At 42.3% G+C, this 264,114-nt stretch overlaps 4 protein-coding genes across 15 annotated transcripts; 3 read left to right on the top strand and 1 right to left on the bottom strand.

Annotated features, from left to right (window-relative positions):
• Nucleotides 1-27,419: 27,419 nt before the first annotated feature.
• FBXO32 (F-box protein 32) lies at nucleotides 27,420-64,185 on the top strand. 2 transcript variants are annotated; one of them, XM_067531114.1, is made up of 9 exons: nucleotides 27,420-27,955; nucleotides 34,197-34,309; nucleotides 36,168-36,217; nucleotides 36,984-37,076; nucleotides 48,979-49,072; nucleotides 50,070-50,254; nucleotides 54,051-54,233; nucleotides 56,851-56,994; nucleotides 58,764-64,185. In XM_067531114.1, the coding sequence occupies exons 1-9, from the start codon at nucleotides 27,840-27,842 to the stop codon at nucleotides 58,851-58,853; spliced, it is 1,068 nt and encodes a 355-aa protein (XP_067387215.1). In that variant the 5' UTR covers nucleotides 27,420-27,839; the 3' UTR covers nucleotides 58,854-64,185. The 2 variants fall into 2 exon arrangements, with proteins under 2 accessions (XP_067387215.1, XP_067387224.1); XM_067531123.1 differs by lacking the exon at nucleotides 27,420-27,955 and adding an exon at nucleotides 28,093-28,292.
• A 21,681-nt stretch (nucleotides 64,186-85,866) lies between these two features.
• NTAQ1 (N-terminal glutamine amidase 1) lies at nucleotides 85,867-104,972 on the bottom strand. Of its 2 annotated transcripts, none has more exons than XM_067531105.1 (6): nucleotides 104,779-104,972; nucleotides 103,718-103,817; nucleotides 103,225-103,275; nucleotides 98,641-98,789; nucleotides 98,118-98,242; nucleotides 85,867-86,395 (listed from the first exon to the last, which is right to left on the bottom strand). In XM_067531105.1, exons 1-6 carry the CDS (start codon nucleotides 104,862-104,864, stop codon nucleotides 86,289-86,291), a joined length of 618 nt encoding a protein of 205 aa, XP_067387206.1. In that variant the 5' UTR covers nucleotides 104,865-104,972; the 3' UTR covers nucleotides 85,867-86,288. The 2 variants fall into 2 exon arrangements, with proteins under 2 accessions (XP_067387206.1, XP_067387197.1); XM_067531096.1 differs by lacking the exon at nucleotides 85,867-86,395 and adding an exon at nucleotides 90,220-91,777.
• A 267-nt stretch (nucleotides 104,973-105,239) lies between these two features.
• On the top strand, nucleotides 105,240-221,784 carry ATAD2 (ATPase family AAA domain containing 2). Of its 4 annotated transcripts, none has more exons than XM_067531077.1 (28): nucleotides 105,240-105,286; nucleotides 117,175-117,317; nucleotides 122,110-122,159; nucleotides 123,293-123,446; nucleotides 125,409-125,511; nucleotides 126,712-126,799; nucleotides 133,871-133,984; nucleotides 136,304-136,421; nucleotides 138,658-138,771; nucleotides 146,952-147,060; nucleotides 147,348-147,463; nucleotides 157,290-157,464; nucleotides 158,454-158,542; nucleotides 160,275-160,434; nucleotides 166,589-166,679; nucleotides 167,234-167,548; nucleotides 173,585-173,711; nucleotides 181,130-181,316; nucleotides 189,260-189,445; nucleotides 191,948-192,083; nucleotides 192,216-192,412; nucleotides 196,690-196,849; nucleotides 197,244-197,366; nucleotides 197,460-197,612; nucleotides 198,745-199,164; nucleotides 213,018-213,151; nucleotides 216,485-216,613; nucleotides 221,050-221,782. In XM_067531077.1, the coding sequence occupies exons 2-28, from the start codon at nucleotides 117,226-117,228 to the stop codon at nucleotides 221,080-221,082; spliced, it is 3,873 nt and encodes a 1,290-aa protein (XP_067387178.1). In that variant the 5' UTR covers nucleotides 105,240-105,286; nucleotides 117,175-117,225; the 3' UTR covers nucleotides 221,083-221,782. The 4 variants fall into 4 exon arrangements, with proteins under 4 accessions (XP_067387178.1, XP_067387162.1, XP_067387169.1 ...); XM_067531061.1 differs by lacking the exon at nucleotides 105,240-105,286 and adding an exon at nucleotides 107,788-108,439 and having other exon boundaries at nucleotides 221,050-221,784; XM_067531068.1 differs by lacking the exon at nucleotides 105,240-105,286 and adding an exon at nucleotides 107,788-108,002 and having other exon boundaries at nucleotides 221,050-221,780.
• A 6,919-nt stretch (nucleotides 221,785-228,703) lies between these two features.
• On the top strand, nucleotides 228,704-259,695 carry ZHX1 (zinc fingers and homeoboxes 1). 7 transcript variants are annotated; one of them, XR_010916784.1, is made up of 8 exons: nucleotides 228,704-229,048; nucleotides 230,180-230,331; nucleotides 231,526-231,619; nucleotides 233,081-233,234; nucleotides 236,184-236,437; nucleotides 247,614-250,449; nucleotides 250,550-250,962; nucleotides 257,382-259,695. XR_010916784.1 is itself a non-coding variant. In XM_067531020.1 (7 exons), exon 6 carries the CDS (start codon nucleotides 247,828-247,830, stop codon nucleotides 250,444-250,446), a length of 2,619 nt encoding a protein of 872 aa, XP_067387121.1. In that variant the 5' UTR covers nucleotides 228,704-229,048; nucleotides 230,225-230,331; nucleotides 231,526-231,619; nucleotides 233,081-233,234; nucleotides 236,184-236,437; nucleotides 247,614-247,827; the 3' UTR covers nucleotides 250,447-250,449; nucleotides 257,382-259,695. The 7 variants fall into 7 exon arrangements, 5 of the variants coding, with proteins under 5 accessions (XP_067387121.1, XP_067387113.1, XP_067387145.1 ...); XR_010916785.1 differs by having other exon boundaries at nucleotides 250,550-254,918; XM_067531020.1 differs by lacking the exon at nucleotides 250,550-250,962 and having other exon boundaries at nucleotides 230,225-230,331.
• Nucleotides 259,696-264,114: the final 4,419 nt, after the last annotated feature.

Below are 264,114 nucleotides of genomic sequence, written 5' to 3'. Positions count from 1 at the left end.
AATCTGCATTTTTACAGAGAATCTTTAGTTTTTACATTTTGTGAAAAAAATAAAAACGTACAGTAGAACCATGTTTTACTGAGCCACCATTACCCAACTCTCCGTATTAACCTAACCGGGGCTGAAGCACTCCAGATTATCTGAATTTTTGATTATCTGATCTAGCCCCAGTCCCAGTTAGACTGAATAAACAGGGTTCCACTGTATTGTGGCTAGAGAAACTAAAGTTTACTATTTCATTTAATTACAGAAAAATTGCATACTTTTATCGTTTTTTAATTTGAAATTTTTTTTTATCACAGAAAACTAGGATCCCTGATGATCACAGTGATCCCTTTTGGAATTATAATCTATGAATCTGTGAAATCAGGTAAATGCTTGTGTGTGGCATATAGTGGAGATTTTGTCATTGGTGACTGCCGCTGGATGATATCTTCTGCATTTCATTGCCATGTGGGATGCTCATCTTACCTCAAATGGTCCATCTTGTTCTTCACTGTGTGCCCTAAAAGGAGGCCTACTGCTGATCGAGTGCAATTAATTGTCCTGTCACTCTTTCCAGAGACAGCAGTTCTTCACAGCTCTGCAAAGTTCTATCATTCCTTCCTCTGCTGTTCATGGCTTCTCTGCACTTCCATAATCAGCATTTCTTAAAGTGTAATTCTACTCTGAAAAGTGACTATAAAATGGGCTTTGTAAAGAGTTCCACATTCATTGCCTCCTAGTGATTTGTGTCCAGTGTGCTCACAAGTACAAATATTTTTTTCTTACCGTCCTGCAAACTGCCTGAGATCTGAGAGTAAAGCTGCATTCCTGCTTTCTCACATATCATCACCAATATCAAAGGTACTGCATTCCTAGAGTTACTTGTGTAACTCCACTGTCTTAAAATCATGTCCTCAGCGACAGTTCTGTGGTTCCATTTTCTCCAAAGGGCTTGCACAGCTGTAACTATGGAACATCATGAATTGTTGACTCACAAAGAAGGAACAGAATCCAGATCACTTAGCTATGTTGGGCCTGCTGAGTGAACAAGAGTAAAATCAGTAGGACTTTTCTGAGAGCAGGCCTCATTCGAAATACACAGAAAGAGCAGGTTTCTTGAGTAAGAAGATGCCATTTGTCACTTTTAAGAGTAGACTTGCACTTTAAGGGCCCAATTGTCATGTACAATCAGGCCACTTTACATTCTCTAGTAGTGTAAATTACATTTACATCCATATTATGGCCTCATTACACTGTTAGATGGTGTAAAGTGACCCAAGTGTCAAAAAGAATCAGGTCCACAGGCTCTTGGTACCAGTTTTTGTGTTTACTGTTCACTTTGATGATCACAGTACCATACATCTTTCTCTAATATGAGGTCAGGATCCATTCTGAGTCTTTTAAATAACTATTCCCTCTGACTCTTCTGGTTAGTTTGTCAACATTCAAAGAATATATCTCCTCCAACTGCAAAGTATTCTTCACATAATTTTTGTTTACAATGTAAAAGTGCATGTTCTTCGTGAAATCAATTGTTAAATTTAGATTTTCAGACTGTTTTTCATAATATGTTTCTCATGACATAAACGAGGTAATTTGAAACTGTAAGTTTCCCTCAAGAATTGATTCATGCAGAAGGACCATATCCTGACCTCAGAAGCATGAGTGTAGTTCCTGTTGACAACAGGGGCAGTACATGGGAGGGCCCAATTAGGCCCTCGCTGTTCCTGATCTTCATCAAACACTTTGGCCAGTCTTCATGATTACAGGATTAGGGGAGGCAACTGGATGGGAGCCATTGTTAGTGGTTTTCTGCTGCTAGCTCCCTGTAGAAACTTTCAAGAGGAGCAAAACAAGTTTGTGATTTCTCATTCTTCTTTCTATTTTGGGAAATCACCTTTGCCACAATTACAGAGATTTACAGCATAGAGAGCCAAACTCTACCATTAGAACTGTAGAGCTGATCTCAGATAAGCACTTTAGCTGAACTATTTTTTGGCTGAAACATGTAACTGAGGATCCATGGGATTCTTGCATGCTCCAAACGTTGTTTTCCACTGGATCCATGCCATTTTTGTGTTGAGATAACACTGTGGTTTGGCCAAAAGGGGGCAGTTTTAGTTCAGTTCACTACTAAGGCAGACTCTGTGACTGCAGCATTTAGCTCTTAGTGCATACAATAAGATGTCTGATAGCTCAAGAATGAACTAAAGTTACAAAGTCAATCATATTTTTATCAGTGAGGCTATCATGTGTTAAACACTAGTAGGGTACCCGGCACTGCACAAAGCATAAGACATGGCAATGGCCTCAAGGAGCTTACAGTCTAAATAAGATTCCCCTCATGCCCTCAAAAGAGGTATCCCTGTCATTGGCTGAGTAAAAGTAATCTCCTCCTATAATTTCACAGTGAAGCACCATCTCACCCAGTGGAACTGCTACAGTATTCAGCCTTCTAGAAGAATTAAACTGTAGTTGAATTTAGGGTATACTTTTGGCCCATCTCTAAATACCCATGAACTTTAGGGAAGTTTAGATCCAGATCTGAACTTTGATGCCTGGGCCCAGCTCCTATTGTAATGGACTATTCTCAGTCCTCCTCCATGACAGACTGTGATGGTCTTTGCTCATGGAGAGCTTAGCCCAGTGGTCTGGGGCTTAGGTCCCTTAACTTGTAGAGGGGAATTTGGTAAGGGAGCCCAGGCCCGCCCCCACCTCCGCTCCACCAGGACTCAGCCCAGGGCCCTATGAGGGCAACAAAAGGAGCTGGCACCCAGAAGTGCCTTAAGACTTCCCAATCTGGGCCACTTCCTACCAACCTGCTATTATCCAAAGTTTGCTGCCTGTAACAGGAGAGTGTGAAGGGGACCAGCTCACCACCTGGCACCTCTTTATGACCAGGCATGGCATGGTAACTCTTTCCCTCCTGGAGCAGCAGCTGCCTCCTCTCGTGCCTTGCCACATCAGTTCCCAGTCTCTCCCTCTCAGAGGTAGTCCATAAACAAAACACAGGAAATCAACACAAATAAACAGGGGTAGCAGGTGAGAGGAGGACATGCCTCCCTTCAGGGTCTGTCAGAAGCAGGTCTTCCCCTTCCCTCAGGGAGGGACGTTCAGGCACTTGTTAATGGGCAAGATCCTGCCTCCCCTCAGCCCTTTCCTCTGGAACTGCAAGGTAAAGATCCTTTCTCTTCCCTGGCCTGCCCTCATGTGAGCTGTTCTGCTCCCTTTTACCTCCTCCCCCAGTCTGGGTATCTTTTGCAGATGTGGCAGGGTGGTGCTGGCTCCTTAACCCTTGTTGCCCAGTGTAGGGGTGGTGTACCCCATCACATAGACGTGTACTGATGCCTTTAAGGGGACTGTAACACACGGTTCTTGAACTTGTATCGGGAACACCATGGGAACTGCACTAAAAGAAAGGCAGTTAGTGTCTAGCAGCTATAGAAGACACACCCAGATTTCTTTTTATTGTTACCTATGTGTTTGGGGCTGCATGAGGAAAAGCTTGAACCTGGAAATTCTGAGAGCTGAGAGTTTACTGAAGGGTCTTCCACCTACCAGTTAGCATTCTTGTCCTTTTCTTATACTCCAGCAGCTAACAATGGCCTGGGCTGCAACACACACCAGGTGCATAGTGGTCACATACTGCTTGCTCTTTAGGGTTTTCTCTAGATTCACTCTCTATGTTTAATGAGATTCTGACAGATTTTGGTCCAGCCAAAAGTTTCTCTGGTTTATATAAAGGTGTGAAGTTGCACTGGTTTAATTAAATTGGTGCAACGTTGTTTGTGGACACTTTTACGTAGTTTTAAACCTGGCTTATATCAACTTAGCTTGCCCCTGATCTCATCTGTGCTCTGACTAATACACTGAGTTTTTGTGTCCAGAGCAAACACATAACTAACAGGTTAATGAGGGGTGTCCACTGAAATTTTTTACTTTTCAGCAAAAAATAAAAAACTGGAATATTTTGATTTGGAAATGCTGCCACCATGCCCCATGGGAGCTGTAGCTCAGGTGCCTTGTGCTCCCATTCTCCTCCAAAAACCAGGCTCCCCAGTTAGACTACATGTTCTGTGAAGCACCACAGACTTCCCTCTTGGTGAGGGGAGGTGGTGAATCCTGGGAATTCCTGTCTGTGGTGCATCATGGGAGAAGTAGTCTGGGTGGGCAGTCTGGCCCAGAGAGGAAAATGTGACATGAGGCATTCAAACTATAATCCTGTGAGGCACTGTGGCACTAAGTCAAAATATTTCAGCGTTCAGCCAAAAACTGAGAACTGTTCAGTTTTTCAATTAAAATAAAAAATTTCCACAGAAAACAGATACTTTTCATGAAAAATTGTATTTAGTCAAAAATCCAATTTTCCATTGGAAAATATCAGTTTCAATGGAAAATTTTCACCCAGCCCTACTATATAGCAATAAAAAATGCCTTTTTTAAACATTTGCCAATCATAAGGGCACTCAAAATATTTCTGGATTACAACTGGAAGAGACTGCTATAACTAGCTGTGCCTAGCTGTCCTCCCCTGCTCTTTTCCTGCCTGGGAAACAGGGAGATATTTTTGGAATATTATTTTAAATAGCTTGGGCTATCCAGTTTCATTTCATCTGGTGATTCTGACATGCAGTGTGCGCTGAGCTGGCAAAGCCTGAACTGTGGGCTACTGTGTGACAGGGAGCAAAGCGGGAGGCAATGCTAAGAAGACAATGCCTTTACTTTTCAGATTCAGGCTGAGCCACAGCAATCTGTGTTTCACCATCAAAACTGTGCTATTGAACTGTGTGCTGCCTTGAACTCCCTCTGAAGGCCATCCGGACACTACAGCCAGCCTGCACGCCAGCCTATCTGCTACAAGAGCAGCATATTACACAAATACACTGCACTAGTCTACTTTTTTAAACCTCAGTGGGAGGGGAGACTTGTGTTCCCCTTTCTTAAGGGAACTGTTGTCCTTCTAAATGTATGTAGTGATGCTCAGATTCTCCAGGCATAGGTGATTTAGGTCATGTCTACACTACAGGGGCTACTGCTGCACACCCACGGCACCATAGCTATGCCAGCATAACCGTATAGGTGCAGCCTACAGCAACAGAAGGGGTTTATCCATTGCTGAAGGAACACCACCTCCTTGAGCAATGGTAGCAATGCTGGCAGAAGCATTCTTCTGTCAACCTACCTGCATCCACATAGGGGGTTAGGTTGGCATAGTACAGAGCTAAGGGGGTTGGATTTGTCACACTCCTGAATGCCATAGCTAGGTCAACCTACATTTTAAGTGTAGGCCAAATCCCAAAGTCTTCATTCAATGTCCAGTCATGTTGACCTGAGATCCATACACAGGAGAACCCTACATTGGCAAATCTCCCTATCCCACACCGAAGAAGGGCTCAGACTGCTTTTCAGTAGCCCTAACCACTTCCCTCAGACTCCAAAGAGGCCTCACTCTACTGTGGGAATATGGGAAGTGGAAAAAGGAGGGGGCAATGTTGTGGCAGTGAGATGGATAAGGGTAAAGATGGTGGACAGCGGTTGGTCCAGGAGAGGGGAACATGCATCATCCCCCTCACAGATCCATGGAAATTCTGTTGGAAATGTAAACTAGCCTCTGTCTGTGTTCCATTCCCTCCCCCATCATATCCCCACACTTTACAAATCTTGTAATATTTCACCCTAACTCCTGCTGGGAAAAATGCTGATTTTCACACCATTTGACTGTGAGATAGACTAAGAACTCAGTGTTTACATCCAGATAAGGTTTGGGGTGGGGGTCAGCTCAGGGAAAGGGGTGCAATGGTGCTGAAATCATGCTGCTGGTCTTATGAAATTTTGGCCCAACATGTCAGAAATCCAATCATGCACGATTTCCAGCATCCTGATGTGACTAATGGGATCAGCTGTTCTTATGGGGTCTGCCATTCTTGCAAGATTTCAGCTGGGCTGAAACCAGAGCCAAAAATTAGGCTTCTTCTGGCTTTGGATGGTACCAAAAGCACAGGTCTGTGTTTGGGTCTGGGGATTTCAATTCAAACCTACCTTCTCTCTGACACCCAACCCTGCAACCTAAATTAAAAGAGGTTTCCAGTCTGGGCCCCTTTCTCTAACTGAGTCCAAAGATAGAATCTCAGAGTTATGAACACCTTGGGAACGGAGGTTGTTTGTAACTCTGAAATGTTCGTAACTCTGAACAAAACGTTATGTTGAATCCTGGTATCTTGTCCTGGTTAGTCCTGCTTTGAGCAGGGGGTTGGACTAGATGACCACCTGAGGTCCCTTCCAACTCTATGATTCTATGATCTTTCAAAAGTTTTACAACTGAACATTGACTTATTACAGCTTTGAAACTTTACTATGCAGAAGAAAAATACTGATTTCCCTTTATTTTTTTCATAGTTTACATTTAACACAGTACTGTACTGCATTGTTTTGTTTTTTGTTTTTTTGTTTTTTTTGTCTCTGTTGTTGCTTGATTACTTCAGGTTCCAAATGAGGTGTTTGATTGACCAGTCAGTTTGTAACTCTGGTGTTTGTAACTCTGAGATTCTACTGTATTTTTGCATTCAAAAGAAGGTAAGAATAGTCATTCCTGAAATGTTACAAAATTAGTTTTGGGGAGAAAGTGATACATTTACAATCTGTCTTCTGCTAACATAACTGTGGGATCTGAGGGATGCATGTTATTAACATTATTACACTGATCTAATGTACTAGGAATAAAAGCTCTAACATTCATGCGCCAGGGCTAAAATATGATAGTAAATGCTGTTTCAGCACAGCCTACACAACTAGAGTTACACAAGCTAAGTTACAGTGCATAGAAACAGGAAAAAAAATTTATTAGAACTACCATGTAGGACAGTTCAGATCATGCTGGTGTTTATGATGCCTCTTTACTGTTACTAAGGGTTTGGGGGCTTAATAATTCAGCTGTTCAATCAGCTGTGATCTATTCATGGTTTCATAATTCTCATATGTTACAAACAGTAACTTAGGCAAGAGTTATTTTCCACAAACACATGTGATAGGACTTCACTTAGACCTCATCTGTCTGACACTGTCACCCACACCAAGCTCTGTGATGACCTTGTCAGAATGGACTATTTTACTTTCCAGCTACACTAATTTTCCTCGGTTACCTGTCACTGGGTCTACAAACTGCATTGATTCTGACTAACAAATGCATTTACACTAGCTAGGGTCATGCTGCAGGGCAATAGCAGATCACCAACTTGGGGCTGGATGGGTTTTCCTTTTCTATCTTCCATATTGCATATTTACAGTGGTCACCATTTAAAAGTCAGCATGTTCTGCACAGTTTTAGTTGAAACACCACCATTTCCCCTCCAGTAATTAGAAAAGGAAATAATTAGGATATCTATTGATAAATGCTGCTTTATGGATAGCCACCAGATAGCCCACAGATATCACAGCACTGGCCAGTTCTGGAGACAGAAGGACCATTAGTCTATTCCAATACAGGAGTTCCTCTATGACCCAGCCCCATCACACTCTAGACTTCAGCAGTAGCCCCCATCCTAATGGTGTGGTGTTCCAAGCCACGCTGTCCACTCTCACCATAGATTGCAAACTAAGGAACCAAATTTGCTCCCACTGAAGTCAATGGGAATTTTGCCACTGACAGCAATGGAGACAGAATTGATCCTTTTCATAGCAGGTATAGGGCTCCACTGAATACTCTCACTGAGTCCACTTATATCTCCGCTGAAATGTGACTGCTTGGCAAATCTCTGACAGATCAGACTGGAAGAACCTTAAAATTAAACAAACACATTTCAGAATTCTATTTCTTTATGTGCTAAAGTTATAGACCCTTGATCTATATTGGTTCCATGGTGATGGAGAATTTTGCTCTGAAAAAGATGCAGAAAACACAACTCTTGCCCCCAAGGAACTTAGACTCTAAAGGGAAGGGCAACTCAAAATACACTGAGAGACTAGGATAGGTGAGTACCCTACACTCAACCTAAAGGAGTAAATGTAGGCCAAATGGTTCCAATTAACCTATTAGGCTGCAAGATGGGGGAATTAAGCCCTGAGAGGAAAGTCTTAATTAGGGGAAGCTCACCTGTGCAGGAACAGGTGGGGCTTTTCTAAAGCCAGGGAGCTGATAGCAGAAAGGGACTGTAAGGAAGTAGTCTGCAGTTACTCCCTGTTTGGGGCAATAGAAATTAGTCTGTAGTTACTTCCTGGGAGGAGGGAGTTTGAGCTGGCAAACCCAGAGTGGGGGGAAGCCAGGAGGAGTAGGAAAGGCTCTGGGAAAAAGCAGTAAAGTTCAGGGTGGTACAGACTTTGGCTGCTGATTAAAGTGTCTCAGAGCTAGAAGCTGGAGTAAAAGGGTGGGCCTGTGTTCCCCTGCCAGCTACTGGGGAAGTGGTACCATAGGTGCAGTGAATGAAAAGGGTGCCTAAGATTTCTGGTGAAGAAAGACTTTGATACCCCAGAAGGGGGAAATGCACATAGCGACCTGGCTGGAGGGCCAAGTCATAAAGAGGGAGCATCCTGAGTCGCAGAGAAAAAGCAGCAGGGCAATGCAGTGAGCAGCAGAAAGGTATCTTGAGCCTGGAAAGAACTAATTCCCCCAGTAGCCAGGAGACGGTGCCACTTGCAGTGAGTGACCTGAACACCCTGACGGAGGCAGAGAGGCTTGAAGCAAGTGTTGCTTGTGGTTGTTTGGGTAAATACAGAATGTGTGAATGGCAGCATTTTCTCCTGAACTGGCTTGCACTTCCAGTAAAGGAGATCACACATCTCACCTCACACCCCAGACAGCAGGACAGGTAAATGTTTTTTTCTTTAAAGGAATGATTTGTGGCAGCTGGCTATAGAGTGCCTGGCAACTGTTGAGCAGTTTAGAGGCCATTAATACAGAAAGCTATCTCCAGAAGACAATCTGTTCCAGCCATGCAGGTGGCCTGGTTTTTGTTTCTTCTGAATTATGATTCCATGTGGCTCGCTGAATTACTCTGAACTCTCCAGCCTGAAATCTGTTATACTAAAGCAGGGATACTTTATATTTCCACCCACCCGAAGGTCCCTTTACACTGCCAAAGAAGTGTAAAGGGGCCTTAGTGTAACTGCAGATTCAAGCCTCTATGCCTTGACCTCTGGAAAAGGAACTTTTAACACTCCCCTAAAATAACATTTCTGTAGTCCAGCCAAACTGGGATGAATGCTACTAAGGGTGGTGCTGTGTAATTGCACTAGCAGCCCACACTGACACACAGCAGCCGTGTTCACTGAAAACAACAAAAGCAACATGTTTTTCTTAACAGATTTAAAGACTTTTTTTATTTTTAAATATATTTAAATCTTTGTTAGTAAATATTTCTATAGCTAGCTCAGGTAGTACCCTTCTAATATACATGGGGCAGATCACACCTTTGCAGGGTAAAATCCCACAGAGAGGTAACTATGGCCAGTGAGAACGCTGCTATGCTCCCTTCATTGGGGTCCCCCCCATCTCATTCCATTGCTGAAACATGCTGCCATTCTACCCCCAAATCCTGCAGTTCCCAGCTGTGGGCCCTTGGTTCACATCCCACTCCAAGCAGTCTCACTCCAGGGACTGCCCTGGCTGCTGCTGCTCTTAGAATTCCCTTTAAAAGGGGGGCTTGCCAGCACAGAGGGGCCAAATAAATGTGATGCCCTAGTAAACACTTTCCACTTTCTCTACAAATCCACTGGCTTCCAGGGAAACTCAGCAGCACTAAAACCAGTGCTTTACTCCCACCCAGAATGAGGGATTCAGGAGACTTCATTTGCTCCATGGGTGTGCAGTAGTTAGTTTATCAATGACAACATGTAACAACAGTGCAACACAAGGGAGTGGGGGGAAGATACTGATCTTTATTCCTGGCCTCAGTCACCTCTGCTGGGTCAGGTCTATAAAGGATAATACACCTATGACATGGCAGAGGACAGTAAGCCCTGACTCTGGGAGTTCCTATTACAAACAAGACCTGCTCTGTTTTTCACTGATGTTTCTCTCTGGCATTTGGACGATTGCACACAGGGTAATCATTACAGGGTAGTCAGAAAGACACGTACTGCCAAGTGCAATTTTGTACCCACACAGCAAAGTGAAGAGAGAGCTTTCCTTCAGCCTTCTATCTTCACTGAGCCATGTGGCCCATGTAATTACTGAGGCATGATCTAGCAGGGTTGACAAAGGAGATGGTCTGTATGGGACCTACTGTAAGAAAGAGACTCAAACTACCACAACCTTCATCAGGCAAGTACCATTTCATTTGGGATGGAAAGTGAACTCTCTGCTGACCCAAGACTGCAATCAAGAAAAATGTCTTGATGGTTTTGAGGTCAAGGCTGCATATGGAAAGCCACTTTCAAAGTCAAGAGAAGGAACTGGACTGAGTCTCAACCATTGTAATGACCATTATAAAAGAACAGGACTGAAATGCTGAACTGTTGGATTACTGCTAAAACCACGCAGGTGATGGGACTTCCTGAAATAGAAAGGGAGGATTTAATAAGTTTTCTGGAGAGTGGAATCCTGAAACTAGAAGTTAAGGGAATTTGTCAGAAGTCTTCCACATATTACCAGACTCTGTTGCCAGCTCCAAGTGTTCAAAAATCATGAGTTAGGCCTTTAAAAACTTGCAGCATTGGCTTAAAAGTCCTGAGATTTAAAAAAAAAAAAACAACACTTTGGAGTTCTGGGGTTTTTGCCTTTTGGATTTTGAGCCTTTAGGGTGAACTCAGGTCATGTTTTCTAGCTTTTCTCTGCAACTATGAGGATTACAAACTTGCATTTTTTGTAACTGAAAGCTGAGATTCTTACTCAAACCCCATACTGCAGGAGCTGGGTCTTTAAGAATAACACCAAATATTGGTAAACTTCTGCTAAAGTCACAAGAGTCTGCTACAGTGCTTCTTTGTAGCTACAGGCAACCAGATGAATCTTAAATTTGCAGCATCAGAGATAGAACCCAGTGCCTCTGGCTATACCAACAGGCCTCTACCGTGTTAACACAAGAAGAATGTCCCATTAGCATCATTATTGCTCATGTCATCAGTAGGCCAGCCATTGGAGTGTGAAATAGACAAACAGTTTAGCAGATTTGATGTTGCATCCCATAGAGGGCAGTGATATATGCACAATAATTGCCAGTACATTAAATCATGCAGAAACTGAAACTGAAAGACTAATAATATTTGAAGTAATAAATGTGAGAGATAAAGAATAAATGATAGCTGCAAAACATCCCAGAGACCTGACCTGCAACACTGCTAACAAACTTTGCTGCTTTCCTCAAATGAGCCTAGCCTCTCAGGCCAAATGGCAGCCTCTGTTCAATTAAAGATATATTCTGGGTTATATTCCATTTGAAGCCACAGTACTATTTCTGGTCAAGCTCTGGGTGAGTTATACAAGCAAAGCATGTATACTTTAGGAATGCAATTTGGCTGAAAAGCATTTAGGAAAAGTTGAGTGTCCTACCAACAGTGGGAATCGGAATGCTGTAATAATAATGATCCTACGTTAATAGTATATTTTACATCCAGCACAATCCCAAAATCCTTTACAATCTGATTTCCTAACTACATGAATTGCTATCCACCAGCAAAATGCAGCCACCCAGGGAATTCAATAATTGAATAATACACACCAACCCTTCACAACCCTTCAAGACAGGAAGCGATGATTACTATATCCGACTGACAGCACAGAATTTTTAGGTAAGTGGACTGTAAGGACCCATGTGAGAAATTGCCCCAAATGCCAAAGCTAACATCACTGCTCTTGTGAAAAGTACCATGGGAGCTTTACTGGATATAAGTGGTCCTAACCTTGATTTTTATGCATGAATTGAAAGACAGGAGCTCCAACAGGACACTGCTTCCTTATTCTGTATAAGAATAAGCTCTAATATAAGAAAGTAGCAATGAGTTGCCTATCACTCTATAAAGTTCTAATATACAAAGAGGAGTGTCTAAGGAAACATGTTATGAACAAATCAAATCAGTAAGTAAATTCTAAACCTAGTTCCTTGTGATCTGATACATTTATAGCATTGCTGTGAATTGACGTGTGTGAGAAGTTATTGTTCCCTTTAGAACAGTGGATAGGTGTGCTGCTTGGTTACTGGTGAGCAAGGGGTTAACTTCAATTCATCTCCCCCGTCCTCTTGCACAGGTGCTCAGAGGAAGACATGTCTGCTTGGAAGACATGAGAGGAGAATGTCTTTGAGAATTTTAAGAATGTAAATTCCATAATCCCCTGGGCATTTTCCTTGAACCCACTGGGGATAACAATCCACAGTTTGGGACACTTCTTTACAAAGTAACAGTTTTTCACCAAATAGGAAGATTTACACACCTGCTTTCTTCCTCTAGAATGGGGAGACCTGAAGGTAGAAATTTCACATTCTGCTACCTGAATCTGTATTCTTCATTTCTTGTTCAGAGAAAATGTATTTCAATTGAATCCATAATATGTTCTACTTATTCTATAATAAGTAACCCCTTATTCTATGGTACCTTTCTTCCATGGACCTCAAAGTGCATCACAAACATTAATGATTGATGTGTCCCACCTCCATTGTGTGAGGAAAGCATGTGTTAAACCCATTTTAAAGATAGGAAAATTAAGGCACACAGAGGTTAAGGGCCAGGCCAGCATTTTCAAATGTGGGAGCCTAAAGTTTGACACCTATGTACATTTTTGGAAGCCAAATGACGAGCCTTATTTTCAAAGGTGCTGAGAACCCACAGCACCCATTGAACTCCATGCATTTGGATGCATGGGGGATTTTTTTTTAGGAACCCTGCTTGGAACATTTTGGCCTAAACAGCTTGTCCAATGCTATGTGGTAAGTAAACGGCAGAATTAGGAGTAGATTAGTTTCCAGTCCCATGCTTTACCTAAGCTCATGTATCCAGTAGAGCCCAGTCCTGCTCCCATTGAAGTACATGGGAATTTTGCCACTCATATCAATAGGAGCAGAATCAGAGCTAGCAGTCTGCTGAATTAGTTATAGTAGCACTAAACTTTTGAGGATACAAATGGTTAAATTGAATGTGAAATTGCTGGCTGGCTGTTACCATATTTTCCAAAATCCTCCACTAAACCCAACAAGAAGGAGGGGGGAGACATCCATTAGCAGTTGCTGACGTGGAAAATGTACATTTTCTATAAAACTAAATCCTTGAGTGAACCATCTGCAATGATGTATGGGAATTTAGTATAAACAGCAAACAGTTCCTGGGTTCTGTTCTAATTCTTTCTATAATATGCTCCAGACACTCAGTCTGCACCTCTCCACCTATTTACATTTGGCTCTGTACTATTTGTAACCTGGGAAGTGGGCGGGCGCAAGCCCACCCACTGCTAAAGGTCCCTCCCCCAGCCTAAGGGGAGGAGTCACTGAGCCCAGGATACAACTGATTATGGGGGACAATTAATGAAAAAAAACAGGAAGGGGCATGGGGGTCACAGGTTTAAACGAAGGGAACCAGAAAGGGACATGGAGCAGAGAACTCCAGACAGTGCCCACTGCCCCCGTAAGGTGCTGAGGGAGCCAGCGGACGCTGCATAGAGGAACTCTGCCCAGATGCGTGAGTGCACAAGGGAATGGAAGTAGGCCCCACAGTTGCAGAGCGCCCCGCCCCCCCCGCCAACCTCCTCTCCCTGGTCTTGCAGATGGCCAGTTTGGCCAGGGCTAGGAGGAGGTTGACGAGGAGGTCCCACGACTTTGTGGGACCACGGATGGGGTGTGCATAGATGAACAGCTGTGGTGAGAAGTGCAGCCAGAATCTCAACAGAAGGTTCTGTAGGAACTGGAACAGGGGCTGCAACCTGGCGCACTCAAGATAAATGTGCGCCAGGGTCTCCCTCACTCCATAATAGGAGCAGGTGTCAGGGTGAGGGGTGAACCATGCCAAATACACGCCTGTGCTCACGGCTCCGTGAAGGAGCCGCCAATTGATGTCCCTGGCGGGCTGTGGGGTCAGGGTGGAGTACAGACTGGCCCACCGGGGATCCTCGCCTTCCGCAGGTGACAACAGGCCCTGCCATTTGGTGTCAGGGCAGGACATTAGGGTGAGGAAGTGAAGAGTGTGCAACACGAGTGTGTAGAGATGGTGCCTCAGCGCGTTTCGAAAGAGGACCGGCTGCAGGTCTTGCAGCCGGCTCAGTGCATAGGGAGAGGGAGGCTGGGGGGGCTCGCGGGGCCGGAGCCTGATGGAAAGCACCGGAGGGCTGGGACTTAGGATGGGGCAGGGAGCACCCTCTCACAAGACCTGTTCGAGGTAGGCCCGAGCAGCGGGGGACAAGGCTGCCCTCACCTCCTGGAGTACGCACCAGGAGGTTCGAAGGGTGGAGAGCGCCATGCGCCAAGCCAGCGCGTGGGGATCCACCCAGTCCCCCCAGTCATAGTCCAGGAGATCTTCGACCCTGATGACTCCCGCCAGGACCAACCTCCGGTGCATTGAGGGGGCCTCTGCCACCTGCACACAGAGTTGGGGGTTGTGTAGCAGGGGCTCCGCGAGGAGATTCCCCCCTCGGTGGCCGCAAGGAGGTCATGGTAGAAGACCGGCAGCTCGGAGAAGTCTTGCGGAAGACCTCTCGGATGGAGATAAAGGAGCTGCTGGTCGTATCGGAGCCCTCGTAGGCGGCGGAGGAAGGTGTGCGCCAAGTGGCTCCACGCCAGACTACCTGCACCATAAAGGAGTCTCTGCAGGGCCTGGAGGCAGAAGGTGTGGACCTGGCTGCAGAGGCAGCACAGGCCCTGCCCTCCTTCCTCCAGGAGGAGACTCAGGATCCATGCAGAGACCCAGTGCAGTCCTGGCCAAAAGAACTCCAGTATTGACCGCTGGAGGTGGGCCAGGAGTCTCAGGGGTGGGACCAGGGTGTTGAGCCGGTGCCAGAGCATGGACAAGACTAGCTGGTTGAGCACCAGTGCCCTCCCCTGAAGGGAGAGGCACCGGAGCAGTCCCATCCATCTCCGCAGCCACTCAGACACCCTGCCCACCAAATCTTGTCAGTTCTCCGGCGGAGAGGGATGGGTGGCGGAGAGGTAAATGCCCAGATAAAGCAGCGGACCCACTCTCCACCAGATGGCTTGAAGCGCGGGTGGGATGGAGCTTGTCTGCTACCCGGCCCCTACCATCAGGCTAGAGCTCTTGACTCAGTTGACCAGGGCGGAGGAGGCTGCCGAGTAGATGGCCAGGCAGGCTTCCAACCACACCAGGTCGTCCAGGTCCTGGACCACAAGGGGTACGTCATCGGCATACGCTGACAGGATCAGCCTCAGCTCTGGCTCACGGAGCACCAACCCTGTCAGCCTCCGGAGGAGGAGACAGAGAAAGAGCTCGATAACCAGAGCGTACAGCGGGCCCGACAGCGGACAGCCTTGATGCATTCCTCGCCTGAAGCTGACCGATTCGGTCAGGGTCCAGTTGAGCTTGATCAGGCACTCCGCGGAGGCATATAGCACCCGGAGAAAACCCACGAAACGGGGCCCGAAGCCGAACGCCCACAGGGTGCCCAGGAGATACCCATGGTCCATCCTGTCTCACGCCTTCTCCTCATCCAGAGACAGGAAGGTGAGCAACAGACCATCCCTACACCCGAGCTCCAAGAGGTCCCGGACCAGGTAGAGATTATCAAAGATGGTACGGCCTGGGACGGTGTAGGTCTGGTCAGGATGGACCACGTCCTGCAGCATGGACCCCAGCCTCAGTGGGATGGCCTTGGCCATGATTTTATAGTCCATGCTGAGGAGCGAGACAGGATGCCAATTCCGAAGGTCACGGCGGTCCCCCTTCTTGGGCAGCAGGGTGAGCATGGCCCGCGAGAGGGGAGCTCTCCACTAGCCTCAGACTGAGCCCAGATGGCGGCTACATCTGGGCTGAGGACATCCCAGAATGCACGGTAGAACTCCATGGTCAGCCCATCGATGCCTGGGGATTTGTTCGTGGGCATGAGGTAGAGGACTTCCGAGAACTCGGCTAGAGTGAGAGGCAGCTCCAGCTGGTCCCAGTCGCCTGCGCTGACCGTGGGAAGGAGACGGATGCAGGATCAAACGAAGGCGCCCCGAGCCCGAAGGTCTTTGAGGGCCCGAAGCTCCTCCCATTTCTCCCGGCACGCTCCACAGAGGGATAGATCCTCAGGGCTGGCAGCCACACACCTCTCCAACTCTAAGACTTCCCGCTCCAGCTGCCCTATCCCTGCATCCCTTCGCCAGCTGCCCCCCGAGCGTAGTCATGGCAGAAGAGCTGGGCGCGCATCTTTCCCATGTCCCATCAGCACTGCGCCAAGGGAAAGGCATGCCTCTGCCCCCACCAGAACTCCCAGAAGGACGCCACAAAGCCCACATCCTCCAGCGTGCTGCTGTTAAAATGACAGTAGGCCAGCCCCAGCCTCTCCGCAGTGAGAGAGGCTGTCATGGTCACCAGGGGGTGATCCGAGAATGGGGCCAGCCGGACACAGGAGGAGTGGGCCTGTGAAAGATGGTAACAGGAGAGATAGATGCGGTCCAATCAGGAGTGACACCACCAATCGTCCCCCACACGGACATAGGTGAAGGTGACAACTTCATCCAGGTGGTGGTCGCACTAGACGTCCACCAGGGAGTGACGGTCTATAATCTCCTGGAGGACGTCCGCAGCAGCCAGCCACTGCTCGGTCCCCATGCAGTCTCATTCCTCAAGGGTGGTGTTAAAGTCCCCACCCAGGACCAGGCATTCATGAGGATCCAGGGTGCCGAGGAAGGCAGACACCTGCTGGAAGAACCTCACCCACTCCGGGCCCGATGTTGGGGCGTAGGCATTGACAAGGTTCAACGCCAGCCCCTCCATGCAGACCTGGAGGTGCAGAAAGTGGCCCCGCATGACCTCGGCAACCCCCAGCACCTCGGGCTACAAGCTGGGGGAGAACAGGGTGGCTACTCTGCCCAAGCGGGTGAAGAGGGGACTAAGGTACACCCCATCTCCCCACTCCAGCCGCCAGCTGGCCTTGGCAGCCAGATCCGTGTGGGTCTCCTGCAGGAACACCACAGAATACCCTCCCCTTCAGAATACCCTGAAGGAAGGAGAACACCTGGCTCCTGCGGAGACGTCCTACAGCCCCGGGTGTTCAAGGCTGTGAAGGTGACAGGCATGAGGAGGGCTGGGGAGGATCTTCGCGGGCAGGCGTGCTAGCGGCTCCCATCAGGCTCCACAGCAACTGCACCCAGTCCCAAAGGTCATCAGGGTGTCACGGAAGCTGTGGGCCTGCTGGTAGGCCACAGCGTCCTGCTTCCCAGTCCCTTTGCCCTCCTTCAGTATGGCCCTCACGGCTCAGAGGATGTGGTGGAAGTCCCCCCAGTGCTGCAGGGCGATCTGCACCCGGTTCGGGGCACCCCACATGTCCAGGAGGAAGGTGCGCAGCTCGTCCTGCCGCACTTTGGGGGGGTCGACCCCCGGCCCAGCCCCCATGGCAGCCCCATGGTCCGTTGGAGCGGGCACTAGGAGTGGCAGCGGAGGGAAGACAGCAGCCCCAGGCAGGCTGGGAGAGGTGAATGCAAAGGTCACTCCCTGGGAGCCCTCAAGGAGAAAGGAAATGATGTCAGGGGCAGCAGAGGCGCAGGGGAGGAAGGAAATGGTCGGGGGTGGGGAGGGGAACTGGGGCAGGATTGGGGGCGGGGAGGGGGGCGGGAGCTTGGGCAGGGAGAGGGTCAGGGTGAGGAGCAGGAGAGGGGTCAGGTCCGGGATCAGGGGAGGGGGCCGTGCCCCACACAACTGGGCCAGCGGGGGGCAATGACTCCTGCTCAGAGCCGGGAGCTGGATGGGCGGGCGAGGGGGGAGTGTCCTCCACGGGGACGGGCCCAGGCATCTCGGAGGTCTCGGTGCCAGCAGGCTTTGGCCCCGGATGAAGAGGGAGCCGGGCTAGCACCCTCAGGGGGTAGGAGGGGTGGCTGTCCCACAACAGAGGAAGGGACACCCGGGGGCCTGGAGCCCAACCTCTCGGCCCTGGCCATCGCCACAGGGGCTGCGGCGGCCTTAATGGGGGTGTCGCTGCCGGCCAGGCAGGTGGAGGAGCCTAGGGGTACCCTGGGGATGGGAATGGAGGCAGCAGCCTGAGAATGGAGGAAGGAGAGAGAGGGGGTGGCTGGGCACTGCTCCGCTCGAGGCCCTCCAGGCCGGGGTCAGACCCAGGCATCAAGCTCATCAAAGATTGATGAGAGGTCCCCCCCGCCACCACGAGATCCTCCGCAGCAGTGGCCGAGGCAGCGGTTGCTTCGGCACCAGTGGAGGGCTCAGAGGACAAGGGGCTGGGAGGGACTCCAGGAGGGAGATGGTGCAGCCCACATCTGCCACCACGGCTTCCTCAGCTGGTGCTGCCTCCTGGGCTCCGGCAGGGGCACAGCGGAAGGCCCGGCTCCAACAGCCCCTTCATGGTCTTGCAGGGGCTCTCTCTCACTTCGGGAACAATGGGGAGGGAGTGCTGGGCTCCGGCCTTGCGCTTGCCGCGCTTGCCCTGCACAAGCACCCAACCCTCCGAGGTGGAGGGCCAGTCAGCAGGGGCAGGGCCAGGGAGCAAGAGCACAAGGGTCAGGGCTTGGGAAAGCGGGGGCAGGGCAGCAGGGGGAGGGGAGACCTCCTCCCAGGGTGAGACGCCTCTGATGCCCAACAGTGGCGGCCCTGACTCCCTCTCCTCCACAGGCCCCGCCGAACTGCCACGGGTGTCGGCAGGGCATGAATTCAATCTGCAGTGTTATAAGTGACTTTAGCAGCTCCATTTGCTCCTCCATGGCTTTTATCATACGCTTGTGACCTGCTATCACTTGCTCCTGGTTTTCTCTTCTCTCCTGCCTATCAATTTTCTGATTTTTTTCTTTTTTTTTCCATCTCAGAGGACTGGAGGCGTTCTTGGAACATCTTCTTTTTTGCTTCTCCATAATAATTGTCTTATCAGCCTCAGATGCTCAGCACGTGTGGAGGGTTTTCCCATCAAGGGTGCATCTGTAGAAGCCCAATAAACAATGGACAGAAGCATTATTGTGAGTGCAATAAAGCATTGATGCAATACTTAAAATACACCTTTTTCTCACTGTCCTCTGGCAAGCGCACAGCTCGACGATCAACCACGGCATAGTGAGTTGTGCCCGGGAGGAGGAGGCACTCAAGTTGGGGGAAAGGTTCTGGGTGGTTATTTGGGGGTATTGATGCAGGTAGATAGGGACAAAATTTCAAATTGTGCCACCATTTTCTACAGGTGGGAGCCATAGAAGCTGATATCTCACTCCTGAGACTACGCAGGGGTGCTAGGGTGCATCTCTTCCATGCAAGCAGCTTCAAACCGGGTCCTTATGCTGCTAGCCTTTGTGCCGCTTTGGTCCCTGCACAAGTGATTACCAATTGGCATGGGAAAATTTCCTACAGTGGGGAAAGAAACAAAGCGGTTCTGCCGAGGAATCTCTGGCAGAGGATTGGTGAGTACCTCCAGGAAAGTTTCCTAGAGATCTCTCTGGAGGATTCCCATGAAATCTCGATATGCATTAACACACTTCACTGCCACACTGCCTAGCCAAACAGGAGAATGGGAAACACATGCAAACACAGCTGCTCTTGTGCATTTCTATCCCTTCAACCAGCTGTATAATGCAACAAAGCAAAGGACAGCTTTACCTCATGTAACCGATCTCACATGGCACTGCAGTGTGTCCCATTCATAGCCCTTCTCTGCCATTAAACGAGAAATTTAACTGTACATATCCAAGTTCCTTTGGCTGGAGCACAGCTGGGACTGCACAGTCTCCTCTCCCCAAATGCTGATCAGATCCAGAAGTTCCAGTTTGCTCCAAGTGGAAGAGCGTTTGGTGCGTGGAACCGCCATGGTCAGCTGAGAAGATGAGATGTGAGCTCTCCATGCCAACCAAGCCGGAAGTGGAATTTCAAAAATTCCTGGGACTTTAAAGGGGCGGATGGCTGCAGGGCAGCGGAGTTCAAACTGATGGCCAGGGCGATCAGGATGGGCAATGTGGGATACTTCCTGGAGGCCATTTACCACGGCAGAACCCAGTGCGGTGTCTACACTGACACTTTGTCACTAAAAGTTTGGCGCAAAAAGCTCTACATCTCTTGTCGAGGTGGTTTTATTTTGTCGCAAAATCAGGGGAGTTGGGTCTGTGGAGGGGGTGATTGTAGTGTGTACACCACCACTGTTTTGGTGCAAAAAGCTGACTTTGGTTGACAAAAGTCTCTAGTGTAGACCTGGGCTAAGGCTCTAAGTATTTTTATTTCAACCTGGTTGTTTGTGTTAAGAAAACCCCAGACCACATCTCCTAGGTATTTTATAATGGGGATAAGTAGATGGTTCATTTAAAAAGTTAGTCTTCTTTTAACCTTTACACTTAAACTGTTTTTAAAGTGTTTACCCAGGAATATTTAATCTTCTACACCAGTGTTGCTCAATCTTTTTGATACCAGAGACCGGCTTGCTGCCTTCCTAAACTGGGTCAGAGATATCTCAGGGACTGGCACCGCTCCACAGACTGGTCATTGAAAAACACTGTTCTACACTATCTGATTTCCAAAGAGTACCTACTTTTAACTTCTCTCATTTCACTTCTGGGTTGCTTGTAGCAGAAGGAGATCAAGTAACTTGCCCAAGGTCAAAAAGTGAGTGTGCCTGAACCAGAATTAGAACCCAGTTTCCTGCTCTAACCTGCATCATTAGTGATTTACTATTATTTTTATTAACATTTCTAAAGCCACATCACCATAGTATCTTTGTGCCTTACAGGACCTAATGATACATTGAAGAGCTTAGGCTGGGAGTTTCAAAGGAGGCAAAGAGAGTTAGGTGCCCAAATCCTGTTGAAATTCACTGGGAGCTAGGGCCCAGATCCCCCAACCAATGAAAGTTAGGTACCTAAATGCCTTTGTGAATCTGGGCCTACATGCCTAACTCCCTTAGCATCCTTTGAAAATGCCATCCCTTAATTAATTTCCAACTGAAAGCCTTGAACTTGAGAGAGATTGAGAGCGAGCTGATGGAGGAGGCCCTAGCAACCCATTCCAGCAACTCTACAGGCGCATCCAATGCTGAATATACTTCAAAAAGTGACTAATATTCTAGCAGTTCCACTCTGCCTGTGAGCACAAATCTTCTTTGAAAGATTTCAGTCACTAAGCTGACTGTGACCCAGTGTCACATGAGGATTCTGACCACTTATTTGATGACTACAAGTGGGCACAGGACAAGCAGCTAGAAACTACTGTTTAATCCCAGTTCTGACACTGACTTTGAGAGGCCTTGGATTAATCATTTAATCTTTCTCTCTGCGAAGTGAGGATAATGATACTTACTCACCTGCCTGGGGTGGGGATTAATTAATACTTGTGAATGCTTTGAAGATGAAAAGTATTCTATGAAGTGCTAAGTGGATTATTGTTATCTGGTATAAACGATCCATACATATGAACACTTTATGAACAGGCCTTTGCAGTACAATAGCTCGGAAGTCTATGATCAGAGATCTTATCTAACTGACATTTATCTAGCCCCTTTCATGCTGCAGGATCCCCAGGAGACTTACTAGCTGTGTATATAGCGATCACTACACCTACCAGTAAAATGCAGTCAGTGCTGAGGCAGAAAGCAGTGGCCATTATGTGCCAATGTGAGCAACACTGAGGCAGTGAGGAAGGGGTCACTGGAAGTGGATGTGGTTTGCGGGTGGGGGACTAAAGAACACCTAACAGGGACATATTTCAGGTTGGGTGAATGTAATTGCCCAGGTGCTTAGGCCTTGTTCTCTATGGGGAAAGTTATACCAGCTATTATGATATAGTTATTCAGGTGTATTTATACCAATATAACCATTTGTGTGGATGGGGAAAGGATGTATTGTCATCATAAACTGACTCAGCTGCTCCAGTATGGATGACTGGGACATGGAGGTTACCTCAGTCTTGTCCTTCTGGGAAGATCTCTCCCATGTGATAAGTGATTCATTTTCGGGCAAGGCAGGGCATGTCCTCATCTAAGGTTCAAGCCAGTTGCACAGCAGATTACACAGTTCCACAAAAGTGCTGTAGGCATTCATGATCCCTCATAACTCAATGATAGGAGCACAGCTGGGACAGCCTAAACTTGTGAAATAGACAAGAGCTTTGTAAAATTGACAACTCCTCTCACTTGAGAGGCACTAGTGGATTGAACAAGACAGCTAGATGGTGAAGAGACCCACCTTTTCCCCCTGTCTGGTCACCACTCAGGTTTATAGTTGCAGGAGGGCTTCTTGCAAAGAACTCTCTCTTTCGTTTTGATATAAAAGAGTCAAGATGCACTTGGCATTATTCACACACTAGGAATGCATCTTTGACTGAGACACATACAATACAGCAAGGTATTTATCACTTAAATATCTCTCCATTATTACACTGGCAATTGGGGATTCTAATGTGTCATGACTGACAGGTGCACACAGCTTTGCTACAAAGTGGTGTAACCAATTATTATTTATTCACTAATGCACTGATGTAACATGCATTCTTTACATGTTATGTCACAGGTGATCCTTCACTACCAGAGATTTCAGATTTTCATTGTCAGTGAGAAGATATGGATTTTGTAGCATAAAATTGTGTAGAGACTCCATGGCTTCTCACATACACAGGTCAAAGCCAACTTATCACTTAAACATATAGTCCTAAACAGTCATGGTTGTAGAAATACTGCTACCAGAAGGAGAACAATCTGTGGCCATCTAGGACTTCATGGTTGTCACTACGTTGCATTCCATGGCTACTCAGTAATTAATGGCAAAAGGGCTAGAATTCAGCTCCACCAGTTCTAAAAGGATGAGCCTGACCACAGAAGCCAGAGTAGACATGCCACAGTTGTCCAGAACTCATGCCATCTGGCTGTGGGCAGTGGGACAGCCCTACATGGGCCAGTTCACATGCTCACTGGTTAGATATAGCTCATCCCTGAGTGCTGGGGATTCATGGAATTCCAACTTCCTCATTGTCACCCTGGATATCTGGAACATGATGGCAATAGAAGGGCTAAATTCCTCTTTCTCCAGAAGTAGATCCCTACTAGATGAGCTAAGATAGAATCCACCTTTGGAAGTTGGCAGTGTAGGTTCTATGACACACAGTTAAGTAGTTCTGAGTCCATCCAAGAGGGCAGTATACACTACCCTGTTCATTACAGTATAGAAAGATGGAATTCCTAGATTTCTCAGTAACATGATATGTGAATACAGGCCCCTCTGATCTTCTTGATTCTAATAATAAGGTCCCAAAATTTAAATTCCGCTTGAAATCTCAAACCCTGACAGAACACCTTAGGTGACTTGATAGCTGTGTCATCAGTATTTGCAAAGAGCTCACAGGCACGTCAATTTGCACACCTGACAAAATAAGGAAATCACACTCATTGCACATCACCATTTGCCAGGCTGTGATCCCTCTGCAGAATATCTTGTTGCTGCAGCTCTACATCAGAGCCCCATTACAGCATGATTCACTCTATAATATGCACAGCTCTCAAATACGTACAGTACCGATGTACGTGTGCCAGATGTGTCATAGAATCTGAGACACTCAGATCCTTGCTTATGCTCTTTTCAACAAGGTACAGAATGCCATTTATTTTATTTATTTTGATTTTTTTAAAATGCACCCATCAATAGCACTGGGGGCAAATGTGATACACTGACCTACTCTAGCTGATCACATCTCCTTCTAGCAGATAACCCCAATACAAATAAGTAAATGTAAAGCTAGCTGAGGCAGTTGCTCAAGTAATAGGGCCTTTTTTTGGTGTTGAAGGTCCCCTCCCCAGTTCAATCCCCATTGACAACAGTGGGATCTGCATGCATGGAACAACTGTTAGTTACAAACTTTGTCACTAAAAACGGTACTTTTGCATAGTTCGTTTGGTCATTTTTGTACCTGTCTCTCATTTGCACAGGCTTTTTAGCTTTGCACATCAACATCCAGACAGAGAAGCAGAGCCCTGCAGTTTCAATAGCTACTGTATTTGCAGGCCAAAGAGTGCAAACACACACACACACACAACTTTTTTTCACCAAATTCAGCTAGACCAGCATATGAACAGCATGGGTATGTAGCATTGCTCTCACGTGGATGGAAGCAGAGCTTCTCGTCTGTAAATAGATCTATTTCAGTGGAAGGGATCATGTTTTGGAGCAAGTGGCTCTGACTTCTATCACAATGTTGCCACTAAGTTCTGAATGACCATGGTGTGTAGCACAGTGTGAGCCATGAGTTCAGTTATGCACATGGACTGAGGGCTTGATTTTACATTTTTTCTGATCAAAACAATATAATAACCTTATGTTTTAAGCTCCGATGGACCAGCTATTCTCAGGGACAGGAGCAGCTCTGATGTAATTAACTAATACAGCAGTTCTCCTGGCATGCCATATCTAGAACTCAAAAGCACTTGGCATACCACCTTTCTCATTTTAATCAAGGCAGCAATAATGGATTCTTACCCTGATGCTATACCTTAAATCAACCAGCATATTACCTGATCGCAGGTCATGCACCACAGTTTGAAAACCACAGAACTATTAACTAACACATTTGTTGTTTTCTTTTAATTAATTGAGATTTATTTAGCTATTATTATCCCTGAATATTAAATATTTTAAAGAGTTTTAAAAAAATAGATTACAGATGAGCCTGAGCCTCAAAATTTGGATCTAAATGCAAAATAATTGACATGAAAATTGAATGTATCTCGTAGTATATATTGTTAGTTTCTGTCTCTATCCCATTCTATAGCACAGATCAGACTTGCATGTAAGAGTTGCCAATGATTCTCATTAAGAGGATGAACATATTTTCAGTGACATATGTCTGACCGACTTAACTTACTTGGCTGGGCACTGCACTCTGTAACACCAAAATAACATACAGCTGGCAGTCTTTGTTCAAATAGTGGTTTAACACCATTAGAAGATGGCCTCACCCTAGAGTAGGTTTAAGGTCATCTGCAAATCATTGTGGTATTAATCACCCCCTTGGACTTTACAAGAGTTGTATTCATTGTTATATATGTAGTTCCTCATTCTTCAAAGGCAAGTAATTTAAAACACACAAACTGGCAGGTCTCAAGGTTGATTTCTGTTGCATTAGATTTATTTGTAACAGAATGGTTGATAAACATTTTCATGATTAATAAAGAACTTTGCCAACAAATTATTTTCTATAAGAAAAGAGGGGCTCAGAGCATCACATCTCACATGTCATCCTGCATGCACACAATGCGCACAACATCCTGTCTCCATTATGGGATGGATACTTCAGTCTACCTCCCAATATTGGTCAGAATTAAAAAGGAAGAATTACCAGGAAATCTTCACTTTCTCTCCTCTCTATAGCATCAGCTAAAACTCTGGGACCAGTGTGATCCCTCCACACCATGACAGGTTTAAGTGCTGCCTGCCACCTCTTTGAGGTGTTGGTACAACCACATCACTGTTTCTGGGACATCGGGTAGTTATAACTATTATTACAGTACTGCCAAGGGTTACCAGATGTCCTGATTTTATAGGGACAGTCCCAATATTCAGGGCTTTGTCTTATATAGGCACCTATTATCCCCCCACCACATCCCAATTTTTCACACTTCTTATCTAGTACTTCCTACTTCATACCTAGTACTGCCCCTGCACAAACACATAGCAAAACAATCCCTGTCTTGGTGAATTTCCAATCTAAATAGAACAGGGAGACAAAGGAAGTACTATTATCCCCATTTTCTGGATGGGGATAGAGGCACAGAGATATTAAGTGAATCATCCAAGATCACACAGAAAGTCTATGGCAGAGCCAGCAATTGCCCCTCCTCCCCCCCGGGCGGGGTTAGGCTAGTACCATAACAGGAAGACCATCATTCCACCATGTACAACTGAGTGTCTTGCAAGGCCCCAAGTCTGAATCTTGGGAAGCAAAGCTACAGGCAGGGCTGACAACAGCAGGGAAAGGGAGGACAATTGTATGAGGGCCCTGAGCTAAGGGTCTGTAACATCTGTGTAAATACAGTGAAATGGGAGTGAGAGGGGCCACAGCAAGCATGAGGTACCCGGGCCCCAAATCTTTCTCGATGGGCCTGGGTGCAGGGCACACTTACAGTTGGTGTTTTGAGTTTTAAGTGAGCTGCTCAAACTAGCTGGTGTTCAAAGTCTGACTTTTTTCTCAACTTCAGTGTTCCATTTTCCTCACTTGCAAACATTTCTCATGTAACCTTCCAAATTCCCTCACTTTCAAACGATTGCTTCGTTTAGACCAGTAGTGCCCTACTAATTATGGATTACATGCACAGTTCTCTATTCACAACTTCAGCTGTGGTTTTAATGCCTTTGTGTGTGTGTGTGTGTGTGTGTGTGAGAAAGAGAGAGAACACATAACACCTTCTCTAGCAAGTATCAGTTGTTGTTGCAATTCCACAAGTCAGCAGATATCTCAGCCCTCTCAGGAAAGGTTGACAACGTGACTTGGATTATGACAGCTAGGCCACTGTGGGGGTGTTTATCTCTCTTGAATTCACTTATACAAAGCAGCCTAGCTCCTTTATTTATTTATTTACCACCGAGTACTGAAGTGGAGTGAAATCATTCATCAGCCAGAGCACTTGCCTGTTTGGTACAGTTTAACATACAACAGCAGCTGTTCCCAACCTATGGAGCAACAGGTAACATTTGACAAAGCAACAACGCAGGGACAGTTATTCACGATTTTTTTCAATTGACACTTCAGATTCTTTTACTGGCAGAATTTCAAAACACACACACACACACCATGAAATGCCAAGAGCACATCTTTTTGAAGAAAAACAAACAGCAGCTAGAAAATTATTTCAAATCCATTGTTGTTTAATTAAATTCATTCGCTAATGTCTTTATTTTCACTTATTTCAAGGATTCATCCTATGTTCTGGGTGCTCTTTTTTTAAAAACCAACATTATAGCAAAAGCTATACATTTTTAAATCATTCTCTCTATAAAATAAACTCCCCTGACAGGACTTAATCATAACAAATGTGTTCAAATTCTGTTTCTGATCACAGAGGTCAAGTTCCACATAAACAACCAGGTCAGCCACCAAATCAAAAGTTCATAAATATAGATGACAAAGCCAACTTAGTTGCATCGGCTGAAAACCCACGCTGGCATATGGGAAAATGTATTCTAAATTCTGCTATCCCCCCACCATCTAATATTTTATCTAGCCCCCATATCCATCTAATCTTCTTGTCTCTCTAGTTTATCTAATCCGATACGTATCTAGCCAATCAATCTCTGTATGTAGCTCCCGGTAGCTCTGCAGCATACCCAGCCGGTTTATCTAGCGATCTAGCTAGCTACCTAGCGTAGAAAATAAAGACGGCTGGAGAAGAAGAGAGAAAACCCTAAGGGTGGACATGGAATTAGATGGGTTTATTGACAAACATTATTATTCTTCACACTGGCGCAGTGACACACGGCAGCTCAGCCAGCAGAGAGGCCAGGACCGAAGTTTCCACTGGGCTGCGGGGGGGGGGTTGTGCAACAAGCAAGAGAAGCTGGCGAAGAAGACGTCAGCGAGCAATAAACAAAGCCACGTGTCTCCCCCCTGATCCAGGGGCCGGGCTAGCGCGGCTCTTCCGGCAACAAAGAGCCTTCAGATAAATACAGCAGCGGCCGCTGCGCGGGGACACGGGCGCGGATCTGAGCGACGGGCTGACAAAAGCCCGCTGGTCTAGCTGCGCAGCTCGGCAACCCCCGCCCCGGCGCGCCCCTCCTAGGCTCCCCAGGGACCGGGAAGGTTCCTCGGTAGAGTCCCCGCGCCTCCAGCGTGGAGCGATGCCTTTTTTGGGGCAGGACTGGAGATCCCCGGGGCAAAACTGGGTGAAAACGGCGGATGGCTGGACGAGGTTCCTGGACGAGAAAAAGAGCAGCTATGTCAGCGATATAAACAGGTGAGTGCGGGCGGGAGGGTGTTTGCTGGAGCCGCTGCGAGGGAGGGGGCTTGTTGCACTGCCGTGGGGACGGGCTGTAGGGGATGCAGTCTTTGCAAAGATTGCAATGTCGCACGCTCCAGTTTAAAGGGCCTGCCGTGCCCCAGGTGCAGATCGGCCCGTTGTATGGGTGCGTGGCGGGTGTTTGTTCCTGCGCCGTGCGTCATTCTGAGCAGGAGGATCAGTGCCCACAACTGAAGTCCTGCAATCATGGGAGGGGAGCAGAGGGGAGAGGAGCAGCGAGGCTGCAGCTGCAGAGACTGGCTCGAGGAGTCAGAAAAACTTTCTCGCTCCAGATGTGAGTTTCAGCTCTTCCTGTGTTGTGTGAGTTCTGGTGGGTTGGTTTTTTTTTTTAAGGATGAACGTTTTTGAGACAAAACCTCAATACATTCCTAGACGACAGCTCATCGTTTTGCTTTTTGTGTTAGCAGCATTTTATTTTCTGCTCGTTAACTGTAGTTTCAGCAAAACTTAATTGTGTGTCTGTTTAATAAGCAGACCTGTTTTTAGAAAGCTGTTGAAGCGAGTGATACCTTGTGAGACCTCTGAGTTCACTGCAGCGCTCCCTTCCCAGTGAGAGCTGGAGGGTTTTGAAATAAGTACCAGACTGTCTGTCTCCTGCAGAGGGTTGGTTTTTGTTGAGGGTTTAACATCTCCCTTGGCCAGCAGGAGGCGCCCTTTGGAGAGGAGGGTTCTAAATTACCCCACACTTGGCTGGGGAGCAGCCAGAAGGACCTGCGTCTGGCAAAAGCTTGTCTTCCATTATGTCTGCTTAAAGTTGGCAACCAGCTGTCCGATGGTCTAAGATGGATGGTTTCAGTATGCGAGCCAGTCTTCCAGTTATTAGAGTCTTTGAAATGTTTTTGGCTGAGTGCACTGTATTAGCCTACAAGAAAACTAGCAGAAAGTGTGGTTGTTTTTGAACGTTTAACTTCTAGAACCCTCATCCACTTATTGTTTGTAATACATCACCCCTTTATCTCTGCTTTCCAAAAAAAAAAAAAGGCTAGTTGTTTAATCTGAGGATTAGTTATACAATCCTTTATTCTGTAACAGAGGCTCTGTGACAAATACAGCGACCAGTTTGAAGCAGTTGTAGCACAGTAATTGAGTTACAAGCAGTCCCTACTAAATTGAGTGGCTTCTGTAATTTCAGAGCCTATCATATTTAAAAACAGAAATTAAAATGTGCAGTTCTATTTTTAAACACTAGGGGCCTTTGTTTTGTGTAAGTGTAACTGACGTATGGCAGCTCTCCTGGTTTATTGATTTGGCATATCCTTGAACATGGCCATTAAACAGAGATCTGCTTTTTGTTCATTAGATGCTCCGATACATGAAGATGTCTAGTCATTTTTAACTCTAAAAGTAAAGATATACATTTTTATTTGATAGCTGTATATGTAAAGCTATTGAAGGTTTAGGATCTCTACCACTTCTAATTAACTATTTAACGGTAGTTTTTCTCCTAAATACAGGGGGAAAGTTTGGTCTTCCTACTTTCATTCTTCATGATCATCCTAGCCTCCGATGTTTGCAGTCTTTGGCATTACCTGACTTTTGTGTCCTGTCTAAGGGAGGAAGTTAATCTCCCTTACCATAGATAACACAAGCAAAAGCTTTTAAGGATAGCGAAGCATTGAGACTTCTGGAGTTTATTTACCCTGGAAAAGTTGGTTCATATACAGCATATATACATGTCTGTGAGGTCCTCTCCTAGTTGAATGATCAAGGTCCAATGTCATTTGCAGGGTCACATGGTCAGTCAGCAGCTCATGCCACTCTAGGACTCAGGAGCTGGTTGGGTGTTGGGCCTTTTTCTTTAGCCACTAAATCATGCATCCGTAGATTTAAAGGAAAGATTGATAATCTGCAGCCAAATTCCCCCCTCACATAGTTCCCATTCACTGGAATATACTTCTCTGAAATTGTACCTGCTGATGTCAGGGCTGAAATGGGATCCAGAGTACTTACTGATTGAAAATTGTATCCCAGGGCCTAAAAGCCTCACCACCTTTACAGTATAGACTTGGGCCTGGAATCTTAAAACCTACTGTCATCATTTTTGGATCATGTAGTTCCATGCTGTGGAGCACCAGTGAGTCATCTGGTCTGCCAATGTTTCTGTGTTCTAATAAAATAAGCATGTAAACAAAAATACAACTTCGGTTGAGAGAGGGATTAGCAAGATTTTGGCTCTGGGTGAACACAGTGGGCCTGGTTCTCCGGCTGCTACATGTGTGCACCAGCTGCAGAATTTGGCCCAGTAAGTATATAGGCACTAGAGAGCTACTCCACTTCTCAACGGCCACCCAAGTGTGTGTGGTTCTGCCTTCCTCTGAGAGAGTGAACTGTAACGTATGTCTGAGAGCAGGGTTGATCACATTTTGTGATGTGCTGTAATTTAGAAATATAAACGGCAGCACCAACAGGTGAGCCCTGATCTTGGTTCATTGACGATTGTGTCAAAATTACCACTGACTTCAATAATACAGGATTGTGCCCTTAACAAGTGTCTCTGAAAACCTTCTGAACCACTGCCAAACTGCACGGGAAAACTTCCAGGGATCTGCTCCCCCCTTTTTCCAGAAGCAAACACTTCCTAAGGCTTCCCAGTTCTCGAGTTTAAGAAATATGATGACCTTGAAGCCATTAATCCTTCACAGATCATAAATAATATTCTTCATGTGTGGCTTGATTACGCTGCATGCAAAGAAAACAGTGGAGGGCAGGCAGTTAAGCTGTTTACAGTGTTGCATGGGTTATAAGCAGGAAGGCTTTGCTGCTACTGTGGCGTGATGACCAACTGGCTTTGAAATAAGTGATCAGGCAGACTCTTCTTGCAAGGCCACTTCTTGTTTTTAAGGAGCAAGGATTAGTAGACTGTGAATTGCAAAAGGAACTTGATCTCTTTGTAGCGGTGGTTTTCACTGGACTTTTAACAAGCTTTTAAAAAGAAAGTTTAAAATCCAAAGTATCAGACTGATATGTAAATAGGAAGAACGTCTGGACTAGCAGACATAACTGTTGGTAACTGCAAAATAATTAGATCGGCACCGTTCTTAAATTCCCTTTGAAAGAAAGGTCTGATCCAGTCTGGCAGTTCCTAATCTAAGGTCCATCAGTCCAGTATCGTGTCTCTGACAGTGGCCAGACCAGATGCTCTGCAGGAAGGTGTAAGGACTCCTCAGTAAATATATGAGGGGTAATCTGTCCTCTTTCCCCACTAGGTCTCATCCACTAGTGATGTAATAAAAGTTTCAGATTATGGAGTCATCAGTAACAAATTGTTGGGATTTGAGATTTAAGACTTAAATCAGAACTGAAATCCCTCCCTTTCACAGTTTAATGATTTGAATTTAATATCTGAATCTGGCACAGTAATTCATCATATAAAATCATTACATATTCTGTGGAATTTATTTTTTAGTAAAGTTTTTATTTTTGCACAGGAAATTTCTTAAAATGCTACCATCTTGATATTTTATGCTGGCTTTCTCTCACTTTTCTTTCAGTCCCTCTAGTAAACCACAGTTACCACAAATCCAAACTTCACACACACCCGTCTCTGTCTCTGACATAGACCATTTTTAACCTCATAAAACCAACTGCCTAGAGAAGTATTTCCTAATTGAGCTGCACCAGTAATACCCAGCGGAACTGTGAGTTCCATCAGCTGTTTCCGTTTTCCGTTTTCCAGTGCTGCCAGCCTGACTCACTAGCTCAACTTCTCACTGAGGTAGGAAGCCAGGGAGGTAAACTAGATAGCAGGGGACATAGAGGTGGGCTCAGAGAGAGGTGCAATAGGGGCGAGAGGTGCAGTAGGGGGTGATATGGGTCAGATTGGTTGTGCGGAGTAAATAGAGTGAATGGGGGGAGGGGAGGGGAAAGCGTGAAGATGTATGGGGAGGCACCAACCATTCCTCCTTTAATACCCCATTAATACCTCCATGCCCCAAGGTGCTGGGGGAGGTCTTCATTTTCTCCAGCTCTAGTTCCAGGCTTGTGGCCCAACTCGTATGCATCAGACCAGAACACTTCTGTGGTTTACTAGAGGAAGAAGCTGCCTCAGGAGCAGAGTCATTAGCTCAGCACAGTATTAGTCAGATGCCTAAGAACTGGACTTCAAAATGTCAGAGCAAGGGTCTGTCATGTAATTTGTCTGCACAGCCCCACACTTTCAGTGTCACTGCAAACAAGCTGCTAACAGCTGAGCTAACCTTCCATACATTACTATGATACTCTGTCTTCTGTTAGTTATGTATTCTTTGTCTACACTTGCTTTTGAGCAAGCTGATCTCTTTAAGTTACTTTGTTTTGCAGCAAAGAGAAAGAGAAAATTCTATCTTTGGTGGGGTTTTTCCTTTTTATTTATCCAGCATCAAATATTTTTAAAATGTTATTTAAAAACTGGAACAAATAAACAGCACAAAAATGCCCAGCTTAGGTTAAACATGAGCCTGGTAGGAAGGGAAACAGCTTAACTATTTAGCGTCATTTCAAAAGGGACTGCTTATTTGCACACCTCTCAGACAGGGAGCTCTCAATGCAGCGTACAAAGCAATGAATTGGAGCATTTGTCTGAGCCCCATGAGCGTAATGAGATTGACCTCGCCCTCAAAAGAAGAAAGCAAGAAACAGGTACAGGCCCAAATGAGTGTTACTGAAAGCCGGTGGTGACAAAACAGAACTCAGGACCAGACTTTCAAACCAGGCCCCTTCAATACAGATCTCCTTCTCCTTCCTTCCTGCAGGCTCCTGGAAAGGAGGAGGCTCCCTTTTCTTTTCCATGTCCTACCCTGTAGCTCCTGATGTGTTGCTTCTTTAGTTCTCCTGAAGCCACCTGATTCCTGCCAGGGTGTGTGTCTTTTTCCCCACTGTCCCCAATCCACCCATTATATAAATGACTCCAGTGCAGTGCCAGCTCTGCTGGTACTGCTCACTGCTCTCTCTAGCAGCAGGAGCATCTGCTGCCTTTCCCTGTTCTCCACAGAGATCTGAACAGCAATGAAATTGATCAGTCTTCTCAGTTTCACTCTGCTACTTTGACAGTACTTATGTAGAGTTACACAAACATCACTGGGTTTTGGATCAAGCCCTTAAAGTCAATGAGTCTTTTTCCACTGACCTCCAGTGAGTTTGGTATTATACTCTTAAAAGAAAAAAAAAAGAGCTCTCGGTCCCTTTGCCATATATTATACAGTCAAACAAAAATAAATACACAGCCTCTGTAAATGCAGGAAGGGGAAGAATACAGTCTGGCCACAGATCCCAACCTTTGATACATACCACCCACTTGTCTGCAGACTCAGGAAGACAAGCACTGAAAGATGAATCAGGGTTGTGTTATCTTTGTAACCATAGAAGCTAAAAATAATGGCTTTTTTTAAATTAAAGCTTAGTTTTCTCCCCAGCCCTTCCACTACTTGGCAGGAAAAGCTTTTTACTCACAATCAGATAGTGCTTTCTTCAAGCACTCTGGTTAAACGCTTTCACAGGTGTGCATTATGCTTCATAAAACCTAGCATGCCCCTGCCTGAAGGAGTTGCACTCTAAGGGCTTGTCTACACTTACCTCCGAGATTCAGCGGCAGTCGACCGGAGATATGCAAGCTACACAAAAAACGTGCGTAACTCTTGTTGACTTCTCTGCTTCTGTTCTGCGCGCCATCTTCACTGCACTGTGCCACTTGAGAAGGTGGTCTTAATACGTTGATTTCTGGATCGACTGAGCGGGTCTTCTCTGACCGCTCAGTCGATCCAGAGAAATCGATCTGATGGCGGTGAATTTGCCGCCGTCAGTGAAGACGTAGCCTAAGTTAGATACAGCATATGGGAGGAATTGATGATGTAAGATAAACAGGCAGAGGTAAAAGGAAGGACAAGGGTATAGTGCAAGGTCATGAACTTGGTTGTGTAACATGCATTGGGTGTGCTCCTATTTATTACAATTATGTATATAAACTAGCACAAGAATTGGGCGAGTGAGGTATTGAATGTTTTATGAGAAAATGTCTTCATTATTGGACTGTAAAATTGCTTCTAGTTCTCTATAGAATAGCACTTAGAATGAACTGTTTAACTGCAAACAAATACATGGGGTACTGGAACGAAATATGTGGAAAAAGTAAAATCTAGTTCTTACAGTAAAAAGTTCCCAAGACCACAGACTAAATAGATTCTCTGCCTTGTATCATTCACAGTTACTGCAAAAAGGAGGATTACAACAAAGAGAATCTCTTCAACAACATGAACTATGATGTTGCTGCCAAGAAGAGAAAGAAGGACCTGCTGAATAACAAGACAAAGATTCAGTGTAAGACAGCAAATGGGGGACTTTTAAAATCAAAGTTGCTTGATTTTTATATATATATATATTCTCTCATAAAATATATGAGATACTTGTGTGTGCTGCAGCACTTCCAGAAGCTTCTTGAGAGTCTCTGCACCCATGTTTGACCTAAGTAGAGAACTTGGATACATTTTAATATGAAGATTTATGCCTGTATTATTAATCCCTTCTCCAAGTGTTTGTACTTGTTGTGTTCAAATTTTTGTCATTTGTATTTGACAGAGGGAGAGTAATTTTTTCCTATGGTACATTCAAGTGAACCAGTTCCAATTTTTTCCCCTCCTGTAGATTTCCTTGTGCACAATAGATTGAATTCATTTTCCTTTCCACATGTGCACTTAAACCCATTTTGTTAAAGCCTGAGTGTGAATTCTGATCTTATCTGTACTATGCAAAGTACCTGCAAAATGAAATATAAGATTCAGACTCAGTCTCAATAGTGGACGGTTTGAACTCTGTTATATGCACAGTTAAAGAAAGCCCCTATCTCCAAGTTGGCTCCATATAGGTGGATCCATGGGATTCCACACAGGCACAGGATCTGCGGGGATCTGATTGCAGGATAGATACCTAAATTCAATGTATGTGAAGATTACAAACATAACCCTTTTCACTTCCTCTCCATGTATGTTTATGATTCTCACAATATTTATTGGCTCACTATGCAATCCCCAGGATTTTTTCAACAACTGATGTGAGACTTTAGTCCTTGGTGTGATTGTAGTTAAATGTGCAATGTGAACAAGTTGTTACTGTGACAGCCTTTAGTCAGATATCACCTTAGTCACTAACTTAAATGCAATGATTCAGGATCTGCACTTGGGTACATGTGTAACTTTTGTTTCCAGACTTGAGTGCATGTACATTTGGCATTGTTTCCTTTTTTGCAGAAAGCAAGTGTGTTTTTTCTGGGAATGGGGAGGAGTGGGGGAACTGTTCATCTCTAATAATGTTAGTTGGTAAATGGCCACTGTGTAATACACTGAAGGTCATAGTTCAGTGAGGTGAATGGGATGGGAGAGGGCTGCATATGTTCCTGTCTCTTGGATCAGCTGTTGGATAATTAGAGATACCTTTCTGCAAGTTTGGGTTAACAATACAGCAGCATGATGTGTGTTTGGGGGAAGGGTGTGGAGTCAAACTAGGGGGAAGAAGAAAGATATTTTTAACTTCTGTTATTAAGATGTCTGAAAGGGACTCCCTTTTAGGAAAGGAACTCCCACAAAATGTGGAAAGTTTCAGGCCCAAATAAGATTTTTGTTTTTCTGTTTTAGAAAGAGTCATGCAATGAAAGCTATTTCTAATGGAACGCCCTATGTAATTCTAACTCTAGCACACACTGCTATAAACACTAAGGTGACTGTTTGTCTAGTGTCTTATGACATTTCTTGTTCAACTTCAGGGTTAACACGTTAACCCAAACTCTGTAACTGAGGTAATGAATAGTTAATGAAATCAATAACAATAAAATCTGGCTGTCAGCCATGCTCACTGTCAGAGAGAAAGAAAACAAGTGGCTGCAGTATATCCACAGCATATAGATTAAACCTCTTCAGTCTTGGACTGCATCACTGAAACACAAACCTTTCCTAGGATCCTGGCTGTTGCCTCAGATGAAAGAATATGGAAACAAAGCAATTCATTGAGAGCCTGATTCTTATCTGTGTTACTTCTGATTCACACCAGTGTAACTCCACAAGAGTCAGTGGAGTAATGCTAGTATAGAATTGGTGTGAGAATAGAACTGGGCTCCATTTTTCTTCAGAGTTGGATTTTTATTATATGTAAAATAAGTGAACAAAATCTGTCTTTGTCTGAACAGATTTTCATCAAGAAAAATGGATTTATGTCCACAAGGGAAGCACAAAAGAAGTAAGTACCCACTGATTTATTTCCCCCATACCGTTTGTCCAAAGATTGTTATGTATTGGGCCAGATCTTCAGATGGTGCAAATCAGCATCGCTCCATTGAAATAAATGGAGCTGTACTGATTTTCGCCACCTGAGAATCTGGCCTATGATTACTATTGTAGTAGTGACTACAAGCCCCAATCAGGGCTCCATTGTGCGAGGCTCCGTACATATATAAAACAGAAAGATGACATTGTTTGCTTGCCTCTACCAAAATCTAGTGGTAAACTAAGCGGTGACACAATTAGAAGCTTTCAGACAGTTAAGCACTAGAAAGAAAAGTACTACAGTTCAGCACATCTGCTTAGTTGTGTGTACAGAGAGGAGCAGCTGTAAGAAACCACTTTGTACATAGGCCCTTCATGTTGAGCCCTAGGAATGTATTGCTTACTTATCTTGTGAAATTCTTGAAATAGATCAAATTTAGATATTTGGAGGGCATGCATAGGGCCCAGTTCTCTTCTAAGAAACACAGTCAGAGCTCCCACTGGGCCACATTCACTGGGGACATGAGTAGTTCCATTGAAGTCATTTCTCCATTTAAAGTCCAATTCCATTGAAGTCATTGGAGATATGGCCACTTACACCAGCAATGAGTTTGTCCCATAGCATGTCCCTTTAAGTATGTTAAGATGCTATGCTGGCCTGGACCACATACACCCATGACTCTCTCTTCAGACTATTGTACAACAAAACATGACCCAGCTTTGGTTTTTTTCACTCTCAGCGTCATGGTTACTGCACCTTGGGAGAAGCTTTCAACAGACTTGACTTCTCAAGTGCTATCCTAGATTCCAGAAGGTTCAACTATGTTGTAAGGGTGAGTAGAATGCTATAATTTACTTTGCCGTAACTTCTAGGGCAGACACCAATTGCTTAACTTAACTGAGCTGAGAACAAGTTCTGGACTGGAAAAGATCTGCAAGACTGTGCCGTGGTCTCCCTGAGTGCAGGAGGGAAGCTTCAAAAAATAGTTAATGAAGCATTGTCTGATGCAGAGAAGGGAGGGTCTATCTGTTAGAAATTGCTGCATGGGTAGGATAGATCACACATAGCCTTCCTTTAGATCCAGTGAAAATGGGGGCTAATGTGGGAGAGTGGAACAAGATTCTGGGACTTCCTCCAGATTTCCTGATCAAACTGTTTTTATTTTGAAGCCTCTTAGGTATTAAGTCTGTATGTGACTGGGGGAGGGAGGAAGCAGTCGTGTTGTTTTTTTAAATAAAGTTATTACCATCTGTTCAATGGCCTCTCTGAAATGAGTTGGCCATCTCAGTCTTGTTCCTGATGGACAGGTCTCCATGTCACAAGCTGATAAATGAAGTAGCAGTCTCAGCAGGGTGGCCAGGTGTGCAATAGTTACAGGAACTGACTGCTTACTTGCTTCTGGAGGTGGTCCATTCATCTCATGGTTGAAGCACTCTGGCAGGGAACTGCGGAGGAACTTTGTAATGTTGATGCCTGTGCTCTATCTGCTTTTGGAGAGCTTCACTCCAGGGTTATCAATCCAGCCCCTTAGTGAAATCTAAATTCAAGTTTTGGTTGGTGTAACTGTATCTTTGGTGTAGGCTACAAAGTACAAGATGAAGTCCTGGGTACCGCAGAGGGCCCACAGTTCCCTTGCATGGTGGATTTGAGATGCAGGTGAAGGTTACAGTTCCCTGAATGCCAGGGACACTAAACGTGCAGTGACATATTCTATGGGATGGGAGAAATTTGTGAGTGAAGTGTATAAGATCGTGGCTAACTTAAAGGAACCACTGGCTACAAATGCCATGAGGAAGCAGAGCTACTGCAGAGCCATATGTTGTGGCAGCTTCAACAGACCAGCTGCTTTGTTGCCCTTACATAACCTCTTATTTGGCTGAAGGATTCCTTAGCTCCAAGCTTCTGTGCAGGTTCCCCATGCCAAGCCCTCTTATTCTGGCTTCTCAGAGAAGACCAGGAGTTCATCTTACATTGGCAGCGTTCACAGGGTGTTGTTTTTATTCCATGATTCTGTGTCCAGTAACCTCTTTATGCGCACATTATCCATTATCTGTAATTTCAGAATACACTCATTGAGGCTGAGAATTCTATCAACTACTTTTTAATGGCAAAAAAGCAGCTAGAAAATCTGTTATGAATTCAAGGTTGTCTATAAACAACTCCTTTTCACATTTCATCAGCAGTTAATCATTGGAGGAGCACCAGCTGTTTAGGTTTCAGGTTCTAGTGCAAAGTTTTTGCTGGCGTATTGCTCTTCCCCAGTGAGTCAAATGTTATAGAAGAGTCAGCCAAAAAGATGATACTCAGGCTAGCCTGTTGTCTAGTCAGATGTAGGTCAAGCATTCTAAGCGTCCAATCAAAACCTCTGTCTCACTGGGTAGGGTAGAGATGTCTTTGTTACTCAAATTACCATGGAGTTAACCTCTTGTTGCCCAGTGGGGTCATTTTTAATTGCATGAAATTAATTTAAGCCCTTTTTTTTTCTCTTAAGCTCCCTTCAGAATCAACTCCTCTGTGCTGTCTATGCTACCCTTAATGTAGCATGCCACCCATTACCCACCTATGTAATGAAGGGTTTAAGTGGCATTTCTTTCTAAACACCAGTTATGGAACTAACTAAGCTATTGTACAAGCTACCACGAATCAGGTCAAATGCAGTTTCTAGAAACATAGCAGACTTTTTTGGGCACTCATCCAACATAATCATGCCCAGTATCCTTCATTGCCTGGATGTTGGGCATGATGCTCCTTTCAGAAGTCATTTTGGCTTTTAGATTTTAAGAAAGAGCATCCAAATAGTGTCTTAAATTAGACTGGAATAGAGAGGGGAGGTTCACATGATCTCTTTTACCTGCCACTCTCTTTCACTTGTGCTGATCATTGGTAATGGAAAGGGGCGATCAGATCCTTTTCTGTAGACTAAATAAGCCCAGTTCCCTCAGCCTCTCCTCATAAGTCATGTGCCCCCTAATCATTTTCATTGCCCTCCGCTAGACTCTCTCCAATTAGTCCACATTCTTCCTGTAGTCGGGGACCCAAAACTATACACAATACTCCAAATGTGGCCTCATCAGTGCTAAATAGAGGGAAATAATCACTTCCTACTAATGCTCCTACTAATGCAGCCCAATATGCCATTAGCCTTCTTGACAACCAGGGCACACTGCTGACTCATATCTAGCTTCTTATCCACTGTAAATCCCAGGTCCTTCTCTGCAGAACTGCTGCTTAGCTAGTTGGTCCCTAGTCTATAGCAGTGCATAGGATTCTTCCGTCCTAAGTGCAGGACTCTGCACTTGTCCATGTTGAATCTCATCAGATTTCTTTTGGCTCCATCTTCCAATTTGTATAGATCGCTCTGTATCCTTTCCTTACCTTCCAGAGTATCTACCACTCCCCTCAGCTTAGTGTCATCCACGAACTTGCTGAGAGTGCAATCCATCCCATCATCCAGATCATTAATGAAGATGTTGTACAAAACCGGCCTCTGGACCGACCCCTGGGGCACTCGCCCATTGAGCCCAATGATCTAGCCGGCTTTCTATCCACCTTATAGTCCATTCATCCAACCCATACTTCTTTAACTTGCTCATAAGAATACTGTAGGAGACTATACCAAAAGTTTTGCTAAAGTCAAGGTGTATCAACGTCCACTTTCCCCACATCCACAGAGCCAGTTATCTCATCATAGAAGGCAATCAGGTTGGTCAGGCATGACTTGCCCTTGGTGAATCCATGCTAACTGTTGCTGATCACCTTCCTTTCTTCCACGTGCTTCAAAATGGATTCCTTGAGGACCTGCTCCATGATTTTTCTGGGAACTGAGGTGAGACTGACCGGTCTGTAATTCCCCGTTACTCCTTCCCTTTTTTGAAGATGGGCACTATATTTGCCTTTTTTTAAATTCTCCGGGACCTCCCCCAATCACCATAAGTTTTCAAAGATAATGGCCAATGGCTCTGCAATCACATCAGCCAACTCCTTCAGCACCCTGAGATGCATTGCAGCCGACCCCATGGACTTGTGCATGTCCAGCTTTTCTAAATAGTCCTGAACCTGTTCTTTCACCAATGAGGGCTGCTCATCTCCTCCCCATACTGTGCTACCCAGTGCTGTAGTCCAGGAGCTGACATAGTCTGTGAAGACAGAGGCAAAAAAAGTATTGAGTACTTCAGCTTTTTCCACATCATCTGTCACTAAGTTGCTTCCCCTATTCAGTAAGGGGCCCACATTTGCTCTGCTCTTCTTCTTGTTGATAACATACATGTAGAAACCCTTCTTGTTATCCTTCATGTCCCTTGCTAGCTGCAACTCCAATTGTGCTTTGGCCTTTCTAATTTCACTCCTGCATGCTCAAGCAATATTTTTATACTCCTCCCTAGTCATCTGTCCAAGCTTCCACTTCTTGTAAGCTTCCTTTTTGCATTTAAGCTCACCAGAGATTTCTCTGTTAAGCCAAGCTGATCACCTGCCATATTTGCTATTCTTTCCGAACATCATGATGGTTTGTTCCTGTGCCCTCAATAAGGCTTCTTTAAAATACAACCAGGTCTCCTAGGCTCCTTTCCTTCTCATATTAGCTTCCCAGGGGATCCTGCCATCAGTTCCCTGAGGGAGTCAAAGTCTGCTTTTCTGAAGTCCAGGATTTGTATTTTGCTGCTCTCCTTCTTTCCTTTTGTCAGGATCCTGAACTCGACCATCTCATGGTCACTGCTGCCCAGGTTGCCATACAGTTCTACTTCCCCACCAATTCTTCCCTGTTTGTGAGCAGCAGATCAAGAGGAGCTTGGCCCCTAGTTGGTTCCTCCAGCACTTGCACAAGGAAGTTGTCCACAACACTCTCCAAAAACTTCCTGGATTGTCTGTGCACTGCTATATTATTCTCCTAGCAGATGTCAGGGTGATTGAAGTCCCCATGAGAACCAGGGCCTATGATCTGGAAACTTTCACTAGTTGTCTGATGAAAGCCTTGTCTACCTAATCCTCCTGGTCTGGTGGTCTATAGCAGACACCCACCACAACATCACCCTTGTTGCGCTCTTGCCTCTAAACTTTACCCAGAGACTCTCAACTGGTTTTTCTCCAGTTTCATACTGGAGCTCTGAGCAGTCATACTGTTCTTTTACATACAGTGCAATTCCTCTACCTTTTTTCCCTTGCCTGTCCTTTCTGAATAGTTTATACCCATTCATGACAGTGCTCCAATCTTGTGAGTTACCCCACCAAATCTCTGTTATTCCAATCACATAGTAATTCCTTGACTGTTCCAGGACTTCTAATTCCTCTTGCTTGATTCCCAGGCTTCTTGCATTCATGTACAGGCACCTGCAATAATCAGGAGACCTCCCCTGTTGCACCCTCTTCCTTGTGCTTTCTCCTGGTATCCCAATTCCCCACTTATCTCAGGGCTTAGATCTCCATCCCCCAACAAACCTAGTTTAAAGCCCTCCTCACTAGGTTAGCAAGCCTGTCTGTGAAGATGCTCTTCCCTCTCTCCATTAGGTGGATCCCGTCTCTTCCTAGCAATCCTTCTTCTTGGAACAACATCCCATGGTTGAAGAATCCAAAGCTCTCTCTCTGACACCACCTGCGTAACCACACATTTACTTCCACAATTCGATGGTCCCTACCCAGGCCCTTTCCTTCCACAGGGAGGATGGACGAGAACACCACTTGCGCCTCAAGCTCCTTTATCCTTCTTCCCAGAGCCACATAGTTTGCAGTGATCTTCTCAAGGTCATTCTTGGCAGTATCATTGGTGCCCACGTGGAGAAGTAGGAAGGGGTAGCGGTCCGAGGGCTTGATGAGTCTCGGCAGACTCTCTGTCATATCCTGAATTCCAGCTCCAGGCAAGCAGCACCTTCTCAAGTTTCCTGGTCTGGATGGCAGACGGATTACTCCATCCCCCTTACGAGGGAGCTCCTGACCACCCCCACCCATCTCCTCATTGGAGTGATGGTCATGGAACCCCCATCCCTAGTACAATGCATCTCATGCCTTCCAATCAATGGGTTTCCTAATCCCTTCCCTCAGATGACTCTTCCAAACCATTCTCTGCAGTAGTATCTGTGCAGAGAGCCTGAAAATGGTTGCTTACCTCTATCTGCATTGGGGGTATATGGGTTCTTCTCTTTCTTCTTCTGGAGGTCACACGCTGCCAATTTTTTTCCCTGTTCTTCAGTCCCACCTGCTCTACCCTCTCTGATTCTTCAGCACACTGTGCCTGCAGTACCAAATCCCGACTTCTGTCCAGAAAGTCTTCATTTTCTCTGATGCAATGCAGGGCTGATATTTGGATCCCTAGTCCTTTAACCTTCTCTTCCAATATGAAGACCAGCTTGCACTTCATACAGACAAAGTTGCTTCTATCCTCTGGGAGAAAGACAAACTTGGCATATCCTGTGCAGGTCACAACAGCTGATTGCTCACTATCCATTTTATCTTCTTTCTGAGAGCCTCTTCAAATGTTGTATTTACTGCTCAGAGAAGCCTGAAAGGTGAAAAAAATTCTGTGGGAAGTCCCCAAACCAAACTCCCAGGCAAACTCCCTCTGTTTGCTTCTCCTCTGCTCTGTCTAGCATTACATGCAGCCTTGTACCCTTTGATTAAGGATAAGGAAAACTAAAAAAATTTAGTTGAGGAAAAAATGTAAATTTTAAAATATAATTTTATTTAAAACTGAATATCTTAAGCTTCAGGGGCAGTCTTAGTTTAGTAGGAAGATCTACTGATGAGCCATCCACTAGGCACCCTGGGCGTGATTTTTTTTCAGAAGTACTGAACACCTGTGGCTCCAGCTGACTTTGATTGTCATTGTGGGTACTCAGCAGTTCTGCAAATGAAGCCACATAAGCGGGACACAGAATTTCTAAAGTCTGATTGTTCCTTCTCTTTAGAAATGTCTCTAGCACTTTAAAGACTGCTCTGCATGGTCTGAGACACCACTTGGTAAAGAGAAAGAGTACATGAGAGTCAGGCCCCTAAAGCCTCTTCACACTGCAAGAGTGGCATAAAGGAGGCCTTCATGTGAATGAGAGTCAGGCCGAAAATAGTGGAAAAGTATCTTTCTGACTTGAAGCTGATTTCATTAATAGAGTTACACCAGAAATCAACTTGGCCTGTGAAGTTTTAGATCTTGTTAATTTAATTTGCAGGGCTCTGCTGTATGACAGCTTAAAGCTTTGACCAGGAGATAGAAAAATGAATTGTGGCATTTCCAGATTTTTCCCATCACTCACAGTGGAAGTAGCAGAATTCAAGACTAAAATCAGTGCATGTTCTCATTTCACTGGGTATGTCTACACTGTGCCTACACTGATTCCGCTGCGTCAGGCTTGACAGATTGATTGACAGCAGGATGGATTGAGTGGGCAATGGAGACCCGCTCAGTTGATCCCAGAAGTGCTCTTTGTTTGATGCAGTAACTCCAATCCCCGGAAAAGAGTAACGCTGCATCGACCAGAGGGCATTTTCCGTCAGCGCAGCACAGTGAAGACGCTGTGGTAAGGGAGCATAAGTAAGTCGACAGCAGATACGCAAGCTACATACTATAGAATGTATATCTCCTGTCGACCCAGCGTGGCAGTGTAGACCAGGCCTCTGAATTACCTCTCATGCGAGCTTTATTAAGTTTTTCCAGTAGTTTTTTTTTTTTTTAAAAGCACAGTTTAAAAGTATGAAACTTTCTAATGTAAGATGACTGTTTTAAAAAAAAATTAATCTGCCAAACCATCTTAAATGTGAAACCATTGCCAAATCTCTGGTGGATACTAGCTCATAAAATACCATGTGCACAGGATTTGCTCATGAAAGGCCCTTCCTGTAGATGAATTTCCTCTTTGGATCCCTTCTACAAAGCCTCACAGTTTTGCTAAATTTGCTAAAAAGTTTAAAAATGCTAATTTTGCTAAGATTTGCTAAATCTTAAAGTCTTCCAGGATTATTAGTGACTTATTAGAGTGAGGTGGAGGTGATTTGGAAACTGCTTTTTGCTAAGAACTGCTAGAAGTTTGGCAAGTATGTTTCTCTTAAAAATTCAGTCAGCCATAGTCAAGCGGTTTCACGTTTTTCGGTGGGAGAGGACATTTCTTTAGCAATATTGGCCTTGTCTTGATACACTCATTATGATGTAGTATCAACAGTGTGCTAGGTGTTGCTTTTAATGCCTGACACAAATTCTTGTTTGCGTCATGTTAAAAAGACCCATGCCTGTCTATCCATTATTTAGGCTCAGAGTAAACCCTTCACATTTTCAGCTTGCTAGAGCTACATAGTAACGAGAACAATTTGGGCCCAGTGTTTTAATCTTGATGTGGTCATGGTTACAGTGCTATTAAAAATGGAAAATGCACAAAAGTACACATGTAAATAAGTAAAATGAGATGACTCCTTTAAACACCACAGCAGCCTCCAGAGCTGTTGATTGTTTTCTGAAATGTTCATTTATCAGACAACAGTGAGATTTTGCAGACTTTCCTTGCTTCAGAAGGATTTGCCATGCGAGAGTTTCATAGCATTATGTTGCAAGAGATGACAAGCTGTCACTGTAACACTGTATGTCAGCATATAAAAGCTCAGGGCTTGATCCTGACCTCAACTGCGTGGGTACAGATCTGTAGAACTGTATGATCTGTACAGCTCATACTTGGCCTAATGTACATTCTTAAATTTATGTATTTTTAAATTGCTATTAGACATAGTATTGGTAGTCCTGGATTTATACCACATTATAACAGCATCTGTTAGTTAAATTACTATAACTCACGGTACAGACACTGACAGATCCACCATCACATTTACTTCAAGCTGAAACTTGGAATATGAGGTTTCAGCCACAGAGCAAATAGGAGGGCTGGAAGTGGGAGAGATTGTTTTCATTATAATATCTTTATTTTAGGTTGGATGTTAAAAGCCAGATCCTCCTCAGCTGGGGGAAATCAGTGTAGCTCCATTGATTTACCATAACTGAGGATCTGATCCTAGATGTTTAATTTTCCATTCTGACTTTTCTAGTTTGACACTTTTTTCACACTTCTCTAACTCCAAAAAGTTGCCCTTTAAGAATCACATCATGCGTACGTACTGTATTAAAACGGTGCTTTTAATTACTTCAGTTCCCTTACCTGGACAGTTCTGTAGCAAAGTTTTTAGAAGCTTCTAGCTAAGAAGTGTTTCGAGTACAATGCTAACACTAATCCTGTCACTACAGAAAATTAAAACTGTTCCAATAGTAGCTATTCTGCACTAGCATGTCAGTTACTGATGCTGTGATCTGTACTCTGGCACATGACAAAATGGCTTTAATAGGAGTCCCAAAATGAGGTTTGACTAGTGTTGGGCAGCACTTTTTTTGGCTGAAACCAAAAGTTGCCAAGCTTCACACTTAGAGCACATTTTGTTCCCAGTCCCAACCCACAAGTCTCTTCACTTGCTGCCCCTCATACATTCAGCCCTTGCTGCTATTTGTGGAAGGAGGCCCAGTAGACTTCCCACTCCCAAAGTCTTCTGGAGGCAGCATGCTGGCCTGCTTCTTTCTAAACACACCAGTCTGGGGCTTTCTGGTTCAGACGCAGGGGATATTGGGCTGGCATCCTTCTTTCTCCACCTCTAATAGCCTAGAAACGCTGAAATCTCTTGTGCTGCTAAAGGATAGTTGCCCTCTTACCACCTACTCAGAAAATCCTAGACTAGGGAGATTAGGGGGTGTGGAGCTATCTGCAGCTTGTCATTCCCCCTTTATCCTCCATAATCCCCTCAAGTAAAAAGGATCAGAATGGTGCAAAGATGCCAGAGGACTCTTCTTGGAGATGTTGGACAGGAGGGAAGGAGAGTCACCGGGCTTCCCTCTTTCTCCCTCTCCCATCACTAGGAGTCTTTGAAGTCAACAGGAATTGTAGGTGTTAAGTGTCTCTCGGGATTTGGTCCTTCAAGCCTGTTTTTCAGAGGTGCTGAACATTCACAACTCCAGTTAAAATCAGTGGGAGCTTCAGGTATACAGCATCACTGACAATCAGGCCCTAAAATTGCTGTTACTAACCTCTTTTCCCCTGCACTCCCTCCTACCATCTGTCTGCAAACAGTGTTACTGGAGCATGGTTTGGAATTAACACAGCTGCATATATAGTTACAAAATGCTAGCAGGTCTAAAACCTGATTCTACCAGGCATTCTTCAGAGTGCGCTAGTCTTTTGGGTTGTTTTTCAGTTTGCACAATCCATCAATCAAAGACATTCAAAGTGGTTTTTTGGTTGTTTGTCCGGTCTGGAATAACACCATTGGCTTTGAAGGAATTTCACCAGTGTATATCTGGAGTAACTAACTGTGAGCAGACCCTCTGATGTATCTTTATTACTGACCTGTTACACATATCTTTATCCTGGACAAGAAAATTCGCTTTGTTTACACATCTGGGCTTTGGTTTTGTTTGGGTCTTTTTGTGTGTGCTTTTCATTCTTGGCATAGCAGTTTGCTATGGAATGCTATGGAATACCCAGGAGGTATTCATAACATAGTATTCATATAGGATTTCATCCTTTGCTTATTGCTGCTGTGAAAAGGTGGTACTCTGTAGCTGTGCTAATTTACTTTCTAAATGTAATTGACCCTTGATAAATATAGTGAAAGGAATGGACTCTAATTCATCTTGATTGCCTAATTTTATTATTTAATTTCCTATATACTGAAGCACAAAGAATCTAACTTTTTTTTTATTTGAAAAGTCAGCCAATTTCTTGTGTGGGTTTTTTTTTTTTATGGTATTGCACCACTTGGTGCTTATCAGCTGCATATTTTGAACATATTTTTTTTAATAATTGCATTGTTTTGCTTACACATAATCTTGAGGAAACTGTACTGTATAAGTGTTCTAGAACATTCCAAACTGGGGACATAATTTGTGTATACATAAAGTAATCCAAAGAAGCTGATCTAGGTGCTCACATTACTGTGTGGATAAATGGAGTCTGGCAAGTTGATCATTATAATGATGGTCACAAGGTTAAACAGTTCAGTACTAGCAGATTAGTACTAAAGCTCTTGTGAGGCAATGGCATGTTCTAGTTTGTACATCCACTGTTTAAGAAATCTTGGAAATATTTTTACATTTTCCCAATATCTTGCTGATTAACTTATGCTTCAGAACATGTAATAAACTAGACCCTCCTGTTTTTAGGTGAGAGTCACCATGAAACTTTTACATTATATGTACTAAATATTACCTCACAAGACTATTCTTGCATATTTTCCCCCACCCAATGATGGGTCATGATAGAAGGCAGACTGCCCTCCATGAAAAATGTGGATCTGTGTAGGGTTTGTTTTCTTTCCTCTTTCTTTATACCAGTCATGTGAGGTTTCAGATATTAATAGAAAGTAAACTCAGAAAGCCATCTGTTGACGTTTAGCGTTGGCCTGGAAAATAAGTGGAAGAGGAGACCAGTCACTCAGGGCACTTTGCAGCTCCTAGCTAAGAATCACATGCTGGTAACAGAGCTGAGTAAAATGGGCAAGTGGTTGCAATAATACCCCTGAATGAGCTCATGGCTTATTGCAAGGTGCCAATAATTTTATGGCTACATTCCTGTCTTTCTTATAGCTGGGCAAACAATTCCACTCAAAACTTATCGAGTCTTGTTAGTAACCATCTTAGCTATTTGACACGAAGAATTGCAACTTCTCTGCACTCATCCTATTGCCAGCAATGGGATAGCATAACTACTGATAACGGATTAATAGGCTAGTCCTGTGATACTATGTGTTGATTGATTGTAGCATAAAGATTTTCTTAACTTTTTGTTCTAATTTAGAAAGGAATCTAAACAAGTGGAATGATATGTAGAAAGTGTGTATTTTATAAAATATTTTAAAATGGCTTAAAGGGTTACTGCCAATTAACATTTTGGCCCACAGTTTTACAGAACCTAAAGCCAATAGGAAGCTTTTCTGTTTTTATTTTTTTTTAATTCCAGCAGAAAAATATTTTTAAAGGAGAGACATTGCCTTTCAGTAATTGCAACCCAAACAATGCTGAACTAGTACATAGGAACCAGAAAGTCGCACTGAGTAGATGCGCATCTTAATCAAAAGGAAAACTGAGACAGTGTTCATTGGCCAATTAGAAAGATAACCAAACAGCATAAATAGAGAAAAGTGAATAAAATTGTTTACATTTTTTCAGTTCTAATAATAACTTAATAAAGATGAGGGAACTTTGGTTTGTCTTCTTTTTAAATCTTAATCTTTGTTAATCTTAATGAAAACTCCAATATAAAATACACATAACAAAAGAGTGAATTGAATTCTTACTTATAATGCCTAATCCTATAATTTATATATAAGATTCCCTCAAAAACATGAGTCTGCTTGTTGTTCCCCTATCACATTATTTGTTTATGTAATAGTGAAAGACATTGACATATAACATTCATTGTTCTTTCAGTATGACTAGTCATTGTCAGTCTGAACAGTAGTTTGTGGCTTCCTTACACCTTTGAACCATAAAGTGAAGTTTTGGTTTAAAGAAAGCAGTTTAAATAACAACCTGTTTTCCTCCACTGTGTGTTTAATTATTTGGCTCTTTTCTCCCCTTGCATCTGTCTTCTTTGTGATTCTGCCTGCCTTCTTATATTCCAGCAATAAACAAGTATCTGAACTGTTTTGCTTTGTCATGTGACTAGAAGTCAAGATTAGAAAAATATCTCTGTACTCTAGCTGACAACTTCTATTTTTATCCACAGCTGTTGGAGCTGATTGCAAAGTCTCAGCTAACATCACTGAGTGGAATTGCCCAGAAAAACTTCATGAACATTTTGGAAAAAGTGGTGCAAAAAGGTAAAAGAAATGTAACAATTGTGGCTTGTATCCAGTGTATCCAATCATAACCACATCCCTGTTGATCACTATGCAAGACTTTTTTGCAGGGACGGTGAGAGGCATGAAGACATAACACTGGGCTAGTTCATCTCCATCTGACCCCTTCTGGAAGGGGACTCTCAGTGCAGTAAGGGTTTGAATGGAGACCTTAGTGCAGTGGTTCACAACCTTTCCAGACTACTGTACCCCTTTCAGGAGTCTGATTTGTCTTGTACACCCCAAGTTTCACCTCACTTTAAAAACTACTTGCTTACAAAATCAGACATAAAAATACAAAAGTGTCACAGCACACTATTACTAAAAAATTGCTTACTTTCTCATTTTTACCATATAATTATAAAATAAATCAATTAGAATATAAATATTGTTCTTACATTTCAGTGTAGAGTATATAGAGCAGTATAAACAAGTCATTGTCCGTATGAAATTTTAGTTTCTACTGACTATGCTAGTGCTTTTTATGTATCCTGTTGTAAAACTAAGCAAATATCTAGATGAGTTGATGTACCACCAGAAGACCTCTGCTAACCCCTAGGGTACGTGTACCCCTGGTTGAGAACAGAGGTGGCTGAGTCCCTGTTTCCACATTCACTGGTTGGAAGCGAGGCAAGGGCTCTGTGTGGAGGGTCTCCTCTAAGGGGGATAAGCTGGCCAGTATTCTTAGAGTGGAAGTTAGAAGCACTGTAAAAAGGCCTAGCCTCAGCCTAGTCTCTCATACAGTGAGTGAAACTATTAGGGAACATCTCTGACAAATATTTCCTATCCGATAACCTGTCATGTCTAGACAGAGCGGTCCTCCCCTTCCCTCTGTGGTTCCAGATTTGATACTTCTTGGCCTAAGATCGTAGAGAGTAATTCTTGCAAAGCCCTCAGGAGAAAGTAGATACTCAGAATGTATTTAAACTTTATAATCCTTTTCTAAAATATTTTTTTCTTCTTCTTTCTGCCTCCAAAGTCCTGGAAGATCAGCAGAACATCAGGCTAATAAGGGAATTGCTGCAGACTCTCTACACGTCACTGTGCACCCTCGTGCAAAGGGTTGGCAAGTCTGTTCTGGTTGGAAACATCAACATGTGGGTGCACAGAATGGAGACCATTCTTCACTGGCAACAGGAACTGAACAGCATCCAAATCACAAGAGTAAGCAAGAATCCTGGCCCTCACTTAGAGGCTCTTTCATGCAACCTTATCATGCAGCTGCAGCTCCTGCCTGTGTAATTGGATCATAATGAGCATTGCTAGACTTCACACCAAGTCTGCTGGTGGAGAGAATTTGGATTGTTAAGATTTGAATTCAATTGGATTAGACATGGGGAGGCTTTTTTTAATTATTACTTTTATTTTGACTTTCAAGTGGAAAATTAAACCAAGATGCAAAATGTTTTTCAGAGTTACATGCCTAACATTGCATGTATCCCTAAAAACAGTTTCATTTAGAAAAGCTGACAGCATGATGAAGCCTGGCATCTTCAAGTGCTCCACAAGGGCCAAGTCTTACCTGACTTGTGTATGCAAATCATCCATTAACTACAGGATCAGGCCTGTTGTTAGTAGTAACCAAAACCAGTTAGGCCTCTAAATGATCATCAAATGCTGTGTGAATGGAGTTTGATCTCACTTCAGTTCCCCTTGGATAGATGGCAGTCTCAACAGAAGGTCAGAGTCAGGGCTGAGATATATTGGTAAGGCATAATGATGAGACTCAAATAGCACTTGTACTGGTATTGTCTTGTCTGTGACTCAGTACTGGACTTTAATTTCCAGTGCTGCCACTGTGTCTGTCCCCTTTCCTTAGAGTCCCACTCTTATGTTGAAATTCATTGCAAAATTCCCATTGACCTTAGTGATACTGGGACATGGGCCTAAATTAATTGAAAAGCAAACTTTTTCCCACTGGGGTGCTAAAGAGGCATCTTGCTTGGCTGCTGATAATAGGCAAGAAAGGCGCTTGTGCTTCCCTCAGTAATTTCAAAATGGGTGCAGGGTAAACACTATCGAGGGAACCCTGAAGGAGTCCGAAGCAGTGTAGCTGTAATGCAAGGTCCTTGGGGTGAGGAGTTAAGGGAAAGGCGGCTTCTATGAGCTCTGGGAAAGCCTAGGTAAAATCCACAGCCTCAGTCCCGCAGTGATCTCTGTGATGCCATACACCCACTGACTTTTATGGGGTTCTGTGAGGGTGCAGGGTTCTACTTGCACAGAGTTCACTGCAGAAACCTGACTCAATAGTTACAACTATTTTTTCCTCAGCCAGTATACCACCAGGTTAGAAAATCTTGGAGACCAGTTCAAAAATCTATCAGTCCCATCCCAGCTTCTATCATAGCACTGCTTGTGAACAGAAGTGTGTGTGTTACATACATTTACTTACTTATTGGCTTAAACATGGCTGGCTGGCTTTTTTTTAAATCTGTTTAATGTCTCAAGCTGTAGAGCTTGCAAACAATGTAATCTTCACCCCATTGAAGATGGTTTCTTGTCAATCTTGAACAAAAGCAGCTGAAGGAGGGGGGAAAGAGCAGTATTACAGGCGGTTGGCCACTTGCAGTAAGTGGACCAAGTGCTTTTGGTGTTTCTAAAGGGGAAAAAATGTCTTGAAAGAGCCAAGGAGGCTAAAGCTTGAAAAAATAGTTTGAAAAATACATACTGATCACGTATAGTATTTACTAGCTTGTCAAGAAAATGAAAATTAACATAGGACTCCTCTGATCTAGCATGTGTTCTTCAAAAAAAGGAATGTTAGAAATGTAACAGATAAGTCTTTTGCCCTGATTCAGCAAAACTCTGAAGCATGTGCTTTAGTCACATTGACTTTAATAATAAGGCATAAGCACATGCTTAAAGTTTAGCACATACTCAAGTGTTTTACTGAGTTTGAGGTATTTGAGTCTAGTCCTGCCCACTTTACTCATGTAAAACCTCCATTTTGCCCTGTAAAATGTGCTTCTTTGTTAGTGAATAGAATTTGAGGCCATTAGTAAGGTATATACAAGGCATCTGTGTACTCCACAGCAAACTTGACCTAAATTCTGCAGCATGGGATAGAGACTCTGTGGCACCCTAGTGGAGCAGACTGGAGACTGTTGCACCAAGTCTAGATAAATAAAGCCTCTATTTTTTAAAATTTTAAGTGAAAGACACAAATGAATGATTCAATCTCTACATTTATTTAATTTATTTTATTTAATTCCATATGAAATTTAGTTACGCAATGCACTTAAATTTTTAATTTTTAGTGTGCTGCAGAGTTTTGTAGTGAGAACGCCTGACTGCATTGTAGAAGTTGTCAGAAGGAAGTTGAGTAGGAAATACTCCACAAAACCTAACCTATGTGGGAGACTGTTTGATATTCTGGGATAAGAATATTAGCTACTAAAATGACCAGCAGCAAAATAGTTAACAGTTGTGACACTTAAATGATCACCTTGAGAGTTCAGAATCAACACCCCACTGAGATGAGTGGGACTGTTCACTCCTTCTGGAGCTGTTTAGGCTATTGGCAGATGCAGTTGTGTCTGTTTATGGTGTTCTTGGTGACCAGAAGGGTTAGAAGGTTAATTAATAAAATATTAGTACAATTTTGCCACAATGGATGGGCTGTGCAGCATATGCTGCTGCTGTGGAGTTGCAGAGCGTGCAGGGCCCTGTTATAGACCAATAATGGTATGGCTTATTGCAGGGTTGAAAGGTGAACATTTCTATGTATAAATAAATACTTACATTATGCCTTTAAATTGCCGGACACCATCCAAACAATGGAGACAGGGTAAGATCATAAAAATAGTCCCACACAATCTCCTCAGGTGATCAGCAGTTTGTTTGGGTTTTTTTTTTTTTAACAGTTAACAGCTCTGCCAGTTGCAAGTAGGGTGATGTGATGGCAACTTAAAATAGAGGCATCTCGGTGCAGGACAACTAAAGACTTGGCACATTTATTTAAGACTCTGAACGTTGTTTCACTATTGGAGCCCAAGCCTGCAAACCTTTGCTCACATGAGTAAGGAGTGGCACTAGTGTAGCCATTGGAGCCCATGTCCTGATTCTTAGGTCTTCATGGCACTGGGGATTTTCCCTGAATTCAACAGTCTGTGTTCCGTTACCAGTGTAGCAGCACAGGTGCAAACCTCTAGTGTGACAGACAGAGCCACTGCATACACTGATGGAGCCCAGCAGTAAGGGCCACTGGCACCCATAGTGACTTTTATTGTCTAGACCACGGGTTTGCATGAGTGTAGCTAAACTGGTTACTAGGCAATAATGACTGTAATTGAGGCAAATCCACCATGCAGACAACGTCCTAGAAGTGTCCCCCGTAGGAAACAAATATTTAAAAAATAAAATACTCTTAATGATTTCCTGGGTAACGGGTAGCATTGCCAGCAATGTCCTAGGAAACAAATATAGGGAAATCTTGATTGGTACCATTACTGACTGTCTCTGCTTGGTTAATATAGGAGCATGTGACCATATACAGTAAAACACAGTTGTCTTATTAGAACATGAAATTTCCCAGTCGCTTAAACTGAATAGACTGGAGGTTTAACCTGATAGTTAATAGTATTGTCCCTCCAGTTACCTGAAATGACCTACAGAAATGGAATGCCCTGCGCCACTATAGTGGAGTTTTGGCACTATATACCTCGTCTCCAGTAGTGAGGGGAGTAAATAGTGCAGTTAACATCTGATAACACAATACAGTTGTTGCTCTGCCACAGTAAACAGTGGATACAGGAACTCTTCTTGCTGGAAATAATGGCTCAATAGCACCACAACCCATCATAGGAGCCCCTAGGGAAACCGATCTGTCCCCTGGATGGGAAATTATCCAGTGTCACTGCATCTTGTGTATATAAAATGTTTAGCAAGTAGTACATTGCTCCAGTTTAGAATTGCCAACTTTTCTCCTTATACTAACTGAGCTCTTACACTCTTTTTCCAGCCTGCCTTTAAAGGAATGACCTTTACAGATCTGCCATTGTGTTTACAATTAAACATCATGCAGCGGCTAACTGATGGGAGAGACCTTGTCAGCCTTGGGCAAGTGGCCCCTGAACTGCAAGTGCTCAGTGAGGATCGGCTGCTGTGGAAAAAGCTCTGCCAATACCATTTCACAGACCGACAGGTAATAGGATGAAGGTTAAACCTCTATTAGTCACCTGTTGTAACCAATCAGTGATTGAGCATACATACACAGATCTTCCTCATTTGACTGCTACTTTGTTCTGAGGGATATACTGTGAGTTTCTAAGGCTATGTCTACACTGATGGCGGCAAATTCACCGCCATCAGATTGACTTATCTGGATCGACTGAGCAGTCAGTGAAGACCCACTCAATCGATCCAGAAATCGACGTATTAAGACCACCTCCTCAAGTGGCGTAGGACTCCGTCGACGGAACGTGGTTCCCATTGGCGCAGTGCATTGAAGATGGAGCGCAGAACAGAAGCACAGAAGTCGACGGGAGTTACGCAAGTTTTTTGTGTAGTTTGCCTAACTCTGGTCGACTGCTGCCGAATCTCCGAGGTAAGTGTAGATAAGCCCTAATATTGGCTGACATGATAATGGTTATAAAGGTTACTCTGTGGGAAGTTCTGATAGTGCTGTAAAGGCCACAGTACTGGGGCCTGAAATAGGAGGCTGCAGCACCAATAATATAGAATCATAGGATTGGAAGGGACCTTGACAGGTCACCTAGTCCAATCACCTACACTTATGGTAGGACCAAGCATTATCTTGACCATCCCAGACAGGTGTTTGTCTAACCTGCTCTTAAAAATCTTCCACGATGGAGATTCCACAATCTCTCTAGGCAATGTATTCCAGTGTTTAACTAGCCGGACAGTTAGGAAGTTTTTCCTAATGTCCAATATAAACTGCCCTTGCGGCAATTTAAGCCTATTGCTTCTTGTCCTGTCCTCAGATGTAACAATTTTTCTCCCTCCTCTTTATAACAACCTTTTATGCACTTGAAAACTGTTATCATGTGCCCCCCTCAGTCTTCGCTTCACCAGACTAAACAAACCCAATTTTTTTCATTTCTTCCCTCAGAGGTCATGTTTTTTAGACCTTTAATCATTTTTGTTGATCTTCTCTGGACTTTTTCCAATTTGTCCACATCTTTCCTGAAATATGGCAGCCAGAACTGGACATTATATTCCAGTTGAGGCCTAATCAGCGCGGAGTAGAGCAGAAGAATTACTTCTCGTGTCGTGCTTACAACACCCCTGCTAATACAACCCAGAATGATGTTTACTTTTTTTTGCAACGGTGTTACACTATTATATTTAGCTTGTGATCCACTATGACCCCCAGATCTCTTTCTGCAGTACTCTTCCCTAGGGAGTATTTTCCCATTTTGTGTGTGTGCAACTGATTGTTCCTTCCTAAGTGGAGTACTTTGCATTTGTCCGTGTTGAATTTCATCCTATTTACTTCAGACCATTTCTCCAGTTTGTCCAGATCATTTTGAATTTTAATTCTATCCTCCAAAGCACTTGCAATCCCTCCCAGCTTGGTATCATCCACAAACTTTATAAGGATACTCTCTGTATCATTACCTAAATTATTGATGAAGATATTGAACAGAACCGGACCCAGAACTGATCCCTGTGGGACCCCACTAGATATGCCCTTCCAACTTGTCTGTGAACCACTGATAACTACTCTCTCTGGGAATGGTTTTCCACCAATTATGCACCCACCTTATAGTAGCTAGGTTGTCTTTCCCTAGTTTGTTGATGAGAAGGTCATGCGCACACACATCTTCTTAGATGTAAGCTGTTAACACGCATAGCCTAGAATGATAACACTACTACTTTTACCATATGTGCAGGGAGTTTTGTGTCTATGTAGTTCCCAGCAATAACTGCCCAAATCACAGAATCCATCATCACAACTGGCACCATTGCTGACAGTCTCCACAGAATGGCCAAGGAGTAACTGGACCATGAAGAATGAACTATCCTCTCTTGTCCTATAGTGGGAATATCCCACCAGTCTGAGTTGTTTTACCATTTATATTGTATCTGTTTTGTGGATAAAGGTCTTCAGTGTCTTGGGCTGCCAGTGTGGCACCATTCATAAGCACTAAATATATACACACACTAACTGGGGACCAGATCTTCAGCTGGTGTGAATTAGCATTGCTCCAGTAACTTCCACAAACCTACACAGATTTATGTCTGCTTAAGATCTGGCCCTGGATTCTGGGAAGACTTTTTTCCCCCTATATTGACTATATTTCACATGGTGTAGCAAATAGATCCAAATCTGATCTCTACAACTAATGAAGATGTCCTAAAAATGAATCTCTGACAAGCTAATATGACAGCTCCCGGTTTAAAAATATCTGTGCAGAAGAGAAACACAGTTTAATTCCTGAAACCACTACATGGGATAAAATTTGTTATCCCGATTATTGTTCTTAGAGTTTCTGAATCATGATGATGCGTGATAGCATGAATCCCTTTGAGCCGTTGTCTAGCAATGTGCAACAGGAAGGAATCTGTGTAAAAGATAAGATTGGTCTCTAGTACTGACATAGTGTGATGTGTTTAGAATACGAGACTGTTAATGTGGAGAAGTTCAGAACAAACTCTCTTGCCACTACAGATGAGATAATGTAGAGAAAGAATTACGTGCTGGCTACTGTGTGCAGGGGGGAAGGTCTTGAGAAGTGATATTGCAAACAAAATTAAGCGCTCGTGTACACTTAATCCACTCTCATTCTGATTTTCAGATTCGTAAACGGGTAATCTTATCTGAGAAGGGGTTGCTGGATTGGAAGAAGATGTACTTTAAACTTGTAAGGTGTTACCCAAGAAAAGAGCAGTATGGAGACACACTGCAGCTCTGCAGACATTGCCACATCCTCTCCTGGAAGGTATGGGTACTTTGCTGGTGGAATTGATTTAGGGCCTGATTTCTCAGAAGTCCTGAGTGCCCATAACTCTAATTCAAGATAATGGGAGTTTCAGGTGCTGATTTCCTTTGAAAGTCAAGTCTGTGACCCTTAAATAAAACGTGCTTTCTCTCAATTTTAGGAAATTCTTTTCCCCACAGGATCTAGGAGGGTTTCTCTCTCTCTGATGAGAGAAGAGGGCCCCTGGAGTGCCACAGCAAGTTTGAGGCATTTACTGAAATCTGGGGCCAAATTCTGCTGTACACTACAGTGGTTGTACATCTGAAATACCGCAGTTGACCTCACGGAGTCACTCTGGACTGATATTAGTGGAAATGACAGCAAAATCAGGTCTCTGTCCCTTGGGATGAGTGGGAGAGTGAATTTGAATCACTGTCACTCTCATCCCCCTTGAGTTGATAATTGTCCCTAAAATCTAAAGCCCAGCCTTGGCCTGTTTGTTGCTGAAGGGAAATATAACACTTGTTATAGAATCATATAAGTGTAGGACTGGAAGGGTCTGGACAGATCATCTAGTCCATCCCCCTGCGCTGAGGCAGGACTAAGTAAACCTAGACCATCCTTGACAGGTGTTTGTCTATCCTGTTCTTAAACACCTCCAATGATGGGGATTCCACAGCCTCCCTTGGTAACCAATTCCAGAGCTTAACTGTCCTTATAGTTAGAAACTTTTTCCACATAGCTAACCTAAATCTCCCTTGCTGTATATTAAGCTGATTACTTCTTGTTCTACCTTCATTAGGCAGGGAGAACCACTGATCACAGTCCTTAACATATTTGAAGACTGTGATCAGGTCCCCTTGAGTCATCTTTTCTCAAGACTAAACATACCCAGGTTTTTTTAACCTTTCTTCATAGGTCAGATTTTTTTTTAAACCTTTAATTATTTGCATCCAACGAAGTGGGTTGCTGCCCATGAAAGTGTAAGCCCAACTAAATTTGTTAGTCTTTTAGGTACCGGAGAACTCTTGCTGTTTTATCATTTTTGTTGCTTGTCTGTACTCTCTCCAATTTGCCCACTTCTTTCCTAAAGTGTGACACCCAGAACTCGACACAGTTCTCCAGCTGAGGCTTCACCAGCGCTGAGTGGAACAACTATCTCCCATATCTTAGATATGGCACTCCTGTTAGTACATCCCAGAATATTAGCTGTTTTTGTATCTACCTCACATTGATGACTCGTATTCAGTCTGTCATACACTATAACCCCCAGATCCTTTTCAGCAGTGCTACTGCCTAGCCAGTTATTCCCCATTTTGTATTTGTGCATTTGATTTTTTTTCTTCCTGAGTGTAGTACTCTGCACTTGTCTTTATTAAATTTCATCTTGTTGATTTTAGACCAATTCTCATATTTATCAAGATGGTTTTCAATTCTAATTCTGTCCTTCAAGCCTCCCAGCTTGGTGTCATGCACAAATTTTATGAGCATACTCTTCACTCCATTATCCAAGTTATTACTGAAAATATTGAATAGTATCTGACCCAGGACAGACCCCTGCGGGACCCCACTAGATACAGCTCCCAGTTTGATAGTGAAGCATTGATAACTATTCTTTGAGTACAGTTTTTCATCCAGTTTTGCACCCATCTTATGGATTAGAGTGCTTAGATGAAAGTACTGTCAGTTTGCAAACTGGATCTGCAGCATGTGGCACACAGAGCAGCGTAAACCAATTAAAGCTGGAACACTAGTTCTGTGGCCTCTCTAACCTGACTGTTTTTTTTCAGGGTACTGATCATCCTTGCACAGCCAACAACCCAGAGAGTTGCTCCACCTCTCTTTCACCTCAAGACTTTATCAACTTGTTCAGATTCTGAACTGTGGGTCTTCACAGCATATTATATTCTTACAGGACACTTTACAGCACTCAGCTTGGACACTGAACTTGTAAATAGTGTAAATGTTGATGTTTGTTTGAAGCTCCTGAGTCAAGCGAACAAGAGGATCTTATAGACGAAAGATGAAATTGCTCACTGACATTTGATGTTTAAGAAATATGGACTTCTAACAAGACTGGTGTGTATAGGCAACATTATTATAAAGTCACTTTTTTATGATCCGAGTACAAGATACATGACAGACATTTCTTTCTGTCTGGAAGTTAAAACTGAATTTGCCCCATGGCCATTTGAAAACTTTCTATCTATTTGCAGTTTCTAATAAACTAAAAGAAAGCAGTTTGAGGCTAGGACTGTTTAACTGCTCCTCCATCTGTTTTAATTTACAATAGGTATTTATAAATATGGCATTTTAAAAATGATATTTATGGAAAAAAATTCCCTGCAACAAATGTTAATAATACTTGTATGAAAAAGGAATTGGACACATTCAGAAATATGCTAAACATATAGGATATGATTCTACTTAAAAATGAAAATAACACACCACACCATTTTCTACCTCGAATAGAGTACCTTTGAAACAATAATCCATTATTCAATGTGAACTATTGTGCTTTGTACAATGATTTAAAGGGAAATGATGTTTATGACAGTAAGCAAACTTTTTCTTATGTTAATGCTTACTTTTTTAATTAATTTTCTTACTGTACTCAGTGCTTGAATGTCCAGATGATGCGCGCCTTAGAAATACCTAAGATTTTACTCCATCCTTTTTTAATTTTGTTGTCTTTATAAAAGATTAAGCAAAAAAAACAAACCAAGGGTGTGGATTTGTATTTAAGGAAGGTGCATGAGAGATGAATGATAAGGGGCCAGATCTAATCTCTCATCAGCATAAATTCAAAATTCCACTGTGGAATTACTCTGGATTTTCACCTGTCTGAGATCAGTATCTGGTTCATTGGGTCTAACTCTCCTCCCCGTCCCCCCTTGTTTAACTCCACTGAAGTAAAGTCAAAACAGGTGTAACTGAGAGGAGACTCAGCCCCATAGGACCAGGTCCCTGGTAGGTCTAATTAGGTAAAGCTCCACTGAGGCCAGTGAAGCTGAGCCAGTTTACATTCACTGAGGATCTGGCTCATAGTATTTATCTTACATGCTTTTAGTTTGTAACTGCTGTAAGAAACAGGAAAAGTATTGAGGAAAGCCAGCCATAGAGTCCTAGTGTAGTAAGGGTAAAGTCAGTCCTAAGGGCAAATAGGATTTCTAATCACTTATCACCAGACACCCCAGATCATTTCTATCTATGATAGAAATGGAAAAGACTTTATCTAATCCATCTCCCTGCCAATGCTGGATTCATTCTCACTGTATCTCTATTAGTGCTTATTTAGGACCAAATCTTGGTCCCACTGAAATGAATGGTCAAACTTCTGTTGACTTCCGTGTGACCTAGATCTGGCTCTCAATCTCCTTTTTTACGCATAATTCATGAATTTGACAAACTTGATCTGGCTTATTCTAGTCCATGTATAAAAGTTTGGAAAGTCTACATAAGAAAAACCCTTGCAGTTGTTCTATAGCAGAGTTCACAGACAGCGCTCTCCCTATACTATACACAGTGTGTGTAAGCAAGGTGCCTAAGAAAGACAAATATTAGTACGTTATATGATATGTACAAAAGAGTTGTGAGAAGGAGGAATACTCAGGACAAATCAGGAAGAACTACTTGAGTTTAATTATTGAATATTCTGTTCCTTTTTTTACAGTTTTTATAATTGATCTCTAACACTTTTCCGCAGCTGTTTATATATATATTTTTGCAATTGTATTTCCATTTTTGAAAACTAAATCACTTTGCACACTCTTGGAGTAGTTGTGAAAGAAAATCAGTGTTTGGACTGAGTAATGGGGACAAGGATTGTAACCCAGGTGAGGGGAGATCCAGGAGAATGTTTTGATAACAACTGCCATTTGCTGAGTTCCAAAGGCAGAAAGTTTTGTTCTTACAGAAATCTCTTTCAGAGCCAGGGTAAGAGTCACTCCTAGGAGAAATCATTTTGCATTATGCAGAGAAGGGGATAAAAAAGTTCTAAGAGAGAGATCTTGCTCTCCCTCCATCCTCTCTCAACTTAAACTCTGGTGAAAAGAGTAAATTTGGTCTTGGTGAGGCGGGGGATATATTTGCGTGAGTGGAAAGTGATTGAGAGCTAGTTAACCTGAAGAAATGAAACTCTAATTGTAGGTGTTAGTGTCATTGAGTATAGGAGGCCAGCCTCTATTCTCATTCACACCCATGCAACCTTGTTGATGTCAATGAGATTGCGTGGGTATAAATGAGACTGGAATTTGGCTTGGTGAAACAGAAGTGTTAAGGGAAGTAATTTGGAAATGACTGAGGTGGTGCCATTGTGTCTGAAGATCCATATTATTCCTTTCTCAAGCAGTTAAAAGTACCCTTATAACCTTTATGCCCACTGCTTGGAGGTCTGATTTCCCCCCCCCCTTTCTCCTCCAGCTACCCCATCTACTCCCAGTGAACAAACCTAAATAGAAATTGTGATTTAGACGGTCATAGTTGACATATCAGCAGTTGGCGTTTCAACCTGTAAAACACATATTTTAGGTTGTATTTATTGGCACAAATTCATCCTTGGTATAACTGACATCAAGTGAATTTTAACCGCAGGACCGACTCTGGCCCAGTGTGTTCACCATTCCATATATAATAGACAAATATAGTCTGAGCAGAAGGTCCTGAGTCAGGAACTTAAGAATTCTAGTCCTGGTTCTGTAACTATTTCCTTCTGTGGTTTTGAGCAAAATTCTCTCTCTCTCTCTCTCTCTCTCTCTCTCTCCCTCCATTTCCAGTCTGTAAAATGGGGATAATACTGCTTATCACAGTGTCCAACTGTAAGGATCAATTAGCTAATATCTGGTAAAGTTGAAGTTAGAGTGCAGGTTCTGATCTGAGAACACTACATGGGCCTTAAGTGATACATCTGTCTACATGTTGACATTTTTAGATCGTGGTGTTTCGAGAAAAACTATTCTTATGTGGCTACCTGATAAAAAGTTTCTGAGGCAGAGACCTACAGCATGAAACCAAGCATAATGCGTGCTATTCAGGAGTATAACTTATTAAATGAGTCTGCTAAAGAAAGAAATAGAACTTGCCTTACAGTGTTATCTTCCTGCTGCAGTGGTTTCGTATTCCCAAAATGGTTTATTACTGTCAAATATTGAAGTGAGTCAAATGATTCCTTTTTAACAACCACTGTTTGTACCCAGATATCTTAGCCTGACCCTTTAGAAAGGCATCAGTTGTATTCAAGTAGCTTATTGGAAGTGCTTGTATATCTTGTGACTTAGATTAGCAGGAGAAGGAAAACAATAGTGGTAACACTGGGTTTCAGGCAGGGTGGTGTAAGACTACTCTGGCATAAAAGGGACCTTTTTATTTTCAGAGAAATTCTGGCAAAGTTACTGTAAGTTGAAAACAGGCTTTTATCTGTGTTTGGACATTTACATCAGTGATAATGTTCTTTCCAAACAGCATTTCACCGTTGTAAATTAGTGATTACATTGCCATTAGAAATTCATTAGTTTCAACACTATGAAACAAGGTCCGTGCTCTGCCTTTATCATCATAAATAAATGCAGAGTAATTACATTGAAGCCAATGAAGTTGCTCCGCATTTACCAGTGCAACAGAGCTGAATATGGCTCAACACGGATATTTAAAAAACACTTCATACAGTGGAGGAGGCGTGGGAAGGAAGAGTGGAGAATTTTGCATTTCAGTTTCCCAGAGGAGGTGAGTATTTGAGTTTATTTTAATGTGACAATCACTTCAAGAGGCTGAATTTCAATTGTACATAAGCTGAGCAGTTTATACTAATGATGGTTTGATATTTTAACGTTTGATTATAGAACGAGTGCACCTCATCTTATTTTTTTTAATTGTGTTTTTTAGCTACTTCTGTTTTGTAAAATCATTAGGAAACCTTGTAATGCTCTGCAGACATGCTTCATATGTAAACATTTATTTGCACCATACCACTTTCTGTAAATGGGAAGATTTTTAGCCCCCTGTTTTGAACTTCTGTAGTGATTAATGTTTGTGTTCCCATTTCTGTTTGGCTTTAAGTACTCTTGCAAAACCAAATCTTTCTAGAACATACACAGGTAGTAAACTAGCTTTTTCTGCCCGGCCAATTCTTTGGCCCTTAGTAGCTACAACTGAAATAGACCAGGAACATTTAAAATATTATTGAGTATCTAATAAATCTTGGATGATGTCTCATGTTTAAACCTTCAGTTCACTACAATAAACCATCATTGTACTTTGTGGGCTCTTAAAAACCTGTTGCACAGCTTCTTTTCACAGATCAGATCAGCATCTTGCCAAAAAAAGCTTTAAATTAAAATGCTAGTCTTGTTTGCTGGCTTGTTGGCAAAAACACACACCCCTTGTGGATCTGATGGGTAATCAGTTTAAAAGTTTTGTTACAGCATTTGGAGTTCTGCTTGTCTTCCAGCACAGTAATGTGTACAGACAAGCTAGCTTTTTATAAATGCTTTCCTTCTGCGTGTAATGGCTCTTGGAAAGTCCCCTTCTTCTGAGCTGACTGGCCTTCTGCTGCCTCTGAGGTTGAGAAGTTCCTCAGTGGAGCCTGATCTACGATGTACTCAGCACCTCTTAGGTGCTCTCCACTCCCATTGACTTCATTGGTAATGGAGGATGCTCTGGATCATTCAGCTTTTTGCAGGGTCTGGCTCCAAGGACCGTAAATCTGTCCTCTTCTTCACAGTCTCCACTATTAATAGCTTGAACACCTGAGTAAGTCTCCTGTTCTAGCACTCCTGAGAGCAAACATTGCCCGTTCATCCATGTGACCCCACCGCTGTAACTGAGGCTAGAGTCTGGCCCTTTTTGGCCATTACTTGCTGCATATAGTGCCAACAGGGCAGTTCCAGAGTTAACATTTTAATTTAAAATTACACATGTACTAATGTTTAGGGGCTAATCTACAATAGTAATGAATACCTGCTTACATGTGAAAAGGAAGCCTGTTTTTTCCTTTTTAAAAAAAGCTGTAACTAGATACGGTATGAAGTGAAAAGCATACCTTGTGTATTAAGACTCCTATTTAATATTATTGTGTGATTAAAATCCTTCCATATAAATTATTTGCACACATTTTTTCTTTGCATGTTCAACTCTGATTTTTTTACAACTGTTTGGTACAGTGATGTATTTTTGTAAAATGTCTTTGACACTGAATTGCAATAAATGTTCAAACAATGTGAACCTTAGTATTTAATTGTTTGTTGCTTTCAAGTGAGTAGGCCTCTCACAAATGTAAATGGGAAGACTCACCTGCAAGTCTATCCAGAGCTTAGATACCATGGCAACAGGTGCCATGAATGGATAAATCCACTATTTTACTGTAAATCAAAAGAAAGGAAAGGTGAATGCAGTTGTCTTCAGTAAGGGCCAACAAAAGGCCTATGAGTAAATGGGACTTATGTGATGCATAGGCTTTGCAAAGGAGCATATTTCACCCTAAATGAGTTATGATCCACATGTATCCAGCTGCTTCCAAGCTGTGTAGTTTCCACATCGGTGCTCCCAGTTGGGGGATTACATAAGCAGTATATCTTCTGGTCCTGGGAACTTTAAGTCTTTTAATCAGGCAAAACTCCAATTGAAAATCAAAAGAACTTTAACCCAAATTGGGACTGCATGATCAGAACAAAGGTGTCCTATCCAGATGATGGGAAATATACACAAGGAATACCTTGGCCTGGCATATTAGCCCTTCAGGAAGACAAATAACTGAATGATAAATAGGATCAGTACCACGATCATTAGGACAGGAAGATTATACAGAAGAGGATGCCTATCTGGGGTTCATAAAGTAACTAAGACATGGGAGCATCAGATATGAGCTGTGTAGGAGGTGGCCGGCCCTTGCCCCTGGTGAAGCTTCCAGAGGGCAGTCTCTGCAAAGTGAACGTGAAGCGGGTCATCAAAGATGGTTGCAAAAGCTTGCAGGAAGGTGTCCCAGTCAGACAGCACAGAACTGTTCTGCTCCAACTGAGTGCTTCACTGGAGAGCAGATTGACTACTAGCCCTACCTTCGTGTGGTCCTGCAGTATGCTCAGGGACAGAACAGGCAGAACAGCCTGTATCGGTTCAGGAAACCCCAGAATTTCTGATGATCCCCATTGAACTGTTTGGCAAGGGCATTGCAGAGGCTGGTTCAGACACATAGGGTCATTGCTTCTCCCTGTGAGCATGCAAGCTGCTTGCATTGGGTCTGTGCCTTGGCAACGAGTTGCACTACCTGAGCCTGCAACCAGGCTAGTTCCTTGCACAGGGCCTGTGTTTTGAGTGCACACTACATAGCATTGGTCTGTAGTGTGAGGTTCTCTGCCTGCAGATGGGCGATTATGGCCTGCAGCTCCCAGGCCCTCAGGGAGCCGCTGGTTGGGTGGCAACCTGCCCATTCCATCATCTGTGGAGGAGCTAGATGCGATTGGGAGGGTGGGAAGGATGAAGATGTCTGAGGAAACTGTCAAGAACAGGATGTGGGTAGTCATAACTAGTGGTTGGAGTCAGAGTCTGGAGTCAGGCCCAGTCAGGTACCAGGAGTTCAGAATCCAGAATAAGCCAGAGGGCAAACTGAGAGTCAGGCATTAGGCGGTAGGCAGGGTCAGGTTAACGGAGATCCAAGTCTGTGACCAGCCAGAGAGCAACTGGCTGTCAGTTAGAATCATAGAATATTAGAGTTGGATGGGACCTCAGGAGGTCATCTAGTCCAACCCCCTGCTCAAAGCAGGACTAACCTCAGCTATATCATCCCAGCCAGGGCTTTGTCAAGCCTCAGCTTAAAAACCTCTAAAGATGGAGATTCCACCACCTCCCTAGGTAACCCATTCCAGTGCTTCACCACCCTCCTAGTGAAAAACATTTTCCTAATGTCCAACCTAGACCTCCCCAACTGCAACTTGAGACCGTTGCTCCTTGTTCTGTCATTTGCCACCACTGAGAACAGCCTAGCCCCATCCTCCCTGGACCCCCCTTTCAGGTAGTTAAAGGCTGCTATCAAATCCCCCTCATTCTTCTCTTTTGCAGACTAAACAAGCCCAGTTTCCTTAGCCTCTCCTCATAAGTTGCTGTCACTCATGCATCACTCATTGCCTGCAGCAATTGGGAATTGTTCTGCTGAATGTCTTGAAGCAGGGGAGCCTTGGTGGCACAGATGTAGTATCTGCTTCGCCTTCTTGCTCTATTTCTAAAGTACTCCATGATAAGCCGCGATGTATTTGTCACACTCAAAATTATAGTGCAGAGTAGAGCTGGCTCCATGTCTCTGAAGCAATGGCGATCGCAGGAAAGTGGAAAAAAATGGCACGAAAATCCTTTTCCTGTTTGTTTGGGGGCGGTGGGGGGAAGAGGAGGGGGGAACAGCACTGCATCCTGGGACGATGACACTCGTCCCAACAGGCTTCGTGGCTAGTTGCACTGTGGGATAGCTACCCACATTGCACTGCTTTCTAATTTGAATTAAAGCTGGCCAGTGTGAACTCAAGAGACCAACGCAAACAGGTGTGTATATACACTGCTGCGATTTCTTTAAATCGGCTGCTGAAAGTCAAATTAAGCTAATTCGAATTAGCGCTGCAGTGTGAACATGGCCGGAGTCTAGGAACTGCCACTCAGGTCCTGCTGGGCCATATTTCCTGCCAAGCCCAGCCTCACAGGGTCCTCCCGCAGGAACTCAGCCTAAATCTCCTGTGGTGATGCATAGGCATCAATGGCCCAGAAGCCCCCTAGTCCCAGCTTCTAGCCCTGCAGGTTTTTACACAATGTCTCATGATCACTGGAACTGGAGTTCCCTGGAGGGACTATTATTGACAAGACACCTGTGGAACAGAGAATGTGGAGGCTTTAGGCTGGAAGCAATTCAGCCATGTGGGCAGAGCTGTCCACTGGGTTTAATAACATTTAATTTGTTCAACTTAACCTGCAGTCAGCTTTGTACTTTATGAATGAAACATGGCGGCAGCTCCTGAGTGGTGAGTTCTCTGAAGTGCAGCAGCTGGTAATGTGAGCTCAGTCAGAAGTCCCTGGAGCTCTAGATTTTACACACAGAAACCTAATCCAGCAAAGTACCTGGCGGAACAAGGAGTTTGAGCTATCCAGAGACCTGGACATGCAGGAGGACGACAGCAGGAAAGTTAAAACCATTATTGGGGAACAAGACAGAGGGACCACCACCACTCTGAAGTTCACCACTACCACAAGAATCATAGCAGTCCTACGAGCCCTAAGGAACTATTGTTTTTCAAAGAGACTTATCATGGTTTCATACCCAGTTCAGTCACAGCCAGTCATGGCATTGAAAGCTCCAACCACTAGCAATGTGGCATTGCTGACTCCATTTTTGCTGCTAGCTGATGGTAGAATGCATCTTTTCCCACCAGTGATGCGGCACATAGGCCACAACAAAAAGTAAGTGTCAACAAGCTGGCGCCAAGCATAGAATAAGCATGGAGAGATAGGGTTCCATATGGTTAAAATCTGTGCCAGAGGTTGTCTAATTACCACACCTTGAGTTTGGGGTGGACCACTGGTGTGAAGGAAGGTTGCTCCTGCAACAGGAATTTGATGACTTTGTGGCAGACTGGTCTCTGTGGTCCTGGTGATTACGCTTTTGTAATGGGTGACTTCTCTGACAAGAGCTGTCTTGTACCCAGTGCTGCTCAGTGTTAACACATTCCATGGGGCCACATGGAACGCTCCTCTAAGGTCTGGTTTGGACTTCTAGGACATTGTGGTCAGTGGGGCTGCACTTTCCCTAAGTGGGGTTTAGGTCATGCCTGTCCTATGCATGCAAAGCATGGCCTTCCTTCTAGAGTTGGTAATAGCAAAGGTTTTAACCCTGGTGCTGTTGTCACGGTCTGTCATGGCTGATTGCCCCTTGGTTTCACTGTGCCCCCTTGGGAATGGGGAGATATAGAAGGGTTTTATTATTGGGGACACCATCCCTCTTCCCAGGAACTCTTCTGCCAGATGCTGTTGGTTTCTGAGGGCATGGATGACAGTTATGAAGATCTAGCTGTCCTCCTGCCTATGTGATCCACTCATACATAGTTATGGCTCCTCCACCTTCACCACTGTTGGGGAACTTGACTCTCAACCGCTGGGTCCATCGTTAGCCATTGCTCGTTACCCTGAGCAGCGGCCCTTATTAGGTACTACTGACAGGAGCCACTTGGACCTGAGGCTTGCATGGGGAGACAACCACACCTTGCAGTAGAGCAGTTTACACCACTATTACCCACTACCCCAATATTTTTTACTACTCATTATTACCACTCCCCCAATTTTTGTGTCATATGCAAACTTTATTAGTGATGATCTTATGTTTATTTCCAGGTCATTAATAAAATTGTTAAATATCATGGGGCCAAGAACCTACTCTGTGGGACTTCACTGGCAATACACCCGCTTGATGACAAGTCCCTGACAATTACATTTTGAGAACTATCAGTTAGCCAGCTTTTAATCCATTTAACGTATGCAAATGTTAATTTTATATCGCTTTAGTTTTTAATCAAAATGTAATGTGGTACCAAGTCAAACACCTTACAAAAGTCTAGGTATATTACATCAACACTATTACCTTTGTCAACCAAACTTGTAATCTAATAAAAAAACCTGTTAATTTGGCAGGTTCTATCTTCCATAAATCCATGTTGATTGGCATTAATTATATAACCATCCTTTAATTCTTTATTAATCAAGTCCTGTATCAGCTGCTCCATTATCTTGTCTGGGATCAATGTCAGACAAATAAAAAAGCTACTTCTGGCCATGGTATTTGGAGTGGAGTGATTCCATCAGTATACCTCTGGTCACCTAGAAATAGGCAATTAAAGTACAAATCCTAGAGAATCAAGGCAAAACCCCTTCTTAGTGCTCCGAAAAGATAGTAGTGCATATTGCTGCCCCTTTCATAGTTTTTAAAGCTAGAGGAGACCATTAGATTCTTTAGCCTGCCCTTATATATCACCCAGTTACCCCTGCACTGAGCCAAAGACTCAGATTAAAATTATCTGAAGCCTCTGGTACCTTTCATAGGGCCCTTATTCCAAATGAATAAGCAGAGCTAGTAGACAACTTGCTGAATATTTTTTCCATGGAAAATTGGGATTTCAGCTAAATGAAAATGTTAATTGAATGTGCACTTCCTTGAAAACTTTAAATTGTTTTTAACCAGAAAACCAAAAACTACCAAAAAGCAAAAGTTCCCACTGAAATTCTTAACTATTTTTTTTCATCCATCTTCTGCAGGGGAAAAAAGTTCCCAAAAGTTCTATAAATAAGTCCTTGGAGTTTAAATACCTTCTGAAAGCTAGAAAGACAGAATGGCATCTATCTTGTTTCTTACAGTGTACTATAGTGTACCATTCTGTACTTTTAAAATAAACAATCTAATATCTTATTATGTTTTACCTGGATCATTTCAGTCATGGTCAGAACTGGCCTTAAACCCATGGCAGAAAAGCAAGGAAGAAGGGAGGAATTCTGAAACTGAACTGAAATGTCTATCCCTCCACATACTTAGATCCCTCCACATACCAACTGCTATTTAGGCCTTCATCATACTTTCTGCTTGACTGCCTTCTATCATTACCATTCTCTGTGGGCTTCAGAGCCCATGCACTAACCTGAGCAGGTATGTCTAGGCTGCTTTTTTAAATTTTTTATTTAGTTCAATACCAAGTCAGTTGACACCATGCTCTGAAACTTGGTGCCTCAGAGTTTGGTCTGTTAGTATAGATATACCCTTTGCTGTCAGAGAAGAAACTAAGATGGCAAATGTATTGACTAATATGAAATTTATACATGGGTGAATACGTGCCTAACTCTCAGCTGGTGAAAAGCTAGTGTAATTCCATCAGCCCAATAGATTGAATTTTCTCTGTTTTGAAAGCACAGTGTGAGTTCCATCCATCTTTACAAATATTTTTAGTTTTTATTATTTCAATCAGATACCATACAGTTAATGAAAGGTGCATTCATGTGGCTTGTTCAGAAAACAAGCAGGCTATTGATAATCTTTACTATCAGATAACGAGGCTGTACTTCTAGAACTCTGAGTTGGAGTTCCCCCACCATCTCCTCCACCTCTCTCCTCCTGGTCCCCCTGCTGCTGCCTTATAAGTAGCTCACTGCTGAGTGGCATCAGCTATACAGAGGGTTTCATCATGTGGCATTGGCCATAAATCCCTCCCTGATCTATCTGTTGCATCATGCTACAGTCCAGTTTGTTGAAATGAGTCTGGCAAAGGTACAGTCCCAGGGCTATCTCTGTATCTGGGTCCAAGATGCCTAACTTTAAAAATACAAGTATTCTTATTGGCTTCAGTGTGACTATTCACTTGTTTAAAGTTAAGCCTGTGTTCAAGCATTTTGCTAAATCAGAGCCCTTAGGACACCATGACTCTGACCCCTTGGCCTTGTCCTGAAAAAGCTCTTCAGGGTTTCTGTGGTGGTGATCCTGCAGGGCACCCTCTTGTAGGTTTGGGGTTGGTACGGAAAAGAACAGGGGCAACAAACATCTACCCTGCTCTCCCACAGCTGAGCGTGGGGGCCATTTTGGGTGGGTGGCCATGTACAATGCCTCTCAGAATTTGACTGTAACCTTCCTTTCCTTCCCAGTTTACTCAGGATGAGGCAACTCTCACCTGGGCACCTGAGGTCATTAATGATAATGGAAACCCTGAGGTCCCAGCTGAGACAGGGACTTAGGTAGGAATCCTCTTGTCACCCATCTGCAGTAGGACTCTTACTCCTATATATATTTATAGTCAGTGGTGCCTCCATCTGGACAGGCACTGTATACACCTGTTGGTGTATCTTGGTTGCCTCCAGGAACAAAATATAAAAAATGGATCTTATGCAGGCAATAAACACTCAAAATAAAACCAACAGAATTTTACTTAAATAATCCTAATAACATACAATAGAAAATGCAACAGGCTAATATAGATTAAGTTATTATATCTATACCCGATCAGTAGGTGGCGCGGCAATACCTCAGCTAATGGCTGCAGCTTTCAACAGCAAGTTGCAAGATAAACCTAACCAACACTTGTGGCAGATCCACCCCAGCCCGGAGTGCACACTCTCCCGTTATCTTATAGCCCTAGGCCCTTTCTTGTGTTGGCGTGCTAGGTCTGGAGGAGTTCAGGCCAGAACTCTAAGTATGGCAAAGGCAGTCCCCTTGAAACCAGGAGTGAAGCAATTTTGTACTGTGACCAGTTTAGGTTGCACAGTACAACTGGCAGTAACAGTTGTTACATGAGAGAGCTACAGGCCAGGGGGAACTCACGCTTTCCTCAAGTGTCTGTAAGCCAAATTCAGACCTGCTGCACAGCTGATAGTCTCCAGCTTCCACTCCCAATGGCTAGGTGTGGAGAAGGGGTCTATAAGCTAGGAAACAGCAGCACTAACAAGTCATCAGGTGTAATGTAATCTTAACCCAGGTCGCATGTCTTCAACTCTGCAGGTGAGTCCTGCTGGGGAGTGGGGCGGGACCTCTAGTGTCTGGTTTTGAAAAACTGAAAAGTTGGCAACCCTGTCACAGCTGCTCCTCAGCCTAGACCCAAAGGGGAGCAGCAGCTCTCTGTTCCAGCTCCCGGCCCACAAAATGGAGGCCACTGACTCCCTGCTGCAGTCTCTGACCCAGGAAGCTCAGTCCAGACCCAGAGGGCACCACCATTGCCTCATGGGCCTTGCAGTCCTTCAAAGCCAGCATACAATACACAGAGGTCTATCTACTCAGCATACCTCTGAAATAGGGTGGCCACTGACACATTCCTGGAATACTGGGCACTCCGGCACATCTGGGAACAGCATGGACTGTTACCGTAAAACAGAATAAAAAGGGTCTTTCTATTTGAAGGTCTTTACCCTGCCGTATCTATCACTGGTCGGAGCGGATTACAAGGAATCACAGACTCTCAGGGTTTTCCAAAACACAAAGGTGACAATTTATTGAGTGACAAACAAGTAAAACCACTAACTTCAAGAATATTAATGGTGGTAAACCCCAGGTCCCAATGACTAATAAAACAACCCTGGGTTCCCCTAAAAGTCTTTTTCAAGCTCACTGTTGGATCTTCGCTCAGACCACCGAGCGTTGGTTTTCGATCTGGTCTACGTCTACTTCTCTTCCTGGTCCGTAGCTCATCTGCTTCAGCCCCAGGTCCGCAGTCGGAGGCTTCTCTTCCTGGTCCGTAGCTGGATTCAACAAGCAAAGGCACCCTCCCCACACTGCCACTTGGTTGGGCAGCAAAGCTCTAGGGGTTAAGTGTCCTTTTATTTCTTTTGGTCCCTTCAGTCCTGGACCAATCAGAGACTAGGGATTTTCCCGCCTCAACCTTGTGCACATGGCACTAATCTTGTGCACTGGCCCCAAACCTTTTGCACACCACCCTCTTAGGTGGTGCACCCGGCACCAAGGTTACTGGTCTTCCCACCTTTTTCAGCTGTTGCTGGGCAAATCTGCCCTGTTGGCACATTGCCAACCAGTCTTTGCCATCTAGGTTCTGATTAGATCAAGATGGAGTCGGGCCCAATCCTGCCCCAGGGGAATTATACAATTATTCACATAATAAAATATACATTACCATTTTCCCCCAACAGGGCTTGCCCCGGCCTGCATAACCCTGCCGCTACATGCGAGGTCACAGTGCAGAAGGGACGCCATTTTCAAGAGAGCGGTTCCCCACCCCACCAGCATGTTCTTGCACGCAGCATGTGTATGAGGCCGTGCTGGTGGGGGCAGAGCAGTGTGGTGCATGGTTCAGAATAGCATCCACTGCCTGATACCGGACAAAACCACATTCAGTTTTGTTCCAATACCAGATGGGGGAGAGACCAGTCAGAAAGAGGATTGTCCATTATAAAACCAGACAAGTAGGATCGCTACTCCAAAAGGATCCAGAGGCTCTTCAAACAGGTGTGCCTACATGACCCATTGTTTTCAGTGGTTACTTCTTAAATTATCTTCTTCCAGTCTTTTCACAGATCTTATTCCAAAACTATAATTATTAATTTATTTTTGGTTCTATCTTGAGGTTTAAATCCAGATAAATAAGACTCCTGCAACAGGACTGGGCTTCATGTGCAATGGATCATCAGAGTTTGTTTTGTTGTTTTGTATAACACACTTGGTCCTTTTTGAAACTTCTGATGTTGAAATAGCAGTTTTATTTGGTTCTTTTTCTAAAATAACTGGCTCATGGAACTAGATGGAAACCTATAATCTTTCTTTCACCACACACTTTTTATAACTATAGCCTCCATTTTTAACCCACTGGTGGGATTCAGAGTTAATGCGTTTTAGATCTGTGTCTAGACAGTTGTGAAAAACAGAAAAGGAATTACATTATAGTATGAGAGGAAAATTTAACCTTTTATCTTCTAGCTATAATGTGATCATTTTCAAAAATTGGCTTACAACAGAGAATTTTTGAAAGTTTGAGGAAACAGAGAACAATAAAAATGCAGCTTTTCCACAGGGTCTAAAGGGAATTATTTCACAGAAAATACTGAGCCAAATTCTGTCCTTAATTACACCCCTTTGAAAATTCCCTTCTCCAGACCCTGTGGAAAAGCTGAATTTTTTATCATTCTCTACTTCCACCAACTTTCAAAAATGATCAAGTAAAACATTTTTTTCCAATCAGATTTCAAAGTGCTTTAAGTCTCCATGTAGTAGGTGATTTATGGAGAATACTTTTATTGGATGAATGCAGCAGTTAAACTGGAGCTCCTTGGATAATCGGTTTACTTGCATAATTATTGCTTATCCTGCTGCTTTGCAAATCCATGGTTTTTAAACTGTTATAATCTCAGATTCTTGGGGAGGGTAGGTGGACAGAGGGTGGGAAGAAAGTAAGGAGCTAGTAGGCCTGGACCCACAAAGGTATTGAGGTGTTTAATCCCCAGATTTAGTTGCCTAATCCCATTTTTAGGCACCACTGCAATCCACAAAAACCCTGCTAGCTGCCACCAAATCCTGTGGACTCCTAAAATTCATTCAGCCCCTAAGTTTTTGCAGGAAAAGTTCCCTAGGCACCTAAGTTTCTGACTCTGGGCCAAGGGCACAACCAGAATTTTTGTAAGGAGAGGACCCAGCCGAGCAGCAAATGTTTTCAGATTTCCGCGTCAGCAGGACCCCTGGAGGCTGTTTATGCACACGCATTCCAAGAGGCATGCATGTGTGTCTGGGGTTTCCACCTTTGCATTGCTGTGGGGCACATGTATGTCCTCACCAAGTTGCCATCTCTCTTTCCAGAGTCAGCCTAGAAGTGGAAGAGGAGGAGGAATCAGCATGAGGAGATGGCAACCCAGGGCCTGGGAAGCAGGGAGCTGGGTCCAGTGGGACTCCCAGGGGCTGGAGCCTCAACAGGAGCTGCCACTCCAGATCCAAACCATGTTGGTCCCTGACAGCTTAAATCTCTGCTTCTTTCCTATCTCCAAGGATTAGCCCCAGGTGAGAGAAACCAATCTTCCCCTCCAGTCCCACTGAAGAGACTGGGACCTCTCCCCTCCTCCACTCCCACCAGGAACTGTTCCCCCTCTGCTCCCACTGGAGACACTGAGTCCAGCCAGAACCTCTACCAACCTCCTCCCCATCTGAAACACCAGCCAGGATCCTTCCCCCCCTTTGACTTGGGGGCCTTTTGGTGCCAACTGGCAGAGGGCATGGGGTGTGCACAAAGTTTTACAGGGATCTCCTGGATCAGTTATATGCATAATAATTCCCTAAAGGGTGACATGCAAGGACTCTACTGAGAGCCAGTAGCACAGTGGTCATCATAACCATTGTGAAATGTATGTAAGGAAAATATTTAAGGAGTTATGCACCTAGACTGGAAATTGTGTTCTTAAGGCAGGTACCAGAAAGTGACATGTCTCGGACAGGTTCTTTTCAGGCAGGGGGTAACAGATGCTAATCTCCTGGTTGGATCATTGTGTATTGTATGTCCCCATGGAGGCCTGTTTACATACTGAGCCAGATGCTGATTAAGAGACTGCAAAATCCACAAAAAAGGAATATTCAGGAAAAAACAACCAGCAGGGGGACATTCTGTTTATGAATAAGGACAATGGATTGTTCTGATATATCTGGGGATGCAAATACGTGCTCAGAATCTTCCATTGAGGACACAAGGCTACAGACTGGGGACCGACTGGCTAGGCAGCAGTTCGGCAGAAAAGGACCTGGGATTTACAGTGGACAAGAAGCTGGATATGAGTCAACAATGTGCCCTTGTTGCCAAGAAGGCTAACAGCATATTGGGCTGCGTTAGTAGGAGCATTGCCAGCAGATCGAGGGAAGTGATTATTCCTTTCTATTCAGCACTGGTGAGGCCTCATTTGGAATACTGTGTCCAGTTTTGGTCCCCCCACTAAAGAAATGATGTGGACAAATTGGAGAGAGTCTAGCAGAGGGCAATGAAAATGACTTAAGAGGAAAGGCTGAGGGAACTAGGCTTGTTTAGTCTGCAGAAGAGAAGAATGAGGGGGGATTTGATAACAACCTTTAACTATCTAAAAGGGGTTCTAGGGAGGATGGAGTTAGGCTGTTCTCAATGATAGTAGATGACAGAACTACGAACAATGGTCTCAAGTTGCAATGGGGGAAGTCTAGGTTGGATATTAAGAAAAAGTTTTTCACTAGGAGGGTGGTGAAGCACTGGAATGGATTATGTAGGGAGGTGGTGGAATCTCCATTCTTAGAGGTTTTTAAGGTGTGGCTTTGGGGTTGGTCCTGCTTTGAGCAGGGGGTTGGACTGGATGACCTCCTGAAGTCCCTTCCAACCCTAATCTTCTATGATTCTATGATTCACAAGAACAGACAGCCTGACTTGTCTCATGAACTGAAGATTATAGCCAAGCCTATCTGTAAAACAGTGGAAGGACTTTGGGTGAACATTGTTCTATAAGACAGGAAAGTATCTAGTTAAGTAAGTCTAGATTTTAGAATGTGTGTTATGATTTTATTTTTTATGTAAACATTTGTTTCCAATACTTTTACTTTCTATCACTTGAATCTCTGTATTCTGTTTAAAAATTTTACTTGTTCTCACTATAAACATGTGAGTGCTGTATGTTAAGCAAAGTGGCGATCTCATGTGTAACTGATAAACTGGTGTGTTCTGCTTCTTTGAAATCAGCTAATCTGTGAACAGTGCAAGTGTCCAGTGAAACGGGCTGGAGCTTTAAGTGAAACACCAAATGTTGCGAGATTTGTGACAAAATCACAGGAGTTGTGAAGACCTGCAATGCTGGAACTCACTTTCCCTGTGAACACTCACTTTCACCCTAATCCTGTAAATGCATGCATGTGTGCTTAATTTAAACATGTGGGTAGTTCCATTGACTTCAACAGGACCACTCATGTGCTTAAGTGTTCACAGTTTGTAAACCCTCAGTGTATGATGCATGGCCTAATCGTATAGTCAAGCTTTTACATGAAGGGGTGACAAGTGGGTTTATTTGAGGGTAGGCAGATAAGGATTTCTCCTTATCTGATATTGTTTAACTTCAGTTATATATTAATTTATGTGGCTTAAAAATGGTATAACTACAATGCAATATAAAAGAAAGATAAATGAATGCCACAGAAAAATGAGTAAAACTTCACAAAATTTGCATACATGGGTTCATATATATATGAATGCATGAATGCAAATTTATATTTAATATAATTTATATAAAATTATATATATAAACACATCATTTTTTATTTTGGTTTTTTTTTTCTGTCAAGGTTGACTAATTTTTCTATGGCATAAAATTTGTGTGTGTGTGTGTGTGTGTGTGTGACAGAGAGAGAGAGAGTTCTCTCTGAAGGGCTAGATGAATTGTTTAACGGCAAGCAGTCCTGACAGCGTCTTTAATATACACAAATTGCAGCATATCAGTTTTCTGAACCTCATACTGCCTGTGGATTGCAGCACACTGCCCCCTTTAAGAGGAAACCCTGTGTTCCACAGCTCCACCTAGTGGGAAGGAAGCAGGTCATGCTACTGCTGTGAGGCAGGAAGGAATTGGAGCTGGTTGCTGCACAAAGCCAGAGGCCTGCCTGAACTCCAGAGACTCTGGGACGGACCTTAGAATTTAGAATTTAGTCTCCAGAGGGAGAAGCCTCTACAGAGAGACAGAGTGAACATTGTGTTTCGTGGGTGCAAGAACGTGGCTCCTCTGCCACAGACTCAAAACGTATCATGTTGTTTCTTGGGGCCATTTTTGGCAGCCCCATACTCATTCCCCCTAACTAATGAATTTGGTGGTGACTGGGGCAGAGTGATTGAAATGCAGCTCTTTGGCAGGCAGCAGCTCTTGTGCTGCTAGGCAGCATCACAGAGGCCCATGTTTATCTTTTCATGGAACTCGTCTTCTTTGTTGGAACTTTCACTGGAGCCAAATGTTTACAATCTCTGCACACACTGCGTTATTGGCAGCAAAGCTAATATCCCCATAACAGAGCAACAAAGTCTTCAAAATCAGCTTGCTCGGTTGCACACTTAGGCTGCTATCCTGCTTTTGTTATCCAGCCTGCTGGCTCCAGTGGCTGTTTTCAGTGTGGAAAGCAAGGATTATGGCCTCACTAGCGTGGTCATTTTTTTCATGTTATTATTTTTTAAGTTCTAAGGCATATAGATTGGTGGTGTACAATACGCTGGAATAATATTGTAGCTAATTGTACAGCACCTTTAGTGAGATCATAAAAAATGAAGAGCCCAAAGCAAGGTCTTAAAGCATTATTGTATTTTTCACATATTTGTCAGTGTTTGCATTGCCAGCTTGTCTTCCTGCAGGCATCTTCTCTCTGACCTCTTTTAGTTAAAAAAAAATCTTAAAATTCATCTTAATCAGTTTCAGTTCCTCAACATCTCTATCTTGTCCAACTTCTCTTATCACCAAGACCATTGTCTTTAAAATTCATACTAGACTTAATTGTCCTGACATTCACAACCCGTTGATGTCACTGGTAGTTAACTGTAGTTTGAAACTGATGGGTGAAAAGTGTTACACAAATGAAAATTAGTTTTCACTAATGTGACAATAAACTGATACTATCATACATACTGCATCTGAGATCAGTGGTCAGAGATGACAGGCATCCAAGCAAACCAAAAATATCCCATTTGCTTGAAAATAAAAATTTCAATAATTCCCCTTCTCCCTATTAAGTAATTCTTTCCTCGTCTACCTAGTCTATTTCTCCTTCAATCCCCTCATCCAAATCCTGTATCATATTACAAAAGGAATGACAGCAGTTAGGATGTGCATCCTGGTTAATAATTAATCAGCTTTTGTCTCTATTTTCCTAAGTTAACAATGAAAGAGTGGCTTGTCTGAGCGATGTAGCAAAACAGCAGATAGAAAGCTTGAAAGGTTCAACTTGATAAAGTCCATCAGCACTGATGGCTGCACTATTTGACCTTTATAAATCACTCTCCAAATGTTATTAACCAAATGGGTTCTGCCACTTGGCAAGGTTTTATTTGTCCAGTTTTGTGAGGAATAACTGAGTTCTCCAAGCAGGTCATTTTGCTTACCTGCAAAAATTGTTGTTATTAATTATTATTTGTGGTAATTGTGGTAGAGCCTAGGAGCCCCTGTCATGGACCAGGACCCCATTGCGCTAGATGCTGTATAAATACAGAACCAAGTTTGAAATTAAAAGGTATCAATAAATATATTTTCCATTTTTTCCAGTACTGAACATAAGCTGAACCATAGTAAAGATTCTAGAGCTAATTTGGATTTCCGATTTGTTCTGTGGATCCTAAGAATATAGCTGGCTACAGAGCAAGTAATAAGCTGTCAGTGTGTCTGCATCACCATGCCACAGCCTGTAGGGGGAGGATAACGTCCTCTCCTGCCCCTAGAGAGGTATCTAGCACAAAGCCTACTAGTGGGGCTAGGTGCTGGGTCACTGGATTTGGGCCTCGGAGTGAAGGTCTGATGGAAGCAATGCAGCAACAGCATGTCTACCAGAATGGAGTTGGCAGCTGTGAGCTTTGCAGAAGAAGAGGGATTTTTAAGGAGAGTCTTGAAAGAGGAGAGGGCAGCTGCCTGAATCACGGTGGTATGTAGCAATGCATGGCTCTGAGAACCAAGGCCCTAGCTTGGCTATTGAGTTATCAAAAAAACAGCCAAACTATTTTTTAAAATAAAATAAAACAAAATAAATGAAAATGATCAGCAAGGTAATAATAAATTCACCAGTGTTAAAGATAGTGAGTGGAATATTGCAAATCCTCAAGGAAAAACAGGGATCCCTTTCTCTCAGCCTTTTGGTTCAGAACAGGAATAGTGTCAGTTTTCTGTCTAATACTGTGCTTTGGGGAAGGGTTGTACCCTGCCAGTCAAGGGGGTGGACTCATTCTAATAGGCCATTCCCAGCTCTAGCTAGTATGGAGCCTATGACCATTGTAAAATTTCATACTGTTAGAGATCCACTTTGTTTGCAGCAGCTACATGAAACAGTGACTTTGAAGACAAATTCTGATCGGACATGAGTGTCTTAAAAATATTAAGACGTACTCTTAGAGACTCTGGGTAAATTCTATCCTTAGTGACTCTGTAAATCCAGAGTAACTCTATTGACTTCACTGGAGTTCCTCTAGATTCACACTGATGTAACTGAGATTAGAACCTCCCCCATTAACTAATGATGCAAAGCAACTACATTTACTCTGTGCAAGAGGTGTAAGACCAAACACAGCTCTGGTACAAACAGATGTGGCTGTGACATCATTCAAGTTGTACCTATTCATATCAGGATAGAATTTGTCCTATAAACTTTGAATTGTTGAAGAAATAGCCTGTCATCTGAAAGGAAAAAATACTATTTGTAAACTTTGTCTCATTCTGTTGTGTCTACTTTATTATTCTTATTGTATGAGTGTGGGTATAAATATTAATGTGTATGCTCCATATAGTGAAGTGCTCTGTGATGAGTGCAGTATAAATATCTAAACAGATTAGATTAGGTATAAACATGTGCTGGAAAGTCCTTGTTTTGTTCCCACAAGTTAGAAGTAATAGCAGCGTCTAGAGCTGTAGAAGCAATAGGAAAAGCTGTGTTGCTGCAGCAGAACATTTTCTTTGGATGGCTCCATGCATAAACTGGTGCACTGCCATTTAAACAGCAGAGCTGAAATGGTGGGACGAGTGCCACCAAAATGACATATTAAACAGAAGGGAAGGCTGAGATAACTACTATATTCTTATTGTGTAGGCCATTAAAAAAAATAACATATAATAACTCCTGCTTTATTGCAGTGTTAACGTTCCAGATATAATCTCTTCTGGGAAGATTGGTATTACATAGAACCAACCCACATGAGGATTTCCTGCATTTAAGTAATATAATTACAGGAGCCCAGCTCATTGGAGACACCCTGCTCTTCTCACTCCCTGGTTAGCACAAAAGTCAAGTACTTTGTATACACTTACAGCCCAGTTCTGCAAACCTTTTCTGAGATGAGTAATCCCACTGACTTCACTAGGACTTTACATGTGAGCAAGCCTTTATGATGCATGCCTTTATCTATATTAAAATGAATGCCCCGTCCCTTGAACTGTTAGATCACAATGGTGGCTCTTAGAAACTTGCCAGTTGCCTTGGATAGCTAAATAAGATTTGCATTTAGCTACCCTCAATGTTCAACGAATATCCTACTGTAAATATAAGGAAACAATGAAGATTCTGACATAACTGCACTGGTTTACCTCAGGTCAAACTGGAGAGATTTTCCGGTATCACCACTGCAGCAACACTTAGCTTTGCAAATGTCTGCATTTATCTACAGGGTTTCTTTGCTGACTCCATGATAGTTGAAAACAAAGTCTTCACTCTCAGCTAAACTCAAAACTGAAAGGCACATCCCACTGCCACACACTAAATTCATGCAAAGCTGCACGAGTGTTTTCAGGAATTCTGTGCTGCATTTCCTGGATATGCTTTATTGAACTAGGTCAATACTTTGGCTCCGGTCACCCCTCTTGTGGAGAAACTGACAAGAGAAGGCCAGGGGAGAATGAAAAATCCACAAGCTTGCTAGAATTCCCTGTACAGAACCCCACAAAAAGGAGGGAACTGGGAAAGGGGTGCATAGTGGGAAGGAGATATGATCTCCCAAACCTGCAAATCCTGGGGTCCTTGGACAGGCATCCCACCTTTGCTGAGGCACACGCCATTTGCATGAATGGTGATAAATGAGCTGATGCTGGTCTCACCCATTGGCAACATGGCTTTTTTTGGTCACTGGTTGGGTAACCTATGGCAGCTCAGCAACAGTTGCAGAAGATACTTGGTGGGACTTCACAGTGAAAACTGACTTAACATGGACATAAGTAAAAATAGCATTGTGGGGTTTACACCTACTGTCTTTCAGTTTTCCCAGATCAAGGTTTCTCAGCTCGCCATTCAGATTGCAGCTGGAATTTGCAGGGCTGACAGGTAGAAAAACCGCATCATTTTATTTGTAAAGTAAATTCAGCATGAATTTATTAGAAAGGGAAGGGTGGGATCCCACAATGCCATTTTTACAGTCAGTGCTCAGAGCAAAGCAGCACTTTAAAATATGCATCAGGTTTTGGCTAGATTGGTAATGGATAAAAGGGGAAGGCCAAAAAGGTCAAAACGATCAAACTTAGGCCTTGATCCTGGAATCTGATCTATACAGGTGGGCCTCTGTGCCCAAGGAACTCTGTGCAGATCAGATTGCAGGACAGGACTCTCAAGGCTGAGTAAGCCACTTAAATCCCTATTTTGACCCCTATGTAAATGGCCTGATTTTCAAAGGTGCCAAGCACTGATTTTAATAGGAGCTGTGAGTGCTCAACCTCTGAAAAGCAGGTTACTGACTTTGATGCCAAACTACGGAGTATGAAAATGTTGGCCTTACAGTCTTTGATCTCCAGGAAGACCTCCTATTGACATTAATGGGAATTGTGCAGGCAGACAAATGCAGTACATTCTCCTTAGTGAGAAGAATGATTTTACAAGATACAGCTACCTCAGTACTGGTGCCAGATTTTAAAATTTTAACTGTTACTGGGACAAATAGAAAAAAAGAAGTCTCTGTAGCTAAGTGTCTGAACATGCATGTTTATTAAATGGTATCTACTTCCCCTGCTGGCCAGCTGAAAAAATATATTTTACAAAATCTAAGTGTTGCTGTTTATAAACTTGCAGAAAAGTAATGATAGAGTAAATGTACTCCAGGAAACCAGCTTTCTCCTCTTGGGCCCTGAACAGTTACAGCAAAAGCAATTATGTAAGTATCCAGTAAATAGCATATGTTACCAAAGATTGAGAGAGGAAGCAAAGAAGAGAAGGCAGGAAAAGCATTAGTTTGTCTACATACATAATGCTCATTTTGGATACCCTTGCTAAAATCATGTTGTGCTTTATCTCACGAATAGTTCCACTGAAGCCAATGGGACTTGTGACAAGGGTAATCTGCCCTTAAGGATTGTAGGGCCTAGTGGTCATCCCATTGCATGGCATGGCTCTTTAAGGGTATATGGCTCTTTAGCTATATAAGAGCCTAAGGGGGATATTGATAGAGAGGAAGTTGTCCCAGGAATGAATGGTGCATGGGAGGCAATCCTGTCACTGCATCTTTAAGGGCCAGGAGCCTTGCAGGGAGAGTGGGGCAAGACTCCCCTCTCCCTAACCAACTGGAGAGGAACTGGGAGAAAGGGACCAGCATAAAGGCTGCAAGACTGTCTCTTCCTCACACCAGGCCAGACACTGGGAGACATCAGCAGGGAAGGGTGGTCTGCTGTGCACCCTGAAGTATCATGAAGGAAAAGAGGCCAGGTGAGGGCGAAGCTGGCAAAGGCCCTACAGTTGTTTAACCCACAACTCAGCTCCAGAGAGGAGAGCTCAGGGTTCCTGCTTAAGAAGGATCAGAGAATCTGATTAGCAGAACCCAGCTCCGGAGTGGAAATCCCTGTTTAAGAAGTGAGGGACTAACTAATGCAGTTTGGGTACAGGGAGGAGAGCTGAGGGCCACTGCATAAAGAGGGACTGAAAAGGAGTAGCCCAGAGAAAGAACCGGGAAGGGCTCTAGGAACAGAACAAGGAGCAATGGTCTCAAGTTGCAGTGGGGGAGGTCTAGGTTGGACATTAGGAAAATGTTTTTCACTAGGAGGGTGGTGAAGCACTGGAATGGGTTACCTAAGGAGGTGGTGGAATCTCCATCTTTGGAGGTTTTTAAGCTGCGGCTTGACAAAGCCCTGGCTGGGATTATTTAGCTGAGGTTAGTACTGGTTAGTCCTGCTTTGAGCAGGGGGTTGGACTAGATGACCTCCTGAGGTCCCTTCCAACTCTATGATTCTAACAGACACTGTTTATAGGCACAGGAAAGAAGAGACTCCTGGAAGGTGCCAGAGATTGCTAGTGGGACTGAGCCTGAGCTGATAAATGTGACTTCCATGCTCTTAAAGGATTATGGGGCATTAGATGCTATCCAATACAAATATACAGATACCAGAATCTGTTCCATAACTTTTATTAATTAAAATATTGGAAAAATTCAAATGTATGAACATAACTTAGCCTAATTAAGACTAAGTAGGATTGTGAAGCACTCACAAGGACATTACAAAGTCAGGCAATTAAGCTTGTTAGGGTAGAGATCCTCTTTTTTTTGTTCTGTTTGTACAGGGCCTAGCGCAGTGGGATCCTGCTCCATGACCGATTCACCTAAGAGCTACATAATAAAGTAGGGTAACACAATTGCAGCAGGGGTTTATCATAGGAAAAGGAAAGGCAATGCACATGGAAAAGTGAATAAAATCTTAAACTGTATTGAGACAGCAACACAGAAAATGAGTCCTGTAAATTGATGGTATACCTTCCCCTTGAATAGTGTGTTTAGTTTTGGTCACTTCTCAACAAGATCATGGCAGAAATAGGAAAGGTCCTGTGTCCCTCCTTCCCCCCAAGTAGCAAAAATGATGAGGGATTAGGTAATGTGGGATCTTCCCCACAAGGAGAGGTTTAAAAGCTTTAGCTTCTTAGAGCCCAATTCTACCACTTACTCCTATTGAGTAAACCATTCCTCTGTGAGTAATCTCATTGACTTCAGTGGCACTAATTATGGAGTAAGGTCACAGAATCTAGCCCTTGAGTTTTCCTTTAGTACATATAGTAGGTCCGCACTGGAAAAACCTCTTGCATCTTAGGTGCTCAGACACCACAGTGATGACCACTATATAGATACTGATGTCCTTCAGAGTATTCTTCCCTTTTCTTACCTTTAGAATAACAGGTGCAGTTCTCCATTTACTTTAGAGTAAAAGTATTTAAAATCTACTATTTATGTAGATATTTGCCAGTATCTTACTGAATGTTGCCAAACAATCTGGTTTTCTATCTCATCAGTTACAATGACTTGCTTGAATACGGCTATACAGGGGAGTACCACTCACATCCCAGCTCCATGTGTGGTAGGAACAGCCAGGGGCCAATACTTGCATTTGAGTCCTCCCCTCCCACCCCCCATTGGTGGTAGCAGAAGCACCCTGCAGGGGGGGTCTGTGGGCCCCTTTCTCGCTCTCCCCCACTCCCCCCACCACAGTGGGGGCAGCGGGTGCAGCTGGGAGTGGAAGTGACAGGGGTAGATGTCCCCAGGCCGCCTGGTATCGGCGGGGGGAGGGAGGGCATGATGGGCTCTGGTCCCCGCAGCTCCCTGATTGCACCCAGCATGGGGGAACAGGGGCCAGGAGAACGCTTGGTCCCCAGACCCGCAGCGGGAGTCCTTGGCTGTCGGCAGGCCTGATCTGGAGTCAGCATGGCCGCCGGGCCCTGACTGCCTGCAACAGCAGGGGGCGGCTCCTCCTCCAAGGATCGGGCCGGCAACCCCCCGGCCCCTCTGCCCCCGCCTCTTGGTACACCACTGACTCCCATGCAAACAAGCTGGTGGGGAAAGGGTGGAGAGGAGCAGGGAGTGAATAGAATCCGTCTGACTTTGTCCCTCTGCTAGTGTGTCTGGTGCAGTCACCTCCAGGTAAAGGACTGGCATATTACTGCACCTAGGAAGCATGGGTTGAGCAGCGATGAAATTGAGAGTCACAGTTCCTTCCCTGGCCTTCTCCCAGGCCAGCACTCTATTTAGAACATTGAGCAAAGGCTCACACTAGCCCTAAATGTTGGCATTCTAACAGCACACGTTCTGGAAATGTTGATGAAATGCTGTCAGGCTTCAAGTGCCACAGATATAAATATTACCCTGATCTGCGTACATTCAACGCTGAGTGAAAATGTTCCTTGGCCTTTATCTCGGCAGAGTGACGTTTTGAGCTACAGGAATAGACAGATTATTCTATAAAAGCTAAGGATCATCTCTGATATGCATCATGCTAAACATCTGTGCAGCACTGATTAGAGAGGAAAATTATTGTAGTTTATTTCAAAGTTGATTTGTTTTTAACTTTGTAAATTCTGAATAAAATCTTGACTGTTCTCATGTCTAAGACCTTGCTCCTGCAATAGGATCCATGCAGGCAGATCTTTACATTGCTCAGTGTTTCATTGAAGTCAGTGGCCTCCACACAGGCACAAGTTTCTACCTGCAAGCATCCATCTGCAGGCCTGGGGTCGAATATCTCAGCTCCAAGACTGAATAGTAGGGTCAATAGCACGTAGGTTTGGAATAGGATATAAGGGTCTGCAATGTTTTGAACCTGTGTAAGTCCCACAGTTCAGCAAAGCACTTAAGCATGTGCATAACTCTAATGCACATGGAACTTAAAGTTAAGCATGTGCTTACCTGAATCAGGACCTGTAACTAAAATGTTTGCCCTAACTGGTCTCCTCCAAAGTTCAATGTCCATGCAACTGTTTGAATAATTTTTAAATGATCTAATTTGCAATGTAAAGAAAGTATCCTGTGTATTTTGCCTAAGAGGATTTCATAATAAGTCAACAAGTCAGGATCCATTGTTCAGCACTTTATAAATACACCTTCTAGAAGGTTTTTCCTATGTAGCCTACTGGTTTAAGTACTTAATAGATGTTTGGGCTCATTAAAAGTAAATGATATGCTTATGAAGCAATACAAATGCTCTGGATTTGGATTCATTATATAAGTTTTAACTCTTGTTATATAGTCAAAATAAAATATTTTATTCAGTTCATTGCATTTTTGTTCAATTCTTGTATTTGATAAAACAATATTATTCCATAGAAATAAACCATTTATAAATAGAATGACAAGAGCAACAACAACAAAAAAGGATGTGTCCTTTGTTTACGTCACTGTCCTTTCAAGGTGAACCTGAAATCAGCTCTGTCTGCCATACCGATCCACAAAGTCAGGTAGCAGGAATACTGAGCCCCATCCCACCTTGGGATTCATACTGATAAAATCATCCAGGTTCATCTTGGAGTCTAGACAAGGAGCACAAAAAGGGAATATTAGAGTCCTAGATAAGGCGTCCATTTAGAACAGACATACATGAACATTATTTGTTAATCAAATGTAGACAGAAACCTGTTTTGGTGGTAGAGATTAATATACATACACACCTGCAAAGAGTGTCACAAAGCTACTTCCCTCTTATGAAAAGCCACTGAATAGGGAAAAAATTTCTCAGAGGGAATTCTGCCAACTGTAAAATACCTTCAGAGTCTTCATTTCCTGTTTTCAGGATGTAGCATTTATCTCTGATCCCCTTCTGCCCATGTCAATAACTTTGTTACCTGACAAGTGCTTTCACTGATTGAAAGAGAGAGAGAGAGCAGAAAAACAGTACAGATTTGCAGCAGTCCCAGAGGGCTCTTATATCATGCCATGGAGTTGTAGTGCAGAATAAAGGGTGACCAAAACTAGAGAATTAAAAAAGGGACTGCTAAAGTCAAAATTCGGGGTCCTATGACCTCTCTCTATTCAAAAAGAGCCTGATCCTGCAAGTTTCTGAGAAAACTTGCTCCTATTTAAGGGCTTGATCTATAGCCCATTGGAGTCAAAGGAAGCTTTTCCACTGATTTCAATGGGCATTGAATCAGGGCCATAGCAAATAATAGCAATTGGAAGGTGCTAATCACTTCCTATGAGATGCTGATCAGTCTCGAGATCATGTCCTAACTAGGAAAATAATTAATGTGCTTCATCCAGGTCCCATGAAGTCATTTTAAAGACTTCCACTGACTATGAGTGGTTGGGTCAAGCCTGAAACCAGAATCATGATAACTTTCTCACCAATGATGATACACAGCAATTTCACTAGTCAATATTTGTAGAGCACTTTGAATGTCATAATCCATTATGACCTGTAAGGACCACTATCTCATCCATCTTTCTTTATTTATTTTCAGAGAGATACAATTTACTGTCAAACCAGTGTCTATAAACTAAGGTGATAGCTGTATCAGAGAGACTAGGTGGGTGAGATAATATCTTTTATTGCATATTTAGTAGTAGTAGTATGATAGCCTTAATTAAATGACTTGAGATAGTTGTTATATATAGAGTATAAATAATTCTGTTGATTTAAATTTCTATCAATTTAAAAATAATCCTTTTTGCAAATAAAGACTATTCATTGTGTGCTTTAAAAACTATGTACACACTAGAGGGGGGATGAATAAAAGCAAGAAAATTAAATGAATTGCATGGAGGCAACAATAAAAGAAACAGGATTAGAAGTTCCCTGTAAACATGACTTCTTTGTGATGTATTCCTAAAACTCTCCTCAGTCCAAATAACATCCACACATCTTAAAATTTATATCCAACATATTATATATATATAGATAGATTATTTTAAACACAAAAAATGTTTAAATAACCTGAAAGTTGTTACACAAACCAGTAAAAGCATAGAAAATCCCAAATGCAGTCTCCATTCTTCTGACTGGAACACAAATGGTTCAATATATAACCTTACATGAACCCAAATTCTGCAAAACACAAACACATGCTTAAAGTTAAGCACGAGAGTAGTCCCACTGAAGTAAATGGGATTTAAGTATATGCTTTGCTGAATCGGGACCATGCTGATCTGAGATTTTAAATTCTTAAGCATAATAGAGCAAGAGTCAACCCTGACTGAATGTTCTTGGGTTTGCTTCTAATGTTGTTGTTGTTTATATATGCAAATAATCTATTCAATACTAATTAGAAGAAAACCATAATTGTAAGTGGAAGAGTTGAAAGAATAAACTGCTAGAACTCCTTCTTGTCCTAGGCCTGGTCTGCACTTAAAATTTACATTGACCTACCTGTGTTGCTCGGGGGTTTTCACACCCCCTAAGCAACATAGTTAAACCGACCTAATCCCTGGTATGGACCAGGTTAGCTCAACAGAAGAATTCTTCTGTTAACATTACTTTCACCTCTTGGAAAGATAAATTCATTACAGTGACACAAAGCCCCCTTCCGTCACCGTCAGAAGCATCTATACTATGGTGCTACCCACCTCCATAGCATAGACATAGCCCTTGTGTATTTAGTGTAGTGCTCTACTACTGTATTTATGCTTTTTAAAAACATGGATTATTTAGATACATGTTTAAAGATTCAGAGCCAGAGCCTGCTGTTGTTTAACTGATGGATTTGCAAGTACAGTGTATATTGGGTAAAATTCACTTCAGTTACATAAAGTCTGAGTAATTGGGCTTATATTAGTGCAGTGCACAAGGGATTTAGGGAGGGTAGAAACCACTCAACTCCAAGATAGGGTGGCAGCCCACCCAATAATCCAACCCCTGTAGCTATTACTTCAGGCTGGAGTATCAGCTTCTGCCCATCTGCGCCACTTATGCACTATGTGCTGCCTACAGCAACTGGGATTCATAGTTTGTCTCCATCCAAATACTAGCCAGGCCTAGGACTCTTTAATTTCCGAGATCAGACAAGATCAGGTGCATCCATTCTGGCATGAGTGTCTTACACATTGTGTGATGGCCCCTTGATCCATCTCATCGTAGATCCCATAGCCCCTCCCACAACTCCACCTTTCATTGCAACCTATTGTAGGATCTGTGCATAATGACAGCAAAATAATTATTTTAAAAGTGTTCCTTACCTGGTAAACAAGTCCAGAGGGACATTTTATCAGATGATTAACACACTTTGGGTGTGGGAGGGAATGGGGTGATGGGGGAGGGGAGAAAGTATTTTTTAAACAAGGGAACACAGATGCAGCTGTAAGCAATGTGAAAGGGTGCTGCCATATAATCTTTTAGGGAAGTAAAAAGACTATCCTAAACTCAGCTGATCAGAAAGATCTTGGACAGTCAATAAAAATAAACAATTTTAATGAAGGGTTGTTTTTTTTTAAAAAGCAGGCCAGAACTTCCAAGTCAACAGTCATGAACACTGTTTCATGGATCAGTCAATAGATGGCACTGAAACTGCATGACATGCATTGCAAGATGTGTTATTTACAAGATATGCAATCAGATCTGTCAACTGTATTTTTGTTAATAAGGAAGTCCTGCATTCTGATTATAAAACTCCCTCTTTCTCATTATTATAGCTATTTGTTTTAAATATATATTGTGCCAGATGGCCACATAGTGCCTTACAACTTTAAAAAACTGCTAGGCAAAATATATTATTGTAATCCAGATAAAGTCCGTAATCTGAGGTTCTAAATCATTGGTCCCCAAACTGTGGGGTGCGCCCCCTTGGGGGAACAGAGGAATGTTTGGGGGGACACATGGCCAGGCCCAGGCCAGCTCCACTTGTCCTCAGCTACAGCTCTGTTTGTGCCCAGCCCAGCCCCACTCTGTGCCCCGCCCAGCTCCAGCCCCAGCTGCAGCAATACTCAGCTCCAGCCCAGCTCTGCCTCCATTCCCTCTCTGCCCCCAGGCCAGCTCTGCCTCTAGCCCCACCTCCTCCCCATCCCCGCCTTCAGCCCAAGCTCCTGTTGAGGAAGCCTTGGCTGTGCAGTAATGGAAGAGGAGGGAGGGGTATGGACAGACCCCATTACAGGGGCTGACAGGAAAGGTTTGGGCATCACTGTCCTAGGCCTGAAGTGGAATAGGAGAACAAACACACAAAAGCAGAGTGCAGACATTATTGCTGACAAGCCAGGAGGTTTTTCAGAGGGGACTGGAGTGTGAGCAGGTAAAAAGGCTCTTCCCAGCACAGGGGGTGGCACAGAAGAAAGCACACAGTCAGGGGTGAGAAGACAAATTGTGTTTATATTCTGGACCCAATCCTGTTTAGCAGCAGAACCAGGCCCTAAAGATAGAAACTGTTGCAGATACATTGATTGAATGAAATGTTTGTTTGACTTGCCTGTCTCTGCCTAGCCACACAGTAACACTTCTTCTGACAGAACCATTTTAACAGAGCCATGCACAATATTTTTTATTACTGCAATCATGTCAGTGCATCCTGGGACTCTTAAGGTACCTTGTCCATTATGCCTGACATGCTTACTATGAGCAGTGGTTTATGGGTAGTTTCCAAATACTAGGCCATGCACTGTGGGATGGAGTTAGTAATTGATACAGCTGCAGTGCTTGTGGTTTATGTCCACACTGGGTGGACTGCAATGATTCACTTGAACCAGAACTAAAGAGCTTATTCCAGATCTAATAACCAATGCTTGTAAATGCCTGGAATAACTCTAGCATGTGGATGAAAGGTGTTGTACATCATTATACCAGCTGTAAAGCCAGACTGAGATTTCCCAAAGAGCCTAGATGTAGGCCATAAAGGAGATATTGGGTGCATTTGTAAACTGCATGCCGTATAGGGATATCTTGTTAAGAGACCTATGTGGGGCGAGTAGGAATGAGTTGTGACTGGGTCATTGTTGCTAGGCAGATGCACAATTAGCACTCAGAAGTTTCTGAAATTGGGTGTGGCAGTTTTGGGTATGCTCAACAGGATTCATGTGGATGAACTCAGACTCCAAGAGGACAGGTAGTCAAGCAGCTACTTTACAAAAGGCCATGTGCCCTATGCGGGTTGGTAGAAGCTGAGCCACAGGACCAGAAAGCAAGCTGTTCTCTCCCTCACTCTGAAGCATTTTGCAGCACCTTAGTGATATCGTTAACTGGACAGGGAAGCCCTGGCAGTGTTAATTTTAGAATGGGGAAAATGGGAGGGAAAACTAATTTCCTTCATTTTAATTGTATACTTGGAATGTTGCTTGATTTTAGCCAAATTGTTTTAGTTAAATTGTCTCAACTTGTATGATGTAACTACTTTTCTCTTAATTAAATGTGATCATAGAGAAAGAGTCATTTATATTTTGCTATCCCCAGGTTTGTATTTTTCTTGTAACAGGTTTATTTTAAAAATCTATATACTTAACTGAGTGATTTCAGCAAAGGAGGAGAAAGAGTACATGGATTCCACTTAAAGATGTAGCTTTTGACTCAGCAGACTGTGTAGATTTTGATGATCAGAGACACTAACTGATACTCGGGTGATCTCAACTTAAGCTTTTGGAAACTCTGAGTTCCCCCTCACTATGTTTCTGTGGGGACTGATGTGTTTAGATTTAATTTGTTTTCTTTATTTATGTATAACTGTGAAGATAATGTATGTGGATTATAAAGTAGCCATGTTATGTTGTAAAAATTAAGTTATTAATTGTGTTGCTTATCATTATAAGACTGAATAACTGAATTCTGGGTCTCCTTGTGTTTTTCTATGGCAGCAGTTGTTAAGCACTAGGAGAAGGGCATCGAAGGTTACACTTTGAAAGTGGGAAGCTTGACCAATGCAGCATGTAGAGTATGGGCGCCAAGTACTGAGATTCAAGAAAAGGGAGGCTCTGGATACATGATGAGAACAATGGGAGAAGATCTGCAGATGGATAACAATAATAGTGTAGAATTATTAAGCAGCACATCAATCTTGACCCTGCAATGTTCAGGTTTACTTCAGCAGGGCTTTTCAACAAAGTTTGCTGTTTTTTCCACTGAACATTTCAGTCACCTTTAACTTATAACTATGTAGTTTTAATAATAAGCTCTACAGGATTTAAACAAAGTTTTAATGTTATGTCCTTGTTTGCTTTTATCCTGTTTTTTTCCTTTGCTCACCCAGAGCTCATATGACAATTATTTTCCCTCAGATAAAAATAAACAGCAGGTTAGACACCAGGTAGGTGCTGCTCATGTTCTCATTGATGCTTTCTTTGTTGGGTTCACTATGATTCTACCATCACCTCTGGGAGAAGACAAAGCCAGAAGCTGCAGATATCTGCATGGCTTCAGTCTAGCAGCCTGCATGTCTAACACATGTACCCTCCAGCTTTTGTTTCTCAGCGGTCTTATCCACTCTTTTCAAAAACAAAATGCATCATTTATGACCCCCAGGGACTCTAACTAAGAAACCTGCTGCATCGATCTTGCTGGTGTGCTGCTAAACACCTGGGAAGGCTTGAAATTTGAACCAAGGTTTGCAATGTAATATTCAACTGTTAGCAGCAGCTCTAAGTAGCAAGGCCATCTGTTCCAGGCAATTCTGAAATATTTTTGGAAGATATACAGCTAGAACTGGTATCTTACTCAAGCTCACAAGCTAAACAGGATCAGGCCTGATCAATACATATATAACAGGCTCCAAAGGATAACCCAAGTGCAGTATTGTCAACCCCAAGTTTTTAACCATAATGTTACTCTTCCCCACCCCTCAAAAATTAGGAGACTAATTCTTAAAAAATCATGATTTTGGTGTTCTTTTTATTTGCTTTCTGCTTTCTGAATCTTTTTGGAATACACATTGTTCATGTTTCCAAGCTTTTCTCTGCAACCATCAGGATTAGAAACTTTAATTTTTAAAAATTAAAGGTGAGATTCCCATACAATCTTCTGATTCCAGCTTTAATTAATTAGCTGGAGCTTTAATTGAAATATCATGAGGCTTGTGATAAAATCATGAGAGTTGGCAACTCTGCAAAGTGGTATAGGAAGTTATATTGGTATAACTATAGGCAGCATTTTGCCTTCTGAGTCATAATTTATTGAACCAATGCCTCGTTAGATAACAGCACCATGCCATTATTCAGGGGAGATGGAAAGCAACTCCTGACCACTTGGGATCATTAAAAACCCCATGCCATTTTCCATAAAAGTGGGGGTGGCAGTGCCAGTACCCTGGCCTAGTTTCACACTGGATAACTGTTTTTACTGTATCTACATTTCCACTGTCATTTCCATTTGATACGCTTTGTCACTTCCTGTTCTGAAGTGCTGTGATCTGTTAAGCAGCTACTATGTTCCACACTAAAGTGGAAACATTTCAGTAACAGAAAAAACAAATTCCTGTCTTTTTAAAGTTTTATAAAAGCATTATAGCTCCTTTCATTTTGAAGGATTCAAATATTTAAAAATACAAATATTTTGTACAAGCAGAGCAGCAAAACTATGTTGATCTTTGTCTTTAATAAGCATAAGCAGCTCATAGATATTATGGTGATAAGTGCTCTATAAATACTGATAGATACATTTCTAAGTGTATCTTTTCTAATGTATTTTAAAAGATAAGGTGCTCACTATAGTAACATCCCAAGGGAAAATATAGAGCCTACAGCAAACAGAAGTAGCATAAAAATGCCTTTGTAATTAACTTTTTACTAGCCCTAAGGAAATAACTACTCTAAATTATGAAAAATAAAACATTAATACTCAGGTAGAAAAATATGCATGGTGCCTTACAAATAAACTGATAAGCAGGAACCACTTTGCCAATCACTGAAATGCAGTAACTGCTAGAGTGAAATGTGTGAGCAATTTAATGAGGAAAGTGAAATACCAGATCTAACTGAAACTGCAGGGAGAATTTCAGGACAGAGAATGTAATGATCTGAACTGGAATTTGATCAGAACGCTGGGGCTAACACCCATAAGCTTTTACTGATCACAATAGGTCAGCCCTTCAGTTTTCCATAACATTGGGGGAGGAAGGAGAAGACACATCTAGAACAATTCCCCTAAAACACGATGCTGAAATATTAGTGCACTACTGATTCTAAGACAAGAGTGCCACCTACTGATTTACCAGAAGCAAAATAGTTCCGCTTCTTGTCCCACTTCTATCTTCTAAATACAAACTCTGAGCTACAGTGAACTGTAATAAATTATTACTAGAACTTTGGTGATTTACAGGGTGCGTACTGAGCTTTGGGAATTAATTATTGGTGCCTGTGGCCTCTATTCAGGAAAGTAGTCAGACATGTTGCTACATTTAAGCACATGAGTACTTCCATTGACATCAAGCTTAAGTATCTTAGGTAGCTGTTGAGGTACAAATATATATGTCTATGAATATCTCAAGTGAATGAAAGTATTGAGTAAGGAATAAGATTGGAAAAGAAGAAATTGAACCAGGCTGAATAAGGAAAGGAAAGTAGAAAGTATCAGGATAGTAGATGCTTAAGAAGAGAGGAAGGGAATGGAAACAAAACAAAAAAAAGAAAGGTTCCAGGGGTTTACTGGGTCAGAGTGTTTACAATCGAACTACTTAAGCATGTGCTTAACTTTTAAACAGATGAGAAGTCCCACTGATTGCAACAGGACTACCCACATACTTAATGTTGAGCATGTGCATAAGTACTTAACTGGAGTGGGGCCAGAGTGCTCATCAGCCTGTAGGATCAAGCCTGCTGGGACATAAGAATGACCATATTTGGTCAGACCAATGGTCCATCTAGCTCAGTATCCTGTCTTCTGACAGTGGCCAATGCCAAGTTCTTCAAAAAGAATGAACAGAAGAGGTAAACATCAAATGATCCATTCCGTTGACCATGCCCAACCTCTGGCAAATAGCAACCCCTACCTATTCTGGCTAATAGCCATTGATGTACCTATTCTCCATGAATTTATCTAGTTCTTTTTTGAAACCCGTTATAGTCTTGGCCTTCACAACATCCTCTGGCAAGAAGTTCCACAGGTCGACTGTGTGAAGAACTACTCCCTTATGTTCGTTTTAAACCTGCTGCCTATTAATTTCACGTGATGACCCCTATTTTTGTGTTATGAGAAGGAGTAAATAATACTTACTTACTTTCTCCACCCCAGTCATGATTTTATAGACCTCTATAATATCCCCTCTTAGTCGTCTCTTTTCCAAGATGAAAAGTTCCAGTTTTATTAATCTCTCCTCATATAGAAGCTTTTCCATACCCCCAATCATTTTAGTTGCCCTTTTCTGTATCTTTTCCAATTCCAATATTTTTTTTAAGAGGGAACGACCAGATCTGCACACAGTATTCAAAATGTGGGAATACCATGGATTTATAGAGAGACAATGAGATACTTTCTGTCTTATTATCCACCCCTTTCCTAATGATTCCCAACAGTCTGTTAGCTTTTTTGACTGCCACTGCACATTGAGTGGATGTTTTCAGAGAACTATCCACAATGACTCCAAGATCTCTTCCTAGAGTAGTAATAGCTAATTTAGACCACATCATTTTATATGTATAGTTGGGATTATGTTTGTCAATGTGCATTACTTTGCATTTATCAACATTGAATTTCATCTGCCATTTTGTTGCCCAGTCACCCACTTTGGTGAGATCTCTTTGTAACTCTTTGCAGTCTGCTTTGGACTTAACTATCTTAAGTAGTTCTGTATCATCTGCAAATTTTGCCACTTCACTGTTTACCCCTTTTTCCAGATCATTTACAAGTATGTTTAACAGTACTTGTCCTAGTACAGACTCTTTGGAGACACCACTATTTACCTCTCTCCATTCTGAAAACTGACCATTTATTCCAACTCTTTGTTTCCTATCTTTTAACCAGTTACTGATCCAGGAGAGGACCTTCTCTCTTATCCCATGACTGCTTATTTTGCTTAAGAGCCTAGTCAAAGGCTTTTTGAAAATCTAAGTGCACTATATCCACTGAATCACTCCTGTCCACATGCTTGTTGACCCACACAAAGAATTCTAGTAGATTGGTGAGGCATGATTTCTCTTTACAAAAAACATGTTGACTCTTCCACAACAAATCGTATTCATCTGTGTCTGATAATTCTGTTCTTTACTATAGTTTCCACCAATTTGCCTGGTAGTGAAGTTAGGTTTACAGGCCTCTAATTGTCAGGATTGCCTCTGGAGCTTTTTTTAAAATTGGTGCCACATTAGCTATCCTCCAGTCTTCTGGTACAGAAGCTGATTAAATGTTAGGTTACATACCACAGTTAGTAGTTCTGCAATTTTATATTTGAGTTCCTTCAGAACTCTTGGGTGGATACCATCTGGTGCTGGTAACTTATTACTGTTCAATTCATCAATTTGTTTCAAAACCTTCTCTAATGACACCTCAATTTGGGACAGTTCCTCAGACTTGTGATGGTGACACATTTTTGGTCCTCTTACTATGTTTTTTAATTTGGGGTATACATTTAAATTGAGCCTCTATTATGGTGTCTTTAAAAAGTTTCCATGCAGCGTGCAGGGATTTTATTTTTGGCACTGTACCTTTTAATTTCTGTTTAACTAACTTCCTCATTTTTATGAAGTTGCCCTTTCTGAAATGAATGCTACCAATGTGGGCTGCTTTGATGCCCTCCTTCCTCCTCCTCCTCCTCCTCTCCTCCCCCTCCCCCGCACGAGGGATGTTAAATTTTATTATGTTATGGTCACTATTACCAAGAGGTGCAGCTATATTCACCTATTGGACCAGATCCTGTGCTCCACTTAGGACTAAATCAAGAATTGTCTCTCCTCTTGTAGGTTCCAGGACAAGAAGCAGTCATTTACACTGTAAAGAAACTTGATCTCTGCATTCCATCCTGAGATGACATGTACCCAATCAATATGGGGATAATTGAAATCTCCCATTATTATTGAGGTTTTTTATTTTTATAGCTTCTCTAATCTCCCTGAGCATTTCACAGTCATTATCACCATCCTGGTTAGGTGGTCGGTAGGATATCTCTACTGCTATATTCTTATTATTCAAGCATGGAATTACTATCCATAGACATTCTATGGCACAGTTTGATTTATTTAAGATTTTTATTTCATTTGACTCTATGCTTTCTTTCACATATAGTGCCACTCCCCCATCAGAACGACCTATTCTGTCCTTCCGATATATTTTGTACCCTGGTATTACTGTGTCCCATTGATTATCCTCATTCCACCAAGTTTCTGTGCTGCCTATTATATCAATATCCTCATTTAATACGAGGTACTCAAGTTCACCCATGATTCAATAAAGCATTCCTACTCAAGAAGACAAGTCCCCACTGAAGACATTTGGATTTAAGCATGTGCTTAATGCCCTGAACATCTTAAGTGCTTTCTTGAATTGGGGCCTGAAAGATCTTTTAAAAACAAAACAAACAAAAAAACCTCTCTGTGCTCTTTGAGCCCCAGGGCCAAATTAAGGCATGAGGCACTGTAGGCTTATTCACAGAGCCCCCATGCTCCTGAAGTCCCATGATGAGGTCAGAACCTCAGCTCTCTTTTTTTAATTATGTTTCTACCCCTCACATATGTAAGGAAAAGCTTGAAAATCTGATCTGAGTGTAATTGATGCCTGTCCGGTTGGCAGACAACCTAAAACCTTAGTTCTGAGAGGTGTGAACTGTCTCATTCTTCTTACCTTTGATACCTGTGCCACCCTAAGGAGAGGCAGGGCCATAGCATGGGGCCAACATGTGGGATGTGTCTACAGTCCTGGGTTATCTCAACTCAACCCTGTTGATCATATGGACATATACTTTCTCCTTGTGAAGACTGACTTGCACATGAGAGGCACAATCTGAACACAAGACTGAGACCCAAGCACTCCTAAATTCTAATCCCAAGTCTATCAGAGACTCACTAAGTGATTGTGAACACGTCACTTACCCTCTCTGTGTCAGTTCCTGTAATGAGGGGACACTAATGCTTACTTGCCCACCTCCCAGGATGTTGTGAGGATTAGTTAGTTAATGTTTGATAAAAGCCAGAAACAGTGTTGAATATTATATAATCCCATAGGTACATGCTGGGTGTCTTGTGGGTTTATATTTGTTTCTGATGAAATAATAAAGCACTTTGTCTTGAAAGGAAAGATGGCAGTGCTTTCAAGCTATATTATGGAAGCATAAATATTGCTTATGCAATTCTTTGGCTTTATTTTGTTTCATTCCCTTAGATCAGAATTTGTGTGTGTGTGTGAGAGAGAGAGATGCTATTTACCTGCAGTTTCAATGCAAGGGTAGGAAGGAGGAGGCTTCTGCCAGTGTCCACTAGCATCTTTCATGTGGGATCGGTCAGAAGCAAATGTCTTCAGATACAAATCTGCTCCAACCACTCTGATTTTTCTAAATAAACATATAATTAAGAAATGTACTAAGTGACGGAGTTCTGTAATATTGTGTTAGACATTACTTACCCAGAGCCTGCTCCTGCCCACATTGAGTATTGACTCTGAGCAATTAAATCAGAAATTCATATAGTGTAGTGGTATATTAATAGTGTCAAGTAGCTGAATGAGTAACAGGAAACTACATTAGGAAACAGAAGGTTTTTTTTGATGGATGAACAATGCTACCTTTAAGGTCAGGATCATTAGAAGAGCAGTGTGGTGTGTTTAATTTCCAGCACAGTAAAAGATTATACATAGATGGCTATGCATACAAAGAAAATTTTCAACTGCATTAATTGTTGGGGTTTGGCTTTTGTAAAATATTCTGTACAGTATTTGTTTTAATTTTCTCACCTTTTAAATGCTGGAAGAAGAATATCATCTGATTTAAAAGCCTCCTCAATGTAAGTGTCAAATGGACATGGAAATGGCAACACTGTGTCAAGATCATAAATGAAGTTCTGGTCTCCACTTGAAACATGAAGTAAAATAACATGGTAATCCTAGGAGTAAAGGTCACTGACAGTTAACAAGACAGTTGTAAATGATCACAGACAAACCTCAGAGAGTTTAGGAAAAGGAGACAGAAACCATCCCCAGAGCATAACCCATAGGTAATGGCTCAGATCTCTCCCCAAGTCTGTCTAGTGGACACTCTTTCCAAGTGGAATTTCCACAGCTTATCCCACTTCAGCTTGGATCACCAGGGTGAAACGCCATCTATTCCCACCATCCTGCCACAGTTACAGGGCAAGCAGTGCTTTATACCCCCTTGCAGTCCCTCATGAGTGCAATTTCTCTGGTGACATGTTTCACTACCTTCACTTCTCTCTGGGTGGAACCCCAGATTTCTACCACTCTAAGACTGGATCCCAGGGTAGCAGCCTGCCTGTTTTCAGCTATGATAACACAACAGGCCCAGCTGCAACTGGTACCTGCAGGACACACCTCTTTGGATGCTTGTGACCCAGGGCTGATTAAAGTGTCTCCAAACAGCTCATGTCCATTTCCGAAAGGTACACAGCAAGCAGGGAGAAAATGTTAAACCTACAACAAGCCTGCACATGCAGGGTTTGCCTGTAGGTCATCACCTCTCTCAAAACATAGGCAGCCAAGCTGTCTCAGACACAGCCTGAAAAGCCCCTACCTTAGTTCCAGAGCCCTAGTGAATATTCCACCAATATCATTTTTGTCTCCCCAAGAAGCTGCTGCCTGCTCTCCCCTCCTTTTCCTTTAGGCTAGGGGTTGTAATGGCTTAGGCCCAGATACATCTATTTCAATGGGAGTTAGGCACCTAAATACCTTTGAGGATCTGAACCTTAGTGTTCTTTTGATCTTGATCTTTGGCCTTGAAAAAGCAGGCCTATCACTTTTCTGATCACAGGCAGGTAAGGAATTTCCAGTGAATAGCTCACACATTCCTTCTGTTAAGGATCCTTGGTATTTTTCCCTAGAGATACCTTATCTTTGTCATTTTCATTTCCAATTTGCTGCCACCTACATCCCCCCCTTTGATTTAACGATAGGTAGTCAGCTAGACTATCAAACAGGTAAACCAAGACACATAATATTCACACAAAATAATACAGATATCTCCTTAATTTCCACACTGTAATGCAATAAAATATTTGAATTGGATAACATGTCTTTTGTGTTCACCTCAATCCCAACCAAAGGCTGGCACAGATAAATGATGAAAACTTGCCTCTTTGTGAAGTGATTATCAGGTAATTTTAATGCTGTGTTTGACCAGTCACTTTGTATAATTAACTGTAACTTAGTAAAGTGAATATAATATCCACTTATGGAAAGAGTTTGAGGAGTTTTCTTATGACATTTTCAGTGCTAAAGAAGCCTAGCCATTATGGGCTAGAACTGAAAAGATGTTAGGCAAGTTATTTTGCCATACTAATACATGTATTGAAAGTGAAGTTGTATGCAATAACAAAATTTAAAAGGGATGGAATAGTTACAATGAGAATGAGGAAACTAGCTATATGTTTATGTAAATTTGCATTAATAGTTGAATTGTCTACCAAAAAGTTTTAATTTAATATATTTTTATGGGAAATTCTTAAAATCTATAATGGACTTTTCTGTCCCTCTTCTGCCTTCCTTCTCACACCACTTAAATCTCATTAAAAACTAATTATTTGTAAAAATGGTTTGTTTTTAAACTAAGTCTTTTTTGAGTTACACTTGGGTGCAGGGTGGAGAAGGGTCTTGCAACCATATAATTAAAAAATGGCTCAAACAGTTTTTCTCTGATTTTTCCAAAACAATTCACGTCCAATCTGAGATGATGTGCCACTTTTTGTTTAAAAAAAAAAAAGTTATAGGTATCTGAATAGGGCATTTATACTGAAAGTATCTGAATAGGGCATTCACTTACTGGAACATCAGACCACCAAAATTTGCCACCACCAAAATCAGACTAGTGCTCCAGTACGGGATGATTCAGAGAAAAGTGCAAGAAACCCCACAGGGATAATTATGTCCAAAGAGGAAATTTTCCCCTAATACCATCACATAAGGGTTAGCAAATGTCAACGGGGAAAGCTCACCCACTGACATAGTGTTGTCTACATGGGGATTAGGTTGGTATAACTATGTCACTCAGGGATGGTTCTTCACACCCCTGAGTGATGTAGTTATACCGATATAAGTCTGTAGTGTAGACCTGGCCTTAGAAAAGCACACATGGGATGTTAGCCATGTTAAGAATATGAGAATGACCATACTGTGTCAGACCAATGGTCTATCTACGCCAGCATGGACAGCAGGTATAATTGGCTTGGGGAGGCTAAGCCTTGTCAAACAGCCACCACTGGAAGCTCCTGATCCATCTCTTTGCCCTGGCCATGCTCTACTCCCACTCAGTCCCCTCCCTGGAAAAGCACGACCAGTGGGGGGCAGACAGACTTGGGGGAGGGAGTGAAGAGGCACAAGTGGCTAGCAGGCAGACCTCGCAGAGGCGTCCCGAGACCCTATCACCAAAGGCGCCCAGAGTCTGGCTTGTGCCCGGTCTTTGCAGGGGCTGGTGCTGATAGGTTTCAGGACACCGGCTGGCTGTGCTGGACCACAGGAGTATCCTACATGCTACAGCCACTGGGCTGAGCAGCTCCAGGAGCAGTGAAGTGCCTGCTCCCTGCCTGACGGCCCTGGCGCTCCAAGGGATTCCGGTGCAGCTACAGCGGGACAGAGTTAGGGGCATGGCCGAGAATCAGCACGTGTAAGTGCTTGGAAACAGTGCCAGAGGCGGTCCTGGAGGCAGGGTGCTTCCAAAGAGCCCTGGGTCAGGGACTGACTGCGGGGGATCTCCTGGGACAGAGGGGAAGGCACAGGCTGGGGATGCTCTGGTCACTTGCCTTCACCACTGTCCCAGGGGAGCTCCCATAGTCAGTGTTGGACCCAGGGCACTTCGGGAGCATCCCACCTCTGGCACTGTTTGCAAGAACTTACCAGTGCTGATTCTCTGCTATGCCCCCAGCTCGCACCTGCTGTAGCTGCCCGGGAAGCAGGCTGCACCCTCTGAGCACAGGGGCCACAGGTGGGGAGCGGGCGTTTTGCTGTTCCTGGAGGTGCTCAGTCCCTGGCTCCAGCGAGTAGCGTCTTCTAGTTCTGTGCAGCCAGCTGGTGCTCTGTGGCCCCTCAGCATCCAGCACCAGTCCCCACAAAGGCCAGGTGCAAGCTGGGCTCTGGGGACCTTTGGCCTGGGGCAGAACATGGGCGGGGCCTCGGAAAGGGTCAGAGCAGGGGTGGGGCCACAGTCTGAGCGCCAGTGCCCCAACTGTCCATGCCACCCATGTACCTCAGTAACCTGTCTTTGACAGTGGCGGCTGCCAGATGCTTCAGATGTAGTTAACAGAACAGGGCAATTTATGGAGTGATCCATCCCATTGTCCAGTCCCAGCTTCTGGCAGTCAGACGGTTAGGGACAGCCAGAGCATGGGGTTGCATCCGTGATCATCTTGACTAATAGCATTTATGGACCCATCCACCATGAACTTGTCTAATTTTTTTTGGAACTCAAGTTATACTTTTGGCCTTCACAACATTCCCAGGCAAGGAGTTCCAAAGGTTGACTGTGCGTTGTGTGAAGAAATGCTTCCTTTTGTTTATTTTAAACTGCTGCTTATTAATTTGATTGGGTAACCCCTGGTTCATGTGTTATGTGAAGGGGTAAATAACACTTTCTTCTTCACTTTCTCCACACAACTCATGACTTTATAGACCTCTATCATATCCCCTCTTAGTCATCTCTTACCTAAAATGAACAGTCCCAGTATTTGTAATATCTCCTCATATGTTTCATATCCCTAATCATTGTATTGCCCTTTTCTGTACTTCTTCCAATTCTAATATATCTTTTTTGAGATGGAGCAGTCAGAATTGCACACACTATTCAAAGTGTGAGTGTATCTAAAATGTATATAATGGCTTTATGATATTTTCTGTCTTACTATCTATCCCTTTCCTAATGGTTCCTATCATTCTGTTAGCTTCTGTGAGATCCCTTTGTAATTCTTCACAGTCAGCTTTGGACTTCACTATCTTGAGTAATTTTGTATCATCTACAAAACTTTGCCACCTCACTGTTTACCCTTTTTGAATGTATGAATATGTTGAACATCACTGGTCCCAGTACAGATCCTTGGGGGACCCCATTATTTACTTCTCTCCACTGTGAAAACTGACTGTTTATTCCTACCCTTTGTTTCCTATCTTTTAACCAGTTGGCGAGGGACCTTGTCAAAGGCTTTCTGAAAGCTCAGGTACACTATATCTACTGGATCACCCTTGTCCACGTTTGCCTACACCCTGAGAGAATTCTAATAGATTGGCGAGACATGATTCCCTTTACATATAGCTTAATGTGTTAGATGTACAAGGGCGATGAGCACAATACAAGAATCTATATAGAACAGAATGTCTTACCCAAACAACAGGTTCATCTCCATGTCCTGACTGCTGCTTCCAAAGTGGTATCTGCAAATTATAAATTAGAAGCTAATTTTAAGTAAGCTAAACCAACATCTAAGATTTTAGTCTAATACAAGATAGGTCAGGCTTCACTGGATGATAAAATTAGTCAGCTTGTGTTATATCTGCGATGCAATAATTAAGCTTTTATCAGATTGTCTTTTGAACTTTTTGAAGCTCACAGACCATTCCATCTCCTCAGCTGATTGACAGCAGCAAAGTGATACTGACCCCTGCCATCTTCAGGGAGATGATACTTCTCCATATGTCAACTCCAAGGCTCAGGCTGCCATATATGACAAAAAGACCTGCCCTTTTAGGATCTTTTCCAGTATCTGTGAGGCCCAGGTGAGCTACAGAACTTAGGTCATATATGTGCTGAGGCCAATTTTTCCTTCACAGTGAATCTCTTTTGGCCTTTGTTCCATATCACAATTCATCAACTTACCATCCTTCTCTCATTGGATATGAAGACAGCATAAAAGTCTTCTAAAGGGTATTGATTGTGGCTTCTAATGTATTCACAAAGTTTCCAAACATTTTCCTCACTGTAAAATACAAGTTTTTTTCCAGTTCTTGTTTTATTTCTGATTTACACAATAAAAAACAGGATAGCTGATGTGATTTTTCCATTGTTTGATTCATTTTTCTGTTGAAGATTTTTCCATAATTCCCCTTCACACATCTATTTTTAAGATAAGCTCTAAAAGTCTAAGTTCTTTAAAAAAGTGGTTTCCAGGAATAATTCATAAACAGTACTTAAGCCTAAAAGTCTAACAGGCAAGAGGAAGCATAATTTGGTTTACTTTGTCATGAACTGCTTTGTAATACCAAATGATTGGTGTATCTAGTGTTTTCTTTTCTTCATTGCTTATGGCACAGAAGTTTTGATTCAAGTATCAACAAATTATATTAAATAAAAGTCTAACCTATAAAGATAATGTATCAGGTGTATGTAACAGCTTTTACAAATATTTGTAATTTTTAAATATACTTCCATCTGATGCTAGTGGAAAATTATTGCCTAATACTACTATTGTAATAGTTCTGTACAATTCCAAATATGCCCCTGATAACAACAAATGGACATGACACACAATAAATAATAATGGAACCATAAATTATGTTCTGATACACAGTCGAGGAGGCTGTACAATTATCCTGTATACTGTTATTCCCCAGTAAATGATCCTTCAATAATCCTGATTAGGAGACTCAGTACATAATAGCACCATGTAAAAACAATGCACCCTTTTATACTACAATACCAAATGCTATTGTAAAAATAACACTTCTATCTCTTCTGGGGCATATGACCTCATTTCCTTCCACTTCGCCTCCAGCAAGAATACATGCAGGATTTCTAAGGAGAAATGGAAACATGGGAGACTGCAATAGAGAATCCTGACCCTCCTTTCATCCTTTCTTAGTGCAGTATTCCTTGACCAGTGAAGAAGAAAGCAGATGTACCCCGCATGCCGCATCTCCTACATATATATTGCTCCTTACCAGTAGCAGCTGGTGTACACACAGGCGTGCCGAGCAGGGGCAGCTGGCTGATAACCAGCAACTGTTGCTACCCCTGGCTGTTCCATGGATGACCCACATCCAGATGTACTGGGGGCGGTGGGAGCTTAAAACAAGCTCAAGTCCCAGAGGGCAGCACAAACCCCTTCCCCAGCTGCACAAGCCACCAGTTCAGAAAGTGTTTGTGCAGGAAATGGGTGAGTTACGAACAATTCCTTCCCCGAGGAAACACGGCTGGTTTTGCGTGACTCGGAGCTCAGGCAGGAGGGAGGGATTTGAATGTGGACACAAAACAAACAAGACAATGTCCATTTCTCCGTCAAGCTCCAGCTTGCTGCATCAGAGGCAGGAGAGGGGGGGACAGGTTGAACTAGAAGGATGCGTTTTTTTTACCCCAAACCGGAAAGAGGGCAAAGTTTGAGCCTCGGTGGGCAAAAGAGGAAGCTTAAGCCCAACCCAGACGGTGGAGGATCCGGAGGCGAAACAACGGGTGGTGAGAGGGCTTGAGTGAGCCTCGAGCAGTGCGGGGGAGAGAGATCAGGATAGGCGGAGACCTTGAGTTTACAGTGGAGGGAAGGGAGAGACCAGGACAGCCCCTGAGCCTGCACAAGAGGGCGAGGCTTGCACCAGTCATGGAGGGCAGATGAATAGAATCTGCACCTGTTAGTGAGGGAGGGACTGGCCCTGAGCCAGAGGAAAGAAGATGCTGAGGTGAAAAGGAAGCAGGGTGCACGGAAAACCTCTCCAGAGAAGTGTTTGGCCGTCTTGATTGTACATGGCCAAACAGATATTTGAAATTAAATACAAGACATTTATTTATGGTTTTTTGGTTTTTGTTTTTTTAAATCAGTGGAAAGAGATTATTGAACCAGTTTAAAACCCACAAAACTGGCAGAAACTTGCTTAACCTGGCAAAACCAATGGCCGCACAAGGGACTTTCATCATCTGGACCATGAAATACACAAACTCGCTTATTTTTATGAAGTGCTTACAGGTAGCATCACACAGAGTCACTTGAGGTTTACTAATATAAAATGCTATTTTTAAAAAAAGGCTTTGCTCATTAGCTGCCGTGCAAAAGAGCCGTGCACTTTTTCTAATAGCAATTATGTCTTGCTCCATAGTTTGGTGATGGGCAAGGCTACCTTTAGAAAGGAGTATGTGGAAAGGTCAATTTTTTTTTTCCCCCTAACTTCACAAAAAAAATTATTAATTTATTTCCAGGCCATGACACTTCTGCACAATGGTGGCATCAGATCAAAACTACAGAGGGGTCTCAATTTTTGGTGGATGAGAACACATCAGCTTTTGAGGTGTTTGGATATGATCTTTATAGCTTACACCCCATTTCTAATTGAAATATGCTAAACTTTCCAAGGTTTAAAACTTTTTTGAGAGACTGAAACCTTACTATTTGAAACTTCAGTTTGGTTTATTGCTCAGGATGAGGGAAGCAAAATAGAGCATAGTTTCTCAACCTGTGGTATGTGTACCCCTGGGGGTACGTGAGAGACAGGCAGGGAGTACCTGGGGAAAAAGAGTGAAGGGGAGGTGGGCGACAGCCGCTGGCTCTTGGGGGAGGCGGGCAGCAGCCCCCCACTTCCTGCTGGGTCCCAGCTCCTAGGTGGGAGCCCAGTGACAGCCTCCTGTGTCTCGCGAGCTGGTCTCACAGCTGGGTGGCAGCCACCCACACCCCAGCTCCGAGCCAAAGGACAGCCTCCAGCGCCCCGGCTTGAAGACGGGCAGCAGCTGCCTGCCAACATCCCTGGGTCCCAGCTGGTGTGGAAACCTCCTCTCCCCCAGCTCAGATTGGGTGGCAGTTGCCCACCTCCCGGGCTGACAGCCAGGCAGCAGCCACCTGCAACTTGCCCAGGTGGCAGCCCCACTCCCAAGCTCAAAGCCCACTGCTCAGAAAACTTGTCAATTTCACTGCTCTAGCTGGGCAATGGAATTGACAACTATGACAGCCCCAGATTTTACCAGTTACCCTCTCTTTCTGTCTCTGTCTCTCTCTCTCGCTCTCTTTACCTGTCTCTTTCTCACCCCTTCCTCTCAAATCTATGGCAAAAAATCAGGTGCAGTGCTTTATATTCCCCAGCATTGGCATGCCGCTCAAAGCCTCCTACCTTTGGCCAACATCACCTCTAGCTCAGGTACATACTTGAGTTGTGCACCCCGGCGTAAAGATGGTAACCCTACCAACACTAGATCTGACATCTGTCATGTCACGGCCTTATATACTCAGCCCTTCTTCCAACATATGGCTCACATTAGTCTGTAAATATAAAATCCCATGGAAAATGGAGTGTTGGGGTACTTATTAAAATTTTCAGAAGTTAGGGGGTACTTGCTACTTAAAAGGTTGAGCAACTCTGAAATAGAGGAAGAATGGGAGGGTCTTTAATGAAAAATTAGCCTGTTTTGCTTAAACAGTCTATTTTGGGGTGAAAATGTGATCATTGCAGTCTTTTTGTGATGGAATATGGAGGCTACTAGTCTTACTAGTCTCTTAGCTGGGTCCAGCAGAGCCAAACACCAATATTTTCCAAAATAAGAACTCACAGGTATAAATACCCAAAACTTTCCCAATTAGTTTTTGGATACCCAGCACTTTTGAAAATCCAACCAAACTCCAGGAGTTTAAATGGATTAGGAACCTAAATTTAGGCCTCTGTTTTTTAAAAAACTTGAGGGAAGGTCTTGCTACTACAGATGTAGAGTGTCACAGGTCATGGGTTCAATCCCCCTTGCTAACGCAAGCTATGGCTCACTACAGTGAAACTGCACCAAGTTTGCATAATTAAAAAGTGAAAACCTTTAATGTGGGTGACTGGGGGGGGGGGTCTCTTAACTAGCACGTGATGTGTGCTGGCCCGGCAGCCATGAACGACAGGGTGACAACGACCCGCAGGGACCGTGCTCCGCGAAAAACAGCTGTCTGAACGCTCGGGCACTGTCTCTTTAAGCGACGGGCATTGAATCTCCTTTCAGCAGGAAGCAGTGGAACAGGCAGGCTGAGCGCGTTTCTCTTAGCCAATCAGAGCCGGGCAAAGTCTCCACCAACTTTGCACGCGCCAAAAATTCCATACAGGCGCCATCTGTCCGAGTCCTTCCGCACCCTGTCCGGAACTAACTGGCAAGGAGAAAGAGTCCAAAGGGACAGCGGGGCGAAGCAGTCTCCTCTAGTGTGCCGCAGGGCCCATGAGTGAGTGTAACAGCGGATGCCACAAGACCGCCGTCTCTTAGTAGTCGCTCTACGGCTCTTGTGAGGGGTGGAGGCGGAGGGATATGACGGTAGGGTAGTGAAGCGACGTCCCGCGGTTTGTGGCGCCAGAATTCGGAGAGAAGCCACTGCCCCCCTCAGGCGAACCCACCCGAAACGGGTCCTCAGCCCCGGCCATGGTGATGCTACGGAGCAACTCCGGCGGCGGCTGCAGCGGCGGCGGCCGTCCCCCTGTCCCGTCTGCCGCGGCCCGGGACAGCCAGGGATCCCTCTATGACCTGATGGACTCGAGCTCCGAGTTCCTGTCCCTGGGCGAACCCGCGCCGCGGAGCCGCAGGCTGGGCACCCGCTCGAACGCCGCCGTCTCCGGCAGTAAAGGCAGCAGAGGAGCTGGGGAGACACCGGAGTCCCCAGGCAGCGTGAGTACCGGGGCGGCCCTGCTGCGGACAGGCAGGGTGACGCCTTCTCCGACTTTTGCCAGGCCCGCCTGAAGAGCTCGGTTCCCTCGCTGCCACCCTGGCCTCGGCGGTGACTCTCCTTTCCCACGGGAGGGGGACTAGGGCCAGTGTGAAGTGGGGGAGGGGGAGCCGAGCTCTCCCGGCGGGCCTGGTGCCCGGGAGCGGGGTCCCCCGCCCCCTCCTGTGAAATTGGGAGGCGTGGCGTCCCAAGCTCTGTGCGAGCCCGGAGCCCAACCCCGTGGTGGGGGAGCACCGGAGAGACTAGTCTAGGAGGACATTCAGCAGCGGCAGCCTGGGGTGAGAGGTGCTCGTGTTGGCTCTGCCCCGGGTTCCCGCTGCCCTGTGGTTGGGTAATGGGATTACCTTACCTGCGAAGCTGTAGTCACACTCGCGTCTCGCCCCCAGTGCTGGCTCCAGGGCCTCCTGCTCAGTACCTTCGAGAGTCAGAGCCTTAGGCCTTGTCTTTAGTATTGAAACTGTGTGGCTCTAACTATAGGAGGTAGGGGTATATAAGTGTAAGGTCTGCTCTATACTGGAGAGTTTTGTCACAAAAGTCAGCTTTTGTGGACACACTGCAAGCATCCCCTCTCCCCCCGCGTACAAAACAGCCCTGGGTTTTTTTTTGTCAAAATAAAACTACCTTGACGAGAGGTGTAGGGCTTTTGTCAGCATAGCTAGGGTGATGCAGTGTCAATGTAGGCACTGTTTCCCCTTAGGTGGAGGGGCTGTCATTTTTGTCAATTTCACCACTCTGCTGCAGCTGAAATTGACAAGAAAGCTGTGGGTGGCTGGGTCCTGCTCTTGCTGCTGCAAAGGTGGGGGAGGAAGGGGGGCTGCTTCCCAGTTCCTGGCTGTGGGCTGGAGGGGAAGCCTCTGGTGGCTGGAGCCCAGCTCAAGGCTGTGAGCCGGCCCACAGGTGGCTGGAACCCATCTCCTGGTTTGGACCAGGATGTGGGGGGCAGCCCACAGGGAGCCCAGGAACCTATGGGCTCCCAGCAGGGAGCTGAGTGATGTGGCTTTCAACTCCCCACACTGCTCCTTAGGTCGGTGGAAATGCTTCTGGTGAGGACACACTCCACCAACCCAAGAAGAGCAGTGTGGACATCAGTCACCGCTGTAATTATAGTGGTGGCTGTAACTTGACACATGTCAATTTATTTTTTTAAGTGTAGACAAGGCCGAAGTAACACTCTGCCATTTTTTTACTGCAGGATAGCTCGAGTGTGTTAGTTACCACAGGTGAAAACTCACCTGTTAGCAATGAAGACAAGACCATTGAAATGAGATGGTACTGTGGTGGATTGTGCAGATTAACATGTAGTCAGCAATGAAAGTTTTAAAATTATGTTGTTAACTCTGAACTCTAATGTTGTTAGTTAACATTCCTGCTCAAATCTATGAGAGCAGATCATACTTTTACACAATGACTGAAGCTGTTGGAGCATAAAGTTGTAGTGTCCTAAAAAGTATCAGCTTGCTGAGCCCATGCAACTCTCCCAATTCAATTCTTGTCCATATGGGAGAGTGGGGGAAGGATTCCCTTTTCAGGAGGGAATTGCTGAGAATAGACCTGAGCTCCTTGTCTAAAGGAAAACTTGGAAACTAGAGAGGGTAAGTCTTGTCAGTTCCAACGGAGCGACAAATGCACAGACATCCTGCTTACTCTGAACACATTGTATAAAATATTCCCATCCTCATGCACTAAATTTTTTTCCACCCCATTATGTCTCACATCCCAGAACTGGTCATGATCATCCTGGTTTACCTATTAAAAACAATAGCGAGAGAATATAATAGAGTAGTGCATTTCATTTCACTTATATACCATGCCTAAAATTATAAAATAGGAATGCATTGGTATACTGCTACTTTAATTGCAACTTTTTCACTCCCATATCATCCTGTGATGGGCTCGTACAGCTGTAGCAGCATGTTCTGAGTTTATGACCTGGAGACCACTTCATAGGTAACAAGTTGAAAAGCTAAGGGATTACTGTATTGAAAGGTGTGTATGCATGGTTTATCCTAAATGAAAGATCTAAGTTCTTTATTGGTTATCCAGAATATAGCTGTTTGAAACCTAGAAGGTAATTTGGTCAGAAATTAAATCAGGTCAAAATGCTCCACCAAGATCTGTCCCTCTGTAAAGTCTTCTGGAATCCCTTAAATGTTGCCATGACTATATTAAGTACCCACAGTAAGAACAGCAGGTGTCTGGCTGAGATATATACTTCAATTGGGAAGGAAAATAATGTTCAGTATGTGAAATTCAAACGTCCACAACTACTTCACAACTAAATATCTCTCTGGTATACATGACATTCCCACTTAAGATGTATGTACATGCCACTTCTGAAGTGCAAAACAAAGGTTTTTCAAATTAAGTTCAAAATAGTCTTAAAGCTTCATATTTGCATAATTTAAAAACAGAACTACATTTTTAACTTTCCCCGACAGAGTAAGTATGAGAGCAGCCCAGAAGGAACATTTGGGAGTTTGATGTTCAAAGGGATTTGAAATGCCCAACTAAATTCCAGGATTGCTACCAGTTAGCAAAACATCACAAGAGAATGAAATTCAAACTTGTATGTCACAATTTAGTTTGAGAAATGTTAGGTCTGTGTGGTTGAGTATCTTTTGAAAACTAAGTTCTTGGTCCCCTTGTGTCTGGGGCATTTCCTGTCTCCATAGCAGCTGGAGGCAGAATAGATCTTTGCTTTGAGCCTGGGCTTAGGACTGCTGTTCAGGAGGAACTCTTCAGAATTCTGTCTACAAGCATCACACATGAGATTTCAGGTCTCTCTTTGTAGCAGAGCTGTCGCAGGACTTTTTAACTGTCAGTTTCTTCAGTGTCTTTAAGTCTTTTCACTCAAAACTTCTAAACTAAACAAAAATCCTTCTGACTTTTTCTGATCTGGGTGAGGAAGACAGAATGTCTCCTCCCCTTAGAAATAGCCACAGACAGCAGGTCCCAGGCTCCCAGATGGCATGGGGAGAAGTTCCATGCAGACACTGTTGAGCAGGCTGCAGCAAAACGTAGCATGTGGGTGAGATACATGCTGAGATGGTTGAACAAGTTGCATTCAGAGAATATATCAGTCCCACTCTGAATCATTTTACTCCATACTACTGATTCCCTTCCCTGGGAGATAGGCCTACCTCCTCTCCCCTTCCAATGGTCTTAAAGTGGCTACTTATTTTCGTAAGAGTGACAAGTGCAATACATGCCTGCAGCCTCTCACAGCCCTAGTCAAGTTCCTGCTGTTGGACACTTGCCAGGCTGCTCTGCGGGGCCTGAGCATTCTTATGTTCCTCTTTGTCTGCAGACTTTCTGGCACATTTCTAGCACACAGACTTTCATAATCCTTCCTTGGAATTGGGAGCCCATGGTCCAGCACTGAGAACCAGTGCTGATCTCCTGTCCCCCAGTATCACCTCAACTCTTAAGCACACATTTTTTCCAGAGCTCCATTCTTGTGGTTACTCTAGCTTCTAGTTTACCCCTTTGGGGATGTATGAAAGTTGAAGCAAACAGACGCAGGTTTTTCTAGAAGGATTTCCAAAAACAATCACTCTTTACTTTAGATAACACAAGAGGAATACAGATCTATGCAAAATAAGAAAAGTCTGCATGCAATTCCTGCCTCTGTTTCTTCACCCTTCTTGAGCATTCTTTGAGATTTGGTCAGAGTCCCTTTTCCTGAACTTGACTATTCCAGCACATTTTTCTCTTCCTTTACTGGCTAGACAGCGAGAGCTATTTGTACTAATCTTATTGTAGAGGTCTATAATCTACTGGGAGGCCACTGTGAGCGTGCATTAAAAAAGTACATAAAATCTGCTTTAAAATAGATTTCCCTAGTCCACTTTCCAAGACTGATGTTGCACTGGACTCTGATTTGCTGTGCATTTAAAACGTCCAACTACATGTCCCTGAAGGGTGCCATAAGTGAAAAGGAAATGTGTTTGTCCTTGTCTGAATAACCTTCTAATCATGATACACTGAGCCCAGCAGCCATTGCTAAAACCCTTCTAAAGCATGGTTTTGAATGAACAAGTAGAAGGACTAGTTACAACCCTCACAAAAGTCTAGCAGCTAAGATATTGGCCAAGACCATTTTTAATTCAGGAGTGAGACAGAAGATAGTGTCTGATTTGCCATTTGTTAGCACACCCTCCTAAGATAAAAGGCTCAGATTCAACCCCAGGCTATCCTTGTATGGATTCCCAGCCCAATTCTAGCTTTGCTTCTAGCCTGTAATTAAAACAAATCATTATACAAAGTACTTTATCAGAGATCCAGTACTAGTATCTTGTGGTGAATTCATTCTTAATTATTTAACAGCTACCTGATGTTGGGTCTAGATAGCAGACCTTATGCCTGGGAAACATATTTTGACTCTTATATGGAGTAGATCAGGGGAAATGTAGCTCAAGAAGTAGATATGGAGTATAACCTGTCTCATGCTATGGATTGTCAAGTGCACCCCTCCACATCTGCAGACGACTCTTCAGAAGCATGGTATGTGTGTATAATCTTCATCACCGCTTAGAGAATCAGCCTTGTTCAGATCTAGAAGTGGACACTATTCCTCAGTTCTACACCAAGAAAGAAAATCAGGGTCAACTGGCTCAGCAAGACTCACTTAGAAGGAGGGGAATGCAGTCTAGATCAGTTAATGTTTTGTTGCATCACAGGCCATGTTGAAAGCCTATTGATGAACCTATAGGCATTTAAGTCCAGCTGGAAAAAACCAAGAGGTACTACATGAGACAGACACACCCAAAATTGGAGAATGTGGTCCTTTTAATCTTGAAGTGGGCAAAAAAGCCTCAGTCAAGATATATGGACCAACTCTGCAGCATTTCCTACTCATCGCTGGTGAAAAACTCATTTTTCCCCAGTCTCTCCCTTTGGGCAAACACAGTTCTCCTCTGAGGCATAGTTACACATACAGGGCAGTTACATAAGGGCATAGTTACACATACAGCACTACAGTGCATCTGGTGGAGACACTCTGTGCTGATGAGAGAGAGCTCCATTGGGCATAATATAACCACCTCCACAAGCAGCTGATGCTATGGCAGCGGGAGAAACTCTCCTGCTAACATAGTGCTGTCCACAGCAGGGCTTAGGTTGGTGTAATTTACATTGCTCAGGGGAGTAGCTTATTCACACCCCTGAATGACCTAAATTGGACCAACATAAACTGTAGGGTAGACATAGCTGAGGAGGGTGGAGTTCATATTCTGCAACGAACAATCTAAGGCTATTTCGCCAGCCTTCTTTCCTGTAGAGGGGTGGGAGGATTCCCAGGACTCTTCTCCTGAGCCACAGTCTCCCATAGCTGCAAGCTGCTCCGTAAAGGAGCAGCCTTCTCCAGTTTGGCTCAGCCTTCCTTAAGCACCTAAACATAAATTCCAGCCGCCTTGGCTATTTCCTAGCCCTTTTCACTCTTGAGGTGTAGGGTTTTCACAGCAACCTTCTCTCATGTAGTCTCATGCAATTCTAGGCTGCTCTGTAGAGTCCCTCTTCTAAAGCTCAGCCTCTGCTGAGTCAGTCCTGCACTGGTCCTGGCTGGATCTAAGAGTACTCTCCAGCTGCAGCTGATCACACAGCTGTGCTTATTTCTCTTGCTGTTTCATTCCTCACAGCAGGATTTAATTTATACAATTTCTCTTTCCTAGAAGGGAAATAACTCATCCCATTAGAAGACTCAAAAGATGCCCTCCTCCTAGGCCCAATCAGTTTACCAAAATTGGGGGTACTAATAAGGCACAGATGCACTTAGCCCTAGCTCACCCTTAGGTGCCAGTCATTCTATGACAGCCTCTTTTATTCCTTTTCCCCTTTTAACTAGAGAGTAAAGATGGTAAAAGAGATGGTGAAGGAAGAGGCCATAGCGATTATAATCAACCTTCTCATTAACTCTCATGTCTGGGTTCTCAGACCTGAACTAGATGTAACTGGAACCTCCTCTCAAACTCCCAGCAAACCCATGCACACAGAAGAGTGTAACAGGAACCTATCCTGAACAGTATCCACTAAGCCATCAGTGGAGAGGTACGCTTGAAGCTGAGAGGAAGGAGATAAAATTCTCACTTTGAGAAAGTGATAAAAGCCCTCCTAGCAGCTAAGAGGAAATACATCAACATCCTTTTGTGACTCACTTGATGTTTAGATGTTGGTGTTACAAGGGACACCAATCAGTTGAAGCGAAAGACATTCTATGTTTGGGGTTTTGGGTTTTTTTTTAAATAAAGTGGCCTGACCCAGAGGCTCATGGTCAACATTTCTTAAAAGTGCAAGTCAGTAACCTAAGGTAGATTGCATTATAAGAAACCAATCCCTCATCACCGTTGTTATGAGAGGAGACTCAAAGAGCTTGGCTTGTTTAGCCTAACCAAAAGGAGGTTGAGGGGAGATCTGATTGCTCTCTATAAATACATCAGAGGGATAAATACCAGGGAGGGAGAGGAATTATTTAAGTTCAGCGCCAATGTGGACACAAGAACTAATGGATATAAACTGGCTGTCAGGAAGTTTTAGACTTGAAATTACACACAGGTTTCTAACCATCAGAGGAGTGAAGTTCTGGAATAGCCTTCGAAGTGGAGTAGTGGGGGCAAAAAACTTAGCTGGCTTCAAAATTGAGCTTGATAAATTTATGGAGAGAATGGTATGATGGTATGGTCTAGTTTGGCAATTGACTGATCTTTGACTACTGGTGGTAGATATGCTGGTGGCCTGTGAAGGGACGTTAGAAGGGGTGGCTTCTTAGTTATTACAGAGAATTTTTTTTTTGGGTGTCTGGCCGGTGAGTCTTGCCCACATGCTCAGGGGTTAACTGATCACCATATTTGGAGTTGGGAGGGAACTTTCCCCCGGGGCAGATTGGCAAAAGCTCTTGGGGGTTTTTGCCCTGTAACATGGGCATGGCTTGCTTGCTGGTGGATTCTCTGTACCTTAAAGTCTTTAAACCATGATTTGAGGACTTTAATAACTCAGTCATAGGTCGGGGTCTATTACAGAAGTGGATGGGTGAGGTTCTGTGGCCTGTTGTGCAGGAGGTTAGACTAGATCAGTGTTTCTCAACCTTTTAAGTAGCACGTACCCCCTAACTTCTGAAAATTTTAATAAGTAACCCAACACTCAATTTTCCACTCTGGGAGCTGGGACTGGGCGGGAAGCGGCAGCTGCCACCTGCCTCCCTTCACTGGGTTTTTCACCACGTACCCCTGTACCACAGGTTGAGAAGCTATGGACTAGATGATCATATTGGTCTCCTCTGAGTTTAGAGTCTATAATGCATTCCTAAAGACCACCACTCTTCTCAGTCCTCTGGCAATATGTACATTCCTGTCATGATGTTGATCTGTCGCCTATGAGTCCTAATAAAACCACCTTTCAGCTTTGTAGCTGGTAGGTCTCTTTCTCATCGAAAATAAGCTACCTGCTCACCACCACCTTGTCCAACGGGGGTTTCAGAGCTTGGTATGCTCTCAATGAAACTTCAGTTATATTTTCTGTCAAACATGGTAGCTCTGTGAACTAACCAGGCCTCCATCACCAAGGTATCCACAATCTCATATAATAATAAGAAGTGGTGGTATTGCCCTTCTGATTGAATCCAGACATCCTCAGAAAGTAGAAGTGGCATAAATTAGATGTGCCTATGTGTTCAAAGTCTCAGTTAGAACTTTTCATTACTATGCACTCTGAAAAAAGCAGTGGTTTTGTGAGCAGAGATCACACATCTTAGGAGGTCTGCAAGGCTACCACAGAGACATCTCCACACTTCTCTAACACGAGACATCCTGATCCCTACAGATGCAGCATTTGGTAGAAGGCTGTTACAGAACAGGGTGTCCCAGTAACTCTTACTGCATGGGTAAATGGAAGCCTCCTTAGGGATGACCTACTGATTTTTACATCCTATAGTGAAGACTGTAGGCCATGGAAGGGACTGATAGAGGGAAAATTCGATGTCTTACCTGTGAATTTTCATTCTCAGGCCCTCCATGTCCAACAGTCCTTGTCCAAATGTCCTCCCTTGAAGGATTGCATTATGTGTAGGGGTGTTTTTTGGTTGTTGCTTTCTTAATTATTTTGAAAAGGAAGGTGTTCATCCAGGAAATCCCTAAATTTCAAGTCAAGGCTCTGCTGCAAGTGGTTTGAGTTGAATAGTACTGAGGGCTGGTCTACATTTCAAAATTAGGTTGATGTAGCTACAATGCTCAGGGCTGTGAAAAGCTGTAGTTAGGTTGACCTAAAACCCAGTGTAGATGCAGCTAGGTCGACGGAAGAATTCTTCTGTTGACCTAGCTACTGTCTCTCGGAGAGGTGGATTAACTCCATCAATGGAAAAACCCCTTCCAATCATGTAAGAAGCATCTACTACACTGTGGTGATACAGCGGCACATTTGCAGTACCATAGCTGTGCTGCTGTAGCAGTAACGTACCCTTAGTATTTTTACATTTTGGAAGCTATTCTAGAGGGTTTTTCCTGAGGAGCAGTCCAAAACCCAGGTGCTGAATAAAGATCTGGGCTGCCTCCTCGTTCAATGGAGATGTAGAATACTCACTGACTTGGAGGGTCCTAGAATGAAAATTCACAGGCAAGAAGTAATTTTCCCTTTTTACTGAATGCACGTAGTTCAACTAGAAACATTTTCTTTTTCTTTATTTTCCTAGGAATTTTCTTCTGAAAAAATTAAATGTTTCACTGGACGTTCCTTAAGATCAATGAGAAAAAATAACCTGGACTCTTCAGACTTTAGCTTTGGCAAAAGCATGGAAATGTTAAGTGAAAATGTTAATGGAAGACACTTTACAAGGTAACTGTTCTCTTTCCGTGTCTTTTAATAGTCTCTGTTAAATTGAAATCTAGTCACTTAAAGCAGAGGAGGAGTAAAAGTAGTTTCACGTATTCCACCAGCTCCTAGATCCTTCTTCTAATTTTTGCTCTTTTACAAACAGGTATTTGGGGGGTGCCGGGTGGGGGAAGAATGTCTCTTCCACTGCTGTGTTAAGAATCTCCACAAACAGGGAAAGGTGAAACTAATTTTACACAACGCTATCATGCACAGAGCAAACAAGCTAAGAAAATAAAGATCCTCTTTTCAAATCTTCTACTTAGGGTAATATTAACTGTAATTTGAAACAATGGTAGGTCAATTTTTCAGATATGAGTGGTATAAAAGCTGATAGTATCCCTTTAATGTTAAGGTAGGAGACTCTTTATTCTAAGAATCTGTTTTCAAATGCTGATAACTTCTTGGGAAAAAAACCATACTTTCAGGGAAAGTTTTTTGTCTTTTTAGCACAGTCATATTTGTGTCCTTGTCAGTGGCTGAGAACAGACTTTCCCATTCACTCTTAGCAAGTTGACTTATGCATTCCTGCCGAACTGGTTCTTCCATCTGCTTTCTGGCAGGGTGGATTGATTTAAATCAAGGCAATTTAAATCATGATTTAAATCATCAAGAGAAAATCGCTGATTTAAATCAAGTTTCCCACATTTCTTAAACAATGGTGCAAATCTGATCACTAAAACATGTTAATTTACAACTCCAATACAGCATTTTACAACATCTAGAAGGGTATGCTTTGTGTAATTTTTTAGATACCTTGATTTTTATTAATTTAGGAAATAGTACATAATACTCATTACCTTTGTCAAGTTGCAGATGCTGCAGCAGTACATTAGGAATGGTAAGAATTAAATCACACACAAACACAATAGCACTTACATTTTATTAAACTAAATCATAAATGTTTCACATTTGCAATTGCAGCAGTCAAGTTGCCAGCTGTCCTTAAACTTTTTTTTTAATTTTCAAATTTTATTAACTCTAACAGACAAGTCATCACAACACTAAAGGTACACTATCCTTAAAACTTCTACAACAGCTCTCAACTTCCCCACTCCCACTGTCATTTTTATTCATAGACTGAAACAGAAATATGAGTTTTCCTGCTTTTTCAACTTCCAGTCAATTTCTTAGCTTTGAGTGAATAATACCAAACGATGAAAATATTCTCTGTGTGCCTGCAGAGGAAGCTTGCTGTGAAAAGTTGGCTTAGCAACTGAAGGAACTCTGTTTCAAGGTGCCTGGCTAATGATTTCCACCAATTCAGGGGAGTGACTTCGTTCAAACCATCATCAGTAAGCATGTACTGTTTAAATGGTTCCGTTCCAGGCCTGAAATTTATTAAGACTGACATAACTGAGGAGTGATTTTGAGATGTCCATGCCATGGCAGCAGCATCTTCTTCAGAAGTCAGGCATCTACCTTTATATCTGGGGTTGAGAATGTTCGCAAGAAAATGAGATGGAGTTAGTGCTTGATCCATTTGCCTCTTTGTTGCCTGCAGTTTAACTTTCTGGTGAGGTATTTCTTCAATGTCTCTTGAAGTGCCTTCCAAATTTCGACAGCATCAGCAATGCAGCAACAATTTCTCTGAAGTTTGTTTCAGGCTATGGATAAAAGCTTCAGTATACTGAGCATATCCTCTACATTCCTCTTTTTAATTAAATGTTAGATACTTTAGATGAGATACTTCCATCTATTTTATTACGTTTTTCTTCACAAAGTTTTATGAGAATAGGCCAGTTCTTAATAAATTGTTCAAAACAATCAACCACAGAATTCCATCCAACATCTTGAGGGAGAATTAGTTTGGATCCTCCTGCTCTCTTCAGTGAAGCTGAAGCAAAATGGTTGTTACGGAAGTATTTTGCGACTTCAGCAACATTTTCTTTTATTCCTAGAGAAGACATATTGGCTAAAAGATGTATTAAATGCACTGCAACCATATGTTAAGGAGCATCTTTCCATTTCTTCTTCTAAGTATCTTCTCATCTTTGCCATGTTTGCTGCATTGTCTGTGACAAAACTGTGCATTTGACAGTTGAATTTTTGTTCACAGTTTATTGCAGCTTTCACTGCTACTTTTAAATATTCTGTGTGGGCAATTCCCAATGTATGTATTGTTTCTGAAAGATATGCAACCCCATCTTCTGTTGTCACACAGGCACATATTACTGGATCATTGTGTACATTGCTCCACCCATCAAGGCTTAAACTGGCAAATTTCCCCTCAGTATTTCTTGCACACAAGTTCCTTCTCAGACACTGTATCTAGCAATCTTCCACCAATGTCTGCTCTACCAGGTGGAGTGTAGCCTGGTCGTAGGGACTCAACCATGTCAATGAAGTGTTTATTGTTAACAATGTGAAAAAGGGAATTTGTGGCATAGATGAACAGAGCAGTCTTTTCATCTATGGCAGTGTTTCTCAATTAAATTTGGCCACGGAACCCTTTTGAACTCGATTAAATAATTGCAAAACCCCCCAAACTCTTAAGTGTTTTTACATATGGGGCCAAAAAAAGTCAAAATAAGCAAATTATAAATATAAATTAAATTACACTTACACTTGATACCCTCCGCTGAAAAATCCGGGACATCGTCCCTTTTTCGGCAGCACGGAGAACAGCTGCTCGCGGAACCCTAACAGTGTTCCGCAGAACACCAATTGAAAAACACTGATCTGTGGTGTCTTGTTGGTATTTGCTGGTCCTTCCTACAATAGTAGTGGTTTTACTGAATGATTGAAATCTTTTGCTTGCTACTGATACTTTGTTGTCTGAAATAAGTTTAGTTGCAGCACTGCTGCTAAAAGTACCACTGGATGCTTCTGAAGTTGGTGCAGACACACTCAGTCTCTTATTCGTAAATGGAATCCTCAAACAAAATTCAAAAATGATTTTGAATAGTCGTTCTTCTCAGTTCTTCTCACTCTATTATTCAGTTAATCATTTACATTTTTTTCAGCAAGGATGCAGATCTGATTCCAAATTACCAAAAAAGCAAAGACTGATTGCACTTAGAGTGCACTTAATTTTGGAGTAAGCCCTATAGAACTCACTGGCACTTCTGTTTTTTGAGAAAACAAGTATAGGATGGGGTTCCCTTGGGGAAGCTGAGTTATGCCAAAGTAAAATAGGGAATAGACTTATGGCATCACCATTAAGGTCTGTGGTCATGATATTCCAAAATAAGGGGCATGTATTATGTAATATAAAATAAGAAAGTGGCAACTGGCAACTCAAGATTTCTCTTATTGCAGCTTTCTGTCCCGTATGCTTGGGTGATTGATTAGTTAACTAGGTTTAGAATCTAGCAAGCCATAAGGATTAGCTAAGATATACTTTTTTTTCTAGCAACATCCAACATAGCAAACAGCTTGGGAATTTGTTAAATCACATTTATACTAAAAGGCATAGAGAGAGTATTGAAGAATGATGCATTGCAAAGTGAATTATTTAAAATTACTAACCAGTTGATCCACATTGTTCTTCAGACATATTTGCATCTTCATCCACATCATTTTTTCCCAATAAGCAGTTTTTATTATGATGTTTCATTCTTGCAACTAGGCCCTGCATCTCCTCCTTGAACTGCTTACACTTGACAGGTTTTCCTTTTTTATCCAGGGAAGGAATTTCTTTAAAATATTCCCAGATATAGTCTCTCTTATGTCCAGAAGCCATGATAGTTTTTCTGTGGCAAAAGTGTGGGGGAATATAGGAAGCTGTGTGTACACTGAATAATGTCTTCCCTTTTTCTTTCCAGTCCACTCTACTGTTCATTTCTACTCTGCCTCCGTCCTTTGTCTCTGTCTTTAAGACAGTGTCTTAACTAACTCCTCTGCCTTGTTTGGCCCAGCTCCACCACCACATAAGCACAGAACAGTAACAATCCTATCCAGCCTGTGTCTTTCTTTGCACACGTGACTTTAGTCTGCTTAGAAACAGAAACTGAAAGCCCAGAACTTTCAAGAAGCAAGAGCAAGTAGTTAGGCTGGACAGACTAGAGCCATTAATTCATTTTTGAGAGACTGTAAGTGTAGGTTTAGCATGTTTGTGATGAGATTTAATTGTAACTGTTATTTTTGAATGAGAGAGAAATTTAGTATATATTGATGATTTTTAAAAAATCAAAAAAATCTGGTTTAAATTAAAATAAAATCATCCACCCTGCTTTCTGGTCAGTTTATGTTGTGTTTGAGCAGGGAGTGGAGCAATATAAAGATTGGACCATACTGTGTTAAATTTTTACAGTTAAAACTAAAAAAGAATAGAAAAGATGAGTGTATCATGGCCAAGTGAATTTTAATATTTGCTTCAAAATCTTAGCATTTGGATAATTTAATTTTTTTTGCCTGTAACTACTATTGTTTGTATAAGGTGGATGTACTACCTCTTTGTCATATATACTATAGTAAAGCCAAGAAAAACTCCACAGTTATATATGTATGCTTCACGTATCAGTCCTTTTGTAACTTTAGAATTGGCCTTTCAAACTTTAGATCTTCAGTAGGGCAAATCAATTATATCTTTCCAAGTCTGGAATTACAAATGCTCTCCCAGACCTATATCTGTGCATTCAGTGTCCTGATCCTTTTTGAGCTCTTTGGACCCTATAAAAATAATACATCTTTTGTCTGCATGAGCCTGTGTTTTAACTTTGATTTTTTTTAAAGATAGTGAAATCTAGAAATTGATGCCCAAATTGGGTTAAACAGGTGCAATAACTCTTATATTTCCCCTTTCTTTATATAGGCAGTCGGCTAAGCTGCAGGCTGACAAAAAAAATGAAGATTGTAAAAAAGGTAAAGGAAGCAAATAAAATCTTTTCCCATTTTTAATTAGTAGTAGGCTTTAAAGTGCCTGTGTTTTCAATTAACTTAAATTGTTTCACTTGAAATCAACCTGCAGTGCTGAATAAATTACTTAGTATTCTTAGCTCATTTTCAGGCAACTAACTTTTAATGGCAGAACTAATATAAATTATATGCAGTATTCCATGTCATTGAAAATTACCGATTGGGCCATAGTAGGGTGTTGGAATTACATGCATCCTTATGATTTTGATAGACGCCAAGAGCAGTACCTGGAATATGGCAAACTATAGGTTTTGCACTCAACTTCTCATTGTTTAAAGTAAACTGGTAACCCCGTCATTAAAACCTACGTGTTTGCTATAAACCTAAACTTAATGATACAGTCTTTATTTGACTTAAAACTACATAAAATATCACTTAACTGTGTGATATAGTAGTGATTATTTCACTGTCCCGTGTGTTAACTATTTTAATAGCATGCCTTTAGTGTGAGGTGACCAATGCCATGTATAAATGTTGGCCAGATTATTCAAAAGTGACTTGAAGTTTTGAGTATTTTAGTATGTGAGTGCGCAACTTGTTACAAATTAAATCTCCTGAAAGCATGAACACTGATCCTATGAAAATCTGGTTCCTTTAATCTGTCAAGTTGAGTATTCAAAAATTGAGGCACCCAAAATAGTTCTTTGTGAATTGCTTGCCTCCTGTATTTAAAAATATTTGTATGATACAACTTTGTATTAATCAGTGAAGGAAAACATCTTAAAAGTAGAATATGTAGATTAAAATCATGCACAATTCTGTTTTACAAGATAGGAATAATTATTCCAGTTTGCTCTTAATTAGAATGTAAACTGCATATGTATATTGGCTGGTTACATTTTCTAAAATCTGTTAGAGAGAGAATTTGTATATGAGTATTTTTAAGTATAGAATTTAATGTGTAGAAGTACTTATCATTTATTTAATTTTAAAAATTAAAGTTGCAGTCATAACAGTAACTCACATAATCATGTATTTAAACAAAAGTCCAAAACTGGTGGATTTTTGCAAGATTTTTCCTTATATTTGGGGAAAATGTGTTCTTTAATACTGTACATTTAAAAACATAGTAATTTCAGTTACTAGGCCTTTGAAAACCAGTGCTGATGTGAAAGCCACTGAACAAGTCCATGAAGAGAGTGGGGATGTGGAGGTACGTCGCAGTTGCAGAATCCGTCGAAGCCGTTACAGTACTACAAACCAGTCCGTTTTGTTTGACAAGCTTATAACCAAGTAAGTGTCTTTCTGTTCTTTAAATATGGTAAAACAGTCCCTAAAAGCTTGCTTACAAGTATGTGCTTGAATGCCATGTGAGCTAAACTTATTACAAATGTTTGCCAAAAATAAATTGACTCTGAGAATTCTTTATATATGTTCCCATTGCACTGCTGAGTTCCAAAAGCCTTCTATAATGCAATACCCATTGGAATGCACAACCTACTGCTCGTGGCACCAAGTGTTCAGAACTAAGGTTATAAAAAGACCATGTGGTCCCAGCCACCTTGTTGCTTCCTGTCTGCAGTCAATTGTGAGTGGTAGCACCTTTCTTCCCTGTTTGGAGAACATTTCTTGATCCCCAAGCTTTTCCTATAGTTGATGTTAGTGTTTTTAGAATTTTAATTTAGAATTTTATTGTAGTCTTCACTGTTGTGCAGTGAGGCCAGTTTGACCCTGGTTTTAGCCCATAGAGCAGGGGTGTCAAACATCCAACCCGTGGGCTAGATACGGCCCGCCAACCTTTTTGATTTAGCCCCTGGCAGCAGCGCGTGCTGCCACAACATCTCGCAGTGTTGTACTTTCTGGTGGTGTCGTGCGTTGCCGCCAGAGGCTCGCGACGTCACACGCTGCCACAAGATCTGTGTACTCTGGCACTGTGTGCACGACACGCAGCGCTCCAAAAGTGCCTAGTATTTTTATTTATGGTATGTATGGCCCACTTGAAGTACATTTAATTCAAATCTGGCCCACCATAGCAAATGAGTTTGACACCCCTGTCCTAGAGAGTTATGACTAATCCAGTCTTCAAAGATCTACCAAGACTCAATTTAAAGGTGTATTTTACACCCATCTTTTGTTTAAAGATGTATGCATCAAACTCTGCGCTTTGAGACTCAGTTCCTGGATTGTTGCCTGTGTACCTTTATTAACCCTTGCTTATAGGATCAAGCAGCTCTAGGCTTGTCTTATGAAAGAGGGCCCATGTTCCACTTTGCAATCAACAGCTGGTTACACCATCTTCAGTGCAGAAAATGCCAGTGATGAGGAAGCTGGTAGCTTGGTACAAAAAAAGCAAATACTGTCTCCTGTCTGTTCTGACTTAAGAATAAACTGTTCCAAGAAAGGAGTTGGTTGATTCTGGGACCCTAGTGTTTCTATCACCATCTTAGGCATCAAAGAAGCCTACTCCAGATAGTAACTGATTGGTCCAGCAACATCCTTGGTGTCAGGAACTCCTTATGTTCTAAAGAGTTCTTATTCCACATGTGTACAATTTGGTGGTTGGGCCCTTAAGTGATGGAGTTTCTCTTGTGGCTAAGGAAGGAATTGGCTGGCTTAGGGACTTCATTAGTGCTGGAGTTTTCTTCCTTTCATAGCCTCTGAATGTTTGGTGCTATAGGATGGCACTTGTGTAGCCTCAGTAGGCATTGCTTTTCTGAAGATTCTCAAAGCTCAACAGCAATAGGGTGCATGTCTAGTAAGTGTAACTAAAGAAAAACAATACTAAGTTTAGAAGTACAGTTATTTGCGAATAAACATTTTGTCCTGTTGTCTCTTAAAGGGACACTGTCATTTTAAAATAATTCTTCTGACTGAAAATTATTTACTTAGTACTACCACAAATAGCACTAAAAACTTCAATAACTGTAAGTCATTAGAAAAATATTTCTCTATTGTATAATTGTGGTTTTTCCCATTTTCGTGGGTTTTTCACACAGCAATAGAGGAAAGAAACATTGTTTAAAAAAAAGAGAAAAAGTTGATTTGTAGATTGTAAATCCACGAAAATGGTCGAGATTAAGGGGCAAGTACAGCATCTGAAACTGTTTTTAAACTTAGTTTTTAAAAAACTGACTACACCTCAGTTTGACTGTCACTTTAAGCACATCACGTTGAAATTTCATGCTAACTGATACACTGTTTTCTTTTTCCATACTGTCTGATGAACTCATGTACATATCACTCTTTTTATATCAGCACTGCAGAAGCAGTATTACAAAAAATGGATGACATGAAGAAGATGCATAGACGCAGAATGATAGACTTGGAAGACCTTGGGGTGTTCAATGATGCAGAGGAAGTAAATATGTACTCAGTATTTCTTTAGATGCATAAGGGGCTGCCTTTTAGACAGTCAAAAGATTTGTTTAATTGTATTTTATTTTTAATATAATTGAATTAAGCTGTTGCAAAAAGAATAACATGATCCAATACCATTTTTATTTTTGCTTTCTAGAATGATGGTCATAAGACATGATATCCTCTAGCAACAGGAGGTGGTTTTGTTTTCAGCCACAGTCTCTTGCATTTCATATTGGTTATATTGAGAGGGGTAGAGAATATAAAATACTGGCACACTGTTAACCGCATTTCACTGTGACTTACAACATTATATTCTATCTTCTGAATAGTCTTATTACCAGTTTTGAATAGATATTTTGTATTTACTGACAATTATTTCAATCTTTTAAAACTTTATTTCTTAATAAAAACTAAAAGAACATAAACTTGACTTAAATCTGTAAAAGGATTGCTAGCTGATTAGGCCTCCAGTGCATAAACGCAACCAGTATGTTTATCTGTTGTAGCTTTGATCCTCATCTGTCAATTTCTATTCTATTTTGCGGGTTAAAGCAAACATAGAGAATGGTGCTAGTATGGAAAGTTTATTTATAGCTTTAAAAAGGCACCTTCTTACTCTGTGTGTTGCTATGACTAAACTTTCAGCTCTTATTTGCCTGCTTCATCTTAACATGTTACCACCTCAGATATTCTCTTAAAGAGAGATACATACAGTTGAGAAATTTGCAACTTATATGTGCAGCTCCATTCTTTTCACTGTTGCTGGAAGAAGTTCTTTCAGGGTGCTTGTTATCGTCCTTCCTAATTTTACTGTCCATGAACGAAGGCATTAACTGAGAAGACAGAGGCAAAGCAGCTAGTGAACTGACTTTAAAGAGATGGGCCCTTTCTAGTTCTTAGATTACTTAACATTCTACTCAATATTAGGTATATAGTTTTCAGATTGGGTTTAATTTATTACTTAAACTGAAATGAAGTATGCTTGATGTGAATATTTAGAGACAATAAACTTGGCCTTCCAATGCCATCTTTTAGTTCTTCTGCAAAGTAGAACTGCACTTTAATTTAGCCTTTTATGTATGTACAATATCTTGATAAATTTGCTGTATATAGTGTCCATGCTACAGGTACTGGAGTATATGCAAAGTTGCATATATAACTGTCACTGATTTTTTTTCCTCTCCCCTCTCATAATTAGGAAAATCTTGATATGTACAGTAGAGGAAAGCAAAAGAGAGAACAAAGAACTGATGAAGAAACCACTGATAATCAAGATGGCAGTGCAGGTCATTGTTTATCTTTAATTTTCTTTATTGTGTTGTATTGAACATTTTTAATGTGGTCTGTTGAAGTGTTCGGCACTAAAGAAATTGTTTTCATAAAACATGTCTCTCTGTGTTGTGTGCAGTTGCAAGCTTCCATCTTTTCTTGATGTCACAAGCCAATAGAAGCAAGAGATGTCATTTGAACAAAGCAGAAATGATGTTCCAAATAAAGCTTGCTATGCTTTACTTTCACTCTAAGTGAAAGTAGCAAAATGTTATGCAGATACTGCACTGTAGAATATAAAGACAATTTCAAAAACATATTTGAACATCCAGAATCTTTTTCATTCTTAGCCATCTTGTTGAAATGAATCATCAAAATTGCTGATGCTGAGACTATTTAGCATTGTTGTAGATGTACTTTTTCCTCACAACACATTGTTAGATGTTTCTGCCCCATCTGCGTAGGATGTTGCTAAGGGCCATTAATCCAAAAAAAAGGGAACTTACTGTCCTAAAAGTAAATTCAATTTGCTAGTTCTAGATTCTCTGTTCACAGTTCTTGAATTGCTGCAGCCAAGTACCGTAACTACCATAACTTATTTCAATTTTTTAATATAAAATGCTTTTAAGAATGTTATCAATTTGAGATCTTACATGTGTAGTCTTTAAATTGCAGATATCGCCAAAACCAAAATATTTGAAAATCCATTCTTCTGTTTCCTGCTAACTCAAGACCCAGTTTTCTTACAACTATGGCTGTTGAACACTTGTAGTAATACTGTGTTTAACCACAGTTTTTCTTAGTTGTTTTTAACAGTAAATTCTTTTATTTCTCCAGTATATGTAGATTCAGAATTTGATTTAAATGTCAACAGTTCTACAATGTTTTTAATGTAGTTTTTTTGTATTATATCTTAATCCATATTTTACAGTGCCTTTATGAATCATCCCAAATCTAATTCTTGTTACATAAAATTCTTAGTACATAAAGTTGTGGTGCTAAAAAAGGCTTGAAAAAGCAACTTGAGAAGTTACTGGCAAGTAGGAAGCTATCTCTAGTGAGCAGGGGGATGTAGATAATCAACTTTTACAGAATTTAAGCTTTCGCTTAAAAAAAAACGGGGGGGCGCAGTAACCCTCTGAATGTAAACTGATGTTGAGCTACTAGCTTTTGAGAAAACAAGGCAGCAAAGTTCTTTATTTAGAATCTTATACAACCCTACTTGTAGATCTGTCAACTCGAGTGAACTTTTTATTCAAAATAATTATTTTCATGACCTTATCAAACCCTTTTTTCCATGCTGGTTTTGGGTAGGGGGCTATCTTTTCTTATATATTTGGATGGTATTTAGCAGAATAGGGCCCTGATCTGATTTAAGGCTCTAGGCACTATCCCGGTATACACAGTATAGGATAGTCGTTTTCAGGTCTTCATTATGTTTTATCTGCTGCCCTTATTCTTTTCATAGTAGTAGTTGAAATTATCAGATTTCAGTCTCACATCACCTATTTAACACATTCCTGGTTAATATGTTTTGTAGGAGTTAGTGGTCATTTAGGCAGTTGTAGTTCTCACCTGTTTGTAGTTGAGGTGCCACTGTGGTTAGTCAAATGTAAATAATGGTATGTGATTCCTAAATGGCACTATTGTAAGTCTTGACATGTTTATTTCATGTTGGTAACAGTAACTTTAAGAGCAGGGAAGAAGACTGGTATGGCACTCTCCTCCTCCTCCTCTCCATCCCTAAACCATATAGCCCCCTTGCCAGCATTTTCAGCTCAGTTCAGCCTTCTCTTTCCATTCAATCAAGCCATTAGAGTATAAAAGGTTGCTCTTTGCTATCTGGTGCCCTCTGCTGCTTCATATGCATCACAGGCAGCAGCTCAGTAGAGGTTTGTGTGCTACTGGTTACATAAGTCAAGCTGCACACTGTTAGGCCCCAAGCCCTAACTATGTCCCGGCCTAGCCGGGCGTCCCACCACTGCTGCAGCCAGGCCTTCTTGGCCATCCCCCTTGCCCACGCAGTCTGCAGTCCAAGCTGGCTGCTTTCTCCCACACTTTGGCCAGCCCCTCTACTTCATGTGGGGATGGCACATCCTTAACTCTTCCTTCTTCTTCTAATAGTGTCCTTATGGGTACTCCACTGTAGATGTGCTTGCTTGTGTCCTTGTGTGCTGCTGATTCGAGAACTTTGGTAGCAGTGTCCATTAAACCTGCATATGTGCTGACTCCTTTTGCTCAGCCACAAGGCTAACCAGTGCATGCGGGCTAACCCCTGGAGGCTTAGTTCCTTCTCAACTGCCCCTGAAGAGAGGTGGAGCCATTAGCAATCAGTTTGCGATCATTAGCTTCTGTAGCATTTTTAGTAGTTGGTCTCAGTCTTAGTTATTGTTTTTCTCTCTATTTATATTCTCTTTAAAAATGAAACAAATCCCTCCCAACCCTTCCCCCCAAACCTTTAATCTTCCCCCCCCCCCCCTTTTTTCCCCATCAGGGACACCTTTCCCCAGTGGGGTGTGCCCAGTTCACTGGGCTTCAAGAAGTGCCTCTCATGCAAAGAGGCCATCACTGTGGCAGACAAACACTTGGTGCATATGCTATGTTGGGGAAGGCCACAGTCTGCAGAAATGTGGTCTCTGCAGCAACTCAGACCCAAGTCTCGAAAGGACAGGGAGTTGAAACACAGGATCATCTTGATGGAGACAGCCCTCCAACCTTCCCAGATCCATGCCGGGAGTCACCCAGAAAACACGAGTCTTTCTCACAGCCTTCAACATCCAGGAACTGGGGGCCAGAGAAATCAGCTGCAGACCCCTCTCGTAAGACATCAAAAAGAGCAGTGAGTCCCCAGAGTGAGTCCCGAGCTAGCTGCAAAAGTTCTCTGGTATACTCGGTACTGATGGCACTGAGACAATCAAAACCCAGTACTCATGACAGTCGTAAGCGGCAAGTACTGTTGATGTGCCTAACGACCTGATGGGCACAGGCACTGAGCCAACGGTACCGATGGAAAAAGGAGCAAAGAGCATTCCAGTAAGACGACGCTGCCAGTATGCGCTGTACCACTGGCACCGTCTTCTGTAACCTATCCAGCACCAGAGTGTTCATTGGGGGGGGGGCAAGATTCCCAACTCCCTCTGTACCGCCAACAGCACCAGGTTGGTTTGCACTGCAGGAATTCTGACACTCAAGAGAGCTCAGGGTATTTGATATACCAATCTCCCCTCTTCTTAGCATGAGGACCTTGGTACCGAGTCTTCTGCAGTACCATGCCATGCACCTCCACTTTCTGGTTGTGAATCAGATAGCAAGCCAGAGGAGGTTGTTTCCCACCACTCCATGGTATGGCCACCCAGGGCACTGCTACTGGGCTCTAACCCTCCACCCCAGTGGCCTTACTGGGATCCCCGGGCAGCATCTCTTCCCTGCACTTCTTGGGCTTCCAGCCTCACCCAAGAGCCTCCAAGACATTGTCCTTTGGCTGCAGCATCCAGAACCTCTGAATCTCCAGAGGAGAATATGGAGGAACAGGAGAGCAGAGTTGAGGAAGAGGTTACACCACTGTTACACCAAGAACCCCAGATGAGGCAGTCATGTCCCCGCCACCATCCTTAGCTGATGATTTCTGGCTGTTCCAGGACTTGGCAAAAAGAGCAGCAGACACACTGCAGATGCCCCTGGAAGAAGTCAAGGACGCTCACCACACATCCTGCACTCATCTTCATCCTCCATAATAGCCCTCCCCATCAATGAATCTACCCTGGACCCCACAAAAACTACATGGCAAACCCCAGCTTTGTAACACCTACTTGTAAACAGGCTGATTAAAAAATGTTACATCCCAGCTAGGGAGAGAGAATTTCTGTTTTCCACCCTCCCACTAACTCCATCATGATGGACATAGTAAACTCCCAGGGCCACCAGCACCAAATGAGATCCACCATTGTGATAAAAACTGGAAATGCTGGGACATCTTTGGGAAAAAGACCTACTCCTCTGCCACACTGCTGTTTTGAATAGCAAATTATCAAGCCTTAATAGTGAAATATAACTACATTAGTTATTCAAAACTCAACAGCTTTATTGATCAGCTCCCAGAGTCACAGCATGACCAGTTCCAAGCTATCCTCCAGGAAGGGCAGCTAGTAGCCAAAATAACGATACAGCAGCCCAGTCCATCTCCATGGCAACAGTTATGTAACATGAATCATGGTTACATCTCTCAGGCTTCCCTAAAAAGGTGCAGACAACTGTAGAAGACCTTCCCTTTCAAGGCACCAAGTTGTTTGCTGAAAAGACTGATGTATTCCTCCATTCCCTTAAAGATTCCACGGCTACTCTCCTCTCACTAGTTGTCTATATGCCTTAACAAAAGAGAAAATTTAGTCCGCAGCCCCAACATACATCCTGTACCTCTCAGTACCCAATTCAACACTTTTATGAACCTCAAAGAAAGAAATCTAGGTTTTCCAGATGCAAACCCTCAGGTCCACGGCCTTCCACGTCGCAACCATCCACCTCAAAACATAAATTGCCATGTTGGTCAAGGTGTCAACAGACCTCCCCCCTCAGTCACTACAGCTGAGCAGCCTACCTACCCATTTGGCTACCCCCTTGCCATGTTCTGCAGCACCTGGAAACACACAGCATTGGACCGATGGATCTTGGAAATCATTTGCAAAGGGTATTCCATCCACTTTACTTCCCTCCCCCTTTCCTCCCACAACCGCCTTTGCCGTCCCTCTTCAGGGACCTCTCTCACAAGAGTTTACTATGACAAGAAATAGATCACCACCTTGAATTAGGAGCTATAGAGCCAGTATCTCAACATCTAAGAGGAAAAAGTTTTTACTCTTGCTATTTCCTAATATCCAACAGGAAAGAATGTTGGAGACTATACTAGATCTCCGAGCACTCAACAAGTTTGTCAAAGCTCAAAAATTCAAGATGGTCATTCTAGCAACAATTATTCCAGCATTGGAACAGGGAAACAACCTTCCTGGTGGCAATCACCTTGACTATAAGAATAGGGGAAATTGCAGCTCTGATAGCACACCTCACTTATACACTATTCTTTCAGGACAAAGTCATGCTTGGGACACACCCAAAATCCACCCATAAGGTGACCTTCCCTTTTCATATGAACTAACTGATCCACCTTCAGACTTTTTACCCCAAGCCTACCATGATAACAGGGAGGCTATACTACACACACTAGATGTTAGGAGGGCCCTGGCCTTTTACTTGGATAGGATGAAGGCTTTTATAAAGTCTCCTAAGCTTTTCCTTTCTATTGCAGAGAGACTCAGCAATATCAGCCCAGAGACTGTCCAAGTGGGTCTTTGTCTAATGCAGATCATGTTATCAGGTTCAAAACATGACACCTCCAGATAGTATTCTCACACCCCACAAGGTCGATCTCATCCAGCGCCTTCCTCAAGAATGTCCCTCTTTCAGAAATCTGTAGCGACTTGGGCATCAGTTGATACCTCTGCAGAACATTATGCGATTACTAGAACTCTGCCTCTGATGCCATCTTTGGCTCCACAGGACTGTCATCGGTAACTGACTTGATTCCAAAGCCCCAACCCTCCAGTATGGATACTGCTTGAGTGTCACCTACACTGAAGCACCCATAGGGACACTACTCTGAAGAAGAGGAAGTTACTTACCTTCTGCAGTAATTATGGTTCTTTGAGATGTATGTTCCTATGGGTGCTCTACAACCCACTCTTCTCTCCTCGACTTCAAAGTTCTTGTGAATGACTGATTCTGTGGTAGAGAAGGAACTGAAGGGGGTTAGCCTGTGCACGCTAATTAATCTCATGGCTAGTCATGAGGGAAGTCTGTGCATGTGTGGGCCTACCAGATGCTGCTACCAAAGTTCTCTGATGCAAGCACACCTACAGTGGAGCACCCATAGGGGGACACATCGTTACTGCACAAGGTGAGTAACTTTTCACTGCATTTCAGAAGTTTAATTTGAGCTATTTTTAGGAGTCCTCTAGACCTCAGCACACACATGGGGGAAGATAGAGGGCCTCAACCCCCTTAGAACGGAATGGCCCCTAGAGCCCTTGTGGATGGCAGGGAAAGGCGTTCCAACCCACCCATAGAATCAGGCATCCCTTCCCCCCTCACTCCCAAGATCCTGGCACACACATAGGAGGGGATAATGTGGTGTTGACTGGTCACCCACCCCAATCTGCCTGACCCTTTCCCCTTCTTCCCTCATAATCCTCAAACACTTCTCCCCCTATTCCTGAACTTCCCAGCATAGCATTCACATGTGTAATTTATTTTCCTTTTGAAAATAGTTTGACTGTCTTCTGAATTATCTGCTGTACTCAGTTTACATTTCCCCAAAATAAAAAGCCCTTAACACAAGCAGATTGTAACATGCCTATAGTTCTTTCTCAGACTTCCGCAAAGGAAGGGTTTCAAACTTAAGATGCTTCAATGTAATTCACATTCAATGGCCATAGCATGTCCCCTTGAGCCATTCAGGTCAAGTGAAACTGGCTGGAAATCCTCTTATGTAGTCTTTCTGCACATGCCCATTGTAATGTATGTTTAGCACATTAGAGAACTAAAACCTTCCCTTAACATTTTCAGTATTGCATGGCACACTCTGGATTACAATCATGTGATTGAGACTATTTGGGGGGGATGATCAGAGCTTTGGTTTGACTACCAGGTATGTGCAAAAAAGGTTGGTAGAGTCAACCTTAAGAAATGCAGTTTTTGTTGGAAAGCTGTCTCTTGGGAACCCCTTGCTCAAATTACTACATATTTGCATCACTAACTCTACCCTGCACCATCATGAGGCACACCAAATTTCAAGGCAATCTGAGTAAGTATAAGGATTTTAGAGCACTTGGAAGAGTTATCCTTTAAACAGAAAGGGCTTTTGAACCTTAACATAGAAGAGCCCTCAGTATTTTGCTATCACATTAGTTAGCCAGGTTTCACAACCTTTTTTAATTGTTAAATGTAGTTGGTGGTATTTATGATATATATATAATAATCCAGTGAATTAAGTTTCTTGTTTTCCATTTAACTAAGGATAAGTGTAATTATAATTATAGAGTCATCGGAAGAAGAAGCTGAAGACCAAGAGGATGAGGATGGAGAAGATAATCAAAAGCGCTATGACCTTAGACAAAGGAAAACTGTTGTACGCTATCAGGCCCCATTGGAAAGTAGGTTGTGTATATCTTTTCTGGTGGCCTTGTTTTTTGTCTGTGGCTACAGAGGCTACAGAAACACACCATTTTTTCCAGAACAAACTTTTTCGTTTTCTTAGCTTTCCCTCCTTGTTTCTCCAGGGATACCTGGACTCTTTTATACACCCCTGCATCTTCTCCACTATTCTGAACTCAATGTGCTAGTAGCATACCTCTCTGTGTCCTGTAATTCTGTGATACACCAGTCAGTCTCAAATGGATTTAAATACTGCATTATCCATTCAGCATTAGCTTGCATGGTGTTAACCTGTAAAAGATCTTGTTAGGACTACTGCATAATTCAACCTATATATTTAGTTATTTCCAGTTTACAACATGATTGCTCTTCAACTTTATTTTGTAAGCTTCTAATAAATTATAAATTAATTTTACATAAGTCTGCTGTTTCCTGATCTTGATTTAAAATTTTCATTGAGAGAGTCACCCTAAATACTCTTGAAGAAACATTAACCAATAAAAATGACTTGCCAACCAACTTTCAGTGTTACTGTTTTCAATTGCTTTTTAAATGTAGGATTTCTTGAATCTTCTTATATCTAAATAAAGTTGGCATGCATTAACAAAAACAATGTAATTTCTAATAGGGCTATCTATTATTGCAATTATCTCAAGTGATTAACTCAAAACAAATTAACTCGATTAAAAAAATGAAACATGATTAATCACAGTTTTAATAGCATTGTTAAACAATAATAAAATACCAATTTAAATGTATTATAAATATTTTTGGATGTTTTTCTACATTTTTAAATATATTGATTTCAATTACAGCACAGGCTACAAAGTGTGCAGTGCTCACTTTATAATTTTTTTATTACAAATATTTGCACTGCAAAAAAAGATAAAACAAAAGAAATAGTATTTTTCAACTTACCTTATACAAGTACAATAGTGCAGTCTCTTTATCATGAAAGTGCAATTTACAAATATAGAAATGTTTTTTGTTACAAAACTGCACTCAAAAACAGAACAATGTAAGACTTTAGAGCCTATGAGTCCATTCAGTCTTACTTCTTGTTCGGCCAATCACTAACAGGTTTGCTTAAATTTACAGGACATAATGCTGCCCGCCTCTTATTCACAAGTCAACTGAAGGTGAGAACAGGCGTTCACATGGTACTTTTGTAGCTGGCATTTCAAGCTGTTTACGTGCCAGATATGCTAAACATTCATATGCACCTTCATGCTTCAACCACCATTTCAGAGGACATGCTGATGATGCTCATTAAAAAATAATGCGTTAATTAAATTTATGACTGAACTCCTTAGGGGAGAATTGTATGTCTCCTGCTCTGTGGTTTTACTCACATTCTGCCATGTATTTCATGTTATGGCAGTCTCAGTGACAGCCCAGCACATATTGTTCGATTTAAGAACACTTTCATTGCAGATTTGACAAAACGCAAAGAAGGTACCAATTTGAGATTTCTAAAAATAGCTACTGCACTCAACCCAAGGTTTTAAGAATCTGAAGTGCCTTTCAAAATCTGAGGTACAAAGTTTGAACATGGTGTCAGAAGTCTTAAAAGTCATCAGAAAAGAACAATCAATCTTCTTTTGGTAGTATCTGACTCTTGATGAAATGAATGTTCATCAGTCCGCACTGCTTTCGAGCAGAACCTGTCATCAGCATGGAAGCATGTGCTCTGGAATGGTAGCCATGTGAATGCCTGTTCTCACTTTCTGGTGACATTGTAAATAAGAAGCGTGCAGTATCTCTCATAAATGTAAAAGCAAACTTGTTTGTCTTAGTGATAGGCTGAACAAGAAGTAGGACTGAGTGCACTTGTAGGCTCTAAAGTTTTATATTGTTTCATTTTTGAGTGCAGTTATGGAAAAAAATCTAAACCTGTAAGTTGCACTTTCAAGATAAATAGATTGCACTACAGTACCTGTATGAGATTAATTGAAAAATACTATTATCTGTTTTACAGTGCAAAATTTTTAATAAAAATAATATATAGTGAGCACTGTATTGATTGTGAGTGTTATAACTGAAACCAATATATTTTAAAATGTAGGAAACATCCAAAAATATATAAATAAATGGTATTCTATTATTGTTGAACAGTGCGGTTAAAACGGCAATTAATTATGATTTTTTAATTTTGCAATAAATTGTAATTAATTTTTAATAGTTTAATAATTAAATCCTAATGTTGACTCTCACCTGTCCGATAATACTTCACTTGTGTTTCCTGCTCTTTGTGTTATTTACTCTGATTTAAAGATCTACTAGAATTATCCTAAATTAAACTTGTTTGCTTTTAATAGAGCCAAGGCATCAAAGAAAGCCCAAGCTATTTTATACTGATCCATCCTCTCCTGTGAGACGAAGATACTCTTTTAACTCTGCAGGACCGCGAAGTCCCTACTGCAAAAGGATTAACAGGTTGGTATATGGATGGTGATTGTTCTCATTTATCCATATTGGTGACAGTAACATCATGGAACGTTGCTTAAAATTACTTTGAGTAGTAATAGTTGTGGTTGCTGGTTATGACTCTGTTAAGGTTGGATTCCATTTTGCCCTTAAAGCAAGGATTGAAACTCTCTATTACATATGAAAGATAGTCTATCTTCCCCAAATGTACAGCATTACTTTTGGGTGTAGAATGATTTTCTGAAAATTTATAAATAAATCTAGCTTGATACAAAATGTTAAAAGTGAGTAGTTTTAGAAATTTAGCATGTCAATCTTTGCTTTATTCCAAATAATTTCAATAATGAAATATAATGTAGACTTTTCAACTTCCATAGAGATAAAATTGTTATCTTATGAACCGGTTATTTGAAGACATTAGTATGTAATTGTTATTTACACTTGTATCTAATTGTTACGATCTAGGCTAAAGACAGTCAGGTCAACAGCTCAGGTAATCCTTAAGTGGGGCCATTGTGATATTAGAAGTAACTCAACCAATATCTATTCTTCCTCTACAACTAATCTGCATGCAGCCGTTCTATTGGTTGTAATGGTCCTATGGTGTAAGGAAGACTGAAGAATCAAGAGTTTTCATTGGTAGATTACTTGACTGAACTGACACTGGTCTTTGGCGGATCCTACTATACTATTTAAGACTACATATTAGTTTGGGCATTGGTGCTTGTAAGGCTCCACATGGTGCTGTTGTCTTGGCTCAACTGGGCACTGAAGCAGCACTGGTGTAGAGAGCTAAACCAGAAGCACAGGTTTTCACTTACTGTTGATCTTGGTAGAAGCCTTCTGAACCAGTAAGTCCAGTTGCAGGTTAAGGGCCAGATTCACCAGTACAATTCAGCTGATTTGCACTGTTCTGGTGTACCTATGTACCTATGCCTTTAAAAAATTAATTTAAGGTTGATACTACATATCTTCATATCATTAGAAATATTTCACAGTAGCACACTCTTTGGATTTCTTGTTTAATTTTGTATGACATTTTAGATAATTTTTAAAAAAACAAGGCAATTCCTAAATAAAAAAACTTAAGATGGGAGTTAAGCATGAGTGTACGTATCTGTAACATAAGGGTAAAGAACATAACAGATGTTGTAATTATCCTGCAGACAAACCTGGGAAATTCAGTTATTTTTACAATGAAAAGAAATCCAAATGTGCTAAGATATGGAAATACAGTTATGACACCTAAATAACTTTAACTCTGCCCTGCCATGACACAGTTCAATAAAGGGTTTATTTGGGTGCCATTACTCTATTCTTTCATACTTTCACACATTTGAATTTATTTTCTACCTTAAACTCTGATTTGTAACAAATGTAACAATCCTGGGTTTGTAATGTTTGTTTTTGGGGATAATTACAACATCCACATAATGCTTTTTACCCTTTAGTTACTGATAGGTACTCTCACTCACTCTTAACTCACATCTTAAAATAATTGCAGTTTTTTTTCCCACTGAGATTTTATATTTAATACTTTTGAGTATAAAAACTTTGTCCAGGATCTTCAAAAGTGACTAGTGGTTTTTGGATGTCTAAATTTTTTTATCCCCAACTTGAAAATGTTAAAGGGCACTCTGCTTCAGAGAGTGTGTGCTCAGTACTTTCTGAAAAACGGGATCCTTTAAAGTGTCAGTTTGGGTAACCAAGATCAGTTGTCGCATATGAAATATTGGCCATAGAATTTTACCTTTTTAAAGTAAACATTTTACCTCTTTCAGTATAAAAATAGTTTTGTTCCAGTGAGGATTCCTATATATTTTTTCTTAGGGAAGGATATAACAAATAGGGAAGCAATCCTACATTTACAGAGCATGGACTAGATAACCTAATGGATCTTTACCCTCTGTACATTCTGAGGTGGAATTTGGAATGAACACAGGGCTGGCCTGAGCTACGGTCTGACTGGGCAACAGCTTGGGGCGCCTGATTGTATGGGGCGCCAAAATGTTTTTACCTTCCATTGCTGATATGCAAGGGTAAGATGCGGTGGGAAATTCAAATGTGAAACTGACAAGCTGCCGCAGAAATTGAAGGAGCTGCCAGGTTATAATGTCTGCCCGGGGTGCAAGAATGGCTTGGGCCAGCCCTGAATGAACAGTTGTTAACTTGACCATAACTTTTCACAGTGAGCACGTACTTAAGCTTGTTACTGTTTTTCTTTAAACATTTTATTATAATACAGACGAAAGCACGCAATCCATAACAGTGATTCCACATCCTCCTCCTCCTCCTCTTCTGAGGATGAGCAACGTTTTGAAAGGCGTAGGAAATGCAGTCATAACAGAGCATTAAGCCGGTAAGTATAATTAAGTAGCTTCTCCCCTCTCTCATCCCATGGGAGAAATGGCATCTGTACATATGTAAAATTTTAGTCTCTTCAATCTTAAATTGTGACCACTTGTAGTCAAATATTTTGCTATATTTAACTTTTAAATAAATTTGGTCTTTTTGAAATTGACTGTATCAGAAACTGGATTTGTTTTTAAAGAACCTCTTATAGCTGTACTGAATTTAAAATATTTTTTTAATGTACCAGGTTCTTCTGCTGCCCTGTTTACAAGGGTATTTTATCAAGGGAGAAATGGTGATACTGTACTGTAAAATGCAAAAATAAACTTAAAAAAATCAAGAAAATGATGGATGTTTTGTAATCTTTTTTAGGGCTGTCAAACCAATAAAAATAGTTGTGATTAATTGCAGTTTTAATCGCACTATTAAACAAATATAGAATACCAATTTAAATATATTATAAATATTTTTAGATGTTTTCTAAATTTTCAAATATATTGATTTCAATTACAGTAGAGAATACATAGTTTACAGTGCTCACTTTATTTTTGATAACATATTTGCAGTGTAAAAAAGAAAAAAGAAATAGTATTTTTCAGTTCACCTCATACAAGTACTGAGGTGCAATCTCTTTATCGTGAAAATGCAACTTACAGCTGTAGATTTTTTTTTGTTACACAACTGTACTCAAAAACAAAACAATGTGAAACTTTAGAGCCTACAAATCCACTCAGTCCTACTTCCTTGTTCAGCCAATTGCTAAGATGAACAAGTTTGTTTACATTTATAAGAGATAATGCTGCCCACTTCTTATTTACAATGTCACCTGAAAGTGAGAACAGTCGTTCCCATGGCAGTGTTGTAGCTGGCACTGCCAAAGTATTTACATGCCAGATATGCTCAAAATTTGTATGCCCCTTCATGCTTCAACCACCATTCCAGAGGACATGCTTCCATGCTGTTGATGGGTTCTGCTCGATATCAATCCAAATCAGTGCAGATTGATGTTCATTTTCGTCATCTGAGTTAGATGCCACCATCAGAAGGTTGATTTTCTTTTTTGGTGGGTCAGGTGCTGGTTCAGGTTCAAGGTTCTTCAAGTGCTTGCTCATGTCAATTCCAAGGTGCGTGCGTGCCATGTGCATAGTCATAGAAAGGTTCTTCCCTTAGTGGTATCCATAGGGTTGGCTCTGGAGCCCACTGGAATTGCACCTTCATGGCACCCTATATAGGGCTCTGCCAACCCCCTGCCTCTTCAGTTCCTTCTTAGCACCTGTGATGGTTGGCTGGAATCCATTCTCTTACCTAGCAAAGGTCTTCTTCTCAGTGGTTATCTAGTGGTGATCTGTAAATAGTTAGATTAGAGATAAGTGTTAAGTGTTGTTCTTCTAGAATTAGATTATAGTAGTTGTAGCAGATAGATCCCTTAAGGAATCATCCTTCTCTCCTCCTTCCCCTCTCCCCTCCCCTCCCCCTTTCCGGAGGCCGGGGTATGCCTCGGTCCCCTGGATTCAAATTGTGTGGAGCTTGCAAGAAACCCATGCCCAGAAGTGACCCGCACTATACTACCTGCCTCAAGTGCCTTGGAGAGACCCACCAGAAGGACCGCTGCAAGATTTGCGAAGACTTTCGTCCCTGGATTAAAAACGTGAGAAGCCAGAGGTTAAAGTTTATTCTCATGGAGGCGGCCCTCTGACTATCTCCGAGTCCATCGGAACCGGTGCCCAGCATGTCAGCCTCAATCTGGAGTGCACCAGCATCCGTGCAAGATCCGGTGCTGAGGAAGGACTCTGGTTCAAGAGACCCTTGGCACCGCCATGGGTCACCGGCACTGAGGGACACCTCGAGAGCACAACACCACTCTCATTCCCCTGTTCCAAAGAAGAGGCAAAAGAAAACAGATAGGGGACGCTCGCCAACACCCAAACTATCAGGGCATAAGAGTGCAAGTGGAGTGTGACCCACTCCACTGCCATGGCGCCATTGACTCTGGCCCCTGAGAGGGGTGTGTTGAGTCTGGTGCCTACAAACTCTCCTCCCATGGAGTTTGAGGAGGAGGACTTACAACTTCCTTTCACTCTGGAGACTTTTGAGGTGGCCAGAGAGCTCATTGAAAGCACGGTGCTGCCTCTACAGACCCGTGAAAGGCCAGAGAGACAGAACCCAGTGCTGAGGAAACGTCTGGAACCATCTAAGTATAAGACCACGATGATGTCCCATCAACCATTGTCCCGGCACCCTTCACTGGCACTGAGGGGCATTCAATGCTGGCACCGAGCCTGATGACACTGAACTAGAACACCCAGTACCGCAGGACCTCCTGGGCACAGAGGCTCAGGAGACCACCTCCGTAAGGGAATTGTTTTCATCCTCACTTTACAAGGCAATTGCTGGCTCCTCACTGGCATCAGCAGTGGAGGACAGTATGGCCCACCAGAAACTCCTCCCTAGAATCACCCTAAACATGGGGCTCTCCAGGTTGCAGAGATTTCCGAAGGGGGAGTTGACCCAATGACAGACATTTTAACCCCATCAGGACCAGTCAAGGCAGACTTGCCTTTTACAAAGACAGTTCATCAGCCCACAAAGGCACTGTGAGCCTCAATTCCCCTGACTGCCAGAAAAGTGGAGCAAAAGTGCTTTGTCCCCTCTAATGACTACGAGTACCTCTATCCCCACCCTTCCGCCCTCCGGGGTCTTTGATAGTTGCAGCAGCAAACAAGAGGGCGAGGTAGGGTAACCAAGGTCGTACACCTAAGGCAAAGGAGGCAAAAAATATGGACCTGTTCGACAGATAGGTATATTCCACTAGGGACCTCCAACTCCATGTGGCAAACCATCAGGCGGTTTTGAGCAGGTACTTTTCCAACACCTGGGGCTCTATGCTGAAGTTTGCAGAATCCATCCCTCCTGATTCTAAGAAGGAATTCATAACCCTAGTGGAGGAGAGCAATGCAACCGCGAAGGCATCACTTCAAGGGGCACTCAACGCAGCAGAGGCAGCAGCCCACTCCATGGCTGCGGGAGTAGCGATATGCCTCAGTTCTTGGCTGCAGGCGTTGGCCTCCCTCCTGAGGTCCAACAGGCTATTCAGGACCTTCCTTTCAAGGGTCAGTCCTTGTTTTCCAATCAGTCTGACTACAAGCTGTATAGTCTCAAGGACAATAGGACAACCCTTAAGTCCCTGGGCCTGTGCTCTCCAGCACCCCAAAAGAGGCATTTCAAGCCTCAGATGCTGCCTCGTTTTTATCAGCCACATCAAAGGCAAGACTTTTGGCCATGGGAAAGGCAGGAACTACAGGAAGAGACCTTCTCAGGCTTCCTCCAGCCAAGGGGCAGACCACACAAAACAACCCCAGGGCCAAAACATAACTTTTGAGTGTGCACCCGAGAACAGTTTACTAACCCAAGCCCTGGATCCTCCACATCTCTTGTTTTCAAACTGCTTATTCCACTTCTACTGTGTGCTGGCTCAGATTGTCAGATTGCTGGGTACTATGCATGGTAGAACTGGGATTCTTTATCCATTTCAGCTCCCTTCCACCCTCATGACCCCCATCCTCCCCACCCCTCTTTAGGGACCCCTCTCACGAACAACTTCTGGTTCAAGACATGAAAGAACGTCTAAAGACAGGAGCAGTGGAAGAGGTTCCTTGGAAGCTAAGGGGAAGGGGATTCTATTCCTGATACTTCTTAATCCCAAAAGCCAAGGGTGGTCTCAAACCTACCCTAGACTTGCAAAACCTCAACAGATACATGAAGAAGCTGAGGTTCTGCATGGTCTCCTTGGGATCCATTATTTCTTCCCTGGATCAAGGAGATTGGTATGCTGCTCTCAACCTAAAGGATGCGTACTTCCATGTGGTGTTTATCCCAAAACACAGAAGGTTCCTCTGCTTTGTAGTCAACCAGTCACACTGCCAATTTAAGGTACTTCCATTTGATCTCCCAGAGCATTCACGAAGTGCATGACAGTTGTGGCCACATTTCTCAGAAAGTGGAAGATACAGGTTTATCCACTCTTGGATGATTGGCTAATGAAGGGTCCTTCCAGGCAACCGGTGGAAGTGGACATAAAATTCATAAAATTGACGTTGGACGGATTAGGCCTCCTGTTCAATGTGCAGAAGTCAATCCTGATTCCTACCCAGAGGATAGAATTCATAGGGGCAGTTATAGACTCGAACCAGGCCAAGGCCTACCTTCCAGTCTCATGATTCTGAGCCATATGCTCCATCATAGAGGAATGGAAATGACATCCCATGACCACAGTCAGAAACTGCCTGAAACCGTTGAGCCATCTGGCAGCATGCACTTACGTAGTCCAACATACCAGACTGTGTCTCAGGCCTCTGCAGACATGACTGGCCTCAGTCTACCTACCATACTGGGATTGCATTGACAGGGTAGTATCCGTCCCACTATTCTTGTTGGAAACGCTCCACTGGTGGCTAGACCCACGAGCGGTCTGTGCAGGAGTCCCCTTCATTCCCTCGCCTCCCTCCGTGACCTTAGTAACCGACGTTTCAGACACAGATGGGAGGGTGCTCATCTAGGATGCCTCAAGACTTGGGCTTTGGTCTCTGGAAGATCTCTCGACCCACATCAATGTGAGAGTGCTAAGGGTGGTATGCTGTTCCTGTCAAGCCTTCAGTATCCATCAGGAAGGCAAATGCGTTTTGATAAGAACAGACAACACAACAGCACTATTCTATATAAACAGACAGACAGGGTGAAGCTCACTTCTCTCCCCTGTGCAAGGAAGCCTTTGACCTGTGGCACTTCTGCATAGCTCACACAATCTATCTAGAAGTGTCCTACCTACCGGGGTCTCAGAATGTGCTGGCAGACTACCTCAGCAGGTCAGTTCCCACCCACGAATGGTCCCTCCATCCAGATGTGGTGAATGACATCTTCTGGAGTTGGGCGATTCCCCACATAGACTTATTCATGAGGAAATGAACACAGTTCTGCTCATTCCAAACCGCAGCCTGGAGTCAAATGTGGATGCATACCTCATTCTGTGGATAGGGCACCTGTTCTACACATTCCCTCTAATACATCTGGTTCACAGGTCCTTCTGAAGATCAGCAGGGAAAGCTTGGCAATAATCTTGATAGCCCCGTCTTGGCCACGCCAGCACTACATTCACGCTTCTCAAATTCTCCGTGGAGACTTCCATCAGTCTTCCACTAGTACCAGACCTAATCGCTCAGGATCACAGAAGCCTTCGCCACTCAAACATACAATCCCTGTATCTTATGGTGTGGAAGCTCCATGGTTGAACCTCCAGGAGACTGAATGTTCAGAGCAGGTCAGGGAGGTCCTCCTGGGTAGTTGAAAACCCTCCACTAGGGCGGGATACCTACCTGGCCAAATGGAAGAGATTCTCCATTTGGTCCACGCAGAAGGGCACTTCACCCAAATTGTCATCCATACCTCTTATCTTGGACTTTCTGTTACACCTGATGTTACAGCATCAGGGACTGTCAATATTATTAATTAAGGTATATTTGGCTGCAGTTTCAGCCTTTCATCTTTGGGTAGCAGGCTGATTGGTCCTGGGAAATCCTACAGTAAGTAACTTCCTTAAGGGCCTTGACAGGCTGCTACCTCAGACACATCAGCTGGTTCTATCTGGTACTATCAGTTTTGATGAAGCCTCCATTCGTGCCATTAGCAACATGCTCTTATACCTAACATGGAAGGTAGCCTTTCTAGTGGCCATCACTTCGGCCAGAAGTGTTTCAGAACTTAAGACCCTCACATACGGTCGTCTTCAAGGGCAAGGTTCCGCCTCTGCCTTCACTCAGCCTTCCTTCCAAAGGTAGTGTCACAGTTCCATTTGAACCAGGACATATTCCTCCTAGTCTTTTACCCCAAACTGCACGCCAGCAGCTGTGAGCAAAAGCTTAATTCACTGGATGTTAGGAGGGTGTTCGCAATCTATGTTGAAAGAACAAAACCGTTTAGGAAAACATCTCAACTGTTTGTAGCAGCAGCAGATAGGATGAAGAGTCCTCCGGTCTGATTTCAAAGAATCTCATCATGGATCACGTCATGTATCAAGGCCTGTTACAACCTAGCAAATGTACCAACCCCAGCACTGACAGCCCTCTCCACAAGGGCCCAGGTATCCTCAACCGCATTTCTAGCTCAGGTCCCGATTCAGGACATATGTAGGGCCGCGACATGGTTGTCCATCCACACCTTTGTGGCACACTATGCCATTACCCATCAAGCCAGAGATGATGCAGCAGTTGGTAGGGCAGTGCTCCAATCTGTAGTCTGTTGACCCCTCCTCCTACGGGGTTGCTTGGGAGTAATCTACTTGGAATTGAAAAGAGCAAGCATTTGAAGAAGAAAAGACAGTTACTAACCTTCTGAAACTGTTTTTCTTCGAGATGTGTTGCTCATGTCCATTCCAAGACCCATCCGCCTACCCCTCTGTTGGAGTTTGCCAGCAGGAAGGAACTGAATAGGCAGGGGGTCAGCATAGCCCCATATAGGGCACAATGAAGGCCAGGGAGCCCCAGAGCCAACCCTACGGGTACCACTAGGGAAAAAGCCTTCCAGTGACTGTGCACACAATGCACATGCACCTACTTGGAATGGCAGTATGTCTTGAACAACAGTTACAGGACGTTAGGCCTGCTCTACATTAGAGAGCTTTGTTGACAAAAGTCAGCTTTAGTGCTGGTGTACACACACGCCCGCCCGCCCGCCGACAAAACTGCCCTGTTTTTTTCAACAAAGTAAAACGAGTGTGAAAGGTGTAGGGCTTTTGTCAGCAGAGCTAGGGCGACAGTGTCTGCTGGAGCACTGAAATTGACCAGAAAGCCGGGTGGCTGGTTCCCACTCCCAGCTGCTCAAAGCCTAGGGCAGCTGGTTCCCCAGTCCCAGCTGCAGGCAGCTGGAGTCCAGCTGTAGCTGGGACTGGACGGGATGTGGTGGTAGGTGACTGCTGCCCACTGCCAGCCTGGACGTGCGTAGCTGCTGTCCCGCTCGGCTCCCCAGCACGCAGGTTGCTGCTGCCCTGCTCCCTCCTGCAAGCCAGACCTGGGCAGCTCCCCGGGATGCAGGTGGCTGCCGCCTGGCTCCCCAGGACGTGTCAGAACCTGGGCGGGAGGCAGGCATCTGGAACCCAGCTCCCGGCTGCATACCAGCATGCGGGTGGCTGCCTCTGGGCTGCCTAGCATGCGTGGCTGCCGTCCAACTCCAGGGTAGGATGCGGGCAGCTGCCCCCGGCTGGGACCGGGGAGCGGAGGGGGCAGCCCAAAGGGAGCCCAGGAGTCTCCTGGCAGAGAGCTGAGAGATGAGACTCATCACTCCTCCTAGTGAGGATTCACTCCATCGACCCAAGGAGAGCAGTGTGTACATCAGCCACCGCTGTAATTATGGCAGTGGCTGAAAGTCGTTTTATGTTGACTTATTTTTCTACTGTAGACAAGGCCTTAGTAACAATATTTTTCCACACTGGAGCATTACTCTTTTAAGACATCTGATCATGTTCATCCCTCTCAGATTTTGGATGGGACTTCAGATTCTTAAACCTTGGGTGAGTGGTGTAACTATCTTTAGAAATCTCATGTTGGTACCTTTGCATTTTCTCAAATCTGCAGTAAAAGTGTTCTTAAATCAAACAACATATGCTGGATCGTCATCCGAGATTGCCATAAAACAAAATATATGGCAGAATGTGGGTAAAACCATTGTGCAGGAGACCTACAATTCTCCCCCAAGGAGTTCAGTCACAAATTTAATTAACTCTGGTTTTTTTAACAAGCGTCATCTGCATGGAAGCATGTTGCTATTCCAGATCTGAGTATAGAAAAAACCCATCTGTGAGAGAATGATTTTCATCATGAAAAGTAACCTAAGTTCACGATGTCCAAAAGTGAACAAAGGAGGAAGATACGTTGTTCCACATACCACCAAAGTTCTTTGGGGTAGGATTCTCAAAAGTGCCCAGGTAATTTAGGAGCACAAATCCTTAGCACACCAAGGAAGTTGGTGGTATTTAGGATAACTGACCCCTCTTCCTTTGTTCATAGTTGGACACTGTGAACTTAATTAGTTCAGGATTTGTTAGAGCTTATCATAAGTTTGTATAATTTGCCAAGAAAAATCTGGTTATATCTTACTTTAGATAGTGTCTGTCCTCCCCTTTTCTTGTCTTCAAATCAGGTGTCTTCCACTAAACATTCGGAGAGATGAATTAAAGGGAGTTCACAAGGATCGGATGAAAATTGGAGCAAGCCTTGCTGATGTTGATCCAATGCAAATAGATTTTTCAGTAAGTACTTTGTCTCAAATGCTGTCAGTTAAAACTCTTTCAGTCAATGGGTAACTTTGTTATGGAAAAACTCTACAATCTCTTTACAGCTACCATTGCATAGAAGCCCCCCTCAACATGCTTCAAAACTGCCATGAATGCCAAGTACATTTTCTTTTGTAGTTGCATATAATGTCTTCTGTTCTTGGATGCTTACGAGTATAATCATGTTGTTGACCCAACTTTCTTTGAAGCATATATGAAATGTATGATTTCTTTTTTTGTTTTTTTAACTCTCCCTGCATTAGGTACGATTTGATAGTGTGGGTGGACTATCTAGCCATATTTCAGCTCTAAAAGAGATGGTAGTTTTTCCATTGCTTTATCCAGAAGTATTTGAGAGATTCAGAATTCAGCCTCCAAGGTAATGTGAAGTGTATTGCAACTTGAAAACTCATGCTCTTTTTTACAGAAGAATATTGTATTTTAAGTATCTGTCCACCTTTTCATGTCATAAAGTGTTCATGTGCCAATTTTATCAAACTCTAAAAGACAAAGACTTTAAACAGACAAAACCCAGAATGTACAGAGTTTCAAGATTCATATAATACCTAGTCAAAATTAGAGATATAATGTTTGGCCTTTAAGATGAAGGTATACTCTGAAAAGTGACTCAGTAAAATTGCCATTTTTACTGTCTATATTTGTATTTTATTTCATAAAAATTTGTTTAATTTACAAGCAGAGGGATTTTCTAGCTATCAGCGCTGCAAACTTATTCTGACATCTACAAGTCAGTACTCGAGAAGCTGCGATCAGAATACTAGCGAAGTTCTTTGTTATCCATGGACCAAAATAAAAATGTAGCTCCCCCTCTCAGAGCTGTATGCATTGCTAACTGCAGTGCAGTAATAGATGACTATTTTAGATAGTAAGGTATTTAGTAGTAAGTGTTCCATAATACTGAAGTATTGGGATATAACTTCAGACAAACACAATGAGCAGATGGGATTAAGCAGATGCCACTTTTACATAGTTTTACTGCTTTGCTTCCTGTACAGTGTCAATAAAATGTCCCCTCCTCTCCCTCCCCCCCCCAAAAAAAAATCCTGCTGAATGAAATGCATGAAAACCTACTACAATATAATTTAATTTTTCTTTTTCAGTAATATATAATATTACAAATAACACATTTTTTTAAAACCTGAGAAGTTTATTGGTTTTTTCCCCCCTTGAATATCCCTTTAGAATGACTTAAATAACGTGACCTAACTGCCAACTCTAAAAGTTAGTATCTGGAAATCAATGTTAGATTTTTTTTCAGCTGCAGACATCCTCCTCCTCCTATCATCTCAGCAGATTCTGGAAACAGAACCTGGAAATTTAAATCTTGTAAGGGAGGAATAATTAAACATTTTATTGCCAAGTTGTAATTCTTTGGAAAAAAAGGGCTTTGAATTGAATCGGTCTGCATCTTTTTTGTAGGGTTGGACTGAATGTTGGGCATGTCCTGTTCATGGTCAAGTCACTTATTCTAGGTGAATAATACTTCCTTTCTATTCTACCTCCTCCTCCATGTATCTAGTTAGATTATAAGCTCTTTGGGGCATGAACTGTCTACTGTGTGGTATGAACAGTGCCTTACACAATGGGGCCCAAATCTCAGTTGGGGCCTCTATTTGCTACACTAATAAATATTTGCTACAGATACTATAATATGTATTGGTGGGCCATTACAGTTGTTTTTTTCTTTGCAACCATAGACATATCAGCCTCAGGAATCCCCTTCCGTATTATCCTCTCAGGTTCTAAAATTACATTGGTGACCTGAGATTAAATGACAAACAAAGAAGATGGAGCACCAGTGGTAGAAAATGTACTTCTGATCTGACTGTAGCACAGAGACTTTAAATTCCTAATGCTGTGTCTTTGGAGATGCTTTACAGTTTGGGAGAAAAATAAACAAGTTTTCCTGTTACCAATAGTTCAAAGACAAGATTGATAGGACCTATGGAAATCTGACACCAGGGACAGTATGTGTGCAGGAAACAGAAAATACATCTTTTTCTCTGGTTGCTTTAAGCAGACTCAAACCTAGAAGTGATGAGTAAGCATTGCTTAGTCACCTCCATGTTGGACCCTACCTCTTGTGGCTATTAAGACAGTGAGTAGGGTGCGGGCTCATTATAGCTTCCAATTTATTTTTTTGTTCAAGCTATCTATTAAACAAATGGCTGTTAGATTCTTTCTCTGTCTATTGTGACAGCTCTTCCTCTATCTCGGTGGGTCCAGAGCGTCCTGCTAGCGGTAGGTCAGGGAACTGCTTCACCGCTTAGTGTTCTTCTACCCTGTTGTGGTGGGTGAGGGTAATACAGCCTCTCTAAGATTGCTGTTCTCTGCTGGCTCCCCAGTTCTATCTTGGGTTCTCATATGCCCTTGCCTCTTCGCTGGGGCTCTTGCCCCTCCAGTGAATGGCCAGTGGGGGGTGGGGGTAGCCTGGTCCCACCCTCGACTCCAGGCCTCAACCCAGACACCCTACAAGTAGCAGTTTCATGCTGTGGCTTCAGGAAAGCTGCTAGCTTCCCTGGGTTACTTCCCCGTGTCCCCTGACTTAATGTCGGTACCCTGCTTGGACAGGGGCCCTTCCTTGCCAGGGGAGGCTCTTGACCTCTGACAGCCCCACTGGGTGTAGTAGTGCCGAGCCAAATGTCCAGTTCAATCTTCCCTTTCTGGCAGAGTCTCTTCCCTTAGACCTCCAGGCCTGGGAAAGGTCCTTTGCCCTCTTTGGGCAGGGTTTTTCCTCCCTCAGTCTTTGTACCTGCCGGGTTCTCTCCTGCCAGCATTCTGCTCCTTCTCTGAAACCCTCCTGGCATCTTGCCTACTCATACTCTGTGGTGGCTTACCTCATTCCCACAACTCCAACCACACCCTTTCTCTGGAGGGGAGGCTTTTAACAAATCCTAGGCCGGGCCTTGATTGGCTCCAAGTGTATTAATTAACCTGGAATAACCCCTGCTCAGCTACCAGGGGAAAAGGGACTTGCTGATCCTGGGGCTGATATAACAGCCTTCTAGAACTCTCACGTAGCCATCTGGTCTGACCCTGTCATATTATATATGTAATCTCTTCAATTTCTGACCTGTTTTAAGACTTCTCTCTTTGATTTTAAAAAATGTCAGATTAGAAATAAGATGCAACCCAACAGTGAGCATAATCAACCATTGGCACAGTTTACCAAGGGGTGTGGGATAATTCATCATCAGTTAGAGTCTTTAAATGAAGATTTGAATGCCTTTATAAAAGATATGATCTAGCTCAATCACAAGTTACTGCATTCAGTAATGTTCAGTCACATTTTAGGAAACACTCCAAGAATTATTCTATGTCCCTATGTGTGCTCCACCATTGGGAGTGCATGGGCGTATGCACATCCTATCAGAGACTGCAGAGTAGTGTCCGTGAGCCTGCATCTGCAGTGGAGTGCTTTGTGCTCCGAACAAGGGCATATAGGGAAGTGTGAGCCCACTGCCCCTCAGTTCCTTCTCAACTGCCTGTGGCTCGAGGTGGAAAGCTCAGCTGTCTGCTGTATTCAGCTTCCTGCCTTTGCTGTGTAAATTCTTTATATTTGATTTTTTTTGTTTTAATAGTTTTAATTATTTATTTTCATTTGGTATCTGTTTATTTTATATAACACTATTGTGTTGGTAGAAAAGGAATTTTTTTTTATTTTTTGTTTTTGTTTGTCAGAGCACAATTTGTTATACTCCAGGATTTAAGGCCTGTGAGACTTGCCACAGTTCTTTTCCACGCTATGAAGGACACACCAGCTGCCTGTAGTGTTTGGAGGACTCCCACAATGCTTCTAAATGCAAGGCCTGTCAGGGTTTCAAATGCGGATCCAAGGAAGACAGTGAGACTAGATTTAAGTCTTATTAATGGAATATGCCCTAGCTCCAGAGGGTCCACTTTCCCCTGTACACCAGCTTCTACAACGCAAGCTGCCTCAGTGCCAGTTGGTGCCTCATCTGCAGTCCTGGACAACAACTCTAAGGAAGAAGAAATATCTCTCTCCAAACAAGGAAATGAAGAAAAGTTGTATATCACCCCATAAGACCCACTCTTGGGAGATCTCTTGTCCCTCTAAGGCAGTGTTTCTTAACCTGGGGGTTTAGAGGGGTCGCAAGTGCAGAGCTGGTATTGGGGGTGGCAAGAAAGGCAATTGCCTGGAGCCACAGGGGCGCCATGAAACTAAGTTACATGCCTCAGCCCCGTGGGGGTGGGACTCAGGCTTCAGGGGTACAGTAGTTTGGAAAGGTTAAGAACCACTGCTCTAAGGGTACTATAGAGGCTCCGACTGAGTCTGGAACCACAGCATCGGTGCTAGAAAGAAATATCATTAGGAGATACCTGTCACCAGAGCAACTATCACTGTGGCACCGACTGACACCTTGCGCACTGCAAAAGACACCACACCTGTGCCCTGGTACCAGTGTCTCACTGTACCTCTGAAAGGGGAGATGACACCACAATCGTAACAGCCTCTATCTCACCAGATGGTACTGACCCAAACTTTGTGTGAAGGCTGTCAGAGTCCTCTACCTTGTTCCAGTTTCCTTTCTGCAGAGGATCTCATTGTTTCTGATAAACCTGAGGCCAGTATTGAAAAGATCTAACAGTGCCACCTCCCTCGGACCACTATGAAAGCAAGTTGAGACTTGCTTTTAAGTCTCCAGCCTTTGCTATCCATCAGAACATCAAAGGCCTGAACCCACACACTTTTCGTATAGCTATCCACTTCTTGCACAAGCTATTCCTATGCTTCATAATAGGGACAGATCACTGTCAATATCGAGTTCACCCCCTTTGGACTCTGTGTCCCGGGGCTGTTCAGAGATTCAGTGGCAGCGCCTCAGCTCCATTAGTGGGGAATATCAGTGTTCCTGTATTTGGAAGACTGACTTCTCAGATCTGGTCGCCTTCAAAAAGTTCAGTTGGCAGCATCCAGAGCATTAACACTATTCTGCTACTCTGGACTTCTATCAACCACAAAAAAATCTATACTTTATAGGAGCAACTTTTGACTCCACAACTGTGAGAGCTTACCTACCCAAGAAAAGATTCTCTATCCTATCCAACCTAATTTCAACATTAGAGTGCAGCCCACAAACAACAAGGACTTGTATACAGATCTTGGACCACATGTTACTGTGTTTCCAGACTGGGGAAACTCGAAGTGTGCTGCTTTCCTGGAGCTAGAGTTCAGAATGTGACAGAGTCTGCCAAGACTCCTCAAGCTCTTGAACCGCTACCCCTTCCTCCTCCTCCTCCACGTGGGCATCAGTGATCCTGCCATGAATGACCTTGAGCGGGTCACTGGAGACTATGTGGCTCTGGGAAAAAGGATAAAGGAATTTGAAGTGCAGGTGGTGGTCTCATCCATCCTCCTTGTTTAAGGAAAAGGTCCAGGTGGGGACCATCGAGTGGTGGAAGAGAGAGGGCTTTAGATTTTTCAATCATGGGATATTGTTCCAAGAAGAATTGCTAGGAAGAGACAGGATCCACCTAATGGAGAGAGGGAAGCGTATCTTCACAGACAGGCTTAAGTTTACCAGGGGATGGAGACTCATGCACAGAGGTAAGCGGGATACCAGGAAGAAGTGCAAGGAGCAACAGGGGTGGCCTCCTGATTCATACTGAGAAATCTTCAGTGAGCTTAAACACAAAAAGGAAGCTTACAAGAAGTGGAAGCTTGGACAGATAACTAGAAAGGAATATAAAGATAATGCTCAAGCACGCGGGGTTGAAATCAGGAAGGCCAAAGCACAATTGGAGTTGCAGCTAGATAGAGACATGAAGGGTAAGAAGAAGGCTTTCTTACAGGTATGTTAGTAACAAGAAGGTTACGGAAAGTGTGGGCCTCTTACTGAACAGGGGAGGCAACCTAGTGACAGATGATGTGGGAAAAGCTGAAGTACTCAATGCTTTTTTTTGCCTCTGTCTTCACAGACAATATCAGCTCCCAGACTACTGCACTGGGCAGCGCATTATGGGGAGGAGATGAGCAGCCCTCAGTAGTGAAAGAACAGGTTCAGGACTATTTAGAAAAACTGGACATGCATGAGTCCAGGGGGCTGGATGCAATGCATCTGAGAATGCTGAAGAAGTTGGTGGATGTGATTGCAGAGCCACTGGCCAGTATCTTTGAAAACTTGTGATGGGGGAGGCCCTGGACTATTGGAAAAAGGCAAATATAGTGCCCATCTTTAAAAAAGGGAAAAAGGAGAGTCCAGGAAACTACAGACCTGTCAGCCTCACTTTAGTCCCTGGAAAAATCATGGAGCAGGTCCTCAAGAAATCCATTTTGAAGCACTGGGAGAAGAGTAAGGTGATCAGGAAGTTAGCAAGGATTCACTGAGAGCAAGTCATGCCTGACCAACCTGATTGCCTTCTATGATGAGATAACTGACTCTGTGGATATGGGGAAAGCAGTAGATGTGATTTACCTTGATTTCTGCAAAGCTTTTGATATGGTCTCCCACAGTATTCTTATCAGCAAGTTAAAGTAGTATGGGTTGGATGAATAGACTGTAAGGTGGATAGAAAGCTGGCTAGATCATCAGGCTTAACGGGTAGTGATCAATGACTCACTGTCTGGTTGGCAGGCAGTATCAAGCAGAATGCCCTGGGGGTTGGTCCTGGGGCCAGTTTTGTTCAACATCTTCATTAATGAGCTGAAGGATGGGGTGGATTGCATTTTCAGCAAGTTCGCAGATGACACTAAACTGATGGGAGTAGAAGATACGCTGGAGGGAAGGGATAGGATACAGCGTGACCTAGACAAATTGGAAGATTGGGCCAAGAGAAATCTGATGAGGTTCAACAAGGACCAGTACAGAAAACTGCACTTAGAATGGAAGAATCCCATGCATTGCTACAGACTGAGGACTGACCGGCTAGGCAGCAGTTGGGCAGAAAAGGACCTGGGCGTTACAGTGGACAAGAAGCTGGATGTGAGTCAACAGTGTGACCTTATTGCCAAGAAGGCTAATGGCATATTGGGCTGGATTAGTAGGAGGATTGCCAGCAGATAGAGGGACGTGATTATTCCCCTCTATTTGGCACTGGTGAGGTCACATCTGGAATATTGTGTGCAGATTGTGGCCCATCACTACAGAAAAGATGTGGACAAATTAGAGAGAGTCCAGCAGAGGGCAATGAAAATGATTAGGGGGCTGGGCACATGATTTATGAGGAGAGGCTGAAGGAACTGGGCTTATTTAATCTACAGAAAAGTGAGGGAGGATTTGATAGCAGCCTTCAGCTATCTGAAGGGAGGTTCCAAAGAACACAACAAGGAGCAATGGTCTCAAGTTGCAGTGGGGGAGGTCTACGTTGGATATTGGGGAAAAACTTTTTCAGTAGGAGGGTGGTGAAGCACTGTAATGGAGATTCCACCACTTCCCTAGATAACCCATCCTTAGAGGTTTTTAAGCTGTGGCTTGACAAAGCCCTGGCTGGGATGGTTTAGTTGGTTCTTGTCCTGCTTTGAGCAGGAGGTTGGACTAGATGACCTCCTGAGGTCCCTTCCAGCCCTAATTTTCTATGATTCTATGTATGTGACTGCCCATGCGAGGATGCACTTCAGATGCCTCCAGATATGGCTAAAAACAGTGTATTCATCAAACAGACACAGCCTCTCCAAACGTGTGTTAGTGCCTCGTTTACATAGTGAAGAACCCATGGAGGGTCTGTATTAGAACCCCATTCTTGCGTCCAGCATTGTTGAAGATCTTCACAACAGATGTGTGTCTATTAAGATGAGCTCACCTACAGAGAGAGAGAGCAGAGAGGAAATGGTTGACCCAGGAATCGATCCATATCAATATTCTGGAATTAAGAGCAGAACAGTATGTGTGCCAACACTTCCTTTATGCCGTACAAGGTCAGTCAATCAGTCATGTTGGACAACCGAACAGCAAAGTATTATATCAACCACCAGGATGGAGCAAGAGCCCAGTACTCGTGCAGAATCGCTAAGGCTGCAGAACTGGTGAATTTCCCATCAGATGGAAATATCAGTGGCCTGTCTACCAGGCTTCCTGAATACAATCGCAGACTCCCTGAGCAGACATTTCTGGCAAGATCATGAATGGGAAATCAAAAACTGTCTTCTGCAACATCTGCCAGATGTTGGGGTATAATAGGGATAGATCTCTTCGCTACCCTAAACAATGTGAAATGTCACCTGTTCTGCTCCAAGGAAGTTATTGTTGCAACTCTCTCAGGGATGCCCTGATAACACCATAGCCCCATATCCTTTATGCTTACCCACCTATACTGCTGATCCTCAAGTCCTTTCTCAAGATAGGTCTCACTCTTCTCGGCATATCTTTATAGCACCTTCTTGGCCAAGACTGGTTGGTAGTCAAACCTCCTTAGTCTCTTGGAGGCATCACCCCTCAGATAACTGATCCACAAGGACCTCCTGACACAGAACTCAGGAACCTTCATCCATCTGAACTCCTCCTTCCTGAATCTGAGGGTATGGCCTCATGGAATTAACCTATTTGGATAGAATTCAGTCAATTCTTCTATCCAATAGGAAGCCCAGTACTTGCAAGACCTACCTCCAAAGGTGGAAGCGTTTCCAGTCCTGGTGCTCCCTCCATCTTCTCAAGCCTCGTAAGTTCTGCTTTCCAAGATCCTGGACTTCATATGAGAATTAAAAACACAGGGTCTATCAATGAGCTTTCTTGGGCACGGGTGGCCACCCTCAGCCTTCCATTCACGCATTCAGGGCTTCTGAGTCTTTGCCTACCCAACAGCAACCAGATTTCTCAAGGGGCTATACAATTTGTTTCTTCCCATTCGACACCCAGCCCCACAGAAGTATCTCAACCTTGTTCTAAACTCTCCCTTCAAACCAGTGGCAACCTGCACCCTCCTCCACCTTGCCCTCAAAACTTTATTCCTGACTGCTATTACTTCAGTGAGACAAATGGGGGAGCTGGGAGCAATCCTGGTGTACCCACCATACACTATCTTCTACATAGACAGTTATATATCTTTGCTTTCTTACAAAGGTCTCCTTGGAACATAACATTAACCAGGAGATTCGCTTACCAGTTTTCTACACAAAACCTCACGCATTCAGAGCAGAATGAAACCTTCGTTCACTGGATGTCAGAAAGGCTCTTGCCTTCTGTCTCTATAGGATTAAACCATTCCAAGCCCCTCTCAAGCTATTTGTATCAATTGCCAATAGGATGAAGGACTGATCGATTTCCACCCAATGAGTGTCTCATTGGGCTTTGTGTTACATCTTGACCTGCTATGAAAATGCAGAGGGGGCAGTCCCCTCACAGAGTAACAGCACATTCCACCAAAGCTCTAGTCCACATCTATAGCTCTACTGAAGGATGTTGCTATCTCAGAAATCTGCAGTTCTGGTACTTGGTCTTCTATCCATACGTTTGCTAAACATTGCATTATCTTACCTGCTTTCAGAGATGATGCTGCCTTTGGCGATGCAGTCCTTTGAACTGTCCTGGACTTAAATCCTCAGCATGCACCTCCGCATTAAGTTACTCCCTAGGAGCCTCCCAGGGTGGAGCACCCATAGGGAAATATACAAGTAATAGTAGAGGTTACTTACTTTTACAGTAACTTGAGTTCTTCAAGAGGTTTTCTCTCTGAATGCTCCACCTCCCATCAGTCCCTTCTGCTGTAGAGTTCTGACTTCATGGTTGAGAATGAACTGAATGGTGGCAGGCTCACACCTCGCTATATGCCTTCATTTGAACCACAAGGCACTGTTCTGCACAGGCATGGCCACACAGATGCTACTTTGTCTCCCATTTAGAGCACATAGGTGTGCACACATCCTATGGTGGAGTATCCATAAGCAAAAAACATCTCAAAGTGTTCAAGTTATTGTAAGGTAGGTAACTACTTCTTCCCTCCACTGGGTGAAATTCTATGGCCTTTATTATACAGGAGGTTAGACTAGATGATCATAGTGATCTTTTCAAGCCTTTAAATCTGTGTATGTAACAAAATACATAAATATATTTTAGTTAAATAACATTGTACATATGTATATAAAATTTGTACATATTGATTTTTAATCGTTATACTCCCTTCTCGCCCTGCCATCACCTTTCTTATATTGCTGTTTGTTGTCTTATACCTCAAGCTCTTTGGAACATAATGTATCACAACTGAAACATGGGAACTCTTGTATTTTACAGGGGCTGTCTATTCTATGGTCCACCTGGTACTGGAAAGACCCTGGTTGCTAGGGCACTTGCTAATGAGTGCAGTCAGGGTGATAAAAGAGTAGCCTTCTTTATGAGAAAAGGTGCTGATTGCCTCAGTAAATGGGTGGGAGAATCTGAACGACAGCTTCGTTTATTATTTGATCAGGTAATATTAATTATATACTTTTATTATAAGGAGTGCTGGTATTGACATCTGTAGTTAAAGTTCCTTAACACTTTCCATTTTAAGATCCTGTTTTCATTTGCTTATAACTTTGCAAGATTTTAACTGTTGGGGCTGAAATTTTCCATATTAGGTGCCTGTTTCTGAAGCTGAACTTTTTAGAAGTTCCAGTAAAAATTGTACAGGTGTTTCAGTGAACGTGATTGAGAAAGACAGGGAGGAAATGTATTTTGCCTATGTTTAAAAAAAAAAAAAAAGCCTTACAAGTGAGAAGCTGTCTCCATGCTTTGGGCCAGGGACTTGAAATTTGGCAGGCGGATGGGGAAGATACTAAAAAGGTGCAGGAAGGAGAGGGGATTGCAGGAGTTGCAAGGGTACGAATGAGGAGCAAAGGGGGAAAGACACAAGCTGAGAACATGGGGTCAGACAGGTCTATACCTACTAAGGCATGCTCATCTCCAGAACCTGGAACTGAACCCCAGGAGTCATGAGTCTCTACATTTCTGTCTTGTCAGCAAATAGCTGTGAACTGACTGGCAAAGTGTGTGTCTCATCTGCTCATAGTAGCTGGTCCATATAGAAAATAACTACTGGTAGCAGTATTAGGTGGCTATCTCAAGTGGTAGAGGTCCATGCTATGGATATAAAGGCCTGAACCTTGCTGATGACCCATGTGGGGTGGGAGGGTCAGTACGATTTCACATAATGGAACTTATTTTATCAGGGTTAGGTTTATTCTTTGTTTTTTTGTTCATGAGGATTTTTTTAATAGGAAATCACATCCAGAAATACGTTTGGCATTAATTCTGGCCACCTTAATTCTGTCATTTCTTAACTTCTGTGTGTGCTTGGCTTTACAATTTAATAGTCTTCTAATGTAGGTTTTGGGGTTTTTTTGGTTAATTATTTTGTACATATATTATGTTTTCAATATTCCTGATACTGCACTTTCATTTGCACTTTCCTTTTAGGCCTATCAGATGCGTCCTTCAATTATTTTCTTTGATGAGATAGATGGTTTGGCTCCTGTACGATCCAGTAGACAAGATCAAATTCACAGGTATTACACAGTTTATATTTTAAGAAATAGAAAAGAGTTAAAATCTGCTTGAGCCTTGTAAGAGGGAGGCTACAATGTTAGAAGTCTACATATATCATCAGCATTAGGAGGCGTCTGTAAACTTGAGTAGTGTTAAGTTACAAGTGATTAGATCTTGTAGTGATACAAACCTCAATGTAATGTTTATTTAATTTTTTGTAATTTGATTTCTCTGACACACTCCTGTGTTTGAACAACCCTCCAAATAAAATTATATTTCCAGTCTGTCAGTTTGCTTTCCTTATGAGTTTGGGGATTTAACCTTTTCCGAGCAATACCATAATCAGAGCCTCGTATATATCACAATTGTTACCATTTGAATTGCAAAATTCTTTTAGAATTTGCTATATAACTGTATTGCAATATCCAAACTTTTTTTTTTTAAAGCAAAAGGTCTTTAGCCTTTATGGTTGCAATGATGACCTTCAAATAAGAAACAAATTTGAACCAGTGCTGTTATGTCTGCTATCTCAGTATGCAGCCTGAAACCATAGCTTTGAGCAAAGTGTGGCTTGCTTCCATTCCTCTTTTAGGATGTCATCTTTTCAAGTCTAAAAACCATCAAGTTAATGTACTTTGCCATTGGTGGATTTTGTGGTAGCGTGAAGATACTGTCAAAGTTTGATATGGTGGGAATATGAGAAGTTCAATCCTATATCTCCTACATCTTAAGTTGCATGCACCCTGACCAAAAAGGGGTGGAAAATAGGAGGTATATCCTCTCCATAGCACTGAGTGTCAGCTGCCTCCTGATTGCCAATAAGAGCAACACCAGGGTGTGGTCTGCACTAGAATTTAACATCAGTATACATCAGTACATTTGTAGGGTGTGAAAAAATGCACGGTCCTGAGAGATGTAGCTGTAACAACCTAATACCCAGTATATAAAGCATTAGGTCAACGGACGAATTCTCCTGTTGACCTAGCTCCCATGTCTTGGGGTGGTGGATTACCTACACTGACAGGAGAATCGCTCCTGTCAGCGTAGGTAATGTTTACACTGATAGTGCTACAGTTTTTTAGGTGTAAAGAAGCCTCAGGTCTTCTGGGATGCCAAAAGTTCCAGCTGTCAACGTCTCTAGCATTCTTGCAACAACTTTACCATTTGACACTTTTAGTATGAAAATTGGCAAGACATTGAAACTTTGGATCAATATAAAAATGAATAATATCAACATTAAAAAATAATGAACAATGGACAGGCTGTACTGGCCTTGAAGGTGAGGGAGCAGTAAAGGAAAGAGAGCTCGGAAAGGAGCATTTGCATACTTCAGGGTTCCCTGCTGCATAAGTTAGGCTTGAGCATAGTATATTTATTACAAATACTATTATTTGTATTGAATAGTGCCTAGAGGTCCCATTCATATTGTGCGAGGTTCTGTACAAATGTGCTCTTAGGGGAAGGGAGCATCTTGTTACTTAGATTGCAGGCACAGTCTTTACCTTTTGGATTCAAAAAGCAAATTAAGGTTTGTTCAAGACTTGATTCTATAATGGTGTGTTTTGGTTGTCTCAAAAAACATCTTCTGCACAGAACATCATAAAAGACTCTTGATTGAACACTTTCACTAAGCAAAAAAGAAATCAAGCAACAAAAGCTTTTCCTTTCTTAATTGAAACGTGGGAAGAAAGGTCACACTCAGTGTAACATAGGCTTAGTAAACTTAAGTGAATAAAAATGTTTCTCTATCAGTTCTATTGTATCTACACTACTGGCACTTATGGATGGCTTGGATAGCAGAGGAGAGATTGTGGTAATTGGAGCCACCAATAGACTGGATTCAATAGATCCTGCTTTACGAAGACCTGGGCGTTTTGACAGAGAATTCCTTTTCACCTTGCCAGATAAAGAGGTAAAATCTTTGATTCAACCTTAACAATAAGGTATCAGGTTATTTCTTTATAGCATAAACCACAGTGCATTGTGGGATAATGAAGGATGTGTGGGAGTGGTGGAGTTGGGATTCTGTGCCTTATAGCTTGCACAAGAGAGTGGTAAAGAGGTAATATATTGTTTCTTGTAGAGTGTAAATAGGCTACTGAAAACACTACTTGTACAAAACCGTTTCATTGACCTACAATTTTGTAGCATTAGTTCTTCGAGTGCTTGGTCATATTCCATTCCCAATGGGGGGTGTGTGCACCTCATGCACCAGTGCTGGAGATATTTCCCTCAGTGGTATCTGTAGTGGTATCTCTAGCACTCACTGGGGTCGCGCGCATGCGTTGGTATATAGGATGCCGCAGACCCCCCTCCCTCTCAGTTCCTGCATATTTCCTGTGACAGTGCTAGAACATTCTCTTGCTGTGGCAAGCTCTTACAACCCAGTGGTTTTCCCTTTTTACCTAAGTCCCTGTCTACACTTACCTCTGGGATTTGGTGGCAGTTGACGGGAGTTTATGCAAGCTATGCAAAAAACTTGCATAACTCCCGTCAACTTCTGGGCTGCTCTTCTGTGTGCCGTCTTCACTGTGCTGCGCCACTTGCGAAGGCGGTCTTAGTACATCGATTTCTGGATCGACTGAGCGGGTCTTCACTGACCGCTCAGTTGATCCAGAGAAATTGATCTGACGGCGGCAACTTTACCGCCGTCAGTGTAGCCGTAGCCTAAGTATATATAGTTAGTTAGTAGTTAAGCATTAGGTTTTTCTTTTCTTAGACATACCGTAGGTTTGATAAGATAGCTCGGGACCAGACATGCACTGGTCCCTTGGCTTCAAGCTGTGTGCTTTGTGTAAGAAGCCTATGCCAGTCAACAATCCTCACCGAGTTGCCTAAAGTGCTTGGGAGAGGTTCACGTGCGAGACAAGTGCACTATCTGTAAAGGGTTCAGTGCTCACACTGAAAAAGACCAAGACATCAGACTGAGAGCACTTCTAATGGAGTCAGCACTTAGACCAGTGTCGGAGCCGAGCCAGTTGGACTCAGCTGTGAGAGCATCAGCAGGGAGTGCCCACTTGCCACCGACTTCCTTCCGGCACCGGTCACCATCCCCAGTGCTGAAGAAGAAAACCAAGACAACACATGAAAAAGGGGTGCTAGTCGGTCCTGAGGAGGGACAAGAAGAGCGCAGGTGACCAGACGAGACCCACTCATCCCCACCAGGGCTCGAGTAGGCATCAGCCTCACCCATGTGGGTCCCAAATCCAACTCTGGACCCACCACTGACTCCTGGGAGCAGCAAGAGCCACCAGTATCTTATGGTACTGACCACCCCGGAGGCATTCTGAGCAGTGAAGGGCCTCCTGGCAATTCTCATGCCTGCAACACTTTGGGAAGAGAGGCCCCTGCACTGGGACCCAGTACTGGTGCCATTGACTGCGGGGCCATCCAGAGGCAAGCCCGCAGTGAGGCCCCCCACAGTGATCCCTGACACCAAGACGTTGGTCCCCTGCTATGTGTGAACCACCGACAACCGGCAGGGGGTCACCAGGGATCTGGCACCTGTCCTCGGAACCGCATAGTAGATAATTGGCCTTCCAACGTCCATCTCCGGACCCGTGGCACCAGTCTTCAGAACACCACCGCTGGTCCCCAGAATCCCGGCACAGATCCCCGGAATCCCAGCACCGATCACTTTTGAGTTAGTATAGAAAGCTGAAAGACAAAAGCTGGTCGCGGGATACACAGCACCCAGGTTCCCGGCATCGCTCTCTGCGACCGGAGCACCGCCATTTCCGACACAGTGGGGAAAGGGCAAGTGGCATCAGCACCACTGTGTGGTCTTTGGGAGGCGGCATCTCGAACTCAGAAGGGGAGGAGATGACCTTGCCCAGGGGACTGACATCTACCTCCATAGCTACTGGCTTCCCCATGGGGTCCCCTTTGGGGGCTTGGCCACAGGGACAGTGGCCCATTCCATGGCAGTTTTGGAACCCATGGGGGTTTTCTCCTTCCCCAGGGTCACATGGGCAGTATTTCTACAGGGCTTCCGGGAGAAGATAGGCAAGTGACCGATGACTAGCACCTGACTTGGATGTTAAGTCAGACCAGGAGACCGAGGCCTCTGTGGCAGCCCCAGAAGGGGACATTGTGGCTACGGAGAAAGAGCTCACCCCACCACCCTTGCCAGTGTCGTCATCCTTCTCACCAGATAAGGCTGTAGTGGGACCTTCCACCACTGTCCCAAATGATGACTTCACGGCACACCAAGAGCTGCTCAAACACATAACCTTGAACCTGGACCTATAGGTGGAGGAATTGAAGGAGCTGGCTGACAAGTTTTTTGACATCCCGGCAAACACAGCCCCATCCAAAGTGGCCCTCCCAGTCCATGAGAGAGTGGTGAAGCTAGCCAAAGCCCTGTGGCAGACCCCAGCCTTTCTGTCCCCTACATCTAAATAAGCAGAAAGAAAATACTATGTACCTGCTAAGGGGTTTGAATATCTATACACCCACCGCTCCCCAGGGTTGTTGGTGGTAACAGTGGCCAACGAAAGGGACAGGCAGGGGCAGGTGGGTTCCACCTCAAAGAATAAAGACGTGAAAAAATTAGACCTTTTTGGAAGGAAGGTTTATTCATCAGCAGGCCTGCAGCTGTGCATATCAACGCAACAAGCACTGTTAGGAAGATATGATTTTAATGTCTGGCACTGCTTGGCTAAGTTCATTTTTGATACCTAAGCAACTTTGTTCCTGAAAAGCTGAGCTGGGTTTATCCTATACAAGCTTTGATGAGGTGTGAACTGCCCCTCTGCTCCTGGAGAGTTTTTTGTCTGGATTTGTTTCAAGCCATTAGGACATACTTCTGGGAATATTATATGGCAAAGCCTCATAACCATACACATGACATTGCAACAAACATTACTATAACAATAATGCTCAGTATGTCATGAACGTTACAAAAACATCCTATATGATATGCTTTGCATTAAACAATACACAATTACACTATAAGGGTGAACTTGGGAGTGCAGGGCATCACACTCCCAAGTATACCTCTTTACTACCAGACTGAACCGCTTCTGTTCCCTACAAGGGTGTGAAGGCAGCTCGCTTTCCGATGCCTTTCTCCTCCCATGGTTGGGCGAACTGATGTAAACCTTCCTACCAATTCCTCTCATGCACAAAGTCCTCATAAAGGTCAAGAGGGACAAAATGCAGATCATCCTGATAACTCTGGCATGGCCACGCCAACACTGTTTTGGGATGCTGCTAGATTTATCGGTGCCACTTCCCCCGCCTGACTCGACCTGGCCAGACCTGATCTCTCAAGACCATGGTCAACTGCTGCATCTGGATCTACCTTCCCAGCACCTGATGCTGTGAATACTCCAGAGCTAAGCTTGGAGGAACAGGCCTGCTCCACTCAGGTCCAACAAGTCCTGTTGGGAATCAGGAAATTCTCCACCAGAGCGTCATAGCTAGCCAGGTGGGGGTCTTTCACCTGCTAGGCATCTGATTGAAATCTCTCCCTAAGTCATTTATTCAAGCCATTTTAGATGATCTGTTACACCTGAACCAACAAGGTATAGTCTTATTGATTAAAGTACACCTTGTGGCCATATCAGCATTTTACCCTTGTATTCAGAGCAGAGCAGATCAGTCTTTTCACATGAGATGACAGCCAAATTTCTCAAGGGCCTGGAGAGGCTCTTCCTGCTAGTATGCAACCCGATTTCTCAGTGGGACCTCAATTTGGTCCTATCAAGACTCACTGAGGCCCGCATAGCGTCTTGCTGTCTTCTACATCTATCCTGGAAGGTTGTTTTCTTGGTGGCAATTACTTTGTCAAGGTGAGTCTTGGAGGTCAAGACCCTGACTTCTGAACCCCCTTATACGGTGTTTTGCAGGAACAAGGTTCAGCTGCGCCCTTACCTGGCGTTCTTGCCAAAGGCGATATCACAGTTTTACATGGAGACCATTTTCCCACTAGTCTTCTTTCTGAAGCCCCACAACTCCAGTGAGGAACGGTGTCTCTACATACTCGACATCAGGAGAGCTCTACTTTGATAGGACTAAGCCTTTTTGCAGGTCCACACAGCTATTTGTCTTGATTATCGAACAGTTGGTGGGCAGGGCTCCCGGTGTCATCCCAGAGGATAATATCCTGGATTATTGCCTGCATCCGAGTCTGCTATGAGCAGGCGGAGATCACGCTTCCAGCTTTACTAATAGCCCACTCTCCAAGAACCCAAGCATAATCGGTGACCTTCCTGGCTCAGGTCCTGATAAAGGACATCTGTAGAGCTGCAACTCGGTCTTCGGTCCATACCTTCACATCCCATTATGCCATCACGCATCAGGCCCGAGGTGATGAGGGTTTTGGCAGAGCAGTATTGCAAGCAGCATGTCCATGAGCTCCTAGCCTGCCTCCAGAGATACTGCTGCTGAGTCACCTAATATGGAAGGGACATGAGCAAGCACTCGAAGAAAGAACAATTACTGACCTTCATAACTTGTTCTTTGAGATATGTTGCTCATGTCCATTCCACAATCCACCCTCCTTCCTCTCTGTCGGAGTTCCAGCAAGAAGGAACTGAGAGGAAGGAGGGCCAGCAGCGCCACCCTATATTCCGGCACATATGCATGTGACCCAGAGGGCACTAGAGGCAGCCCTACAGATACCACTGAGGGAAAAATCTCTGGCACCAGTGCATGTGGCGCACACGCACCTAATATGGAATGGATATGAGCAACCCATCTCGAAGAACAACAGTTACGAAGGTCAGTAACTGTTCTTTCCACTTTGACCATGCAGAAAGATTAAATGTCACCTATTGGCACTTAATGACACAATTACAGGGGTCTTTCATTAGCTCTAAAATACTGCTGTGTATATATAGTACAAAAAACCTTCTGAAAATGAGAGAATGATATATGACAGTAACTATTTAAATATTAGCTACCCTTGGAATAACATTTTAAATGTGCTCCAACTTACTTTAAAAGTTTTGATGTTAGCCTGTTTCATAGTTGCAATTGTGGAAAATTAATTTGTGTTATTTACATGTGGATGGTGGTTAACCTTGTTGGACACATTTTAATCTGAAGTTTTGTGTTTTGATCGGGATATCAGGTCAGCTGTTTTGAGGTTTATTGGGTTTAGTGGACCTTTTTGTGTGTGTTTAGATCCTCATCTAGCATTGTATTTAAGCACGTTTATCTTTAAGTGTGTGAACAGTCACATAGTAAAGTTGGGCACAATGCTTGGAGAATTATGATGTACCAGTGCCTAAAACATTTAAATTCATTGTTAACATTCTGTGGTTAGGCTTGGCACTATTTGATTTTAATCAATATATATCAGTAAAAAAAATCAATCGATAACAGTCGGCGAGAGTGCAACCTCCTTCCCTTGCACCATCAGAGATCCGGTATCACTGGCCCTGCAGCAGTGCAGAGAGCCCTCTGCAGCTCCATTGTCATGGCCTCATTTCCATGGCAGCAGGGTTGCAAAGGGCTTCTTGCATAGCCAGTGACACCCAATCCCTGTAGGTAGCAAAAAGATGTACCAAATGTGATATAATGGCTCTATTTAGTTGTAATTCAGCAGGTTTAATGGTTATATCAACCAATGAAAATGCACCTTTCTTTAGACAATAACTGAAATGCAAATGGAGAAGTTGATTAAAATTAATTATTTAAATTGAGGCTTTCCTCTTAATTAAAATAATTATTTAAATTGCTTTGATTTTAAATCAATCCACCCTGAAGGTAGCTGAATTAGTAGTTCTTTCATCTTGAGCTTCTGATTCTATAAATTTGGGAAATTTTCCTTAAGAAAATTTAGCTAGAACTTTAGCTAGAAGTGGAGAGAATTCTTCCAAGAACATTAGGTTTAAGCTTCTTTAGAAACTGCTCTTTTTTTGGATCTTTCAATGACTTTCATTGTTAAAAGGACCACCTGAAAGGAAGTGTGTCCAATTTAAGATGCATCTAAAATCTTCAGTTTTTTTAAAAGAGCATTCAAGAAAAGAGGTGATTATATTGTTGTCTTTTAACGTAAAGATTGTTACAGGAAAACCAAGATGTGCTTTTTAAAAAACTAGTCTTTTTATTTCTAGGCTAGAAAAGAGATTATCAAGATTCATACGAGACACTGGACTCCTAAACCATTGGACACATTTCTTGAAGAGTTAGCAGAAAAATGTGTTGGTAAGATTAAAAACCAAAAGAGTTATCAGAGCATACAGGTGACTAATTTATAGTTTAGCATATATAAAAATAACAATTCTCATCTAAAAGCTTAATACTAAGGTTATTTAATTACAATACTTATTTTTCTTTGATTTTTTTTTTAATCCACTAAAATTTTATGGTTTTCTTTTATTAATATATAGAGCTTTTTAAACACACTCACACTTTGACCATTCTTCTGGCAAAGAGGGCTGGATGCAATTCTCTTAGGAGTCCATCTAGGCCAGTAAGAACCCAATCTTATAATAAGTCTGGTGTGCGCAGGGGCTGAACTCAGCAGGGCTCTGCACAGGCAGAGAAGACCACCAGCAGAGTAGTTGGGCAGATAGCAGAATGCAGCATTTCTTATCTATATCCCTTCCTTTTTCTCCCATAAGATCAAGCATGCTGTCTCTGTTAGGCTTCATCTCCTGCTGGGTCAGATAGTTAGGTATTCTAGCTTGCAAAGGCTCCTTCTAGACCTTCTTTGGTTGTCAGAGACAGAGAACTAAACTTCACTTACTTTTTCATAGGATATTGTGGCGCAGATATTAAGTCCATATGTTCTGAAGCTGCTTTGTGTGCTTTGCGCCGACGTTATCCTCAGATATACACTAGCAGTGAGAAGTTGCAGTTGGATATCTCTTCTATTAAAATAACAGCTAAGGATTTTGTTGTGGCTATGCAGAAGACTATACCAGCTTCTCAAAGGGCTGTGACTTCACCTGGGCAAGCACTCTCAGCCATTTCAAAACCACTGCTTGAAAACACACTTCACAGAATTTTAGGAGCCCTACAGAAAGTGTTTCCGCATGTGGAGCTTGGAATAAAAAAAGAACAAAAGACAGGTAAAACACAACGCTATTATATTATTTTATTATTTTTATTACTATTTTAAACTTTTGAATATTTCTGCCAAGGTAAAAGCTTTTCTTTAATTTGTGACATTAACACACTAAATCTATTTACATTTCCTCCTTTTTCTGTGTGTGCACGTAGACTTTTGAACTGAAAAATGTTGGTCATTTGTGAGGGTTGAGTCTTCCATGGTTCTGTGGCGTTGGAATCTATCTCAGCTACAGAATTTTGTTGAAGAACTTAAGCCTAAGGGTATGTCTATACTGACGGCAAAGTCGCCGTCAGATCGATATTTCTGGATCAATTGAGCAGTCAGTATAGACCCGCTCAATCGATTTAGGAAGTTGACACACTAAAACCACCTCCTCAAGTGGCACAGTGCAGTGAAGACACCGCGCAGAACAGAAGTACAGCAGTCGACTGGAGTTACACAAGCTACTCTGCATAGCTTGTGTAACTCCCTTTGATTGCTGCCGAATCTCCAGGTAAGTGTAGGCCAGGGCTACGTTGTTTTTTTTTTTTTTTTTTTTTTTTTTTTTTTTTTTTAAATCCCTTACATTTACGAGAACATCCCATATGTAAAATAGTGCATATTGCTGAGTCCTGAGATAGCATACAATAAATGATCTGAGAGATGTGAACTACACTCCTTCATCTCAGTGCGATAATGCTGAAGCCCAGAACATGGGAATTGCCATATTGGAACAGACCTGTGATTCAAATCCCAACAATGGCCATTACCAGATTCTTCAGGGGAAGGTGCAAGAAACCACCCAGCAGGCGGATGTGGAATAATCTATACCAGAAGTTCTCAAACTGTGGTCTGCGAGCTCCATTCAGGTGGTCTGTGGAAAGGTTGTGGAACAAGCTTTGCGGCGCAGTGGTGGCCGCTCCCCTTTCCCCACTGCCCCTCTCCCACCACGTGGGTCCACAGTGCCCTAGCCAGAGCATGGCGGCCACTCCCCCCTTCCAGGCCTGCCTCTTCCCCCCCACCACTCTCGCACCATGTGAGCCCAGTGGTGCCCTGACTGGAACTGCTCCCAGCTCCAAGCAGTGCCATGCACCAGCTGCTGTCCCCCGCACAGCCCTGCCCCTTCCCACCTGCTCTTTTCTCACCACATGGGCCCAGCGGCACCTTGGCCATAGCTGTTCCCAGCCCCAAGCAGTGCTGCATTGTGGCCGCTCCCCCCTCCCCAGCTAAGACCCTCAGTGGTCCGCCAAGACCTTCAGCAATTTTCAAGTGGTCCGTGGGGGGGGGGAAGTTTGAGAACCACTGATCTAGATGCCCAGTAAAGTCTCCTCATAGTCCCTAATATTTACAGCTTAGTTGTAAGACCTAAAGTGTGAGGATTTTATATCCCTCCCCAAACCTTTTTAGCATTAACTGTTATAATTCTGGATATTCTTTTTATGCATAAACATCTAATCCCTCTCTGAACAACTTCAAAACTTTCTTTACTGAGAATTAGTAGTCCTGATTTCAGTCATGGGTAGCAACCATTGTCACTTGACATGTGCAAACCTCTGCCCCACTAGTGGTTAAGAAAGAGAAAATTCCTTCCTTCCAATACCCATGTATCCAGGTCTCCTTCTGCCTCTTTCTGAGGCTAAAACCTCCAGTTTTCCACCTGACGACCTTACATATGCACTTGCATATGGTCATACAGAATTGTGGTGCATTCGAAAATTTGAAGAAAGCATAAAGTAAACTCTGAAATATTTCACAATTAAGATTTATATCTAATTTAATTACAAAACAAGTACGAATAATTGCAACTTGCATTTCAGAGCTATGGTACTAAACATCACTCTGCTGCAGAACTAAAGTTCACTTTATGCAGCGTGCACAGGTTCTACTTGTCTGCAGGTAGGTATGAATGGCTGTTTTCAGGCATGGAAATAACAGAATATTTGCCCTGAGGAATTTTATACTCCAATTTATAATTATAAATATAATTATATTTGCACTGTGCCTCTTGAAAATAAATATTTATTATTCTAACAGCTATATATGTTTTGCACTTCTATGTATTTAGTCTGGGAGCATAATGTAGTAAAAATCGCATTTCATGGGCTAATTAGTGATCGAAAAGTAAGAGAGGTGACATTTAATTTGTAAAAATCTACAGAATTTTAATTTCAATTGTTATCCTCTGTGGTATGAGGGATTGGAGCGGTACTTACTGCCCTTCCAGTTCCAGATCCGCTGGTTGGTGGAAATTTTGATAATAGTGTCATTGGAAGTGGGTCGTGTTGAGTATCATTCGAAAGCCCTTTCTCCCAAAAACCCAGTGGTATCAAACATGACAATCTTAGAACAACTATGTAGATACATATTCTAGAAAATGTTTAAAAATCAACATTTTAAAATTGTATTTTAGCACAGGGAGCATTGCTTACAATAAAAAAAGACATTGATCATTAATGATCTTAGGGAGCCTTGATGTATAGGACTGAAAACATTTATTCATCAAAATCATCGCTGCCTAGTGCACCACGACTAGATAAATTGTCACATTAATCCTCATCTGTGCCACACTCTCATATCTTTCTACAAGGAAGGCTGCTGGCCAAATAGTTGGAGGGTTGTGAACGTCTGGTTGTTGCACACAAGCATTTGAGTAGCGGGAGGATTGATTCCAGGAGTACATGGTATTTCATACATAACTGGTTTCATTAGTTCATCCTCCAAGACAGATCCATGCCTGATAAAGGAGGATAGTTTTGGATGCTATCAGTCCTCCTGGAGCCAATCCACGGCTTGATAATTTGCCCTATTGGTAGCAGGTATAAATGCTTCCCTTGTTGGTGGCAATTTTTCTCCATTTGTCTGCTTCTTAGACAACATCCACCAATGTAGCTCTGCATGTGTCATAATATTGGTCTTCAAATGATAAACTCAGCATATGAACGCTTCCAGTGCATTTATGACTTCATCCGTGACTATCTCTGCCATTACAAGCACCTTCAGAGCGAGGAGAGTGTCTTCAGAGGCTGAATCAAATGCTTTCCAGTAAGATAATTTGGTCTTTCCAGCTACCCTTCCAGTAGTGTCACATCCTGAAAAGGTGGGATGGCTTTCACTGGTTGGAGTGATAGGAACACATCTCTGAGGAATACACAGTGATTCCGAATGTTCCTCAACAGCAACACAAAAACAGAATCTTGCGGAAGTCTTGGATAGCATCTCAAAGAGCACTATAACATCTGTGTCTTGTGCAAAAATCCAGAAGTTAGTAGCGCTTTTCTCCCTGGCATTGATGACAGACAAGAAAATTTTAGTGTCCGCCTCCTCATGGGAACAACAACGAAACTCCACTGAATAGCACAAGCAGCAGCTTCATTATGCCATGTGACAACAAAATTCTTTGAGCAGTTCTTTACATGTTGGAACATTTTTCCTGCAAGGTATATGGTTAACTCATCCTTCATGCAACTATAAGACGATAGCTTCTTCATTGTGATATGGAGATGTGTATTGGATAGATGCAGTACGATGGAGTTACTTCTTTCCAGTAATATTTTTAATAGATTCCTCTGCATTCGTGTCAAACATGAGATGGACTTCTTTACAGTCCAGTATTTTCTCTGTAGTCTTATAATGAAGTGTTCAGCCAAATCACATCAGGAGTTAACATTTCTGGTTTGTCAAGAGCTTGTACCTCAGCTATATCATCTATGATTGCTATATTGAAAGGCCTCTGCTGGCATAAGGTACCAATCATGTTATCACTAGGTGCTGGTTTAGGAAGACCATGCAAATTGTGCATTTGTTTTCTTTTCACCTGGCACATATGCATTGTTCCATTGCATTCAAATATCGATTGTGGTGCTGTGGAGAACTCGTACTTTCCCAAAGTCTCATGTAGCTCAACAACAGGCTGAGATCTGGACACAGCCAGCACATGAGCAAATAATGACGTGTCTAATTTGCTCTGTAATAGTCCCCTCTACGTTCACTCAAACTTTTTTGTTTGCATTCAAGCATAGCTTTAGTCTGTTCTTCTGGATTGGTGCTGATAGATTGATGAAGACTTGGATAATTCTTTTGATTTTGAAGGCTTCATACAAATCATAACCCAAAGTATCCATTCAACTCACGTCTTTAACTATCTCATCACTGAAGACTGCTTTCATCACAATATTAGTGAGCTCTGGACCATCATACACAAATGGGTTGTGAGTGCAAATGAGTTCATCCTGTAGCTTCAGAATTGCCACCTCTTGACATTTAACAGCACCTAATGAGTCTAGATGGTGTTTGGTTAGTTCTGGGAAAGCCATCACAGCCATTCTTAATGTTTTATTTGAAATTCAATTGAGTTCTAGAGTTGTTAGGAAAAACTTGGAAAGAGCATTTGCATGCTATGTTATGCCCACCAACCCCCAAACGACTTTCAGTTCTAGCACTTCATCCAAACCAAGTACACAAAAGGGAACTAGTGACCTGAAACTCCCACGAACTGCAGGACAAAATGCTTTTCCATTTAAAAAAAAAAAAAAAAAAATGGGTAGCTACTTCTGTTGTCAGGAAACATCAATGTATTAGTATTGACATCAGCACTTTCTTCCACTTCTTGATAGTACCATGTCTTTTGGGGGTTTTAAGGATATAACATTGTGATTCATTTGTGCAGATAGGATTGCTTAAAAACTGTGTCCATATCCCACAGTTCATACATGCTTTAAGAGTATTTCTGATAACCTTTTGTTCCTCTTCTGTCCCATTTGAAGCACATTTATTTCTCTCTACTTAGCCTCTATATCGGCCATTGCTATCACTTTCCCATCCATTATAACCTCTGACGCAATTTATAAACTCCATCTGAGTTGCACAGTTTGCAGTCATAAAATCAGTATTTTTTTGTTGCTTTCCATAGAATGCTCTCAGTGAGAGTGACTGCTTCATACAGTTTCTCACCTGTCTCATGTTGTAATTCAGTTTAATGGATGCCTTTGGGCTTTCAGCTTACTGCAGAAGAAGTGTTTTTCTTCTCAAAACACATACCATTGAGTCTCACCTACAGCTGGCACTTGTCCTGACATCATGCTCAATTGTACTCTACAACCTTGCCAAATTCAGCTGATGGATGCACTTTTTATAGCATGTGAGGTGCCATGAGCATTGTGTTTAATCAGGTCCCCTGCAGTGGTATTCTCCAAAATTCAGCTACCTGTCAGTACTCTTTGTCTCCCGATTGATGCCTAAAAATGATCAAGGCCAAAGCAAAAACAAGGATTTTGTTATAAATTACGTTGGGATTGTAATTGTTACATAATGTTTGTTATATAACTATGCGTACCATTTGTTGGTGGATTCCAGTAATTTCTGGCTGGAAGTTTACATCTTAACCAGTGCCTCATCACGACTTTGGACGTAATAAACAAAGTTGATAATCAATACGACAGAACCACTTTTTTGTCGATGATGGCAAATCAACTTGAGGCATTCTTTCCATTTATAGTAATCTGTACCATTTACAAAATTAATCAGGTATGTTCTGAGCATTAGCTGATAACACAGTACTGTCTGTCAAGCACCATGGTTTAACTTTGTGAGGGCTGCATGTTTGACAGGCACTGTGTTAAAGTATAATTTTAAAATGTTGGTTTTTTAAAAACATTTTCTTGAATATATATCTATGCAATTATTCTAGGTTTGTCATGTTTGGTAGAATTGTGTTTGTGGGAGAAAGGTCTTTTGAATGATACCCAGCTTGACCCCTTTCCACCAGCTTGGTGGGGAGGGAGCGGGAGGAGACAGCAATTTCCACCTGCCACATCGCAGAGGGCAACACCATTGAAATTGTTTCTGTAGATTTTTACTAATGCAAGGATACCTCACTTCCTTTCGATCACCAACTACCAGACTAATGGCTGTTTCTCTAAAATGTTTTAAAATGGTTGTCTTTGGATTGAATAAACCATTATAGATTAGCATATTGAATTTTAAATATAAGTGTCTCTTTGTAGGTGAGTGATACAAGATCCCAGGAGACTTGATTTTAAACTCATTTGTTTTTCAGATGTTGCAAGTCATGTTTTAGGAAGTGATTTAATGTATAGTGATGAGGAAGCACCTTCAGTGTTTGAAGATCAACTTTCCCAGAAAACACCCAATAATCAGAAAGAAAATGTTCTTAATTTTAACAGGTACTTGTCTTTTTGTCCTTCAAGTTGATTTAGAGTGCAGGATCCTTTGATACGGGGGGGTTCTGGATTATTTTTGGATTTTGGGGTAGGGGAGGGGTTTTGCTTCTTGGAGTAGTGTCCCTATGTGTGCTCCACAGTAGGTGCACTTAAGTCCCTGAGCTGCTGAGCAGAGAACTTTGGTAGAAGTGTCAGTTCGGCCCACACATGCCCTGTCCCCCTGTCATGCTTTACTATGAGGTTAACCAGTGCTGAGCAGTTGAACCCCCCTCAGTTCCTTCTCTGTTGCCCCTGGCTAGAGATAAAGTTATTAGCAGTCTGTTCATTGGTTCATTATCTTTATTAGAATTTTAATAGTTAGATAAACCTTTTCTTACTTTTAGTGTTTCCCTAGTTTTTTTCTTTTCTCTTAAAAACAAACAACCCCCCCCCCCCCCAATCCTTTTGGTTTTCCCCATTTCTCTGGGTTTTGCCCCAGCTCAGGGTATGCCCACTTCACTGGGCTTTAAGAGATGCCTCTCATAGAAAGAGGCCATCCCAGCAGCAGACAAACATTCCTGCTGCATCCGGTGCCTCAGGGAAAGCCACATTTCCCAAAAGTGTGGTCCCTGCCAACAGTTAAAAGTCAAGATCTTGGAAGGACTGGCAATTGAGACTAAAACTCCTCTTCATGGAGGCAGCCCTTTAGCCAGACCTGTGCCAGATTATGCAAATCTTCTCCATAGCCCTTGACATCTAAGGACAATGGGTCTAAGAAAACAGCCGTGGACCTATCACATAAGGCTTCAAGAAAGAGAGCTGTGAACCCCAAGCTAATGGAAAAAGCTCTCTGGCACGTTCGGTATTGTCGGTACTATCGGCACCAAGACCATACAAACACGGTACTCATAGCTCATGAAGGTCTAATGCGGCAGGTACCATTGACATGCTTAAGGATTTAATGGGCATGGACACTGAAGCAACTGTACCAACAAGGAAAGGCAAAGACAGAGACCGCACCACCTCCATAAAGACGCTGCCAGTACGCTGCCTGTCGATGTGCCACCCAGCCTCAGATCACTATCCCCTTGATGCTATCAACACAGCACGAACAACCACAATCAGTACAAAATACGACAACACCACAAGACTTCAGACACTCAAAGGACCTTGTCGTACCCAGTCTCCTCTGCTTGGACTGGGGCCCTGGTATTGAGTTCACTTTGAATATGGGAATCTTCACTGGTACCATGTCATGCACCTCCATTCTCTAGTGGTGAATCGGATAGCTAACAGGAGGCAATAATCTCCCATCGCTTCTCCCATGCTCCTTATAGTGCCCACTACGAACCTGGGCCCCTTTAGTCAGACCCTTTGTCTGCTCCTCAACTACAATGGTAAGGTCAACCATGGACTCAATCACCGGAATCCCTTCCACTGCCTCAATAGCCCTACTTTGATCCCTGAGCAGCATACAGACTCTACACCTCCCGAACACCTAGTGTGGCCCATCGTGAGCCTTTGAGTCGCTCTCCCTTAGCCACGGCATCCAGAGCCTCTGAACCTCCCAAAGAAATGGTTGAAGAACAGGTTGTATTTCAGGAAGAGGTCCCACCATAGACCAACTAGACCAACATCTTTTCCACTTCTCCAGGCAAGGTAGTGATGCCTCCTCCGCTATCTCTAGCAGATGACTTCAGGTTGTTTCAAGATTTGGCAAACAGGTGGCAGACACTTTGCAGATCGTAGAATCATAAAGTCGTAGGACTGGAAGGCTCCTTGAGAGCTCATCTAATCCAGTTCCCTTCACTTATGGCAGGACTTAGACAAACACCTGCCAGGGATGGTTTTTAATACTAACTTATTATTAAAAATCTCCAGTGATGGAGATTCCACAACTTCCCTTGGCATTTTATTCCACTGCTTAAAAACCCTGACAGTTAGGAAGTTTTTCCAAATGTCCAACCCAAGCCGCCCTTGCTGCAGTTTAAGCCCATTGTTTTTTGTCTTATCCTCAGAGGTTAAGGAGAACAATTTTTCTCCCTCCTACTTGTAATAACCTTGACCACTTGACCACTGTTATCATGTCCCCCCTCAGTTTTCTTTTCTCCAGACTAAACACCCAATTTTTTCAATCTTCCCTCATAGGTCATGTTTTCTAGACCTTTAATCATTTTTGTTGCTTTTCTCTGGACACCTTAATTTGTCCACATTTTTCCTGAAGTGTTGTTTTTTTCCAGAACTGTTCACAGATGCTGTTATGTGGTGAGCTTCATGGTTGCCTCTGTCCAGCTTCCCTAAGAAAGTACAAATAACAGTAGAAGACCTCCCTTTTGAAGGCACCAAATTGTTTGCTGAGAAGACTGTGTCCCTCCATATGCTAAAGATTGCAGGATCACTCTTCAGTCATTAAGGATTTTTACACCTGGACAAAAAAGAAAATGTAGCCCTCAACTTCACCATAAATCCCTTACACCGCGTTTTCCAACTGAGCGTTACTGTGAGCCTCAAAGGAAAAATCCAGGTTTTCAAAATGCAAACTGTTGGGTCCTCAGCCTTCCTCTTCACAACCATCCGCCTCAAAACATCAGTTTTGACGTCTTGTTCAGGGCATCGACAGACCACTTTCCTCAACACCAACTGCAGCTGACCAACCTGTCACACCCATTTAGATGCTGCCTTGCTCTGTTCTACAACAACTGAGAATGAATAACATGTGACAGATGGGTTCTGGAAATCATCTGCAATGGATACTCCATCCACTTCACTTCCCTCCCCCCTATTCCCAACACTCTTCCCCATGTCTCTTCAGAAACCCTTCTCACAAGATCTTATTGCAACAAGAAATAGATCACTGCCTCTGTCTAGGAGCCATAGAACCTCTACCTTGGTACTTATGAGGCAAAGGTTTCTGCTCCCATTATTTCCTGATAGAATCATAGAGTTGGAAGGGACCTCAGGAGGTCATCTAGTCCAACCCCCTGCTCAAAGCAGGACTAACCTCAGCTAAATAATCCCAGCGAGGATTTTGTCAAGACGAATCTTAAAAACCTCTAAAGATGGAGATTCCATCACCTCTCTAGGTAACCCATTCCAGTGCTTCACCACCCTCCTAGTGAAAAACTTTTTCCTAATGTCCAACCTAGATCTCCCCCACTGCAAATTGAGACTGTTGCTTCTTGTTCTGTCATCTGCCACCACTGAGAACAGCCTAGCTCCATCCTCCCTGGAACCCCCTTTCAGGTAGTTAAAGGCTGCTATTAAATCTCCCCTCATTCTTCTCTTCTGCAAACTAAACAAGCCTAGTTCCTTCAGCCTCTCCTCATAAGTCTTGTGCTCCATCCCCCTAATCATTTTTGTTGCACTCGGCTGGACTGTCTCCAACTTGTCCACATCCTTTTTGTAGTGGGGGGCCCAAAACTGGACACAGTACTCCAAATGCGGCCTCACCAATGCCAAATAGAGGGGAATAATCACTTCCCACAATCTGCTGGCAATGCTCCTACTAATGCAGCCCAATATGCTATTAGCCTTCTTGGCAACCAGGGCACACTGCTGACTCATATCCAGCTTCTTATGCACTGTAACCCCCAGGTCCTTTTCTGCAGAACTGTTGACTAGCCAGTTGGTCCCCAGTCTGTAGCAGTGCATGGGATTCTTCCGTCCTAAGTGCAAGACTCTGCACTTGTCCTTGTTGAACCTCATCAGATTTCTTTTGGCCCAATCCTCCAGTTTGTTTAGGTCACTCTGTATCCTATCCCTACCTTCCAGGGTATCTACCAGTCCTCCAGCTTAGTGTCATCTGCAAACTTGCTGAGGGTGCAATCTATCCCATCCTCTAGATCATTAATGAAGATGTTGAATAAAACCGGCCCCAGCACCGACCCCTGGGGCACTCCGCTTGTGATCGGCTGCCAGCTAGACATGGAGCCATTGATCACTACTCGTTGAGCCCTATGCTCTAGTCAGTTCTCTATCCATCTTATAGTCCATTCATCCAACCCATACTTCTTTAACTTGCTGATAAGAATACTGTGAGAGACCGTATCAAAAGCTTTGCTAAAGTCAAGGTATATCACGTCCACCGCTTATCCCCACATCCACAGAGCCAGTCACCTCTTCATAGAAGGCAATCAGGTTGGTCAGGCATGACTTTCCCTTGGTGAATCCATGTTGACTGTTCCTCATCACCTTCCTCTCTTCTAAGTGCCTTAAAATGGATTCTTGAGGACCTGCTCCATGATTTTTCCAGGGGTTGAGGTAAGGCTGACTGGTCTGTAGTTCCCTGGATCCTCTTTCCTCCCTTTCTTGAAGATGGGCATTATATTTGCTTTTTTCCAGTCATCAGGGACCTCCCCCAATTTCCACAAGCTTTCAAAGATAATAGCCAATGGCTCTGAAATCACATCAGCCAACTCCCTCCCTATGTCCAATCTTTCTAAATAGTTTTGGACCTGTTCCTTCAGCACTGCGGGATGTTCACCTCCTTCCCATTCTGTGCTGCCCAGTGCAGTAGTCTGGGATCTGACCTTGTCTGTGAAGACAGAGGCAAAAAAGGCATTGAGTACCTCAGCTTTCTCCACATCCTCTGTCACAAGGCTGCCTCCCCCATTCTGTAAGGGGCCTACACTTTCCCTAATCTTCCTCTTGTTGGTAACATACCTGTAGAAACCCTTCTTGTTCCCCTTCACGTCCCTTGCTAGCTGCAACTCTTAATTGTGCTTTGGCCTTCCTGATTTCATTCCTGCATGTTCGAGCAGCATTTTTTTACTCCTCCCTAGTCATCTGACCAAGCTTCCACTTCTTGTAAGCTTCTTTTTTGTGTTTAAGTTCGCCAAAGACTTTGTTAAGCCAAGCTGGACGCCTACCATATTTGCTATTCTTTCTGCACATTGGGGTGGTTTGTTCCTGTGCCCTCAATAAGGTTTCTTTAAAATACAGCCAGCTCTCTTGGATTCCTTTCCCCCTCATATTAGCCTCCCAGGGGATCCTGCCCATCAGCTCCCTGAGGGAGTCAGAGTCCACTTTTCTGAAATCCAAGGTCCGTATCCTGCTGTTCTCCTTTCTTCCTTTTGTCAGGATCCTGAACTCAACCATCTCATGGTCACTGCTGCCTCGGTTGCCACCCACTTCTACTTCCCCTACCAAATCTTTCCTGTTTGTGAGCAGCAGGTCAAGAGAAGCACTGATACCCAAGAAGAATGGAGATTGGAGACTCATACTAGACCTCAGAGCACTGAACAAGTTTGTCAAGGCTCAAAAATTCAGGATGGTCACACTAGCAGCGATTATTCTGCCTTTGGTACAGGAAGATTGGTTCTCAGTTCTTGACCTACAGGATGCATATTTTCACATATCAAACTTACCTTCCCAGAGACAATTCCTCAGATTTACTCTGGGCCAGGACCATTACCAGTACAGAGTACTCCTCTTTGGCTTCTCATCAGCTCCGAGAGTATTCTCCAAGGTCATCTCCATAATGGCAGCTCACCTACGCTCCCAGCGGATCATGATCTACCCCTACTTGGATAATTGTCTCCCAAGAGCTTGCTTCTTTGATGAGGCTCTTCGAGTTATCCAAACAGCTGTAGACTTGTTCATGGATCTGGGCCTACAGATAGTGTCCAAAAATCGACGTTTACCCCTGTACATCATCTAGAGTTCATAGGAGCCAATCTCGATTCATTACAGTGAGAGCGCTCATGCCACAGCACAAGTTTCACGACTTGCCCACCTTATAGAATCAGTACAAACCAGCCCTCGTATAGCAGCCAGATGCTGCCTCCAACTTCTGGGGCACATCGCTACAGGCACATCTGTGATAACTCGTGCCAAGGGTTACATTAGGTATCTCCAGACATGATTTAGCTTGGTCTACAGGCATACCAGAGGCAGACTGGACAAACTTCTGTCACTGCCCTACCGAAGTCAACACTCTACGGACTGGTGGCAATGTACTCAGCAAATGTCTGCACTGGGATCCCCTTCTTGCAGCTCTCCCCATCATTACTTCTGACCACCGACGTATCCCTTATAGGGTGGGGCACTGCACTCACTTCCTTTCGTTAATCAGAGGTACACCCACAAGAGTCTTGACAGACAACATAGCATTCATGTACTACAGAAATTGTAAGAGCGGTACCAGATCACCCTCCCTTTTGCATGGAAGAATTAAAGCTATGGAACTGATGCATTTCCCACAGTGTCACAATACAGCGGCCTACCTTTTAGGAGTACAGAACACGACAGCAGACAGTCTCAGCCACAAGTTCCCACACGGCCACTCACCTTGTGCAATAATGATGGTTCTTCAAGATGTGTCCCTATGGGTGCTCCATGACCCACCCTCCTTCCCTCTACTTCAGAGTTCTTGTCAGGGACTCAGCGGTAGCGAAGGAACTCGGGGAGGGTGGGGGTTGCCCGCCCAGCGCTTGTTAGCTTCATGGCAGAGTACGGGGGGAGGGACAGAGCATGTGCAGGCCGAATGGAAGTTATCCAATTATCAGTGCAGGAACACAAAACGCACCTACAGTGGAGCACCCATAAGGGGACACATCTCGAAGAACCATTGTTACTACAAAAGGTGAGTAACTTTCTTGCATTGTTTTTTGCTAGAGATAAACATAGAAAGTATATAGTTTGTCCTGTCTCTAAATAACATTGGTAGTTTTCTTTTGGGCACTTTAGAAGCCTTTATACTTTTAGTTTCCAAGCTTATATATTTGAACATACTTGTATTCCACGGTAATTAACAGATTGGTTTTTTTTTCCTGCGGTTATGTAATTTGCTACTTAGTTTGACAACGGTTATGCTAATCTATTTTAAATTATAATCAATTTTACTGATTTATTGTGAGAATCATTAAAAACTTGTTTGAAAAGTCAACTTATTGTTTGTTAGTTGGGTTGGACATTTGTTTGGGTTCGTTAGTTGGGTTAGTTATTTCAGTGACATATACCCACAAATTCATTATTACTTTGGTATTTGGGGAGGTGTTCTAGCTTACTGAACTTAAAGACCTACACCTTTTTTAAGTCAAAGATTCTAACCATTAAGTGCATTGTAATGGTATGGTTGTGAAAACCAGTAGTGCTCACAGATACATGGTTCAAGAACAAAATGGTTAAAAAACTGGAATGACGGCTGACTATTAGGTTAATGAACAAACTGTGTGTAAAGACTGAATAAGGGGGGTGAATGAAATAACAAATCAGTGATAGAAGTAATGTAAGTACATGTACTTACTGTAATCGATAACCTATGCTACTGCAGCTTTGGGTTTTTTTTCTTGATTCCTTATGTAAAAAAATAAGCAGAATTGTTGACAGTACAGATCGACATGTTTTTATTTATATTCTAAAGTTATGGTAGAGTAAGGAAAGACTCAACACATATGCGTTCACCCATGATGGAATACCTAATTTCACAATTCTTGTTTTAGAAGTGCTTATCATCAGCCAACATCTTACAGACCAAGGCTCTTGATTGTTGGAGAGCCAGGATTTGGACAGGGCTCTCATTTGGCACCAGCAGTAATACATGCTTTGGAAAAGTTCACGGTGTACACATTGGACCTCTCAGTTCTGTTTGGAATCAGTACCACATCACCTGAAGAAACATGTGCACAGGTATTTTTTTTAATCTAGTAGGAACAGTAAATTCTGTTTTCCAGAGAAGTTTTGGAATAAAATGATTCAAGTGAGGCTAGCAAAACTATGACTTATGGTTCAATTGTAATGGGTGTCTTCTGACTTTTGGGTTTTTTGTGTCTGTCATGTTAATCTCAATCTGAAAGATCATGCCTTTCTTGGGGTAATGATCATACAGATAAATGGGAAGTTGTCCTTTTTAGCCTTCTGCAATGAAGAAATTTTTATAAAAGAACAGTCAGAGGTTTTTTTAAATCTTCCACCATAGCAACTCCTTTCTCTCAATTCTCTCCCCTTTGCACCACCCTCACGGTCATTGAAATAACAGTTTTGTGGACAGATTCTAATACACCCTTAAATTTACCAAAGAAAAGGTTTATAAGCAGGCATATCCTCCTATGGCTTTATACACAATAAACACCTCATGTTTTGACATGTTCTAGCCATGTATTTGAAAGAAGCCCTTTTGTACTGATAAGTTAATAAAACAGGCTTTATATTAAATCATGATTAATGAATATGTTAAAGCAATAGTTTTACAAGATAGACAGGAAAAATGAATAAAGGAAACTCAAATTAAAAACTTCCTCCCCTTCAGTCAAAATATTATTTATTATTTGAGTGGTTTCACTATGGGAACTCCACTCCAGGTGCATGTGTGCCTCTTGAGCCCTTGATTGGAGATTTCTAGCTAGCAGTGTCCGTACAGTCTGTGCATTCACCCTATGCCTGCTTGTGGCAGACACCACAAAGGGTGTGAGGACTAATAGCCCTCACTTCCTTCTCTGCTTCCTTGGCCTGAGATGGAACTTTAACATGTCTACCTATAGCATACTCATCCTCTTTTCTTCTATGCAATTAATTAGTTTATAGTTGTGCGTTAGTGTTAGTGTTTAGTATAGTTAGCTTTAGGTGAGAGGCTGGAGTTTTTTCTCCTCTTCCCTCTGGGAGGCTTGTCTTCTCCTGGCGAGGCATTCCTGGCTCGCCAGGCTTCAAATGCTGCCTCTCTTGCAGGGAGACTAGACTGGTAAGCGACAGGCACTCAAGTGTGCCTTTTGCCTGATGGAGTCCCATGTCTCCCAAAAGTGTTTCTTCAGTTTGGCCCTTAGGTTCAGGGCTAGGAAGAACAGGGAAAGAAAGCTCAAACTGTTGGCCATGGAACACTCTCTGCAGTCATTTTCTGAGCCAGGTTAGGAGACACACACACCCCTGCCTATACATCTGTTTCCAAACAGAGCCAGCATTTTGTCAACCTTTCGGCATGTTTCCCCTAAGAAAGGGGAATCTTTGAAGCCTGCTGGGAAGACTCCCAAAAAGAGGAGCATGGACTCTTACCCTGAGAAGCCATTCCAAAAAAAAGTCAAGTTCCTTGTCAAGGTCCTTGGTCTCCAAGGGTGCCGTTGAGGCCAAGGACTCTTCTTCTGGTCCTGGCAGGCCTGTGAAACTCCGGAGCTCCAAGGAAAGGAAGTGCAGCTGGGGTACCTGTACCCTCCACCAGTAAGGAGGATAAGCACACAATACCATTGAGTTCAAACCTGCCATCAGCACTGAAGCATTTCACTCAACTATTGGCACATGCCTTAACCCAGCCATCAGTACTCATGCAAGCAGCTCAGTCGGGGTTACCTGGGCAAGTGGTACCCTTGGTGCCAAACAAGCATTAGCACCTGACCTCTACAGTGACTGCTATATGCACATCATCCTGAGTACTATAAGAGCATACATAAGAACAGCCATATTGGGACAGACCAATGATCCATCTAGCCCAGTATCCTATCTTCTGACAGTGGCCAATGCCAGGTGCTTCAAAGGGAATGAACAGAACAGGTAATCAAGTGATCCATCCCTTGTCGCCCATTCCCAGCTTCTGGCAATGGTTTTTAAGGGCATTTCACAGCATGATTTTGTATCCCTGCCCATCCTAGCTAATAGCTGTTGATGGACCTTTCCTCCGTGAACTTACCTAGTTCTTTTTTGAACCCTGTTATAGTCTTGGCCTTCAAACATCCTCTGGCAAAGATTTCCACGGGATGCTTGTGCATTATGTGAAGAAATACTTCCTTTTGTTTGTTTTAAACCTGCTGCCTATTAATTTAATTTGGAGGCCCCTAGACTTTCTGTTATGAGAAGGAATAAATAACACTTCCTTATTTACTGTCCCCCATTGGCTTTAGCTACAACAAGATCGGCTATGGTCCTTTCTTGTACCACAGGAATTTTGATACTCAAGGGACCTCTTGATGTTGGATGAACCAGAGTCCCCCATTGACAGGTACTGAGCATCTGTGGGTACCAAGACCTCAGTCTTGCAACCATTCAGTGGCACAGGACTCTCATGTGTCCTCAGTGGCTGTCCCCACCTGGAAGATATGGAAGAGGACTCCAAATCAATCTTCTCGATTTCAGTGATGGGTTCTCCTACACACCCTTTTGGGAATCCACCTTTACCCAGGGAAGACCTTGCTGGTCACCAAGAATGGTAGAACCAGCCTAGTATTCTACTCCTGTTTCCTTATGGACTTTTGCAATGGCCATATTGTGACCAAGGGGCTGCCTATTGACATCAATTTAACACACTGCCAGTACTGTCCCTCGGGGACACCAGGGTTTCACATCCTCACCCTTCCCATGCATGACAGAAGAGGGGTTTGAAGAGCAGGAGGGTAGGGCACATGAAAAGGTCACCCCTGAAGTTCCCATTTCATTGTTGCCGGATGAGGCGGTTATGCTTTTACCACCTTCCATGGCCAGCAACTTCAGGACCTCTTTAGAAGGGTAGCAGACACTCTCCCGATTCCTCTGGAGGATGTCAAAGATCTGCAACACAAGCTACTAGATACTTTGCAGTTGGCTACACCCTCCAGAGCAGCGCTACCTTATTAATGAGGCTCTCCTGAATCCGGCTAAAACTGTGTGACCAATGCCTGCCACTATTCCACCAATGTGCAGAACAGTGGTTAAAAATTACTATGGGCCTTTTTAGGATTCCAACCTTTTATTTTCCCATCCCCCATCTAACTCTCATGGTGGATGTGATGAATGAATAGGGTAGGCAGCACTTTTCAAAATCTATCCTCCTATGACAAAGACCAAAAGTGGCTGGATTTCTTTGAACAAATGTGTGTCTTGTCCACAACACTGCAGTTCTGGATTGCAAACTATCAGGTGGTCATGGCCAAATACAACTTTACTAATTATGACCCATGGCCTTTATTGAGCAGCTGCCACAAAACTGCAGGAAGCAGTTCCAGTCTGTAGTTATGGAGGGTCATATTGGCCAGAATGGCTCTCTAAGTATTTATAGATGCTGCCTATACTGATGCCAGATCCATCTCCATGGTGGTATTTATGTGCAGTGCATCACGGCTCCAACTTTCAGGGTTTCTGTGAGAGAGTCAGAATACAGTAGAAGACTTCCTATTTGGTCATAAGCTTTTCTCGGAGACCATGAGTGAATCCTTGCACTGAAGAACATTTAAGGACTCAATGACCACCCTATGTTCGTTGTGCATTTACACGCCTATAAGCATGAAACATTTTAGTTGGCCACAAACTGTTCAGAGGTCATACATCCTTCAAAGTGGTGTTTACCATCCACCCAGAAGGCCCTCGCTGTATTCCAAGGTTGGGCCTACAGCTGAACATAAAGAAATTCACATTGGTAGTGTTACAGAGGATATCGTTCATAGGATGTACCTGGACTTATTGTTAGCCAGAGTGTACATCCCTTGAGACAGATTTGTAATCTTGTCTGGCCTGCTAGGGACAATTCAGGGACGCTTTCAGATGACGATAAAGAACTGCTTTTACCATTGTGACCAATCACGCAAGGCTACACCTCTGCTGCTTCCAGGGTTGGTTCAAAACTACCTATTTGCTGAACAGGGGCACCTTTGGACAGGCACGTGACAGTCCCCTTGCACATAAAGAACTCCCTAAACTGGTGGAGGAAGCAACTCAACATCTCTACAGGTATTCCTTTCTGCCACCCCACTCCCTCAGTGACTCCTAACAATTGACACATCCCTGTTGGGATGAGAAGCCCACCTCGACACGCTCATGGTTTAGGGCAGATGGACAGCTCACGAAACCAGTTTCCCCATCAACCTGTTGGAGCTCAGGACAGTCAGGAACACTTGCCTCCATTTCCTGCCCCTCACAGAGGGCAAAGCAATTAGTCATGACAGGCAACATGTCCTTCATATTTTCCATTAACAAGCAGGGAGGAGCAAGATCCCTCTCCTTGTGGGCTGAAGCCATAAAGCTTTGGAATGGGTGTATAGCCCACCATTTCCAGACTTCAACGGCCTACCATCCTGGCATCCAGAACACCACAGCCAATGACCTCGGCAGGGAAGTCTCTCATGACTATGAATGAGAGATGGACACCCAGGGTATGTCTACACTGCAATTAAAAACCTGCAGCTGGCCCGTGCCAGCTGACTTCAGCTTGTGAGGCTTGGGTTGTGGGCTGCTTCAGAGGAATATAGACTTCTGGGCTCAGGCTGCAGCCTGAGCTCAGAGACCCTCCCACCACACAGGGCCCTAGAGTGCCTGAGCCTGGAAGTCTACATGGCATTGAAGGAGACCAAGCCTTACAAGCCTGAGTCAGCTGGCATGAGTGAGCCGTGGGTGTCTAGCTGCAGTGTAGGCATACCCTCAGATTCTCCACAGCATATTCCAGAGATGGGGACTGCCAGCGATTAATCTTTTTGCTACTTCTGAGAACAGGAAGTTGCTTCCCTTCTGCTCAAGCAGAGATTTGGGTTACCGCTCTCTGAGGGAAGAAGAGTCTGTCCTATACCTTTCCCCCAACACCTATAATTCTAAAGTTGCTGAACAAGGTCAGGCAGTACAAGGCCAGAGTTATCCTCATATTACCTGCTTGGCTGAGGCAAGCATGGTGCCCTTACCTGCTTCAACCAATTGTTGATCAAGATCCCGGCCATTCCTCATCTCCTGTCTCAGGATGTGGGTCACATGCTTCACCCCAACCTTGTGGTTCTACAGGGCATGGCTCCTGGATAGTTCTTGGAAGTAGAGGCTTCCTGCTCTACACATGGACAGCATGTGGTATTAAACAGTAGAAAGGTATCAACTCGCACTACTTACCTGCAAATGGAAATGGAAGAAATTGGTTCCTTGCTGAAGTCATCGCTACCTCAGACCTGAATTAGTTCCCCTTTCCCTTATCCTAGAGTACCTCCTGGATCTAAAAACATCTGGGTTATCAATCAGTTATCCATCAGTTTGATACCAGGCTGCCGTTTCAGCCTTTCATTCCCCAGTTGATGGATTTTCCAATTATGAATCCTAGAAGCGTAAGTCTGGAAGGCACTCAAGGCAGAACTAAGTAATAACTAAAGCATTCTTGACAGGTGTTTGTCTAACCTGCTTTTTAAAATCTTCAATGACAGATTCCACAGCCTTCCTACTTACTTTGTCAGGGCAGTTAAGAACTTGAATAGTTAGAAAGTTTTTCGTAATGTCCAATCTAAACCACTCTTGCTACAATTTAAGCCCGTTGCTACTTGTCCTATTGTCAGAGGTTAAAGAGAAATATTTTTCTCCCTCCTCCTTGTAACAATTTCTCCAGTTTGTCGAGATCATTTTGAATTTTAATATTATTCGCCAAAGCACTTGCAATCCCTCCCAGCTTGGTATTGTCTGCAAACTTTATAAGTATACTTTTTATGCCATTATCTAAATAATTGAAGATATTGAACAGAACAGATCCCGAATTGATCTCTGTGGGACTCGATGCAATATGCCTTTCCAGCTTGACTGTGAACCACTGATAACTACTCTCTGGAAACAGTTTTCCAACCAGTTATACACCCACCGTATAGTAGCTCCATCTAGGTTGTATTTCCCTAGTTTGTTGATGAGAAGGTCATGCGAGACAGTATCAAAAGCCTTACTAAAGTCAAGATATACCAAATCTACCACTTCCCCACATCAACAAGGCTTGTTGCTTTATCAAAGAAAGCTATTAGGTTGGTTTGACATGATTTATTCTTGACAAATCCGTGCTGATTGTTACTTATCACAGTTACTGCACGGGGTGAGTAACCTTTTCTTGTATTTAGAGCCATTAAATTAAGGGATATGAGACAGATTTTAATGGCCATTGAAGATTTCTAAAGGGGGCTTTCCACTTCTGGACTGGTGTTTTCCAACTTGGGCCCTGGTTGACTTATTTGTTTGGGTTTTTTGTGCATTAATTTGTCCTTTTACATCATTATCTCACATATCCAGTTACACATTTACCCAAACTTTCATAAATTGTTTTTCAGTCTCTATTCTGTGTTGTTATAAATCATTAACATTACATCAACATAACTCAATTATCCTTTTAGCATTCAATGTACATTGTCATGAACTATTAACATTAAGCTAACAAAACATAGCCTATATTTCTACCATTCAGCAATTTTCCACATTTTAGTATCCTAGTTCAGTACAGGTGTAGCATCTTGAATTATTCATTAACATAACCTTTATTTTTCTTACTTGAGTTAGGAAAGTTCTGGAAAAGACCATGTCTTACCTAATGTCAACATATTCTTATCTTTTCCAAACATGGGTTTTTCAGAGGACTTTTTGCTCAAAATTTAGTAAGCTGTGTCAGCAATTTCACCTGTTGCATTTTGAGGAGCTTTTTCAGGTAGGGCTGTTTTTAGCTGTTCCCCAACAATTCTATTAATATAGTTATAAAAGTGCCCTTTATGGCATTCAAAAATCGGAAACCATGATTTTGCTTACAGAATCTGTGGTCTTATCTGTTTGTCACTTAGGTATTTATGTGCGCCCTCCCCCCAATCACTGTAGTATCTGAGTGCCTCATAATCTTTAATGTTGTTTAATCTACCTCTGTGACATAGGGAAGCATTGTTATCCCCATTTAACAGATGGGGACTTGAGAGCTAGAGAGACTGTCTACACTAGAGACCTTACAGCTGCATAGCTGTACTGCTGCAGCTGTGCCAATACAAAGTCTCCCAATTAGTTGCTCTATGCCAACAGGGGAGAGCTATCCCATCGGCATAATTAAAGCACCCCCAATAAGCGGCCATAGCTATGTCAGCAAGAGAGTGTCTCCCACCAACATAGCACTTTCCACACCAGCGCTTCTGTTGGTAAAACTGATGTCGGTCAGGGGTGTGGTTTTTTTCATACCCCTGACCAACAAAAGTTTTACTGGTAGGACAGATGTAGCCATCCTTGCCCAAGATCACACAGGATGTTTGTGGCAGAGCAGGGAATTGAACCTAGCTATTCCATGGCCCAAGTCAGCACTATAACCACGGGGCCATTCTTCCTCCCTATCTGATCTCTGACAGCATATCTTTAAATGTTTCATTTTTCTAGAAGAAAGGTAGGAAGCAGTTTTTCAAAATACTTAGTGATCTTTCATTAGAATCCACCCTGTCAGGCTAACAGTAATTATCTTCATCCCATCAAAATTAATTCTTTCCCCATACCACTTCATTAGTGTCAGCACTGGTACACAATAAGAAGGTAATTAAAATCCCAAAGTAAAGTGTTTTAAAATTCCTTGATTTACATGAATGTAAATTTTTCTCAATGTTTCTACCTTTCTTTGGAAGAGTCACTTCTATAGTAATATTCAAATATGCTTCAATCTTACCTTTTCTTTTTTTACTCTTGAAAGACATTAATTTTAATAAAATACAAACTTCAAAATTATAAAAATTACTTGTTACAATTTATAACGGGGTTTATTTCATAGGTGACTCAAAGTAGAAACTTGCCTCGGTATTAAAATTGTTCTTTCCCAGTTGTTGCTTACTCCTATTTCACAGTTGATATACTAAGTGACTAGTTGATCTTTAATTATTTATTTGTGACCTATTCATATGTTTCACAGTATTCCCAAACCAATACTTTCCTTTTATTAGTTGATCCATGAAGCCAAAAGAACAGCACCAAGTATATTATACATTCCACATGTCCACTTGTGGTGGGAGACTGTTGGATTTACTTTGAAAGCTACATTTACGACATTATTACAGAATATTCCATCATTTGCTCCCGTTCTGCTGCTTGCAACATCAGATGTACATCATGCGGCTCTACCAGAAGAGGTACTGTTTGTCAGTGCATTTAATATAATCCTTATCTCTTCAATTCAACTCACTATTTAATATTACCTAGTTTTGATGGTTTACGAACCTTTCAAGGTTGTGATTTTTTGGGCAAACATAGCAAGAAGCAGATACAAATCATAGAAGATTTGGGTTGGAAGGGACCTCAGGAGGTCATCTAGTCCAACCCCCTGCTCAAAGCAGGACCAACCCCAACTAAACCTTTAAGGATGGAGATATCCCTGCTTTACAGTTGGATTCATTAGTTTGTTTGGTTTGTTTTTTTTTAAACAATTTCATGGTGGGTGTCGGGAGAAAAGTTATGTAAGTGAACTTGAATGTTTACACCTCTAGGGTTTTTTTTATGTTCTTGCAGGACTCGTGTACAAAATGATTATGCAGCCACATGTTTATACTCCAGAATCAGTGTTTTAAAAATCAAACAAGAAAACCTCCCTAATGTTAACAAATGTAATGAAGTCTGCCTGAGCCTGTAGACACGCTGAAACAGTATCTCTTAGGGTATGTCTAAACTGCCAGGACTGCACAGATTGATGCAGCAGGATTGATTGAGCAAGCTGTGGAGACCCGCTCAGTCGATCCCAGAAGTGCTCTCTGGTCGACACCATAAATCCACATATTCTGCTCCCAAAAAGAGTAAGGCTGTGTCAACCAGAGGGCATCTCCTGTTGACGCAGCACAGCAGAGACACCGTGGTACGGCAGTGTAAGTAAGTCAGTGGGAGATCTCCCATTGACTGCTGGCGGCAGTATAGACCAGGCCTGAGAGAAATAAAGTTGCCCTCGCATTCATAGCAATTTAGTGTTAGCACTGAAATCTAATAATTTTAAAATATCAGCGGAAACTATTCCAGTACTGGTTTTACCAGAATCATCAAACTAATGTGCTTATCCCTTGCTCTTGGATGTGCTGTAGTGGCATATATTGGACAAAGTGAATTGGGAAGCTAGTTGCTCTCTGGGATTAGTGAAGAGGCAAAGATAACTTTTTCAGACATTTTTGCTAAACTTAAAGTTGCATTTGCTCTGCTCAAAGGAGATGCAGCCCTTTCCCAGTGCTAAAAGACCTAAATGTCTTCTGGATAACAAAATTCCAAATAGCCTACCAAATCTTGAATGGCAAACAGGGTAGAGTGACTTAAGTCAAAGTCAAGAAGCTTTAAATCACTTGTATATTTTTTTATCATTGATATAAATCATGTTGAGGTTTTGTGAAAACTAATTTGAAATTTTTGCTGTTACAACTTTCGATTTAAAATTTTTAAGTATCTGAAGTAGAAATGCTGCTTTTGTTTTAATGCCACTACTGGTAGGCTATCCTTTTTTTAATTTTATGAAATTGCTGTTAAAGGGAAAAGAACAAAGTATTGAAAATTAAGGCCCAGATCCTTAAAACACTCAAGCAGGAATGTAACATCACTCACATGAACAATTCTGTCGACTTTAAGGGGATTACATATGTGCTTAAAGATAAGCATAAGCATGTGTATAAATGTTGCCAGTATCATAGCCAAAAATCTTGTTACTAAAAACTTTTTAATAGCATAAAATCTTTGTCATTTCAAAATACAATTGATTAATGTTAACAATGGGAAGTTAATTACTTTCAATCAATTCCCAAACTTATTAACTGTTTTTATACACACAGATCAAAATTTTCAAAAATAAGACAGCAAAGTTAGGTTCCTAAATCATGTTTAGGTCTTATGGGTGGGATTTTTCCAAAGTACCTAAGTGATTTAGTGGTACAAGTCCCTTTGACTTCAAACAGCAAAACCTGATGGAAGACTACACTCTTGTTGAAACATTTTGGCTTTCTTGACTTGTAAAATGAAGGTGGTGTTGGTTGCAAATATAGAACAGGCCATTTGCTTATTAATATTGTCTTTTTGAGTTTGTGGTGATCTCACAGATAATAACGAGGCCCTGGATTTGTATTTTAGCATAAATGTTTCATACCTAGAATTCTCTCGTTAGTAGAAGAAATATCTTTATGGAGAATCAGAATTTCTACAAATGAGGAAACTAAAGAAACAAGTACAAAATGTCCACATTAGCCATGGAGAAAAAGTAAAGAATTAGCAATGTCATTAAAAAAATCTAATTTAATTTTTTTAAATTGTAACTGTAAAAACATCTACCATAGTAGAGAAACCCCAGTTGCTTCCTACCTAGCTGTCAGTGTAGTGCAATCTGCAGTTCAGTGAGGTATTTTTAATAAAACAGTCTGCAGTTTGGGGAGCCAACTGAAATGAATTTATGTATTTCATATTCATCATGTAGTCATTTCCACGAAGGCCTAATTTTAAAGTCGTTAAGGAAATCTAGCCTTCCAGAGTCAAGAAGCTAATTCATTTATCATTGATGCTTCTGTGTTGTGCTCTTCAGATTGTCCTTCAATTTAGTATAAAAATGCCCCTTTTTTGTGATATCAAAGGAATCCTATCATTTACATTTTATAAATAACCTTTTTTTCCCGTAGGTGCAGGAATTATTTGTTGATGATTATGGAGAAGTTTTCAATGTCCAGTTGCCTAACAATGAAGAAAGAAGGAAATTTTTTGAAGACTTAATTCTAAATCAAGCTGCTAAGCCTCCTACATCAAAAAAGAAAGCAGGTTAGGATGTGTTACAAACATAATTTTATCAGCTGTGCTCTAACTCTCCAATATTTATTTTAGAAGTTGTAGAATACATTGATTGAAAAACTAAACCTTGTAAATTGGCTTAAATCTTCTGTTTGACTTAAGTTTTGCAGGCATTAGAAGTCCTTCCAGTTGCTCCCCCGCCTGAGCCACGAGAATTGACAGCAGAGGAGGTGAAACGGGTTGAGGAGCAAGAGGAGGATACATTACGTGAACTTAGGATTTTCTTAAGAAATGTTACTCACAGACTTGCCATTGACAAACGTTTCAGAGCATTTACAAAACCAGTTGACCTAGAAGAGGTAAAGTTAAGGTTGATCTAAATGTTTAGCATTCAAGATAAGCCCTTTTTTTAAACGCAAACTAGTTGCCTCCACAGTTTGATCAGCAAAAAGGTTTTGATGTAGGCATATTTGTAACAGCACTAGAAAGAATATACCTTTTTCTATTTAGAGGAGAGTTGATAATACTGTTCTTAATTAAAACGAAAACCTAAAGCTATCCTCACTTTCGGTAGGTCATCGATCATTTCTATGGGAAAGAGAGTGGAACTAGCAGTCAACAGAAGGGTTAAGACTACATTATCTGTTTTAGCATGTTCAAAGTTCAGCAGCAAGTGCTATTTTTTCAAATGGCACCTGTGATTTTTAAGGACTGAACAGAGTCCAGATAGTGACTGTCAGAAACTAGGGGCACACATTTCACTCTTCAAAGTGATATGTGGTTCTAATATATCTGGATCTTTGCTAAAGAAAGATAGCACAATATTACATAAGAGGACAATGTGCATAGAATTCCAGAATTGCTTTGGATCAAAATTAGCAGGTTATAAATGACAAGTTATGGCTACTTTATATCATTGAGGAAACAAGTTGACCTGATCAACTTTTTTCCCTGGACGATGGTCTATAAGTGACTTAGCACCCTTCAGATATGTGCATGCTTCAGGGAGAGGGGAGCACAATCTAAGGGTTATTGAGCACTGTGAAGAATATTAGTGATGCTCCCACTGTAATGGAGTAGCAGAGAAAGGAAAGCTACCTCTTGGAGGTCAGAAAATGTGGGAGAAAAGTGAGAACTGTTAAAAGCCAAACAGAGTTGGACCTTGCAAAGAAAATTAAAACCTATAGTAAAAGATTCTTTAGCCTTATAAATAAAAAGAAAACCAGGAGAGAAGACGTGTGACTGATAAGCATTGAGAATGGGGTAGAAATTAAAAATAACCTAGGCATGGCTTAGCACCTACATAAATACTTCGCCTCAGTTTTTAATACGAGTATTATGAGGAGCTTGGTTCAGTGCCAGGATGGGTAATGGGAATGAGGATATGGATACTATATCTGAGGTGGAAGTCAGACTCAAACACCTTTATGAGACCAAATCGGGGGACTCGGATAACCTGCATCCAAGAATCTTAAAGGAACTTGCATATGAAATTGAAAGCCCAATAGCAAGGATTTTTAATGAATCTGTAAATTCAAGAGTTGTACCCTATCGCTGGAGAATTGCAAATATAGAACCTATATTTAACAAAGGGGGGGAAAAGTTACCCAGGAAACTAAAGGCCCATTAGTTTGACCTCAATTATATGCAATGTCTTGGAACAAATTATGAAAGAGAAAGTAGTTAAGAACATGGAGGTAAATGGTAAGTGGAATAAAATACAATATAGTTTTACAAAAGGTAGATCATGCCAGACCACCTTTATCTTTTTTTTTTTTTTTTTTTTTTTTTTTTTTTTTTTTGAGAAGATAACCTATTTTCTAGACAAAGGAAATGCAGTAGGTCTAATCTGCCTGAATTTCAGTAAGGCATTCGATACAATTCCAGATGGGAAATTATTAGTTAAATTGGAGAAGATGGGGATTAATACAAAAATCGAAAGGTGGGTAAGGAACTGGTTATAGGGGGAGATTACAGTGGGTCATGCTGAAAGGTGAACTATCAGGCTAGGGGGAGGTTACTAGTAGAGGTGGTCAGAGATGAATCTTGGGACCAGTCTGGTTTAGCATTTTCATTAATGACGTTGATACAAAAATTGGGAGTGTGCTAGTAAAATTTGCTGATGACACAAAGTTGGGAGGTATTGCCAGTATGTAGGAGGGCTGGATTTCATACAAGAAGATTTGGATGACCTTGAAAACTGGAGTAATAGAATGAAATGAAATTTAATAATGCAAGGTCATGCACATGGTGTCTAACAAGAATTATGTACTATAACCTGGAGATGTATCCTTTGGAAGCAACGGAAGAGAAGGATGTGGGTGTATTGGTCAATCATAGATTGACTATGAGCCTCCAGTGTGATGCAGCTGTGTAAAAGGCTGATGGAATCCTAGGATGCATCAGGCCAAGTATTTCCAGTACAGATAAGAAAGTGTTATTACCATTCTACAAGGCACTGGGGATACTTCATCTGGAATACTCTGTGGAATTCTGGTCTCCCATTAAAAAAAGATGGATTCAAACTGGAACAGGTGCAGAAAAGGGGCTATTATGATCAGAGGAATAGAGAACCTACCTAATAAGAGGAGATTTAGGAACTTGGCTTGTTAAGACTAACCAAATGCAGGCTAAGGTGGGAGATATGATCGCTTTCTATAAATACACCAGATGGATAAATACCAGGGAGGGAGAGGAGTTATTTAAGTTAAGGGCCAATGTTGGCACTGGAACAAAAGGATATAAACTGACCATCAATAAATTTAGGCCTGAAATTAGATGAAGATTTCTAACTATCAGAAGAGTGAAGTTCTTGGAACAGCGTTCCAAGGGGAATGTTGAGAGCAAAACACCTAATTTGTTTCAAGACAGTTTGACAAGTTTATGGAGGGGGTGGTATGATGAGATTGCCTACAATAGCATACGGCCCATCTGCAATTGCTGTTAGCATATATTCCCAACGGCTGGAGATGAGACACTAGATGGGGATGGCTCTGAGTTACTATGGAGAATTCTTACTCAGGTGTCAGGTTCTACCCACATGCTTTAGATCTAACTGATCACCATATTGAGGGTAAGGAAGGAATTTTCCCCCAGGTCAGTTTGGCAGAGACCCTGGGGGGGGGGGGGGGTTGCCTTCTTCTGCAGCGTGGGGCCTGGGTCACTTGCTGGCTTGAACTAGAATAAAATGGTGGCTTCTCAGTAACTTGAAGTCTTTAAATCAAGATTGAGGACTTCAGTAACTCAGCCAGAGGTTATAGGGGGAGCAACGAGCTAGGCAGCAGTTCTGCAGAAAAGGACCTGGGGGTAACAGTGGATAAGAAGCTGGATATGAGTCAGCAGTGTGCCCTGGTTGCCAAGAAGGCTAATAGCATATTGGGCTGCATTAGTAGGAGCATTGCCAGCAGATCACGGGAAGTGATCATTCCCCTCTATTCGGCATTGGTGAGGCCGCATTTGGAGTATTGTGTCCAGTTTTGGGCCCCCCACTACAAAAAGGATGTGGACAAGTTAGAGAGAGTCCAGCGGAGGGCAACAAAAATGATTAGGGTGCTGGAGCACAAGACTTATGAGGAGAGGCTGAAGGAACTAGGCTTGTTCAGTCTACAGAAGAGAAGAATGAAGGGGGATTTGATAGCAGCCTTAAACTACCTGAAAGGGGGTTCCAGGGAGGATGGGGCTAGGCTGTTCTTGGTGGTGGCAGATGACAGAACAAGGAGCAACGGTCTCAAGTTGCAGTGGGGGAGGTCTAGGTTGGACATTAGGAAAATGTTTTGCACTAGGAGGGTGGTGAAACACTGGAATGGGTTACCTAGGGAGGTGGTGGAATCTCCATCTTTAGAGGTTTTTAAGCTGTGGCTTGACAAAACCCTCACTGGGATTATTTAGCTGAGGTTAGTCCTGTTTTGAGCAGGGGGTTGGACTAGATGACCTCCTGAGGTCCCTTCCAACTCTATGATTCTATAGGGTATTACAAGAGTGGGTGGCCTGTAATGTGTAGGAGGTCGGCCTAGATGATCATGATGGTCCTTTCTGGCCTTAAAGTCTATGAGAGAAGCTAAGGAGGAGAATCTCATTGCTAAGATAGGTAGTACAATATCTAGTTTCCCTTGGGGGTGAGGAAGATAATTGGTTTTGTTCCGGGGGGAGAGCGTTGTTTGGTTTTGTTTTGTTTTTTTACTTTATGAACTGATGGGAACCATTTGCAACTCTTGACAGAAGAAAATTGAACTTACAAATATAGTTAGAGGGAAAGAAAGGTAAAAACTTTGAACCTCTGATTAAAATCTATTAGAGATTAAATATGGCATTTAATTGAGATGTATCAACTGCAGGTTATTTAGAAATAAGTAACAATGAAGCATTACAATACAACAAGAATATATGGCAAAATGACACCTAATTTCATCCTAAATGTAAATAAGACCTTGGAAACTGTATGTAACATGATACCAAAGCGTCCATCTTCAAGAAACATCATAGTAAATCTGATTGACTTCTGCAGACACAAACAGCATAAATACCCAGCATTGTTTGGGGCAATTCGTTTAATTGTTTGTGTATGATCCTTAATTTGGCAGCTGTCAAGAAAGTTTAATTATAAAACTTTGAACACATTTTTATATTTAATATGTAGGTACCTGATTATGTCACAGTTATCAAACAGCCAATGGATCTTTCAACAGTTATCTGTAAAATTGACCTGCACCAATATCTGACTGCAAGAGACTATCTGAGAGATATTGATCTAATCTGTAGCAATGCCTTAGAGTATAATCCAGATAGAGACCCTGGAGGTGAGGATATGTTTTATTCCATTACTGTAAACAACCTTTAAAAATGTATAGAGTAAAAATACTGCATCTTTAATATTGTGGATTAAATAACTTGAATGTCCACTGGGGAGCGTTGCTCATTAGATTTTAAGTGTTGATGTATTAAACATTTTGGGCCTGAATTATCTGATGCTAATTTACATTGATATTTAGCACTTGCTTCTGGTTTAATTATTGCTATCCTTCCTATATTAACCTATTACATAATATGTTATGCTCAAATTATAAACTGAAACAGTCCTTTCAAAACCCAAAGATTTTTGGGTTAAACCTTTATAGTGAAGAACTGAATTTTTGTCTGATAAAAGCAAAGAACATTTGTGGAAAGTATTTAGTTCTGACCATTAACTTTCAGATCGTCTAATCAGACATAGAGCCTGTACTCTGAGAGATACGGCGTATGCAATAGTCAAGGAAGAAATGGATGAAGACTTTGAACAACTATGTGAAGAAATTCAGGAGTCTCGCAAAAAAAGAGGTGTGTGTGAATGCCAGGGATAATAAAGCTTGTCTAAATATCTGTATCAAGAAACACAGACAATATTTTACTATATAACTTTTTCATTTCAAGGTTGCATCTCTTCAAAATATGCTCCGTCTTACTATTATGTGATGCCAAAGCAGAGCTCCATATCTGAATGTAAGAAACTGGATCTCGAGTGTAGTGAAAAACTGAAGATACCTGCTATGCCTCTGGATTCTAGCACACCTTCTCTTTCTAATGGCAAGTGGTCTCTTAATAAGACTTTGGACATGCTTGATCAAGTTACAAATACTTAAAACAAATTTTTCCATTTTAACAGTTCCTGAAGGCTTCTTTAATCTTTCCTTCAGTTGGAGACAGTCTTAATCCTTCTGTTCCCTGCCGTGACCCTTCCCTCCTCTCCTCCCCCCATCTGAGCCATATCCCTTGTAATGCAAGTCCCCACTTCTTACTGTAACTCCAAACAAGAATGATTAAAACACCTGCAACTTAAGCAAATTAATGTGGCAGCATAAGTAGTAGATGTCTGAAGGGAAAACAGTTTTATGTTCACCTTTTCCCTACTCTGTGAAAAGGACTTGAAGCATAAATGAGTTTAGTTTCCTGTTCAGCTCAGGTGTAAAACAGATTCAATGATATATTGTGAAATCCTGGGCCCACGGAAGTCCAGTAGGAGTTTTGCCATTGATTTTACTGGAACCAGTATTTTGTCCATAGTCTTTGGTATTGTACTTAATTAAGACAAAGGGTCCTTCTGTTGTGGAAGGGATATAAACAAACTCCATTCCATGCGATTTAGATAGATCTGGGTACAGTTCGTATACAGTCTGGAAAGTGTCCATCAGGACTCCTAAACCTTGTGCGACTGCAATCACTTTTTCTTCTTCAAATCAGTCCATAAAACTACTTACTCTGTGAGATTTTTCTGATTGTGGTTGTCTTGTTAATGGTCTGTCTACATCTGCACTTACCTGAATATGTGTCCCAATATTTTATCTTGACAGTGAGCCTGTAAACTGTTTGTACCAGAGAATGTGTCTTATTCAGTGTTTTGTAAAGTGCTTTTTTTGTTTGTCGCTACATATAATTTAATAACGTAAGAATTCTTCCCACATAAAAATGTTAAGTTGATAACATTTTGTGACCCTATTGTATAATTAGTTTTTAATGCTTTTAAATCTAATAGCAAACCTGTGACTTGTCGAGGCAGATCTAGCATTAAAATACTTAAATTTCTTTTTGTCATTTTCCTTGTCCATCAAGTAAGAAAGACTTTGGGATTAAGATATTAATTTTGAAAAATTATTTTGACAAATATTTTTGGGTTACTCCTGGATTTTTTTTTTTTTTTTTTTGTAATTTTCCTTTGTAGCTTTATCAAAGAGAAAACCTCGCAGAAAGAATAGGTGGTCCTTGGGCAGTATAACAAAGAGACGGAAGATTTCTCAGTTCAATAAAGAGAACAAAATTCCAGAGGAAGAGCATGATGAAGTTGAGAGTGATGGAAATCAGGATTCTAATGTGGATCAGACTGAAGTTGAGGTCACACATGATTCTTCAGTGGAAGAAGGGGAAACTGCTCTTCAGGAACGGCAGACAAATAGTTGTGAAAATAAATCTGAGGCAGAAGGTGGGAAAGAGAGAGACATCTGTGACAAGGCTAAGCATGGATCTGAAAAGGAAACCAATAAGACATCGATATTTTTAGAACTGAGAAGGGAAAGTGAAGGATGTCATGGAGAAATTCCCAATTCTCAAATAATGGAAAACTCTGAAGAGAGAGATTGTAATAGTAAGTGGACAATCACAGAATATAGAGATGAAAGACCTGATAGCTCAGTGATTCTCCTCTTCTTAATGAAATATTGTTTCTTATTGTACATTTTGTTAATCTTAAATTTCTTAACTTCATGCCATTATTTAATTTTATACCTCATTTTTATTATGCTAAATAATGCTTCCCATCCTTAATGTTAATATCCTTCAAATATTTTTTATAAATATTCCAACCAAGTTAATCTTTTGTCATCAATTAGCGAAGCTGTATTTAACTTTCAAGTCTTTCCTCTTAATCAGTCCTTCTAACTGCATCTAATCATCTGTTGCTCTTCACTCAATTCCAGTGTTTTCCTGATAACATGGTTCCCAGAATTAAATCAGATATTCCAGGTGGAGTTGTACCAGAGCCATGCATTGTACATAGGACTATTTAACGCTCTCTCATGTGATGTGATGCCACTCTGTTCTTTTCAAACTTGCCCTGGCCTTCCTTATGCTGCCATATCACCATGCACACTCGTGTCTAATTTGCCATCCACTCTTACCCTGCCTCTTCTGACATAGGCAACTTAGACACAAATCTAGAAAACTATTTGAGGTGCTTCTGTTGCTGCTGCTTAATTTTTTTACCGTCAGATTAGCATCATCAGTTGTATTTGTATGTATTTCTTCAAGTTGAAATCTCATTGTTTTCCTACCCATTTTATTAATTTCTCCTAGATTCCTTTATTTTGTTGGCCCTCAGAAGTGTTTGCATCTCTTCCCCAAATTAATATCTTTTATTTTATTAATAACCTGTTTGTCCTCCTTCCTAGATCCCTTTTGAGTATCCATTTAGAAACATTTCTCTCATCCAGGTAACTGGTCATTCATAATAGCCCTTTGTGTGTAGTCCTTCAGCTAAATTCCAATTTATGTAATATTGATCCTATCCAGGCCAGTGGTGGTATTGAGAGGGTTTTCAGAGATTCCAATTTAAATGCTCAAATAAAATCAACATACATTACTCCTTCCCTTATTTTTCTTATATATCCATCACCAACATTTTTATAAAATATGACAGGTTCAGCATTTAGTTCTCATCAGAAGTATCTTTTGGAAGTACAGTGTTCCAATTGATAGTTCCAACAGCACTAACGTTTAGAAAGAGTGAGAAAAAACTGTTTCCTTCTTTCTTATTTTTCCTTTCCTGCTCTCTTCTCCATACTCGTTGCTATATCCTTGATGTTTGACTGGTCAAAATCCAGAGTTTAAGTGTGAAGTGACTGAGCTTACAAGAATATGCAGTCTCTCATTTAAAAAAAACTACTGCATTAGCAGATTGAAGAGTAGCAAATGTCTGTGTTGAAGAGGCACTGGGTGATCTGGGGAATTCAGATCAGTAAGCCTTAGATCTGTAGGTGGTATAATTGTTGAAAAAATAATTTGAAAAAAATCAAATCAAATCTGGACGATCATAATAAAATAAGATTAGCCAACATTATTTCTGCAAAGAATTGTCTCACTAACATATAAGAATTCTTTGAAAGTATCAATAAAGTAGTGAATAAAGGGGAACCAGTTGACAAAGTTTATTTAGATTTTCAAAGGTTTTTGACAAGGTCCCTAACAAAAGCCTATTGAAGAAACTAAGTAGTGAGAGGGTGGGAGGCAAAGTATGGTTTGGTCATAGATCAAAAACTGCCTAAGAGACAAGAAACAAAGAATAGGAATAAAGGGTTAATTTTCAGCAAGGTGAAAAGTTAATTACAGGATGCATCATGGAAGGAACAATCAATTGTACCCATACAAGATGGGAAATGAGTCCCTAGGAAGGAGTACCGTAGAAAGGGATCTGGGGGGTCATAGTGCATCACAAGCTAAATATGAGTCAACAGTGTAACACTGCTGCAAAAAAAGCACACATTCTGCAATGTATTAGCAAGAGTGTTGTAAGCAAGACATGAGAAATAATTATTCTGCTCTACTCCATGCTGATTAGGCCTCAATTGGAGTATTGTTCCAGTTCTGGGTGCCACATTTCAGGAAAGATGTGGACAAATGGGAGAAAGTCCTGAGAAGAGCAACAAAAATGATTAAAGGTCTAGAAAACATGATGTATAAGGGAAGATTGGAAAAAATTGGGTTTCTTTAGTCTGCAGAAGAGAAGATTGGGGGAGCATGGGGGACATAACAGTTTTCAAGTACATAAAAGGTTGTTAAAAGAAGGCGGGAGAAAAATTGTTCTCCTTAACCTCTGAGACTAGGACAAGAAGCCATGGGCTTAAATTGCAGCCAGGGTGATTTAGGACTTTAGGGAAAACTTCCTAACTGTCTGAGTGGTTAAGCACTGGAATAAATTACCTAGGGAGGTTGTGGAATATCCACCACTGGAAATTTTTAAGAGTAAATTAGACAAACACCTGTCATTGATGGTCTAGATCAGTGATTCTCAACCAGGGCACGTGCACCCCTGGAGGTACACAGAGGTCTTCCAGGGAGTGCATCAGCTCATAGACTCTAAGGTCAGAAGGAACCAATATGATCATCTAGTCTGACCTCCTGCACAATGCAGGTCCCAGAACCTCATCCACCCACTTCTGTAGTAAACCTCTAATCTATGACCGAATTATTAAAGTCCTCAAATCATGGTTTAAAGACTTTAAGGTACAGAGAATCCACCAGCAAGTGAGCCGTGCCACATGCCACAGAGGAAGGTGAAAAACCCCTACAGCCTTTGTCAATCTGCCCTGGAGGAAAATTCCTTCCCGACCCCCAATATGGTGATCAGTTAAACCCTGAGTATGTGGGCAAGACTGACCAGCCAGACACCCAAGAAAAAACTCTCTGTAATAACTCAGAACCCACCCCATCTAACATCCTTCCACAGGCCATTGGCATATCTACCACCAGTAATCACAGATCAGTCAATTGCCAAACTAAGCTGTCCCATCATACCATCCCCCTCCATAAATTTATCAAGCTCAATTTTGGAGCCAGCTAGGTTTTTTGCCCCCACTACTCCACTTGGAAGGCTATTCCAGAACTTCACTCCTCTGATGGTTAGAAACCTGTGTCTAATTTCAAGTCTAAACTTCCTGACAGCCAGTTTATATCCATTAATTCTTGTGTCCACATTGGCGCTGAACTTAAATAATTCATCTCCCTCTCTGGTATTTATCCCTCTGATGTATTTATAGAGAGCAATCATATCTCCCCTCAACCTTCTTTTGGTTGGGCTAAACAAGCCAAGCTCTTTGAGTCTCCTCTCACAAGGCAGGTTTTCCATTCCACGGATCATCCTAGTAGCCCTTCTCTGTACCTGTTCCAGTTTGAATTAATCTTTCTTAAACGTGGGGGACCAGAACTGCACACACTATTCCAGATTAGGTCTCACCAGCACCTTGTATAACGGTATTTACACCTCCCTATCTCTACTAGAAATACCTCGTATGATGCATCCTAGGACCACATTAGCTTTTTTCACAGCCACCTCACATTGGTGGCTCATAGTCATCCTGTGATCAACCAATATGCCCAGATCCTCCTCCTCTGTCACTTCCAACTGATGCGTCCCCAGCTTATAGCAGAAGTTCTTGTTGTTAGTCCCTAAATGCATGAACTTGCACTTTCCACTATTAAATTTCATCCTATTTCTATTGCTCCAGTTTACAAGGTCATCCAGATATTCCTGTATGATATCCTGATCCTTCTCTGTATTGGCAGTACCTCCCAACTTTGTGTTATCTGCAAACTTTTAACACATTCTCACTATTTGTGCCAAGGTCAATAATAAAAAGGTTAAATAAGATTGGTCCCAAAACCAATCCCTGAAGAACTCCACTAGTAATCTTTCTCCAGCCTGACAGCTCACTTGTCAGTATGACCCGTTGTAGTCTCCCCTTTAACCAGTTCTCTATCCACCTTTCAATTTTCATATTAATCCCCATCTTTTCTAATTATTTAACTAATAATTCCCCATGTGGAACTGTATCAAATGCCTTACTGAAATCTAGGTAAATTAGATCCACTGCATTCCCTTTGTCTAAAAAATCTGTTATCGTCTCAAAAAAGGAGATCATGTTAGTCTAGCACGATCTACCTTTTGTAAAGCCATGTTGTATTTTATCCCAATTGCCGTTAACCTCAATGTCCTTAATTACTTTCTCTTTCAAATTTTTTTCCAAGACCTTGCATGCTACTGAGGTCAAACTAATAGGCCTGTAGTTACCCAGATCACTTTTTTCCCTTTCTTAAAAATAGGAACTATGTTAGCAATTCTCCAGTCATACGGTACTGCCTCTGAGTTTACAGATTCATTAAATATCTTTGCTAATGATCTTGCAATTTCATGTGCTAGTTCCTTTAATATTCTTGGATGGAGATTATCCAGCTTCTCCCCCTTCCTCCCTCCCCCCAGTTTAGTTCCATTAAGCTGTTCGAGTTTGGCTTCTTCCTCAGATGTGGTAATTTCTACCTCCATATCCTCATTCCCATTAGCCACCCTACCACTATCCCCAAGCTCATGGTTTGCCATTTTTAATGAGGCTGAGTATTTGTTTAGATATTTGGCCATGCCTAGATTATCTTTAACCTCCACCCCATCCTCAGTGCTTCACGGTCCCACTTCTTCTTTCTTGGTTTTCTCCCTATTTATATGGCTATAAAACTTTTTACTAATGGTTTTAATGGACCTTTGCAAGGTCCAACTCTACTTGGCTTTTGGCATGTCTCACTTTATCCCTACATGTTCTGACCTCCAAGAGGTAGCTTTCGTTGCTGATCCCTCCCATCTTCCACTCCTTGTAGGCTTTCTGTTTTCTCTTAGTCACCTGTCTGAGATGCTTACTTATCCAGCTTGGTCTACAACTCTGGCCTATGAATTTTTTCCCATTCCTTGGGATGCAGGTTTCAGATACTTTCTGCAACTTTTACTTGAAGTAATTCCAAGCCTCCTCCACCTTTAGATCCATGAGTTCTTCAGTCCACTTCCCCAATTAATTCCCTTAATTTTTTTAAGTTAGCCCTTTTGAAATCAAAGACCCTAGTCAAAGATCTATTTTTGTTTATCTTTCCATTTAGTTTGAACTGAATTAGCTCATGGTCACTCAAACCAAGGTTGTCCCCTACAACCAGTTCTTCTAGGAGGTCCTCACTACTCAGCAATACCAAATCTAAAATGGCATCCCCTCTTGTTGGTTCAGTAGCTATTTGGTAAAAGAATCTGTCAGCTCTCACATCCAGGGAAATCTGGACCGTATTATTACTACTAGCTCTTGTCTTCCAGTCTGTATCTGGGAAGTTAGTCTCCTATAATCACACAGTTCCCAGTAGTATTTACTTCATTAAAAGCCTTAAAGAGGTCTCTATCCATGTCCAAATCAGATCCCGGTGGTCTGTAGCACACCCCAAGCACTATCCCAGGAGAAACTCTAGTAGTTTTCTTCCCCAATGTGATTTTTACCTAAACAGACTGTCTTATCAATTCCATCCCTTCTGATTTCTTTACAGTCTACCTCATCATTGATATACAATGCTACTCCACCACCTTTGCCTTTGTCTGTCTTTCCTAAACAGCACATACCCTTCAATACTTGTACACCAGTTGCAACTACTATTCCACCATGTTTTTATTATTCCGATAATATCTGGTTTCACTTCCTCTATCGGTAGTTCTAATTCCTCCATTTTGTTATCCAGGCTCCTCGCATTGGTATACAAACATCTTAATTTTTGCTGTTTGGCTTCGCTCACGTTCCTTACCTGATTTGGCACAGTCATTCTACTGCCAATATCGCCTATTAGACTGGTATCTACAATACTCTTCCTCGTATGTCCATTCTGCTCCCCACTGCTGTGTCCTTTCTTACTTCATTTTCCTCCTTCTCAGTGCTAAAAGCAGGCATGGAGATTACCTGGGAATCTCCCAACCATCTCCCCCACTCCCTAGTTTAAAGCTCTCTTAATCTGTTGTGCCAGCCTCCATCCTAGAAGTGCATTTTCCCTCCCTACACAGGTGAAGTCCATTCCAAGAGAACAGTCCTCTGTCCATGAATGGGATGTATGGTCACTGGAAGGCAAAGTCCTCCTTATAGCACCACTGCCTGAGCCATCTGTTGATCATCATAATCTTGTCACGCCTTTGTTGTCCTCCTCTAGGAACAGGCAGAATCCCACTGAAGATCACCTGAGTCTTGATTTCCTTAAGAGTCTTCCCCAGCCTGGCATAGTCTCCTTTTATATGTTCCAGTGAGAATCTAGCTATATCATTTTACCCACATGAAGAACAATCAGTGAATTCTTTCCCACTCCCATTAGGATCCTCATCAGCCTCAGGTCTACATCCCTTATCTTAGCACCCGGCAGACAGCACACCCTTCTGTTCTCCGGATCAGCTCTGGTTACAGGCCTGTCTGTTCTTCTCAGGAGGGAGTCCCCAATCACATAGACTTCCCTTTTCCTGGTGATGGTGCAGTTCTACAACCTATCCCTTGTTCTTTCCGTCTGCAAGTCATCTCGTCTACTATTCTCCTTTGCAATCCTCTGCTACCATTCCTTCTAGGAATGTATCCTCCTGGGGCTCTTATTTGATGGTATCTCCATTGGCTCATCCACTCTTTGTATAGGACTAGTTGCTCTTCTCTTCTTCCTTGCCCTCGCACCTTCAGTAACCACTTTCTGTGCCCTTTCTTCATTTTCCTACACTACAAACCTGTTTCTGAGCTCTATTTCTCCTTGACTAGCCCGTCTCTTCCTCTGAGGGTTCTTGCAGTCACATGCTTCCACTGGCCACTTTCCTCACCCAGCATTCTCCCCTCAGAGTTCATTAATCCTGCTTCCATCTGCAGATCTGGGTTTATCCCTTCAGCCACCTCATTTCTTTGCTCCATCATCTGCTCAAACCCCCTTCTAAACTCAACCAGAGTTTCCACCTACATCTCCAGCCCTCAGTTCTTATCTTCCATCAGCTCTATGAGGCAGCACTTCATACAAACGAAGCTCTTTTGAGGTGTCGCCTCCAGGATCATGTACATCCCACAGCTTCCACATCCAGTCATCTTCATTGTATCTTCCACTGCTTGAGTGACTACCACTACTACTTCTGTATTTGTTGATAGCCTTTCCCCCTACTTCCTGTCAGTGAGAGATTCGCAACTCCACAAAACTCACTCACTGCCCGTAAGGCCCCCTCAAACTTTCCTGTTTTCAGCTCTGTTTGCTGGCTCCTGTGCCGCTGCTCATCTAGATATTTGCTTAGTTTTATAACAAGCTACATAAAAAATACTAGCAAAGTCAGTACAAACTAAAATTTCATACCGAAAATGACTTATTTATACTGCTCTATATACTAGACACTGAAATGTAAGTAGAATATTTATATTTCAATTGCTTTATTTTATAATATGGTAAAATTGAGAAAGTAAGCAATTTTTCAGTAGTAGTGTGCTGTGACTTTTGTATTTTTGTCTGATTTCTTTTGTAAGCAAGTAGTTTTCTTCTTCGAGTGCTTGCTCATGTCTATTCCACGTTAGGTGTGTGTGCGTGCCACATGCATTAGTGCCTGAGAATATTTTCCCCTCAGTGGTATCCCTAGGGCCAGCTCTAGCGTCCTCTGCAGTGGCACATGTATGTGGCAGTATATAGGGTGTCTCTAGTCCTCCTCCCTCTTAGTTCCCGCTTACCATCTGTGATGGTGCTGGAATGTCCTTCCCTTGGCAAGCAACTCCCCAGTGGTTTTTTCCTACCTTTGCATTGTATGTAGTTTTATTGTTGAATTGATGTTAATTAACATTTTAGTGGCTTTTAGTAATTTTAAGGCCTGTCTATCCCCAGTTTCTGGGAGAGCCAGGGGGTCGGGGCTTGCCCTGCTGGCTTCAAGCCTTGTGCAGCTTGCAAGAAACAGATGCCCGTGAGTGACCCTCACCAGAGCTGTCTCAAGTGTTTGGGCAAAGTGCACATAAAAGACAAGTGTAGGATCTGTAGGAATTTCAGGCCCCGCATGACTAAGGACCGAGATATCAGATTGTGGGTGTTCCTAATGGAATCAGCACTTTGATCAATGTCTTACCTCGGTCAATCAGACTTTGCACTGAGTACAGCGGTGTCAACGAGAAGTACTCCCCCGGCACCTGTGTTAGCACTGGGCTCATCCCAGCACTGGAAGACCCACGCTAATAGGGAACATTCTCCACCTCAGCAGAGCAAGTCAGCAGCGGGTGATGAGTTGAGACACTAGGCAGCCATGGACCTGCTGTCTCTCCCGATGCCACTCACCCCTCAAGACAATAGACCTGGGCGTCAGGAAAGTACACTGGGCCAGTCGGCCAGAGGCAGTTCAAGGGGCAAGCTCTTGATGGGGCTCAGCTTAAGTCGCTAGTGCTGCTTCACTGCTTGCTATCACTGCGGCACCCGCTGACGTCTCTACACCAGTTGCCAACGGCACCACGATCCCCAAGGCACAGTAGCTGTCACAGGTGTAGGGGCTGGGCCACTTTCCAGTCCTACGGCACCAATCAGTGGAGCATCAGCACGGGGCATTGAGATCCCAGTACCGATCCCTGAACTCAAGATCACGCTCGAGGAATCATGGGTATAGGTCCCTAGAGTATCGGCCCTCCGGAGATTCTTGGCCTTGATCGTCTGAACCTCGATACCGCTCCCCAGCACCAGAGCATCACGCCCAGCGCCGTAAGGAGCTAGAGGTGAGAACAGCACCGCCATCATCGTCTGCCTCGGAATCGAAGAAGGCGGCCCTTCCCACAGAGGTCTTAGTTGTTGATCTATAGCCACAGGCTTCCCTCCCTCCATTCCACCCAGTCCCTGGCCGTCTACAGCTTGGCAATTTTGGAACCCATGTTCCAAACCCGTGGCCCCTGCATCTCATCACCAGTTAATCTCAGGGACTTCAGAATGTTGCTCCATCACAATATTGTGCCCTCCCCTGAAATCTGATGATGAGCTGAGTCAGGCTGAAGGGACGCCAAGATCCCTCTAAGGGGAAGAGGATACAGGTCACAGAGGAACATCCGCATAGCCCTCTGCTGCCAGCATCCTCCTTATCATAACCAGATGAAGCAATGACAGGGACCCATAACACAGTGCCACAGGATGATTTCAGAACCCACCAGGAGCTCCTTAAATGGGTGGCAGCCAACCTGGGCCTGGAGGTGGAGGAAATGAAGGACCCAGCCGATTCATTATTTGACATCCTGGTAGTGGCAGCCCCCTTTAAGGTGGCGGTCCCGGTTCATGAAAGGGTCATAAAGCTAGTAAAGGCCCTGTGGCAAAACCTGTCCTCTCTGCCCCCAACTTCCAAACAGGTGGAGAAAAAGTATTATGTCCTGGCAAAGGGGTTTGAATACTTATACTCCCACCCTTCTCCAGCATTGTTGGTAGTATCAGCAGCCAACGACAAGCCTGGGCAGGTGAGCTCAACCCCAAAGAATAAAGAGGCAAATAAGGTGGACTTCTTTGGATGTGAGGTTTATTCAACGCCTTGCCTACAACTTTGCATTTCAAACCAACAGGCTTATTAGTAAATGAACAGAAGACCACATTAATGCCTGTACAGAGAATAGAGTTCATCAGAGCTCTCCTTGATTCCACAAGAGCCAGAGCATTTTTGCCTATAATCAGATTCCAGGCCTTATTGGACCTGATACACCAGGTCGTGACCCACCTCCTCACCACGGCTCAGGTGTGTCTCAGACTGTTGGGCCATATGTCCGCGTGCACTTATGTGGTGCAGCATGCTTGACTCCACCTCAGGCCCCTCCAAACCTGGATGGCATCAGTCTCTTCCCATCAAGATACAACATAGACATGGTCCTCTCAGTTCCACTCTGGATACTTATCTCGCTGTCCTGGTGGATGATCCCAGCGAGCATGACAGATCCCTTTGCTGCACCGTGCTTTTCACTTACCTTGGTATCGGACGCCTCGGACCTGGACTGGGGAGCCCCACCTTGGTTGTCAGGACGCAGGGCCTCTGGTCTGTGGAGGATCTGTGACTGCATATAAATGTCAGACAGCTCAGAGCAATCCGCCTTGCCTGCGCAGTGTTCCTTCCGCAGATGGCAGGGGAGGGTACGCATGCTGATGGACAACATGGCAGCAATGTACTATGTCAACAACCAAGGGGGTGCTTGATTTTCAGCTCTGTGCCAGGAGGTACTCAGCCTCTGGGACTTCTGCATGGGGCATGCAATCACCCTGGAAGCCGCTCACCTACTGGGAGTTAAGAACTCACTGGTGGATCTCTTCAGCAGGTCCTTCTTCTCCTACCACGAGTGGTCCCTGCACCCAGAGGTGGCAAGAGCTATCTTCTAGAAGTGGAGAACTCCCTATGTGAACCTGTTCATGACCAGTCAGAACAGGAAGTGCCAGCAGTTCTGCTCCCTGAGGGTGCACAACAGCGACTCTATCTGACGCTTTCCTCCTGCAATGGTCAGGGGACCTCTTGCACACGTTTCCTCTATTTCCTTTTATCCATCAGGTCCTCATAAAGATCAAGAGAGACAAAGCATGGGTTATAATGATAGTGCTAGTGTGCCCAAGTCAGCACTGGTTTGGCATGCCCCTGAGCCTAGCAGTGACCTCCCATTGGACACTCCTGGCCCGTCTACACTTGATCTCTCAGGACCACGGTCGGTTGCTCCACCCAAATTTAAACTCCCTGCACCTGATGGTGTGGATGCTGCATGGTTGAACCAGGAAAAATGATCTTGTTCGACTGAGGTCCAGAGTCCTGCTGGAGAGCAGGAAAACTTCTAGGGCTATTTACCTGGCAAAATGGAGACATTTCTCCAGCTGGGTGCAGGAACACGAGCTCTCCCTGTCTTGAGCACCGCTATCATCTATCCTAGATTACTTACTGTCTAAAGCAGCAAGTCCTGGCTCTGTCATCTCTCAACGTACATTTAGCAGTGATCTCAGAGTTCCACGAGCAGGTCCAAGGCAGCTTGGTCTTCTCTCATGAAATTCCTGAAGGGCCTAGAAAAGCTCTTCCTGCACGTCAGAGACCCAGTCCCCCCATGGGACCTTAACTTAGTTCTCTCCAAGCTTACAGGGCAGCCATTCGAGCCTATGGCCTCCTACTCCCTCCTCCACTTGTCCTGGAATTTTACAAAGATAAGGTCCAGTTGAGACCCCATCCGGCGTTCCTGCCGAAGGTTGTATTTCAGTTCCACGTCAATCAAGACATTTTCCTACCAGTGTTCTTTCCCAAGCCTCATGGCTCTCCAGAGAGGCAACCCCTTCACACCCTTGACATCAGACGGGCATTAGCCTTTTATTTAGAAAGCACTAAACCTTTCAGGAAGTCAGCTCAGCTCTTTGTGTCGGTGGTCAATCACATGAAAGGCCAGCCAGTGTCATCTCAAAGAATTTCCTCTTGGATCACCTCCTGCATACATGCTTGCTATGAGCAGGCTAATGTTACGCCCCCAGCCTCTCTGACAGCTCATTCGACAAGAACTCAAGCCTCCTCAGCGGCTTTCCTCGCCCAGGTGCCAATACAGGATATCTGTAAGGCTGCGACTTGGTCCTCTGTACATACCTTCACATCCCACTATGCGATGGTACAGCAGGCACAAGACGATGCAAGTTTTGCCAGAGCAGTTTTGCAAACAGCACATCCATGAACTCCTGGCCCACCTCCAGAGATACTGCTCGTTAGTCACCTAACATGGAATGGACATGAGCAAGCACTCGAAGAAGAAAAGATGGATATTAACCTTCTGTAACTGTTGTTCTTTGAGATGTGTTCCTCATCATGTCCATTCCACAACCAACCCTCTTCCTCGCTGTTGGAGTTCCGCAAGAAGGAACTGAGAGGGAGGAGGGCCAGCAGCCCCCTATATACCAGTGCCTATATGTGCCACTGCAGAGGGCGCTAGAGCCAGCCTTACGGATACCACTGAGGGAAAAAAATTCTCTGGCACTGGTGCATGTGACGTGCACACATACCTAATGTGGAATGGACATGAGCAACACATCTCGAAGAACAACAGTCGCAGAAGGTTAGTAACCGTCTTTTAACTGAGGTGAAACATGGGGATATGCAAGATAAATGAGACTCCTGGAAGAGGTACAATAGTCTGGAAAGGTTGAGAGCCAGTGGTCTTAGATAATCCTACCATACATGCAGGGGACTAGACTAGATGACCTCACAAGGTCTCTTCCAGCCCTGTGATTCTATGTTTCCATACTAGGTCCTGTATTGTTTAATATATTTATTAATGGTCTGGAATAAGTGAGCAGTGAGTTAGCAAGACTTGCACATAAGACAAGTTATTTATGTTAGTCAAGTTGAGAGTAGATTGTGAGGAACTTCAGAGGAACTTTATCAAGGTAAGAGAGCAGGAAACAGGATGTCAAATGAAATTCTTCATTGTTGATAAATTCAAATTATGCACATTGGAGAGAGAACTTTTAAATACTCATACACCTTACAATTTTCTAAATTAATTGCCTCAACTTGGGAAAGGACGTGGGTGTCATTGTGGACAGCTCAGTGAAGATCTCTGCTCAGTATGTAACTGCGGTCAGAAAAGCAAACAAAATATTAGGAATGGGGTGGGGAATAACATGGAAAATATTATAATTCCATTACATAAATCAGCAGTACAGCTTTCTCTAGACGAGTGTTTCTCAACGACCAGTCTGTGGACCAGCGTTGGTCCCTGAAATCTCCCTGACAGTTTAGGAAGGCAGCAAGCTGTTCCCTGGTATCAAAAAGGTTGAGAAACTGCTCTAGAATACTGTGTGCAGTGGTGGTCACTCCATCTAAAAAAAACTTATAGAATCAGGGGTTCTGAAAAAGGCAATTCAAATGATTAAGGGCATGGAAAAACTCTTATACGAAGAGAAATTGAAGAGACTCGGATTGTTTACCTTAAAAGAAGACTAATAAGTGGACATGATAAAAGTATATAAAATAATGAATGGCATAGAGAATCAGAGATCTGGAGCTTCTGTTTTCATCTTTTGACACAAAAGCAAGGAGATGTTCAGTAAAATCAAAAGATGGTAAATTCAGAAAAATATAAAGAAATACTTTTTCAAACAAGATGCATTTAAACTGTAGAACTCATTGTCACAGGATGTTGTTGAGGCCAAAAACTTAGAGTTAAAAAAATGTTGGACACTCTTACGGATAATAGATATATCCATTGTTGTTATAATTAATGTTAATACTTCTTGGAAGAGATATTAAGCCTCATGTTCCAGTATTTAAATTGGTTTTTAACTTATAGGCATTAATTGGGTGGGGCATTAATTATCCTACATCTGCCTCATGTAAGATTTTTTTGCACTTTCCTCTGAAGTATCCAGTGTTGGATACTGGAGTAGATGGACTGTAGATCTGATCCAGTATGGCAATTTCTACATGCCTATAAAATGTGTTACCTGATTATGATTTTCTTCCTAGTTTTTCCTATTTGAGAAACAATGCATTTGAATGATTTTTACATAGGCTGGTTTGAAGTCCATGTATATAATAAAGATTGTAAGACGTTACAGTTAAGAATTTATGCTTAATCAACTAATAAGATTTTAGCATTCATTACAGCTTTAGATGTCTTCAACTAAAGAGGGTTTTTTGGGGTATGGCATGGTGAAGTCTGAGCTGCCTCTTGAGTGTGCTAGAAAAGAAGTACAAACCAAAATATCTCAAACTGAGGAAATGCCAATAACAGGAAATCACTGGGCAATGCAATTTCCATTTTGAAGCCTTGCCTGTGGCATTCTAGAGAGGGGTGATACCCTAGTCTAGTTCAAGAGAACAGTTGGATCTTTGGTGCATGAATTAATCCAGATAGTTTACTTTTATCCAGACACTTTGACAGAAATCCTGGTTTTAAAGTTCAATTTTTTTTATCCTAGATGTGTGTGTACTTCCCATGACCCATGGTAGATATTCTCAGGTAGAACAGCAGCAGCTCATCAGTGTTGAGAAAGCTATAGAGATCCTCAATGAGCCAGCTTCCCCACTTATTGTGGACTACAAAGATCTTCAGGTATGTACACTTTCTATTTTCTGAACACTGAAGTAGGGTTAAATAAGCTAATAACTTGCTATAACTGGCATTGGTTAATTGAGAGAGAGACAGGTTATGCGATAGTCATAACTTTTACTACTTCTTCGAGTGATAGTCCCTATACGTATTCCAAATATGGATGCACGTGTGTCACGTGCTGGAGCCAGAAGTTTTTCAACAGCAGTGTCCATTGACCCACATGGCCACCTTATGTCGCCACATGTTCCATGCAAGGTTTTAAGAGGTCGTGCCGAGTGATGCACCCCTAGTTCCCTTTAAGGGCATGGCTAGAGCTGGAATCCTCTTTTCGTGCTCATAGGTCCTATGAGAACGACAGTCTATGGTAGATAGTTCTGTTTTCTTTTTTTCTTCTTACTTCTGTAAAGTTCGTCTCTATAGTAGCGTTATACGGGGCCTTCTCCAACCCCTGCAGCAGATTTGCCCCACATTCCAGGGTTCAAGAACTGCGCCTTGTGCCCTCACTCATTCTCTGTGAGCGATGAGCACATGTTGTCTCTACTGCCTGGCCGAGACGCACCTTGTCGCCTGCTGTGATATCTGCAAGTCCTTCCTCTCCAGGACCTACAAGGCTCGACTTCTGTACCTCCACAAGTTCCTCATGGCAGAGGCGCTCCAGCCTTGTGCAGAGTCTGATCCCGGACCATCAGTACCGATGGTGCACCACCTCTCTCCAGCAGTGAGCATTCTGCCCTTGCTTCACGCCTGGATCCATCAGCACCACCAAGGTGTGAGAAGGTGCACAAGAAACATCATAAGCGCTCTCACAAACTGTTTTCTCCCTGAGCCAAGCGAGATGACCCATCGGGGCCAGCTCCTAAGGCAAGGGGCAAGGTTGAAGTGGAAGCAAGACCCACCAGAACCCCCGATGACTGAGGGTCCCGCTAGCCTGCCAGTATGCACTTCTCAGCCACAGCAGGGTTCTCCAGGCTCCACTCCATATACCCCTCCTTGGAACTGCAGATACCGGACTGGACTGGTCCCCATATCCCACCTTGAACTGTTGTACCTGTTCTTGCCACTTCTCTTGGCCCCCCAGCCACCTATGCTGGCAGATGAGCCAGTCCTCCTCAGCTGCAGCCCGCCTCCACCAGTCACAGTACTGCCTACACTGATGGCTCTACCACTTCCAGAGGCTTCTTCAGACTTGGAATGCTTCTTGGTGTAAGAGTTGTCCTTCTCCCCAGTCTCCAACTTTCCTGGCTCACTGTGCTCCAGGCCTGCCTGGATGATACCCATATCTGGGGCCTGCAGTTTAATCAGGACCCAGCCTCATGGCACCACTGACCCACATTGGGACCCTTATCACTCCCCACATACCCATCATCACTGGTGTCGTACCAGCCCACCCCGGCCCTTCTGCCAGCACCAATCGGCTTGGATTCGGAGGAGGATCTGGAGCTCATCTTGGCACCGTTCCCGATGGCAGCCTCTTCCTCATCAGACGAGGCCCTGATCCCACTGATCCTCTCACCTTCTGACTAACACTTTCAGTACCAGAAGCTGCTAAAGAAAGTGGCCCTCGACTTGGGCATTCCCCTGGAGGAGATCCAGGACCAACCAGACCAGCTGTTGGACATTCTCCAATCCTGGGGCCCGATGCATGAAGCTCTGCCCATTCACAACTCCATTCTGCAGCCCACACGAGCAGTGTGACACATGCTGGCATCATGCACCCCTACTGTCAAGAGAGCAGAACGAAGGTACTTCATGCCAGCAAGGTGGCTGACTTTTTGTTCTTTCACCTCATCCTGCAGCCTCACTGGTTGTGCCCATGACCATGGAATTCTGCCACTTCCACCCCCCCCCCCCCTCCCAATAAGGCGTCGAAACGCCTAGACCTCATGGGCTGCAAACTCTATTCCTCCGCGGCTCATCAATTCCGCATTTCTAACTAGCAAGCTCTGCTGGCGAAGTATGCTTTTAACAGTTATACCAAGCTGATGGAGTTCTTGGAGGATGTCCTGCAGGGCAAGCACTAGCAGTTCCAGGCCATGCTGGATGAGAGCCACCTGATGACCAAGGTCAGCTTCCAGGCCACAGTAGATGTGGCCAACACATCCTTCCACTCACTGGCCATAGGGGTTGAGATGTTCCCCTGGTGCAATCTGGACTGGTGTATTGCTGTCTCACCCCAATCCCCCACTCTTGGAGCCTTTCTTACTTTGCTGTGTACAGATTCTTCAAGATGTGTCCCCCTATGGGTGCTCCACTAACTATCCTCCTCCCCTCTGCGTTGGAGTTCAGATAATGGCCTCCATGATAGAGAAGGAACTGAGGGGATCGGGTTGTGTGCAATAAAAAGGGCGCCACTGGTGCCGCAAGACAAGGATGGCGCATGTGCAACCCAGACGAGCACTGCTGTCAAAAATTTCCTATCAAGGACACGCCAACACCTAGAGTGGAGCACCCACAAGGAAATACACATCTCAAAGAACCTCAGTTACAGCACAGGGTGAGTAACCTCTTATTACCTGCCTCCATCTCCCAAGAGTTGAAGTTCAGCACTCCTGCCTTATCTACTGCCATCCCAGCTTCTAAAGCTTTTTGTGGGGCAGTGCAGCAGTGAAAAAAATCTTTCCTCTTCCTGCTCCTCTTTGAGGGACCAAAACTTCTGAGGTTCTTCACTCCTAAATGGCACCTCCTAATTGAGCTTCTTCTGTTTCTTCCCTCATTTCCTATACCACAGTAGAGCAGTCCAAATGGGGCAAGTAGAAGACTCTTGGCCTCTTTCCCCTAGAATAGTGTCTATGGGCTGTAGCTGCTCCCAGCCCACTCACTCTCTGGGTTATCTGGCTATATTTCTTTGGGGTGAATGAAACTTCAGTGTACCTTATGGCCTGACACTTACTCCTGAAGGCCCTGCATTGCAACATCCATTCCTCTTGTCAAGTGAGACAAGATATGGCTACTGCTGAGCTTAGTTATTGCTACAAATGGAGCAAGTCACTTCCTGCTGTTCTGGGAGATGAGTTAACTTGTAACTGTAATCCCTCGTATGACTGTGTTGTGCTGTTGCTGGTCTGGCTCTGAATTTTCAGGCTTTCCTTTTCTCTGAAGTATAAAAAATTACTATTTTTGCCTGCTTAACACTAACTGGCATATCTTAATTCTTTCTGAAAACTATTTTCTGGACTATTACTTTTTTTAATGATACAAGAAAATAAGTCACCAGTTACATTGCCATTGAAATGTCTTGTCTTTTTTTATTATTTATGTTCAGATTCTGAACATATTAGGAGCCTAATCAGAAGACTTTAACACAATTTTAATTGTATATATCCCCGCCCCCAGAAACTGTTGAAGATTGTCACCCAGAAAAGTAGAGACTACAATATATTTCGCTTGGAAAAACTGTATGCAATACTCAGCCAATGTATTTATCGACATCGCAAAGACTACGACAAGACCAAATTAATACAGGTAAAATATTTAATCATTCTTCTAAATATTGGATAATAAACTGTATTCTACTATACCGCTGACTATTTATGAGCATTCCTGATGTAAAGATTATCTTGTTCTTCAAGTACTTGCTCATGTCCATTCCATGCTAAGTGTGTGCACGCCACGTGCACAGTTGTCAGAGATTTTTCTCTCAATGGTATCCTTTGGGCCAGCTCTTCCACCCACTGGAGTTGCACATGTGTGTTGGTAAAAGGGGCGCAGCCAGCTCTGTGCCCTCTCACTTCCTTCTTCCCGCCTATGATGATTGCTAGCACGATCCTTCTTGCTATGGTTTGGACTTTCTATCTGTTCATATCTGTATAGTTGTTATAATTAGTGTATATAGTTCTCAGATTTAGTGTATATAATAATGTGAGTTAGTGTATATAGTAGCTGTCCCTGTCATTGAGGGATTTTTCTCCCCAAGGGCTGAGCATGCCCTGGTCCCCAGGTTTCAAACCACGTACCTCATGCAAAAGCTGATGCCAGTGAGTGACCCACACTCTATCTATAGAAAGTGTCTGGGGAAGTCTCACATTAAAGAGAAGGTCCTGATCTGCAGGGACTTCAGACTTTGCACAAGAAAAGATAGGGACATTTGGCTTAAGGCCATTCTCATGGAGGCAGCCCTCAGACTAGCCTCGGAGCCAAGCCACTCCGAATTGGTGCCGAGCACCTCAGTATCCATGCAGCGTGCTCCCCCAGCAACGTACTCTTCCCTGCACTGCTCTCCATCTCTGATGCCAAGGAAGAGGCATAAGAAACCACACGCCAAGGAAGGGCATTCTCTGCTGCAGAAGGAGGGGCAAGCAGGGAGCAACTGGCATAGCTCCCACGTCAAGTCACTTGTCCTCCCCCAAGCTTCTGATGGCTCCACCAACTCCACCTAGAATGCCGAGTCCAGTACGGGACCTGCCACCAATTCCTGGGAACAGCCGCAGCCTCAGGCATCTGCTGGCCCCCTTCAACCTTGAAGGCTTTCCAGACAGCAAAGGACCTGCTGGCCCTCTCCAATCCTGCTGACCCCTCCAGGTCCCTCTTCAGCCAAGGTGACCAGGGACAGAAAGAAGCAAGGTGTGGTGAGCCCTACTGCAGCACCATCCAGGGCAAGCCTTCCATGGTCTCAATGCAGCAGTGGCTGGTCCCCACAGGGTTCCCTGGCACTACCAGGAGGTGGAAACGGGTACTGCACTGCCATAGTCTCCAGAGGAAGAATCCTCAGAGTAAGAATCCTTTGCTCCTACCAGTATCCAGCCTACATACCAGTCTTCAGTACTGGCCCTCCTGCTGGCATCTGGCCACCAGACCACTGATGGATGCAGTGGCAATACTGGTATCCTTGGGGGTTTTCCCCTGTTACTGGGCCTCCCCATCCCACAGCTCAGTTATGTTAGAAAAGTGGGCTACCACGTTTTCCCATCCAGCACCAGACACTGGCTCCAGGAAATGGCCCCAATGGATGTGGTATAGATAGAGGAGAAGGAGGAGGAAGCCCCACCTCTGGCACAGGCCACCTCTTTCCTTGTCATCCCCAGACGAGGCAGTCTCAGGCCCTAGTTAACCCACTTTTGCATCCACCAGGAGCTCCTGAAAAGGGTCACAGTGAGCTCTGGCCTGAAAGCTGAGGAGCTTAATGAGTCACACCCTCGGGGTCCCTGGTAGTGTCGGTGGCAAATGAGTGGGACAGATGGGCAGCTAAGTGCCACCCCAAAAAATAGAGGCCAAGAAACTGGACCTTTTTGGTTGTCAGGTTTATTCAACAGGCAACCTCCAGTTACGTATCTCCAACCAGCAGACCCTGCTGGGGAGGCACGATTTTAACCTGTGGGTCTCACTGTCCAAATGTAAGGACTCCCTGCCCCAGGAAGTAAGACAGGAGTTCACGGCCATCTTAGAGAGAGGGCAAGTCTGGGGCCAGGACCTCCCTCCAAGCAGCTCAGGAGGCGGCTGTCAGTAGCCAGATCTATGGCATCCACAGTCACCATGAAGTGCTGTTCATGGCTCCAATCCTTCAGCTTCCCTTACAAAGTTTAGAAGTCTGTTCAGGAGCTCTCCGTTGAGGGCACCACCCTGTTCTCTGAACAGACAGACTCAAAGCTTCAAAGGCTCGTGGACTACCCTTTGCTCTTTGGGCCTTTACATACCTCCAGCTGCCAGGAAGCACTTTAGGTCCCAGCAGCCTCCCAGGTTTCCAGTGCCTCCCAGGCAGGAGCCCTACAAAAGGAAAGGGAAGGGTTATGAAACACCCCTCCCTCCTATCTCAGTCTCCCAGTTGAGCTCTCATAGATATCCCGGTGGGGCCAGACAGGCCTTTTGAAGGTGCTCCCGAAGGCAATATACCAGTCTCAGCTCCAGATCTATCTCCCCTTTTGTTTTTGGACCACTTGTCGCTCGTCAGTCCAGCATGGTCATATATTACATCAAACTATTGGAACACATGGCAGCATGTACCTATGTGGCTATGCTCACAGTACCAAGGCTATGCTCAGATCCCTCCAGGTGTGGCTGGCATCAGTCTACTCCCTGAGCCAACACCACCTGGACTCAATACTCTCAGTTCCACCTCTGTTCCTCACTTCACTGACCTGGTGAAGAGACACAGAATCTGTAATAGAAGGGGTACACTTTACTGCCCCTCAACCATCCATAACCCTAGTCTCGGATTCATCAGACCTGGGAGCCCATGTTGGCAGTCTCAGGACCCAGGTCCTCTGGTCCCAAGAACTCCTCTCCCTACATATAAACATCAGAGAACTCAGGGCACTACACCTAGCTTGCCAGGTGTTCCCTCTCTTGATCTTAGACAAAGTGGTGCTGGTCCTAATGGACAATACTCCATCAGTGTTTTACATCAACAAGCAGGGAGGGGCTCATTCTTCAGCCCTCTGGCTGTGGGACTTCTGCATGAAATACACCATTCACCTTGAGGAGTCGCATCTCTCGGAAGCCCAAAACACATTGGCAGGTCACCTCAGAAGATCCTTTTCCTCTCACCACAGGTGGTTTCTCCACCCGGAGGTCATCAGTCTCATCTTCCAGAGGTGGGCGTCTCCCCAGCTGGACCTTGCCACCACCAGACAGAACAGGAAATGCCATCGGTTCTGTTCGCTGCGTGGGCACAGTAGGGGCTCCCTCTCCGATGCCTTCTTGCTTTCCTGGGCAGACCCCCTGCCATATACCTCCCCACCAATCCCCTTGGTTTACAAGATCCTTCTAAAGATCAAACAGGGCAAGGTGAAGGCGAATCAACGTTGGCGTGGCCATGCCAGTGCTATCAACATGCTTCTGGACCTGTCAGTGGCAGCTCCACTCATGCTTCCTCTCCACCCAGACTTGATCTCAGAAGACCACAGCTGGTTACTTCATCCGAATCTCACCTTCCTGCTCCTGACTGAATGGTTGCTGCGTGTCTGAACCATGAAGAGCAGGCTTGCTCAGATCAGGTACAACAGGTTTTGCTAGGTAGTAGAAAGCCTTCTTCTAGGGCCACCTACCTAGCCAAGTGGAAACGTTTCACTTGTTGGGCCTCCAAACAGAATCTCTCTCCATCCCAGTCTTCTCTGCAGTCCATCTTGGACTATCTGCTCAAGCTAAAGCATCAGGGTCTGGTTCTGTTGTCTATTAAGTTTCACTTACCGGCCATCTCAGCCTTCCACCTGGGTGAGGCTGCCCCATCTGAGCTGGCGCCAGGCTGCAGGGCTGGGGCGCCGGGTAAGTGCGCTCTGGGCCTACCCTTCAAGGAGGCACAGGAGGCTCTGCATGCCTCAGTCTCCTGCACCCTCTGCCTCTTGTGCATCCTGAAGGGCCAGGCCAGCGCCCACTCGCAGGCTGACGCCCAGGGGCCTGCTCCCCCCCCCCGGCCCAATATGCCACTGCAGGGAGAAGCTCTGTCATAGCCTTGCATCAAGAGGCAGAATGTCTGGGAATAGTACTATCTGAATCGAGTCATTCCTTCACCTCTAGTTCTGTCATACCTGTAACTGGTTGCTTGCTTGGTCACTGAAAGCATTGCCTCTACACATCCAACCTTGACTCTCCACCTTTCTCTTTATTTTGGATATGTAAGGATGTGTCTGAAGGTGGAGAGGAACTAAAGGACAGTTAGGTGACTTTAATGCCATTTATTCTAGAATGCTGAATGTGAATGTGTCCAGAAAGAACTACATGTCTCATATGTAGGGGCACATAACTCTACAGTGCAGATAAGCAAAGGCAATACATTTGAAGAAAAACAGTTACTAGAGAGGAACCTTTTATATTTTCTACTTGTAGTTATTTTTAGCTGGGTCTTTGTGGAATACATACAACTGTTAGTGATATTTACTTTTTCTTTTTCTTTTTTATAAGAAAACAAATATGGGATTTCCAACAGTTTCCACTCACACGTATTGTTTTTGTTTTTTCTCTTTCAGGAAATGAAAAAAGAAATTGCAATCTTCAGTTAATTTTAGATATTATCTTCAGTTTGCTTGATTTCTACTTTTCTAATCTTTTATTTTAATTGTATGCTCCTTTGTCACCTGTGCATATTTCAATATCAGAGTGCATATACATGTATAAATATATTAAAATATATTGACAAGATCAAGTAAAGTTTTTAAATGGCTTATATCTAATTGTGTTTTTCTGTTCCCTTTTGTATGATAAATAATAAACTGGAGGAGCAGAAGGATTTTTGGTCTATTGAGATCCATCTGTCCAGCTGTCCCTTCTCATGTGTGTTCACTTAAAGAGCTTCATAAGTCAATGAAGACATACTGTACAATTATAACAAAAAATTAACAAATATGGAAAAAATATAAAGTGATACTGTATTTAAAATTGTAAAAAAATATTTTGGAGAAATAATATGTGATTATATCACGAAGGGGAGGAGTAGAGTTGCAGATTTGATTACAACTTGATACAGCATTTCATGATTTTGAGATCTTAACTAACCAACCTTAATGTGTGTTAAGTTTAGGGGCGTCCCCAAAAAAAGATAGATCAGTAGTGTTCGATGCTGTGTTACTATATTAAAAGTTGGATCATCTGGTTGATTTCTCTATACTCTAATCACAAGATATTTTGATGTTAAAATCTCAGTTCTTTAAGACTGAAAACATAAGCATGTGATTCGCAATTTAAAATAGCTACTTAATTCAAACAATTTAGCACTTATACATCAATTAATACTGTGGCAAAGGGCAAACATGATAGAGGAAAGAAAAGCATGTATGTGATGGCTCCAGTTCCTTTTATTCTTCATGCCTTGCCTTATCTTGATTCCATACGTAGGCAGGTGTTGACAGGACTGGCACATCTAGTTCGTTCATCTGGTTCACTGATGAAGTCTGGTTTATCAAGGTGAACATTTTTTTAAAGTCCAAATAAGTGTACCAAAAGTGTAAATAATAAGAACAAAGGAGAGAAAACAGTTTTAGAGAAGCAAAAAGTTAGAGGTAAGTTCTGTGAAGCTTCGAAATAGTATTATGCTTCAAAAATAGCCATTCCTTTTGCACAGATTTTCTCTTCTTCATTCATCACAAATGGGTAATTCCTCTCACCAGTGGAATTCAGAGGTAGACCAGTTACTGCAGGTTCCAAGACTAACCCTCACTCTTCAACACAGGCCACTAGAATTTTTTCCTTCTGCAGTGGAACAAGTTGGCAGTTCAGTTTCTCCCAGCTACTTTGTTTTATCATTTTAATTTTATTCAGTTTCATACAATTGAATGTATTTCAACTTCTAGCTTTTCTCTTACTTTCCTGAAGTGAGGAATCAACACCATCTGGTTCCTCTGGTGCAGCACATGTCCTATTGGCTTCTGCCTGCCTCTCACCACAGCAACAGAGAAGCCCTTCAAGTATCAAGTCAAAGAGGAGCAATAGGTTAGAGGGAGAGGGTGAGCTATGGCCTGCTGCCACAAGCTGCTGACTCTTGCTCTACCTGAGTATGGGGTTGTAAGTCAGGCAGGCATTGCTGAGGCTTTGCCATCCCTCTCCCCTCTGCCTAGTGCCATGACTCCACTGTGGGAAGGCTCAAGCAGAAGCATAAGGATTCTGTAATATTCAAATGAGTGGCAGTGAGCTAGGGATAAATAGCATGCTACCTCTCTCCTGTAAACATATACACAGCACCCAAAATATACCCTGCATGACTCTTCCAGGGCAGGAAGCCAGTGGTTTGCAAAGAAGTCATTGATTTTAATTTTTAAAAATCTTTCTTTTTCAAGCATTATTAGATGCAAGGTTTCCTGCGCATGTCTCCTTTGAAGATGTCATAAGATCTAAATGGAGATTTCTGGTAAAAATGAAATATTAAAAATGATACATAAAACCAAAAAATTTTCCTAGTTTTGGAAACCCAAGTTTGGTGCAGCAGTAGCTCTACTAGTGAAAGACATCATCACACCTTCAAAAAAGGATTTCTTTCCCAAAGATCCCATCGACCATGTAGAGTGAAGAAACCCCAGAAATTTCAAAGCCTCAACTATAGCTATTTCCTTCACTTAGGTCTGATCTAAACTCTAAAGTTGGCTCAAACATAAATCACCTTGCATCAACCTGCTTTTGCATGTGTCTACACTAAAATGTATCTCTGGCTGGCATAAGCACCCTATTATGGTGATTCAATAAAGCTACCTCCCCTAATGACACACAGCCATAGCTGACCTACTGAGGTCCATACCGTGCAAGTGTATTCGGTGCATGACTTGTGTTGGCCCCCTAGCAGCTGTCCCCCAATGCCCTATTTCCTGCAACAGTGACCACTCTGGTCACAATTTTAAACTCCATTGCCCAGGAGTCTCAGAGACTGGAAGCCATTCCTCAAATTCCCCTGCGTATTTTTTAAATAGTTTTTCCTGATTCTCCACTTCAGCAAGCACACCTAGGAGCTCTCCTGTGTTGTGTGCAACTGAGAGCTATTGGATCTCTTAGACCTGTAGAGAGAAGAGTCTGTGCAAGCACAGCTATGGACCTGCCATAGAAACATGAACACCTATGAAATATTGTAAGGGGGGATGCCAAAAAGGGGTACAAAAAGAATCGGCATGAGTGCCCATGAAAGTGAAGGAACTGCAGCAGATGTACCACAAGGCCGGGAGGCCAGCAATTGGTGTGGTGAACTGCAGATCTGCTTTTACAATGAGCTACATGCCATACTTGGTGGAGATTCCACCAGCGCCCCACAGACTACCATAGATATCTTGGAAAGACCCTTGCCGTAAACAGAAAGGAGGGGGTAGATCTGTGGAAGGGGGAGTCCACCTATGTCATAAGCCAGGGCCTGTTTGACACTCCCACACAGTCTAGCCAGTCCTGCCAGCTGAACACGAACAAGTCCAATGACAGGGAAGGATCTTTGGTCAAGTGTGTTCATGGGGTTTTTTTTTTTTTTTTTTTTTTTTTTTTTGTGTGTGTTCAAAATTTAAAGATGGCACCTGGCCCATCCCAAAGTTAATAAGACACAGGTACCGAGTTTTCATTGTTTAACTCTTACAAGAAGAGGTAGCAGTATAACAAACAAAGATAGTTATCTGCTTTTTATTTCCCTGTTGTGTTGTATTTGGGGATGGGGAGTACGTTGAACAGTTTGTTTATGTACATAGGGATGTTCATTGTATCTGCATGAGAGATCTCAATGAAACTTTCTGGAGATACTCTCCAATCCTCTCCTGAAAGTTTTTAGGGATGGCTGCCTTATTTTGTTTCCTCTGCAATAGACTCTTTCCCATGCCACTCTGTAAAGAGTGAAGCTGGTACCATTGCAGTAAACAGGCTAGTAGCATATGGGCCCAGGTAGCTTCAGGATGCCAGCAGCAGCTGTGTTCTTTGTGCCTTTGTTACCCTCAAAAGTGAGAGAAGCACTAAAACCAACACAGCCTGTGGAAAATAGTGCCAATATTTAGTGCCAGTGCCCTATACTAGTACCCAGGGAATAAGGACTGAAATTCTCCCCTTCCCCGCTTGACCTCGTGGGCCATATTCACCATGGTTGGGGCTGAAGAGTGGTGCTGAAGAGAGACATTCCAAAGTTAAAGTGACAATAAGCAGTCTTATTAAAAGTGTTTATGGGAATAAGGGAAGGGAGTTTTGAAACTTCCATTTCCCTTTTCCTTTGTGACTTTTTATCAGCAGCCACTCCTGTTGTGGCCTGGAGGATGCCCCCTGCAAGATACCTGTCATTCATGAGGAGGAGAAAAAAGACGGGAGGACACGTTAGCGAAATCCTGCTAGCCAGTGCTGCATCGGACTGTGAACAAAGGGCCTGAAGAGGCAACATGGCAGATGGCATGAAGAAGGAAAGCAGACAGGTGAGAGGCCCAGGAATCCAAGCAGGCAAAGGAGAGATGCATCAGGATGTAATGGGTCTTCTCAAGCAGCAAACAGAAATGCTGCAGATCATGATTGACCTAAAATCCTAGACTCCCCATGCTTTAAAGTCCTTAGAGAACTCCATAGGAGCAGCTCCACTGCTCCTACTTTCTATATGGCATCACATGCTGCATCATTACCTCTATCACTCCATGCCAGGCGACAGCAAGGAAAACCAGAGCTTCATGTACACTGATAGGAGAGAACCATGGTTGGTGTATGTCTAGCCACAAACCCACTACATTTGTGCACTGAAATGGACATAAATCTTTGCTACCTTTTTAATTTTAAAGTGCTGTTCTATTAGTCTGTGTTAAACATTTGTAGTGCTTTGCCTGTCTTTTTGCACATTGGTTTTCTGCATCGTTCTTGCCATTCAATAAGTGTCTATTTTTGGAGAAAAAAATTACCTTTATTAATTCACAACACATTACTTATGACATAAGGTTACACAAAGCATACAGTACTTCTGAAGGTACACCAAGCACCATCACAATAAAAGGTTCAGGAAAGCACCCAGTCATATTTATAAACATGTACAGCAAGCACCATGTAATTCAAAGCTTCAGTAAAGCAATCTAATATTTATAAATGCTCCGTTACAAACAGCACCCAAAGCTTCAGGCCCAACGAAAAGTCTAGCACAGAACACTTAATGAGGTTGACTATTAAAAAGTGCTCTTTCAAAGCCTTCGTCAGCTGCATAGTTGCACATCAGGTTCTTGAAATGGCCCTTGTGTCTGGCTGCTCAAAGCCACTCCAACTTCACCTTAGTAGCAGCTTTCCACCTTTGTGTGACAGTTATTATACAGGCCACAACAAGGAGCTATAACCCTTACATGTTTCTCTCACTGAGATCCAATCTTGTGAGTAAACATTGACAGCATTCCTTCAATCTTCCAAAAGCATATTCAACAGCCATTCTGTGCCCGCTAAGCTGCTAGCTGATGCTTCCCTTTATGCTGTCAAGGTAGCCAGTGTACAGCTTCATAAGCAAGGAGTAGGCTGGGTCCCTCAGAATCGCTATTGGCATTTCAATACCAGTGGCAATCTGCCAGTCAGGAAAGAATGTCCCTGCTCAACTTTCTGAACATCCCTTTGTTCTTAAAGATGCAACTTTCATCCACCTTTCCTGACCAGCCCATGTTGATATCGGTGAAGTGTCCCCCATTCTTGCATTACCAAGGAAAAGTAGCCCTTTCTGTTGGTGTACTTTGCGGCAAGGTGGGCTGATGCCAAAATAGGGATATGCATGCTGTCTATACCCCTACCTCTGTTTGGAAATCCTGTTGCTACAAATCCATCCACAAACGTGTCCTGCACGTTGCCTGTGCTACGTAGCAGAGGATTAATGGCCCTACACATTTGCATGACAACAGTCCCACTGTGGATTTTCAAACTCAGTGAACACCACTCACTTCTCTATCAATGCTGCTCCTATTCTGGTGTCCTTGCACTGAAGGACTGGTGCAAGCTCAGAACACAGATCCAGGAATGTAGTCTTCTGTATCGGCAAGTTCTGCAGCCACTGTTCGTCAACTCAAATCTGCATTATGATGTGAATCCCACCAGTCTCAAGCCCAGATGTGGTGCACAACCATCTGCAGCTGCTCTATGAATGCCACCAATAACCTCATATTATCTTTCACTGTGTCCCTTAGCAAGCTATCCTAGAAGAAATTGGCATGCCTCTGTTGCAGTACTTCCTGCAAGTCTAAATACAAGAGAATCGTGTGTCCTGTATTTACAACATTCATGAGAATAGTGCAGAACTCTGCCAATTCCAGGCTTCTGTCAGAGATGGCAGAGACTGAAAAAATGCTATGTGGACTTTGTGGAATTTTTTTTTAAAAGGCACAATCATTATGGTATATGGATGCCATTGTGGAATAGAGAAAATTGAATGCTGGGAACTTGACCCTTTGGTCTCTGACAACTATGGGCAAGTCATTTCTATCCCAAAAAGTATTGCACCAGGCAGCAGCACATAGCACACTGGGATACTACCCATGGTGCATTGACTTTGCATCAACCCAGGCACTCTGGTGAGTACTTGCAATGCTGATGCCAGCAGCCAAGTATTCACGTGCCCAAGCAATATACAAATGTAGACAGTTGTACGCTGACACAACTGATGACCAAAGATTGTAGGATAAAGATGGCCTTAGTAAGGAAAACTTACTTGGTGGTAAGCAAGTGACTTATCATTTAGGGATATATCCTTGCTTTGAGTATGATAGACCTCAGATTCATTTTCTAGTCAAATATTTGATATAATTTGTGGGGGAGGGGGAGAAAGGCTCCTATCTCAGAGGCTACAAGAAAGGTGTGTTAAACAAATCAGTAGCAACCAGTCATCCCAAGCACACTCTGCACATCCAAATGCACAGGTATGAGGATCTCCGGGGAAACATCAGCGAAATTAGTAGTGGAGATTGCAAAGAGGCCTCATCCCTCACCATCAAAGACAGCAGAGCAATCTATTGGTCTGTCTCAACACCAGTGGTTTTCAGGAAGGGACCAATCCCCTAACAAAAGGAAAATATTTGGAGTTAGATCTCCATGGAAATCTTGATGCATTTTCTTCTCAAACCAACACAATCCTTCTCAGTATGACTCAGTATTTGTCTATGAGCGCTTACAATTCCTGTGCAAGACTGCTTTTTTCCTACCCACTGCTATCTATCTGCTATCAAAGTCTTAAATGGTTGGTAGTAGGCAGCAAGGTTTAAGTCGCAAGTTACAAATCTAAACCCATTCATGGACAAGATTACACTCCCTACCTGTTTAGAGAAACAGTTCCTGGCTGAGTCGTAGAGCCTTCAGCAACAACGGGACCACCTCTGAATTCCACCGATGAGAAGCATTATCCATTTGTAATGAATGAGGAGAGATAGTGAAACAAAACATTATCAGGTAAGAAATTGTCATTCACTCACCTCATTCTGATAAATTCTTGAACCAGTTTTTCTGAAATGTTTAAAAAATAAAATCATTCTGCTGCGCAGAACCTGGGCCTGAGTTATATCTGCCTAAGCAGCTGAAATTTGGTAAAGTTATAAATTACTGAAAACAGAGACTTATAATGGAAAGTGTGAGATCAAGTTCGCTATCCATGTTGCTCCCCAGCTCCACTGATAAAAAATCGAAAAGAGCACAGATTCATTCTTTTTCCTCCTAGGTCACCTTTAAGAGCTGTGCCCACTTTGTTCAGTGTTTCCAAAACAGAAAGAAAAAAACCTTTGTTTGAAACCCAAACGTTGCAACACCTTACTAATGTGTGAACTGGAAAATGAAACGATCTAATTGGCTTGTCTGCATGTATTCATCTCAGAGGCTACAAATACCACAAATGGTGAAAAGGAAATTAGACTAAAAATAGTTGTAATCTGTTTCCTCAGTTACCACAACTACATTGCAACCTGAGAGGAGCTGGGGGAGCGAGAGAGACCGCGCACACCACACAGTCTTGGGACAGAAGATGGGCTTTGCCTCCTGAGGGTTAGCAAGCTTAGCAGCAACTCGGTGAGAGAGGTGTGGGAGTCGTCATGTGATCAGCAGCTCTCTTGTCCCATCGCTTGCCCTGATCCTTATGGCTGGAATGGAACCTTACTGGGACCAATCAGAGCGCAGCCTTCTGTTGTGCCAGCTTTATAAATGGTGGCAGCTACCACTCCCCAGCTTCACGCGCAGGGGAGAGGAGATTGTATCACTGCTGGAGCAGCTCCTCCCCTCCCTGCTGCTCCTGCTCTGCATGTATGATTGAGAGACAGTCTGCCTATTGCTCCACTCCTTTCCCACACTGTGATCGCAGTATAAATACAGAGTCCAGGGGGGAATCCGGTTTTAAGTTAGGGATGAAATCAGGGGCTGTGTGGTTACGGTGGGAGGGTGGGTTTACAGTGCTGTCTTGAGTTCAAAGTTCACAGTTCAGTTACCCACCCCTCCCAAAATAAAGTGCAGTAGTTTTTGAAATGCAAGATGGCGACGAGGCAGTAAGAGGAGGAGGCACAGACACAGGCTGAGTGGGAGAGCAGAGAGCAGCACTTCAAGGTAGAGATTTCAGCATTCATTGCTTTCTCTGCTGGGGTGTGGGGGGTGCTTGGAGTGTGTGTGAGAAAGGCTGAGTGAAATTTCTCTGGTGGAAGCTGGGAGGTCTTTCTCTTTCACATACACACTCACCCATATCTCCAGCCATTGCTTCTGTAACTGAACATTGTGGGAGATTCTCCCCTTCAGTTCTCAGTCACTTATAATATGGGAGAAGGGTGCTGGGATCTGTAAATTAGTGATTAGCTCTGGGGAAATGTTACAAGAAAAAGAGACCTCTCCCCAAGGTTTAGCCAGAAGCAAGAAAAAGGGAATAAACCACTGGGGAGTTCTAACTGCCAAAGACGAAGGGGGTGTCTTTATTGAGAATTTTTGACACTTTTAAGATTTTTGAGGTGGAAGGGGTGGAGTGTATATTTCTCCCCACCCTTCGCCTTCCTATTGTTTGTCTGCAGCTGATCAGACCTGTGTTGTGCATTCTTCCTATGGTGATTCAGAGGAGGCCCTATGTACTATTGGGGGTGGCTTTTGGGGGGAGGGGGAGTTGGATGCTGTATTGGGTAGGGGGGAGCATACCTAAAAACTAATCATAGATTTGAAATTTACAAACCTGATGATCCCTATCCTAGACAAATGAGATTTTAAAATCTCCTGGGAACACACTGTAAAATCCTTCATCATGAAATAGTTTTGTGTTTTGTTTAGTTTTGTTTTTAAACTGCTCTAAAATTGATGAAGAGGAAGGGAGATTTTCTTCTCTCTGCCTCCCCCTCCTCCCTCCCACTTCCAAATGTGAGAGATTCAGCAGTTATGACAAAGGATCTTGTGTATGTTTTTGTTTTTCACAAATGGTGGAGGAAAATTGGACACGTCAGATGAAAAGCAACATAACAAACTTTTAATTTTCATTAATTTGAGGGACCTAATATGTGTGTGTTTTAATATGCCAGTATTTAGGTCTTTTAGTTAACTAATTATGGCCCTGGGATTGGATCATACAGTTTTAGTTTTATAGCTTTCTTTAATCATCTTAAAATGTAAAATGAGTTTTAGAGTTTTAGATGGAACATGTAGCAATGTTTGCAGGCAAAGTTTGTGAAACGTCATTTTTACTTTGTTTCCTGGGACATTTAGATCCCCAGGCCTGTATTCTGATTTTCAACTCTTCCCCCAAATCAGGATGCACAGTAATAGAGATCCAAAGCAGCATCAATACATCATGTACTTTGAAAAGGTTCTGGGCCTCTGAAGGGGGTCAGAACAACTGCAGTCGTGAACACTAACTGGTAGGTACCTATGCTTTACCTACGAGCACCTTAATCACTCTGGGAGGGTAATTAGTCATACCAATGATGGAGCAGTTTACCTTTCTCTGTTAGTCATTTAAAATATAAGAAGCTAGGATGTAAATGGGTTGGCAACCAGAAATAAATAGCCCTTATTTTAAAAACAATAGCCGTATGCAAGGAGCATTTTGGAGATATTCATAAAGTATCCATCACTTTATCACAGAAATATGAATTTCATGACAAAAACTATGAAGGGCAGTCTAAATCATCTTTTAAAGGTACCGTAATGAAAAGAAATTAAAACCACACATTCAGTTTAGACCAAAAATTTGTTTTCTTTACAAGAATTTTATAACATCTAATATGGCAAAAAATAATTTTTTGATTTTAAAATAGATTCATACATGATATGTCCGACTGTACAACACAGGCCACAGAACTTCTCTGTATTAATTCCTGTTTTGAACGAGAGCATCTCTTTTAGAAAAACATCCAGTCTTAATATAAAAATTGCCAGTGATGGAGAATCCACCACAGCCCTTGTAAATCATTCCAGTGGTTCATTAACTTCACTGTTTAAAACTTGTCTGTCTTCTAGTCTGAATTTATCTAGCTTCAACTTCTAGCCATTGGACCTTGTTATATCTTTGTCTACTAGAGTGAAGAGTCCCTCTATTTCCAAATTTCTATTCCTCATATAGATACTTGACCTAAGTAGACTGTGACCTAAATTAAATCACCCCTTCAATCTTTTCTTTGATAAGCTGAACATATTGAGCTCCTTGAATCTTTCACTAGAAGGTATATTTTCCAATCCTTTAAAAATTTCGTGGATGTTCTGAATCCTCTCCAATTTATTAACCTCTTTGAATTGTGGAAACCCAAAGTAGATATGGTAATCCAGTAGTGATCATCCCAGTGCCAAATTCAAAGGTAAAATAACCTCCCAAGCTCTACTTGATATTCCCCTGTTTATATATTTGCACATTGCAGTAGTCTTTTTTGGCCACAGTGTCATACTGGGAGCTCATTCAGCTGATTATGCATCATGACCCGCCCCCAACCTCTTTTTCAAAGTCACTGCTTCTCTGGATAGAATCCTCCATCCTGTAAGTATGATCTACATTCTTTGTTTTTTGTATGACTTTACATTTCGTTGTACTGAAACACATATTGTTTGCTTGTATCCAGTTTCTCAAGCAATCCAGATTGCTCTGTATCGGTGGCCTATACCCTTCATTCTTTACAACTCCCCCACTCTTTGTCTCATCTGCAAACTTTATCAGTAAGTATTTTATGGTCATTTATAAAAACGTTTAAATAGTCTAGGGCCAAGAACCAATCCCTGTGAGATCTCCCAAGATGAGGATGATTCCCCATTTACAATTACATTTTGAGACCCATCAATTAGCCAGTTTTTAGTCTATTTAATATGTGCCATGTTGCTTTTGTATCTTCCTAGTTTCATAATCAATATGTTGTGTGGTACAGAAGGTTAGGTACATCACATTGTTACCTTCGTTAACCAAATTTGTAATCCTATCAAAAAAAGATACCAAGTTAGTTTGACAGACTCTATTTTCCATAAATCCATGTTGATTGACATTAAATGTATTGCCCTCCTTTAATTCTTCATGAATCGAGTCCCATGTCGGCTATTCCGTTATTTTTCCTGGGATCAATGTCAGGCTGACGGACCTATAATTACTGGGGTTTTCCTCTTTAAATATTGCTACGTTAGGTTTCTTCCAGTCTTCTGGAACATCCCCCATATTCCAAAACTTATTGAAAATCAACATTAATGGTCCAGAGGCTCTTTGGCCAGGTTTCTTAACTTGAACCTAAGAATTTAATCTGGACCTGCTGGTGTAAAAATTTCTAGCTTTAGCAGTTGTATTTAGTATCCTCCTGCTACTGCTAGAATGTGTTATCATTATGATCATGATACGACTACATCGTCTGGCTGTTTCATAAATCCCAAACAGAAATATTTATTGAATGTTTCTGCCTTTTCCACATTATTACTGACAATTCTACTATTTTCATCTAGTAATGGACCAATACCATTGTTGTTTTGAGGGGGGAAATACTCCTTATCCTTAACTCTACTGGCCATACGTTTCTCCTTGTGTCCCCTTGCTTCTCTTATCAGTTTTCTAAAATTCCTAGCTTCTGATTTATATTCATTACTATCAACTTGCCCTTTCTTCCATTATTTCCATATGGGTTTCATTTTTTTTAAATAACTTCTTTCATTTCTTCTCTAAGCCAGACTGGGTTTTTAACTAGTGTGTCTCTCTTTCTCGATTGTGTCCGTTGGGGCATCTTGTAAAATATTCTTAAATGGTTTCCAATTAACATTTATATTTTTCTGTTTGAACTCTTTCCCCCAATGGCTCATAATTGTTCTCAGCTTTGTTCAATTGGCCCTTTTGAAAGCACCATATTTATATTAGTGGTTTGAACTTTATGATGTTTGCACATAACAATGTAATCAAGTCATGATCACTTGTACCTAAACTACCACTAATTTTTAGTTCTGTGATCAGTTCCTCTCTATTTGTCAAGAATGAAGTCTAATACAGAATTCTGCTGCATTGTATGCAATACTTTTTGAGTTGGGAAATTATCTATAATACTTAGAAATTCCGAGGATGTTTTGGTACTGTCAACATGAGACATCCAGCATATATCACTAGATTGAAGTGTCCCATGATAACACAGCTTTTTTTCCTACACATTATAGAACTTCCAGTGTGATGCTGTGGCCAAAAGAGCTAATGCAATCCTGGGATGCATAAACAATCCTTGCTGAGTATTCTAAACTCAGAAGAATGGAAAGAATATGGATGGACAGAACTGAGTGGAGCAGCTTGCATAGCATTTGTTCTCTTTCTTTGGTACAGCCAGCATTACTCTTCCGGTGTCACGAGCATCATATTAACATAGTTGGTGGAATGGTAGAAACAGGCTTTTGAAGTGGAACTTTCTTATCATTACAGTAAAAATGCCACATATTCAGACACCTTCTAAAATAATAGAAATAAAAATACTTGGCAGTTGTATAGCGCTCTAAACGGTCAAAGCATGTTATAAACAATTAGACATTATTAAAAGTAAGTAATAGTACAGTTTTTTTTCTAAAAACTGAAAATTAGGAACACTTTTCTGTAGATTTAAAAATTAACCTGAACTTGAATTTTTGTCCTTATTTTTGCTATTTGTTTATACCCTCATATAATTTTATTGTTAAAGCTTCCAAAAGTGCTCAGAGCTTTACACAACTAATAGAGACAAAGTCTGTACTCTGAAGAGCTTACTAACTAATCTTCTGTTCCCAGGGGCTCATGCATGGGCATAAGGGATCACCTTGCAGGAATGGGGCCTAATAACATATATAATGGGACAGGTGTATGGGGAGAGAATAGGGTGGGGAAGAGCCTGTAGTATAGTAATAAGATTACTAATTAATCCTTAAAATACCTAAAAGGTATGAAACTATTTCCATTTCACATATGAGGAAAATCAAGACAATGGGGGCCTAATGATGCATGGTGCTGAATGCCTCCAGCAAAGTCAGTGGGAGTTGAGGGTGCTCTTCACCTCACAAGGTTGGATCAGGACTGGTTAAATGTCTTGGCAGAGGTCACAGAGTGAAGTCTGGTCTAACTACAGGGTTAGGTTGATGTAAGCTGCCTTGCGTCAACCTAGCTGTGGAAGTGTCTTCACTTCAAGTTGGCTCCTGCTGATGTAAATGCCTCTTTATGCCAATTTAGTAACATCACCTCCCCAAGTGGCATAGAGTCACAGTCAGTGTAATTAAGTTGACGCAATGTCATTGTAAACTCTGTGTAGCTTATGTCGACAGTTACTGGCTTGCACGAGCAAGCCCACAATGCCCCACACTGACAATACAATCAATACAAGTTCTCCTGGTGAGGATGCACACTGCCGACACACGGAGGCAAGTGTGCGCGCGCATAAGCAATTCAATAACTGCGGTGGCTGTATGCCAATGTAAGTTAGGTCGACATCATTTTGTAGTGTAGCAGTGATCTTATTGAAGGATCAGGGCTGAAGACCGCTCTAGCCTGGAGTAACTTCTCTGTGCTGTTTTGCATGGAGATATTCAATAATTTCCACATAAGGCAAGAAAATAAAAAGCTTACTCAGACATTCTTCTTTGAAATACCCTCCTTCAAAAATATTAAAATGAAAATGTAGGATTCATTCATATAGTATGACATAGTTTTCACTGGTGAATCTGACACTTCTCACTGGAATCTAGTAGAGGCAGTTTTTTGCAAAATTGGATTTAATTTCACAAGTTCAACTCATCAGAGTTGCAAAATCATTTTGATATTCATTTTTATTACCCCAGTGAGCGCTTGGGGGACAATAGAGTCTATCTTAAAAGTTTACCTTTGTCCTGCGTTCAGTTTTTATATGTGATGTATAAATGAGGGAAAGAGGGCACCCTTTACTTTAAATGATTCATGCTGCCTCAGAGCACATTGCCTTCTAATTGTGTGCTGCCTTCCCCAGTGGAGGATTCAAACAAAAGAAGAAAAAATTGAGACTCCTGCAGTATTCCAAGAAATTCTTAGCTGTGCAAGGATATGCAAATAGCTTTGAATTTTAAAAGCAGTCTTTCAGAATTGTGTATTAATTGGATACGAAATAGTAGCACTGCATTATGCAGCTTAAAACAAAGGTGAGGTTTTATTCATTTGATGTTAGGCCTTTTTTTTTTCCCCAGCAAAAAAATAAAAAGTGGTTTCTGTTTCCATAAACCAGATTTGTGAAATTGTCATGAACATTTTTTAGTCTAGGCACAAAATCTTCTTACCCACCCTTAGCTTGGTGATGGTGAAAAAACTAATCTTGTACTTGGCTATCAAAAATAAATAAATAAAAAATTACTCGCCCCAGGCAAATGAGCTGGTAGAATTTTGCAAGACTGCCTTCAACAACAGATGCATCTTATTCCCATGAGGTTCCCATAGTCTGCCTGTTTTCTTATGCTAAACTTGGATAGTCTCATAAACATTCTCTTTGAATACCATGCCCCTGGCTTATCCTGAAATGATTTAATTTGAGCTGATTTAATAATGAGATTAGATTTCTTTGCCTTGCCTCTCCCTTTCCCAATCTTACCACCTCCCCCAGAAAATCATCCATCTAATACAGTAGTATAGAAACGTTCCTAGTACATTTAAACCAGGGTGGACTGAAATCAGTTAAATATATAAATAAGTATTTAAATCAGCAAGCAGGAAACCTTGATTTAAATAACATATTTTAATCTTGTTTTGCATTTATACTTTTAAATTATTTTCCTAAAGAAAGGCTGATTCTCAATGGCTGATATGATTTGGCACTTCCTTTAACTAACCAAGAGAATACACTATATTTATACACATTTATTTAAGCAATTATATAGCCTAACATAAATTTATTCAGATGCTTAAGTTTTACATTTTTTATGATGTTAGAGAATGGTGAATGATCCATATCTTATTTACTGGATGATTCATTTTTTTTACTCATGCTTTGTGTCAAGCTGCACTTGGATGGAAAGTGAAATTCAATTAAAAATACACAAAAACAGCATTTTAAAATTGTTTTTATTTGTTAAATAAAACTACAATATCTTAAATACGCTGGATTCATGAGAGAAAAAAGTATGTTTATGAAAACATGTTTTGCTTTTAAAACTAATTGATTTATTAAACAAATGAAGTATTATCTGTAGTTAATGAATTGAAGTGATTGTTTCTGGTAACCATGTTCTTCAAGATTTTAGAACTAGTAGATCTCATCCTTCTCACATTTGCTTTTTTTTATAGATTGAAAGAGGAAAATGAGCTTTTCTGCTTTTTCAACTGCCAATTGGTTTCTCAAGTTTGAATGACCTAGTCATTGAACTGAACTACTTGAATAAACTGAAATGAAGAAAATTTTCATTCTGCGCCTGCAGAAGATGCTACTCCTGTCAAAAGCTGGTTTAACACATCAACACTTACACTGGTCCCAAGTGCTTAGTCAGTGATTTCCACCAGTGCAGTGATTTGACTTTCTTTAAAATTTCAGCAGCAAACAGGTACTGCTTGAATATTTTTTATTTAAATTGATTTTAATAGATGATGATTATTTTAATAGATTAAATTAAAGTTTAGGCCTTAACATAAATTGTTATAATTTCTCATTTAATTTTAAATAGTTTTATTTTTAAGAAAAAAATGTAAATGCTAAGAAAATATTTATTTATTTTTTGTCCACCCTGATTTAAACACACTGTTCCTCTACCCCAAAATTATTATTTATCTGTTCACTATAGGAATGATGCTTTATCTATTCTAAAATAATCCTAATTTATGTTATTGAGAATAGTAGCTGTAATGTTGACATATGGAGCAACAATGTAATAATTTAATGGAATGTTTTTAGTGTGTATTCTGTTTGGAAGACAAGTATAACATCAAAAATAACAAGATGGTGTTTATTAAAACTGAATATTTGATTATTTTATGTCAGATACTATAAGATTTCATTTTAACTTCAGATACACTCTTCTCCCTGCCCACCCCTCAATATTATGCAGTTTGGGTCTTTGAAATAAGAGTGGACTCTGATTTCCTTGGGCCGTTTACATTTTCCAGAGTTCTTTTTTCTTTTCTTTTTAAATGTGAACTGAAATGGTTTTAAAGTAAATTCAGAATCCGTTTATAACATTCTGTGGAAGTCAATGGTAAATTCCCTTTACCTGCAGTGGGAGCAGGATTGGGCCCCAAAGTATGATCAGGCTATACAAATGGATTTAAATTGCCAACATATTTTAAACCAATCTTTAAAGGGACACTATTGGGAATCTTAAATTTTTTGTTTAAAAAAAAAATACAGATCTAATTTTAATAGAAATGGTTGTATAAAATTAACAAAAAAGATTTTTTTCACATCACCCTTCCTGTGCAAATTTTGCAGCATTATGCTAGTGCATGAAAACCAGGAAGCTATTAGTCTATTTTCTGTATTCAGTGTAAGAAAAAATAGTTAATGAAATGAAAAAAGTCCTTAAGCATAAATGATTAAAAGAAAACTTCTTCCCCCCAGTTTTCCCTATTCTGATATCGTGGTAGTAACTCGGATAATATAATTTTTGAAAAACAAACTTCCTTATTTTAGAAAAATGATAGCATCAGATTAAAAGGGATTTCCTCTTATATTGGTATAAAGCACCTTATACCAGTATAACTGCATCTACACTAAGGCTTTTATGGGTATAGGTATGTCAGCAAAAATCATATACCCCTTGCCAACATAGTTATGTTGGTAAAAGTTTAAATATTTAGCCTTAGTTTAAACCTGTCCCAGTTGACTTAAGCAAAACTGAAAGAAGCCGCTCTTAAACTGGAATAAGCATGTCTACACAGGGCTTTGCACTGATTCGGTTAAATCAGTTACAATCAAACCTTAGGTTAAACTGGTGCAACTTTCTCATGTAGCCAAGACCACAGTGCAATACTCTGGCCCTGTGTACATTACAACCATCTACATTACAATCTTAAAACTAATTTGTTACATTGCAGATGATATTCAGGGTCGGATTCTGTCACATCTTGAAGAATAATGGACTATTCAATAAGTCACACTGAAATCAACGGGAAGTACTTATGGAGTAATATTCAGTGTAAGGGTGGCAGAATCTGGCCTTCAGGTGCTATGGCAACTAAATTTGTTTTACCTAAGGCAGAGGCTTAGATTGGCATGTGGTTGTCTTATAATAACTTTTTTTTTCTGAGTGGAGGGGACCCCCCTGCCTGTGCCTGTGCAACCAGTTTTGGTAGGTCCTCCTTTCTTCCATCTCTCTGATATAGGGCATCCCAGAATGCATGGCCACTTGTGCTGTTAATGCTTCTTTCTTGCATCTTCCCCTGACATTCTATCCCATACTGAGATACTATGTGATAACCACTCAGGTTTTCCTAGAGTGCATATGTAGATACTTTGTTAGCGAACTCATGTATGGAGAGAGAAACTTTGACATGTGGATGTGTTGTGAAAAAAGCTGCTGTTTGGACTTTTTCTTTACCAGTTCAGAGGAGTGTATCCCAGTCTGGATTTGAAAACACCATTGCACTTGCAGTGTGGACAGGCTCTATCTGTCTCTTCCCAATAGATATGGTACAGCCCTACTCCCACAGAGAGGTGAATTAGACGATTTGCTAGCTCTTGTCTATCTCTAATTTCTGTGATTCTATTTGTTACTTTAAGGGTACACTTGTAGTCTGTTAACAATTCAATATAGAAAATAATTTTGTGTTGATAATGACCAATTCACAGTCCATATTTCCTGCAGTGTAGGAAGTGGGGAGGGAGGCTAGTCTTGTGGTGAAGTAGGTAGGGGGATCAAAGCTGTCTACCCTCCTCTGCCACAGACACCCTCTGGGACCTTGTGCAAGTCATTTAACCTCTCCATCAAAACAGGGCCAATCATATTAACTATTTGTGCTATAGTCTGGCTAATACACCTTCAAACACGTTAGCCTGCATCTTAATAAGCATTGTGGGCTTTTCAGTCACACTGAGCTAATTCCACATGAGCTAACACAATTGAAAAACATCCTTTTTGCCTGTCAAGACAGGGCCTAAGTGCCTACATTTTCCAATTTGTGAAAAGGGACTGATAAATTCTCTCATAGAGGTGCTGAGGTTTAATAAGACAGTATCTGTAAAGTGTTTTGTGATTGCTGAAAAGTTATACAAGTGGAGAATATGGGACGTGTGACGTTTATACATGTGTAGCTGTAGTGGAGCATGTTGTGATGCCTATTAAAGTTGCCTGTTATTTATCATTATAAACCCATTTTTGGTTTCTTTTAACTGTGTCAGACTTTAACCTTTTGATTGAAATTTCTCATACTTGAGAGTTGTTTTTTCTGGAAATTTTGGTCCAGAAAGATGAATTTGTTTCAAGAGCAAAGAGAACGGAAGGAAAAACAGGCAGTTTTTGTCAGTGTAAGTTTTCCCCCACCTTTTTCTGAACAGCTCTTGTGCCTTGCATTTGGAGTAGGAACTTGAAATTTGGCAGCGGAATAGCTCTGAGGTCAGAGAAGTGCTCTCTACCGTTCCTATAAAAATATGGCTGAGTGACGAGCCATATCTTTGCATATGTGATAGTTTGTAGAACACTTAGTTACTCTGTCTTAATCAGAGTATCTCAAAATTGGAACTGTTGTTGCATTACACTGTATAAGCTTCCAGACTGCTCTGAAGCCTTCATTATTATTCCAAAGTGACTGCATGCAGCTATAGCTGTATTTGTGATGCAGGCAAAATTGATCATCTTCCTTCATCTGTCTAGATTCTTTTATTGGCAACTATCACTGTAGTATCACCAAAGGCTCTTAAGCAAAGTAAGCGGACATGGAATAAGAGGGAAGGTCCTCTTCTGGTTAAAAGATAGGGGAAAAAAGGTAGGAATAAATGGTCAGTTTTCAGAATGTAGAGAGGTAAATAATGGTGTCCCCAGCGGTCTGTACTGGGACCAGTACTGTTCAACATATTCATAAATGATCTGGAAAAAGGGATAAACAACAAGGTGGCAAAATTTGCAGATACAAAGCTATTCAAGACAGTTAAGTCCAAAGCATACTGCAAAGGGATCTCACAAAACTGGGTGACTGGGCAACAAAATGGTAGATGAAATTCAATGTTGAAAGTAATGCACATCGGAAAACATAATCCCAACTATACATATAAAATAATGGGATCTAAGTTAGCTGTTACCACTCAAGAAAGAGATTTGGAGTCATTGTGGATATTACTCTGAAAACATCCACTCAATGTGCAGTGGCAGTCAAAAAAGGTAACAATGCTGGGAATCATTAGGAAAGGGATAGATAATAAGACGGAAAATATATTGCCTCTTTATAAATCCATGGTATGCCCACATCTTGAATACTGTGTGCAGATCTGGTAGCCCCATCTCAAAAAAGATGTATTGGAATTGGAAAAGGTACAGAAAAGGGCAACTAAAATGATTACTGGTATGGAAATGCTTCCATATGAGAAGAGATTAATAAGACTGGGATTTTTCAACTTGGAAAAGAGACGACTAAGGGGAGATATGGTAGAGGTCTATAAAATCATGACTGGTGTGGAGAAAGTAAATAAGGAAGTGTTGTTTACTCCTCATAATACAAGAAATAAGGGTCACCAAATGAAATTAATAGGCAGCAGGCTTAAAACAAATAAAAGGAAGTATTGCTTCACACAACACACAGTCAATTGTGGAACTCCTTGCCAGAGGATGTTGTGAAGGCCAAAACTATAATGGAATTAAAAAAAAAATTAGATAACTTCATGGAGGATAGGTCCATCAATGGCTATTAGCCAGGAATTGCTGTTTGCCAGAGGCTGGGAATGGCCAACAGGATGGATCATTTGAGGATTTTACCTGTTCTATTCGTTCCCTCTGAAGCACCTGGCATTGGCCACTGTCAGAAGACAGGATACAGGGCTAGATGACTCCGTATGGCCATTCTTATGTGAAGTTCTTATGACATGCTGCTTCTTATGTACCTGCAAATGCCATTTTTCATAGAGGAAAGAGTACTAAGTTGGGAGCCACGAGTCCATAAATTCTTGTTGCACCTATTCCGTTGACCAGTGTTAAAAACTGAAAAGTCTACAAATCTATTATTGTTGAGCAGGATTTCACATTACTGCTTTAGGGGAAGGCAAATATCAGTGCTGAGAGACCAAGACAGGTTGCAGAAGGTCACTGCTGCCAGAGTTTGTTTCCAATATAGCAGGCATGGCTCATTCAATTAGCCACAATGCCTCTCAGAAAAAATGGGAAATCTGTGCTTAGCTATGCTTTCGTTAAAATGGGGCTACTCCTGAATGCCCATTTTCTCCGAGTGCATTGAGATCAACAGGTGAATAAATAATGTGTAAATGAGCAAAGTGGTGTTTTAAAAAAAAAACAAACCACCCAGTAATCCTAACTCTTAATCCCTTGTTCTAATCACTAGACTGCAGTTCCTTTCAGAGCCAAGAATGGACCCCAACAATCCTGATGTCCACATTCTACTGCAATTGCGGATATAGTTGCATATGAAGGACTTTCTTCTATTCGTTTTGCTTTTTAAAAAACCTAGACTAGATGATGTAATTATCCCTTCTGGCCTTAAACTCTATGGGGAATTAAAAGACAGAAGAAAGAAAAAAGCTACTCTTATGGGGCCTGACCACTAAAATTAATGGGAATCTTTCCATTGTCTCCAAGGAGCTTTATATATCAGGCTCCTAGCCCCCAGCCTCATCACAGTTCTGATTATGGCTTTGCGATCATCCCTTACTGCTTGTGATGTGAGCAAAGGCTCTGCAGCTCTATGAATCCTGTAGCCATGTTTAGCTAGAGAGCACAAATGTCTGTTTGTTCGTTACAAAATACAGCAGTTTGTGAATCTGGGGTGTTAATGTTAGTGTAAAGAAATGAAAAAGGATGGATGAAAATGATCAACAAATTGAACAGAACACTTTAAAAAAAAATCCATATATGCCAGTGTGACTCTTACATAGAACACTGCTTAACTTGTATACTTAAAAGTTTGTTCTTTGCTCTTTTTTTTTTTTTTTTTTAAATATGGGAGTGTCATGCTTTCCTATCACATGTCCAAATTTGAGTTTCAGGATGTCATTGGCAAGTCTCCATAAAATAAACCCCTTGCCTGAGTTGACACCACATTGCTGATTGACTAATATTGCTGTTTATGAAACTAAAGGTTATTTTCACTTCTTAATTGGTGCAACTTCTCTTACATTTCATGAAGATTTCAATTTAGGTCAAATTTCTATTAATAGTGAATGAGAAATAAATTGCAATAAACTCAGAAATATGTGCAGAATATCCCACTAACTGATGCTGAGCATATAAAAAAGGTTTTAACTTTTAAGAATGTATGCTGTAAGTGTGAAAGACCCCTAGTGGTCTCCTAATTCAGCAATAAACTTGAGCACATTGCTAACTTCAAGTCTGAGTAGTCCCACTGAAGTCAATTCAAGTCAAATACCTTGCTGAATCAGGACCAGAGTTCAATTAGTGGAGGAGTTTTGTGAAAATTTCTGGCCCTTAATATAGTTTTACTTTGCACTTCATCTTTAAGCAGTAATGCCTTCAGAGCCAGGCAGTCAGTGAACACCTGGAGGAGTTGAGGATATAAGACAAAACTAAAGACAGTTAATTCAGCCAGTCAATAATTGATAAAAGATGACCCACCTGGTGATCATCAGTATTTTTAAACCATGAAAATACGGAAAGTGTAAGGAAACAAGCATCTACTTCTCAAGATTGATAAGGTGAAGTGATACAAGCAACTAGAAACCTGGTCAATTACAACAAAAAGTTAAAAGTAGTTTCAGGTGCTTCAGTGAGAAGTCTCCTGAGTCACATGCTAATGTTTCTATTTTTATAATCACATTTTTGTGGTTTGGGGTTTTTTTAAATTCTCTCAGCACTCTGGGTGAAAGTTCCTACAAGGAGAAATTACTATTCACAAAGTAAACAATATGAACACGGAGGAAAAAAACTTTTATTTTTTGCAATGTAAGCAGTTTATTGTTGAATTAGGAGATAAAAATTAAGATAGACATGTGATCCCCCTCTTTTAGATATATTTCCTTTGTAATTCCCATTTTCTTTCTCCCTCAGCTTCTTACTTGTAGGAAGGAGCTGGCGTCTGTCTGAGTTTGGAAAATATTTATATACAGCTTCACCCCAGTTGTTAAAATTAACTGAGAAAACTTTTGAGCCTTAAAATAATAGGAAAGGGTTAACTAATAATGTGAACAGTTTATTTTTCAGTTTTCTGAACATCAATGTTTTCAGCATTTTCCACTTCAGATTCAAAAGTTAAAGTTGAAGGCCCTGATCCTGTAAAACTTTTTCATATGCTTTAACTTTGAAGTTAATGGGATTATTCATAGTGCATAAAGTTAAGCACGTGTAAATCTTTCCAGGATTGTGGCTCAAACCTGAAAGTTCAAGGTAAAATTGCAGAAGTAAGGAATATTTAGTAATGAATACATTTTAAGGGATTAAAGCACATCTGGTTGAAAATTTTTCACAATGAAAAATGCCTTTTTGATTAAATGAAAATTTTTGCCTATTTTTTTTTAGTTTTGTTGAGAAACCAAAAAATGGGTTTTTTTTCCAACAAAACTTGGCAACAGTGTTGTCAAAAATGAAAAATATTTTTTTCATTTTACATTTTTCTGGAAATAAAATATATTTCCTAATCAGCTCTAACTAAAATAGTACTTACTAGAATTTAAAGTCATATGTTTTTAAAAATGTCCTTACCTTTGTTTCTAACAGTACCATAAATCAAAAAATAAATCATTTTAATTTACTTTTCACTGTTTATGCTGTGGTCTTTCTTTTCTTTTCTCTGAAACAATAGTAAAAAATGTGCCTCAGTTTTTACACTTTCTCTTTCAGCTTGTGGGCACTAATGCTACTGTATTTGGTTTGGAAACGTTGCAGGAGAATCTTGATTTGTTTTTAAAATATGTCCACTGGCATTTTTAAAACAATTTCCATGGAAACATTTCTCATAGCTGACATTTTAGGCTAAATTTATCCCAGCAGCATCACTTGAATTTTGTAACTTTTCTGTGAATTTAGAGTAAGGAGGCTCAGATTTTCAAAAGTGGCATCAAATATGAGTGCCAAACTTTACATGTATAGAACCTGATCTTCAGCATTATTGAGTGTGCACAACTCCAAAAGCAGTTTGAGATCAGTGCCCTTGAAAATCAAGCTGTAGATGTTTAATGTTAGGCACCAAAAATTAGAAGCCACTTTTGAATATGTGGGCTTAAAACTTTAACTAAGTTGTTCTGAAATATATTTAGCTTTTTAAACCTTCAATTTAAGAAATGCCAAAAAATTAATATTTAGGACATGTTTTCATATGATTTTTGAAGAAATATATAAAATTTAAGAAAAGTATAAACTTTCTTTGGGTTTTTGGAACCATCTGATATAATATACAATTTTCTATTAGATTTTAAGATGTTACCAAATCCCTATTAAGTATCTTGTTCTCTATTAAATTCTTTAGAGGGAGATTTTCAAAAGTGCCTAAGGGATTTAGGGCCCCAAGTCCTATTGACTTGCAATGGGACTTGTGCTCCTCAATCCCTTATCACATTGGAAAATCTCCCCCTTAGCTTTTTAGAGTAATTTCTATAGATAAATAGTTAAATATCAGTAGAATCCTTCTATTGTCATGCAACTGTGGTAAAGGAACACAAAAAGACCTTGCTCTCTTCTAACTCTGAACAAGAACAATGCTGTCCCCAATGCTTCTCCTCTCTCTGTCTACTTCTTTTTGTAGCACTTCTGTGTTAACATATTCTTCAAGTCTTCAAGTAACATATTCTTCTCAAGTCATTGTTGCTAATTCATAGAAACAGTACCCACATTTTATACTTTCATCCCTATTAAATTCATTAGAGGACTCTTCCATGAAGAACTGTATTGTTCTTTTTACTCATTTATTTTGTGCATTGTTCTTATTGTCCTATGTTCTGCCTTTTCAACAGTTTTCTCTTTCTCTTTTTTCTACTGTTCTCCTTATTGCACCTTTTTGCTCCCTGCCAGCCCTGACTGGGAGTTAGATATGAAATTCACTTCGCAACCACTCAGAGCACAGAAAGGAAGAGAGAGCAAACAGATTTCATTTTCCTGCCAGCTGGGAAATCAAAAGCGGAGGGATAAAAGTAAAACTAGATAGGGCTACAACCTACAGAGAACTTCTGTTCTGCTGAGAATTTGGGGCGTGATTTTTAAAGATATTTAGGCACCTAATCTCCATTTAAATCAGCGGGAACTAGGCACCCAAATATGTTTAAAAAGCTGGCCCTTTAGTGAATTTCATCTGCTGTTATCAGCATTGTGTCAAAATCAATACGATTTTCTAAAATTCCTTTATCCTTTTAAAAAATGCAATCACCGGTGTGTAAGAGCACAACTTTCTGTCTTTCACAGAACTTCTCACCCTGAAGAAGCACAGTGCTTTACTAGTAAACAGGCTAGAGGGATGGCATAGTATGTTTAAATGTAAGCAATACAAACCAAAAGAGACTTAGGGCCAAATTCTGACTCATTTACACTGTGTACCACTTCAGAATTGGGCTCCCAGTATGCTGTTAAGACTCGTACTTTGCTATAGCAGCCCTGTGTGAAAGAATAGCTATATTTTGTGATTGACAGGTGAGGCAAGGGCCATTCTAAAATTATGGGAGCTCAAATTAGGGTAAACTCAAATTAGAAATGTAGGGTGGGAGTTTCAGAATCATGCAGTTAACTTAAGTGATCCCATTGAAGTCAGTAGGAGTTTTACTGTTGACTTGAGTGGAAGAGTGTTTTTGACAATCTCACCCGTAAGCTTATAAATATAAATTGAAGTACTTTGCAAGGTTGCTCCAGCTCTTGTTTTCCAAATGTAAACTGTATGTTTTAAAATGTCTCTTCTATTTTATCTCTTGGTTCTAAATTTAGGGAAAAAATTATTTTGAAATATGATTTTGTAATGTTCTGTTTACATTTTATTTTGTATTTATTTTCTAATCTACCAGCCTACCTTTTTTCATTCCTTTTTTCCAGTCCAAGTAAATAAGCTAATGGTTGATGCACTCAAGTGCATTTTTTAAAGTGTTCTCATTCCGATGAAAGAATTTCTCTGAATATAATATGCACTACAAGTTAAACTGGCATCTCTTTTGAGGGAAATTATATAAAGTTTACATTAGTAGAAATTTCTCAAGTGTAAATCTCTTTTTTTAAAACAGTGTAAAAAAGTATGTGTACAGAAAAATATTCTAAAGAAGGTACACGTGGTCTGAAGCTGTGTGATTCAGTAAAACAAGGCATTTGATTTAGACCTCTGTTCTGGAAAGTGCTTAAGCACATGTGCTTATGTACTTTCCTGAATCAGGGCCTTAATCAGTAAACAAAAGAACTTTAAACATCTGTGAATTTCATACTTTAAATAGAGAGACTTTGTTCACTCCTTGAAAAGACACAGCTATGGTCAGATTTACATTTCACGCGCAAGAGGTTCTTCTAAAAACAGCAATACATTCTATGTTCACAGGCAACAGACTTAAGATAAGATTTATCAAACTGTGTATTTGCCAGGTTTTTCCTTTATATCATTTCATGTGTTGTTTGTCCAGCGCAAGGGGACAATACTTCTCACTAGCAATCACAGCGTATAACTGGATGCTGATGATTAGGTGAACTCGTTGCCCACAGGCTGCTACCAGTGTAATACTGTTGTACTTTTTCAAAAACTGTGTGTGTTGTACAGTACTTTGTGCAGGTAAGTATAATCACATGTTTCTCCCTTGTGCTGAAGAAAAGTTTGAAGCTAAGGATAAATACTTCTTTTTTTTTTTCAAAATAGGGGAAAAATAGCAGGTGACTATACTATGTATAACAAATATTTAATTCCCTTCCTCAGTAGTGCACAGTGATGCATGCAAGCACACTTTAGTTAACCGGCCTGGGTAGCAATTAATTTACACTAGTTTGGAATAGAATTTTCAAATCCTGAATTTCAGTGATATATCAGGAACTGAGACAGAGGGTGAGATCCTCACCCCCTCTCTGCCAGAGTGCCATAAAAACGGGTTTTAAAAGTATACACTGTGGAAAATCACCCAAAGGCTGTCTTCTGAGAACCCTCCTCAGAAGCCTTGGCATAGGGGTGTGTGCCAGGCAAGATTGGGACAAGAGGGTTGTGTCAAGAGAGGGGCCACAGCAGGCAGTGCTATGGCCCATAAAGCATCCTGGCAAGACTTCAATAATTTCAACAGAGCACCCTGGTATTGAGAGGGTGCAAAAGTGGCTTAACGCAGATGATCTCAGAAACGCACCCAGCATTAAAAGAAAAGGGATCAATTGGAAAGTTACCGTTCTGATACCATTCCATATTTGATGTCCTTCATCTGCATTGATAACAGTTTGAAAGATTTCTAATGTATAACATAAAGAGCCTGATCTTGTCATGCTTACTTCTGCTGAGTAGTACTTTACTTCTTGAATAGTCTTACTGATTTCAGTGGATTCACTTAAGAGGGAAAGAGTGGTGGAATCAAGCACATAGTGTTAAGTTACTTCTAGTCACAGAATATGTTTCTGGCTAATAGAATAGAAATTACTCATTTCAAACTTCTATAATGATTTATTTTCTTTACTGCAGGTGGTGGATGTGGACTTTAAGAAGTTGTGGCTCAACATTTCATCCTTCAACTACAAAGATTTTTTTATCTGATTGCACTACAAAAAGCTGCTAATGGGATAAATGTTGAGAAGTTTCAAGAACTGACTTGAAGTACCAAAAGCCATTATTGAAAATCAAGAAGAGCTCGAACCTACTATCATTCAGTCAATATTATTTCCTCACAACAACAGAAATGGCAAGTAAACGAAAATCAACTACACCATGCATGGTCCTAGCAAGTGAGCAGGATCCAGACCTAGAAATGATATCTGACTTGGATGAAGGACCTCTTCTACTTACACCAGCAGAGAATGCTACAGCTGAGAGTATATCAAGTGATGAAGACATTGAAGAATATTTGGATTCAGACAATCAGCAAAATAAAAGAGTTGAAGGTGGCTATGAATGTAAATACTGTACATTTCAGACGCCAGATCTGAATATGTTTACTTTTCATGTGGATTCAGAACACCCCAATGTAGTATTAAATTCATCCTATGTTTGCATGGAATGCAATTTTCTTACCAAAAGGTATGATGCTCTTTCAGAGCACAATCTGAAGTATCACCCTGGAGAAGAAAATTTTAAATTAACCATGGTGAAACGTAATAATCAGACCATCTTCGAGCAAACGGTGAATGATCTCACTTTTGATGGGAGTTTTGTGAAAGAGGAGAATGCTGAGCAATCCAACGCCTCAGAGATCCCCTTATCAGGGATCTCAATTAGCAAAACTCCTATTATGAAAATGATGAAAAACAAAACAGAGACTAAACGAATTGCTCTTTTCCACAACGTAGCTGAAGACATTCCAGGTGAAGAAAAGGAAACTGAAAATGAGCCAGACTGTGAGGAAGTAGTAGAAAACCCACAAACAGCAGTTTCCGAGTCCAAAACAAACAATCCAGCTGCTTGTGGTGCAGCAGATGCAACTAGCACAGTGATAACTGCAGCGCCAGTGATTCAACCTGGGGTGGCCCAGGTAATAACTACTGTCCCAGCTCCCCAGAACTCTAACTTGATTCCAAAAGTCTTAATACCTGTAAACAGCATTCCAACCTACAACACTGCTTTGGATAACAACCCTCTTCTGCTCAACACCTACAACAAGTTTCCCTATCCAACCATGTCAGAAATCACAGTTCTCTCTGCTCAAGCTAAATATACCGAGGAACAGATTAAAATATGGTTTTCTGCCCAACGTCTGAAACATGGCGTGAGCTGGACGCCAGAGGAAGTAGAAGAAGCAAGGAGGAAGCAATTTAATGGCACTGTGCATACTGTACCACAGACAATTACAGTTATTCCAGCACACATTTCAGCAGCTAGCAATGGTTTGCCGTCCATCTTGCAGACTTGCCAAATAGTTGGTCAGCCAGGTCTTGTCCTCACTCAAGTTGCAGGCACAAACACATTGCCAGTAACAGCCCCGATAGCTTTGACAGTAGCAGGAGTCCCAAATCAAACACAGTTACAGAAAAGCCATCTCCATACTGCCCAGCCTATTGCAGAAACCAAGCAAGTAGCTGCTATTCCAGCCCCTCAGCTTATCAAACACGAAACCACATTAGTAAATCCGGATTCATTTGGCATCCGTGCAAAGAAGACAAAAGAACAGCTGGCGGAATTAAAAGTCAGTTACCTTAAAAATCAGTTCCCTCATGATTCGGAGATTATTAGGCTCATGAAAATAACAGGCCTAACCAAAGGAGAAATCAAAAAGTGGTTTAGTGACACACGATACAACCAGAGAAACTCAAAAAATAATCATGGCATTCATCTCAACAATGATTCTTCCACCACCATTATTATTGATTCAAGTGATGAAACAAATGAATCCCCAACAGTAGCCACTCCACAGCATAAACAATCGTGGAATTCTTTTCCTGATTTCACCCCACAGAAATTCAAAGAAAAGACCGCTGAACAGCTGCACAACCTCCAAGAGAGTTTCCTCAATAACCCTGTCCTGACAGATGAAGAGCTGAATAGGTTAAGAGCACAAACTAAACTGACCAGGAGAGAGATCAATTCCTGGTTTACAGAGCGAAAGAAATCAAATGCTTTAAAGGAAGAGGGAGCTGAGTTAAAAGAGAGCAATGCAAGTAGCTCAAAAGATGAGGCTGGAGAAACCTCTCAGGGAGAGGGATCTGTAGGGCTAAAGTCAGGGGGTTCTGCAAGCAAGGTGGGTAAAAAGTCACCAGAGCAGTTACACATGCTTAAAAGTTCATTTGTCCATACTCAGTGGCCATCCCCACAAGAATACGACAAGCTGGCAGAAGAAACTGGACTTCCGAGATCGGACATTGTTAGCTGGTTTGGAGATACTCGCTATGCCTGGAAAAATGGTGGTTTGAAATGGTACTATTACTACCAGGGTGCCAGTGGGAATTGTATCAATGGTCAAGGCTTTGTCAGAAGGAGGGGGAGAGGAAGACCGAAAGGGAGGGGGAGAGGAAGGCCTCGTGGGCGGCCTCGGGGAAGCAAAAGGATAAACAACTGGGACAGAGGGTCATCAGTCATCAAATTCAAAACTGGAACAGCAATCCTTAAGGATTATTATATGAAGCATAAATTCCTCAATGAGCAAGACCTTGATGAACTTGTAGCCAAATCTCACATGGGCTATGAGCAGGTCAGAGAGTGGTTTGCAGAAAGGCAAAGAAGATCAGAATTAGGCATAGAGCTGTTTGAGGAGAATGAGGATGAAGAAGAAATGCTGGATGATCAGGAAGAGGAGGAAGAAACAGATGATAGTGACACTTGGGAACCCCCCCGACATGTTAAGCGTAAACTCTCGAAATCAGACTGACATGTAAGTTTGGGGTTTTGGGCAAAAAAAAATTATATTTGACATTATTGTGAAGAGCTGAATAGTTATTAATGGCCTTCTGTTTTAATGAACACCTCCCTAGCATCTTCCCTCCATCTGGGACAGTGGACAAGATGCTACCTTTGCAGCTACCAAATATTTGCTTCCTGGTTAGCGGAGATGGACATGCTCGGAGCTAGCCCAGGGTTTGGGACTGTAAATCCAACCCAGTTTCTGCTCCTCCTCCTCCACATCACTGCTGAGAGCTCATCATTTAAGTGACTATTTATAAATATTTAATTGCCTCGTGTTTAATTCCAAAAAAACACAGCTGCATTTTTCATTACCCGCTCTTGGAGGAGGAAAATAAAAAACCTAATATGTCTTTTTGCAAACCTCACTTTTACCTCTAAGGCTTCAGAGCCTGAGGTGTTTTTTGGGGTTTTTTTAAAAGGAAAGAATTCAAAAACAGAAAAGAAGGGGAAAAGGGTAACAAAGGAATCAATAACCACAAGGGTGAGGATTACTTGGTTTTAGGAAACTAGGTGAAATGAATGTCTGTCATATTTTTCAAAGTGTTTCAGGTTTACGGAACTTGTGCTGAAAATGTCTTTGTTATCATGAGCGAACTGAGTCAGTTTAAATGTAGGCCTATAAGATGCTGTTCATTAAACTTAATCAGCATGTCTAGAAATCCATTCTACATCCATTTAATTTAAATGCATAGTAGGTAGACCTGATGTGATCCATATCAGCATTCATTTTTTGCTTATACATGTCTTCTTATGTTGAAAAATGGTAACACAAAAGTCCTTGAAATCAAATGCTGTATTTTGAAAAAGGTAAATATGGAGACATTTTAGGAAAGTTATTTAAAAACTGTTCAGAATCAGCTGCTTTGTTTAGAAACAAAGACATGAAAAGACAGGTGCGGAGATTAAAAGCATCTCCAAATTCACTGAATGCTAGGAAGAACATGTCACCTTTTTAAAATAGCTGTGACAGTGACCAGTGTTCTAATTCCTATAGAAAATTAAAACATGACTGCTATTGCCTTTTAGTATTTGGGTTTAACAAATTGTATACATACACACACACACGTGTCTCATTTTTCGTTTCTAGTGGCAGCCCAGCTGAATGATTTGCATGCAAGATTAACCAGACTTCATCCAAATGGATTCAGCCCATCAGTGTGATAATTACTTCTATGAATATGTAGGGCAATAAAACCACACAGTCAAGTACTTTGGTTTTAAACTCAAAGTTTGACCTACCCGGACTGAACTCCAGAAGTGTCTTAATCTGATAGGGAATGTCTTCTGAATCTTAAATATTAGTTTCTCTAAAAATCAACCACTTGGTCCCAAGAAAAAAGAATTACCAAATGCTTGACCAGCCAGCTTTAAAACAATGGGCTAGATTCACTAAACACAGCGCAGGAAGGTGCCTCACATCCAGGGAGTATTCACTGTAAGGATAGGCAGTGTGTGTTTCTACTGCCATCTTCACTTATTTTCTGCTGGAAGGAGAAGCAACTTAAAATTCTACTGGAGCTTTGAATTCCACCATGGATAGGAGATGCTGAAGCCATACATTCCTGGTCAGCCTGGCCAGTGCTGTCTACATTTCAGATCTCTGATGCATAAGCACCCTACAAAAACCGCCCTATTATCACACACCTCCTCCCTTTGTGCCTTCCCCCAGTGGGCTCCCTGTTTTCAGGAGCCTGTAGAAGGCACCGTAAACCTGACTTTACTCTATCCCAGTGTTTCTGCACCTTCAGTAACCCAGTTCAGAACTCCTGGGGCTCTCTTCTTCCTCACAGAGAGAGGTAGTGACAAAAGATCAGTCATTGTCCCTCCTACCATGAGTATCTGAAGCTGTGGAGACCATAGTAGCAATAACTCTTACAAAGCGCACTCTCTCTCTATCTCTGATTATGGCTGAAACCCAGATCAATCAAGAAAGAAGAGCAGACTAAGCTCTTTCTGAGAAAAAAAAAAAAAAACCTTGCCATTTATTATTTGTGTTTAACTTGTGCTCCCTCTCTAGACCTGAGATTATAGAAGTGGATGGGGATATGTCTGAAGTGCTGACTAAACTGGAGGAATATATTCTAGTGCATGTTATTGAGTGTATTCTCCTTGTCTGTTTAATATTACAGACAAATGTTAAGGAAGTATGCATTTGAGCATACGTTGCAGGATTCAACTTTGGAAGTATCAGGTAGGTGCCTTAAGGGACCAGAAAAGAGCACCAAAAGTCCAGCAACGTGATTTATCTTTTGTTGGTGCTTTATCATTGTGAGGATGAACTATAACCTCTCCAATCTGAACTGGAGTACTGAGAAAGGCCATTATCAGTTAAAACTTTGGGGAAAGCACACTGTTGTTTCCAGTGGAGTTCTGGATATATACTAGTTTAACAGAGATCAGTATCTGGCTTATTCTTTTTGGGCTTCAACTTCTAAAAGTGTCTCGGTGATTAACAAATATTCGTGTTAGGCTGATGCTGATATAGATGAGGCCATTGCACAAGCTAATTTTTTTTTTTTTTTAAAGTCATGATAATTTCAAGCTCCATTGGGAATACAGGATCAAAAATCAGTGTTCACCAAATGGGAAAGGACAAAACCAGTAGGGGAAGAAATGATATTTTTAAGCTTCCAACAATATTAAAATAAACCCTGAAACTCCTTGGCCCTGTACCTCTAATAAGCAAAGTCTAGACTTTGCTTAATATTTAGGGGTGACCTGGAGTTTAGCTTTTTCTTTTAACCTTATGTCAAAATAAACTTCTGTTTTAAGAGATTGTTTTTAGACCAATATTGAACTTAACTTTTATCACCACATATACAACAATTAGCACCTATGGTATGAGAAAGACATGAAGGAAAAATAAATTAAGTATCTATTTTGATACACCTGGGATGAAAGTCTTTCAAGTCAGATACTCTGAGGATTACTTTTAACATATACTGGGACAGTTTCTCAGCTGGTGCAAATGACAGCTTCATTGACTCCAGTGAAGTTACAGTGACTTACACCAGCTGAGGATCTGGACCCCACTACCTCTTTGATTCTGGAAGGTATAAAACAAAACAAATACTATGGGGCCTCATCATGAGAAGCGCTAAGCATCCACAACCCTTATGAAAGACAAATGGGCGTTCTGAGCCTCCCGAGACTGAGCATGATGATAAATTGCGGACTGGATGTTTGTTAGAGTCACCAGTGAAGTTACTAGGAGTTGTGTGCGCTTGGCACTGCTCATCATCTGGCCCCATTAACAGAAATAAGTACCGTTTATTTTATTGTTCACAGCATTTATACATTTGTACTGTGGAGGGGAGGGGGTTCCTTCTTATGGATACTTCTATCATCTCACCACAGCTGACATGAAAAAGTACTGTCTTGGGGTTGGAAGGTACTGCAGGATTGTCCGTTGTTTCTGTAATTATAGCAATGGCTGGCAAGAAGCAGGAAGGAACGTGTACTTTACAACAGTGTCTCCAATGCATTGCTGATGGCTGCCTCCATCTGAGGGTTTGTCTCTGCTTGGAAATTGACTGAAATAAACTATTCTGAAATAATCATCACTTGGATTTGGATAAATCAGAGAAAGGCACTCTTATTCTGGAATAAATGTCCACATGGAGACTTGTACTGAACTAACTATTTCTAATAATCATTTAGGAATAACTATTTTTGGTAAATTTCCTAATGTAGAAGAGCTTTTAGTATGCTCTCTTCCTTTCTGTACAGCTTGGGCTGCCAGGATCGGAAGTGGCCCAGGCTTTCTGGTTTGGCTTTAAAGCATGTACTATTGAGTGGGAGATGAGGGGGAATTACCTGGCACAATTCAAGTCTTAGCTTTAGGTAACTGGTGGAGTTGAACAAAAAAACGACTGAGAACCAGTGTTTTAGAATGCACCTGTGGATGTGGTTGGCTGAGAACAAATACAGAACTAAAATTTCCTCCTTCCTTTTGCTCTGATGTTTCTGTCAAGAATATCTGATCTGATTATGTAGTTCCTGCTGCCTTTGAATCTCAGCTGATGGGAGAATAAAGAAGTTTCTATGCCAGAATGGAGATAGACATGAAGTAAAAGATGTGGTGACTGTGTGGGATCATAGTCCAGTGGCACCACAGTATGCTGCCTCCTGGGAGAATCTCTTGGGCACTGTGGAACCAGCTCAGCTTGTTCTTAAGGAAGAGGGGAGTGTTTGATATCTTTCAAGTGATCATGTGCTACTGACCCATAAGTGCTGTCGGCTGGCTGTAGAGGGAGTCAGAACCAGCTCTCCATGGCCGCATAGATGAGAACAATCCAGACACAGGTCCCTTGAGAAGAGGGGAAAATGGAGACGTCTGGAGAATTTTGATTCTCCACTTGCCCAGAAAATATCCACTTCTCTAAAATTTCATAAGCAAACTATGATCCATTTCTTGTTCTGTCAGAACAGCAAGGGGTAAGCTAGGTTTTGTACCCCTCTCCTCCCGCACATTTAATTATTATGAACTTCTGCATAGCATTCAAGGCAAAGAAGGAGAGCTAACTCCTTTTCCTTCCTTTTTTCTACATTGTGATTGAAGTTGAGTGATTCTTTTTTTCCCCCGTACATTATAAAAGTTGGGCCACTCAGTGTGTGTGAACTTGCCCACCAGAATATTTTAAATTGCTTTTGAATTCATATGAAGTTTTCATTTTTAGCTATAATCTTGGTTGCTGGGGATAATGCGAATGCAGTACGCCACCCAGAGCAATCTCTTTCACATATTGCTGACTGATTTTGGGCAAAATCCTGTCCCCTTTGTGATCACTGTGGATCTCTGATGCAGTTGAATAGATTTCTTTTTGCTGTACAGGGTTGGGGCAGGATTTCTGGAGCAGCCACACAAGAGGTACAAAGCATTGTCGTGCCAAAAAGCCCAGAGATGTGGATACACCAGCCATTCTCCTCCTGAAGTGGGCGCAAAGCAGTAGCTGGGACAGTTGCAGTCTCAGGCTATGTAGTATCTGTGCTGCCACTCCTCAGCTTAGGGTGCGGGGAGTATTGACCCTCTGCACTATGGATTACTATAGTTGAATCCTTAGAGTTTCCTTCTGTAATTCTGACAGGCGTGGCTTCCATCACCCGACTCCAGCAGAGCCAGTAGCATACCTGTATATATTCATAGTACCTCCTAAGGAGAGAAGGCAAGTTTTCAAGTTGCTGTTTTGCTAATATCCAACCATAACCTGGAAGCTTGAAAACAGGGCATGCATGCAGTGAAACAATATTGACTGTCCTGGATTTAATTTGGCTTTACTTGGCAATAGAGCTTAAAAACATTAGATACTCATAAAGAGACATGAATATTAGTGATCAATAAATGTATTAAATTGTTCAAAGTGTCTGGTAGAATCTCATAAATAAGAGATGAAAAAAATCTATAAAAGATTCCATTTCCTATCCCTATCTAGTCAGGTTTTAAATATCTTGTGTGTCACAGAATAAACAGACTTAGCAAATAGCATGGCAGGGACTTGGACAAGGTTACTGGAGCTTTTGTACTGGATTAGTATTATGGAGAAAATTACTCAAAAATGAGCAGGGCAGTTAAAGCAGGAAGAAAACACAAAATGGTTTTTTGCACTTTATATAGTGTCTTTCATCCCAGTATCTCAAATCACTTTACAGAGGTGTGAGATTATTATCCAAGGCTAAGCCAAGGATAATTAACCAAGGCTAAGCAGGGCTAAGGCCTATATTCTTAAATGTAATGACCTGATGTTTTCCAGGTATTGAGTTCCTGTACCTCTCATTGACTTCAGTGAGATCTCTGGTTGCTTTGCCCCATTGAAAATTCAGGGCAGTTTTTTAGCTGCTTGAGTACTAAAGTTTGAAAAATTTGGCTTATGCAACATTCCCAAGACAGAATGGTCATTAATAATTCTGTGGCATTCTTCACATGAGTATGGATTAACTTGTGTCCTGGCCAGGTTTCAGCTTTGATCATTGCATTTGTTTATCTAAATTCTCTCTGCAGTTTGTTACTTAGTACTTGCCTTCATTTTCTGTCCTAAAGTGTTGTTTAATGTTGTGCCTTTTTTCCCCCACACTACCTCCACATTTCACCTCAGAGGTGTCAGCACTATAGTGGTGGATAAAAAGGTCCCTGAATATAATATTGTGATTTATATTTCAATTTCCATTTGTAGAGAATTTTGAGATGAAAGGTGCTATAGACATGGTGGCTTTTATTTATCACATCACAGTATGTTAAAGTTGAGATATTATTTGCTTTCTATTGACTAAAATGTTTCATACACCTCTTCTGATCAAAAATATTCCATGATACTTTCCCTAAATTATCTACTTAAAATAATGTGAAAGCACAAGTTGCAAAGCCATCACCTGTGTCAGGACAAGACAAACTACAGGTATTCCTTCTACATTATGACTTCAAAGTAGCTTTCTTCCGTAGTCCCAGCTTCTGAAAATGTTTCTAGATATGTTGAGTAGGCTGATCTGGGCATATTTGCAGTTTGTATAATACCAATATTAAAAATTAGTTGTCCTCCCTTTTGAAGGCTTTATTGTATAGAAAATATTGCACTGGATTCCGCTCTTCATGTGCACAGGAGAGTTAACAGGAATCAATTTGGTTTACATAAATGATAGAGCTCTGCAGTTTTCAGTAATTGCGATATATTTGTGTCTTGTTTCACATGTGAAATGCAATGAAGTTAATGCTTTGTAGGGTATTTGAAGTACAAGGAAAGTGATTCACTAATGACCAGCAAGGTTTTAGGAGATGAACAAGATGTAGCAAGCTGTGTGATCTATGTCTCGTGTATGTAATCATGTTAAAAGAAGCAATTGTGGCATTTTTAGAATGAAGGGTTTCTCTTGAATGATGCAGTGGCTTACAGTGTCTTTCCTTTGTAGCTGCCCAAAGTGGTGAAGGGGAAGCAATTTCTTGAAAAGTTCAAGATATCTGGTTTACTGTGAATGGGTCTAATCTTTCGTGAAACCAAGAAAAATTTTGGACACACACAGGATTGAATACTCAAAAGGATTGGAACTTAGTGTTGTGCCAAAGTTAAACTACTGCAGCTGGCAGAAGTTCTGCACTGTAAATAGAAGATTGATTAAAAGACTACTTGTAAAACAAACAAATTTTAATACAGTACATTTTTATTCTGATACATGATGGAAACTTTCTGTTTTAGACCTTTTTTGACTGGGGCTTCAGTGACCACTAGATTTTGTCCTCTTATATTTTGTCCAGCTTAATACTGTATGTTCTAGTAAGATGGGCTTTTATTGCCTGTGTTCTTTGATATGTGATTAAGCTTATAGCTTTGAGTGACCAAACATTTTACAGAGTAAAAGTTCTTAGAAACAGTAAACATAACTGATATTTGTGTCTTATTTATCATGCTCTGCACAAACTTTGAAAGTTGTGCATGCACTTGTACAACTTACACGTACATTGGGAATGCATGGGCTTCTCAGTATTACAAAACTAAGCCTTTGTGGCAATTATGAAGCTTGTCTTTGGATTTCTTTTTTGAGGTGAAGATATGAATGAATGCCGCTGTGAAAACATTTGTAATACTTCCATTACTGGTTTCAACAGAGGCCTGTTTTGCTTTAACACCTGAAAATAACATGGAGAAGGAAAAATAAAAAGAAGCTGTCAGAAGAATGGATACTCTGAAAATAAACTTTGTACCAAAAATTTGAAAACAGAAATAATGTAATATGTCCTTACTGAGTGAGTGTGTGTGTGTGTGTGTGTGTGTGTGTGTGTTTGTGTTTAAAGGATTATACAGAAAACAGGAACTGTATTTGTTCAAATATGTAGCAGTCCAGAACTTTTCTAATATCATTCTCTCTGTTCATTGTTAATTACATTGCCATGTCAGGAGACTTGAATATTCATGTAAACTCTGTTAAGGGAGATGTTCTTCATTCATATTTTAAAAATAATTTTGGGGGGAGGGGGTTAAAGGTGAAAAGGGGGATTAGGCACTCAATTCCCCCTGAAAGTCATTGGGAGCTGGGTCCCTAAATCCCCTTTGTGCCTTTTGAAAAACCTCCCCCTTTGTGGCTATAGGACCATTTTTTAAATGTGCTTTTTCTTCAGAGAAGAAAATTTTGAAATTAGCATATTTCACTTTCACCTACCCCACTCAGGTACAAATAGCTGTAGAGAAAATCTTGCTTGCCTTCACTCACACAAACTCCCAGTTGGAGCCAGTGCGTGAATTTAGCATGAATTAGATTAAGGGCTTTTCTACATGTGCAAGTTGTAATACTTTAACTATGCTAGTATACGTAAAGTGGAACAACTCCCTAACGTGGATGCAGTTTTACATCTACATAAGGGGATTTAGCTATACCAGTGTAAGGTACATCTATACCAATATAACTACATCCACAGTAGGGGTTGTATCTGTTTTTTAAAAAAAATCACACCCCTTTATACCAGTAAAAATACTATAGACCAGGCCCAGGAGTTATCTCCCTACTGTTTGCCCAATCCATTTTACACAACTCATAGAAAGATACATCATAAAGAATGTTTGTGTTTTACTAAAGCATTTGTTAGCTAATGAAAGAGTTACAGAGGAGCCTTGATATGCATGCTGCTTTCATTTTTATAAATGGTTACTGTTTTTAACTATAGCTTTATAAAGATTCCAAAATACTGCAATTTAGTTGATAATTTCACAACAGACCAGTTAGCTTTGTGAGTTGGTGTCTTTTTTCATTTGTTTTTCATACTGCTGTCAACTACTATTTTTAACAATGTAAAATATGCAGTAATTTCATTAACTACTTTATTTTTCCTTTTTACTCCATAGAACACTCAGCAGTTTAATGATAAATTGCTGTTTGTTTTTTATTTTGTTTGGTTTTGTTTCTTTTTTAAGCATTGCTGATTGTGATCTTTGATCCATTTGACAGTTAGTTTCTTAACATTTTCAATTGAACAGATTTTTGTTGTGCATCAGGTAATGTAAAATTAAGCCTTTGATTATATTTATATTATCTGTTTTCACTGCAATAATGTTTAACCATCTATAGTTGTAAATAATTCTTACCAGTGTGTGTTTCCTACAGGCTCAGTGCTTAATGCTGATCTGATGTTTGCTAGCTTAAAATATTTATTTGACAGAGAAGAAAAAAAATCTGTCTCTCCTAGTTGATTTGTGTCTTTGAGTGCATAATAAAGGTCAGCATTCAGTAGTAATTTTCTTTTTAGTGATTTTCCATTTTCTTAAACGAAAATCAAATAGTTATAAAAAGAATCAATGAAGCTTCTCTTAAGGGATAAACAAAAATGGGTTGCTTAACAGATATGGTCGCTAATCAAAGTATGGTCACATTGTACATTGAAAGAAAGGGAAATGTGACTGTAAAAGTAAAAATATTGGCAAAGATAATAGGTATAGTGCTTGGAACAATTTTTAAATTGTCTAGAGCAGTGGGTCTCAACCCACGGCCTGCAGATCGCTTGTGGCCCAATCAGCACATGGCTGCAGCCCATGTGACATCCTCATGGCCATAGGGATGATATATATATTGTGTGGATGTGGCCCACACGACACATATGGAGCTGCATATGCAGCCCACAATGGTAAATAGGTTGAGAACCACTGGCCTACAGTGTCTGAAGATCTCCCTTTAAGACAAGAAACTGACACAACAAGGTTGTAGGAAAGGCAGTTCAGTTTAACAGATGCAGTTACAACTTAGAAGCAACTAAATATGGCTACCAGTACCCAGAAAAAGTTTTATATAAGAAATGGGAGAAGCTCTGAGCTGCTACACAGGGGCACTCTTGGTCCACCTCTGGCTGCACATGCTCACAAAAGGGTTCTGGAAGAGCTTTTCATCAGGAAGGGAACGGGCCTTAAAGGTAAAGTGCCCATACAAAGATACAGATTCAACACATCCTTCATATACTGGTTTCGTCTTGAGCAGCGTTTAGTATGTGCTATAACTGTCTGGGAGAGTGAAGCAGGTCAGAGTTCTGATTCAGAGTGATCCGGAAAAGTGCTGAATGCCAAACTTGTTCATGAATAATACTGCTTTAAAACTCTTCCAGGTAGCTTCTCTCTTTATAATAATTCCTTCAAATAAGCTTTTTTTTCTTTTTAGTTGTTCTCACTTAAATAGTTGATCCCATGGGCGAGTGTATTTTGCTTACCGTTTACCTTGTTAGAAGACAGTTGCAAAGCACATTAGTAGCTGAAAACATCTGGATTCAGTGCACTGTTTAGGCAGTGATGGCTTTAAATAAAATAAAAGGCTACACAATAAAGTGAATGTAGTAATGTTGTATTATGCCAATTTATTATAGGGGTCTGGCTCCGGTGGCTACAGTTTTCAGCTCAACTGAGTGAAAATTACCTCTGCTACTTGCTTCATATTTAAAGTTCTAGGAACATACACAGACCCAGGATAGTGACCACACATACATTTACAAGTACAAGGTCTAGTATGTTTTACAAGTTTTATTAAAGTTAAAATTAGAGTTATGATTAACCAAGCATAGAGAAAAAATTTGAACTATTTAAAAAAGAAAGTACCTCTTATTCATACTGAAAGTATTTAAAATGTCATTGGGTAATATTAAAAAAATTATCATAAAGTGGTACGAAATAAATAGCAGTTGTGGGTAAAAACCCAGCACTTGCGTACAGGTAAAAACCCAAACAGGCATGGCAAAATAAGTTGAATGGTTTGCTATCATTAATAAGCTCCACAAACGTTGAACTCTGAACTGCACCATCAACGAAAAATCAAATTCCTGAGTTTATAAATCCTTTGGAGCAGGCGTTACCTCTTGTATTAGATGTATGTACAGTGCCTGCCACCAAAACGCCCTGATTCCTGATCGGAGTTTCTAGATACTACAATACAAATTTTAAACTTTCTGGGGTAGGGGCCATGTTTTTGTTCTAGCACTTAGCACAATGAGGTCCTGGTCCATGACTGGGGCTCCTAGGTGTTGCCACAATACAAAGAATAATAATTAGCCTTGGGAGAGAACTGGCACCTTCTCTGATATTCTGAATTCATTTTGCTTTGTGGTTTATTTGAAGGCTAAGAGAAGCAGTGTTCTCAGGTTTTGAGAGGCAGAGCTTTGGCCGCTCTTTGTCTGTTACATCATAATGTCTCTTCCCCCTACCAGAGTTCTGACAGTTCAAACAGGTCAAAGGGACGGGCACTTCTTGGGACAGCGACAGCCCATGAGAACCCTGTTATAAAAGGAATGGAACCTTCAATCTCTTTTATGGCCTGATTTTAGACCTGACCAATGGTTACTCAGCACCTCTGAAAATTAGGTTGCTACTGAAGGAAGAACCTGGCCATTCAAAGAGGAAGCTTGCTGGTGAAGCTTTTCAATTGTCATTGAACCTGCTAAGGCCTTGTCAACACGGGAGTTTACCCATTGATTGCCACTCAATAAAGTAGCTGCACTAGTGCAAATTCCCAACTGTAGACCGGCAAAGGCACTGTTTGCACTGCTACAGCTTTATCTCTGCTTGAAACCAGGATCAGTTGCCCCACTGGCCATCATGACAAGCAAAGTTGGTATACACCTACAGTAGGGGTTTGTATTGGTGCAGCTGTATTGGTGGATGTCCATAGATGGCTGAAATTGGAGCAAATCTCCAGGGCTAACAAAGCTATGAACCCTCTTAAGTTGTACTTCATACTGCTGTAACTAATGCTCTGTGAACCTTTAAAATGCCTAAGGGTGGAGAAACAAATGCTATTCTGTATCTGATTTATGACTCCAGTCCAGGAAGAAGCCAGGCCCGCTGCATGGTGCTCAGGAATTACTTCTGTACTATCATTTGCCAGACAAAGGAACTCCCTGTGGCCCTATGGAATTTCTGCATTCCAAAATGGATGCTTTGCAGACCCTGCTGGTATCCTTGGAGGCAATAATGGCTGAAACCCTGAACTCTAGAGAACACTGTAATCCAAGCTGTTAGCCAACTGGCTGCTCTTGGACTAGCTCCTGGGAGGTCTCACGCTTCATGTTGTAGTTTGGGCTAGCTCCACATTCTGTTCTGATTACTCACTTTCCTTCTTTCTGTTTGCTCTTAATGGACTTGCTGGACTCTGGTGCTTTGCTTGTGGGCTGAGCTGCAGTGGGACTGGGAGATCAGAAAGTGAGCAGGAACTGAGTGTGCATGTTCCACAGGATACAAGGAGCTGCATACCCTCAAAGTGCCAGTACAGCACCTTTGTTTTATAGCAGCCAAAGGCTGATTCCAGGTATACCACTAAGTGTACTATTTCCCACTGCCCTCTGTCCTTTCCTGCAGAGGCTCATATACATGCTTACATTTTTTTAAAGGAAGAGTGCAGTCTAGGATTTCAGTAGGGTTCAGAATGGACACAGAGCAAGATCAGGGCCTAAATGTGAACTTACGCTTTGCAGACAGCATGAACTTACATATTGTGGAATTCATAGCTAAAAAAATTCCAGTTGGAGGAGCATACCTGCTGATCCCTGTAAAGTATGCAATGTAATTGTGCATGCTCCATGCTAACCACTAGAGGGTATCTGTATGTATCAAGATCCCTAATAATGGAGTAGTAGAGTGAGGTAGTGGAGCAAGAAGCAATGTATCAGCTGAATAAAAAAGCAGGTTACTTAGCTCTCTGTCCCTCTCTGTCTTAATTGGCAGGTTCCTGATGTAACAGATGTAGCAGATCCAGAGGTAACAGCTCTAAAGCCATAGGGCTCATACTGCCACTGCTGTTTAACTGTCCACCAGGAGCCTGTAAGTGAATATGGCTGTGCTGGGGGGGGCTGATACGGGCGTGGTGCAGTATACTGTTCCCCAACTGCACCTCTTCCTGAGGGAAGGAAGGGAGTATGCAATATCCCTATAGCTGGACAATGTATGTGAGGTGGCCTCCATAGCCTCATGAAGATAATGTGGCAACATCGGTTTAACAGCTGATAGTGAAAACACAGTTTTGTGGGCTGTGATGTCACGGGGTCCCAAAAAGAATATACAGAAATACTGGACAGCACGGTGACACTGGCCTAAGTACATTGAATGGCTGGAGCAATATTTTGCTTTACATGATACACCAGATGAGAAGAAAGTGCCTGCATTGCTGAATTATATGAGTGGCAAGGTATACCACCGGCTTCGCAGTCTGACGTCTCCAGACAAGCTGGGCACCAAGACTTTTGAGGAGTTAGGGACAATATTATAGAAGCATTTTGCACCAAAACCCTTGGAGATAGCTGAGTGCTTTAGATTCCATCAACAGGAAGGTGAAAGCATAACTACGTATGGAGCTGCACTACAAAGATTAGCAGAATACTGCAATTTTGGAGATACCCTGCAAACTGCCCTGAGGGATCAACTGCTATGTGGTATCAGAGATGAAGCAACCCAGAAGCATCTCCTGACAACAACCACTCTCACATTCAAGAAATCTATGGAGACAGCTACCTCTGTGCAGGCTGTAATCAGAGCCGCATTTGAGCTTCAATCAATGAGTATCAGTGAACGCTCTACATCAGTGGTTCTCACCCGGCGGGCTGCTTGCGGCCTAGTCAGCACACCGCTCCGGCCCATGTGACATCCTCAGGGCCTTTCAGGTAGTATATATATTGTGTGGATGTGGC

Source organism: Emydura macquarii, unplaced genomic scaffold, assembly GCF_026122565.2.
Source record: "Emydura macquarii macquarii isolate MOO-44397 ecotype Brisbane River unplaced genomic scaffold, CSIRO-AGI_Emac_v2 contig_369, whole genome shotgun sequence".
Classification (NCBI taxonomy): Eukaryota; Metazoa; Chordata; order Testudines; family Chelidae; genus Emydura; species Emydura macquarii.
Note: the sequence above shows the minus strand (reverse complement) of the source record. Positions and strands in the feature narration are given on the sequence as shown.

What these genes read in the sequence shown, in the direction of transcription:
- FBXO32 (XM_067531114.1), top strand. Translation starts at nt 27,840, where the DNA reads ATGCCTTTTTTGGGGCAGGACTGGAGATCCCCGGGGCAAAACTGGGTG. An exon ending in ACAGCATCCAAATCACAAGA is followed by an intron (nt 50,255 to 54,050) that starts GTAAGCAAGAAT and finishes CTCTTTTTCCAG; the next exon opens with CCTGCCTTTAAAGGAATGAC. An exon ending in GCCACATCCTCTCCTGGAAG is followed by an intron (nt 56,995 to 58,763) that starts GTATGGGTACTT and finishes GTTTTTTTTCAG; the next exon opens with GGTACTGATCATCCTTGCAC.
- NTAQ1 (XM_067531096.1), bottom strand. Translation starts at nt 104,864, where the DNA reads ATGGAACAGCCAGGGGTAGCAACAGTTGCTGGTTATCAGCCAGCTGCC. An exon ending in GAGATGAACCTGTTGTTTGG is followed by an intron (nt 98,790 to 103,224) that starts GTAAGACATTCT and finishes CTTTACTCCTAG; the next exon opens with GATTACCATGTTATTTTACT. An exon ending in CTTCTTCCAGCATTTAAAAG is followed by an intron (nt 98,243 to 98,640) that starts GTGAGAAAATTA and finishes ATGTTTATTTAG; the next exon opens with AAAAATCAGAGTGGTTGGAG.
- ATAD2 (XM_067531061.1), top strand. Translation starts at nt 108,197, where the DNA reads ATGGTGATGCTACGGAGCAACTCCGGCGGCGGCTGCAGCGGCGGCGGC. An exon ending in CAATGCAAATAGATTTTTCA is followed by an intron (nt 147,061 to 147,347) that starts GTAAGTACTTTG and finishes TCCCTGCATTAG; the next exon opens with GTACGATTTGATAGTGTGGG. An exon ending in TTCAGAATTCAGCCTCCAAG is followed by an intron (nt 147,464 to 157,289) that starts GTAATGTGAAGT and finishes TGTATTTTACAG; the next exon opens with GGGCTGTCTATTCTATGGTC.
- ZHX1 (XM_067531044.1), top strand. Translation starts at nt 247,828, where the DNA reads ATGGCAAGTAAACGAAAATCAACTACACCATGCATGGTCCTAGCAAGT.